Genomic DNA, 288,358 nt, shown 5'->3' with positions numbered 1-288,358 from the left:
ACGTAATGTATTAACAGTGTTGTAAGTTCTTTTGTATTGTTGTGTCGGTGGGCCAGAAAATGACTGTGACAAAAGTTTCACCTCAACTTTTGTACTTACTAACTTTCACTCTGCGACCGCGGAACTAATGTACTGCAAAGCTCCCCATCGTATTTTTTAACCACTGTTAAAATATGTTAGAAATATTTTCTATCGGCAGGAAACGGGATTTTAGAATTTGAATGGCATCTTCAACCTATTTTTCTCATTTTTACTAGATTTAAGAAAAGACTTAGAAATATTACGCCTTTTTTTCTTCTGAATACACAATGTACTTATGTATTGCCATTACACGTTTTACTTAATTTGTATTTAACATTCACACCGTTCTGTCAACACTTACATCTCAGATGTTATTTTTGAACATAATGATTACTTATGTCTTGAAATGATTGTATGAATATGTGTACACTATTTTAATATAATTATTTATGCATTGAGGAATATAGCACTAGATACGAAAAAGTCTGACCCAAATGGGAATCGAACTCATGACTTACGATTAAAAGTCCCGTGCTTTACCACTGAGCTAACACGAACACCCCTGTCGAGCTTCTTCTGAAGAAATATAATGAATTTCCAAGACAATGACATTCATATCCCTTGCAAAATGCTGTTTTTTTAATTCTTGTCTTTTACATTCTACTATGGATGCGAAAACTATGTTAGCTTCTTTCCTTTTAGTGGAAACCTTCCTTTACATATGGGAACGTAGGTGACAAAATCAGCATGTGCTCACATGTATGAATAGTTTCGAAATACTGTATCTTACGAATTTCAATGAATGTTACTTTTTTCTACAGTTAATAACATTTCAATATATTTTATTATACTTGGAAGAAAAAACACACATGCACATTTTTCCCGATTGTGAAGCTTGACTTGGGGACTCGAAACTGGTTTCTTTGATTTACTATTTCCGAAGATACCTGAAGTTGAACTTAGAACATTTTTAGGTCAAAACAGCCATAATCAATGCTGTCATCCTTTCTGGAATAGAGTGTACAAGCATTCTAAAATAAGTACGGCCCCTCATGTAATTTATTCTTTCACATGTCGGCAGTCAATCTATTAAAATATTTGATGGCTTACGAACACTTGTCAAATCCCAATAGAACAGTTTCTCAACCTAAACGGAAGAGATAATTACAATCTAATACCGGAAAATATTTTTAATTATTATTTTGTTTCTTATTTTATTACAATACATCACAACAATATAGCCTACTTGATATTATTATTTTGTATTTTGCTCTGACAGGTATATTTTTTTATTTTTATACATACTGTTAAGAAAAATATAGGTTACATTTTTAACAGGTGAGGTGTTTAAAAATCAGTTTAAAATGAAAAAGGTACGATATGAAACTAATGAGAACTGCATATTGAAATACCAGAAAAATACATATGTAACAAACCTTGCATATTGAAATACAATTAAAATTGAAAGCTAATGAGATACCTGAGCATGATTCGATTTCACTAGTGCCGCAATGTCTGATTCAGTCTTCGTGACACACATTATCAAGTCATTTTCAACTGATAAGCGATTTCTTGTCTTTGTTTTAATGCTTACCATGGAAGAAAAACCATTTTCGCACAGATACGATGTAGCAGATGGAATTATTACTTTTAAAGCAGCAGATACCAGACCAGGACATTCTTCTCTCCTCTTCAGCCAGAACTTGTCCAAATCTTCGTTACAGAAAATAAGTTGCAAGGACTTGGTTTTAATCCATTCGCTTTTTAGGGGAGTTATTATATCCATTATATACAAGAAATGGATTCTATTATTATAGAAATACATGGATATCGTGAGTTCTCCGCAATCTATCTATTAAAATGCTACAAAAGCTATAAAAACGCCTGAACTCCAACCTCTAATTTTGGATTTCAAACCTTTGACTTACGATTATTTATGATTTCACGTTTAACAAAGACAATATTTTGAAGTATGTGTACTTTAAATAAATTATGATTTAAATACATCTTTTTCATATAAAGTTTATGTTTTAAAGCCATTGTTCAAAGCCTTTGTATTTTAATAAGCCTTCTACAAAATCAATGCAAATGAATTGTGCTGCCATCTTTGGAGTTCTTTTACACTATATGTTTGTGGCCAATCCTTTCGACAATGATCTAGGAAACTACAGGCTCTAGAAAGATGAAGTTTTCACTGATCGATTGCAAATTTTGCATAGATTGTCCAGTTCTAATTGAATCTTTAAAAAATATGGCCATTATTTCTTTATTATATTTTTACGGGTACACTGGAAATGTTGAAATTAAAAAAAAAAAAAACAAACTAAAACAACATATCCTACGCATTATACATTCCAACACCACACTGTTGTATATATGGGTTGAATATGCCTCAGGCGTTTGTTTCCTCGCCAAATAATACTGAAAAAGGAAGGATAACCATTTCTCCAGTCTAACGAGGTACATTCACAAAGTGTCCCCTCGGGATTCGTCTAAAATTGATTTAAATGCAAAGTTCTCCGCGGCCCAAAGTGTATTGTACTAATTTTAGCGGCCCATACGGGTAATTTGCATATTTATGGGCCTTCATATATACGGAACTCATACACCACCGTGTCAGAGAAGCAGTACTTGATCCAATTTGTTTTGCATATGCTCACATTCATGTTCAGCTACATCTAAAGAAATTAAAAGCAGTTTTGTGACCGAGCGTTATAGTAGTGTATGAATGAATTCCGGATATATCAAGGCTCATAAATATGCAAATTACCCATATGGGACGCTAAAATTAGTACAATACATATCGAGCCATGGAGAACTTTGCATTTAAATCAGTTTTACATGAATCCCGAGGGGACACTTCGCGAAGGTACCTTGTAAGATAAATCTTTATTTTTGGAGTGTTTTGTCCAATGAACACCATATATAACAGACATTATAATTAATTATATATGTAACGTATTTGCTTATTACATACTGCATGCAAGAAGGGAGAAAACACTGGTCATACATGACTTAGAAACTCCAACCGGAAGTAGGTTTAAATTTTGCAAACGGTGAAAGATAGAGAAAAAAATCTCCCCTTTGTGATACTCCTTGCCGATTTATATATATATATATATATATATATACACAAAGACGTCTTTCACTTGTGTCTGTAAAGGGACATCTACAGATATTGTGAGAAATGAGAAGGAGATATATGCGAATGATGCGCTGTGTAGAGAGCGCAGGTTCAGCTAGTAGGTATATTAAAACTTCCACACAAGCTTATTGCAATCCAGAAATTAAAATTGGTCGCTTGCAACAGAATGTGATAAAATACGGGTCATGATAGGAATTAAGTTGAAAACCACTGGACTTTCCCTCTTAATATTAAACCGCGAAATTAACCTCCCCCCTTTGAAACTGTTGATATGATTTTATGAATACCTTCACACCTTATAAGCTACTAGGCGAAGTTTGTTACTTAGAATTGAATTACAAAGAAATACACCGTGTATAATTTTATTGCAATTAGTACTTTATTTTTAAAAAACTGTAAAATCCTGACATGCCATGAAAAGAAAAATTTATCGAGAATTACATTGACTATCAACTGTAATTCCATCATCAAATCACATTAAAATATCAAACTTAAAAGTTAAATTAATACTAATAATTGATATAAATCAGTCAAAAAAAAGGCAGTGATAATTTGAGGTACGTTTCAGCCTTCCCTTTCACCTTTTGAGCAAAAACCCATTAATAAAACAAACAATAAATAATTATTCTCTAATTTCATCAGTTATAAATGGGTGCTTAAGAGCTTCTTTAGCTGATATTCTTGTATCTGGATCAAGATCCAGCAGCTTGGTCAAGAGATCATAAGCAGAATCCGGGAAAACTTCATCAGATTGATCACTGTCCGTCAAATTAACGTTACTTTTGATAGTAAATACTGAATCACGACATAAACAACCATCATAATCAATCTTTTGACTACAATAAGGACACAATGGCTCTTGTCCTGAATTTTCAGAAGTCATTTTGTCTTCTTTCAAGTAATTTCGTTTCCTTCTTCGTAATTTTTCGCACAATTTCTTTACATTCAGTGGCTTCCTAATCGTTTGGCACGTTATTAATCTCCCTAAAAGTAAAAATAAAATAAAGAGTATTGTAATGTAATAACAGAGCAACAATACATGACGTTTGTAAATTATTGCCAATCATAAACTGTATTTTCATAACCTACTACCATATTGCTTGATACTTGCCTCTAGCTAATTTCATACGGCTAATTCTTCACTTCTCTTAGTAACAAGCATTCCCCAATGTTTAATAACTTAATAAACCCGGTTGAGTGAAATGTTAAATTTAAGAAAAATTTGTCTGAATTCTTTCCATATTTGAATTTTAATGTTAGATGATGGCACATAATCATAAAGTTTTAATGAACTGATTGAGTGCTATTTCTCTGATGAACTCGAGTGATAATTTGAGCTACAGTATTAATATTTGGAGAAGCAGAGTTGTCAAAATGCAAGAAGGTAATATGTAATTCAAGGTTCTTCCAAATCAGTTCGTGAATTCAATTATTTCCATAGCTTTGAAGGTTTCTATCTAATCCTAACTAACGCTAAGCAGAAATTGATTATTACTGACATATTTACGAGGTAGAATCCAGTTTTCTTAATTACCGTGTTTACTCGCGTAATAGTCGCACCTTAAGTTTGAAGTAGAAACATTCACCAAAAAATTTCCGCGCATAAAACTCGCAGTCTACGGGATTTTTGTCTTTGTGAACGAGACTTTCTTCGACAACAGCAACAAAGAGAAAATACTCAGTGGGAAAATAAAGCGTACATCTCTTGAACTTTTATGCAAGTGGATAGTACAGAGTTGGTCTTCGATAACATCTGACACTGTATCAAAAAGCTTCAAAATGACCGGCATATTCAATGCTTTGCACAAAAGTGAAGATGCTCTGTGGAACAGTTACCCAGATTCGTCAGACTCAGATATAACAGACAGTAAAACTTCGGATGAAAGTGAATAGTACTTTTCGCATATGGACAGCTCTGACACTAGTACGTATGTGTTTCTTCTTTGTGGTGTCACGTAGTTGTTATGTGTTACCTAATTATGTAAATATATCATTCTATTGTGCCATGCAAATACAACTTTTTTTTTTTTTTTTTGTCTCCCACGAATCGGAAAATTACGAGTTTCATTTTTACAAGATTTAATATTTTACCGTATGTAGGCTATATTTTACTTTTTATGTTGACACAATGCTATATGTATCAAGATTCAATGCTCGCGGAATAGTCGCAGTTGGATTTTCGTATCAAAAAATTGGTACAAAATGTGCGACTATTACACGAGTGAACGGTAACTTAATATATAAAATTCATACTTAAAAGAATAACAATAGTTTCTTTATGAATGAGCAAACATTAATATCACAAATATCTTGTTTTTAGTAAGAAAATAAACCACATATATTATTCCAAATTATATTACTGACTACTAATATTTCTTCATGAAATTATTCACTACTTATAATTCAATATACTCCAATTTTCTTAATTCAACTTATAAAACAAGATCTTGCCATAAATCAAATGATACATAATTCTATCGTTTGTAATTATCATGATTTAATTATTTTAAGTAGAGTGGACCAGCGTTTCTCAAACTATTTTCGAGTTAGAAACACTTTCATTAGTCAAAGTATTCTCCAGACATCCTAATCTTATTCAATTCGGATAAGCATATAACAATATACTTCACTGTTAACTCAAATTCCATTTATTTTACACCACTACTAGCTAAAATGCCCGTACTTCACACAGGAAGAGTAATGTTTATGCAAAATAAAGCGAAAATACAGAACAGAGTAGAACAAGTAACGGCGAGCAACACCTTCAGCGTTGCTCTATTTGAAATGTCCGTTCTTCGCACATAGTGCATAAGTTTATAGAAAATATTATTATTTAAACTCCTTCCTCCCGTAGGATACATACTACCTCTGTTGTGTAGGCAACCAACTGTTTTAATTAACAAAAATGCTGCCTAATATGATAGTTGTTGTTAAACGTGATCCCCTTCTCACCCTTAAGATTGTCTTATCCCCACAGTACTTTTTTAAAGTCATTTGTGTGCAACATTTGTTAAAATTGCTCGAGATGTTCAAGCTATGCTGGAACATCCATTCATCCACTTATATATAAAATACACATTAAGTTTATATATAACTTACAGCTATCAAGAATATTGTAAATAGTAGTAGGGCAATAAATGTCATAAAATGCCAGTCCTCCGCGAGGGAAAAAATGTTTATATAATCTGTTATTCTCAACTATAGTAAATGATACGCAATTAAGTTGAACTTCATTTTTTCTGTTTTCTCTATACTAATGCTGAATCTAACAGAACACAAGGATAACCCTCAAAGACCACTTCCAGTCTGCAGACCAAAGTTTAAGAAACGCTGCCGTGGATCATTCGACTACAAATTCCATTCCTCTCCTTTCTTTCTTGACTTAATCAGTGACTTAACAGCAATTAAAGTATTGAATTTCGTCATATTAGGGTTAAGAGTTGGAAACTTCTACATTTTGATTTGTCTCTTAAAGCCTGTCTGTATCAGATATGCCCTCGGAAAATATGCGAATTATACTTCGGCACCACCCCTGCCGCCCTCTGACGGAGAAAACCCTCCTTTTGCTTAGGGAAAAGAAATTAATGATCTCAACTGTGTAGCTAATTTGTCATTCAGTCTTTTGGTCTTGACGAGTAAAGGCCGTAGGCTACTTAGAACGGCTAATAAGGCAGAGCACAGCGAAGTCCGTGAAATAATTCATTGTAGCACCGCACCTAACACTTGAAAGATCTCGGCCGCAGCAACTTGTCCCTCCTGCTTCGAAGGAGGTACAGGAACACACACATCAACAGTGGCGCCAGAAGAGGCACAGTTGAAACAGAAAGGCTCCAGAAGAAAATAATATCAGTAATAAGATTTGGAACTATGAACCAATAAACAATAAAAGACAGCAACTACTAACCCAATTTCAATGCAGCTTCCTTCACTTTATGAGATCCAAAAATTGTCATTATTTCGGCCAATCCAGTAACATCATCAGGAGCTCGGAAGAAAGGATACGAACCACTTAAAATGCAGAGAAATATCACACCAGCAGCCCACATATCAACAGCTGAAAAAAGAAAAGTTAAAGTACTTCAGCATTAAAAGAAAAAAGTAGTTAATAAAAATTATCTTTCACGCTGATGATTCTTAAAATATGGATTCTCAGTAATACTGTCTGAATTGAATCAATGCAAGCCTAAATTCAAAATGAAAAGTGTTTACGGGGAGGTGCCTCATACTTAAAGCCGCCATTAAGAACTGAGAGATGGACTCCTAAAGATACTGTGTTACACAACCTATAGAATACGAGGAGATTTTATTACTAGAAACTAAATTTAACAGACTATAATGAAAATGAGTATATATTAATTTCAGTTATTATTAGCTAAGTGTCTTCTTTTATATTTTCTTGTTTCTCTGTTAACCTTACATGAGCTACATCTTTCTCTTATAACCTCTAACAACCACTCTTCTGAACAAAGAAATATGAGAGCTGCATGTTACGCACGGTACTATCCTCAGCTTTAGCTCGAGTGTCTAAGAAAAGCTGATCAAAGTAAAACACAAAATGATCACAGGCGAAGCTACAAGCAACAACATAAATATGTACTCGGTTGATCTAACAGTAGTTCAAGACATATCTTGTATCTGCGTGGATATAAAGAAAGGAAAAAAAAAAAAAAAAAAAAAAAAAATCAAGAAATATTTTGAAACCTGACAAACATTTTTTCTTATACCTTAAAAATGTTCTTGACAAACTGTTGTCAGCTTTATCACTGTGCATGAAAATGAAATAAGAATATCCCAATATCTGAAACCTACTACCTCGTCTGGTCTTGTGACGTCAGACATAGTCAGAGAAGTAGCCTCTTCATATTACAAATATTTTCCTCCATCCTTCTGCCTATGGCTGTCCAGCGTCACGGGTCATCAAACGAAATATTAGGTGTTATAGATTTTTTTTTCTTTTTTCTTTTGGAAACCATCAGTGGAAGACTTTTATTTTCACTTCATTTATAACTAACTTCCGTGCGCAGTCATTCCCAATATTTAAAAATAATTAGTTTAATGTTCTGCGATTATGTCCTATAGCCCAAAAGAAACGAATGCAATGGACGTAATGTTGACGTACTTCCGGTGTCATTTGTTTGCGGTGAGTTCCAAACAAGTGTGCTACATGAGAAATGGTTATGTTTTGAGTTGATTTACGAATATTATAATCAAATAAAGAATTGCAATTTTTGCATAAATTTTCGAAAGAAGAAACTTATAAATGTGAATTATATGCTGACTTTATGGTTTCTTTGCCTTGCAGCCATATTGTTTGGAACCGAAGTTTTAAAATCCTGCATTCAGGTTGTCACCGTAGTGCTGAAATTACTTGACTTATCCGTAGAATGATGGCAAACGTAGAAGTTTAATTCAGTTTTTTCTAAAGGAAACCTTTTGAAAATCCAGGACTGAGAAACCAGTTTAACAACATCACTGTTGTATAGGCGAGAAAAAGTATACTACCTTTTCATTCACTCAATGAGGGCGCACCCTCATCCGTAAGGCATGCCTGAATTCAACACTGGGTGGAAGAACTGATAGAATGAAGGTAGTAAGGGAAGTGTCTGCTGGCACTCGTTCTGGTCACTATCGAGGGTAACCTTCTTATGGACCGGTCTTTTAAGTGTGGTCAGACTACTAAGTGACACTTCAGAACGACTCCACTAAACTGTCAGATCCGCAGTCATCTAACTGCACTATCTCTCACGGACTAATTTGCTCCCCTAACGAGTGGGGTCCTACGGAGTGATGACACCCGAACGCTATAAGGCAAGCTCATCTTTCCCTTGAACACAACTCTAAATTAGTGAATCCCTGGTGTGACTACAACCTGCAAGAGTCTAACCCAAACCAGGAAGCCCAGCGTGATCAGGGAAGGAGTTCGAATCCTGTCTCTGCCCACCTACTTGTCATCCAACAATCTCCAAGAAACAATGCGCAGACGTCCAACCAACCATCTCCCGGACCCAAAGCCCGACGTACTCGCCCATTTGAGAGGTATCCCAAAGGCCTCCCTCCCATGGTAGGAAGGACAAGGTATCAGGCCCTATCTACCTCATTTTACCGAAGAGGGGCACCATACATTACCAGTACCAATGGATGATACAGTCCATCTGCACCAGGTAGATATTCCCATTTGAGATACGTAAGGAATTTATGGAATCAGAATGTAGGAGAAAATTGGAGATTCCGAGAAAAGCAAGGACATCATGTTGCGCAGCATTATTGAACCACTAACACCTCGCACAAAACCGTACCCTCATTCTTTAACTGTAGTTAATCTCATCATATTACAAAGCAATATTCGACGATTCGACTGAACTTTCCATCTGCCCATTATACTGCTTTTATTTGATTATTATTGGCGAACCTATTGCCAATTCGTAAAAACGTGTGATGAAAAAAGTCGCGTTATGCAACCACTCTTGGTACGTTACCTGTTGTTTGTTTGGGATACTTCAGAAGGACTTCCGGTGGTCGAAATCCTGGAGTGCCAGCACGTGGAGCAACCGGGATCTTTCTTTCCATGCACTGCGTACACACACTTGCCTTCCCATAGCATTTGCAATTGTCTACTACCGATTGTCTTTTAGTCATATTAAAATTTGTTGGTTTTGTGAACATCACTTGAGAGGATGGTTTCTGAAGGTCAGTACTCTGAACATGAGACTTCACCTGAGAATTCTGGACTCGAACAAAACTTGAACCAAATCTATCTGCAATTGAAGTAAGTGGCTTCGGAGCCAAAATCTGAAACTTTTCCATTGTTGTATTAGCTCCGGAATTATTTTTTAAATTTGAAGATGACAAGGCACTTAAAGGCTGACGTTCATTCATAGTTTTCAAAGTACTTTGTCCCACATTCAGTGACTGGAAAGGTGGTTTCTTAGACTGAAGTACGTTTTCTTCATTGTTAATTCTTGGCATCAGAGCATGTCTCTGCTTTTTGCTATTTGGCTCATGTTGCTTCTTATTTACCTGAGAAAAGACAAATAGTTAAGCTGATTATTAGGTATTTCAAAGGTTACAAGAAAAGGAAGGTTATTTCAATAGGAAATTTCTTGAACTCTATAAAACAAACATACTACATACATACAGACAGAAAATTCTCAGATCTGGATCTACAAGCAGGATACTACATGGATACACTTACGGATGGTTAAACTACGAATTGTGTTGTTTCAAGTTTCAAACAAAGTTATTATTTTTAACTAGAATAATTTTCTTGTTGAGAGAAAAATTTAGTAACTATCATGTTATCGAAGGGGTGAAAGAATAATCTGATAAAGACTAAGATACAAGAAAGTGCATCAGAAACTACTTATTATTAAAGCAACCCAAAATATAATAATACAAGGTAAAAAAAATATTCTGGCCGTTTTTGACGTCACATTAATCATGCGCTCAGAGAGAGGGAACTAAATGATGCACGTGCCTACCAAGCGATTGGAAGTTAGTCTCACTATCGACCTTCAGTAATACAGACACGCTGCGCACATAATTTGTCTAGTGTCGAAGACAAATAGAAGTATCGAAGAAGCTTGTCCGGGTGTGTTTATTGTATAAATTTAAACTGGACCTATCAGTTACCGCATCAAGTCTCCGCATGCGGCAGGCACTTGGGGAGAATGCAATGAACGCTCGCATAGCCAGGAATTCCGTTCGGGAGATGAAAGCCTTTCAAATGAATCTCGCAGTTGACGACCACATGTATTGAATGACGAGGCTCTGAAAGCAGCTATCGAGGACAGTGATCCAACGTGCAATACTTGCAGAAAGGTTCCATGTTACCACTGACACAGCCAACTGCACTTGCATGGGATAGGAAAGTCAAACAAGTTAAGCAAGCGAGTACCTCACACACTGTCGGTAGCTAACAAGGAACAAAGAGTGACAGCCTGTTTATCCTCGCTTACTCGACATCTGAACACATCTATCTTTGATCGCTTGCTCACTGGTAACGAAAAGTGGGTCCTCTATGACATTCTCAAGCGTACCAGACATTGTCGCCACGTGACCTGCTCTTCACACACAACCACTTGTGCACCCACGAAAGGTTATGCTTTTGTATGGTGGAATCGTCGGCAAGTGGTGCATTACGAGCTCCTTTCACCTGGTAAGACCATCACTACTGACCTCTACTCTCAGCAGTTACAAAGGGTGCATCATGTATTGCAGCAGAAGAAGCCGGCATTGGTGAATTACAAGAGTAGCCATTTCTGCACAACAATGCCAAGCTACATGTGGTAAAGAGGACCCGGGATACCTTTCAGCAACTTGGCTGGGAGACACTGTGCTATGCACCATATTCACGGGACCTTGCGCTAACAGGCACCTGTTTTATTTCCTCAACAATCACCTCCGTGGGAGATCCCTCGCAAATGAGAGAGACGTGCGCGGAACGCACTCACAGACTTCTTTTCATCCACGATCGCCGAGTTTTATCATAAGGGTATTGTGCAGCTGCAGAAACGTTGGCAAAAGGTGTTGGATGCTGATGGAGATTACTTAGAAACCTAAAGGTACGTATCGTTCACTATATTGCTATTTGTTTATCACTGCTCTAGAACGGCAAGAACTTTTTTGGCATCTTGTAATAATAATAATAATAATAATAATAATAATAATAATAATAATAAGAAGAAGAAGAAGAAGAAGAAGAAGAAGAAGAAGAAGAAATATGGTTTCCATTCATGATATTAGTTGTCTAAAGGTCTAGATAAAACTAGTTTTACAAGTTTAAGAGCACAATATGAAAAAAAAAAAAAAAAAAAAAAAAAAAAAAAAAAAAAAACCCGCAATTCCTGGAAAATTAATTGCTTGTTCAATTGTTAGTCTAAATATTTCAACTATGAACTAAATTTATTTCCAGAAGAAATTAAAAGCCAGGCGTTCTAAGAATGGATATTTGAATGAGTAAAAACTGAATGTTTCATAACGTTCCACGATTATGTCCTTTACGCTAAGGAAGATGGATAATTAAGGAAAGTAAATGATATTAAAGAGAATTGGTGGAATGAGATGTGGGAGGAAACAAGTATACCGAGAAAAACCCACAGACACGATGTTACAGAGAAAAAAAAGTGTAGTTCTCATATATGTTCTACAAATTGTGTAGTTCTCAAAGTTCCAAAAATTGAAGAAAACGAATCAAAGGTATGAAAATTAAAACAGAGGTCACGAAAAGGCTAACTAAACAATAAATAGTAATACACAATTAGAAAATAACTCCAATATAGTACAGTGAAACCTCTACTAACGGACACCTCTATAAAGCGGACACCTCCCATAACGGACATACTTTGTAATCCCCAAACACTGTAATAGAAAAAAACATATTGGCAAACCTCTCTAAAACGGACACTCTCTAGTACGGACACGGACAGTCTTTCTTGTCTTTTATAAGTATTATTTACCTCCGTATTACGGACACTTTCTCTAGAAACAAGTTGAAAGTGCAGTAAAAATACACTTTCAGTAATTCATACGTATGTCACCAAGGAAGAACATGTGGGTGTGACAACATTTTGCCTCCTCAGCTGTCTGTTCAGCAACCCAGAGAAAGGGTATCTGTTTCACAACACCCTTATATCCTTTGCTTGCATTCCACTCCTACTCAACCTGCTTCAGAAAAAAAGTGATTGACAGTTGCCTACTGTTTGGAATGACACATCATTCTACTGTCCCGCTGGATCTCTAACCAAACATAAGACAAGTTTGGTATTCTTGACCACGGGTACGCATATTGATTTTTTAAATAAGTCATTGCTGGACTGCAATTAACTCACAAATTAAAGCAACACACCGAAAACGTAGTAAGTAGCGGTAAGTGTAAAATGCAGAGAACATCTTATTCCCATGTTGTGCCTCGAGTTGGATGGCGCAAGATAATGCAGGTACAGTAACATTTTGGTAATATTTATAAATACGTGATTCATGCAAAAATGTTTTCTTCTAATTGCATACCACCTTGTTTATTAATTTATGTAAGAAAATATTGAAACCTCTCTAAGGCGGACACCTCTCTATAGCGGACAATTTTTGATTCCCCACGGCTGTCCGCTTTAGAGAGGTTTCACTGTAATACATAACAGAAAAAATGTAAAAAGACAAAATCTCAGAGCACGTCAACTATTCCAATCTCACCAACAAATGTGGAGATACGTTCACTTAATACCGCATTATACCCCATAATCTCATTGGATGTTTAGACAGTCCTAAATGATCTCTGGGGTCTGAGTATTCCGGGCATTTTACACGAATGTGCCGAATACTCTTGGGACGATACAATCTTCACAATACGGTCAGCAAGCGCAACACACTAGATAGAAATATGTGAGATGAGTGTCTGATATACAGTCGAGGAATGATCACTTCATCTTGACGACTAGTATATGACGCGACCACATCTGTCAATTTCCCACAGTAGGTTATACAGGGTGAAACTTATTTCTATTGGCCTGGTTCCAATCCGCTTGCCAGTGAGAATTCATACGTCGAACAAAACTACGGATATACGAGCACGAGTATGTTCCAATGCAACATCTGCCAACGCAGTGTTCTTGGCTGCTGTGTCGACACATTCGTTTTCCCGAATGCTAACCTGGTCCGGCATCCACTAGTCTGTGAGGGACGGGACAACAATTAAAATCAAATTGCAGTATGTAACGTTTAACGGTTTCATGGTTAGTGCACATTTTGAATAAAGAGCAATTCCATCTGCTCCAATAAAGAGCTTTCCTACATTTCATTAGCGCTTTGCACTAAATATATATATATATATTAAAGTCTTGTCAGAACACACAATAAAATACAATGGACTTACAGCATTGTTGTTCTCACTGTCCTCGTCTAATTTGCGTTTTTTGAATTTGTTCGCCACACTCTGGGGAGTCCACCTGGTAGATGTCGGTGTGGATACTTGAGCTAATCCAAAATCTACTAGTAAAAACCTACAACACAAAATTACATTAATGAAATCACAACACACTTTCTATAAGTTTGTATTAGATATATCTGTAAGAATGACATTCTTGTTTCACATTTCAAATATTATTAATTATTATACTGTGGTTCCTAACTTGAGGAGGTGCACCCCACTGGATGGGCATCAAGAGCGAGTTACGGGGAGAGGGGGTGCAAGCTACTGGCAGAAATAAAGTAAATTCGTAATTACAAATATTACGAATGTTGTAACAAAGAGGCTTCAATTACATACCGCACAAATATAAAATAACTACTGAGTACGAACTGTGTTTCCATCCAGAACAAAGCTGCTCTGTCATGATTAAGTAAATTTTTCCTGGCCCATGACACCGCAAGCACTATCATTTATGTATAAGCTTGCTTTTTTTACTGTAAATATTTTCTTGCGTATATTGACAGGAAGTCAAACTTTCTGTATTCGAAATACAATCTAATACTAGTATCGAACAATTATTAAACCTAACGATAACTTTAATATCTTTGCATTCTGAACACACTTAAAAACATGTATAATTTGATTATCTACAATCTCCCTGTTATTTACAATCAACAAACCTAGCTTATTTCCAGTTGAATTTGAACTTTTTTTATTTAATTTGTTCTTTTTCCTTCAAAGCTTGGGTTTTAACTCCTTTGGACGTTCCACGTGTATTTCTAAAGATAATCTTCTCTTTTCAACCTTTTTGTTATCATCATATGAATCTGTCTTAATTATTTGTGGTGTTTCTCATATCTTGTGGAAAAAAAAAAAAAAAAAAAAAAAAAAAAAAAAAAAAAAAAAAAAAAACCTGAAACAGCAATTTCCCTCACAGCATATTTTGAAACATTTCCCTGACTCGTTATGCTTTTCCTAACTTAGAAAGTCAGTGTGAACCCTGTATACTTGAGGGTTCACAAGGAAGGGAACAATGTAAACAACATTGGAAACTACTATTATACACTTGCAATATAAAGACACTGTAACTTACGACACTCGACAGGACACCTAAAGTTGAAAAACATCAATTTCCCAACTATTTGTTCATCTTCTTGTCAATGATTACTAAATGCACTGAATCAATTTAAAGACGAGATGGAAGTGGCAGTATCTCAGTATTAGAGCGATCCTTCTGATACGAAGAAGGATCCCTAGTTTCATTCCAAGCCTTTTGAGAATCACAGAAATATTAGAGATACTAACATGGGTTCTTTATTAAATTTACTCTCCAACTACTTCTAAATATAACTTAGCAATTATTCCTATCAAATGAACTCTAATATTGAAATACTAGTGGCACCGTGAAACACATAGGGCCATAGTAGCAAGGTTGTTAAGGCTCGGGTTCGATTTGGATTTATTCTCTCGTTAAAAACGTGGCTCAGGGGTTCTTCTCACCCTCTCAAATACGTACCTGAGAATACTAGGAGTAAAGGCGGCCGAAGTATACAAGAAGGTCGTATCAAACGGCTGACTCGCTTTAACTACAATATATTCATCATTGAGTAATTTTTGGTCTTTTCCACTGTAACCATTTCTGATATTCATATGGCAATTGGTTCATGGAATCGGTTTTGGCTACCCTACCCACACGATCAGGGCTAACCCACCCATTTGTTAAATGTAACAACGCTAGAAATAATGTCGCGAAGAGGGAAAAAAAAAAAAAAAACTAAGATGACAAATTTGCATGAGGTATTATTCTTCGTTTCTGGCGATTGTGTAGTACAGTAGACTCAATATATTGGAAAACCTAAGCCAAAGTATACGAAAAAGTTGAATAATATGGTAACATTCGGTTGAAATTTGGAAATTCTCAGTACTTCGAAGATTGTAGGAATTCTGAGAGGAAGTTAAACTGCATTAAAACGAGAAAGCTGTGAAATGTAGCTCCATACCAGACTGGAAAATAGTACTCAAGGAAGTTCCTGCTTTTCGCAAGACGACTAAACTGATGAGTTACAAATTTCAGTGAAATCTCTGCAAGTCTAACCATAATTTTATTTCAACGTAACAGAGAATTGTATCGTCACTGAACCTTAGAACGAACACTAAAATTATAATAAAAATTAACAGTAATAACCATTTAATTTCGTCGACATAAACATTCCTGAATGTGCATTCAAGTGGTGATTCCAGCTTTCTTTGACTCTGAAGAGTTATTTGAATAGGAAAAGGCTCGGTAAAAAAGTTTTGTTTTATTTGTAAGTTGTATGTGAAACAAAACTGCTGCAAGTATGATACTGGATAAAAAATAAAGGCAACGTTATTATACATCATGCCTGGCTTTATGCGCAGAAGTATACCTGTTACAATCCTTTTAATGTAATTGCCTCCCATCTCTATCACCTTCTGCCACACATATGGAAGGCGTCGTACACCGTTAGTGCATTACTCTTTGTTAATGTTCCGCAAGGATCGCCATATATTACGGATGATTGTTTCTCTTGTGACGTAGCGCTTCCCGCGAAGTTGTTCCTTCATTTGGGAGAAAAGTTGGTCATGAAGTCTCTGAAAACATTGTTGTACAATGCAATGCACTTGATCCACACACGTCGTTCGTCTTTCTGAACCTTCTTCCTCTTCACGACACTCCTGCTTTTGACTGAATCACACACAGTCGTTACCACTCGCCACAATTAATATTCACCTCATATTTCCTTATCAGCTATGGAACTCATGTAATGCTAAGACAGAACCCTCTGATAAAAGGACGGTGTTATCACTATTAAATTTTATTCAACTTATGCAAATAAAATGATATAGGGATGTGTGATTAAGATTTGTTGTATAATTCAGCATATTTGCAGCAGGATTTTCGATTCAAAGAAATTTTCTCCATTCTATTTATTCCTTGAAATCAATAGACAGCAGCTGGTAGTCGATTTATACTCAGAAAAGTCTACGTCAACGAAATTAAGTATTTCCTTTGATTCCTGTTGAAAAAATGTAATGGAAGTAAAGTATTTTCCTCAAATTCAGTTATTTCTTTATTAATAAGATGAGATTACAAACACAATTAACTTACTTCTTATTTTGGCGATCGTAGAGGAAATTACTTGGTTTAACATCTCTATGAATAATGTCAAATGCATGAACTCTCTGCAGTGCAATAAATAAATTCTTCATGTACAGTCTCGTTTCCTCTACACCCATTTCACAGACATAGTCCTGTAAAATAAGATATCAATTGTTATAAGCGTCTATAGCTCAAAGAAAGATGAACAACAACTAAATATGCTATGCAAAACATAAAACATTACGATTCGACATGAATTCAACTGAAACACAAACGTATCTTCCTGACAAACGTATTTTAAATTGAAAGAATATTTTCAGCTTCCTGAATAAGTTCTAGAACTGGTAAGTCTACATTATACTCATAAGCAACTAAATTAAAGATACCAGGCTAGTAGCGTGTAGCCCCCTGTTTTTCTTAAGATGGCGACCATGCTTCGTGACATGAACTCCACAAGACACCAGAAGCGTTTGGAATCCATATTGATCCACGATTCCTCCACAGACACGATTAATCGACGATTGCTCTTATAATCCACGAAGATTGGTCCGAGCAAGGTCCAAGGTACACACATACCTTCCAACAGCTTCCCAGACATGATCAATGGGACTGAATTTTGGGCTCCTCAGTGCATAGGCAAGCATCTTCACATCCATGGAGTTCTCATCGAAAGAATCACCCACAATTCTAGAGTGATGGGCTGGAGCATTGTCTTGCTACAGGTACAGGTCGTCTGCAGGAGTGGAGGAGAACAAAGGGGTGAACATGAATTTCCAGCAAGTTCATGTAACTTGGGTTGGTGCGGAACGTTGTCAGATGCACCGAGGGTCCTATTTCATCCTATGCGAACAATCCCCATTCGAGAATATCACCACCACCGGCCTAAGCTGTACACGGATGGTAACACAGGGATCCATTGCCTAATGTTGTTGATAACGCATTTGTACCCGGCCATTGGTGTGTACCAACTGCTACCTCCATTCATTTGTTCAAGAGATTTTTTTTCCATACTTCGAGCAACCAATGACGATGTTCCTTTGCCCATGTCAGTCGTTGTGTCCATTGTGACGGGTGTTGAGCAGAGGTAACTTTGTGGGATGCTTGCTTCTGTAACCATGGTGAGAAGATGGTCCTGAATTGTCACATATCATTGTAATGGTTGCTCACATGTCATTGTTGTTCAGTATTGAATTGACGAGTGATCTGATCAGGGTTGGCTGGTTTAAACCAAGGTTTAAACCAGCTGGTTTTTTCAAAAAAAACCAACTGGTTTAAACCAAAAAACAAAAAAAAATGTTCGCAAAAGTGTAAGTGTTTGTAAAATCTTAATGAGCACACATTTGTGGGTTATCACGTTTCACTCCCGTATATTATTCGTATTATATTCAGACCTAAATTCCCCATTCATTACTCAAAAAGATTATACTACAAAAGCAACTTTTGTTTTAAAGTTTATAAATGTTTATTTTGTGATTTTTTGTAGTTGTTATTATTGTCATAATTGCAATCGAAGAAAAATTCTAAACATTGTTTCGTTTCAATGTTTACTATTCATAAAATACATCGAAAATGCCGTACTTTTTGTGTGTGTGTGTGGGGGGGGGGGGTCATACAGACCCCACGAGAGGCATTTAGTGAAATAAGTATCTTTGGTATCTATTTATGTATAAATGAGTCTGAGCCAAAGTGGACTCAAATAATTCGTATCTTTATTCATTTTTCTTATTGATATGCAGGTTAACTCGGTGTATTTCTTTAATTTGGACCAATAAACGTCGTTGTTAACTAACTTGAACTAAATTAGTTCTTCTGTACTCCGTAGTATATTGAAATTGTTCATATGTAATTCTGTGTAATGGTTTCACTTGTGCAACTGTTTATCTTTTTGTCCTTCTGAAATGACTCTTGACAGTTATATTAAGAAGCATGTAAAGATCAGTACAACGTATTTTTATCAGGATTCCTTCGTGAGTGAGTCAGCAGACGTATCGCATTTGTGGCCAATTAGTCCTGGTTACGAGTTCAAATGGAAGACAATTTCTCTCGGATGTAACTCGAGAAGTGGTTTTTATTCCGCTTTAAGCTTATGTGACCCCTTCCAGCATAACCCGGTTGTTGCATAATAACATCAAGGCGAAACAAACTTATTTCTGTCCATATATGATATGAATATATAGAGCAAATTATTTAAACCATAAAAACCCGGTTTAAACCAAAAAAAACGGTTTTTTTTGGTTTTTTAAATAAAAACCATGGTTTTTGCCAACCCTGGATCTGATGTACTGTGGCCCATCTACCAAGCTGGCGGTTGGCGACCATTGTAATCAATGTGACGTACAACATGACACGTTAACCATGGCAGCAGCTGTGGTTTGCTTGGAATCCACGTACTCACGATATAATCTTGATATGATCACCCTTGAAAAGTCCACTGCATGCAGGACTTCGGAGATTAAATGGCTCATACAGGGCTCATAGCGGTATGGTCTCTTGTAAATAGTTGAAGTGACCACAAGCACACAAAAAATGACCAAAATCTCATCATCCCCCTTTTTCCTTTGTCAATTTCTCCATCTCTCTGTTTGTTTGTTGTTTTGTTTCATCTTTTCTTCTTTGAGCTTCCTCCTTTCTTAGGTTTTCTAAGTATGCTTTGTAGTTACGGTAAGCAGACTTGGCAGATGTAAGAAGCTTCTGAGTAAGTGGAACCAGTTCTGGCCTATTTGCGAATTTCTTCATCCAAGACATTATATTTAACTTAGCATTGAGAGCATTCATCACCTACTCTTAAGAAGAACATACAAAAAGCATAACACAAGACGAATATGATGAACCACACAGACACAGCGTTGAGCGGAGCGTTAACTATTACGAGAGAAAACTAAAAGACTATTATGATAGAAGAAAGAATAGACACAGAAGGGTTCTCAACTCCACCTTGAGAGCTTAAGCATCCACCAACCATCTACTGTGCTTTAGAAAGAATAAAAGCTGAAGTGAAAATAAAGCTGACTGTTTCACATGTGGCAGCAAGTACTGAAGCTTTCAGAAGAGTAATGTATAACAACTTTCTGCCTTTTTCCATTTATTTTTATAATATTTTTCTTAGAAAACTGCCAATGTAAACATAAATCACGCGAAAAAGTCACTTTACCTCCCAAAAATGTAACTTTTAGTTATATATATATATATATATTAAAAAAAAAAAAAAAAAAAAAAAAAAATGACTCGCTATGAGCCCTGCCCATACCTCTGAGCCCGACAATCTGGCTACGATCAAATGCCAGCTATTCTAATTCAATTGCTCATGAGCGTAATTAGAACAGGTATTAATCGGCATATCAGACATATTGGTCTTAGCCCTTTGCAGCTAAAATGCATTTATAAATCACAAGACACATTAGTCTCCCATCTGAACATGTAAATTTCTGCTTGTTAATTTAATAATATCGAATCTCATCCAATGAAGGCAAATAAAATTGCTGCGCCAAAGAATATTTTGAATTAACGGGTTGAAGAGAATTAAGATGGGGAGGGGGAGGATGGGATTTAGATTTCTGGCCATTTAGCCCTTCACGTTTTGAGGGATGACGTCCCTCGGCGAGCACACAATCCGGGGAAAGGGAAGGAAGAAAGGATTGGGGAAGGAAGGAAGCGGCCTGGGACCTCTAAGTTAGGTACCACCCCGGCATTTGCCTGGTGTGAATGAGGAAAACCCAGGAAAACCTCATTCAGAGTGGCTGGCCTGAAAAAGCGTTTTACACTTTTTTCGACCGAGTGTCCCCACCGGGAATCGAACCGGGGACCGCTCGCACCGGAGGCGAGAGCGTTAGCGACTACGCCACGCGGGGCCACTGAAGAGAATTAAGAGTCGGTGGATTTAATGTTCTAGCAAAAACACGCTACTATGGCTAATTCTATCAAGACATTTTTCTCAGGTGTTCTTTTACATTGTGCATCCAACTTTTTAATGGTTTATGGAACATTTCTGGGAAACCGTTTATACATTTCTCATGTATCGGCATTTTCGGCCTCCAAGACAATCTAATCATATCACTATATCTGATAATGAGCATGAAACATGTTATTATTATTAATAATAGTAGTATTCGGTTTCTTTGTAACAAATACAAACACATATATTCAAATAAAATCTGAGGTTCACTTTATAACACACAAGGATCAAGGGTGCACCTTTGTCAATGACTTCCTTCTTTACTACAAAAACAGGCCGTGCCACACCGTACTTTTGATCCGCGAGTTTTTGGCAGAAAAAAATATTCCTGTCTATCCACATTCGCTGTGCTCTCCAGATATAGCAACATGCGACTGGCTTTTCCCAAAAATTAAAACCGTGCTTAAAGGAAAACGTTTTGGCGCCATTCCTGACATTGAGAGGGTAACGACAGAGCAAGTGAACGCCCTACCAAAAGAAGCCTTCCAGAAATGCTTCCAGCCATGGAACCAACGTTGGGATAATTGCATTGCTAGCCAAGGACAGTACTTCGAAGGAGATTAAATCAAATTTCATGTAAGCTTATTACTTATATTTCTAACAAAATTATTCACCGTATTTTCTGATTACACCTCGTACATTTAATGTTAATCTCTATTTTAACTCTCTACTAAAACATTAGTACTAGAAAACTACTACCACTTTCGATTTTAATATTAAGATTTACGTTATGTACACTCATACTGCTAGTTAAAAAAGTAGAATAACAATATTACTTACAGTAAACTTCTCATGTGGAAGGTAAGGCATAACAAATGCTACATGCTCTTCGTGCCGCAGACACAAATCAACTCCAACTACATTGTCCTTTCCTCTAAAAGGAAAACATCAATATTAACTAACATACATGTTTATAGTTGATCTTATAAATGCAGTTACTATAAACAGGAAAAAAGCCAGAAAGGGTCTCTTCATTCTAAGTTAAATAAATTCAGTTTCATACGTATTGCTAGTACGTAAGGAATGAATTGGAAAACAACTGTAGTTTTTAAAATGTACCCTAGCTTACAATGGTATGTGTAATTACATGGATAATCTCAATATTATAAACGCTATTCAGTAAACGGATCTCAGAATCAGTATTAATCTTAGAAGGATCATTCGCTATGTTTACAGATATTTATAAACGTGAACGACAGCATCTTTACAGAATCTCTCAGTTGTTGCTTATCCCATAGCACCTTTTGTCAAATACGCGTATCCTATTCTTATAACATCTCATCGGCATGCGAAAGAATATAATTAAATTTCTCACTAGTAAAACAATTAATTATCATTATATATTTTACGTCCTAGCAATAAGATTGTGATATATTATCAATTTTACTCGTCGTGAAGACTGTTTAACTTTTAAATTTTGGCTCCTACATATATAATATTAAAAAACGGAATAAATCAGAAACAATGTAGTTAAGCTTACCCAATATCTTTGAGACACTGCAGTTCTCTTTCAATACGTGAGGGGTGACAAGTTGGCACAAGCTGTTTGATCGCAAATTTTCTTGGAGTTGAATTTTGCTTCAAAGTTGCCAGGAACACTGAACTGAATGTTCCTTCTCCAATTTTATGATGGATATCGAATAATTGATCCAAATATGGAATCCTTTTTTTCAGTTCAGCAACACTGGTGTTTTCTTCTGAAACAAATTATAAAACATATGATGCAACAAAATTGGCCAAAACTTAAGTTAACTTAATCGTAGATCTAAGAGAAGACTGAAAATCAAGCGCTGACATGAAGAAATTGCTACTTCCGCGGATGATACTAAATTTGAGTTAGAATACAAAGACGTAAGAATTCCAGATTTTAATATTACCAAATTTTTTCTTTCTCATTTTTAAAAATAAACAAGGCAACCTTCAAACTGTACTACACTCTTCTGTTGTTTATAAAATAAGCACACAACTAATTCTTAATTCAACAGACAAAAAATACCTGGAGTAGGATACTCTGCTTTTAGATGGCAAGTCAGAAACACGCACAATAATAATAATAGTACAATTACGCAGATGGTATATATTGATTACACTTAATTCATGTAACTTTATTTTATTTTCTTATTGCGGCCGAAATCTAACTTTTACGTCCCACGATTATGCCGGTTAGGCTAAAGGAGACGGTAATAATGAGAAATGAATAAAATGGTGGAATCAAGAATAAGGGAGGAAACGGGAGAACTCCGAGAAAACTCCGAGCACGGTGTTTGTCCACCCCAAAATCTACACGGCGCGAGCTGGGATCGAACCAGGGACTCCAAGGACCGCTCTACCACTGAGCCACCATGTCTCCCTTATTGCGGCCGAGTTGGCTCACGAGGAAGGTCCATAAACCGTGAGAGTTGAATTTTGATGAAAATTTGTGACAAGATTCAGTTCGTGTTGCTAAGTAACGTAGTAATAGTCACTCGATGCGCAAATGCTTCGTTGAGCTGCTACACCGACGCCATCTTGAAATCCTGTAGGCAGTGTCCAAGAATACCCTTTTCGCACAAAAATGAAAAAGCTTATGATATATCTGACTTCAGTATTGTAAACCAAGGTAAATCATCTATATGTGAGAGTACTTTCAGTGCATGACCGCCATCTTGAAAGGCGCCATATTGAATCGCCGTCAAATATGATAAATGGCAAGGGGGTCATATGGAGTATCAAATAGCACTGGAATTTACTCCTGAATTCATTTCCGTAACCAAAATTTAGATATCTGTTTTCACTTCAGAGTTAAGAGCCCTCTTGCCCACAGAACATATAAAAACTGTGCGAGTTAAACTTGTGTAATGGAACACGGTCGTGCGAGCACTTGCATGATTTTAACTAATGCAGTAGTTAATGCAGTACAATAGCAACTGTACCAATCAGATCTTGAGACTAGTAAGAGAAATCGTTAATTAAATTGAAATTTCTGTAGTGAAAAATGGAATATCAGCATGCTACAAGTTATACCTATTTCAAAGTGCGATGGAATAGACTGTTGGTCGATGAAACGCGTGCCTCATAGTACTGACAAGCACAGAATACCAAAGGGATTGTTCGGATATATATTAGAAAAATTATATAAACTGGTACATATTAGTTAAACGACCAAAATGTTTCGGATTCCACTATAATCAGTAGGTCCACGTCTCCTTTAGCGTCGCAGGCGTGTGGGACGTTGAATTATATCAAACCAAAAATCTCTTTTAGGCAATTTTACGTGGTTCATTATAGTGTGTTAAGTTTTATTCTCCAATCTAGAAACCTTACGCAAAGACCATCATTGTTGCAGAATATTGCGTTCCTTTCCAATACTCATATTTGACGACCTATAATTTACCGTGCATATTACGAAGTTAAAAACTTTCATGTATTTATTGACAGTTTCTCTAAATACAATCGATTTATTGCTGCCGCATTGAACAATGAAGGAGATTTAAATTATCAGTTCACAGCCAATTCTTAGAAGATACACCTGGAAACTTAGAATTCACTTTTCTTGTGTCTGTTCTGCTATTAGTGATAAGAGAATGCATGCACAACTGCTGAGAATATGTGGCAGTAAAGATTATTACAAGATTCAATTCCAAGTTGCAATCCATGAAACAAGCCTCTTTTTTACTTTTCCCTTCAATATAAAATAATTAAATATCTGCATCTTTCCACCTTTAACGATAAAACACTTGCTTATAATAAGGGCAAGACTAGTTTTCATATCAAAACTGTGATAAATAACTGATTGTAGCAGGTGTTCACATGTTCGGTGTACAAGTTATATGGCAGAATTTTCATAAAGAAAATGCATTCTGTTGTGTATCATCAATTTTGTGCGCCAGTCCTAAAGGACAGGCTTGCTTATGCATGGCAGAAATGTGAGTACGTAACAGGAGCAATAGTTGGTTCATTTACAAATGTTCTGAAGACTAGTAGAAAATAGTGTCTGTGGTCATGAAGATTGTGACGAAAATGAATTTGTTAAGTGTTTGCATTACGTTTTGGATCTCCATCATCACAATTGAAGAGCAAAAGGTTAGTAGGTTAATATTTGCTTATGTGCAATAGTTTATATTATTTTTCTAATATTTTTGTATTAATTTTCTAATAACTTCAAGGCAGATTCTTTAAAACCATATGTTCCGTTACACCTAACTTATATTACAGCATTTAAATGCTATGCATAATCGCAACACACACAGACTCATATATATAGCGATTTTGAAATAGGTATAATTTGTTACAATGCTGCTATTCCATTTTTCACTACAGACATTTCAATTTAATTAACGATATCTCTTACTATTCTCAAGATCTGATTGGTATAGTGGCTATTGTAGATCAAATAACTACTATTGCATTAGTTAAAATCATGCAAGTGTTTGCACGACCGCATTTCATATCACAAAATTTACTTGCTCAGTTTCTGTATGTTTCTGTGAGCGAGAGAGCTCTTAACTCTGAAATGGAAACAGATATCTAAACTTTGATTACGGAAATGAATTCAGGAGTAAATTCCAGTGCTATATGATACCCCACATGACCCCCTTGTCGTTTATCATATTTGAAGACGATTCAATATGACGCCTTTCAAGATGGCGGTCATGCACTGAAAGTACTCTCGCATATAGATGATTTACCTTGGTTTACAATACTGAAGTCAGATATATCAAAAGCTTTTTCATTTTTGTGCTAAAAGGGTATTCTTGGACATTGCCTACAGGATTTCAAGATGGCGTCGGTGTAGCAACTCAACGAAGAATTTGCGCATCGAGTGACTATTACTACGTTACTTAGCAACTCGAACTGAATCTTGTCACAAATTTTTATCAAAATTCAAATCTCACGGTTTATGGACCTTCCTCGTCAGTGATAGAGCTCACCTGTGCCTCGTGGAGTTCTGGTTCGATCCCGCCAACTGAAGTTTGTAGTGGACAAACATCGTGCGCATCGGTTTTCTCGGGGTTCTCCCGTCTCCTCCCACTTTCCTCAGTCCACCATTAATCATCCAATTCATTACAACCGTCTCCCTTAGTCTAGGTGCAGAACGTGGGACATTAAATTAAAGAAAAAAATCATTATCTTTTACACTTACGAACTGAGATATAATTTAATGAATGTATCAATATTATTAGTGAATCTGATTATAAACTTCTGTTAATTTTGATGATAAATTTTACTGATATCTGTTGAGCAGTAATGCCGGAAACTGTTGTATCTTTCTTATTAACATTTGGATTCTACAACTTAATGAATATAGAAAATTATTGTATTGAGAAGAGGTCTTACAAAGAAAATGACAGTTGTAAATTAGCCTATCTTGGGATCTTAGATGTGCACACTGGGCTGAATAAGTATTTAGTATATTCTAATGTAGCAGAAAATTCTAGAGAAAAAAATTATATGCTATTCTACAAATACTTTACGAGAACCAGCTATTTAGCATGTAAACTTAATGAAACTACAAAATCAATTAAGATATTTAGTTAGCTAATGGTATATGAGCAATTGACAGACTGTATTCATACTTATTTATGTTCAGTCTTATGTTTTAGTCTATTGAAGTAAAAAATGCTCGACATAATATTCATTACGCATTTTGAAGAAATAATGAAAGAATAAGAAATATTTATATTAGTATTCTGTGAAATTGTTTATTGACTTATAACGATAATGATTACAGTCTATACATACAAGAGTTGATCAAAATACTAAGTACCGCTGATAGGAATTGTGCAGTTATTTCTTGGAAAACTTGTTATAAAACAATGTTGTTGTATAATGTTTCGCACTAATCTTTTGATTTCATGCGTGTGAATTTTATATCTCTTTCTCATTGTGTGGGGCATAAAACGTTATTTATATTATTCTTGTAGCTGTTTGGTAGCTGAAATAAGTAAACTTCGACTTCCTTTTTCTAGAGAAATCTACTCTTTTGTTGAATTTCAATAAATTTTGCTATAATATACCGTAGAATCACATCATTTCGGTTACGCGGTTTTGCGCATTTCTTACCGAGAGCCAACTCTCCTAAGATATCCCGTGTGTGCAATCTGCCCGGTCAAAAAATTTCTACCTGTTCTATACTCAAGACGTCTCTTTCGTTTGAATCATCTTTTAAATCATTTCCTTCGTCATTCTCGAGAAAATAGTCTACAAGAGGACATGAGTGGAACAAGTACAACCCACATGTTTGTAGAAACCAGTATTGGAATTCTGAGGTAAGGTGTAAGTGTAGGCGAATATAAATTATGAATTAACGTACGGATGACATGTTACTGATAATAACACTGTAAACTTCAACAATATTTATTTTCGTTCCCTGTAATTATGTACTTACTTGTACTTTTTAAAGAGATGGAAACATTTTCGTCTTCTAATTTTTCATCAATTGATCGATCACCACTAAAGTCAATCTGATCGTCGGGTTGAGCTGAAAAACATCCTGCTGTTTTGTCTGGCTGTGTATTACCAACTTCAGCTTCTCCAGGTTTACTAACGTCTGTTTCTCCAGGCTTACAGGTTTGGATTTGGTCAATGCCAGGCAGAACTTCAGAACTTTTAACAGGCCCATCAAAACTTAGACCTTTATCTGCAAAAACATCCACTAGTAGTAACCTCGGAACCAAAGCCATGCTGGTCCTAGCCTGACTGTCACATAGATTCTGAAAGACCAGAATGAACATATATAATCGTTGAAATAAAGCACAAAGTCTTTATGTTACATTTTAAACACAAGCAGCTCTAATAGTGCCTTTCATTTTTATTTTATTTTTTATTTTTTTACAGAATCATAAAAGGTGTTCCATGAGTTTTACAAAATTATCTACGTCCTCCTTTTTTTTTTTTTTTTTTTTAATCAATGTAATTGATGGTATCTTACAAAACTACTCAGGCATTCAGGAATTAAGAAGCTCAAGATTGAATTAAAAGTATTGAACATATTACTGCGAGAACATTATAAAAGTTATTTTTTTTTTCAAAGAAGAAAAAAAAAAAGCTACAAGTCACACCTATTGACAGAGACGCAAAACCAAGCTGGCTACAAAAATTACGGAAAAAAAAATTCCCTGACTTTTCCCAGCTTTCCACATTTTTTGTAACTTTCTCTGATGTGTTATTAGCCATAGAGACTTTCTCAAGCTGGTGGAAAAACAAGACCAATTAAAACATGACAACGATGATACGTAAGAAATATACCTTCCCCCTGATCAATTAGAACACTGAACACCATTACAGCGAGTTTGACTGAACTCGAACCCAATTCACTGAGCACGATTTCAAAACAGATATATTTTTTCAATGGTATTCTTCTGGCTTAATATCTTTTGATAAATACATATTTTAAACTAAATTCTGAAATTATGTGTGTACTGACAAACACAGTTCAAGAAATTATGATCACACTGAGGTTATTATTTCAATTCCAAGTGGGTATTTTCGGATTTACACAACTTTTTTTTTTTTTTTTTGAAATTCCAACAAACCCTTTGTGGTAGTTCTCCCCCACAGAACTCTCTAAGTGACGTCACCTGCCTTGGCTGACAACAGTGAAATTTTCACTTGTAAGGGTTTGTTGGTCCCCGGATTATTTAATTTCGGATATTCTTCCATAATCCCTTTAATTAAATGACCCAGCGCCCACACCTGGTAACAATACTACTATCCTTCTATTACTCATTACACTCAAATTACAACCCCTAATTACCATTCGCTACTCGAAAAACACTCACTTCTCTTGCTACGTAGGCGTATCCATAAATTCCAGGACAATGCTCATAACATGCAAACCGCTTGCAGTTCACGAGTTTCCCGCTAGAATGTGTTGCGGTGGTGTCTTGTGAGACAGTGTGCCGAGTAGCGTGGTTTGAAGTGAAAACGTTTGAATGTTGCACGTGTTTTCGTGTGTGTTGCATTAGCGATTTTTCTTATATTGGCGGTATGGTGGAAGTTGAAGAACAAAGGGTGTACATCATATTCTGTGTGGCATTGGGTAAAACGTCATTACAGGTGATGGGAACATCGTTTATGCTTACGACCCAGAAACTAAACTGCAGTCTTCTCAATGGAAGAGTCCTGGGTCTCCAAGACCCAAAAAAGCACGCATGAAAAGAAGAAAATTGAAGACGATGCTCATCTGTTTCTTTGACCAAGAGGGGATCGTACATCGGGAATTTGCCCCACATGGAAGCACGATCAAGGTATACAGCATCGTTTTCCCCCAATTAGATCTTACTACTCTATTGCCAGTGTTTCCACCCAAGAATGGCGAAAAATTGTTTGAAAAAGGGAATTTTATAGCAGAATTCGAAAATGTTCCCTCCATTATTTTCCTCTTGTATGCAGTACGTGGACAAATTGTATACCGTCTGAAAGCCTGTTTCAGTAGCTTTAAAACGAGGTATAATACTTAACGTAAAACCAACCACAGGGTGTTCTATAAGCTTTCACACGGAACTTGAGAAGTGCAAGCGGCAAAAACTTACTTTCACCCCTATCTCCGAAACGAAGGGGATTAGACCCTATGTTCATATAGGCATTTTGGCTTAGAATGACCTCCCTTATTACCTCCCAAAGTCTTTGCATTTCCTCACCGGACACCCTATATATATATATATAGATAGATAGATATAGATATATGTTATAAAATTGAAAAGACGGTCGGGGAGGAGGGAAATATATAAAAATAAATAAAACTTAATAACCCTTGAACCACCAGACCGGTATCGATCAAACTTTCAACATGGATGAGGTTCGGGCCTGGAATGGGTTTTATTATTTCCCTTTAACGGCAGAACTCAGAGGAGGTGGAAAGATACAAAAATCTATAAATATAAAAAGTGAAAGTGACTATGTTTGTGACTTAACTCTTGAACCACCAGACCGGTATTAAACAAATTTTCAACATAGATGAAGTTAGGACCTGGGATGGGTTTTATCATATCACTTTGAAGGTGCAACTCAGAAGAGGGGAAGGGGAGAAAATAATTACAAATGATCGAAAATGACCTATATCAGTGTCGAATCCATAGTTTTCGGGGTTGCTGAGATGAACAGTGACACTTCTGATGCCATGCCTCGCAACATAGAGTAGGGGGATATATAAAATCATCGAAAATGATCAATATTAGTGTCGAATTCATAATTTTCGGTTCGTTGAGATGAACAGTGACACTTCCGACGCCGTTTAAATTCAAGTTCAGAACAGCAACTTGAAGAAGAGATAAAAATGACCGATATCAGGGAGCGCTTCAGTAATAGTAAAAAGTGATGGACTTCAGAACTTAGAAAGCATATAAAACGTATTGAAATAACTTAGAGAATCAATATGTATGTCAAATTGTAGCAAAACACCAAGTTTGACTCGTGTAGTGCCATAGTATCACATTCCGTCATCACGAGCGCCACCGTAGTGCATTTTTAGAATGGCGGCTTCCGTAGCGCGAAGCGTGGTCGATATGCTGTTATTTCATGAAACGAACTCCGCAATAGCTGTTCTGCATAGATCTCGTACGGAACAAAGTAAGGAACCTCCAAGCAGGCCCACAATTTACAGTTAACACAAAATCTTTGTTGAGACCGGTTGTTCTGCTTGTCATGTGAAATCACCAGGTCGACCGCACGTTGTTGTTGCTGTTGTCAAACAAGCTAGGGAAAGCTTTACCCGTAGTCCCAAAAAATCAACGTGGCGTGTGTCTCGCGAGACAGAGATTCCACAAAAGACAGTTCACACTTTAAACCACACAGATTTACAATGCCAGAACAAACTACTGCCGTAGATAAGGTTTCTCGTGGAAAATTCTGTGTGGAAATGTTGGACTGGATAAAGGAAGATGAGACATTCCTTAACACAATTATCTTTGCGATGAGAGGGGGCTGCAAAAACCCATCAAACTACTAAACAAGTCCGTGACAGCCAAACGGACTTGTTCAGTGGTTTGACGTGGGAAGTGTACAGTTCCTTTATCTTCATGGAAAACACTGTCACTGGTATCGTGTCTCTTGATATGATGGAATATCTTTTCATTTCTCAGACAGATGAAAACGAACAAGACGTGACCTATTACTAGTAGCAAGACGGCGCACCGCCTCATTCCTCAAGGAAGTTCGAGATTTCCTTGGTATTCGCTTCCCACATCAAAGAATTATCCGTGTAGGTCCGATTGCATAGCCATCTCGCTCCCTCAACTTGACGCCTATGGATTTCTTCCTGTGCGGTTTTATTAAAGATCGAGTGTATGTTCAGCCTCTACCAGACAATCCTGCAGATCTGAGAAATAGCAGCTACGCTGCCGCTGAAAAAGTTACACCTAACCAGCTGGAACGAGAGTGAAAGAAATTGGGTTCCGGTGGGATGCTTGCCGCATCACCAATGTCAGTCAGATCAAACCAAAATGAGACTTTGACGATAAACTTGAAATTGACACCTAATTATACAATATAACGCAACTTTGTTATTTTCAGTTACAACAAAATGTAAGAGGAGAAACCGTCTCAAAATATGATGTCTTCAATCTAAAGTGAAGGAATACTTTAAATCGGACGAGCCGTTTGGGCGTACGCTCTTTATGCGCCCAATGTTAAATGAAAATGCAACATTGCCATTTACGTAGACACACAACATAAAATGAATTGCGGCATGTTGAAATGGGGGCTGGCACTCAACACGTTAGTGTAAAAGACAGTAAGTTCATTCACGTACCTTGTGGATCAAGGTGAATTGCAACGTTGCATTTTCATTTAACATTGGGACCGTAAAGTGTATACAGCCCAAACGGCTCGTCCGATTTAAAAAAGTAGTTTTCTTTAGATTGAAAATATATTTGGAGCCGGCTTCCCCTCTTATATTTTGTTGTAAGTCTGATAATAACACTTATCCTATATATATATAAGGATTACCACTAAGGATAACCACTTTTGAGACACCCTATATATATATATATCATAATTGAATCAATATATATTGATTTAAAGTGGTTACATAACATTTATTACTGCTGGATCTTTATTCAGTCGTACTTGTATCACGAAAGAGGTCATGTTTGTTTTGAAGAGCTCGTCAATATGGTGGGGGTCATGGTGTCATCTGGTTGGCCTTCAAGAGTACGACGTAAAGGGTTTATTGTTCTCTCGAAACTGCTGCCTAAAATATTTTATGGAATCCAAGAAAACCCTGTATATGTCGTCGACATAACCACTGAGTACGTGTTAGGGCTTTCTTCCTCCTTCTCCCCCCTCCCTTTGAGATCTGTACGTTAACACAGGCCGGTTGAGACAGGTATTAACTTTTTTTTTTTTTTTTTTTTTTTTTTAAATAAATAGAATCCACATTTTCCTCGAAATCTCCTTTCCAGACATATGATACGGACATACAAATGGTACCTTTCGGAAGGTTACTTTATTCTGAAGAAAATGAAGTATGAACCATGATCCTTGGATAAACAGTGGTGATACAGTGGCTGCTTAGCTGAAAGTCTAAAATTTGCCTTAAAAATCCATAAAGAGCTAAACAAAAATATTTCCTATGTTACTTTATTTTCTTTTTTTGCTCTTCAATAGATACATAGTCGACTGTATAATATTATCGCGCAAAATCAGTACCTTCCAAGTGTTGAAAACTATGCACTATTAAGAAATAACGAAAACAATGACCACATGTTTCGAACCAGCACGCTACTACAGTATTATGTAAATAAGCTTTTAGAGGGGAAATTGGGAGTGGCCCCCTATCAAATGTATGTTCCTGGGAAACCAAAAATTACTTAACACACACGAAAATACTTCCCTCCAAGGGAAGAGTTAAATCAATGGGTACAAAGTGACTTTAAGAGTTTTAAGTATAACTACACCGTGTTCACATATGGCACAAGAACTGCAGTGCACAAACTTAAGACACAAACCAACCTGCACTAGGTGGCCACTAAAAAGTACGAATGCCATCTAATCCATCAGGGCAAAATTGCAGCTGGAGAGTTCAAGCGCCAGCGACGGGATGAGTTCGTAGAGAGCAGGCGCGCTAACTAAGAACTACGATGGCTATTCACATAAACGAGGACAGTGAAAAAACTTTTTATGACACAAAAAATTATAGTTTGAATGTGGCACGCCTTGGCAACACTTTTATGATTACTTTGTACAATCCCTTCACTTCATCTTGTCTTTCTTATGGAGAACTGTGTGGTAAAGAGAGCACTTTCCATTCTGTTTTTAACTTGATATACAGGTAAAAGTTATATATGTTTTGCTCTAGATATATTTTGATTACTTACACAATCTTCTCGTGAAACCAAATATATTTCTCCCGTTAATTTTACAAATTTATTCCTCATAAAATGCGATAGGATCCAAAGTTCTGCCCCATTTCACCATATTTGGTTCAGATGCAACTCAACTCTCTTCTAGTAGTTTCCGGTCTACATTTCGAACTTCCCTCCATTACTGCAGCATACATGTCGTAGGTTAGTTAATAAGACAGCGGGTTTGATACACTTTCATATTATGCTTCATCGGCTACTTAACTAATATAACATTAATACGCGAACTCATATAGCCCAGAATTTAACTTCTTTCCTCTTCCTAATTAATCACCCTTGACCTTTATTACTTTTCTTATCCTCATTCTAACATTTCGTCTAATTCCGTTTATTTTCTGTGAATCATGTACTTTGGGGCAGCCATATGAGGCTGTTGCAGTAACTTATTCCAACACATAAGGCAAGTATTTTTATGTCATATATTGTTTTTTGCGTTATCCTAGTTTATGTGTAATATATCACTGGTGCGCTTGCTCCCTAGAGACATACTCCCTTGTTGTGCTTCTGACCTAACTTGGTTAAATAGCATTCATGCTTTTAAGTGGTTACCTAACACATGTTGATTTGGGTTTTTTGCAAAATAGTTTTTATGGCACACCCCTCCTAAAGTGAGTATGCATCAAAGAATAAAGACATACACATCAAAATTATTGTTTAAAGTACAAACACCGTACCTGGTGACGAATATATCCAGTAATTTGTAGATCCCTATTGTAAACCTGCACACTCCTCTAATATGAATGTAAGTTGAAATAACGTGCAGATCAAGTTTAGACACACCATTGGAAATAATTGTTGAAAAGATTTACACTAGGTGACGTAACACTACCCCACTTTGCACAGATGAAATTAAAAAGGGTCAATGTTCCGTTAAGGGGGTCCAGAACCTTTGACACCACTTCTTTCTATTGATTTTCGTTTGATTACATAATATAACGTTATATTAGGTTAGATTAGGTCAGGTTAGGTTAGGTTAGTTTAGGTTAGCTTAAGAGAGTCCAGTGTAGCTCTGGACCCCCTTAACGGAACATTGAACATATATATATATATTTGGCCCTTGTACTTAAATGTGTATCCCTGTAGTGCCCTAGTAATCCTCCAACAATTTGAGGTATGTGAAAATGAATGCTTCCTGGCCCTTTTCCTCTTTCTCGTTACTTTTGTCAATTTGGCCCTTGTACTTACATGTGTACCTCTGTAGTGCCCTTGTACTTAATGTATGATTGGGGGGGGGGGAATGAACGCATATCGCATGTTCCGTGCACGTTGGTACTTCTTACCGTTGCACTACGTAAAAAAATGATTCTATTTCAAGTACAAGTGGTAATAGAACACATAAGAAACGCAGATCACCCTGTATTCTCACTCCATACTGGAGTGAGAATACAACATGATTTGGGTTTCTTGTGTGTCCTATTACCTGTTGTACATGAAATAGAATCAATTTTGTAGCTAGTGCAACAGTAACAAGTATCCTCGTGCACCGGAGATGAGAAGTAGCTGTTCTTAAGAATTACCAACTAACCTGTGCTAATTGACCACTTAAAAGCACGAATGTTATTTTACTGATTCAAGCCAGGGTGAAGCTAGTGTGCCGTCCGAAGGGAGGCGGGTTAGCAACGGTAGTATACGCATAAGCGAGAGCACTGAAAACACGTGCGTTTTCGCAATGCTATGGGTTGAAATAGGACTTGCAATAGTTTCACACCAGTAACACTATACTAGTAAACATAAAATCCAGCTTTTAGTACATTGTGCAATAATACTCAGCCGATGGAAAATACTATCTTAGTCATCTTTCATATGCACTCTTTTATTTTGTGGTCGTAAAGCATTTGTAATGCCTTTACACTAACAGTGCTACTCTTGTAAACCTAAAATGTAGCTGTATTTCTAAGTATTATTTCTTCCACCTGCAGAAATTTGTTCCTTATAAAGAGCTCTTTCTACCCAGGGCATCGACATACCTTTCTACCTGTAAATTATGCAAAACGTGGTGTTAAAACTTGAAAAAAAAAATTATTCTAATTAATTACATGATACGATAAAATCACACTAGTATCACTAGGATTTAAATCCGTTTTACATAACTACGCCCTATACTTAACGTTACAGTTCCGTGAAGAGTACATAAACTTAACAGTTTAACATCATTAACAATTATATATTATTATGCAACTTGATTTAAGTGTATGTTATTAGCCTATTATTATATCTTCCATTCATAATTTCTAATATAATATACTTACTAAATAATAAAAGAACTAAAAAGATACAATCTTTAATATACATCCCGCTCTGCAAACTTTGCGCGTCCGCCAGAGCAGTGTTACCAAAACACTTCGGAAACAAGCTAGATCCTAAATGAGAGATGGAAAGACCCCCAATTCGAGCGAAAAGTCGCTAAGAAGTAGGGTGCCTCCATTAGCGGAACATATTTAATAAAATAGGAAAGTAAATGAATTCCAATAGATTAAACTGAGAATTGGGATAACCAACGGAAAGTTGCTAATGCGAATTATCCAACAAGAAATTGTTTGTCGAACCTCGTGTGAATGAAGTATCTTCTGCAGTTCAAGCGACCAGGAAGTCGTTTTCAGCGCGGAAAGTGCCTATAGTAGCTGTGTTTCATAAAATTACAACTACATCAAGTACAATAACATATTTTAGAAAAAACTTGAACAATACAAACGAGATCTTATGTTTTTTTGTGTATATTCATTCAAAATATTTGAGTCTGAATCATTGGCATAGCAATAAGGTAGGCAGGCTAGGCATTGCCTACGGGGGAAGGGAGTTTCGGTATATTCGGGGGCGTCCCAGGATTTTAACAAAAAAGAAGTAAATTATATAAATGGAACCCCAAGTTTTCGCGATCTTCCTTTCTAAACATGGCAAGAATAAAAATTCCTGCTCACTTCACTCCCAGTTTATTACATTTTCGTATCAAATTATTGGTGTTATTGTAAACTCATCGAGCTTATAGCACTGCATGATTAAGAAATGAATCCTCCTGTATTAATACGAATTAGTCCTATATTACATGTACTGAGCTTATTAATTTTAAATAAAATTCTCCTGCGCAACAGGCTTCAACAATAATGAGAAATTATATGACCTATAAAATCTGGATTAAAACGAGTTAAGTATTACCATGATTATGAGGCACAGTATTATAGCCACGTATAGTGCAGTCGCTTGGTACAAATTTCAATAAGAATATTTCTTTTCTGGATACCAGAATAAAATTTGGCATAGTTATTTAGATGGTAATACACAATAAAAAACCACCGGGACACAAGTCATAGGAGCTTCTATAAAAGGAAGGGAGGGGGATAATGATTGCAATTAAGTTCTTTGGCAGTAAGGTGATAAATAGAAAGTAAAGGGAGTAAAATTAAATAATATGGGAGCATTTACTAAATTATTGCGTTGAATTATTGCGTGTTAAGATAGAATATAGTGTCCCTGGTGGATGAGTGGCTCCACTCATCGCCTTGCAATCAAAGTGTTCCGAGTGCGATTCCCGGTGGAGACACAAGTGGTTCGGATCCTTCGTTAAACTGTAGGAGCCGTCCTTAAACGTCATCATCATCCCATGGAAGGCAATGGCAAGACCACCATGAGTTCACCTTGCCCAGGGACCTTCGGGCCAACTACCTGTCCTAGGACAGAACACCCATCATCATCATCATCAAGTAGAATATTAAAAATAAAATTATATGTACAAAAGTGTGTTTCAAATCTATTCTTTTCTATTTCGAAATTTGCTAAAATAAGAATGTAACCTTAATGAATATTCCTTCCTTCCTTTCTTTTTTTAAAAGAAATTGCGAACAATTTTAAAGAGTACTATATTTTAATCATTCTGTACTAGAGATGGAATGCTTGTCTAAGTCTAATCTATCAATAACTCGCTCACTGTATACATTGTCCATCACAAGAGCATAAGGCGGTACACTGCATGTTCAAGCTTTGACATTTGCATTTGTTCATACACATTGTTTTGCAGTAGCAGCAGGTTAATTCCGAACATTTCATTGATACTTCTGGAAGAACTGTCCATAATGGTGTAAGCCATGGTGGGGAATCTGAAACTTTAGATCCCCAGTCGGTAACATCAGGAATGTCAGGCTGACGCTGTAGACACTGTATCCAAACACTGGCTTGAAACATTGTTCTTTTCAAGTGATATCTTAAAGTATCTTCAGTGGGGGGTATATTTTCAAGGGATCTATTCTTCTGTATGATGAAAAGTATCCTTCTGCATTCATTGACTGGTTTTGTTGCGCTGATTGTGTCATACAGAAGCACTGTAAAATACTGTATCATATCAAAATCATCATAAGATAAAATGAATGAGGTAGACAATCGAATAAAGACGTCCGTTAGTTCTGGCAGTGTCTTCCACACATTCCAAGCCTTAGTTTTACTAACCCCATGAAAAGAAGATACTGTGTCACAACCCATGTAAGCATGAAAAAACGACAATGCTTCACAAGTTTCAGGACATACATTTTGTAACATTTCACAGAGTGAAAACTGTTTTCTGTTTTTCCCAACACCGTAAATAAAGTACAAATTCTGCAAGTCGAGAGCCTGCAACTCCTTCAGGGCCGTTGCAGCAATTATTATTACATCTGAATCTACTGTTGAAATTACAACATTTTTGTGGCCACATAAAACTGCATCTTTCACATATAGAAGAATTGTTGTATCTGCCTCTTCGTGCGAACAAGGAGAGAGTTGGTTGTTGTTATGGTAGGATCCTACGCAAATTACGAGGTCTTCATCAGTGCAAATAACAACCTTACAACCAACTTCCAGTGATTCAATTTCAGAAGCAAATAAGTGGAAAAGTTGCTTTTTATTTTCATCAACTTGCAAAAATTTCCTAAATACCCTTGGGAATGGTATTGTTCTTTTGATTAACATTTTTTTCAGAACCTCGTTTCAAACGAGTGTCAGGCTTATGACTTCTTGCCAAGTATCTGTCAAATACTACATCAACTCTATCAATTTCTGCAGATGAGATTCTACGGCAGATCGAAATATTTTGGTTGCAAATTCTCCAAATATTTTAGATGAACCTGGAGTAAGAGAATGTATAAGGGCAGCATCATCTATAACAATAGCCGAGCATAATGAAATACTACAGTCACTGTCATGATTCTCACAAACATCTGAAGATAAACAGATACTAATATCAGGCTTTCTTGATGGTTTGCGAAGTTTGCCAAACTCGCTAATAGAAGGAGGATATGGGTGAGTTTCGTGAGGAAAAAACGCTGTAACGTCAGGTTGTCTAATCTGACTCGCCACATACAATTTGCATAATATATTTGCGTCCTGTCTAAGGAGTGTTGTTTGCATTTGAAGTGTAGATTTTCCCTTTGTCATTCTGTTGTTAAATAGCACTAAATTACACCTTTTAATTACTGTATGAATTGATGTTTTCCCTTCAATCAACCTCTCTTGTACAAAATTTTCATACAGACATCTTCCAAGATTCCTGGCTTCTCTGACCGACTTCTCTGCATCTTTTGTTGCACATATTTTGCTAACTGCTGTTGTTAATATATCTTCTTCAAATGGGTTACCATAGTTTTTAAAGGAAGCTACAACATCTAAAACGTGTTCCTTATATCTTTTCAAAAGCGTGGCTGCTTTCCTTATGCTGTACGTCATTTTCATCACCTGCATCTTCTTCACCATCGAAAACTGAAAACTGTTCTTCAAAGTCAGATATCATTTTTACAACATCTGGCCCTGCAACCATCCATTTCAAAAGTGCAGCAGGTTTGTCAAAAAAGTCCTATTGGTCCACCAATTCCTTTAACTTATTTGCTATTTTGCTCATGCAAATGGTCATCCGCCATTGCTGAAAATGCTCGATTGCTCTTCTGACTTACGAATTTGCCTTTCATGAATTCTTTGTATATAAACGGATGGTGCATCTCCAGTTCTTTCAGTGTTTTGATGAATACTGGCAACCAGCGGGCATAGCTTGTGTGATTTAAAACAAACGTCCAGGGACATATATCTTCCAGAATAGTTTTGAATTGTACAAAATTTCCTTCTCGCACACTTTGTAAGAAAGTGAGCAATAGAATCTGTAGTTCCATAGTTATTGACCAGAAAATAAATTGCGGAGATTCTTCATTGCGCAGATTACACCATTCGTTAAAATCTAAATATGACATTCCTTCAGAGACATTGATATATTTATATGCTTCGTATGCTTCTGTTTTCAAAATATATAGTGCAGCCACTGTTACTTGGTGAGCATAGCGAGCGCGCTTGACATGAGAGCACGATAGAAGCGATTCAGCTCGTCCAGTTGATGCTACTCTAGCATCAACTAATTAGTCCATGAGATTACTGAGATTACTTAAACAACATGAAATTACAACATGAGATTACTTAAAAACACATAGTTAACACTTAACTACAATAATACCATTGGATTTACTTATAAGGTCTGAACACGTCATTCAAAATTTTAAAAACGATTTTTTCGTTGTTAATACAATAAATAGCATGTTTAATTTTGCATTAAAATGGATGTAAATATGTCATAATTCTTTATATCTGTAAATCTATTACCTTAATATTTTTAAAAGCGCGTTATTTGAATTTAGCATGCCAATGAACATATAATCTGGCCCGAAGAACGAAAAAATTGGAGTTTTTTCAGTTTGTGCCGCCATTTTGGACACCATCTTGAATTCTGTCCGATGGGGTGACCATCGGTTTTGTGTCCCGGCGGATTTTCATTCAACATGTTATAATTAATAAATGTGCCAAGTTTCATGCTGGTATCTAGAATAGAAATATTTTTGTGCCAAGCGACTGCAGTAGTACCACTGCTACACAGAACCAAGCACAAGCACCAATGGTCGGACAAACGTGGCAACTTCCCGGGACGCCAACATCAGCCGGCGCCCAAATGAGCATCCCAAAATAAATTTTCGAACGTATTTTCTAATATCACTAACAAAATGTTAAATATAGGCTAGGACTAGGTGGGAGCGGCAAAAATACACTTTGACTGAGAAAATTTTGCTCATGAATTGGACATCTCTGATATAAAATAATTTACAGATGCAAAAATGAGAAACATTTCTCGTTTTATATACAATTTGTCGATTTAAAAAAAAACTAAAAATAGAAAAAAATGCTTATAAGCGGTTTCACAAAATTGTATTATTTATTTTATAATTATTTAAAATCGTGAATCATTTTGGAAATACTGGTTACTACATTACTGTTTATTTACACTACCACTGCAAAAAAAAGTACGAATTTTACATGAATATATTTTTAATGAACAGGGCACTCTGTCCAGTTTACTTTTAAAAGACATACTACAACGATATAAAAAGAAAGTGTCAATACTGTCACACTGATAATTTTCGGTTTATGACTGTTTCTGCTCGTACGTACAAGTGATAGATGGGCTTGCATGGCTAAGGGAGGTGCCACCTAGAGATCTGCCTACGGGCGCCAAAGACTATTGTTACGCCACTGATCTGAATAGAACACTATTCATATTAGTGAAGACGGGCTTCAGTTCGAGATTGTAGTAATTTCTACGTATATGTGTTTAACAATTTTTTCTAATTAAAAAACGACGATATATATAATATTAATTATATATAATATTATATAATATTATATATATATATATTAATTTTACATTACATTATCTACGTAATCGAGGTATACCTTTTTTTTAAAGTTCAGCGTCTCATGTTATGCACCGAGGCCAATGGAGGCGGTAATGATGAAATGGATGTGTTTCAAGATCACATTGCAATTCAATGCATGTTCTTTTTCTAATGTTTTTCATTGTCTTTTCAAATATGCTATTGTTTATTAATTTCTAGAAATACTTCTCAAAATTGTTATAGGTTTTTGTTCTCATGAATATATTTAAATCAATATATTTATTTAACCATTTTCATTGTTTGAATTCTAATACTATACATACTTTCTTGAATTTCATTCTAAATGTCAAATACACCTTTAACTGTTTATAATAGATAATATACTTTTATTATAAAATGCTGTTAATTGTTTTGAACTTGTGGACACATGCCGCCTTATGGAGAGTCGTTCTGACATATGATTAGCGTCATACTGAAGGCCTGACTATTACAGCAAACATATGTCAGTTGAACTCTTTAGTATGTCACTAATAATGCGTCAGAACGACTGTGCATAAGGCCCATGTTGGCTGGAGCTAGTGGTAAATCAAGTATTTGTCATGTAAGTTCTTTGAATATTCTAAGTAAACTTGTAAAATGTAACCAGTTTGAGAATTGTTGGGAGTATTTATGAAATCTGTTGCTTTTATGTTTTGTTCTTCTAATCATTTAAATTTTTATAAGCTATGTATTGACTTATAGCGAAATCTATACAAGTTATTTGCATCTAAATATGGCAGATATTTTGAACGCTCATCTTTATTTTTATTTTCCGTATATATATTTTTATTTTCCGCTGGTTGCCAGAAAATCTACCCCTTATACCTTTGTCTATCATTAAAAATCTTATCATAGTCAATTAACATTTCTAATTTATTTTTTTTTATTATTTTTAACATTCAATCATATGGTAAATCTGATGCTGTAAAATACCAAGCAGGATCCAAATCATAAGCTTTTAAACAAACATCTCTAAATTCTCAAACATATCTGCTTATTGAAGAAAATCAGTTTTGTTATAATGTTGTGTACCCTAAGCTTTTTAAGATTGAATTCTTTACAGACTTTTATACGATGATTATGATACTTAACACATGCCTTCTTATTTTAATGTGTTTTCAAATTTGTCTTTGGATAATAGAACATGTTCCTCTAATTTTTCTAATGAATCACCATAATCATAATGATAATCACCTTTAGTAATAACTAGATCAAGTAGATTATTTATAAAAAGTTTAATGTTTCTCAAAATTGTTCTGGTTTTAAATTACTAGTTAATTCTGCTAAACTTCTTTGACATACACCTAAATAAATCAACGAATTTTAAATTAATTCCATCTTTTTTCCCTACCTTTACATGTTTTGAATATGTTTATATCTTTCCTCAATATTTGCAATTAGTTTTATATTCTTGTATTATAATCTAATTCTTTTACAAACAAGTGAGTATCATAATCAGTTAAATTGTGAATAAATAGTCGAATAAAATTAAGATTACGATAGTTTAAGTTACAATTGGTATGAACTTTACGACAGTACAAATTAGCTATAGAATTTTATTCCTTGTTAATAAACTTACGTGGAAAACTTCATCTCCAAAAGGAGCCCCTATTTTCGTAGAATTTTGTCTGATTCAGACAGGGGCCGATCCAGGGGGGGCGATCGGGGCGATTGCTATCTTATTAAGAAGAGGAAACTATCTTATTTTATATATATAAATAAAACCCATCCCAAAGTTTGAAGCCCTTAAAAGTAGCAGTATGACAACCCACCGCCCCCCCCCCAGAAGTCGATCCTGGATCCGCCCCTGGTTTCAGATGCCAATCTATATGTGGATACGAATTATTTCGCCAGCCATTTACATCACATGAACACACATTTTTCTTTATGATGTAGAATGGTAGCTCATGATTTATGCATAATTACAAAAATGTAGTGTTCATTGAAACTCCATACTCGTGAAAGGTTCGTTGGTGATGTTAAACAAAATTATCACAGTGAAAAGTGAGACAAAATTAACAATTTTTTTAAAAAAATATTTTTTTTTGTGGAAATATATGTATGTACGCCCATGTAGTGATACCACTCCATCTTGGTCCACTAGCCGGAACAAACAGAGAGGAAACTACCTTTTAACGAAAACATGTGAGTGAAGAAACACAGGCTTTTCAGCCAGACGTTATTTACACCGTAAGGAAGATGGTGAAGTCTGCATTGAAGGTTTGATTCTGAATTCGTAATGCGAAAAATGAATATCTTTATTTAATGCTCAGACTATACTTAATTCTTTTAGTGGTGTTACATCAATTAAAAAGACTTAAAGCAAGTGTGAGCGTGGAGGGAAACTAGTACGTTACCACCCCAAAAAACTTTTAGAATAAGATAGTGCGCTCATCTACAAAGTGATGGAATTTTCCATATAACTGGGGGAGATTGATTTTATCATTCCTATTTGTTATTGTGACTATTTTCACAGTGTTAATTATTTGTGTTCAGTTTAATTATTACTTCTTGTGAATCAATCATGTATTCTCCTTTGTTAAGTATACAATTTTAGAATTATGGTAGAATAAGAAATAAGTTATAAAGATTTAAAACAAGACATCGTTTCAATGGAAACCGATCAAAACAAAGACTTATCCTCCGAGTTTAAACAGACTAACAATGAGGACGAAGCATCTACCGCAACTTCGATCAGTGTTGCCACAGTCCTAGCTCTCGAGTGGGCTAAAAAAAGTATCAAATTGAAAAAAAAAGTCCGAATTCATTATTTTATACCAATGTTATACATGGTTCTATAACGCGAAACTAAAATTGGTAAAGTTCTAGAACACTCCCCCACTCTTTAAAAAATTTTTTAAAAACATCCAAATTGGAGGACCGAGAGAAACCGTGCAAGTAGATGAAACTGTTCTCGCACTTAGGATGTATAACAGAGGCCGCAAATTAAAAGGGAAAACAGTTATTATCTTAGGTATGTATTGTAAGGAAACCAATCGCGCCTTACGACCATATATGAAAAAATATATAAAACGAATGACAAATCAATCACCTCCGAATTCGTGTGTAAACAGTACATTATCATAAAATATTAAAATTGAAGATATTGCACCTTATACTCGCTTACTTCACGACGGAGGATAACATACTGTAAGAAGAATATAAGGTAAGTAAACTGACACCCGTAACGTGAAATGTAGAAAAAGTCTTAGTGACTCTTTTGAAAATGTGACAAGTATTTGTTAAATGGTGCTGAATTGTGTAGGATTGTACCAACTTTTCCACAAAAGGGGCTGAAAAGGCCAGTGTGGTACCATGTAGCGCCCCAGAATGGCCCGGTGTTCTGAAGCCCTTCAGAAGGCGGAGATTGTCTAGAAAATATTAAATATGGACAAACTAGGTCACCAGCCTGTGAAGGTTACTGACCACAGGCAATCAGAAAAACAACTGACAAGCAAATGCCCGAGTTATATAAAGTGAATAAAATTAGGATCTTCACCCCGCGGGGAAAATCCCTAACTTTGGATTTTTGAAATTCGTTCCCTTTTACGAGTAGGATGTGTGCTTTGATACCTGATTTTGATTGGTTGATAGAGATCATGTGATCTTAGGCCCTGGGATATTTGAAATTCGTTCCCTTTTACGGGTAAGATGAATGCTTGGGTACCACGATGCTGATAAGTTGATAGAGGTCACGTGATCTTAGGCCAAGGACTTTTTAAAAATTCGTTTCCTTTTATGGGTAAGATAAGTGGTTTGGTACCTTGATTTTGATTGGTTGATAGAGGTCACATGATTTTAGACCCTGGGATTTTTTAAATTTGGGTATCCTCTTTGATGAGTACTTTGGTACATCGATTCCGATTGGTTGTTAGAGGTTACATGATCTTAGACCCACCACACGGTGAATAGGTTTCATGGGGAAATCCCTCACTTTGAATTTTTGAAAATCGTTTCCTTTTACGGGAGTTCCTTGATTGTGATTGGCTGATAGAGGTCACGTGATCTTAGGTCCTAGTATTTTTGAAATTAGGGTATCCTCCCTGATGTGTAATTTGGTACTACGATACTGATTGGTTGATAAAGGTCGCATGATTTTAGACCCGCCACATGGCGAACAGATTACATGGTATAACATCATGAGTCACCCTTGTGCGGAAATCCCTCACTCATTTGTTTCATTTTTTTATGGGTAAGATGAGTGTTTTGGTATCACAATTTTGATTGGCTGATAGAAGTCATATGATCTTAGCCACAGCCCTGAGAGAAATTCAGAGTGATATGACGGCGATCCACCCTTGACCGGGATTTTAGGATTTTGTTCCATTTTAATGGTTATCCTTTTTGGTACCTTAAAGTTCCCATGGAGGGTTCAAACCCTCCTTAAATAACCCTTTTTGGTATCATGATATTGTACTGAAGTTTACATTAAATATTATCGTTCTCTTTGACATATAAGATGATTACCAGCTTTCTTACCTTGATGGAGAGACCCTGTCCTTGAATTAAAGTTCATTCAAGGAACCTTCTGATCCTGATGTAAACATTGCATAATTGTGTTACGGAAATACGGAAATAAATTAGAGAATAAAGAGGGCCCCTTAGCAAGAAAGCTCGCCCCCTTGAGTGATGCACCAACCTATATCTACGTGCACCTCCTACATGCAGTTAGAGATCTAAAGCAGCATGTCGTCTGTGGTGTCGCGCCGCGGTTTTTATCCTAAGACATTTACCGGGCAGTGTGTGTTAGAGAAAGAAAGAAGAGTAAAATAGAAGATAGGAAAGCGCGTGAAGATTTTTCACCTCACCATTGGCTTGGGTAGTAGGAGGGAAAAACCTGGGAAACACATGGAGTCCAGGAAAACCCCCTTTATCGGTCATGCACATACTCAAGTTATTTACATGGTAAACCACACTAAGAAGGGGTGGAGAAACCCATGTAAAATTATTATTTTACTGTCTGTATTTAATCTAACTTAAAAGCTGGGTGTGATTTAATCTAATTTGTTAATTGTCTGTAGTTTGGTGGTCAAGTTTGGTTAGTGGGTCTTTGTGTTATTTTTAAGCATGCAACTTGGTCCTTGGCCTCGCCTGGTCGTCATCGGTTTTCGGTGGTCGCAACTTATCCATGTCCCTCTCTTCCCTCTGTCGGTTTGGACTTGTCGCTGCTTCCCCCGTTCTGTCTGCTTCTAGTGGCTATCTGAGGTTTGGTAACATACAGTTCACCGGTTGTTGTTGAAATGGTGTTTATTGTCAAGTGGAAGATCTTTTTTGTTGTTGTAGCTATTACATCGGTGATTCTGGGTCTGTTCGCTGGTGGTGTCGTCATCGTTAATATTGAAGTAACCCACGTTACTATTTGTTGCGTCGCTCTATTAATAGCTTCGTCTAGTGCTTCAGATGTTATGTAGTTGTGAGTTACGTCTTGTTTTTGAAGGACATCCTTCTCTACTTGATTTGTGGTTTTCGTCTGTCCCTGATAAGGGCCTGTTTTCGTAAAGTTTTCTTCTGTAATGAGTTTTGGCTTCGTGATTTGAGTTGAAGCCTTCGGTCTCATGGGACATTCGCTACTTCCTGTTCTATGGCCAGTTATTTTGCATGTGGCACAGAAGTTCTTGTTTACTGCCATGTTACATGGGTCTTTGTGCGCTTGGCCACACCTGTGGCACACTCTGTCGCTGGTGCATTGAAACTTCCGGTGCCCATATGCATAACAATTCCAACAGGGTGATGGTCGAGGTTGGCTTCTTGATTGTTCTACTCTGTAAGTATTTGATTCTGTCTGTAGGCCTTGTATAATGAGCTTGTTGACGTCTTCTGGGTTTGTTGTGAACATTCTCACTAGTGGAGTTGGGCCATCTTTTGACTGAATCCTGTTTAGGCTTTTAAACTGTATGTTTTGCTTCTGGAGTTCTTCTTGCAGGCTTTTCAGGTCCTTGGTTGTGGGAAAGCCTTTAATTACACACGTGAACATGTGTATTTTCTTCCTCCTCTGGTTAGATTTTGGTATTTGGTTCTTCCCTCTATCTTGGCTGGCTTCTGGTAGGCTGCTAGTTTTGGGCTGCTGATTTGTAGTTAAAGGTTTGTTCTGGTCCTCAGAAGGGGCTCATACTTTGGTTTGTCCTTGTGTCACGTTTCCCACCTTGGTTGGTTTGGTTTTCACCTGTATGTTACTGGTTTCCACCTGTGTGTGTTTGGTTTTCTCTTCTGAGACTTTGGTTCCTTCCTGTGTGAGATTTTTTGCCACGGCTTCTGTTGTCTTCTCTTCTGGATTTTTCTTCTTTCTTCCTCTGCGTTGAACTACCTGGAACTGGTGATCTTCTTTATCAGATTTCTCACCTGAGATTTCTGGTTGGAAATGTGCTTGGTTGTCTATGTTAAGTCCATCTTGGGATAGCTCTGGAGCTGTGGGATGATGGTCCTCATAAGGCCCGGAACCCTCTTTGCTGCGGTGCTGGTTTGGTGTGATAGGCGTCAGCGACACCCCGTCATCTTGGCATCTGTTTCCTCTCTCAGAGAAAATTGCACGGGAACCGAATTCAGCTGCCCAGAAGATCTTGAGAAAGATTTCTCTCGCTGCTGCTGACTTGAAGTATACTTCAAAGTAGTCCTTCTCGTCAACTGCGCTGAATTCCCTGGGATCCATCCTCTCTTCTATAATGGCACTACAACGAGATACTTTGTATAAATTGATAATTACTTGTATTTTTGGGCAGAAAGTGCTTCTACATAAGCACTATACCAGATATAATGTTAATTTAAAAATAACAAAAGAAGAATGTTTTTAATATATAAGAAATAGACATTATTATATAGTTGGTTGCTATGTTGTTGTTGATAGATACCTAACTAACATGTACGATTGTAATACAGTCTATGTGCATATTCGTTCAACGAGAATCAACGAATAAAATTGTTTAAAACGTATCCTCGTTTTGTAATTTCAATATAAAAGATGAGAATACTAGTAAATGTAATCACGGAAGATATTTTTATGTGCAAACAATTATTACCACTCAGGATTTACTGATATTATTAGCCGAACCAGATTGACGACTACCTTTGGTGAGTCGTTTTAAAAATTTTGGTGCCGAAACCCGGGATTCTTGTAAATTCATATCCCGAAGTAAAGTAAGGGTGAATTTACTTCTGTAATAAGGTTAATGACTACGAACTTGACAAGACTTAGAAGTGGTAGAATAATCACACGAAAAATGAACGGTGAGGCCATGGAGAAAGAAACCAGTGATTGTGATAACGGTGAACAAAGTGCAGCACCAGGAATGACATTAGAAGACCGAATTTTGCTAGCCTTACAACGGCAAGAACAATGTCGAAAAGATGATTCGGAAGCCATGAAGCGATTAGAACAAAATTTGGTTCAGATGTCCAAGGAATCCAACAGACAATATGAAGAATTAAAGCAAGAATTAAAGCAGACGATGGAGCAGAAGTCCGAGGAATCCAACAGACAATATGAAGAATTAAAGCAAGAATTAAAGCAGACGATGGAGCAGAAGTCCGAGGAATCCAACAGACGATTGGAGCAGAAGTCAGAAGAGACGAAACAATTTATTATACAGGCGATGAATGACATCACCGCGCAGTTTGATGAAAAGTTAAAAAGAATATCTGAGGATTGCCAGGATAATCAAAACCATCTAATCCAAGAAGTCAGTAGTGTAAAAAGGGATTTGGAAGTAATAGAATCTTCTGTACAGCAACAAAAGATTCAGGTCACGGATAACTCCAACCAGATACGCGCGAATACTCAGTTGATAGCTACCTTACAAGAGAAAATCAGGACACTACAGATCAAGGACAACACATACCACAACGACATGGTTAATGATCGTGTAGAATTCCCTTGTTCACAAGAGATGACTTCGCCTTCACCCGTATCTGATGAGGACATTATTTTGGAAGAAATTCATCCGAGGAGTGCCGATGTGCAGAAAAGAGATGGTGCAACTACACATCACGCCATAGGTAGGAATTGTCACTCAACAAGAACACGGAATGATAAAAGGAAGGTAAAGTTAAGCGTAAAGATGAGTGAAATACGTGCTATGAGTAAGTTCAGTGGTAAATGTAATGAGAATGCTACTTCTTTCCTAGAAAAATTCCAGGGCGAGTGCAATATAATGTGTATAGATAAATCACAATATATGAAATTAATCCCTCAATTTATTACTCCCACCATGTTCTTTATGGTTTAAAGCAGTGCGAGATCACGTCAGTACGTATGACGAGTTCAAAGCAGCGCTAATCGCAAATTACGAAAATGACTTTTTGCTCGCAAATAGAGATGCCACGATTAGAAATCAACATTTCAATCCTCGTTTGCACAAATCTGTTGTCGAGTTTGTTGTAAATACATACAATGAATTAAAGGTCGTAAATCCATTGCAATCGGAATCTAGAATCATAGCATCAATTCGAAATTTGCTACCGTTTAAGTTACAACAGATCCTGTTTTCTACCCAATGTATGAGTTTTAACCATTTATTAATGCTTGTTCAATGCTATGAAACTCAATACCATGCTCTGAATCAACAAGCTGGAGTAGGTAAAAGTAAAAATAATTCAGATCATTTTGTACCTGTTCGGAATCTAAATATCCGTAGTGTGAACGACACGGAACACAACCTAAACCGAGTAAATTCAAGCCATCAGAACGATCAAAATAGGCAAAGGTATGTTGGGAATCCGCCTAACCTAACCAATCGTGACAATAATTATGTCAGATCACTCAACCGAAGTAGGCATAAAAGTAATCGAAATACATGGCAAAATTCTAGAAACGCTACAAATTCTATGTATAGACATAATCGTTGTTCAAGAGATGGCACTTCATATCAAAATCAGAATCACGACGCAATACATGTACAAAATATTGCGGAACCTAATCATGATAGTGCAGTACAATGTACTCTATTAGAATCATATGCTAGTACAAATTTAAACTGACTCTAGTTAATGAAGTAAGGGTTAAACTCATACCAGCTATAGATTCTTGTGAGCATTTATTTTTAAGTTTATGTGTTAATATCAATAATGAAAACAATTCTTATGACTTCGATATACAAGCACTATACTTGATAGGATTAGTTAATGAACTCATAAATATTTTATCACATTTGTTTCAACAAATGATAATTTTCAAATGATTTTAATTCTTTCTTGTTAATATGAAAGAGTTATAGTTCGATTCATTAAAAGCAAAGGTTATTTATAGTATATTTGATTGTGTGTTGAAACTTAATTGTCAAAGATTATGTTAAGTATATGATTCATTCTATTAAGCTAATTATTCGACGACTATCCTCATGTACCATCTTATATGTTACTTGAATAAGATTCTTCTTTATTCTGACGCCTAATTGATACAATGCATACTGTTGAATATCATCTAAAGTAATTAATATATAATACGCCCTTGATCATGATGACTCATGTTTTAAATGTAATTGCTTCTTACTATTTTGAATTCGTACCCTTCGTTAATTATATAAATAAGCGACGACGTTTTAATAATAAAATATATATTATGGTAATAAAAGATAAATGATAATGAAATGAAAGATTTATTATAAATATATTTATATGAATGAAAATAAATAATGTTATATATACATACGAGGGTCGATCAAAATGTATAGAATATAATTAATGGAATATTGTTCTTATAAACGGACCAGTGGTTCTTAAATATAAAAACCAAGCTCCCTTGTAACTTTTATATTCAGTCCCATCGTCGGGCGACATTTTTATACAACGAGATACTTTGTATAAATTGATAATTACTTGTATTTTTGGGCAGAAAGTGCTTCTACATAAGCACTATACCAGATATAATGTTAATTTAAAAATAACAAAAGAAGAATTTTTTTAATATATAAGAAATAGACATTATTATATAGTTGGTTGCTATGTTGTTGTTGATAGATACCTAACTAACATGTACGATTGTAATACAGTCTATGTGCATATTCGTTCAACGAGAATCAACGAATAAAATTGTTTAAAACGTATCCTCGTTTTGTAATTTCAATATAAAAGGTGAGAATACTAGTAAATGTAATCACGGAAGATATTTTTATGTGCAAACAATTATTACCACTCAGGATTTACTGATATTATTAGCCGAACCAGGTTGACGACTACCTTTGGTGAGTCGTTGTAGCACACACGTCTTGTTCGGAAAATCTGCTGTTAACATTTTGGATGAACACCGGTGGCACTGACAGCGCCAGCAGTGCATCGGCGTCTGGCATTGGGGTCACGTTCTGCTGCTGCAACTCCTTAGCTTCACCTCTGCTGTCTCCTTCTTCGGCATAGGTTTTCCTTCTTGTTCCGTGTTGCTTTCTCTGGTTGTGCTTGTCAGCTTCTCCCACCTCATCTGCAACCTTCCTGGCAGGCGTCTTCTGTGCCCGTGGCATGGCTCTAAAAGGGGCCGGAAATTGAGCTTGCAAATGTGGGAGCTGGGAATGGTCCTGACAAGGGCCAGATGTACAAAGGTTAGATCAAAACCACTTTCAATGCATGTGTATTCTCTTTTATTGCATTAATTCCATTTAGTTCTTAGATAAAGTGTTGTTTTTGTTCTCTAATTCTAAAGAATCCTGGTAATGAGCCTTATAAGCAAGGATTATTTTCTTCTGCCGCATGGGTGTTCTAAGGCTCTCTAACCAATAAAATCAAACAATCACCACGTGCATTTGTTTACATGAGGTACTGAACGTTCTTTGAATAAATTTTAGTAGCCTTATATATATTTACGCATGGAGACCCTGTCCTTGAATTAGTAGCCTATGTCTCTGAAAGGATACATTTATTTTAACAATGTTGAAAGAGGGATCCATCTTTGTCGCTTGTAGATTTCTTTTAACACATTGTTGTGAATTTAAGCGATTTTTTAAACGCTCAGTAAGCGCTTCATTAATGGAAACAGTATTGCCAGATTTTTCTTACCTAAACTGCTTCGATTATTTTCGACACGGTTCCACAGTGCAAGAATTTTCAAACTAAAAACATTCAAAACTAAAAACTTTTTTCGAACTAAAAAAATGAAAAAATATTATCGAACCAAAATAATTGAAACAAAAAATTTCAAAAAAATTCGAACTAAAAATTTTGAAACTAAAAAAAATTCAAAAAATTCGAACTAAAAATTGAAACAAAATTTTTTCGTACTAAAATATTTTAAACAAAAAACTTTCCTACTAAATTTTCAAATCAAAAATTTTTCAAAAAAAATTTCAAAACAAAATAATTTCGAACCCCAAAAGAATTTTTAAAAAAATTCGAACTAAACCAATTTTTAAAGACAAGTTTCGAACTAAAAATTTTTCAAATCAAACTTTTTCTCGAACTAAACTTAAAATTTTCGAACAAAATTAAAAATCAAATTTCAAGAACTAAATTTTCAAATCAATTTTTCGAACGAAATATTTTCAAACTAATCATTAAACCAAATCTTGGATATATTTCCCACCTTAAATCTTCAAGATTACCATTATTTGAAAACAAGTGTTCAAAGTTTCAAGAAATACTAAAACATTTTTTTCAACTTGTATTTTAGCGAAAGGTATGTGCTTTTCTCATACAGTTTTTATTAACACAATAAATATAGAACGTAGTTAATGAATATTTTGGACGTGTCATCATCTTCGAATCTTGTAGAGATATTCTGTAAAGAAAAAGAAGAAACAATGGACTACTTTATGAAGTTCTTTTTTTCTGAAACAATAAAACGAGTAAATATTGATGAGAGAAATAAAACTTACTCGTAAATGACGGATGTGTTTAGGCTCATCTTCCTGGGCTCGGATACGAGATAACTGCATTTCTTCCACTGATGGTGTTGGTGGTTTATGAACTCTTCTGGGTACTGCATTTTTCTTGGTGTTACTGCTTTGTGGTCAAGGAGGGAAAAAGGAAAAGGAAAAAAGAAATGGTGGCCACATTGGATATTTACAGTTTTTTCTACATCTTCTTTTTCCAGTTCCAACTTCCGTTTTTTAACGTACCCGTAAGGAACCGTATCATAGGAATTGAGTTCTTTAAATCGACGTTTTGTGTACTGGATGCTGTACATTTTTTCTTCTTTGCGAGTGACGATGGTATGGTCTTTGGTCCTGCATATTTTATGAGGGATGGTAATTGTGACTTGTCCACGGCATTGATTTGTAATCATTTCCTTTAGCGTGTTGAAATTTAATTGCTGTCCTGCATCATTGTTTAAGGTAAATCCTCTAATTTTACATATATAGTTGGTGACATTGGTGTCTGGATTGTATATTTCTAAACTGTAATTTTTCGGCCCTCACTAACAAATGTCTTGATGTACGCTCGTTGTCCATAAGACTCCATCTCATCCGATAAGCATCCAAAGTACGTGGAAGGTTCAATGGTTGGCTCCCCTGGCTTTTCTGTAAATATCACAGAATCCGTGTCGAAATATGAAACACGTTCCTGCAACATTTCCAGTTACTTGTACAGTTCCAGACGTGCCTGACATGTTGTATATGCTCCTAAAACGACATTGGTGTTTCGGTTTTGAACAGGCACATGTTCATTGAACTCCCAGAACGCATACAACATGGTAACATTGATGGGTACAATTTGATGGAATTCAATGTCGGGGAAGTGAGTTTTTTATAAAATTCTTCCGGCCGATCAATAATTGTGGTCTGGCTAAAGTTTGTACGCTGTGAAAGCTTGCCCCATAAAGAGTTAACACAAAGCTTAGATAAATTTCTTCGTGCAGGATTATTTTCGATTTTGGACGGATCCAAAGCAATACCTTCACGCTCCAGGACGGTTTGTATAAATTTTGTCTTCTTCGGTGACACAGGAATTTGGCCATTCAGAAGCTTCCATTTTCGATTTCAAAAACGTACTGATGTATTCCGTGAACAAGCCACCAGTTTTCGTGATGGGGTCATATTGTTCAATGTCATAATCCCAAATTTCAAAGATTTCCACCGGTTGATATCCTAATTCCATTGCCTTTTGTATTTCGTATGATACCCATGTTCCAGTGAGGCATCGCACCTGATCGTTGTGCTTACACGTTGCTGTAGGGTCTGGGTTCATTTCTTCGGCACAAGCAGCACACAGTGGAAACAGTATGTTGTTGCATCGGTAAGGGAGGAGACCATGATAAAGATGGCGACTTGGCAATATCGTCATTTTGATCAGACCATTGACTTTATTTATTGGTGGTATATTTTCATCACCCTGTAGATAAATTCTAGGGTGTCCTACAGGGTATTTAGCACACTTATTTATGAACGGATAAAGTGAAACAATATCGAAATATTTTATTTTTTCTCCTGCTTTTTCGTCAACTTGATGGTACAGTTTCACACAATTGGTCCTTCCTCCAAAAAGCTATCTCTTGGATTGAAGGGTCTGCGGTTCATGTACGGATGATTCTTGAGATACGTTGCCATTGCTGGATTTTGTTTCAAAAACTGTTTAAATTCGCACTCCCACATTTCATGTACAATGTACCCCAATTCACGCAGTCTTGCATTTTTTCGTTGCGTTCGTTCATAACGGAATTCCATGGTGTCTTCTGGATTGCCGTAGATGGGCTGATTACGGCCTGTAGTAATTCACACTTTACAGCCGCGACAAAAACAGCAGGCATGCTCATAGACGTGCTCCTCTAACGTCTCAGGATCTTGGTAGTAGCCATCAACATGGAATCCCGCAATAAACACTTCTTTTGTCGAGCCGCATGTAAGATTTGTTTTCCTTCGGTTTTTTGAATGTAGGCCAGCCATTGCATTGCAACGATTGATTGGGTACTTCTCTTCTCCATCGATAACCATTTGCCGGTAGAATTCCAATGGTATTGGGTTTGAGGAAATTCCGGCGGAATACTAAATTGGAAGCACTTGCAATCGTTATCGTCTCCAAGAAGGGATTCACTTTGGTTTCTGCTTTAAATGACGTCATAAACGAAACACATGCTTGTCGAAGTACATTGACATCTTGAATACAATAGTTGATAATTTCCTTCTGGAAATCAAACGTGTCATTACGATGATCGTTGTACCACTGCATGAACTTGTTCCTGTCTTCGACGAACATTTCATTTGCACCATAATACTTCGTTTCTGGAAGTTGTCCAATATACGATTGATTTTCCTTGGTGGTGAAGAATAATGCGGGAAGTATCCTTTGGTTGTGGGTAAATTGAACGCTTTCGACAATTTGCTTAATGCCATAGGCAGGAAGTTCAAAGAGTCAATGAACGTCAGATTATTCAAAGTTAAACTCAGTATCTTGGTCCCATTTAATATGACGTCAGGTCTTTTTATAACTACAGATCCGTAGATCAGTTATATGCTGATGTAATGGTCTCGAGTTTGATTTCCAGCATGACAGCAATAAAACACTCATTTCAGTAACATAATTATTTTTAAAAACTTTGATTTCTATTACGTGTGCTTTAATAATGTGTTTCTGAGCGCCCCCCTTCCCGCCAGGGAATCAAACTCAGAACCTTTACATGAATTACTTAGTTAAGAATTTATCATAAACGTTATGATTTCCTGTTTATCAGGTGATTAAGATTTTCTTTCTCTTTTTTGTAGTAAATTCACGCTGCTCAATTCCGTTTTCCCTTTACATATTTTATCGCAATTGTACCTGTTTGTTTGTTTTCTCCTTTTTAACCATGGCCGAATCGGATTATACTGTTCGTAATGAATTCACTCGTCATTATAGACGATTTAATATTGAGGGCAGAATGCTTTAAAAATTCAATTTAACGCACCACCCGTAGGAACCGATATTATCCAATACGTGCATAACAGTTTCCAAGCGATGCTGGACCATTTATTAGCCAATGTCGACGTTGAGGAGATGGTTGGTTTATCGGTAATATCGCCACGCAACACCAATAAGCCATTTTGGGTGAGTTTTCGCCAAGCCCGAAACATGACACTAGAGACGATGTGGGCCTCGATTGAAAGAGTTTTACAAAATTCATTTCTCATGCACGAACCATTCACCGTTCATTTTCATCGTGTGGATATTCCGCGTGGCTATGGTCATGTGCGACAAGGAGCACTTCAAAATGAAGAACTGTTACGTAGCAAGCGAGGGATTGTACGCGTAAAAAATCAAGATTCAAGGTGTCTGGCGTACGCCCTTGTTTGCTATTGGCCTGAAAAAATACAAGAATGTAGATGTGAAACAACATACGCAATATCAACATCAAACAAAATGTGTTGTGGACCAAGAAGTCGATGCATTATGTGCAAATGCAGGAGTGAATTTGGATCATGGTGCCAGTGTAAATGAAATACATTTCCAGTCATACCTCAAAGAATATAAAATTACAGTGTACACCAGATTCTCAGGTCATGATATCATGTATGAGGGGTCCAACGATGAAAATCGCAACTCCCATAAATTTGATTTGTTTGGCTGGACATTTTGACATTATCTAATCTTTAACTGCTTGTTTTGCAACCAAGTTCTACTGGGAAGCGTGCCATAAAAAGTATGATCAGCGTAACAGACATGTGAAAAATTGTCCTGTAACATGTTCAAAATGTTTACAGAGACCACTATGCGACAAGAACCAAGTGTCGATATTGTGCAACGACTGCAATCGTCAATTTTACGGCGAAGAATGTGGATCAGGGTGGGAGTGTGATACTGCCTGGGAAAGGCGAGAACAGAAAGCAGTGTGAAGATGGACAGGATCACTGGACGAGGGAGGGGGAGAAATGATCAAAGCAGGAAGAATAAAGGGACCAATCGAGGTTAGTAGAATATGGGCGACCTATATGGAAGGAGGAAGGAATGGGAGGAGAAGTAGAGTTATGTAAAATGATGGGGAAGTGATCACTGCCGTAGGAGTCGGAAGAAACAGTCCATGTAAGGTGGCTAGAGTAAGCAGGAGAACAAAAGGTGAGGTAGGGGACGGGGAAGACGTGTAGGGGTGCCAGTATTCAGAAGAGTACAGAGTAAGGTGGGAAGTGGGCGATACAGGGCAGAGCCAGCGGGGTTGGAAAAAGGAGCCCCCCAGAACGGGTGGTTACAATTTACGTCACCGCCTACAATCCAGGGAGGGGAAAGGAAATTAAAAAGATAGAGCCAGAGATGATCAGGAAGGTGAACGTGAGGGGGAATATAAAGGTTAACCAGGGTGAGAGAGTGAACGGTGACCATTTGACATTGAACTTCTGGGTATTGGATGGGAGGAGGGTGTAGAACGTAAGGTAAGGTTTTATGAATGCCGAGAGAGAGTCCCCCTCGACCGTCTGGGCGAACATCATGAAGCCAATGGTAGGGAGGGGTTTTAAAATGGTAGGAATCTGTAAGCCAGGTTTCTTGGAGTAAGAGAAAAGACGGATGGAATAGAGATATGAGGTGATGTAAGGCATACATTTTACTGCGAGAACTCCTCATGTTCCATTGTAAGATATTAGAAAAGCATGAACCAGATGATGTTATATTGAATGTGATTGTAATAGCTTGAGTATGGTGATGCAAGATTTATAGTCGGGAGGAGAAAATTTATGTTACGATTTTTTCTAAAATAGAAAGGATAGAAGAAACAGCGGAGGAAAAAAGGTATAGGGTCTGCCGCATGTGACGGTTTCTGAAAAGCTGTGACGGTGCCGGGAAGGGGAGAAAATGCTAAAGGGGATCGTTCAGTTGGAAGAGATGGGGACGGGCAGAAAGAGAAGGTGAAGAGTGAGGACTAAGAGAGAGCTTTTTTCTAACACCGGAAGGAGAGGAAGGAGAATGAGAAGTGGAAGACCGAGAGATGACAGCTGAATATGAAAAGGAAGCAGAGGTAGGGATAGAGGACGGAGTAAAGCTAGAAGTGGCAAGAGAAGACGAAGTAGAATGGAGACGTGGATCTTATCAAACTAAACCTGCAATAATTAACTAAAAATTTAACCTACAAATTAAAGGGTGTAGTTAGTGTATTTATTATTTTAACTTTCACTTACCAGCCAAATACTTAGTTTTGATTTTTTCCCTTTAATTACAGAATCATAGGCAGCTGTATGGAAGGAATTCCAATTACGTTTTGTGTAAAATAACCACTGAACATATGCCAAAAGATTGTCATAACGTTTTCACAAGAGGAAGATACTAATATAAAGAAATTTTTTGTGAAAGGAAAAGTGACAAAAAAAAAAAAAAAAGTGCAGCATTTATTGTTGAAAACGTCGAGTTATTTGTGCTGGAAGAAACATTTTTTTTGATACTTCGGTGTAATATGAAAATTCTATTAATATTTTAAGAAAGAATCTCTGAGGAAAGTGGTAGTTCGCATTGAAAGATTCCTCAATTTTTATATGATACATGTGTACCTATATTGTTTGTTTCAAGTAATATACAGGTTTCTCTTAAGTACTATGCCCATATTTCGTTTTCATTTATGAATTTTCATTTAAAGAGACGAGAAAAAATGGACAGGAGAATATGTGGAAACACATAAGCAATAGTGATCTCCGTCTGCATAGCAATGCATTATGGAATTGGAAGTCAACTATTCATTATTCAGTTGAATGCACACTCTTTGGTTTATCGAGACTTCTGGAACAAAGTACAAACTTCTTACAGATAGAAAGAAGAAATAATTAAAAGTGACTTTTTACTCAACACGCTGTAAAGTCTTACAAGCTTGCCTCGATACGGAATGCAAATACTAATTTTTTTCTTTTGATGGTTGATTTGGAATGTATTGTCTCGTTCAATGCTGAAGCTGTATGATACGTGAACCTACAACTTAATATTGGGATCCGAACTACATGAGCCTCCAGCGAGTGATTATTCCTTGTGAACAAGGCTAAAAAGGAGTGTGCGTTAAACTGGAAGATGCATACTCGATTTCCATTGCCGTTATTACCTGTATTGTATATTGGAGTTAATTATCGCAGGCTTTCCAATGCTCCTATATTTCCTACATTTTAAGAAAACCTCCTATATTTTTATAGCATTGCTACTTCCACTTGTGAAAATAACATAAGAAAATAAGGTGTAGATGGTTGGGGGGCTTTTTGTAGTAGGGTAGTTGAATGGAGACTAGTCTGTGTTTCGTCGTTTCCTGCTCATTGTCTAAATATAATTACATCAAACAATATACAGTTAGCGCAAAAGATATTCATACACCTACAAAATGGAACAAAAAATAAACTAGTTTCGTCATATTAAAAAGTTCTTTGCAGTGGTGATTTTAAAGACTTATAAATAATTTATTTAGATGTATGAACACTTTTTGCAGCAACTGTAGGCAAATAATTCTAGAATATGTTACACATGGTCAGATCTTACCTTAAAAGCGCCAGCTGCAGAATGCTTATTTTAGATTTTATTTTACATTTCAGATAATTGTTCCAGGAAGTGTGCAGCGGTATTTCTGCGTCTTCTCCGTATCGTTTTCAGTATTCCATTGCAATTTCTGCATTTTCTAAGAAACTCGTATAAAATTTTGCAATGAGATAATTACCCATTTAGTTATATTTAGAGTGGGATGTATGTTCATATAACACTTGATGTAATTTGCATGTGCATTTTTTTTATTTTTACCTATTGAATAATTGAAATGTTCCTTTTTCACAGCTTCACGAAACCTCCAGTATTTTTTCATTAGCATTGGAAAGCCTGTTATCGCTACAAATAAGTCCTTAATTGCGTAACAGTATTGATTCAACATCAAGTGACCAAACATGAACGGGTTGTGCAATGAAATATGAATATTGTGTGTTCCAGATGTTGGGTTTGTTACTTGTGTTTAGTAAGCTAGTTCTATGCATTCTTTAATGTACGAAAGTTTTTGTTACATATGCAAATTTTAAATTTGAGTTAATAAAGATGACGTTGATAACGTAATTTTATGTGTATAAATCAGAGACCAAATATGGACACATTCTGTCTATGTACTCCATCGTGAAAGGATGGGAAGAAATTTATTCGTGGGTGTGTAAATATTGTTTCACATTTTACGGAAATGATTTTTCTAAAAATTTAATTACGTAAAGTATTGGGCTATGTTGTAATTCCATAAGGTATTGGACAATTTGGTCGCAAGTGTACGGAATATCTTTTATCCGCTTCGATGGAGCATATAGTAATATCGACACAGATTATGTATTTAGATATTAGATAATTTTGTAAATTTGCATATCTATGCCTATACTTATTTTCATGGATGTAGTAAATCCATTTATACTCTTGAATTTCTAAACAATATACATGTTTGACAGTAAAATATTTTCATTTTCACGATGCATTTTTACACGATACAGTGTGGAAATGCATCTTCAAGTGTAAAATATTTTACAATGGAAAATATTTTTTTACGAATTTAAGAAATGAAAATTTATTTACATACAGGCTTGGCATACAGATTGCGACTTTTTTGTGTGTAAAAGTACCTATGATTTTTTTTTTAAATTGTGCTTAGCATTGAGATGTGAATACAATTGGCTTTAACTTAGTTGAAATAACAAGTTATCAATATTGTTTACAGTCTCGATAGATTTTGATACAATGCTTGCAGTTTATATCGATTGTTACTCATGAGTTCAAGTGTAGAAGAGATTCTGGTTTGATAAGATTATTCCACGTAATCATCATGAAAAGAAAGCCGTGGGAAAGTGATAGAGGACTCGTAAGTAGCATTTGAATCCACCAAAAGATGGTGGAATTCCGTCTATAACCAGCATAAAATCCACCAAAGCATGCTAGAGTTTCTTGGTAGAACCAGCATATAAACCATCACACCATGATAGAATTTCTTTGTGGAAACAGCTTAAAAATCCACCAAACCGTGCTAAATTTCATGCTTGAACAAGCATAAGATCCATCAAATAAACCCAGATGATCCAGCAACACATCGTGGAAGTTGTTCCAAATACCAGGAAAAATGCAGAAATCTTTTGCTGGAAAATTTCCAGTTCATGCTGTACCAGGAATAATTTTCCAGCTTAAATTTCAACCTGGGTTGAAATATATTAATGGTCATTAGTAATGTTCTATCATTACAAATATTTTAGATTCTTATACACTTAAGCAGGATTACTTTACTATTGTATTACCCCAAAAACATTAGATTCTAAGCACTATATTAGTTCATGCGCAGATTGAGAATATCTTGACCATCATATTATAGCTTTTATTTATTTTGAAGATTTGTCATGAATCTCATGCTATTATACTACGGCCACAAATAAGCACTTTCTGCACCAAAAAAGCTCCTAATCCCTTTAAAAATATTCATATCCTATTACATCCTTTTATTTGTTCTACTATTTACTCTGCATATTAGCAATTGGTCACCTCACACCATTCCCTGAACTATTCTTATCTTAATGCTACAAAAATTGTATTATATAGCGCTTTACTTTCCTACTATATTTCTACAAGGGAAATGCTTTTGTGGTCACCGCGGTGATTTGAAGCTGAAAAAAGCTGTAGCGAATAGAACCAGACAGATGGTTAGGCTCCCGAAAGACCACCATAAACAAGATAAGTGCTCGAGAATTTTTCTTGTGATCTAGGCGCGGGTTCTCAAACCTGGACCTTCATAATATTATTTTTTGATTTAACTTATTTAGGAGCCAGACTCCTATTTCCAATCGCCTTGACTACCTGGCGTCCAGGATTTTTCGAGCCTGGACAAGAGGAATATTGGCAGAAATTCATTATATGTTACTTACGTTGTTACTTTGAAACTTCAGCTTTTTCTTTTCAATAACCTCACACGAAATAGTGTTCTAAGTATACAAACATAAGTTTATTTATATTCTTTCTTCCCTTCAGATAGGCCCGCATCAATGGGAAGCAACCCCCCTAAAATTTTCAAGGTAGGCTTGCAAATAAACTACAATATGGTGATGAACTATATGATGGTTGGATTAGCCCCCGTAACTTCTACCGGGCGCTCCTTCATTTTTGGGGTGGCTACAAGCCTGTCCTCAGCTCTGAGATGATTAATGTTTGGCATACAGTGGTACATTTGCAAAAGATTATATCGTGAAAGTACACCCTGTTTCAAAAGGAATATACGTATTACGAAGATTTATTTTATTCAAACTATCGATCGTTGCGCCTTGGCTCGGCTATTGGAGAAACGAATACATAGTCTAGTTTATATTAATAACCGCCAGATGTCAGTTGTCTTCATTTTGCTTGGTAACCGTCATACGTTTAAAATGGCTACTCCGCCGCAGCAGAAATCATTTTGTGTTCTCGAGTTTGCGAAGTGCAATTCCGTGATTACAGTGCAAAGACGTTTCAGGTTGAGATACCAAATTGATCCTCCGAATGGGTGGAACATTCGCAGATGGTATCGACAGTTTGTAGATACAGGATGTGTATGTAAAGGAAAAAGTCCTGGCCGCCCTCGTGTTCCTGAAGAAAATGTTGCCCGAATGCAAACGTCTTCCAACGTAGTCCTTCAAAATTAACTCGTCGTGCCAGTTAGGAGTTACAAGTGCCGACAACAATTTGGCGTGTTTTGAGACGTCGGTTGGTTACGAAGCCGTACAAGTTACAGCTGTTACAAATTCTGCGTCCTGATGACAAACGCAAACGTGTGGCATTTTGTAACGAGATTCTGGATGCTATTGGCAATGATAACACTTTTGCGCAATGCATCGTGTTCAGAGATGAAGCGACTTTCCGTGTTAGTGGTCAGGTAAACAAACAAAATGTTCGAATTTGGGGCCTACAGAACGCACATGCAGCCATTGAACATGTACGAGATTCGCCCAAAGTCTATGGGCCTTATGCAAAGTCGTTTTGATGTCCAATTAAAGCCATACTACGAGGTTGACTAATGCATGGTTATCAAAATTGTATTCAGGGTCTCTGATTAGGACGTAGTATTGGACGAAGTTAATCAAATGTGACTAATTAATCTAGAGCAGAGGTCAATCTTTTACCCATGGTTTAGCTTGCGACACATTTCGTATTTCATGTATTTTCATTTTTACAGACTACGCATGCGCTCATCTACCTTTCCGTAGTTGCCACATTTATTTTTCTCACCCGATGCATTGGGGTTATATAAGTTAATCATACCCAAATCAACTTTTTAGTTGTACTCAAAGTAGACTCTGAATACCAAAATGTGCACCTTCCTCAGTAAAGAGTTAGTACGCGTACTAACTAGTCTGTGACTAAACTTCGATTAACGAATTCTCTCTGAATACCGCCCAATGTGTTTTGTGCGATATCCCGATCATCTGTTTACGGCCCATTCTTCTTTAATGGAAACACGGTTAACAGTCAGCAGTATCTCGCTATGTTACAAAACTGATTGTTTCCGAGGCTGCAAGAAAACTTCATTTTTCAACAAGACGGAGCACCCCCCCCCCACTGGAGTCGCCAAGTGCGTGAATATCTGAATGAAACTTTACCGAACCGTTGGATTGGTCGTCAAGGATCTGGCGACTTACCATGTTTCAGCTGGCCTCCACGGTCACCGAATTTATACCCTGTGACTTCTTCCTGTGGGGTTTCTTTCAAGACAACGTTTATGTACCACCACTACCACAGAATCTGGAAGAGTTGAAGAACCGGATCCGTACTGCCATAACATCAGTGACGCAGGACATGCTTGCCCGAGTATGGGAAAAATTTGAATATCGATGTGATATTGTTCGTGTCGCTAATGAAGGACATATTGAACATCTGTAATTTGAACTTGAGAGGTTCGTAAATATGTGTAAAATTTCATATTCGTGTCTTAAAAGTTTAATAAATATATGCATTCGAAATACGTATATTCTTTTTGAAACAGGGTGTATTGCGTTTTGTGTTCTAACGTCCAAAGTTAAAAAAAAAAAGTCATAAAAGCAAACGTTTCAAGAGTTCAGCCTTTGATAAGTTTCGTCCAGTAGATTGATTTTTCGTATATTGTTTCACTCACTGGAACAGAATATTGTGTTCATTACTCGTCATATCAAACATTCATTATGAAAGGACACAGTGGATCAATAGTGGAGCGCTCTCCTCTAGTGTGAGGGGTACCTGGTTCGAATTCAAGACATGAATTTGCGGTGGACAACATCGTGTCCGTGGGTTTTCTCGCGATTCAGGCGTTTCCTCCCACATGACCATTCCACCGATTCTTTTATAATAATTCACTCTCATTAATCATCCACAAGAGTCATATTCGTGGAACGTAGAAGCAGAAATGTAATTTTATTTTATTCAGTAATAAGCTACTGTAACTAGTTTGTTATCATTACTGTGAAACCATAGCTATTTATCTATTGGTCTAAATGTTAACTCACGTCCTCAAAACATTTCAGCTAATTTGTAAATGTTCACATGGACTAATATAAACAATTTGCGAGTATGTTCCATGGGCCAAAGAAAACGACAGTAAGCTCGAAAATATTAGGATGAAATAATATTGCTTGCTAATGTGTAAAATAGTTCGATAATAGCACTGGTAAATTATCAGAATGCTCATGAACATAATTATCATTGTAACTTTGTGCGTCCTTGTGTTGAACTCAATAAAGAATTTAGATTATTTTTATTTGGAGAAATATTATTTCATGTATTAATTTCCTTGGGCTTCCCCCTGAACGCATAACTATCAAATCCACGATGAACTTGCATATAAGAAATTAACACTCTACTATCAAGTAACTGGGCCTTATGCAGAATCGTTTTAAAGTTTGATTAAAGTTATACTACGGGGGTAACTAACGGATGGTTATCAAAATTTTATTCAGTCTCTGATTAGGACGTAGTATTTGAAGAAGTTAATCAAATGTGACTAATTAATCTAGAGCAGAGGCCAAACCTTTAACCATGGTTTAGCGTGCAACACATTTCGTTCTTCATGTATTTTCATTTTTACAGACTACGCATGCACTGATCTACTTTTCCGTAGTTGCCACATTTATTTTTCTCACCCGATGCATTGGGGTTATATAAGTTAATCATACCCAAATCATCAATTTAGTTGTACTCAAAGTAAACTGAATACCAAAAAGTGCACCTTCCTTAGTAAAGAGTGAGTATGCTTACTAACTAGTCTGTGACTAATCCTAGATTAACGAATCCTCTCCGAATGCCGCCCATGTTTTTATATTCATTTTTTTTCTTAAGAATGAATAAAAATCGCTTCGTAAGGTCGGTCGGGGACCGAAACATGAGAATATTAATTAGATTCTTACCTCAGGCTGCAAACAATGTCAATAATATAGCAAATTAGTACACAGATATTAAAGTATATTCAATTACTTGGTAATAAATAAATAGCTTGCTTTTTAAATAAACCTTAAATTCTGTTACATTTTATTATTCTTTGTGTTATTAGCAATGTCGTACACATTTGAAAAACATGCATAGTATCTTTCGCTAAGCCGTTTCCCTAGTTAGCGGCGCAGACCTTTTTCCCTGTACCGACCTGTGACGTACAAACATGGTGGTCGTTGTTTTAAGAGCACGAGTAGCAGACCGAAATTCAATCGTGCGTCACAATGGGCAACCTTGTATCTTGAAAAGGATGCAGCAGCCGCGCAAATGCTATTGAGAAAACTTCATCAGTTTGGATTAACGAATCTATCCACAAGCTATGTAACAGATGGGACACACACATATATATAACTTATCAATTACAACAAAATGTAAATGTAAAATGAAAAAATCTCCAAATATGATATTTTCAACCTGGATTTTTAAAAAAAATTAGACGAGCCGTTTCGGCTGTATACTCTTTATGCGCCCAATGTTAAATGAAAATGCAACGTTGCCATTTACCTGGACCCACACGATAACTGAATGAAGTTATTGTTTGAAATGGGGACTTGCCATAGACATGTTTGCGTAAAAGATAGTAAATTCACATTTATTGGGTGAAACTGGGTGGTTACTTATGTTGTGGGTGCAGTTAAATGGTAACGTTGCATTTTCATTTAACATTGGGCGCATAAAGTGTGCAGCCCAAACGGCTCGTCCAATTAAAAAAAAAAAAAAAAAAAAATTATTCACTTTAGATTGAAAACTTAATATTCGGAGACTGTTTCCCCTCTCAGCTTTTGTTGTAACTGATAAGTTACCTTATGTCAGGGGACTTTTGAGACACCCTGTATACTGTATACCTTTTTTGCCCTGTCTGGAGAGAGAAATTGCACTATGTGGCATGTCGCAAATAAAGAACCATACAGTAGGTCTACCATTCTTATAAATAATTACGTCGATTCTTGCCAGATGGTAACTAAAGTCGATATAGATTGGTACTAGCAAAAATGAAATCTTTGAGTTTTACGTCCCACGGTTATGCCGGTTAGGCTAAAGGAGACGGTGATGATGAGTAATGAATGAAATTGTGGAATGAAGATAGTGGGAGGAAACGGGAGAACCCCGAGAAAACCCACGACCACGGTGTTTGTCCACCACAAAGTTCACTTGGCAGGGGCTGGGAAGATTGGTACTAGCATCACTTAACACTTTCAGTCTTACTGTAGTTCCGGAACGACAGGCTGTAAACTTACGTTAAATCCGAGTGTCGTTCGGGAACGACACGTCCATTTAAAATACTAACCAGAAATGAATTTTGTATGCTCTTTTATTTGAGAAAGTAATTTTGAGTGCTTTGTAAATTATCTATTGGCGATGAAATTTTGATTCCCATGGAGGCTGAAAAAAGCTTCGGAGGGCATATTGTATAACATTTTAACTTTATTTTGGCCTCTACAATAGTGAGTGCTCTGTGGGCGTCACTTTTAGAACACACACACACACATTGTATTGAACATTTCCGAGCCATATCGGGTGAGTACGGAGCCTGACGACACACAGGAATATTGTTTGGCGATGAAAGCGTGAATAAACTTTTGCGGACACTCTCCCTCATGCCCCAATTCTCGTTCAAAACTGAGTGTACCGATCTGATTAATTGGTTTCCGCTTGGGTATCGCCAAGCTTTTGCCAAATTCAATGCGATACTGCTGTTCAAGTTTTTCTGTCATTTTACGAAAAAATGAAAAGGGTGTGTACGACTGCTTACTACAGATCTTCACTCGTTGGCCGACTGCCAGTGACTGGCGATTTCTGCAGGCGAGGAAAAAAAAAGTCACGACTGCGCGTAAGTGTCCCCTCTACATCTACACTGAAGAAAGTCTCCCGCACTTCATTGGTTTACGCGAAAAAACAAAGATTCGATACTTTTTGAACACTTTATATATATGAATTACACACACGCACATTTTGAAATGTTTAAGCATTTTAAAAACTAAGTTCTAATATGATACACTGATCAACTAGAACATTCTGACCACTTATCTAATAGTCGGTATGTCCATCTTTGGCACGGATGACAGCGGCGACGCGTGTTGGCATGGAAGCAACGAGGTCGCTGGAGGGAGTTGGCAAAACCTGCACACACACACAGGTCACCTAATTCCTGTGAATTCCAAGGAAGGGGGAGGGTGATCCGTTCTGACGGTACGTTCAATCACATCCCAGAGTATTCGATTAGGTTCAGATCCGGCCAGCAAACCAACTGGAATTCGCCCTGTGTTCCTCGAACTACTCCATCACACTCTTGACCTTGTAACATGGCACATTATTTTGTTGAAAAATGTCACTGCTGTTGGTAAACATGGAGTGTACGTGGTCTGCAACCAGTGTACGCTATGCCTCGGCCGTAATAGTGCCTTGCACGGGCTCCACTGCACCCATGGATGCCTACGTGAATGTTCCCCAGAGCATAATTGACCCGCCGCCAGCTTTGTCTCCGTCCCCCAGTACAGGTATCAAGGAGCTGCTCCCCTGGTACACGATGGATTCGCACCCTCCCATTGACATGATGAAGGTATCGGGATTCATCAGACCAAGCAACGCTCTGCCACTGCGCCAAGGTACAGTGGCGATGGCCATACGTCCATTTCAGTCGTAGTTGCCGATGTCGTATTAACATTGACACATTGGTGGGTCATCGTTAGGAATGTTTGGTGCACTGTGTGTTGAGACACGCTTGTACTCTGCCCAACATTGAAGTCTGATGTCAGTTCAACCACAATTCGCGGCGCCTATTCTGTTTTACCAGTCTGCCCAGCCTACGACGTCCGACATCTGTAATGACAGGGGCCGCCCAACCCCTCGACGTTTGGACGCCATTTCACCTTGGTTTCACCATTTGTTGAAGACACCACAGCACTCCTCCATCGTCCGACAAGTCGTGCAGCTTCCGAAATGCTTTTCCCAAGCCTCCGGGCCATTACAATCTGTCCTCGATTCAACTCAAGATAGATCACGCGCTTTCTCCATTCTACACACGGCCAGCGCACGGTCACTGATACTACATGCACCGTGAGTAGCAGGCATTCCTCGTCAGGTGACGCTGCTATCGCCTGGACGGGTTTATATCGATAGTAGGTAGGTGGTCATAATGTTCTGGCTGATCATGTATAAGCTAGTACTGTAAATAAATTTTGAGTTTCGCGTCCCTTTCAGCAGGAAGGCTATTTGAGATGTAGACCCACAGCTTAACGTGTAATCCGAACTACATGAACTACCGCCGGTAATCGAACTTCGGCCTCCCACTCAAAGGCGCGTACTCTAACTGCTTAGCCACGAGATAGCTCTCTACAGAAATTCATTGATTGTACATTATCTGTACTAATAGGACGAATCAGAGCATTAAATTTGACTTACCTGTCGTAACATATTTGAGGCTGCAAAATCTTCACAGGATGGTAATAAATTGTAAAAAGAATAACACATGGCTCGAGCGGGTTCGAACCCGAGACATGTCTTGCAATTGCCAGCCTAATCCTTATATTGCTCGACCAAACCGGTAAGCAATTAGGAGTTCTAATATTAGCTATTATATAAAAGTGGATGTTTATCACATCGTAACTACTGTACCAATCAACCACAACGCCTCCCGCTCCCCAGAATATTAAATTGATTAAAATATGTATCATGATTTAAGTAGATCATCCTACCTGGGAGTAGATCATGATTTAAGCACAAAAAGCTAACGAGCTCTTCAAGTTAGGAAATTGGAACTTGATATATGAACTTTTCATTAGAAATGAAGGATTTATATTCAAACATTTTAGAAAATCTCTTTTTTAAGGAAAACATTTATCCTTGTAAAAAATATATGTATGTATGGATGTGTTACAGCATAAGTATAACATCTGGAGCAATTTCAACCGAAGTTTATACGCACAGAACTTAGTGTAGAAGAAACAATACTGTGCAGCTAAGACAACTAATATTCCTGGGTAGGGGACTAGAGTAAAATAATGGAATCTAGTTTTTGTCACAGAGATGGTAGATAACACTCCCAATAAAGTGAAGACGGGTCATGTCTGGTGCTCTAGGAATCGACCGGGCATACTAAGTTATATATTTCTTATTTTTCATTTTACTTGACGTTACCCGGTATTGGACATGGGTAAGAGCAGGAGTTTTTCGCAAGTTGCGAAATCGCGAAAATTTTCCGACAAAGCCGAGAGTTGGTTTTTCAACGAACTACGTCAAATTGAGTAAGGAAATAAGATATTTTGAAGTTGCGACAAAATGCGATTTTTTAAACGTTAATTTCCATTGTTAAAATACAGAAATAAAAACGTATAAATTTCCAAGCAACATTTTTCTTTTGCAACTGGCAACTCTGATTAGGCCTACTACTAATTTCCGTTTGAAGTTCATATCTGGTAGTTGTGAAATGTCGAACATTCAGCGTCGTGTTAAAACAGCAGAAATTCTCACTTTGGTGTTTTTGTAGAATACGTACGCCAAGAGTTTATAATTTTAAAAATAGTGAATAAAAAGCCTACGGTGCAAGTGAATTTGCCAGTAAAGGCTTGTATGTAAGTGATATCCAAACGTTAGTGGGTAAATTTTGTAATTCACGTATTGAATGGAAAAAGAAAGACACTGTACAAAACATATAAAGTCAGCAGGACATAAATTTAACAGAGGTTGAATGTGGTCCAAGCAGGGCAAAGCGACAAATTACATTGAAAGGTTCTGCAAATGCACAGAAGGCAAAAATAGAAACGAACGAGTTCACAAATAAGACTACCGAGATATTGCTGAAGTGCAATATACCCATAGAAAAAAGTTGACCATCCTGCATTTCGTGCGTGGTGCGGTACAGATGAAGTACATGCCTGATGAACAGGGTTTGAAAAAACCCGGGTATTTTTGAAAAACCCCAACCCACCTGGGCCCATGTGGGTTTTTTCGGGTATTTTCGGGTTTTATTGGGTTTTTTCGAAATATTTCAATCTCTTTGGGGTTAAAATGTTAAAATATGATTTACATTTCATGAGTGTCATTGTCACAACTTGCAACAACTTTCTATTCACTGCTGTTTTGAAAACAATGCCGCCATTTTGAAATTTTATATTGGATCGCCGAAAAAATATATACAGCAAATTTAGAATGTCTTGTGCTTCTACCCTCAAAATATCAACTTAAAAAGTCCGAAAATTGCACCTTGTAGCATGAATACCCGCTATTTTGAAAAATGGACGCCATTTTGAAATTTTATGCCGTCAAAATATATAAAGCTAATTTAGTTTCTCGTGCTTCTACTTTGAAAATTTCAACTTGAAAGACCTAAAATTGCGCTTTGTAGCGTGGATATCAGCAGCGGCGCAAATATGTCTTCAACATTGGGGGGACGGGTAATATGGTGTATATATATATATATATATATATATATATATATATATATATATATATATATATATATATATATATATATATATATATATATATATATATATATATAGATAGATAGATAGATAGATAGATATATGCGATGTATAAAATATTTATGAAGGCGAAAAACATGTCGGTCCCGGCGTCCTCCACAGGGAACATAAAATATGACGACATTATTATTGCTTTATAACTTTAAAATCCGACCGGCAACATTGAAAACTGTTTACAAGGGATGATCCAAATATGATCATTCCCTGTAAACAGTTTTCAATGTTGCCAGTCTGATTTTAAAGTTGTAAAGCAATAATAATATCGTCACATTTTATGTCCCCTGTGTGGGACTCCGGGACAACATGGGTAGGGGAGCAGAGTTGTCTTCAACATTGGGAGGCGGTCAGATTTGAGGCTTATTCTGGGAGGTATCAATTTCATCTCACTTTTCTTTGTGACACTTGGACACAAATCATCACATTTCTTCCTAAAAGACACATTTCCAATCGGATTATTGAGGAGGGAAGTTCCAAGATTGTAGGGGATATGCCCCCATCATCCGCCCGGGGTTTTCGCCAGTGGAGATCAGCCATTTTTTTTTTAAAAAAAAGCGCGTCATTTTGTAATTTTACGTTGGTATGCTGTCAAAATCTAAACAGAAAATATAGTGTCTCTGGTTTGTATCCTGAAAATTTAAAAGACCGAAAGTTGAACACTGTGTGGTAAAGGCAGACAAATTAACGAATATAGATCGAGTCATCCTAGGAGCCTCAGTGACGTTCGCCAAATATGAATACCAAATAGCTATATTAATTTAAAACAGACATAATTCATCAAAATGTCTTAAATAATTTTCAACGTAAAATAAATGGTCTTATTGTTGAATTTCACTTTCGATGCTTTGTGCATTCAATTACGGGAATTACCCGAGCACTTGTTGCAAGACCGTTCTTTTCCGAAAATTAATTTAAAACAATTAACAAAGATAGGCCTATAATTCATATTTTATAAAGTAAATGTTTCAAAATGTCTAAAATGAAATGAAATGTCCTCCAGCGTAAAATAAATAGTTTTATTGTTGAAGTATTCACTTTCGATGCTTTATGGGTTCAATTGCGGGAATTTCCCGTACACTTCTTTCACGACAGGTTTTCCCTGAAAATGCAGCTTGCTTTACTGTCATAGCCTTCTCTGTGTTTACTGTACATCGAAACTTCCATTAATACTGAAGTTTGAATGCAGCACTTGAAATAGTAAGCGTTACGTAGTCTTCGGAGCTCCGATGATAAGCATTAAGCTTCTTAATTTTGACAAGAATTTTTACGTTATTGCTAGTGTTGATTCTACAGAATGCTTATTTGAAGGCTAGCAACAAATGACTGAACTTAATTGTTGTTGGAAAACCAAATTTTTTAATGTTACCATCAAAGGTTAGAAATAATACTAATAGTTTTACTAATGTATTTACATATTTACTGTTAGTACCGGCACCTATGACCTTAAACCCATCAACGTATGAGGGATAACGTTCCTCTGCGGCGCCGAGTTAGGTAACACACTATTCACGGAAAGTATTTTCTATAATACAATCGCTTATTTTACTTCAAATAGGCTATAAGCATAATCCGCACATTAATTTGTTCTACAATAATCTCAAGCTAAGGTGAGGTTTTTAATTTATTTATTCATTCATTCAGTGCATTTCGAGCTTTATAAAGGTCTTATGTTGAATATTGTTGTCTATCTTTAACATCTTAACATGAAAGCATATAATTCGCCCAAATAAAGTTTAAAATCTGATAGAAATAACTTTCAATGTGATCACCTTAGTTGTACCAATAATACGCTAGCAAAAAAGTCAAAAACCCAGGTGGGTTTTAAGATGGGTTTTTTCAGGTGGGTCCAACCCGAAAAAACCCGGTGGGTTTTTTCGGGCTGGGCCCACTTGGGCAAACCCTGCTGATGAAAGACTTGTAAAAGAAGAAAGAAGTAATATGTTGTTAGTAACTGAATAAAGAATACTTCAATGTCTCCACTGTTCATGTATTATTATTATTATTATTATTATTATTATTATTATTATTATTTATATTGGGCCTACCTATATTAGAGTTTGTATATTAGAGCTTGCAAAAGAACTCACTTAGCGACAAAATGAGAAATTTTATATCTCATAATGCAGAACTTTTAATTCCAAATGCGAAATGTTTAATTTCAAATTGCGAAAAACTCCTGCCCTTAGACATGGGCTACGGCCAAGACGTTGCTCTTCGTTATTTATTTGACTCATGCCTTTACTTTCAACAAAAGTGTGGGGACGGACAGCCCCCGAAAGCGTTGTTCTTAACCTTATTCTTCCCATGTATGTCAGCTGCCCTGATAATTGACGGATTTATTTCAACCATTCCTTTCCTTTCAACGATGATTATGATCTTCGATACATATTACACTCATTCCTATACTTTTTTATAGGAGGTGTGGGAACTGCAATGCGTATCTCAAGGGCCAAAAGGGTTTCACACGTTTTTCTTAAACCCATTCTCCCCTGCGAAGATGGAGCTTTTCAGCTAGACGGTAGATATGCGCAAATCTCGTTTTCAAAATATGCAATACATGGAATTCCATTCTAACTTGTAAAATCTAACACTTCACTTAGTTTCACTATTCTTACGTACCCAAACAGATGAAGAACTGAAATATGCTACGATAAAACTGAAATCGTACGAATTAATGAATATTGAAAGTATTTTATTCTCACTTTCAATTTAACTTTCATAAAATAAATTATTCAAATTAAGACATTTAAATCACATCCGGAAGGCGATCAATTTCAGTAAATTACTAAAGAAATATATTCGGTACACGAAAGTAGTTTCAATTTGTAAATCGGTGAAGTATTTCTTCTCAAACTGCTCTATTTATTCATAGTGGTATCAAGGGGTAAAATGTGCTCGAAGTATCACAAGCTTACTTTCACATTTTATATTCTTTTATACAGAGATGAAAAATATCCAAATTAATGTTATGTTACCAACTTATCGACATACTATGAGATTACCTTTCTCCTTAGATGGTAGCAAGTTCTATTTTCTATGCATTATTGCCATTTTCCGTTTCACATGACATGCATGACAGACAACAATCTATCTCTACAAATCAAATTAAAAATGCACATTAATTATATAAATAACAATTTTATTGAACAACTTTCCACTGTTCTTAATGTCTGTCACAACTGTCATGTTTTCATTTTGTAATACTGAAATACAACCACGAAAACAACATCCTTACTTTGAACTTGACTCAATTTATTGCGGCTAGGGACAACTACACAACAGCATTTTGAGCTTACAAAGTACCAAGAATAACCAGAATCAAAGTCTTTCACAAGTAAGAAACATGGTTCTGTTCATTCAATGCAACAATGTGATGGAGAACAATTCTTTCGCTTTAACATCAGTTTAAGTGGCTGTACTGTCTATCTTTTACACAAGACTGCTGTTCCACAGTCTGTTTTAGCCAGTCTCAAATTGTTTTTCATAATATATATATTAATTCAACTCCCCACTTCTCGTTACCCTTATTTTTTTTTTTCTTGGCCATGAAATTTACATAGCCTTAAACCTGAATATATTAATTGTTGATTCCAACCCTATCTGTGTCCATTTTCACCACTTCAACCGCATTATATCTTCTGAGTGTCCTAATATATATTTTTTTGTTTTTCCATGCAATGACTTCATTGACAAATGCCAACCAACTTTCAAGACTTCACCACTTACATCCGTGCACGAAGCATCAATGAAACTTGCAAGTAGGTTTTTTTCCTCAGCTACTTGCAAGATTTATACGCACCACTACACTATACAAAAGAAAAAAAAAAGTTTCTCGCTCCTCTGATCTCGTCTCTCAAAAACACTTAAACATCACAAATTTCTTCCAACACACCTACATTTCATCACTGGAAGTCATTAACAAGGGTAATGCATTGGCAATAATGTTAAAAATATCGTGCAAAGATGTGAAAGCATCTATTTATTATTATCTGAAATATATTTTCAAATGTGCCAACAATATATCAGACTCTTTCTTCCACATTACAAAATCAATAATTAGAAAGGTATTGTACCGTTTTATAATAATAATAATAATATTAATTAAAAAAAAAAAAAACAAAAAAGGAGGGAGCACAGAAAACTTCAAAAAATTACAGAGAAAAAACTGTCTCATCTCTGTTTATGTTATTGTTACATGAAAACACACGAGAGAAATGGTCATAATCAACTAAACTTGCACAGCTCACCTCAAATTAGTCTAAATGAGCAAACGTAATCCTCCTCATTTCTTATTTCATACATCAACAGAGACTTGATACGATGCAGTTTTTCAGTGTAACTTCATTCAGCACCGATAAATAACAAGTTTTCTTAACTTGTACACTTCTTTTCCTGCATTATACTTTCGAAAGTGCCATTAAATAGATATAATAAGTGCTTTACCTCACTTAAAAAAAGAAGAGACGAAATTAGAACTGGTGAGCGTTGTTCACCATGACTGGACATTTGACAAAATACGGCAAACCAAAGATGATATGCCAATGCATCTCTTTCTCGTAACGGCGAACTACCACCCGAGCCACATATATGTTGTCCAGGTTTTACGATTATATCTGGCTAAGGAAATCCTTAGATATCATTACAAAAGCCATCACCCTTTTTTTTCCCCTTATGTTCTACACTTGACATTCCTTTAGTAAATTTGTTAAGTAGGGGCATGTTTATGAGGTCTTTACATTGTATTAATTACCCCACATCACTTGATAGCTAGTGACAAAGTTGCTTGTCAAGAAATACCTCATTTAAATAGTGATATCTGTGTATTTTCACTTTAGATACTCTTACTAATCATATCAAATTTTCCGTTAAGTTATTGGTTAACACTTGGAAATTTCAAATTTTCGCTACTAAAACAGGAACAAATAATGAATTACATTATTTGATCCTTGTGAACCCCACACACAAACAGCTATAAAGGCTTTATTCAGTCTTTTATACCTTTTTTCTTATTTTAAAAAAATCCAGAGATTACACAAAAATATTACTCAGTTGTAGCTGTAGTTTCTTCTTTTGGACTTAGTGAAGCCTCCTGGACAATTTTCAAATCTGAAGACTGAGATGTTGGCGATGGAGAGCTTATACTACTTTGCTTAGTGTTGTTAGCAGTTCCAGTATTATTATTTCCTGCGTTAGTGCCTTCATTTAATTTGGTGTCGGTGTTGCCACTATCTTCAGTTTTGCCATCCGTATTACCTTCCATCTTCACATTATGAATACCTAAAAATATAGTTTATTTTCAAGTACATTATTACCGCCGTGTTACGTAACATTTACAAAGCTATGAACAACTAAGACTAATGTTAAATATCGTACGCAATGAATATTCACTGAATGTTAAGTTCGCATAACTATAATTACAGGTATTACTTTACACAAATTTAGAGTACAATTCAGTACACACAGTGTTACACTATCATACCGAACAATATAGTATTACAATTTTCCGATTGGTTTACGTTTAGTACCAAAGAGATATATCATCAGTAAATAGTATTATTTTACGTTAGTAATTGATAATCACGTTCTTTTCCTTAAGCTAAGTCACTTACGAATATATGACATCCAAAATTAGATTAGTAGTTACGCTTATGAGTAATGCTAATTTCACATTACTAGAATAAACACAGTCTTCTTTATGTGCTGCAAATATGTGATAGTATGAAAGCTTAAAAAGATTTGTCAATGCTACACAGTTTTCTTGTTTAAAATTATACAAAAATGTACGTATATGAAAAAGAGAGAGAGAGTATCTTTCAATACATCATCATCCTGGATATTTCACAGCGACTTCTTTATTTTACTTTCCCTTCTTAACTGTGATTAAACCTTGTACTTTTGTGTATATCAGATGGTCTAAATCTTGCTCCCGTACTCAGCAAGGGGTGATACTAGATAATAAAAACAAGACTTAACATTTAACCTCCGGAGCCTTGTTTCGGCGATAGGGCCGATAAAAAAAGACTATGTGGCAACATAGCATGACATTCTAAAATAGATGTAACACAGAATAGTTAATACTTTTGGCGTAGAGTCGGGCTAACGTATGTGACTGGCAACCAATTGATCCACGTTCAAATCCCACCAAGTTTTCTTCTTTTTTGTCGGTGGTAAGCATTATTGCATGCAACTTAATGTGGCTGGAAAGTGATGAAAACAGTGTACAGAAATAGAAGTAAGCACACTGCTGTACTTGCATGTGAACGTGCCAGGTGGCTCATATCCAATATGCGTCAACTCTCTTATGGCTATATGGTTAGCGTACAAGCCACTGGTGTGGGAATCCGAGTTTTATTTCCGATAAGAGTTCGTGGTTCGGATCCCACGTTAATCTCTAGGTCCACGTTCTATATTAGCCTCGGTACTGCACGGAATGCTAAACTCAAAATCAACGAAATAATCCACTGCGCATGAGTTCCAATGTTGACATTTATATGGTACGTCAGTGTACTTATTTCTGTTTCTTCACGATGTTTCCACTTCGTTTCACTATTTCCATTTACACTTAGCTTGTAATGTTTAAGAACTAGCTAGTTATTATCATAAATACTCTCACCAAGTTTGGAGTGGCGCTGTAGGCATCCGGAGTGGTACAGTGCTGCCATCTGTGTATAAAGCGGAAGATGCATGTAGTGTGTGTTGGACTGTTCATGACATACATTGATATTGTACTGAGTTCTGATGGAGTGGGGCGATTACGAAAATCGTGTAGCAGTAATTGCACTACACAAGGTCGGGAAGACAGCAGGTAAGATTTTCAACCTCCTGAAACCACTACAAATCAGCAAGAGATTCGTGTATCGCGCCATACAGCAGTACACCGAGACTGGAACGGCAGCTGACCGCGCAAGGAGTGGCAGACCACGAACGTTACGAACCCCGCAGGTCCAGAAAGTAGTCGCAACAAGAATTCGAAGAAATCCTGTTCGAGCACAAAGTGTGATGGGTGCTGAGATGAACTTCAGCAGAAATTCCATGTCTCGTGTGCTCAGGAGTGACCTACATCTACGGGCGCATAAGAGGCGGACTGGTCACTTTCTGACCTAAACATTAATGTCACAGAGGGTCCTTAAATCAAAGAGACGGTTGCGGCGTTACGCCAACAATCTGCACAGAAAGATTCTGTTTACTAACGAAAAGGTGTTCACAATTGAGCAGGCCTATAACGCCCAAAATGACTGTGTGTATGCCACGTCATCTACTGTAGCTGCTGAGGCAGCTAAAAGGGTTCAGAGGGCACACCATCCTGCCTTAGTGATGGTTTGGTGGGGAGTGACGTACCCAGGCACAACCCAGCTGAATTTTTGCGAATAAGGTGTTAAAACATCTGCCAAGGTGTACCACGACACAGTGCTAACACCAACAGTGAAACCACTGTCTGCTACCATGTTCCCTGGAGAAAGATGGACCTTTCAGCAGGATTCCGCTCCAGGCCACAAAGCAAAAACAACCCAGGATTGGCTGGCACGGAACGTCCCCGACTTCATTTCTACCGCTGATTGGCCTTCTAGCAGCCCGGACCTTAACCCGTTGGACTACAAACTTTGGGCAGTCCTTCAGACAAAGGTCTTACATAAACGGCATCCATCTGTCGACAGTCTGAAACAATCCTTGACTCGTGCAGTGAACAATCTTCCCATGGACGTGGTGCGTAATGCATTGACCAGTGGCCGGACAGACTTCGTGCCTGCATCAAGGCCAAGGAGGAACATTTCAAAAAATGATTCGTGCGTCAGGTGTACAACATATCAATGTAAAACATGACAAAAATAAATTGCCTTGGTGTTAATACTCTGTGTTATACTCAGTACTTCATTTCTTGGTTGCGGCTTCTATTTCGATTTAAATATGTATTTTTAAGCACATAATAAATCACATTCCTATGCTATGTTATTAACCTAATGTTCGTCCAATTATATATTTAAAACCACAAATAGTAGTAGCGACACACATACCTTGGGATCCAAAGAACTGACCCTGAAGTTTGGTATGAGATGACAGGCTAGGTCGCTGCGAATGAGCATGCGGTAATCTGTGTCTTCCACCACCACTTCCTGTTACAGAGCCTGCGCTACCTCCGCCTTGTTGAAATGCTACAGGTCGCTGAATAGGTGGAGGATATCGAGAAGGCGTGGGTGGTACACCACCACGAACATTTACTGCCATCTGACCTCTTACATTAGGCTGAAGGACCTGTAAAATTTTGGTTCATATACATACAGCAGTTCCAGAAACTTAACCATTTCATGATATCAAATTTGAATAAAGGCTGTACTACATGTTTGTTAACATGCTTGACAAATGTAATACATTACCTAGAAAACTCCACAAGTATTTCGTAAATCACGACGGTTTGTTTGGAGTTCTCTCATGATACTTATTATAAAATACTTACATATGTGATGTGTAGTACGAAATATGTTAATTACTAAATGCCAAAATGTAGGCAGTATATTTGCCAATATGTTGATACTGGCATAGTAAAGAAACTGTTCCAGATAAAATTACACAAATGATGAAGGAAAAAGCTACGAAGAATAAGTAAACTGTATAAAAGAGGATGAATTAATATCAACTCGAGAGGATGAGAGAGAATAGTACATGGTCTGGACTCAAACAAACCAATGAACAGAAGTGCATAGAAACTTACGAATCTGAAATTAAGTGATCTACCAGAAATGGCAAAATATTCACGACAGTTATGAGGTTGTGAAGTAGAAGAATCCTAATTTCTTATTTGAAATACTCGAAACTTTTTGAACGTGAGTACCATTCACACTGGAATAACAGTTACAGCTTCTAAGTGATGTGACTAATGCTAAAGATCAAAATTCTACGTGCTTTATTTATACTCTATACCCAGAAATATTTGATCTGTGTAGATCAGAGAACAATGCAACGGGTTAAAAAAAAAAAAATTAGCAAGGGTTTCAATTAAGAAAACATCCAAATTCGTGAATAGTTGTAAAATCAGATATCGAAAATGATAGCGAAATAAATATTTAAAATAAGGTTCTTTAAGTTAGGAACTAATTGTAATTAATAACTTCGAAGTATTCTTAACACTATATTAACTCCCCGCTGGTTTAGTGGTTAGCGCTAACCTTTGGTGCACACAATCGCGGATTCGATTCCCGGTGTAAGGGCATTAACATTTGAACACATTGCAGTGGTTTGGATTTCACCCTAAGCTGCAAGTCCGTGTCTCAACAGCCTCAGTGCTGAAGAACGCCAAACTTCGATTTAACCAATAGGATATTACAGAGGTTGACTCATTTATATTTGAGTCAAATTTGAATGTCACTTACTTAGGGCCGTGTTTCCACCACCAGCTGTTTGATCTGTCCATCACCTCTCCTGACTATTGTCCGGCATTGGAATTTCAATCGCAGGTGACTGCGTTGCAGTTGGACCGTAAGTACTGCATTCCACTCCACATTACAGGCTTTCCACAAGCCGGAGACTGTGCGGACTCGACGGAACAGGCATCGCCTTGAGGAGTCCAAAAGCACAATATTATTTGGGCTGGTACCTAGACTTGACATGGATGACATGCTGAGATTTCATGCTGGTACATCTGTCAGGACATGAGTGGTAGTACGCAGCATTTATTTTTACGTTTTGCTCTACTTCCCGCAGATGCAGCTTGTCCCTGTGCGAGAAAACGGCAATGATCATGAACCTCTTTGGGAAACTGTACATTAGCCCTTGGCTTCAATAGGTCTATGTAATGGCACGAACTTTACCACAGTCTGTAAGGTAAATCCACGACTATCCAAGAGTAACAAACTTCCTCCGATCACCCACGAGATAACCTTCATACAACCTACTGCAGTTAATTTTTCGCTAAGCCACATAACATGGTTCTATTGCGTGCACACTGCTCTTGTGAATGACCACGAGGCGTAAATCCCTGTGAATGCTGCGGTTCTTCATTACATGTGATGTGCTGCATTTGCTGGCCATCACACGCTGTGAGAGGATTTTCAGAGGTCGCCATACGCTGAACCACACCAATAGGGGCGGGGTCCTGTTTACGTGAGGCTGTTTCTAGATGCTCACGTCGGTATGGTGAACCAGGACTGTGTATCACATATTTGTGTATAATACAATTCACAACGGCATGACCTACAAAAAACACATTACACATTTCTACGATGCGTGACGTATCGGAAAGGGTCTCAATGAACCTCTTCCAGAATATGCTGTTTCCGGCATAAGACTACGCTAGACCACGCTACTCTACTGCGTGACAGATACTGTTGCTTGCCTCGTGGCAATCTCACTGTGATTGTGTAAGAGTGGTACAGTTGCACATTCACTTCGGCTCAATATAAATAGATCAACCTCTATATAGTCCAATAGTAATTTCAAACATCCTTCTGCTGTTCCTCGCCTTGTTGAAAAAAAAAATAAACAATGGGATTTCACAGATTATTTATGAATCCTACATCTCCAAATTGGCAACTAAATGAAATGCTTGTTAAGTATAGTTATGGAACATAGTGCGGTGCAAGTAAGCCTTATCTGAACTTACCTGTGCTACAATTGTTTTATACATACTTTCATCCCTATTTGAATGTCCCTTTTGTTCTCTGGGAGCATGGTGGCTCAATGGTAGACCGCTTAACTCTGATGTATGAAGTCCCTAGTTCGATCCCCGGCCAATTAGTTTGTGGTGGACAACATCGTGTACGTAATTTTCTCGAGGCATTCCCTTTTCCTCCCACTTCCTCATTTCATAATCATTCAATTGCCTTAATCACAGTCTCCCTTTGCATAAAGGGCACAATTGTGGAACGTTAAATTCAAAGATTTTATTTCATTTCATTTTTCGTTCTTTTTCTCCAAGGAGATTAAGAGCAGCAGAAGGGTACACGAAATTATTGTCGGACTACTATATTAACACTTCGGCGAGTAATTCAAAGACTGTTTTAGTATTTAATGAAACTTATAATAAAAATCACACCAGAGATTATCACATACGATTGGCAACCATGAGAGATATATGACCGTCAAAAATGCCATCTTGATACGCAGATCAATATCTCGAAACTTGGAAATTATATTAATAGACTTAAATGCTTTAAAAAGCAGAAAATAGTCATAGAGATCTTAAAAGCAGAAAAATAATTGATTACTATTATCTGAAAAAAAAAAGTTGACTTCTGTGCCAAGCCAAAGAAATGCCTTATAAAATTATCAAATTATTATTATTATTATTTTTTTTTTATTGCGCAGTAATCAATTATCTTCTGCTTTTAAGAATTTTACTATTCTTTTCTGTTTTTCAGTGCTTTAATTATTTTCTGCTTTTTTACATGCGAAATCAAATATAGGCATTTTTAAATCCCTCTATGCGTTACGGAATTACGTGTGAACCCACACGCAGTACTGGTCTAACTTCAAAAACTGTCAGCAGATCTCGATAAAATTTAGATGAAACCTGCAAAACAGTATACAACCCTTTTCCGATTGTCGGGACTTTAAAGTTTTTTTTTTTTTTCCCTCATACATTATTTCTCTTGTGTAATGTTATAATGTCGAAACCTATCCGTCTGACTGGACTCCTGAGTCCCCTTTCCCCTCAGCATTGTTGAGCAACAATAGAAGCAACATTTATTTTTATATAGTGTACTAAATACCTCAATTTATTATATCAAATTATAATACGAAAAATATAATTCAGTCAGAAAAGGGTTAAAACTAAAAAAAATAATAATCAAAATCGGTACATTAATGTTGAAGTTACGAATGACAAATAGACACAATGAAGTCTGTTAATTACGATATTAACACTGACAGTCGTTGAGGAAATGCATGGTCTAGCTCCAAAGATTATCATCAGATCCTAATGAAATTTATACGAAACCATTTACTTTCAAACAAAAAGTAAATTAACGAAGTTGATTATATATATATATATATATATATATATATATATTGAAGCTATGCGTAATCATGCACACAATTACAGCATGAACACTCATGGTCTAGCTCCGAAGACTATTTCACCCTGATTAAATTTATCCACCGGGAAAGTACGCCCTTTCAAACAAAACAAAACAAAACCAAAAACAAACAAAACAAAACAAACAAACAAACAAACAAAAAAAAAATCGGTGGCCAATATGTCAAAGTTATGCTTGAACATCTACTATAACGAAACGTGGCAAAACTTTCGCATTGTATAATTAATATTCAATCTTAGAAGACTTTTTTTTTTTTTTTTTTTTTTTAAATATGTAATTTTAATCAATGGAAGGAAAAAGCTGATGTTTCTCTTGACCAAGAGCATACATATCACTGACACTGTAGTGAAACTATACCGGCGTAACAAGTAACACTAAGATCAGGATCAGTAAACACATATGGAAGAGGAAAAACAGGAGCATAATATCAAATCGTCAATATATTTTGACGAAAGACTCGTACTTCACCAGAGATATGTCGAGAATTCCATAGCCAAAGAAGCATTCAACAAGAAAAGGTCACTCTTAACTAGCAGCCTTAATATTGGACTAAGGAAGAAACTGGTCGAGTACTATACATGGAGCATTGGACTTTATAGTTCAGAGACTTCAACCGGGCTGACTGGTTTAAACCAGCTAAATGCTTTAAATCGTATGAACTTCATGGTGCCGTTTCCACATAACATACCATCTGCATTAGTTTTCTCGTTTTCACATTTTAATCAAGGCGTCCTATGTTTAATTCCCGGACGAACCACAATCCTTCTTTCAAGTGTAAAGAAGCGGTTCGGATGTCACTTTAAGCGAAAGTAGTCTTCTTACCTCGGTATTACAAAAGGTTGTTAAGCATAAACACACAAAACGAAACCAAATTTTATGCCCGAATGGGCCTGCGCGGTTGCATAAATATATTGATAGAAATTAGCAAAATTTATCGACTGCCTATGTAGCTTCCAACATTAACTTGGATTGGACTTTCAGTTTTTATTTAATTGAATGATATCTACATACTAAATTTGTAATTTGATACATCAGTTTCAGCGTACTGATTATGATACGTTGACCATAAACTTTTACATGCCAAGCAATAACGAGACTTTTCCGTTACTGCTTTGCATTTACACAGGATTTTCTCAATGGATAAGGCGGGAGTTTCCCGATTTATATATAATTCTGTATAATGGTTTCATTTGTGCAACTGTTTTATCTTTCTGTAGTTCTGAAATGACTCTTGACAATTATATTAACAAGTATATCAAGATCAATACAACGTATTTTTATCAGGAGTCTGAGTGCGCGTCGGCAGACTCATCGCATTTGTGGCCAATAGTCCCTCCCGGTTTTGAGTCCAAATGGAGAATAATTTCTCTCGAATGTAAAACGAGAAGCGGTTTGGATTCAGCTTTACGCTTATGTGACCTCTCCCAGCACAACCTCGTTGCTGCATAATACCACCAAGGTGAAAAACTTATTTCTGTCCATATGTAATATAAATACATAGAGCAAATTATTTAAACCAAAAAAACCTGGTTTAAACATTAAAAAAAATAAATAAATAAATAAAATAAAAATAAAAACCATGGTTTTTGCCAACCCTGACTTCGACATTACGGAAGTTAAAGAAATATTTAAGAGCTTCGAAATGTGGTGTCGGAAGAAGATGGAGAAGAAAAAACGGACAACAAGAGTAACAAAGACGTTTTAAAACGGATAAGGGAGAATATTCTTTTAGCCAGTATCCTTTGTAAGAAGGGCAATTGGATTGGACATATCTTGCGAAGAAATTGTCTTCTTCATATCACCATAGAAGGAAAGAAAGATGGAAAGAAAGGAGTAGGGGAAAAAAACACAACTGATCGAGGACTTGAAAAATAGAATATCAGGAGTTAAAAGAGGAAGCTGAAAATCGAGAAACATGAAGAAAAAAAAAAAAAAATCTCCAGGCCCAAACTGAAAATTAAGAAGACAAAAACAAACCTCATTAGTCCCAGGACGTGCCAAAAGGCACAATACTTAATGATATCAAATCCTAGACTTTTCCAGACAATAGGTAAACCACACTCAGGTAAAAAGTCAGAATTCAAAATCCTTCAAACAGGAGAAGTTTTACAATCTTACAATTGAAGAGGTGGATTCCAAAACAGCCCAAGTCAATTTTTGTCAATTTGAAGATATTGGTTCTATTAAGTTCCATTTCAGCATCTCCATATATTAAACACGGTTTCATGCCAAAACTCCGTAAATCAAATTAATTATAAGCAAAAGAAAACAGCGTTGTTTTCCAAAATGACCTCAGTCAAAGGTATTCTCTGAAGTTATTTTCTGACTAATGCCTAAAAATACTTATAAAACTCTTACTATAGATGATAATTTCACCGTTATCTTACGAAAAGTAGAATTGAGGAGACATCAGCTAGATGAAGAGAGAAAATAGAAAGGTCAACACAGGCCCTGGCCCGTTACAGTTTTCTTTTACGTAGATTATTTTTCTTACAGAATGATGAAAAAACACAATAGGCTCTTTTGGAATTGAACTCTTCAATTACTCATCCGCAATTAACAGAATATAAAACGCAAAAAATGGTATTAAGATTAGTTAGCCATTTACGAAATTATCTATCAGTCATGAATACCGAAAAATAGCACAAAAACTGAATAAAAGTAACAAAGATAAGAAGTACAACTTTCAAAATATCACTTCATAGAACTTGAATTATTTTACAATACTGACCAAATTACTCCACGATCACGTTCCTCGATATCTGCTTAATGAAAAATGAAAATTAAGTTCAAACTTGATGGGAATTACATGAATTTCTTAATATTTTTTTCCTAATTTTTGTCCAGATTGTCTTCATCCTTGCGTTTTTTCGTCCTTGCATAATACCACACAGTCTTTCTAACAAGATTTAGTGTTCTTAATGATGTTAACCACCTTAATACTATAATTAGACATTTCTAATGTTAGAAAGATAAAGAACCGCAGAATCCTGGTCTTTAATGTTCTTGAATAATCCTGATATGAATATTCCTCTTGGTTACCTAATACACACTGATAAACAGATTCATGAGCATCAACACATACACAATTCTTATAGTCTAAAAATGTTTATCTTTCTATATTAGTCGAGAGATTTACAATTATTCTGTAAACCACACTTTTTAGCAACTTTGTTCACATTATCTTAAAGTGATAGGCTTAAAAGGAATAGAAGAAATCTACTTATCAGGTTACTGACAACCTTATTCTTGGACATCCAATGTTTTCTCTGATTCCCCCCCCCCCCCTCCTCAAGTGAACAAGAATAACCCTCTTATTTACAAGACTCACCTCGTATACACAACTTTATTTTAACAACGTATTTAACCCTCTACTTACATTTTCGAAAAGTTTGAAAACGGGAAACAACTAGAAATTAAAAAAGAATAATGACGTTTTAATTTTTCGATGTCGGATGATAGTTGAGAATTTTTTTACTATCTCACTGTAATTGTTCAGTTACAAAAACAAACCCAAGCTTTTCTACGACTGCACTGAATTTCTTCTTCGGTTCTCTCCTTTAGCGTTATTTATTCGTCCATTTACATGAACAGCTTTTCGTGATAAGTTCAATTACATTCGACAGCTAAATCTTTATCAGGCTCGGAGATCTACCATTGATCAGAAGACCTATAAACAAAGTCAGTGATATTTAATGCACGGTCTATTTTCATTAAGAAGGCTATCATAGATCCAATTCCATTATGAGGGAACAGTTTTTTGATGTGAAAACCTGTATTTATTTTCTAGTTTGGCTGGAATAGCCCTACACATTTACCTTTTTTCCGGTGGATCAACAAATCAATCAACTTACAATTCATCAATTTATCTCAAATTTATAAAAGTAAACGGATTAATAACAATATTATTTACTCTTCTGATTGATTCTACCGAATCTTACGCATCAACTTACATTCATCCAACTTGACTTTTGCTCATTTTTTTAAGGCGAAATTTCACTTCGAGCAATGTTTTTGCTTTGTTTTTTACTTTTTTTGTCCACTGGTGAAACTTGCATGAGTAGAAATGCATACCTTATACGTCTGGCATTCAACAGCAAAAGACTGGATCTGCTTTTAAAAAGTTGAGAAAATCGTCGATTTTCTGTTTAGATAAATACCGCAAACATACGGACGCGGTGAAATTTATACCTGTGATAACATCGCCAATATTATAGCCGGGGTTTCCGTTTTTGTCGGCTAATCCTCTATGATACACGAGTTGCCTGCTGTCAACTCAATTATGGCCAAATCTGCAGATAAGGTCATTGTCTTTGGACGGCAGATGTTACTTGGTATTTTATCTATTACTTCGGAAAACAACTGCCGTTTGATTCTATTTTTTAGAAACAGGATTACTACAGCGTTTCTATGTGGAAAATGATCGAACTGATCTACTCACTTCGAATAGTTCATTTTTTTTTTTTTTTTTTTTTTTTTTTTAATAATTTTGAACCATACTAAACTCGAATTTTCGCTGACTGAAGGAGTTCCGACGAGATAGGATGGGTCCGAATTAATTGGGCACTGACATAACTGCAATCGTAAACACTGACGTCTAAAGAGTAGTGTAATTATGGCAATATATGTGCCAGTTATTAGTATTAGAGCCTTTCTATTTGATCTGTGCCCCTTCTGGTGCTGCAGTCGATATGTGCTTTCCAGTACCTATCCCAAAAGAGAGGGAGAAGTTGTTACGGTCGAGATCTTTCAATTGTTAGATTCGGAAGCGCTGCCAAAATGAATTATTTCACGGACTTCGCTGTCATCTATCTTGTTCGCCATTCTAAGTAGCCTACGATTTTCACTCGTCAAGACCAAACGATTGAATGACAAATTGGTAACAAGCTGAGGTCATTCACTTCTTTTCCGTAAGCAAAGGGAGAATTTCCTTCGTCCGAGGGGGGAGGGGTGTGGCCGAAGTATAGTTCGCATACTTTCCGAGGGCATATCTGAGATAGACAGGCTCTACCAAATTTTTCAGAGAAAAGGGGTGGGGGAGGAGAGAAAGATGGGTGATATTACGGATTTACATGTAACAAACACAGAGTACTGTAAAATGTGTTGGAAAGGGACACTTTCATTAAAAACAACTGCAACACAAAGTACAAAAATATATTACGCCAATCTCTGTTGTCTTTTAATTGCATTTTAAAGAGGACTTTGCATCTCTTTACAAGTTCCATATCCGTTTTTATAAGTTTAAAAAGCCTGTAGCACATACCGAAATTCCCGACCACCTGGATTGGCTGATTTACAGTTTAGCATTCCCTTCAGCACCGAGACTATGTATGAGACATGGACCTACAGCTGGACATGCGGTCCGAACCACATGAGCTCTTACCGAAAATTGAATTCCAGGTTTCGTGCCAAAGGCATGTACGCTCACCATACAGCCACGAGTACGCTCACAACATAATTCTGCTGTTTATAAAATATTTTAAAAGTGTCCAGGACTATCCTTTCTTTTGATTTATTAAAAAGCGAAAAAACTGGTTTTACGAGGAAAGTAAAAACGAGGAAGGAAAAAAAAAAAACCCTTATAGGAAGAGATTCAGAACCCTACTAGCCGTGGAATCAATTCCCATCCATTCCTTCTCTTGTTGTTACTGTTGTAACAAAGAAAACACAATCAGTGAAAATTCGAACTTACTTTTAACAAATCCGTTAAAGGCTACAAAGTTAATATCTTTTGAGTAAGCAAGACGGGTTTTTACGTTACTTACAATTACAATTCACATGGAGAAATTATTTACCTTTTTTGGCGTCCGTACTTTCTCGTGACATCACCACCTATTCTGTGAAGGATGAATTCGAATTATGGTTTTTCTGTCCTAGATTATCCTTAACGTACTTACCAAAGGTGACTGGGAAACACTCTGATAGTTGTTGAACTTCTGATGTTGCTGCGTTGGGCTCTGCTGTTGCTGCTGCTTCTGGTTTCTTGACTTTGGCGACGAGATATGAGACGCTGAAGAAGAGACACTGTTGTTACCGCTTGTTACTACTGACCCTGCAAGGCAGTTACGTTATTAATGCCTAACAAAATGCCATGCACGTGCCAATAATTAAGTGAACGAGAAATATACCAGAGGTGATTCTGCCACGGTCGATAAGTGCTAATGCCAATAATACTACACAATTTACAAATAATCATGCAAAAAATAAACGCATCCAAAAAATAATGCTATTGTGAATACGAATGCTAATGTAATAGATTTCTTAAAAATAACTACGAAAATTGAATACGTGATATAACACAGAAGGAAATTACAGAAGCATGGACACATACATTTGTAACTAGCATGTTTTTATATTTCGCGAAACATACGAGGTATACTGCGCAACGTATTCAAGAAAAATTTGGAATACAAGAGTAATTCACTCCATCTTTCGGCAAGTTATTTCATATACGTGAGGGAATCCCATTTCAATGCAAACATACTACAAAACATTTATAAAACTATTTTCAGATGTTGCATTTCTCAATGTTCTTTTCCTCTTTCTATAAGATCTGAGGCTAGCAATATTCAAAGGAAACTGAAGGTGAAAGCTGCCGTAAATAAATGGACACCGGAACACAGTTTTGCTTATTAGAGATCTATTATCTCCGTATTTTGCGTTACCAAAAGTTTACTTTACTACGCGATGAGAACTCTTATTCGTTATTTTAAAGCGGGATGCTTAAGGAACAAAATAAACAGTCCTATTTAAAAAGTTTCAATTACTTTCTGCAAATAATTACTTTCTTACTTCACTATGTATTTTATTATTATTGCTTACATTTCGTCTGAAAATCTGTAACTTATCGTGATACGATTAGGTTCTGAGGAGAGATTTTAAATTGAATGTTTTAACTGAAATTGAATAACTGATGATTTTGAAACCTTACTGTAACAGAAATTACGTAATACAAATAAGAGCTGTTTCATGAAATTGGTGTTACATATTCAATGTTTCGAACTATTATGGTTATTGTAATTATGAAGAAAATAGTTATTGAACAACGATATTCATACCAGTATTGTGTTTAAATTTACTTTAATTTCGTTTTTTTTTTTAAAAAAAAAATAAAAATTCACTCTAGAACTCTTAATTTGTTATTATTTAGAATGTAGAAATCTTACTTGCCTTCAAAACTGTATCAATTTAGAAACAGAAAAAAATCATTAAACTACTGAAAATTTGTCGTAGCACTAACGCTTTTTAGTTCGAAGATCAATATTACCAAAAACATAATGGTATGGCAATGGAAGTATCCTTTTTATCACTTCTAAGCTAGTCCTCTACTATTTAAAAAGAAAAATCTTGGACAATCAGCAGACTATATTTACCCCTATATCGATGACAGACTGCTTCCGTACAAAAAGAACACTGATTTTTTCCCCTGTAGGACTATCGAACTTTTCTTCGGTCAAAATCATTTCTTAGAAGTTAAATATTTGTATCACTTACACAGAAAGAATGCCCCATCACTGTATACATAGTACAATGTTCTACTGACAACCGAACACTACAGAACAATTATTGCCATTAAGAATTCAATCGAAAATTTAGACTCGCCATTTTATCTACCTAGGGAATTATTATCAATATCCCATAGATACAATACCATGGTATTTTAATACCATTAATTTCTTCTTTCTTACAGAAATTACTAACAGATTAAAAGAGTTATTACACTGATGCCTTCTCTCTAGAATGAGTTTATCGACATGAGAAAACGCACATTAAAACCAGGTGAGAAAAATCAGGTACTGTTAAAAATTTGAAGACGACAAATCATTTTAAAATCGTAACACGGAAAGGGAAATTTTCAGTAACGAAAATCAGTTTTAAACAACAGAAGTGAAAGTAAAGATAACTAACTGATATGCAAACAGATCAAGTAATTGAAATATAAATAGCAATTCAGTACAGTTCGTAATTTTGTAATTCATAATTCATACTTAGATCAACTTACATAAAATAATACAACATATACGTTATTTATGTGAAGTCAAACTAAATCTGTGGATAATTATTCACCAACATCAGAACTTACTTCAATTATCCACATTTCGGAAAAATCGAATTGTTTTGCAACTTCTAAATTTATTTCTGCCCCTTGTATAATGTGCTACTAACGCGACATGAAGAATACAGTACTTCGACCAAAATACTTACTGTACGTTCTATTCTACAAAGGTATACTTCGCAATAATTTAATCCGTTTCCCAAAGTGTGTCCCGCAAAATATTCGAAAAAAAAAAAAAAAAATTCACTTAAATGACACACAAACTTGGAAACATCATATGACAATTATTTGGATTTACATGAACAGTTGTCCAAGACATTACATGAAAAATTATTCGTGAATTTAGAATGTGTTTCATTTTTATGTATTTATATGTCTTAGTATGCCTATGTTCTGACGTTGAGGCGCTGTCTAAAATTAGTGATCCACGAAGGGTACACTGAAACAAAAATGCGTAAAATTCGGATTTAGGTCAAGTTAAGAAATAATATCGCGTATACGTGTTAAATCAGAAACTGGATCCGTAGATGATCATTTACCAACATCTGAACTCCCTTCGAATACCCAGATTTCCACATACAGAATCGCGTTCTGCAATTTTTAAAATTTATTTCTACCTCTTGCATAATATGCAACTAAACCGCTACAGAGTACTTCAATTTAAACAACACAAGAGTCTCAGAAACGACTTTGCATTACTAGTCGATAGTTTATCACGAAGACTTTTCATAGTTGGTGAATCTAGCGTAACGAACGCTAAGTTTACAGTAATTCGGCCTTAAGACAAAAAACGAAATTAATCTTTGACCAAGAACATTTGGTAAAAAGATAATTAAATTATACGACAGCCGCAATTCACACAATAAAAGCAAGCAAAGTAGTTGGAAATGTTAGATTTTAACTGTAAATTTCATAAAACAACGTTGATGTGGATTATATGATTTTCACAATAGCTTAAAATTTCTGCCGTCTACTTCTCTCCCAAACATCTTCAAAGCAATACAATCCTATCTTCGTGCTCCAAGTTATAAGATTTTGCAGAAATATTGAAATAACTAGTTACTCAATACAGAGAGAATAAAGGCAGGACTGTGTTATTGTTTCTGCATCCTTGTACGTAAGAGAGAACTGAAGGAAAATATTAAATATCAGAGCAAATTCTCTCTTCTTTGCTAAGTGGCACTTAAGTTCGTTGTTCTATCAGAAAAAAGTATTAATATATATATACTGACAATGATTCTGCTGCTCATTTAATCTGCCGGTATCCTGTTGACGTATATTCTTCCTCATTGCTTTCCTACAGATACAGCTAAAGATTCCAAAATACGTTACCACTTGTTTTATATGATGAAAACTATTTTTTTTAAAAAAAATCCCGAATTTTTAAATTTAATACTTTTAGAACGCATGCGAGCAAGAAAAATTAACAAAATAAATTGAAAATTAACCTGAAATTTTAAGGAAGCCATTGCATGCAAGTCTAAAATTTATTTTTTTATCATTCAGTGTTCCACACCACAGCTACACTTATATTTGCACTACATAGCTCAAGTCGAACTTTTAAATGTAAAATTAATTCGGCAAAGAAACTAACCACCCCCATAGCACTATTTCACTCCTTGAAAATAAAAATTTTAGTAATTGCTCCGTAATTCCTATCTGGCTAATTTAACAAAAGAAAAAGAAGTCACGAATTACCGTCTACAAGCTATGCTTTTAATCTGCAATTTCATATCCATTTAACTTGAAAAACTATTCTATTACAAGATTCTACGAAAGGACCATGCAATTATCTCTTAGTATTTAGTGTTCCATTCCATTCACATCATCCTTCTTTACACGCTGAATTTGAATTCAAACTTAAAACAATATGATGTAAGAAAGAAAATGTTCTCCATTCCTAAAAATCTCATAGACGGTCATGCATGTTCAGTTCACTACTATCCGACCCTCTCCCTCCCATACACACACTCCACACTGGTCTACCAAGTTTCCCTCTGGTCCACGAGATCCCGCGTTAGATTCGTGGTGGAAGAGCATTATCACACTACATTAGCTCAGATCCAACCAAGTCTTAAGTCTAATTTTATATAGTCACTACTGGCAAAGAACATAAATACAAATGAATCAGTATCTACTTGCATTTTTTAAAAATATCGTAATATCAAACATTGCACGGTTTATATGAATTACTAGCCTGCACCGTGTGAAAACTAAGTGTTCTAGCCAAACTAAATCGCGGAAAACATAATAACGGATATAATAATATCAGCTAAATATGCGATCTTAAGTCTGAAATTTATTTCGCTATACCTGCATATAAAACAAGTGCTATACTTCTTTGAGGTACATCTACATTTTAGCAATACTGGAAATTTCTTAAAGTCTCTTTACTTCAATTCAATAAGTGAGTTTCGTTTCACAATGTGAAACTATGGTAGATTTCCAAACTATGTGAATTCAATATTCAAACTTAAAGTAGTACATCTCTATAACTACTGGTTGTAATTGGGAAAAAAGATCAACAATAGATTCTGTTCCTCGGATCACTGAATCCCTATCAAAAAGTCATTATTAGCCATCTCTTACTCTTTTTCTCTATAGGGATTAACATTTTTTGACCGGAAGAGGTGATAGATGGTGAAAGGGACCGTCACGAGGAAACTATGGGTCAGGAACGGTTCCATACTGTAACTCTCCTTTGAGGTACGCATTATTACGCATCATAGACCATTTGAACTATTGCTAGATGCTTACGAACGAGTTTGGGACTAACAATCTGCAGTGATGGTTTTGCTTCGACGAAGACAGATAGTGGACTACTGCCAGCATTGGCCACCTTACCAGCAACACCTTGAGGGTGGAGGGATGGTTTCGGTAACTACCTGGACGTTGATTACAATTCAACCACTGTCCTGACCGTTTACGATTTTCGTGGAAGTGACAAACCGATGCAGAATATCTTCCCGATTATCCTGTTACTCCTTCCAGACACCGACCCTTGTTGGTAAGTTAAAAAGTGACATCAGTTGACATCTTAGCAATACGGTGGAGCTCTAGAATAAGTCTCAACTCCTCTGAATTGCACGAACAGTTTTCCGAGGATGTTTCCACTCTATTCGTGATAAGCTTATCTGAACACGCCGCTGATCGGTGGCCAAGAGGTTCAATTTGCAAGGTTGTGTAACCTGCACGAAACTTCACAACACAAAGGTCTATTGTGCGTTCATTCATCACTCCTGAACCAAATCCACTGTTTTTCGAGGCTACAAGTGCAGAAAAATCCCAGTTTAAGCTTCTAAACGAAAATCACTTGCAACTGTGTATTCTCCATGGTGCACTTACGGCTCTTTAACAACTCTCTCCTGACTGAGCACCCGTCCTGTTTTCTGAATGTGTCAGATTGTAACATCAAACATACTTTCATTCGCACTTTCTCAATATATTTGCAAAGGCTAGAGTTTTAGTATCTAAAGTAATTCCCTTTCTATGAAGCACTACAAAAATAATTTTAAAAAATCCTAATTAAGAAAAATGCAAAAATTGTGTTCAATACATTCAACTACAATCTGAATCTAGCTTACCTGACGAGAATAAAACAGAAGCTAACATATCTTGATTACTTGATGGTGATTTCAACTGAGTTCTTCCTCCTGATCCAGCACTATGATCCGTTATGTGCTGGCCACCAGACTTTAAAAAATTCCCTGGTAATCCAGTGCTACGAAAGGGCTGCGCAGCTATCTGTAGATAGCAACAAATGTTGACTAAGAACATATCAAAAAATGCAACTTGAGGAATTCTACAAATATTTGGTCTAGGAATTAATTCGTGCGGGTGGACAAGAGATGGCGCAACGAACGGAGCGTCCCACAGTTCCGTGTATCCACACATGTGTTGCAAACCCCTGTCATCGCGTATCGTTCGTAGTATAGGGCAGTGGATTAAAGCGTCAACAACACCAGTTTGTAGTTAAGTGAACATGGCGCAATTTGTGCCTGATGAAGTGTTTTTGCGGGGTGTCCTGCTGCATTACTTTAACATGCAGAAAAGTGCGACTGAAAGTCATCGTATTTTGGTGGAAGTGTATGGTGACCATGCTCTAGCTGAGCGAACGTGTCAGAAGTGGTTTGCACGGTTTAGAAGTGGTGATTTCGGCTTGGCAGACCAAGAGCGAGCTGGACAGCCAAAAAAAATTTCAAGACGAAGAATTGACAGCATTGCTCGAGCAGGATTCGTGTCAAACGCAGGAACAACTTGCAGCAGTATTAGGCGTTGATCAAACAACAGTCTCCAAACGCTTGAAAGCCATGGGAATGATTCAAAAGATGTCACATTGGGTTCCACATGAATTGAAAGACAGACGTTGAAAGACGAAAAAACATTTGCGAATTGCTGCTTCAACGACAGAGCAGAAAGGGGTTTCTGCATCGAATTATTACGGGTGATGAGAAGTGGATCCATTACGAGAACCCTAAACGAAAAAAGGCCTGGGTGAAACCAGGTGAACCAGGTCCATCACAACCAAAACGAGATATTCACTGTGCAAAGGTTATGCTGTGCATATGGTGGGATATGAAAGGTGTGGTGTACTATGAGCTGCTGCAACCGGGTGAAACTATGAATGGAGAACGTTATCGACGACAATTAATGCGTTTGAAGCAAGCTCTGGCCAGAACACGACCAGAATGGGAGAACAGACATGATAAACTTATTGTTCAACATGATAACGCTCGCCCACATGTCGCAAAACCGGTCAAAACCTATTTAGAAAATGTCGGATGGGAAGTTTTACCCCACCCGCCGTATTCACCAGACGTTGCTCCTTCGGACTACTACTTGTTCGATTGCATGAACAACGATTTGATTGGACAGCGGTTTACTTCTTCAGAAGATATCGAAACATGGGTCTCTGACTGGATCGCTTCCAAGGATGAGGACTTCTTTCGCCACGGAATCCGTACATTGCCTGACAGATGGGCGAAAGTGGTGGCTAGCGATGGACAATATTTTTCTTAAGGTATTTATGTATTTTGTGTTTGTACTATAGCTTCAATGTGTGCGTACCAACCGCACGAATTAATTCCTAGACCAAATACTAACTTTAAAAAATTAAATAAAGTAATAAAAAAGCATCCAAACTCTCCAGAGTCATTCTATGACTAGAGGAAATTTTTATGAAAAAATTATTCTCATAGCTGACCTTCCTCCAACTTTATTATTTTTTTTCTTTGATTGAGTTTGGGTACTTTTTCTCGCACTTACATTTACTTGAATAAAATAAGTAAAGAAGCGCTTAGTTGTTAGGCATATAAAACCCGTAGAACTATAGATAAAATAACTATAAAATATTAAGTGACAAAAATGTACACGTACAATAGTAGTTTTCCACAAAATAAGCTGGCTAATACTTTGTGCTAAGTTTCTTTCATTTCCAAAATGTAGTTAATATTTAAAAATAAAACCTTTCCGATGAAAGTCGAAGTTTTCAAAATTTGTTTTTTCTGTTATTTCAAAACGAGGAGGCTTTCTTGATTTCGTTTACATACTGGAAAACTCATATTTTCTCGTTTCTAATGTACTCTATGTGGCTCTGCTCCTTTGCGGAAATACTTTCAACTTTCTTTCCTCTACTTTTTTCGTTCCAATTTTTCTTGGCTGCGTCTCTTGGTAGCTTTCACTTAAACCTACATGCACGCAATTAATTAGATACAGGTATAAACACTAGAAGAGCATTCTGGTCGTTCGTTGATGAGAACATCTATTTGTAACATATACATGATACAAACTATACCAAAGACTTTGAAGCTATTTACAACACATAAAATACTATAGGTGCTTTTCTTTTGAAAGGGAGTCGGAACTACACATCTGATCGTTCTACCCTTAGGCTAAAGGAGACTTAACAGTGGCAGGACACTCGCAAGCCTAAAGCCTTAGACCGGGTCAGCACGCAGACATCATGAGTTACAATCAGCAATAAGTAGTTTCTCAAAAATTTCTGAAGTTCTATTTTGCAACAATAATTTAAATAATGAAAAAGATTTTTTTCTTTATAATTGTAAACATTTAATTTCCATACATTCTATCCCTACAAAATACCGTTCCTTAACTAAGTTACTAGCATGTTAGCATATTCAGCAAATACTCAATAGTTGAAACTAGACGAAAAATTAGAGGAGCAAAAATTAGTACCTTTCGAGTTTATTCATAAGACTGCTCTTCACAAGCTGTTTATTATGATTATACTATATTTGTCTTTGGTACAATGTTTCCATACACAATCACATTTCTTCCACTATTCTACGTCTTTTCATCTTTATTTCAAGATAGAAACAAATCCCATTTACTAGTTCTTGCTCTCATTGGGATTAAAAACACATATCCCGTTAGATTTATTTGAATAAATATGCACTACAAAAAAATATAGTGTAGGCAAAATAAAACTGGATTGGAAAATATTTAAGACTGACGAGGAATTGATCCTTGTTAATGAACAGAACTGCCCATCACATAAAATGTTGGAAATAGCTTCCGTTGATGTCTATGCAGTTCTGTGCTCGATTTATCAAACTGAGACGAGCAGAAGCTCTGCCTGAGGGATAGCAGCAATAGTTTTCAATTTTCTGATGTAGTTCTTAAAATGTGTGAGGATTATTTGTGTACACTTTACCTTTTATTCTGTCCCATAGGTAAAAAAATCACGGAGAGATCAGGCGATCGAAAAGGCCAGGAGATTGCACTACCTCTGCTAATTGTCCTGTCCTAGCCGAACACCTCATGCACTCGTAACAAGGTTGACAACGCGGTGTGTGTTGTTGCTCCAAGAGACGCAGCCAAGAAAAATTGGAACGAAAAAAGTAGAGGAAAGAAAGTTGAAAGTATTTCCACAAAGGAGCAGAGCCACATAAAGTACATTGGAAATGAGAAAATATGAGTTTGCCATTATGTAAACGAGATCAAGAAAGTCTTCTCGCTTTGAAATAACAGAAAAAATAAATTTTGAAAACTTCGACTTTTATCAGAAAGGTTTTATTTTTCAATATTAACTACATTTTGAAAATAAAATGAAAGAAACTGCACAAAGTATTAGCCAGCTTGAAAATATAAATACAGTCGTTCATTTTTTTAGAGTTGATTCACAGATGGATTGAACTGATTCTAGACATACCGGTAAGCGTTAACAATTTGGTGTTATGATGCGAAAATCAGATATTGTGCACTAAACACCAAACCTAAGAATATGCAATGGCTCTTCAAAGTACTAACACGGATTTTCTAATGCATAATGGAGCATGTTCTGTGAATTCACATACTCTGTTGACAGACTGCACCACGTCTCATCTTAAGAAATATAGAACTGAGGATCCAAACGTCCTGATTCCATTTCACTCAAAAACTACTGGTAGAACTCGACATGCGAAAGTGTGACTGAAGGCTTTAACTCATGCATAACACTAAATTTGTTAAGTATAAAACTGCAGGGCCATTTTGATATTTATACATGACAATTTCAATTTCCACTTTCACAGATAAACGACGTTGACATTTCACTGGACTTCATTCCAGGCTTTCCTTCACGCGAACAATATTTTGTGGTGTTTGAACTCTCTTCTGATAGTTATGGTTTTTATTCGCTAGAGCCCGTTTCGCGCCATTTTGCCAGCAAGCTTTGAATTGCAGACTGCTGGAGGTTTTGCCAAAATAATTCCATTCTTAAAACTCTTACTTGTGCACACGGTTCTGCAAATGTTTTTTCACGAAGTACGCTTCGCATAACCTTGACAACGAACATCCGCTATTTTAAACACCATTTCAAAAAAAAGTGAGAGAGAAGCAACTGGTTGTTGCATTAATCCCGTTACTGTTGGCCATTTCCAACATTTTCTGTAAATAGCAGTTCTGTGCATTCCATGTCAGGATAATTATTTTCCAGATTAGTTTTACTTTGTCTACCCTCTATATAGTAATTGTTTTGTGAGTTGGTGCAAGCAGTATTTATCACGTTCTACAATTTATTAGAGGAAGACATGCATTCCATGTGATATAGATAATCAGTTAGTATAAATCTATTCAATTAATGAATTCTATAAATATAGATCTGTCGAACACGTGATGTAACAGTGCAGAAAACGCCGAATTACCTGAGAGCTGAAATTTTGCAATCCTACAGCTGCAGTGCCTGATTGTGTACCATAGCCTTGTAAGCCAAACGGTGCCCCTGTTTGATGTAGTGGAGGTCCAGTGGGTGCTTGCTGTTGGACAGCTTGCAGAGTAGAACTGGCGGTCTGATAGAATCCTGTTTGTCCACCTGCATAAATACAAGTTACCAAATACTATTATATATACACACATGGGGAAAAAACTAAAATCTAGATACAATAATTTACAATTTTCTTAATTCTAAATATGAACTGTGAACCAGAAACACAAATCGTATTAAATTTATCACACATCACTAACACATTTCTAAAAGCAATATCAAATTTTATTTTTAAGTTTAATGTCCCACAATTATGAACCGAGGTTAAGGAAGACGGTAAAATGATGAGATGGATAATGATGGAAATCAAATGGGAGAACCTCGAGAAAACCCACGCACACGGTGTTTGTCCACCACAAGGTCCACTTGCCGAGAGTTGGGTCAAACCAGAAACTCCACGCGCCAGAGGTGCGCGCTCTACCACTGACATACCGCTGTCCCATCAAAATTAATAATAATAATTTAATACTACTACTTCCAAACTATGCTATGCGAGGTTGGAAGTCTTTATACAACAGTCGTCTGTCAACAGATATCAGAGCTTAACAGTATGACATTCCGAGACGCGCTTTTCTGCAATCGATTCAGCGTCCCAGGACTAGGTTCCATCTCCTTTGTTAACACTGTACTCAAATCGGAAGTGGTTCAAATTAGTCATTTCCGATTTCAACTTTTTGTTCCCGTTGAACGAGAACAAGGTAACAGATAGCAAAAGCGGATTTTTACAATCGATTTAGTGTCTCAAGAGAACATATACTGACTACCCGCAACACTATTAAAACCGAAAGTGGTTCCAATTTACTATTACTTCCGGTTTCAATACTAATTTCCATACAGCTAAAATGATAAAAGATATTGAGACTTATCTCTACCATCGATTCAGCATCTCGGGAGTAGGTTTCATTTCCTCCGTTAACCGTCTATTTAAACTAGAAGTGTTAGAAATCAACCATTTCCGGTTTCAATGTCTATGACCAGTAAAAAAAAGATAGCGAGAAGCAATTTTTTGCAATCAATTCAGTGTCTCAGGAGAACGAGTCATTACCACCAGTAATATTTTACCGAAACTGGAAGTAGTTGAAATTTACTAGTACTTTTGACTTCGATACCGATTTCCATATATCGGCCCGCGGTGGCTCAATGGTAGAGCTTTCACCTCTGGTGCATGGGGTTTCGAGTTCAAACTCTGCTCACGCCAAATGAACTTTGTGGTGGATAAACACAACTCGGGTGCGTGGATTTCCTCGCCGTTCTCCCGTTTCCTCCCACTTTCTTTATTCCACCATTTCATTCATTTCTCATCATTACAGTTTTCTTTAGCCTAGCAGGCATAACCGTGGGACATAAAACTCAAAAATTTCATTTTCATTTCATGATTTCCACATAGAGCAAAAACGGAAAAGACTCAGCGTCCCAAGAATAGATTCCATCTCCTCCGTTCACCCTCTATTCAAACCGAGTGTGGTAGGAATCAATAGTTTCCAGTTTCAACATCGGTTGTCGCAGAAGAAAAATACCGATAGAGAGAAGCTGTTTTTGAATCGATTCAGACAAGAGAACATATCACTACCAGCCGCAAAATCTACCAAAAACAGAGGCGGTTGAAATTTCCCAGTTTCAATACTAGGGCTATTTTCATAGGGCATAAACAGTAACTCAGCAAGTAATGGCTTTTAGATATGGACTGAGTGTCCGAGGAATACGTTCTATCTTTGATCTTAATCCTCTATTCAAGTAGTTATAGATGTAATTTGGAAAAAAAACTGCAACATGAATATGTAAGTTTATTGTGAAACTACGCCTAACAGCCCAGGGAATCAACATAACGTCTAAGTGCACGAATCACGCCAGGAGAAACCTCGGCGTCTTCTTCTGCACACTTATTTTGGAGCAAAAGATTTCGTCGTTTCACAATAAACTTACATGCCCATGTTGCAGGTTTTCTTTGCTGCGGACTGTACAAGTTTCGAGTACTGAATCTGCACAGTTTAGAAGTCTAACGTAGTTTCACACTATGAAACACACTATTATTATTATTATTATATAATACCAGTGAAAACAATAATGTAATAGTTTTGTCCTACTTAATAACACTAAGTTCTTGGGAAACGTTTATTCACGAAGGAAGAATGAGGCTCATTTCGCATAAGCAAAGTCCCCAGCCCATAATCGAATATTAGAATACTACGTAAGTTAATACGAAAAACCACGTTAGTTTGGCCAAAGGTTAAACAGAGGAGCGGAAATTGAGTCTTACATTAACATCATCATATCTATAATAATAAACTATTTTTTACGTGCTGACAACAGCAAAAATACAGTACTGTCTTATTCTGCATCATTTCAGCACTATAATATAGTGCAAGTGATAAATTATGATTACATCTTTAACATAAGTTATTATTAATAAAAACACTGACAGAATAGTGTAAGTCAAATATTAAAACAAAGAAATGTCAAAAATTAAAAGTAAAAATAAAAGCTACTAAGTTACATTAAAAATTCTAAAATAGTCATATTTTAGGATATGCATTTATTATAACTTGTTAAAATCCTAGAGATTAAAATATGTTTTCTATTATGTGGTTGCAATAACATGTTTACCATTGTACCATATGTTGAAACTTTAAAATCTACATGTTTTAAAATTTAATCCGAGGTACACTCATGTCCAAAATGATTGTCGCTGATCTATAATTGTCTTTTTGTAAGAATATAATTTGATAATGATTCTGCAGGGTACTTTTAATACTGATACTATGTGTATAATCGGGAAATTTATATTTGTGGTAACTTTCATAGGAAAAGAATTATAAATACGAAAATTAGAATCAGTAAAACAAAATGTTGCTAAATGGACAAGAAGGTTTTATTTTCGTTTTATTGTTTTTTTACTGCTCTTTTGACATGAAATTTTCCACATACATGTCTTTGCCAATTATAAACATACTAACATTATAAGAAATACCGGGTGAATTAGTTATCAAATTATATTCCTACAACAATATATTTATAGACATGGGACAATAATTTTGGACAAGTGTACATTGGTTGTCAAGTGACTTTTCTACAAATACAGATTCAATCAATTTTCTTCTGTCAGCCTGTCGTTCCAATTTATAATATGTTATCCAATATTAATACGTGCTAGAGTAATAGTCAAGTCCTAACTTAAAACAAAGTATTCTAATAAAACATTTTTGATCCATTTCAAGTTTGTTCACGCGACTATTTGTTAGGCAGTTCCAAGTCACCGATGCATATTCTAGTTGCGACATTACCAGTATTTTATATGAAAGTACATACAGTATATATTTGACTGACAAAAAGCAGGCCATTCATTAAAGATGCAACCGATTATTTTTCTTGCTTCATTACATACATTTTTGTATATGATCACGAAAGTGTAATGCCCTGTCAAATGTTACACCTAAGTCCTTCATTGTGTCAATAATAATAATAATAATACCATAGACGAGCTATGGTCAATCAAAATAAAAAGTTTGGACTTCAAACTATTTTCAATACGACTTAAACTATTGGCTGTGTTATATGAACAAAAGAACGCAGTAATCTGTATAAAAGTAAGTCTTTTACAACAGAAACTTTAAGATCTTTGCCATGCAGTTCAACTGTGCTGACTATTTGACCATCTGTTGTATGTGATAAGCGGCATCTTATTAAGCTTTTATGTTAAAAATTTGGCCCAACTGTAATTAAACATAGCTCGCCAAAGACAGTTTCCCAAGGTGAGTGTAGACTCATTTTAAAAGTCTTACTAACTACTATTGAAATATATATTAAAAAACCAGACTTTTATATTATATATATATATATATATATATATATATATAAAAGAGAACGTACAATTCTTTGTCCGCTCATCACGCTAATACGGCTGAACCAATTTCTTTCATTTTTGGGGGGTTATTAGGATTTGGACCCTAGATGGTTTTTATCATATCACTTTAATTTTTAATTACCAGTGTCTTGAGATAATTGACCATTCAAGTGTCCATAACGTACAAATCCTTTGTTATTAGTTCATCATAGGTAAAAATAAACGTATTTATATGCAACCCGCATGACCGTGTCACTCGGCGGGTTAACATAAATGACAGGCGATATACAGCGGAAAATAGCTTGAATCTTCTGTTTAAAATTTTTTAATTGATTTGCTTATTTTTACAGACACTTTTACAATATGCCAGCACCGGGATGACCGCAGCGAAGCGGGGCGGGTTAACATAAATGACAGGCGATATAATGTTAAGATTTACTGCAATCTTCTATGGTTTTTATCATATCACTTGAAAGCGAAAAAGTAAAAATTATCTAAGTAACAAAGTTTATTGCGTTCCGGGGTGACCGCAGCGAAGCGGGGTGAACGCTGCTAGTATATATATATATAGTGGCCCAAAAGTCGGTACACACTCCCGTACTGATCGGTCATGACATTTTATATCACTTATTGTTATCCACACAGATATTGACTTAGTTTCTTCTTTATCTATTCTTAATTTATTTTCACTTATACCTTAAGTTCGGAACAAACCAAAGCAAAAATAAATTCATTATCAATAAATTAACACGTCATACTTGATCAATGCTGGTCTGTATACCTACTGTTGGGAAACCCTGTATATAATTTAATTTGAAGCCTAGTCGCTAATTCTTATTAACAGTTGACGATAACGCTTCTGGGAAATATGGCATAAGAGTATTCGTCTAGTATTTGCATTGCGTGGCCAGTGCTCATCAATTTCAGTAGATTCTTTCACAACTTGTATTTAAAAGAAAGAAAAGAACTGAGAATGGAAATTTAACGAAGTAAGGATAAAAGGTAGAAGTATTTACCTGCTGAACCTGAGTAAAATGACGTAGGTGGTTGAATTGCTTGTACTACACTGCTCTGAACAGGGCCTGGACGCTGCACCATCTGGGAACCCGATAGATAATTCTGGTTGACGTTTAGAACTGCCTGACTTGGGTCATACTGGATATAAAGCTGAAAAAGAAATTTTTTCCTTTAGTCACAATGTTTTAGTGTTTTCAGTGGAAAATCTGTATCTAATGAATTTTTGCACATACACAGATACAAAATAGATGTTTGCTCGCATTTTAGTGCCAAACATATTAGTAACCTAAGTTCTTCCACTTTACACTCGACAACCTGAGTTGATGGAATATCATGTCCACTCTGGACTAACTGTGGGACTCAATGAAATAATCTTGTGAAACATGCCTCTGAGATTAACGTACTTACGAGATTCGAACATTCGGCTTGATTATACCCATATATACCAACTGTTTGTTGTAAAGAAAATGAACGACTCTGGTAGCGGAAATGTGCAATGGCTCGTTAATGCTGTTGCTATTAAAGAAGTTGCAGTGCATGTGAGGAAACAGACAGCGATAGCCTGTTTATTAGCCATGTCCAGGCTACTCTGGGATGATTTTGGCTATCGAGCTTAGCGACGGTCAATGAGGCACTTTTCGTTGTCGTATGTGAAGGAGCAAAAGAGGAGGAAATGTGAATGCCTCCTGCACCGATATGCAAACAACGAGCAGGCAGACTATCTTCAGTGAAAAGAAAATTGTTCACCATTGCCAAAATGATACGAATTCTCTGGGAAGCTATGGAAAAGGCTCCGAAAATCCAGTGTCAGTCATGATGTGAGGAGTGAGCCACGCTTCTTTGATGCTATGAGTCTCCATTTGTATGAGAAATGCGTGAAAACAGGCAGTCAGGTATACAAAAACACTATCCTGGAGCATATATAGCAAAGGACTTTACTACCACTTTGTTTAGAACTCCCTAATAGAACTTTCCAACAAAATGTTGCTCCTGCCCACAAGAGGAATGTACCCATGGGTGCCTAGAGCACGATGTGCTTGATTCAAATTCACTGATGACGGCCTCTAGAGCCTTACTCGCGTGGATTACAAACAGTGGGTAGAGCTTGAGGGTATTTCTAGAAGACCTGCCACGGTCGAAGCACTCTTTATTGGTTACAGTGGCGAAATTACATCTAGAGATGGTATATGGTGCAATAGACGTGTTGCCCGATAGACTCCGAGCCTGTGTGCATGCTAACGGATGAAATTTGAAATATAATCGGTTCAAACTGTTAAGACTATGTATGTTTCACATCTTTTTATGCATACTAAATTTCATCTTTTACCATATCGTTGGTTTCACTTTCTTCCTTTGTAACAGTATTTATGTGTAGGCTAGGTACAGTACTGTTTACAAAATTCCTGGTCTCCCAACTCTTTGGAATCTCAGTTTCTTCATTTACAAGCGGACATAAATCAAATAGCTATACTTTATTTTTTTAAAACTATTTCACGATCTTCATTTCAAGTCAATATACTAATTTGTGTCCTGGTACGGTTAAGATAATACGATCTTTTAAAAAGGTTGGACTTAATAGATACAGCTTTTTCCAGTACGGAACTTATAAATATACATCGAATTTATAAGTTTCGCTTAATTACTAACGTTGCTGAACTTTAGTTGTAACAGAACTATAATAATAATAATAATAATAATAATAATAATAATAATAATAATAATAATAATAATAATATTGCATACTGGAAATTACAGACAGAACTGCCCACTTACAATTTCCATACAAATAACATGCAAATAACAAAAATAAACATAATACATTATAAAATACAAATGATACATACACAGAAAAGGAAAAAAAAATCATGCATAAAATAAACATGCTGTTACATAAAAGAAAATAATACTCTCAGCTGATAGTGAAATGATTATATAACTGTCTTTGTATATTACTAAAATTATGATCAAAAATGTCAATAACACTGGCAAAATCATTGGCTACTGATAAAATTTTATACAAAGGAACATCATTGAGAAACTGAATGGGTTTAAATATTTTCGGATTATATTATTTCTTGTCGCTGTCCTTATGCCTGTATGTCATAACCTAAGTTTTTTTTTTTTTTTTTTTTTTTTTTTTAAATAAATAATTCATCTTACATGAACTCCATTACTTTTATTTTCTGAACAGAAATTCTATACAGAAATTAGAAGTTTAGTTTCTAGCGTACAGTATTAACGGTTTCCTTATAGCTTAGTTTGTCTCCTGTCTATCCTGTGGAAGCCCAAAAGCAGCATCATCCTTAGTTTTCATTATATTTAAAATATGTAACCATAGATCGTAATGTTCGTGCTTCACATCTTATCATTAACTTCAATTGCCAGTTAAAAGTAAAATAAATAATTAAGTTCCAGATATAATTATTAACATCATTAGTTATCACACTGTACCATATACTGTTACAAACTATAGGTTGAAAATAAACTGCAATTTCACAAGGAATTAATCAGTTATTTTAAGAGCATAATCATGGGTCAAAGTGAAAGTACACGAACTCCTGCATTAAAATTTGGAACAATCAAATATCACCAATGACAAAAAGGCACAATGAAACTGATATTTAAAAGCTTTCGAAAGGATTCACTGATCTTAACATACCTGAGACGGCTGTGGTGCAGAAGGCAGAGCCGTTCCTAATCCGCTTTGCTGATACGGTCCAGCTCCTTTGGTTCCGATTGCGCCTATCTGCTGTGACGATGGTTTCACACTAGCGGACATCAATGAATTCGACGTTGAGGATATCAGCACTGTGCTGGGATTGCTTGTTACATGCTGTGATTGACCAAATGGCCCTGTTGTTGCCTGCAAAGAAATTTACCTCAGGATATTTACGAGGAATCTCAATTCTGCTTAACAGAGTAACTGACATCGAAACTAGAATACTTAACCAAGAATAATTAAAAATACACAAATAAATTGGATTTGAAACCACTATTTACGTGTATTTTCTCTTACGGTATTTTTTTTTTTTTTTACAGTAATAGTTCGTGGTATTGAACTGAAGTATAGCGTCCCTTTCAATACTTATGAGATCTGAACACACAAGCACCCATCGAGAACTGAACCAAGGTCTCCCAGGCTGAAGGTGAGTAGGTTAACCATGTTGAGTAATAGTGCTAGTGTCAATTGGTTAAGAATTCAAGTAGAATATTATAGTGTAATGACTGATTTTTCTAATTTGACTCTTACCGGGTGCATCAAAAGTTCATCCTCAAACTTAACTTATTCATATCTGGTTCGTATTCTCTTTCTTTTGTAATTTGATTTTTATCACTACACTCTTTCGAGAGGAGAAGGTAATAATGGTGAGGGTAATGACGAAAGGGTAAGAAATGCGAAAATTGTTGCGGATACAAGCTGCATCATAGAACAAAGAATGCACTTGCTACATAAATTCAAGACACTGGGTGTGTCCTCAATTTCAATGGCCATGACAGTATATGGAAAAGTGAGACTGTTTTGATGGCTTGTCCTGAATGCATTGCTGGCTCTGCACGACAGACTATTTCAAAAGTGCGCGTGCTAGCCAATAGACTAGCGGGAAGAGCTGTGCCCAAACTCACGAAATCGGCGCTCACGAGTTCGGAACTCACGCTCACTCGACCTCAACCTCACGAAGTGAAGGTGAGGTTGAGTGAGCGTGAGATCAGACTGGTGAGGTAAGCGTGAGGTCGAAATGAGTTTGTGAGCGTGAGGTTGAGTGAGGTTAGGTCAAAGTGGTCACCTCTGGTCCCCTGTTTTGATTCAAACACTGGTTCACACGTTTCATCAGGTTGGCAGCAACTTTACGAAGATTAGAAGTGTTAATGTTCTCAATAGCACTGCGAATGTTCGTTTCCAGGTCTTGAATAGTTCGAGAATTGTTCTTGTATACCTCTTGCTTTAAATAGTCCCATAGAAATGAATAGCAGCGTTGCCGGGTGCATGTAAATAAAAAAATTATCATGATAATTTCAAAGTTTGTTTTTCATCGTTTTCAGGAATTGCATAATGTAGACAGATCTTTGACACACCTTCTGATCCACTGAAACATCAGCAGGGTTGCCAATTCAGTGTTAATTTATGAAAACTACAATTTCCCTGGTTGCCCCTTACAGAGGCTTCATCCGATTAGTTACCGGTGGAAATGAAAATTCTTTTTTCTGATCCATAGTTTTCAGGCCACTCCAAGTAAACAAACTGAAAATTAACGACAGAACATCCATACGTATGAGTTATGAGTCAATTTACATGTTTTGCAAAACCTTCGGTTACATCTGGCAACACTGTCAGGTTCCTAGTGTACTTCAATCGTTGCTTCCTAGTTTAAAAATATATGCATGAACAAAGCTTAATTTTGGTATAACCATTATTTGTGTATCACTTCTGGTTCAAAAGTTCTACTATCCCAAATTCCGGGTTGCATTGTATACTGGACACCCTGTACATATAAATGCCTTTAATTTGATGTATATATCATTATGTTTGTGCATATTTAGGAAGAAACTTCTTTGAAATCCTTATAAATGCGTAAAATTCCAAGCAGATGCTAGTAATTTATATTTTATATATATACACACACTGATAATTCAACTACTACTTCTCGTCTAAATTGTTGTACGAGCTACATACTTTCATTGTAAATCATTAAATCCCATACCATCCACTCCCTCTTAATACAACCCTTACAAGAATCCTCTTGAATTATTTAAATTTAATAACACAGTAACTGCATTTGTAAATTTACAAATTTCTGATATATATATATATATATATATGAAAGAGCTCATACAACATTTTGAAGGAAAAAGAGTTAAGAAATCTTCTATACAGTACATTTTATATATATTTCTTAACTCTTTCTCCTTTAAACTGTTGTATGAGCACTTTCATTGTAAATCATCAAATTACATACCATCTATTGCAAAAATTTCAATATCACAATAAATCTCTCTCAATACAAACCTTACAAGAAACATCTTCCATTATCTAAATTTAATAATATTGGGCTACATCTTCCCAATAAATTAATCAATTATCGTGCAGTTTACCAGGAAATAAAGGAATCTATATAAAAAAAAATATAAACTAGATATAGATATATATAAACCGGGTTTCGCCAGCAAGTATTTCGCATCCGAGATTTGAAATAATAGAAAAAATGTCAAAATACGCAAAGTAATGGAATTTTTGCTCCTTGGTTTCAAGAATAATGAACTAAGCTAATTAGAGAAAAGTTTTAGATGCATGACAAAGTAAACCTGAAAAGCAACAAAAATAATCGTTGTATAACCTAGAATAAATAAACAGAAATAATATGAGTCGCGATTCGATCATTGCAAAGATTCGAAAGATTAACTGGAATATGAGATTAAATTAAGACATTACATATGGTATGAAACTGAGTGACTGAACTACGGTATTAAATTGAATTAGTTAATATTTTATAAATGAAACAAGCTTAGTGGAATTACTGGCCCGCATTAAGAGGTGCTCTTCTAAATAAACTCGACAAATTTATTACTTTTCTTGGTCTAGATACGAACAATGAACGTTACATTGATTTCATGCAATGGAAAACTATCATTTTACACTACTATTAGTTTGAAATACTAATTTGATAGTTTCATTTTAAACTCTACGATTTTAACTTGGATGTTACTGGAGAATGCCTCCAGCTGATATTAACACGAAAATATAAAGCACCAACGACGAATGCGTTACCACACCGCTATTTCCGAGCTTTAAAGACAACCTAGAATATTCTTGATCAACATTATTAACCACAGCAAAGAACGGAATAATTTACAAAAGAGCTCTCGGTACTTACGAACATAAAGCCTGTGCACAAATATACGACCTGCTGACAACACTAGCGCAACAGCAAGTTAAACAAAGAATTACGGACCTTTTTTTTAAAAAAAAAATTAATGTATGTAAAACTTCGGTAGGAGGAATTTGGAATTATAGGACATTAAGGAAAGAAACTGCACTTCGTGAGGTTAATCTCGTTCCAGTCCTTGTACCCGAATTAGTCAAAATAGTATAGTAAAATACACACCTGAATGCGATACTGAGATAATGAAGTAGGGTACATATCTGGAGCAGCACTAGGTGGAGGATGTGGAGCAGTCGGAAGATACATGGACTGCTGATTAAATGCAGAAGTCTGACCTAACCCTTGTGACATGCCGTATGGATACTGAGAAAACTGCGAACGTGCTTGACCACCGATTACCTAGAAAAAAATGTACACAACCATACATAGACCGCGTAACTACAGACAAGTAAAACCACACTGATCAAAATTCGTTCAATTTTCTTTTCCTTGCAATAAAAGATGTGTTCATTACTGCTATTATTTCTTAAAGTTATGAAATGAGTACGAATATTTTTTTTTTTTTAAACTTAAATATTATGATTGATTTCTTATATTTAATTTATATTTTTTACTACAAAATTGTGCAAAATTAATGTCTTTGCTTACTTGCACCAAATGCAAGCCCGAAGTTTTAAAAATACATTTTCTTCACTGCAATCTTACCTGCGCACTTTCTATTTGGAATGGTCCATACAGACCTCCTTGGCCTGGAATCTGCTGTGAAGAATTGAATAATACTGTAGGTGGTGAAGGTATTGCTGACAATCCTCCAAATTGGGCAGCAGCGGCAGTGCCTCCTAGGGTAGGCTGAGGGAAAGGAAAGTTATTTCCATTAAATTCGCAACTGTTCACTATATACTTAAAAGTTAGTCATCATACTTAGGCAAACTGAAAATCAATGCTACTGAAAGATGTTTCATGAAATTTCCTTAAATTATTATTGCAAATTGTCAAGGTTCTTAACCTATTGCTTCACAGAATTCTACAGCGAAACTACTTTCGAAATATTGTTCAAATTTCATTAAAAAACCTAAGACTAAAAGAAGCAATGAAAATTAATTTGTACCTTTACGAAGTAAAATTCATGAAGTTGGGGACAGTAAACACCAAGTGAGGCTCGAGATCGCAGTTGAAAGTAATTTTGACAAATGTATTCTACCATCTCTCTCCTCTATGATCATAATTATTTCTCTAAAGATCAACAAAGCAGCGGCAAGCGAAGACAAGTTCTTCCATTGTTAGTAGTGATGCTGCTACTGCATAAGAAATATGAATTTTAAAGAGCAGCATCCACAAACAATCTTGTCAGTGTTTTAGGGAAAAGCCTTCGAAATCTTCACAATATGAAAATACGTATGGAGTACAGCCCTACAGCAGTATCAAAAAATTGCGTTTGAGAGGATATAGAATCCATCCAAGATAAAAATCGCTCTGGTCAAATCCGAGACTGCAAGGAAGGAGGAAAATTAACACCATATAGAGTAGTGTTTGCATCATTAAAATAGTTTCGGACACTGCTGACAACATTGACCATCTGCTCGCGCATTTTTAGCTAAGGATATTAACATGCGACTCGTGTGTGAGCATATTATTCCTCGTTGTCAACGATTCAAATATTCCACCTATTCACCTGACTCAGTCTCCTGAGTTTTATACATTTGTTTCCTGGTGGAGAAAATTTGAATGTACTTATGTGTCAGAAAATTAGAACTTGAGCTGGCACGAAGCATCACGGAAGGATACAATTTAGTTTCCAGTCCCCGAACTTCTAAATCCTACCTCATATATGCAATGCATGGTTTGAATTTGGAACATCTTCCTTTTTCTTGTATTTCTTTTTTCTTTTTCCTCTTTCTTCACAACCTCAATTCGTTACTTTTGTAGACTGAACAAACTATAGATAAGGCTGAAGTTAAGAATTGTTAAATATACACTTAATTATAAAACTAACAGACCTGATAGCTAATATGCCCGGCCTGAGCACTTGAAGTGTTGAATGGTGGGGGAGACAGTGGACCATTGTGTCCAATAGGAGATGGGCCTGCAGATATCACTGCTTGTTGTTGAGGTTTCACCTGGAATAAAATAAGTAGGGCACTGAGGTGACTATCACAAGTAATTCGTGCATAAAAAATTACTCATTTTCTTTCAAAACAAATGAAAACAATTAATTATAATCTAGAATTATACTCCGAATTGTAAAGTCCATGCACAGTGTATCAGTTTCCTCTGAGGTTTCAGAATTCAATAACAAGCAATGACAGCTGAAAAAATCTTAAGGTTTGTTTTTTGTTTGTTTTTGGTAGAAAAACAAGACCGAATGGTGGGTTCTAAAGGAATTTGTCACACTGGATTGTCACACTGGTGTATTGTGTTGATCTATAAACGATACAGTGAGAGGTAAATTTTTTGTCAAAATTTATGAAAACGTAGAACTTAAAAAATAAACAGATCAAAAGTCAGGAAAGCAACTGCACGGAAATAAATATTAATAAACCATCTTATGCTTTCTTTACCTTGGAACCGAAAACGCAACCTCTAGATCCTTTTATTTTTATTGTCACTGAAGTGTCGATATTACTTGACATTGATTATTTCGCATACATATACAGATAATTTTTTTCTTTGAAAACTCATAAAAATCGGTCACGTCCTTGTTATTACTACTACTACTATTTAAGTTTGGAAACTCCGAAGGAATTATATCATGCTGTGCTACACTACATTTCTCCATATTTAATGTTCACTTAAAAATATTTCGCATTGAACTGATGGCACAATAAAGAATAACAACTTTATCACTATCATAACGATTACATTAAAATTTTCTGAAGGTTAAGAAGCGATTTCAGACTATTCAGAATCTCTTGAAAACAAAAGGGAGTAAATGGTCCGAAACCTGAATAAGATTGAAGTGGAATACTCAAGTGAATTTTATCAACTCAACATCTAGCACTTAATACGAACAGACGAAATTACGAACAAATTACTACGAACGAACAGGAATTCATCAAATACATGTTGGTTTTCTTTCACCAACTGAGATCTTGATCTAGGACCAAAGAATTTCGCTGAGTAAGATTACCAGAATATAGCCTTCTGGGTAGCCAGATTTTGAACGAAGTAACACTAGTTCTGTATACTTAAGAAGTTACATAAAAACTACGAAGTAATAAACGTAGGAACAAACATTATTTAATTTCCATCCATAACTAAATTAATTCCAGTTACACCAAAGTACATAATTTATACTTTGAAGAAGTTTTTCCGAACAAATACACCATAAATAACCTGCTAATATCATTATATATATATATATATATATATAAATATAAATAATAAATGTACCTCTTCTAACCCATACTTTTTACAGAGTACTTTGTGCCAACGATTGAATTTCCTGTATGTTACCTTTCCGAAACAGTGTCTTGCAGTGTTAGAATTACAAGCTGTAGGAAATGTACGAAAAAGCAATTCACAAAAAACTAACACTATTTATGGAATTCTACTTGCCTGACTGCTTTTTTTTTACCCCCTCCTTCCTCTCTCGCGCGCGGAAAACACGATCAAACGCTCACACTGTTATGCAATAGTATAAATTCGCAATTTTCTGCACCCAGTTAGGGACATGAGAGTATGCTACAAAGAGGACGATTAATTTCACTAGTTTTAATTATTTAAACGTGTTGACATTGTTCATTTATTTATTTTAATATCTCTCTTTTATATTCTATTATGAACATTCTTAATTTGCTCTAAGATTTAACTGGGTAGATTGATTTAAATAATGATTTTAATCAAGATTTAAATTACTTGATTCTTTTAAATAAAAATAGTTTATTTAAATCAAATTCCGAAATAAATAAAAATAAAAATAAGTAAAATTCCGTTTCTGTTCTGCTATTTCGATTATGGAAGATAATAATCATAATACAATGAGATACAAATGTATATAAGCACAGTAGTATGAAAAAGGAGTATCATGCAGAGGATGATTAGGAAAAATCCCGTTTTGAACGGGTAACGGGTGAACCCTGCTTTCTTTTCTTCGTAACACAGGGTTTTTAAATCGTTAACTATGCAAACAGGAAAATCACCACTTAAGACGAAAATCATTTTGTGTCCACGTCTATTTGTTTATTTCCAGATAATAGGGGCGTATTTAGAGGGATTCGATCCCCTCTCCGAAACAAAAACACAGACAAAAGAAATTAAGACTAGGCGAAATTTACGTATCAAATACATAGAAGTTCCTAGAAATCGAAATACAGCAAATTTTGAATGCGTTACAATATCGAATAATACTTTTGATAAAGTGGATACTTACAAATATCTACGATCAATATTAACAGACGAAAACTATATTCACGAAGAAATTAAATGTCGACTAAAAGCAGAGAATTTATGTTATTATTCAGTTCAAAATCTCTTGTTGCCGCGAATTCTGTCGAGGAATTTGAAGCTTAAAATATGTAAAACGGTAATCATGGCTGTTGGTCCGTATGGTTGCGAAACATGGTCGCTTACCATGATGGAAGAGCACACACAAAGTACTTGAGAACAAGATCCTGAGACGAATATTCGGATCCAAGAGGAACGGGAATGGCGGAAACTTAGTAACGAAGAACTACATGATTTACATGGTTTACCAAACATTGTTATGGTCATCAAGTCTACGAGACTCAGGTGAGCAGGTCATGTACTCAAAATGGAAGAAAGTAAGAACGCTTTCAAAATCTTAACTAGAAGACCAATCTAACAATGACCATTAGGAAGACCTAAGCGCAGATGGGAGGACAATATTAAGATGGATCTCGCAGAAATAGGAATACAAAGTAGAAACTGGATTCAGTTGGCTAAGGATAGAATGGAGAGCTTTTGTGAACGTGGCATTGAACCTCCGGGTTTCATAGGCCATAGAGTTAGTTACTTAATTTTAGGCGAAAATAATGTACTTTATTTGTATTTCGTACGGATAGCTAGTTCCGATTTTTTTTTAATGCCCCTGACAAATATCAATAACTTTCATGAAAAGAAAAGTGTCATGTTTATAAATGTTGCAGTACTTTTTCCTTAATGCTTAAGAAACGGTTTGGGATATAAATAAGTTAATGATTGGGGATTAATTCAAAATTAAACCCTAATACTTTTACTTAAATGGCATAATTAACATTTAATACTAATTCCTAATGTTTTTTCTTAGTTCGCGACTTGTATTATACGAGGTGAAAGATTTGATTTAAATTTTAAAAAATCGATTTAAAGAAAAAAAGATTAAAAAAAAAAAAAAAAAAAAAAAACGATTTTTTCCACCCTGAGATTTAAACATAACAGATGAACCTAATTTGGGAGTGCGGAGTCCTCATTTACCCACTTTGCTTACAGTCCTTATCATTCACAAAACAGCAGTTTATGGCTTCTATTTTGTAAACTGAGCTCATTAGCTTCTACAAGAATACCTGAAGCTCCTGATAAAGTGTTTCCCGAACGAAGAATGAGATTTTGAGAGGAATGAAAATGATCTTGTATCTCTTTCTTGGTTTATGGTATTTTTGACTTGCCTGCCAATTTTAATTTTGCAACCAGTGAGGTATACTGTATACAGATCCTTATTAATTTAATTGGAGTACCTGGAGCTGGAAAGACGTCAATGTCTGAGTTGGCAGTGCTTAGGTGGCGACCATAGCACCGGGATGATGGTAGTGATGTGTTACTTCAAACTTCGTACTACGGAGCAAATGAACGGAAATGTAAAGCAAATTGAGCAGACGGTGATAGTATAAAACTGGCAACCTCTCTGATTTTCAAACAGGGCAAACTATTGGCGCTCCGTTATGTGGTGTAAAAGTGACAAAAGTGGCAAGTGTAATGGGCGTGTCACGAAGAACAGTGTACAAATGTGAGGACAGTCTACAAAACTCACGGCAAAATCATCACATCGGTGAAGAGGAATAGTAGTCGGAGGAAAACCTTCAGTGATACTTCTCGCCGAGCATTAAAAGCAGATTGTCACTCAGAACTGTAGTGCAAAAGACGGAGGAATTCAAACACTTCCCACAGGGTGTGTCGACTATCATGGTCCGTCGCGAAGTACTGGCATGTAGATACGAGTTTGGCTGCACAGGCGAAATCGTTGATAAGGAACATAACGCTTTAGCACGACGCCGTAAAGATTAACATGAACCGTGTGGACGGACTGGAAAACGGGAACATGTGATATGATCGAATAAGTCATCGTTCACCTTATTCCAAACCATGGGCCGTGTTTGTGCGTGCTGGACGCCCAAAGTGTATGATCCGCAGTTTTCACCCAACCGTGAAACACGACGGTGGCTCTGTGATGCTGTGAGTCGCAGTAGGTCCTGAGTTGACGCTTACCAGCTGCACCACTGCTCGTTATTATGTCGCCATTTTAAGGGACATTATGCATGCTGTTTATGGGCAATAACGTTATATTCCAGAATGATAATGTGCCAATTTGTCCAGCTGAGCTGTTACGGTGTGGTTAGAGGAACATCTCCCTGGGCCCGCTCAATCCACAGATCTTTAACATAACTGAACACCTGTGGTGTGTTTTAGAGACACAAATCTGCCGAAGATTTCCGCTTTTATCTTTTCTCAAGAAACTGAGTGGTACACTAAACGTGGAATGCTGTAGTATTTCACTTGCTACCATTCGCGACCTCGACTCCATCCCACGTCGCAGTCATAATAATCTGTAAATTGCACTTCTTTTTGGGAGGGGTCCATTAAATCGATAAAGATCTGTATATCAAAATACATAATTTTTAGGCACTTGGTAAGATGATCAGGCAATCAAAACGACACGTATGAAATGGTGTGTTGCGTAACTTAATTGCTGGCGACCAATGCTATGCCAGTTTGAAAACCAAACCATCCAGCCTGGACTGAAGATAAGACTCAAAAGTACTGCATTGCGTTTCGATGCACTTGCTGGAAGCCACTATACAGGAAGACAGAAGTGGCAATTAAATAATAAAGTCACAAAAGCCAGAAACACGAAAAATCCCGCCCCCAAAGAGCCGGCTTTTTTTTGCGTCTCTAATTTCTATTAACTTTAAAGAGAAAAATTTTACTCTGAAAATATTCTTACGATCAATGAAAAATCGATTATATGCTAATCGATTATATGCATAGCTACGAGTATATGCTAATTCTCTTTTAAATCGATACACAACTCAATTATATATATCTATAAAAACTTACCTTACATACATTACTTGAAGTAGATATTGGATCATTTTTACTCAAACTTGTCACAGTCGACACCGTGGAACCGCTAAAACTGTTGGATCCTTGCAAAGATGGACCTGAACTGAATATCAGAAAGAATATGACTATTAAATGTAGAAAAGATTGACAAGAATTGAGATTGTATTATCAATGTTTTTACTGAAAAATTTAAGAGTTTGAACTTACGGTTTAATATACACTATGCGTAAGCCCAGAATACCTATTTCATATACTGGTAGCAATGGAGCTTTTAATTTAAATTATGGGACGTCAGTACTGAAACAGTAAACATAAGTTTTTATTATTATTATTATTAAACCAACGAATATTAAGAACTGCATTGCTAGGCAATATGAAAACAGCTCAATGATTTAATATTTATATTTCGGTAATTAACTGCAAACTTGAACTGGTTAGAAATAAGAACAATTATCTTTACCTGTATCCTACTTCATTAGAAGAGGACTCTTCTCCAGCAACAACTGAAGTCTCAACATTCTTAGTAAAAGACGAAGAATCTAATCCCGCATCTACTGGATTTCCGAAAGTTGGTGTGAAAGAGGAAGACGTCGAAGTACCACTTCCATCCTCGCCATGTTCCAACACTGTAGGCATTGCTGGCATACTTTCCCATACCTGTGAGACGTAATGGGTATTAGGTTAAAGCCTAAAAACTATTTGCATGAGCTGTTTTAGTATAAATGCTAAATGCCAAGTATTCAAAATTTAATACGTCCACACAATTTGTAAATAAATATTGATTTCAAACGTGTGCGCTTTGTTAAGAAGCCCATAATCGATACAAACGTAAGCAGTTCTCAACAATGAAACATGTGAAGTCCAAGACGACAATTCAGATTATGAACCAAGTTTTTAAAATATTAAGCGTCTCGCAACTTTCCTTTGACAAGTTTTATTAGTTTACTTTTTTGTAAATACTGATTGCTTTTACTTATAACAATATACTGCACTGAAATAAGTGTTCTTCCAATTTTCGTGTTATGTACTTTTCAAACGGCCATGAAACACGGGAAAGAGCTCTACGGGTCATACGTTGAAGACACCTGGTATACAGTGAAATTACGAAGTATAGCAGAATCACAATGCCCAATAAGGTATTTGTTTTCGAGGAAATAAACATACTAAACCTTTTCATTCAAATCAATTCAATTGTTAAGTTCAATGACCTTAATTCCAAACCAACACTGACAAGGCTTCTTATAAATTCAGAGACTAAAGAACATCCGTTAATCCCAACCTATATAAAGCGAAAATGTGTCTATGGTTTCTAAACCGTGCTCCGTTAAAATATTACAAAAAACTCCTTTCTTTTCTGAAAACTTGTTTCGTCGTTACCGCTCGGGTGAAAAATTCTATTAATGACTATCTAATGTAATGTTTACTCTACTTGAATTACCATCCTATGGAGTAAACATCACAACTTTAACATTTGACAACCACCCTTCTTAGTTATTGCGAGGACTTAATACTTCGCTCTGATTAGTTATTGTAACAACACTTACTTCAAATCGGAGCTATGCGAGTTTCTTAGCAATGTGAAATATCAATTTTCAGCGTCATGTTCACAGCCTTATCTCAAATGTGACAGACTGTTTCAGACGTTTGGTAGATAAGGAAGTTTGGCATTTCTCCCAATCAGGAACAAAAATTTTATGTTCAAAAAGTGGGTATAATATACAGCTGTAGTTCTGGGATCTGTTTCATTGTAGATTACCCAACCAGTTTACATTCCTACCCTCTTTAAAATACACAAAGTTCCTCTAACATGTGAATGTTACAGTATTTCCTTGAGGAAGCGTCACTTCTACGAATATTGTATAAATTGAAATTTACTAACCTTCTTCACAGAAGCAATTTTGAAATTTAATTCTGCTGTGGATGGCGAGATAGGAGATTGAACACTGGCTGCCATGTGAATTGACCGTGGTAATGACATACTTTTACTACTAACAGGAACATTCTTTTCTTCAGTCAGCTGCGACAAGTCAGAATCAAACGTAAAATCTAATTTCATGTCGGCGTTATCTTCATTCTGCAACGGAAAAAAAAAAATGAAATCGTAGCATTCAGAACGCTACAACAGAATATACATATATAAAAGAAATGAAGCACAGTACTACAGTTATAATAATAAAAAAATAAAATAAAATCACAAACTACTACTTTTAATTGATTTAACACCTGTCTTCAGCTTTACAGTGAAACATGTCTATGTCGACCACCATCGGTTCAATTGAAAAGTGGCCAACTTACAAAAAATAAATGTGATTGATGTATTTTTAAAATAGGATTTCTAGTATTTGATTGTAAAATTTTAATAAGCAATGGCACGATAGCTACTTATACAGTACTAGAAAAAACTACTACAGTATTTTTAATGTATGTACCTTTATCTTCCCGAAAACTAGCCTGGCACACTCAGCTTTTCGAATTGAAAACACAACACAAATAACCATAAAATAGAAATGTATGTAGACAGCTAATTGAAATTGATATTGTAGCACACTGAGTTATTCAGATTGAAAAAAGAAAAGCAAAATTATAAATTGAACAATTTATGTGCAGTTTATGTGACTTTCTTTCGACAATGACAAATATTTTCTGTAGATACCTTTCGAAAAAAATAGCATATCAGTTATTATACAAATTTATTCAGTACTTTTATTCTTTTTGGCACATATGTACGTTCTAATTTTGTAGTTAACTATCTCTTGTTAATGAGTACAAGTGTTTCCCTCGGAGCAAAAGATGTTTTGAGAAAAACTTAAGGGAATTCATATCTCATAACCACTGCTACCAAGCCGTCAGGTACCAATAGTTGACAATTGCCATGGTTAGCTTTAACCTTGGGAATTTTCCGCAATTACTAAAGCTCCCCACTGATGAAAGGAACTGATATAGCTAATGGTTTTACCAAAACAGACAGGGTAAATAAATACGTACAACCATTTCCTGAATTCCTGTACGTGCTTTTTCATATTCACATCTTCCTTGACCAACCCTTTCTGAGGGTAGTGTTCTGGCCATTGACCTCCAAGAACAAATCGTGCGAACCTATGCTTCTTTGTGTCCAATCACAAATACAGAACATCTTTCTCTCATATGGGAATACGAAAGAGTTAAGAAAAATACCAAAACGGTATTTTGCGTGGCCAAGATACGCAGGTAAATTTATCATCATAGGGTAAACACTGCTTCAATGTGGCCAACTTACAGAGTAATAAGTAAGGTATGTCTTATGGGGAAAATGCAGGTTCAAGACGAACCAGGTCAAAATAAGCAGGTGGCCAAGTTCACAGGTTTTACTGTAATATTTCACTTGCAAGAAAATACTAGCCTTTCATTTCTCTAATTTGGAAACCACTGAGAGGATATGGGTATTATATATTGTGATCAACGTCCTGATAATGATCGGTTTCTTAGAACCAATACTACTGACCACAGTAAAGGAAACTAAAACTAACAGTCAGTTTTGAGATACCACCCAGCAGTATCCACTGAAGGTTGAACTCCTACGACTTATCCCTATATTTGGAAACTGCACAGTGCATTTAGAAGTAAAAATTTACATATTTCAGATACAATAATACAAATTACAACTTTCCTTTGATCTAGACAAACTATGGAAAATATACATAATACAAAAATAACAAGTTTTTATTTTGTATTTTACCACCAATTTACTGAGTCATACGAAAGTGCAATGAAAAGCTGATTAATGACAAACCCGTGTAGAGAGGATTAAAAAAAAAAAAAAAAATACCGAAACAGGAACACCATTTCAGGATTTCCAAGTATCTATACGAGCTCACCTTTAGTGTATATATACAAAGAAGATAATTCGGATTTAACTGACAATTTGTAACAAAATACAGTACACACACGACTACTATTTTAACTGCCGACATCTTTCCCTTTCCTCAATTTAATACTATAACTTTTCTAAGCTTTTGCAATTTTTAAATAATTCCAAAAAATCCTTAATATCGTTCATACTGGACTTGGTCTTGAAATCCATTGACAGAAATACTAAGCCTTCTTTTTCTTCTTCGTAGACCTTTCTCGATAAGGGAAAAAAATATTTTTCCTTATCCCTAAATTTTCACATACGCAATACTTGTATCTACTTATCTTTCTGTAATATCAGGCATCAAAATATAATTTGCCGATGTATATATGACTCATTTATGCTGTTCGCCAATGGTATATTTTATATAACCTACAATCGCATACGGCTTTAGTCGATGACTACAGTTACTTACTGACACCTATGATTCTTCCTCAGTGAGAATGGTACATTACATAGATTTTCTTGCGCCCAGTAGCCAGGTTGTGTCGGTTCATGTGTGTCCAACTTAAATTAATTACCCGTTACCCTAGCTTCGTTTCAGTTTCCTCCTAACGCCCTTACTAGACCGAAGTATTGCAAAACATTGTTTAATATTCTACAACTGAGACAATTCTGTTTATAAAAAGTACAAATACGTTATTTTACGGACACAACAGAACCTATCGCAAGACGGTGACAGCTATCTCATTCCATCAATCAGTAGGATTCTTGTGCATAGAACGGGAAAGACCGGCAATATACCGTAGTGACTGAGACCAGATTCTAACTGGAAGATGGCTGGACACGAACATCTCAGAAACATGTTCGCGAGTTGCCATGGTTAGTGTTTTCCAAAGGCAGAGGGAGGACTGTGAAACCAAAACCAAATCACAACCAATCGCATCTCATTTTTAATGCCATATGTCGCAGACTGTCAAGGTTGGTATAGCAGGATAGGGCGAAAACTGTGGCATAATTAACAGCAGACTAATAGGGACAAAGCAGAAGTGTGTCTAAGCATACAATTCACCATACAATTAGGTATGAGCCTCTGCAGTTGACGTCCCACGCGTGTACCAACGTTAATCGCTCTGTAAAATCAGTGACGATTGGAATGAGCACGTGCCAATCGTCACTGGACCGCAGAGGAATGGCATGACGTCGCACGTTCCGATAAATTACGATACTTCATCCACTTATCAAGTTCTCATTGCTTCCATATCAAGTTGCACTTCTGCTCTCCAGCGAGCCAACGTAGAAACAGCCAGGTAGTTACAATATTCTGTCTGGCAAGTATGCACCATCCTTATAAATTGGGACTTACGTACTTACGGTATTATCCATTTATCTTAAGGGGAAAAAAATACAGTTCAATGGAATTCACATACTGCTCACCTTCGTAAATGATATGGGAAGTTGGATGGGGTCATTCTTATTCTCTCCGGACTTATTTAACTCATTTCCACCTGCTTTATTATAGGTTGATACTGCGTGAGATCCATCTTCACCGTCCTCATTTATCTTCCGCTCTGTAAATGTTATAGGAAATGGTTAGCTGCACATTGTAACAAGGTTTTATTGTTAATTGGAAATAATATTTTACGTCATTGAAGCTGTAAAATGCATATTTCCAAACAAAAATAATTTTCTTAAATTGTAGTAATAAAATTCTCTCTCATTTCAACCACACTAAGTTAATGAATATTACAAGACGAATGATGAAATTATCTAAGAGATTATAAATAAACGAGAGAAAGTCGTGTGTACATTACATCAGCTGACCTCTTAACAGGCCTTATCATGGCCAAATTAAAATACTGCTAGTTTTACAGTAATTATGTAATATCTTCAAATAGATAAAAGATAATCGAAAAGTTGAACAAAAGTGCCCTAGACAATATCATTTTACATGAGATACTGTTATCGTAACTTACTTATCGGCTTTCAATTTCCAGCTACTTTGAAAATCGTCATTTATTTTCGCGTTTCTAAATGCCTGAAATGGAATGCTACTAGGTGACTTGTGATAACGGTAGCTCATGTAAAATAATATTGTCTAGAGTGTTTTTGTTCCATATTTCGATTATCTTTTATCTATTTGAAGATATCATATAATTACTATAAACTTAACGGTATTTTAATTTCGCGGTGGTAAGTCCTCTTAAAGTAAGCACTCAACCACTTGTTTCTACTTAGTTACTCATATGCAAAATGAGTAATACGAATTTAGGAAAACAAAACGACTAAATGAAATTTTAACTATACTACTGTTCAGTCTACTAAAATGTAGAATCAGAAAATTTTGGATAATTGAAACAAATTTATATTCACAGAAAATTTAACGACAGATCACTCCGATCACTACAGATGATTCAATTAGGAACTACGTATTATTATTTCGCTCGGGGCTCATCGAAACATTATTATAATGCTGGATTATATCAGAGAAAATACATTTATAAAACAAAACCAAGCATGCTAATACAGTTTAAAAATCTAACCTCTATTTTTCTCAATCCTTTGGTTTTTCAAGTGAGAATTATATTTAGCCTTCATTGCAATGTCCGATGGCGAGGATTTATAGTTAGTATTCTCAAATATTATAGTTTGCACAGGTGCAGTGGTTCCATCTAAGACAGTCTTCTCTACAGCCTGAAACATGTATGAACATTTTTTTTTAAAAAAAAGGGAGAGAAAAAAAAAACAGTACAGTACGTTTTATTCTTCACTTATAAGGAGAAGGCAGACTTTGGTAAGTACAACTTCGGGGCCATTTTTGCGATGTGGTAGTGCACATTTACAGAGTTAATATTACAAACTGAGAGAGCGCAATGGCCGAAAATAACAGAAAAACCGTCTTAACGTTTTCTACTCGCCGCATATATCGTAAGACGCGCAAACTTATCAAGTGACGGCGTGGCAGAGTGAGAAGAACCTGAGACTCAAGTGTATAGGGTCCCGGGTTCGATTCTCATTCGAGTCAAACTTATTTTCGTTTTTTGCTTCAAGCAATAAAGTAGCATTTGTAACTATAAGTAAAATATTAATTCACCATATGCTTATAATGTATTAAAACAATAGAAATTTTCAATCACTTGTAAAATCTTTCAATGCTCCATGTTAACTAGCAAAAAAACCCGTAAATATACTGATATCACGAGTTATATTACGGTTACGACAGTTGTTGTGTAATAAATATTCTTGACGCTTCGTGTCTACATCTGTTGACAGTGTGCGAATTACAAAGGAGTTGAGGGGGAAATCCCCTTTGCTAATACTGGATGTTGCTATAAACAAAGGAGTTTCCCCCCCCCCCTCATTCCCCTTGTAATTCGCACACTGTCAACAGATGTAGACACGAAGCTTCAAGAACATTTTACACAACGACTGAGGTGACAATATTATTTACAGAAGAGATTCAATTTTGTTCCTAGTTAACATGGAGCATTGAAAGATTTTACAAGTGATTGAAAATTTCTATTGTTTCAATACATTATAAACATATGGTGAATTAATATTTTACTTATAGTTACAAATGCTATTTTATTGCTTGAAGCAAAAAACGAAAATAAAAGTTTGACTCGAATGGGAATCGAACCCGGGACCCTATACACTCGAGTCTCAGGTTCTTCTCACTCTGCCACGCCGTCACTTGATAAGTTTGCGCGTTTTACGGTACATGCGGCGAGTAGAAAACTTTAAGACGGTTTTTCTCGGTTATTTTTGGCCACTGCGCTGTCCCAGTTTGTAATATTAACTCTTTAAATGTGCACTACCACCTCGCAAAAAATGGCCCCGAAGTTCAATTACCAAAGTCTACCTTCTCCTTGTTAGATTTCCACCAAAAGTATGAACGATAAAATTCAGAAGCAATTTTTGTTCTTTTAGAACAAAAATCAGTTTATTACTAAGCATTAGAGATGCTGTGTCAGCCATTCTGATTTCGAAAGAAAATTCTGAATATGATAATTTTACTCAGATTGAGTTCCTTTATTATTGAAAATTAAGTTGTTAAATATTGTTACATATATCCATCAATGCACTGAGCACACACACAAATACAGAAACACTAATTGAAATATAAAATAATAAACTACATAATGTAGGTAAATAGGAAAAACACGAATAGGATATTTTGCATATACACAGAAAAAACTCTCAACAATAATAGATATTTAGTATACTGCTTAGGATAGTGAATTTGAAAATATACAGGGTATTCTCCTATATACACAGAAAATACACGAAACAACATAAAAGCATGTGAAAACCGCAACAGTACTCAGATTATTCAAACAATTTTAAGATATAATTTGAAACAGTTACTCCGTATGCTGTGTCCTAAATTTATCGGTGCATTCTTTTCTTTCACGACTCTCGTTCTTTACAAATTTTCTACCTGCAGCTACTGTGGTTTACTGAAATTAATTTGGAAAAGTGATTATTTTGAGTTGATAGTATAATGCATTCTTACTTCCAAGTTCACTCTTACAACCTTGCCAGAAAGAACACTACAATAAACATGCACAGTATTGTTAAAATAATGTTCATCTGTCAAGAAGTCTTATTTTTCTCTGTAGACGCAATTAAATAAAATTTTGTAAGGTCTTCGGGCAACAATTTTTATTTTATGCCAAAGTATTAAGATTTCCATATGGTTAGAAGAGGAGAGTTGCATTAATATTATATATGATTAAAAATCTGTGAGATGGGGGGGACTTAGAAGTTACCTAATATCATATCCTCTGAAAATTCAGTAACTTTAGTAAATATGGGACTGGGATGAAAATGGAAGCCGCATCTTAAGACTTCCCATGCTGATAAACTAACAAGTATGCATGTGGTCTCGTAGTATGAACGCTAGGTGTTCAAAAGTAACTGTTAAGGAGTCAAGAGTGAATTGCATATTCCACGGCGCTGTACGTTGGGTTAGGTTTCATTCTCGGCTCAACATCACATGTTACTCTTCGAAGTTTCAGAGACTAAACTTCATGAATGCTTTTCTTTCGAGCGGCCACTAACATTAAACATTAAGCTAACTTAAAACATTATCTGTTTCAGCAGCATCGAATCTGCTATTTTCTTATCTTTATCAATTAATGCGCACAGAAATAAGTGCGGGATGCAGTGTACTAGCTACAAAACCTTCAAGTGAATCTAGACACAAAATATAATTTAAAGTGCACTTTAATTTTCGAAGCTCGAATTTCAAGCACAGGTTGTTTAATTTGTTGTTTATAGTGCATGTATATGCTGAAATTACGAGGAAAAAAAAATTAAATTAAAAATATATTTCAGGAAGACAAAGAACATATACATACCTCTCTGCTCACTTTGTTGGCACTTTTGCTGTCATTGCTTGGGCTGCTCCTCTGACTGCTAGCTGCGGACGTTGGCTGGTCATTTACATCAATCCCACTGTCGTGGTTATCAAAGGAAGAGGACTTTGTAGTTTGAGCCGGAGCTGACATTATACTGGGCAGTGGAGATAATTTACATTTTAGATGCACTCACCTTTCGACAATACAATTTTGTAACTAATATGGGAATCCAATGGATACTCACAAATGCAACTCCCGTATTAAAGAAACTATCATCCCATGCGTGTAAGAATGGTAGTTCGTACCAAGTCGGCTAGTAAATATACCCAATTTATATGTGAAAATAACCTGGATATTTTCCTAAGTCGAAACACCGTGAATGTTAAATATTACACTATTTTTCACAATACCTGCCTTGTCATTTTATGAATATGCAATATCAAATTTGCTGGTACGTAAGTTTAGGAGCTAGTAACAATATGTCGATAATTTCATACATAAAGACAAAATCTTAATAAAATTTAGAGTACAACAAAACTGGATTTACAAAAATTTTATAACTCATGAAACGACATTTATCTCATTCAAATCCAAGTAATATGAGTTTACCCCTGAACCCTTCGTACAACTAGCCGTAAGAAATTAAAATTTGTTTGATCATGCAATACATAAATTAAGTTTTGATGAAAGGATCATGGAAGTATAATTCATGGTGAGAAAGCCAGTTACTTTTAATTTCCTTTTAATTTAATCTTGAGTGCATCACGTATTATACAGAGTTCCCACCCACTAAAACTAAATAATCGAATTAACAGCTTCTCCAGTTTTCACGATTCAAAAACTCAAAAATTCACGGTCAGAAAGATTACCAAGTAACCTTTACTGACTGCACAACAATAAAAACAGTAAAGTACAGAACCGTGGCGTACGCGGGTGGGAATACACGCCCGGGGTGAGGGAGTGGCTGGTACGTTACACTAGAATAATTAAACTTTCTCTCGTTCAACCTTACAGTGTCAACTATATAACTATAAGAAATCGGAAAAACATTGGATTTTCTAGATTTTTGAAGTTTGATTATGAAGTTCACGGAGTATTCCAGGGTTTTATGGTATATGTAATCCATGCTTTTTCACGATTGGGTGGGCACCCTGTATACAGAAATTCATTTATTCTTTTGGCTTAATCTTCACTACTTAGCAAATATACAGAATCAAACTCTTCAAAATAATATTTGTATGAATTGCTCTAGGTACTGTACTTAAAAATTAACCTTATTAATTGAAAATCTACAACATCAATCAAATTTACAATATGGATACGAGAGAATTTCAAAAAATTGATAAATAAATTGATGATAGCTTGTAGATTTGTGTAAATTTCAGTAGCAGGAAATTATCTATCGAAAAAAGTGCTTAAGAGTTGGACGAGCGAATTTACAGACGCGGTACAATACAGTACTTATTCATCAAATCATCTATCTTCAGTCTACCAGAGTGAAATTAGAGATCTGGATCGTATTATAACGGGATTCAGAAATCACCAAAGCACACTTATGATTCTCTTTATATTCGTTTCGATTGAAAATGAAATTAAAATTGCGAAGTCGTAATGGAAACAATATTGATATGCAAAGCAGCAAATATTTCTTAGTTTCTATCTCGTACATAGTTATTGACCAATCTATACATCCAACTACGAACAACTTAATCTCGATCTTCTTTACAACGTACTTCTTTCGATAGAACTTATTTGAAAACATGTTTATAACAAGTACAGCAGAAATTAGTTTATTCTCTTGTGATTCCCAAAAAGATCTCTGAGACTTTACATTACCTTTTGTAAATTCAAGTGGCAATCTCTACAGGAAACAATATACACTTCTTTTCACTGAAAACACACCTTAAATAAAATCAATAGGTAGTATATGTTCTGTATTTTGATATATATTGCTTCAAAACATTATTTTAATGTTGAACTTTCGTTGACTGCTTTCAGAACTGTCAAGATATACGGAAGGAAAAAGGATTTACTGGGAATAAGATGGATGGGAATTAATTATATATTGTACGTAATAACCATATAGACGACCGTATTAACACTTTGAAAAATATCTTGAGCCTTTCAGTGCGGATTCTCCGAGTACACATCTTTGTAACTGTGCTCCTCCTTTTATGATAGGTGAACAGGCAAAGGTGTCAATGATATTATTCCCACTTTAACCAGAGCGCCGATGTGAAGACAACTCCTACGTTCGAATGGAGCCAGTCGCTATTCATGCTTTTCTTTAAACTTTTTTTTTTTTTTTTTCACTTGCATTTATCAATATGCTTTTTATATATATTTAAGAGGTTTGAAAGTCCTGATGTGGGAACATCATTATGCATTATGAACATGTTTTGTGTGCAAGAGAGCGACAGAGTGTGTGTTCTTTTATCGTTATGTGGATGTGTCTTGGCATGAGCATGAAATTATTTAGAATTCAACATGTTAGTGGTAAACTAATATTATGTTAGTTTCTCTATATTCTTTGAGGCCGAGTTAAAATTATGCTTTCTGAAAATGTTTTGTAATTCGTTTGAAACAGAATTAAATAAAAGGCCAAAAATTAAGTGTTTAACCTATCCATTTCTTAGTATATTTTGCCCTGGTACTTCCAATTTGAACATTACCATTTGCTCCAACCATTCTACAATATGCTTTGTTTATTGATTTGATTTGAGGTCGTTCATTTCAGCAGTGAATCTATATAAGACAGACCTACAGCTTATGTGGGATTCGAAACACAGGCTCCCGCCGCGAATCGTATCCAGTCTCCAGAGCCAAAAGCGCGTCGCTAACCATTATAGCCACAAGCGTGCGCTGTTACTATTTTTCTTTTTTCTTCACAGTATTAATACAGTAACTATTTTTCTTTTTTCTTCACAGTATTAATACAGTAACTATTTTTCTTTTTTCTTCACAATATTAATACTGTAGCAATTTTTCTTTCTGACGTTAATACGAAGTTCATTTAAGTTGTCCTATCATTGGAAAATGCGAAGAACAGACAGCGAAAATTCAACTTTCTTTTACGCTACACAATGAATTTATAAGAGTTCTTCAAGACTCATACTAACAACACGTATATTAATATTTTATTCTGTATTATTTAAACCACTTCAATTCTGCATCATATAAATATAAAATTTCTGTCTAATTTAAGTTAAACAAGTTAGGTTATTGTGTCCTCAAAATCTACTCACCTGTTTTCAGTAGGACTCAAGGACGAACCCATCTGCATTCCAGACTGAACGTTGGAAGGTGAATTTGGTCGGAGAGTTGCAGTTATTGGCTTTTCCCAGGCGTTTACTGTAGGTGGTGGAGCTGGCGCCGAGGAATCTAAAGGAAGAAATCGCACAAAATCTCACATTAAAGAGATCTTCATTATGTGTAATTTGCACACACACTAAAATAAGTTTACTAACATGGGAAAAAAATCTATCACAAAGTTCCGTACATCGAATTGCCTGATTGTCTTTTCTCCTCCCCTGTGTCTACTAAAATTTCAAAATGAAATTTCGTTACCTTTTCTTTACCAAACCATAAAATTTCGTAACATTCAATAACAGTACTTATATTCTTTAGTTCTTTACCTTATCTCTACTTTCAAAGGCTATTTCCTGGAGCGATAAAAATTGGTCTTTTCTCACATCGCTTTCACTATATCCACTGTATACAGGGTCTCCCAAAAGTAATGGTGAAAAATGAAACCACAGATTCCTGGCACCAAAACGAGAACAAATGTTTATATGACATAGTCCGGAAATGGACAAGCGCGGAGCTAGACAACTTCGAATGTGGGGAGAAAGGAACTTCACACTTAGGGAAAGGAACTTGCCGATTTACAAAACCGCATTGGAGATGCGTGTGAACAGTTACGCAACACACCGGGAGTAATGGAAGGCATTCGAAACTCACGATTAGCACGTTACATAGATGTGGAAGGACAGCATGTTGAACGTCATCTGTAGGTACGTTTCTTGTTAACACGTATGACCTAGTAGTTTGTAGTGCTACTCTGTGTAAGATTGTACGTTACAAAAACAGCACATCGTTGTAGATTCTGCCTGTTATTTCATTACAGGACATTACTAGTTATACTTGTTCTTATTTCTACCCTCTTTCTGCAAGTTTCTATCTGGTATACTCTCCGAGATTATGCAGACATCCTAAGTGATCTCTGCTTCGACCCCCCATTGTACATGTGCGTGCAATCGTGCCATGGATAACTTTTTTTTCAGTATGATTTCCATCTTTACTGCACCGTTTCATTACCTCCCTAACCTACCGACATTCAGCGAATCCCTAAATGACATATGGAAAATCTCTGGCGCGGTTATTTAACATAAATGTAACATTTCAAGCCAATATGACTTTATGTCTTTCTGAACCCCATTCCTAGCTCCTATCATTATCCCGCTGGCAGGTGGTGAAGTTCCTTTCACAACACATTCAAACCTGTCTAACTCCGCCCCTGTCCATTTCTGAACTGTATGTCATATAAACATTTTTTTCTTGTTTTGTTGCCAGGAATCTGTGGTTTAATTTTTCGCCATTACTTTTGGGATCTAATATATACATACCAAGTTCACAGAATTTTGTAGGATATGCTGTAGTGTCTTTGAGAAGTAAAAAACTTATGCGTGTATTGGCATTTGGCAAAATTTCTCTTGCATAGTTTAAAAAACTACCACGTTTATAAAAGCATATTGCAAAAACATTTTTTTTACTGGTTCTGTATGCCTTCAAGAAGACAAGCTTACCACTGTAGTTAGTATAGATTGGTTCAACAATTTATTATGTTTAACTAAAAGTTGTGCAAAAAAGTATAACAGCCTAGGAACACATAACTATGAAAGAAACATAGGCATGTTACATATCAATCTTCTCAGGAAAGTGTGATCTTGTAAGTGGTTCTTTTCCAATAGATGCACTTTTCACACAGCTCTTACTGTACTACTATGAAAAGACATATTTTCCAAGTAGTCTCGAAAGTGGAGCTATTTGGAAACAGCAGATTCTGGCTGCTGGAAAACTTCAGTCTCAGTAAAATTATGTTATGACTGCAGGAAAACTTTACATGGACTAACAATGGAAGAGAGGGAGATTATATATAGAAGTGCAAGATGGTTTATACACCAGTCGAAAGCACTAGTGACGCCTATTACGAACCTGTAATAAAAAAAAAAAAATTCCGAATGCACATACTCTGCGAGTTATATGAATATACAGGGTGTCCAAAAAGTCCGTTGTCACCTCTAGAAATCGCAAACGGTAAGCCAGATGCCAAAACAGGAAAACATGTGTGTTTGATCATTTTAAAAATCCAACTTATAAAAGCAAAAAGTGTAGTCCCAGAGCCACCCGCGTGGTCCCAAGCGGGGTTCAACTCAAAACTTTCAAATAGCACAAGGGATCAAGTAGCATATCGTTGGAAAGTTGTTAAAAAATGAAAGAAGACTGAACAAGTCTCGACTCTCTAAAAATTACCCTGTGGAACATGGCGACCGGTCAGAATGTCAGCAAGAACGTCACTGTAAAGTCTATGACCACCCCAAAAAATCTGAAACGGTGAGACAGGTGTTAAAACAGGAAACTACATGTGTCATCATTCCAAAAGTACAATGAAAGTAAAAATATTTGTCCCAGGGTTCTCCGCAGGGGTCCTACTCAAAATTTTCAAACAGCAAAGGGGGTCAGGTTGCATATCGTTGGAAAGCTGTTAGGAAATGAAAGACGACGGAAGAAGTATCAACTCTCTGAAATTACCCTGTGCAAAATGGCAGCCGGTCAAAATGTACATCATTTCGATTCTCCAAGCGCATTAGCTTTCCATTTTCCGATCTGCACTTATTGTGAGACACTTGAAAGTATTCGCTGTTCCTGGTGCAAGAACATTTTTTGTTTGAATCATTTTAATACTTGATAATCCAGGCAACGAGCATAAATAAATTATTATATATGTTAACTAGCCAGTTGTACCTAGGTATACTAAAAATGTCAAATGTTAATTCTTTTCTTTTCTTTATTTCTACAATTTAATTTTATTATATTTATTTATTTAGATATTACTAGGCCCAAAGAGCAGAATCTCACAGAAGGAGCATTTCCTTTCCGTTGAGTTCAAGAATTAAAACAAACTGAAAACAGACTACAGAAAGAAGAACTAAAACACAAGATGTTTGCACAGTGTTATCGTAAAGCGTTCAAACTTGTTCCATCTGTTTTCATTTAACAGCAGCTTTCAAACGATATGCTTCTTTACCTCCCTTGATATGAAAATTTTGAATAGGACCCCATCTGGGGCAATGCGGAGGACCCTGGGACAAATACTTTTATTTTCAATCACTGGATTTTTGGTATGATGACATCTGTTTTTCCTGTTTTGACATTTGTCTCACCGTTTCAGGTTCTTTGGGATGGCCATAGACTTTCCAATGAGGTTTATACTGACATTTTGACCGGCCGTCATGTTGCACAGCGTAATTTTAGACAGTCGAGACTTGTTCCGTCTTATTTCATTTCCCAACAGCTTCCCAACTATATGCAACTTTATCCTTCTTGCTATTTGAAAATTTTGAGCTGGACCCCGCCTGGGGCCCCTCGGGTGGGTCTGGGACAACACCTTTTGCTTTGATACGTTGTACTTTTAAAATGATCAAACACATGTTTTCCTGTTTTGGCATCTGTCTGTCTCTCCGTTTGCGACTTCTAAGGCTGACACCGGACTTTTTGCACATCCTATATATTCATATAACTCAGAGTATACACATTCGGAAAATTTTTATTACAGTTTTGTAATAGGCGTCATTAGTGCCTTCGATTTGTGTATAAACCTTCCATTTCGATATGTATAATCTCCCTTTCATCCCTTGTAAGCTCTAGAAACATCACAAGAAAAATTAATTGCAATATATAACAAGAGATAGTATGAAAAAGAAAAAAACTTACCAAGTAATCCCAGTTTACAGTACATCATACAACTCGTTTGAGTACTTCTTCACAAAAATTAAAATAGGCAATTTTTTTTCCGTTTAGAACCGCTACCTTCTCTACATAATTTCATTTTAAAAAACATGCCAGCAGTACTAGTGGTTAGTACTAGTGAGAATAAACGAGGTTTCGTACGTATTATCCTACTAAGGTAGCACAATTATTATGCACCCTGTAACCAATCTACACAAGGCTTAATTTGTCGCGTTTCAGAAGGCACCGCATTACTGCAAAATATAATATCTTCTCTATAGACAAATATGTTCCCTCATCGTGTTGTTCGATTCAGTAACCCATGGCTTTCACCCAATTTCAGAAATTCTTCCTCTTTATTAGTATATAAATCAGTGGTCGAAGTGAGACGGCATGTGGTGGTATGCCATACCGCCTCTGGTTTTTCAGTGATGAAGACATACCGCCTCTGGTTTTTCGGTGATCACGATATATCGTCACTGGAAAGTGAATGCTAATATACATCTTTAATAAATTAACTTTTATACACAGTAATTGACTAACAGCTTTGTACGTCAGAGATTTTAATTGGCAACACCAACATTTTTATTATCTTTTTCCTAACACTTTTGTTTTTAAAATGAGGTATATACGAAGAAGTTCACCCCTTGCTCCTACGCAAGTACTTGTGTTGGTTGTGTTTGGGGTAGCCAACCGTCCAGTATTTTACCAGACAGTTCGGTTTTTAATTTCCTTCTCCGGTGTCCGGTACGAGCTCAAAACCTGATGTTAAATGTCAGGTAATTTTTCATCTTAATAGTCCTATTCTCTGTTCTATTCAGATTATTTTGGAGTGACGAAAGGAATCGTTTGTCTATGAATATAGTTAAAGAAGAGCTTGTAATACGTTTTGATATCGATCTTGCGCGGATTTTGCTGAAGAGTTGAAGGCAGGAAAATTTACTGAACTTATCAAAACTGCTGAAGGTCAACTAAAGTACATTTTCAAGAGCGCAGCTAGCACTGCTTCATCTTGTGCATGCAATAATTATATTGCTAATTTTATTTATTTGTTTTAAATACAGTGTATTATTGATGGCAGACTTTAAAAATTGCATGTGCCGACTCAACCAAAACTGGATTAAGAAAATTTAATGAATGCTTCAAAAGTAACTCAAGTTGTTAAATTCGAACTCCGAATCACTCAATTTTATGTGAAGTAACCTCTTTCATATTCACATTTTTGACGAGCAATGATGTCACAATCTTAAGAGTATAGTACTCCTCGACGGTGTCCGGTATTTCCATTTTCAAAAGTTGGCAGCCCTAGTTGTGTTGGTTGCACATCAGGCTCATATAACAGAAAGGGATGAGTCCGTTAGGCTATGTAATCTGTGTCGTGAGCCATGGGCCCAATCCAAACAAAAGACAGTGTATTGAAAATGTGACTTGTTTAAACTGAGATCGGAAACTATTGTTATGAGTTCAAAGGAACTTCTTTTATGTCTGCAATTATAAAGAAATACATAACTGAGTCCAGTATTTACGAGAAAAATATAGTGTAAGCTATGAAAAAAAAGTTTTGCTTAAGTGCTTTATTGTTAAATCTGTTCTATTGCATCATATTGTTTTATATTTTATTGTGCCATATTCAATTGTTTCTTTCTTATGTATATGTCTTGCTTTAATACATATAATAGCCGTGTTTTGAGCATAGGTGGATTTAGGGTTTGTCTGCTGTGGTGGCGGACCTTCCGGAGGTCTGGAATAATTCTCAATCGAGTGGGGAGTCCGTGAGTTCTCCCGCAGGAAATTGTTTAAAATTGTTAACAAAAAACTGCTTTCAAGCCTTTCATATATAATTCTTTATAACACAACATAAGGGATATTTTTTATTCTTCTCAGAAAGTTGGGGGCGGGGCAGTCTCTCCATCCCTCCCCCCGTAACTAAGAAGAAACTCTTTTCATGGTTTTGAGTCACTATGTAAATAGAAATGCAATCTTTTAACCAACATACCCTCATTGTATTTCAACATTTAGATAGACGGTATGTCGAGTCAAAATAGTAATAAAACATACCACCTCTCTTTATTTCCACTTCGAACACTGATATAAATTACAAAAAAACTATACACTGGAATGTCACTGCCAAATGCTCAATGATGCTAGTTGAAAGACAATCTCAGGAGTGAATCTGGTGCGAATTCGGCCGAATTTTCATGCATGTGATAGAAGTGTGCTTTGCTTGCGATTTGGTAGCGTCTAAAGCCGACCATACACATTTTTGGTGATGAATTTTGACATTTTCTAGAACAACATTTTCCGGTCTCGACTGATATTTGTACAGATAAAAAATTCGTGACCTAAAAGCCAAATTTCCTGACTTTCATGACCGATTTCTGATTTCGTGACAGATAGGCACCCTAGTCTATCATATTGAATTTGCGGCATTCTTCTCACTTTTTCCTGTGAATATCCTAAATTGTGAGAAATTTAGCTTCCATGTATCAAAAAATAGTATATACAAAATTCCGTGCCTTTACATCCAATGGTTTATTTAAAGAAAATACCTGCTCTTCCCGTGTCTCATTCCTTGTTTGTTTTAAGTGAATGGGAATATTTGTGTGACATACATCGGAAATCTAACTCTTCGGAATAAGCTTCACTAGCTCACTATGCATTCGCCAAACTTCTTTTTCCAGCATCCTCTATATTAAAAGTTGTATTTCCTAACTGTCCAAGAAGTACACAAACTTACTATTTTACTGAAAACTTAACAATCCTAAGACGGCAACAATGTATGGGCATCTTTCGTGTGCATGTCCGGTAAATAGTGTGATTCTAGCGTGCTTCAGTGTGTCGGAGAGACCCTAAGTGTTATCTGCTGTGATTGTGTTCGTCGCCGTGTTGTTTGCTGTTCTTTCCAGTGCACACATGTGAAACAGCAGCACTACACGAAGTTTTCTTAGAAGTTTGGCAAAAATAGAAGTTGAAACAATGGGAAGGATTCAGCAAGCATATGGGGGACAAAGCAATTGATAACGCAAATAAAGTTTATATCGGGACAAAGCAATTGATAACGCAAATAAAGTGTATATCCGGTTCAAAAGAGGCCGAATGTCAGCTGAGAACAACGAGCATTCTGGGATGGTGTTCCAAGCAGAAATGCAGAGGTAGTTAAGAAAGTGCATGCTTTAATCATAAAGCATTGTCGTTTAGCCGTCTGTTCATCACATCAATACTTTACTGGCCAATGGGCTTTGGGGTGGACAGTTTAATTACCAGCAAATTACTAACTAGTTAATTCAACAGTAATAAGACTGCATTATTCATTTCAAACTCATGGCCCAAAGAAACTGCATGTGATGTATCGAATTTGACTGCAGACTGTATACCATAAAGCCCAAACTATCTCATGCGAACTATGCAAGAGGTGAATACCCTCACCATATACCCATTTTACCCAAGTGAAACGTTTTGAATTTTACCACCACACGAAAATTTAAAATACCATTCATGTTCGATAAGAATATCCACTAATTCTTCAGACACGTTGATACCCTTATTCATTGGTAGGAAGGATCACAAAGAGCATACAGTATATTCCTCTCTCTGAAGATTTTATTGCTGATCTATAAACATGCCACCTACTGGTGAAAGTCGGGTTTTAAAGTTATTACCATTGAGTTATTTTAAGCGCTATTAACATAATTACATTACCTACAACCTTCACTTCGAATATAGTTACTTTTAAAATACATTTACCCACCTCTACAAATACTATAATCTATCAGAAACAACCAAACGTAAGATCACTTCCTTACCTTTCAATGGGAAAAGGCTGACATTTTGATTGATTTTGTTCATTTCAGTTACATCATTCGGATGTCCCTGAGCTTGTTGCTGGGCCTTCTGCAATCTATTATTCTCCCTCTGTTTTGCTAATCGTGGAGGTAATTTATTTTGTCGTGGCCGTTCAAAAGGTTGCTTTGGTGACTTTCCTTTGCCTTTGTCTTTCTCTCGAGGTTTCTTTTGTTCTTCTATAGTAATTTTCTGCCGTTCTTTAGCATTCTTCTTACTTCTTACTTCCTGGAATCCGTTATCAGGATCGAATGTAAAAGGATCCTCTTCCATGCTGACTTCCGGCTGATCATCTACAATCACCACACCTGAGATTAGAAGTAACCATCTTTTAAATGAATAGAACAATAACGCTTTACATAGAAATACCTTTTCGAGTTGATAGTTTGCCTATTTCTCTTTGTAGTATTACCCAACTCCATAAACAAAGCTTTTTTTTTTCCCGAAGGTTTAGCATTCCGTGATGTAATGAAAACTAAGCAATATAATACGGCGCTTCGTTGCTTGTTTGATCAGCATCGCGGCCATACGAGACATGAACCTACAGTTACAAGGCCAATCCGAACAACCGAGTTAATTTCAATGTTCTCCCATCGGAAACAGAGCCCGGGACTCCTGCAGAGGCGCGCACGCTAGCCAGTAGACCAAGTAGCCAATTGTTCAATTAGCATGTATTATCAAGCTCTGAGGTACAGAATAGGTGAAATTCACCATACGCTGCAAATCCTAGTAGCATGTACTTTGGAATATAATACTGACAATGGCGAATTGTTAGGTATTTACTTAAAAGGCTCAAGTAGGGGAATTTCTACGTGAGGACTGGAAACACAAGGTGTTTCAAAAGTCCCTTACCATACCCTTTTAAAACCCGTACGGATATATTTATATTGAACTTGATGTAGGAAATATACAATAGGGCCAGGGGCAAACCTTTTGGATAATGGTTCATGGACGGTCGACATCTTGAATTTCAAATTTTTATTTCAAACGATAGGCAGGTCATGTGATATATGACCTTAGGCTAGAATTCGCTCAGGATGTCAAATCTGAAATCAAAAAACGAAGGGGAAATCCCAACCTACACCTCCTCGCGGGAGAAAGTGCGTAACGTCTTAGGCGGCAAACGTAGATGGGGACAGACAGGCTCCCGGAATAAGAAGCCAACCTCTACCAGGTACCAACGTTTCCTTGGAGGGTGGATGAGCAGGTGGAGGTCAGGGCACCTTGTCCTTCGGGCTGTTCTACAAGGCAGATGAATCAAAGGTGGTCAACGGTATGGAGTTATGGAAAGAAGTGGGAATACTACCACATTATCTTTTTCCCAGGAAGGATGAAGAAGGAGAATAAATATAATGATGGTTCTTCCTAAGGTAAAATTTAATCTCAGTTCGAATCTCCAGGTGGGGACTACTCTGGGAAGATCAAAGGAGAAAATATTAATTTTCATTTCAGCACAGGAACCTGGAACGTACGAACTTTACAATACGGGTAAGCTTGAAAACTTATAAAGTGGAAATGGATAAATATAAATTGAACATACTGGGCCTGAGTTAAGTGCAATATTCAGGAAAAGGTGGGATGGTATCTGTAAATTAAACACTATCCTATTTGGGTGGCATTAAGGCCAAGAACGGTATCGCGATAACAATGAAAAACTAAGTAGCAAGAAGTGTACCCAAAGTGGAATGTTGCAGTCACCGCTTTATCTTCGTAAAACTAAGTGCAAAATCAGTGGATATTGTGATAATACAAGTGTGTATGCCAACAACTGACCATGATGACAATGAAGTAGAAATAATATATGATTAGTTTAGTGACATATTACATCAGGAGGGAAGAGAAGAGGTAAGGCCAACGCCATAGTAATGGAAGACTTCAATAGCGTAGAAGAAGGAGCTGCGAATAAGACTGTACGACAATTTCGACTAGGTACAAAAATTGCACGGAACCAAATGCTTATAGACTTCTGTAGGCAACACATGGTGGTGACAAACACGTGGTTTAAGAAAGAAAAAGAATTATTAAAAAAAAAAAAAAAAAAAAAAGCGCTGTACACGCGCGCTGTCAGATCTATTATATTCTTGTCAAGCAACATTTCACGAGTAGTGTACGAGACGTTAAGACACTACTGGGAACGGACACTGATTCACATTGCAATCTCCTGGTGGTGGAAGTGCAAACCTGATTAATAATAATAATAATAATAATAATAATAATAATAATAATAATAATAATAATAATAATAAAAAACTTGGAGCAACTAAGAAGCAAGCATAGTGATAGTGAAGGAAGAAAATGAAATTAAATCTTTTGAGAATTACATCCCACAGTTATGCCGGTTAGGCTAAAGGAGACTGTGATGAGAAATGAATGAAATGGAATGAAGGAAGTGGGAGGAAACGGGAGAACCCCGAGAAAACCCACGAGCACGATGTTTGTCCACCACAAAGTCCACACGGCGCAAGCTGGGATCGAACCAGGGACCCCAAGCACCGGAGGTGAACGCTCTACCACTGAGCTACCGCATCCCCCTAGTGAAGGAAGAGACTAAAGAAATATTCTGTGCAATGGGTGATATGGTAGGCAATGTTCAAAATAGCTGGAGAAAAGTTAAACAGGTTCTACTTGATATTTCTGATCTACACTCTACTTGATACATTTACAAGACGTGCCTACCATCATACAACTCATGTAGAGCTCTCTTAACGTGTAAATGAGCATCAAGAACCCTATCTAACAAACTAACTTTATCATGTGTCATACCGTAGAGAGCTTAAAAAAGCCTTTTCAACCGCAGCTGACCCATGTGAAAGCGAAATGTTTTCACTATTTTTGACATGATTGGGAATTTAAGCTCTTCTTTAATGTTAATCTTCTGGAAAAACTGATTCTGGGACTCAACTTTAAGCTTAAAAGTTTCCATTCATTAATTTAAAACATTCCAAATATTTAAATTGCTGTTTAACAATTGAAAATCTTTTGTTAAATCTTCCAAAGAGCCTGAAATACAGACTTAAGAATAGTTATTAAATACTAACTTTGTTAGAAATTAGACATTCACTGACAAGTTGGCAACTTTGTGTATGTTGAAAAAGCAACCTTCTTCAATTTTCTAATTTAAAAAAAATGCACCTATACTAGTGGGTTATAATTAAAAAAAAAAAAAAAAAGTATTGTCTGGATGATATATTTCTTGCTAGAATCCACACTTTTTCTTCCTTTCTTTTGTCTGTGTTGGCCTCCACCTGTCACAGCCATCCCGTTCCTCACTTAGTTCACCGTATTTCATATATTTAAGCCTTTTTTCTTTTGCGTTCAAATTAGATTTGTTTCAGGAACACTAAAGTAGAAGACCATGTCAAAGAGTACCATGCACATTGTTCACACTTACCAATTTAGATGAGGTACGGATTTGACACTTCAAAAATATTAAATAAATACAAAATGCATGTAAGTTAATAAATACACTTATACACAAGCCACTTTCTTCCTCGAACTAGCTGGTTTTTCAGTGGTTGACAAGTTAGCTCTATCACCATCTACCCCAGATGATGGAGCGGCCTTCTCAAAGGTCTCTACATTTCTCCAGCAGTACACAATTTCCTGTACATCTTCAATATTTCCATTATCGATACTTCTAGTATCAGTATATATATATATATATATATATATATATATATATATATATATATATATATATCCTGTATTTAGTTACTGAAATAATTGTTTAGGTATTTAAGCATAAACAGACTTTTGCCTATATATAACGTAACATCGTATTTAACATATCACGTCTGGCGTGCAGAACAAAATTGACTTCTTCACTCAATCAATTTTCAATCATATTTGGTGAACTCTCATCTTTCTTGACTAGAGATCTTAACGTTGAGAAGTGTTTCCTCTTTTAATGGGACGCTTATATCTCCTTCAGAAATAATTTTTTTCGTTTTGAAAAGATTGCACTAATTCTTTGAGATATTTTTGAAATTACCTGCTCAATTCTCTTACAGCCAAATAAGAGAAAGTTATCCAATTTTCTTTTGCAATAAAGCGATAAACAGAAAACTTAATTCACAGAAACAATTTTATAGTTTCAATTTTTCTGTGTGCGTCACTGCATAAAGAAACTAGAAGAAACATTTAAGGATCCACATGTTTTGCCGAAGAACGGAATGAGGTATTGAAACCTCGTTATTTAAAAGTACATAAAAAATATTGGCTTTCATTTTGGTATAAAGTATAATAAATGGTACCACATATAAACAGTAGTAGTAAAAATTCCACACAAATTTAAATAAAGTAGTTTCCATTTTATGCATAAATATTAAAAGTAATGGAACTCGATAAATATCCTCTATCGTAACGATCGACTCATATTTGCTATTATAGATATTTATGGAAACTCCTCACAAATACAAATTAAAACATTTGACAGCAATGTTAACACTGCGTCGCTGTCCAAGTATATTCGAACGCCAAGTTGTGATCGCTATGCTCTTTTTAAATTTGAAAAACAAATTTCGAATTATTTTTCGAGAACATAATTTTCAGACTTTGTTTCTGAGTATCTCTGTCAGTACATACATATGACACTTAACTAGTCTGATGCGCTGGAGCTTGAAAAAAAATAGGAAAAAGGAAATCAAAAAATAAAACTCAATTACACTTTATAGTATTGTCATGTTCAAAAAATCCCGGTTCCCATCTGCCTTCTTTTTGACGTTATCTACTCCGAATAGTATGTACAATATTTTAATGTTTCACAATATATTACGTAATAAAAATTTAATGGAGAGAAAACAGACCTTTGTTTAATACAAAGGGCTTTACAAAAAGAGTGGACGCTAGAATTCTTGAACATAACTTGCTATACAATACTATACTCTCGACCAGTGGGCTTCTATTCATATTATGAACTACTGTATATAGTTTTCCCATTACGAAGTCAGACATTTTTATAACTCTCTTAAGACCTCGTACTACATGGTAGTGCAAGGCGCATTAACACCTTGTGTTATTTACCTGGAGTTTATATGTACTGAAATTGTAGTGACTTTCCAGCTTCCATTTTACTGTTACAACCACGTGATACATTTACATCCAGAAAATACATTCTGTAAGTCGTGTAAGCTGCGAAAATACTTTACCTGGGTCGAAAAGAAAATATGTATGCCCACTGCCATAGTGAAACTTGTGTAGTCTAGTATATAGTACAGAATATATGTAACATTTTAAGGTACCTTTCGAACGGGTACCTGACCTTGGGGACCTGATAACGGTGCTCAAATACAACCTCAAAAAGTTTCTTCTGAATTCATGAATCCATTTACATGTGGTATCATTCGAAAGCCTAATTCATTCCTAAGATAATGATTATGAACCACGAATCTAAGGTAATTATTTTACAAGCAACTTTCTAAATGAAAGTCTACAGTTTATTTAAAACGCCCGTGATTTTAAAAGGATAAAACACTACGAAATGCGCCATTTTATATTAAAATAATTTCTTCTGAAAATGCGAGCAATAAAACTCACATTACAACAATGATTAATACCTACCTACTATCATTTTCACACTATTAATATGCAGACTACTAAGAAAGGAAGAAGATCAACAAGTATGTTCCACAAATCACTGACTGATAATTCGCAACTTAGATCATATTAACAACTGTTCACTAAATTCACTTTAATCATTCAATTCTGGCTTCATTTAAATTATTCTTTTCCATATACTCCAACATTCACAACAGTTACGATCACTGTATTGTGTAGGTGTGGTTCTGAGGAAGCTACTATACCCAAGCCTACGATTCCCTGCATGATATATTATGAATTTTGTACAACTACTAATTTACAATGTATTACTAAAATAATTTTACTTACTTGCATAATTATTCAAATCTATGCCTTCCAAAGCATTGGTTTTCTCCTTCTCCGACCTGTTCTTCTTCGCTGACAGATCTGTAAGAGCTTGTGTCACAAGGTTTGGATCATTTAATTTTATTTCATCCACTCGATTCACTGTGGCTTCTTTTACTTTCCCTGGCCCCCCCTGACTCCCTCGTTGAACAATGCGTCCATGGTTACTACTACTCTGCGATGCACTTAATCCCGCATTTCTTTGGTTTGGCACACAATTATTATTTTTTTTCTCTGCCCCTGGGGCTTTCGAAGTATTGCTGGAAGTCCCCATACCACCACTTAAATTTCCTCTACCCCCTCGGCCCATGCTCGTATTAGATCCTTTTCTATTCTGTCGATCACTCATCGCTCGCTGATTAGAAAAACTCTTTCTGCCGTTAGCACCGCGAATATCTTTCCCATCACTTCTATCCTGTTTCCTGTCCTTATCATCAACTTCACTGTTTTCCGACGTCGTTTCCCACGTGTCATCTGCCATATCCGAGGAGTTTTGCTTCGTCAAAACTGGTCGTCTTGGGTCCCCCCGACTACCACCCCTCCCTCTACTTTTACGTCCATGTGAAGGTTCAAAATCATTTTTTCGCTGCAGTCGAGGAGGAATAGTAGATCTATTATGTCGCCGAGTAATTGGTTTGCTTTTTACTCTATCTACAGAACCACTAATAATTTCACTAGTATTAATATCCTCCTCTTTACTGTCCACTCGTGACTCGTTTTTTCGGTTCTCTTTAGTATCTTTGTCACTAACAACAGAAGAAGGCTTTTTTTCTTCCTCCTTAGGTTGACTAAACGGGCTTTTTGAGGGTGGAGGCCCATAACCGTCCATTTTCCTCCCCATTCCTCTAGTCCGAAATCCACCCCTACCTCTACGAGAAGGTTCCCCACGAGGAGCAAAACCTTCACGACTACTTCGAACATTTTCGTAATTTCTTTTCTCATATCTCCGATCCACATCTTTGAAATTCTTCTCTTCCTTTCGGACTTCTCTATTTTTTTCATCCTTCTCATGTTTCTTGCCTTGTTTCGGAGATCTTGGTGACCTTCTTGATTCCCGTCGGCTTCTGTTCTCTTCTTTCCCAGATTCTGTGGACGCTGAAACTTCATCACCGGACAGTTCAGATTCATCATCCTTGTCTCTTTTATCTCGATCGTCTACACCCGGAATACTTCGATCTCGATCCCAATCCCTAGGTCTACCACCTTGTAATCTAGGTCCACCACGTCTTCCTCTGAAGTCACCACGACCGTAACCACCACGATACACTGAGTAACCACCCCAACGATTGTTACCGCGAGGCATATCGGATCGTCCTCGCCCTCCTCGACTACGTACGTTCTTATCACGCTTTACTAATACATCAGACCGGGAGTCTTCCTTCTTACTATCAAACTTGTTTCCTGGCATATCCTTCTTTACATCACTCTCAGCACCTTCATCCTTTACTTCTGATTTCTTCTCTGTCACGTCTACTTTAGATTCTGTAAATGCAAATCAAAGATACAATTAAGTTTCTAATCTTTTGTACTTAAGTAAACTACAACGCAAAGCAACAAAATGAATCTCTGCCACACTATACAGGACTTTCTTTCTTCCTTCCTTCACTGAGAGCAGAATTGTATAAAATTCACACCAATAAACAGAACAATGTTTATATTTCAAAAAATCACTTACAATGGATCAGCCATTCCTACTCTAGAAAATAATTTAGTTTCTAACGCAAATGTATCAAATATTGACATAGTTCAAATATTCAAATAGGAAACACAAACAGTACTATTTGTTAAAGAACCCTGTACTTAAAATCAGATTATTTTCAACACGTCAGTTTTAATACAAAAAAATTAAGGCTTCAGTCATACCACTTTTTCAAGTAACACGTTTAAGTCAAGCTGACATAGGTTTCGATAATTGCTCAACGGAGCACGTAATGCGCACCCCGATTACTGGAAAAGAACATGGATTTGATGCTGCCTGACAATACCAACATACTTTTCCAGCAAATTTCGTGCATTGATTGTAAATAAACAAAAAGTATTTATTATTATTATAAAGCCCAAACCATCAGTCTGAATAATGCTAATATGCAAACTTCAGAACATATAAGTTGCATGATCATCTACGAGAAAATATTTAATTACTCTTAATCATCATTACAAACTGTCTATTACGCTAACTTACAATATTGTAATCAGGTTAATAGTCGTCGCTAGCTGGGTTGTCTCTTACCTGACGCGAAGTGATGTTGCGAGCCTAAATTTACAAACGCGCTGAAGGCTTGGGGGAACAACTAGTGTTAACACCAGAATTATTATTACTGTACAGGCATAAGAAGACAGTCATCATCCCTAATATATTAAAGAAAGACATTTAAGCTGATCAGTAAAGTTCTTTTACAATCTCAACAGTATGAAGCCTTTACTTTGTTTATACAAGAACTCTGTACCCAGATTTATACAGACTAACAGAGCTTTCGTAGAGAGTAACCCCAAATAAATTAAGCCATACCCACTACAACCAATTAGATGTCTTTTTAAAACCAGTTTTTCAATACAGTATTATTTTAATTATTGTAAATGCCCTAACTGTTAGGTGTTCATTACACGATTTTTTAATTGAAACAAATTACTTTGATGAAAAATGAAATTGTAATTTTACTTCACGGTTACGACCCGTAGGGTGATTAATGAAAATGAATGATGAAAGAGTATTGTGAAATGAGAATGTGAGAACCAACGAACATTATGATACTAACAATAAAGACTCATAAGCTGAGGTTGAAATAAGGACTCCTGTCAACAAACGTCATCGCGCTCTCATCGAGTTCTTCAAATAACATCATGGTTCATGCTCGCCTGAATCTCCTCAGTGAGTACTACCTGGGCAATCAATGAAAAATATTTGTATTCCTATCGCTGGAAGCCTATATTACCTCATTTTCAACTATTTCGCTGCAAAGGTAATCAGTAGCACACAAGTAGGAAGTAGAGGAAGTTGAGATCATGCAAAGGGTACATGTACACAATTACGACTTGACGTGTTCACAGAAAAGATTCCATAATATAAGAACTGATCCACAATATCTGTGACATATCTAGTTTTATTACTTAGTAAGGAGCTCAACATAAAGATTCTAAGATTTTCCTCTCCTTAAAATCTCATCTGGATACAATGAGCAAAGTTTCGCAGCAACACGGATACAGTTATCTCATCAAGTGTATCTAGTTGTACAAAGCACCACGAAGTTGAAAAGCGTCGGCAAGTAACACAAACACAAAACTGATGCTATTATTTACAAGAATATAAATATTCTTTAAAAACGCGTTGTAATATTATTTGTTTTCTATGGTGTCCCTTTTTCTTGTTGCTATACAGCTCTTCAAATTTCTACATGCTATCGATGACGTGTCATAGAAAGTATTTATTATACTTGAAAGCCTCCAATTGTAAGAACTGACATTAGATACACATTAAAAATAAGGATTGTTATACTTTACAACACTTACGTAGTGAGAAGTGTGTCGGGGGGATTCTTCTCAGTATTATATGTTAAAATGATTAATTGTATCTAGTATTATTGTGAAAGCTCCATGTTAAAAAAAAACAAATAACATCCTTTTGGAAGTTGTAAATACTAATTTCCAAGCAAAGTTTTAGAAATCTGTAATAAGTAACATACCTTGATCTTTTACTTCTTCCTTCTTGGGTTCAGTAACAGGTTCAGGTTTCCCTTCGCTTATTTCCTGCTTAGTTCCTTCACTAGGATCACAAATCGCATCTGCCCAGGATTTGGTTTCCTGCACACTAGGCACTGCATCACTATGATGATCTTCACTTTTAGGAACACGACCCCAAGCTTCTACTTCAGGTTTCTTTTCCAGTTTGCTTGGCTTCAATAAACAATAAAGCAACAATCTGACTATGCCTTCAAAAACAAATATTCTTAACACTGTTCAAATGTACCTTATAAATGACAAATTTTATAAGCAGTTTCGGCATTATTATTAATACTAGATGATGAATTGGTATTTTAATCATATTACATATCAACAGACAAGAACACTAGGAGGAGTTACACTATTTACTCTCCGCTTCCCAGTCCGAATAATTACGACTGGTGTAAAATTTTTCTACGACTTTGAAGAAGTTTGATAAATGTTCAAGACTCAAATACAGACTTCCCCGAAAGATACGGTAAAAAAAATTCATCAGTTTAAAACAATTACATTCAAATCACTCTGATACTAGACAAAGAGCAAAAGAGCGTAATAACGTAAGGATCAACAGAACAGCGTGAGTATTCTCTTTTACATATCTGTTCAACAAGAAAACTTACGGTGGAAAGTGGTTAGTGGACTTCTGGCGATAAAGTACAACATTTTTGTGGGAAGTCAATCATATCCTTTCATAATATTTCATTATGAAGCACTTTTACGCATAATATACTGATACTTCATAACTTGAAAATTTAACGTTTTTTATGAGCGAAAATCTTCCAAGAGAAGAATAGTAATCAAGTACGCAAGTGATCACTAAATTAACTGGAATTTTGTATATACTTTCAATTCAACTATGATTGATATTCCAATTATTCACGTTCCCTTAGTTCTAGGATTATCTTGCTTTCGGGTAAACAGATATTGAACATTTTTTCCATGATACATCTTTTCTCAAGATTAATTTTGGCTTTTGACTCAATTTAAATTTTTCAGTCTTACGTAACTAGATTTGTAACTGATGAAGATCAACAGCAAATATCGAAATGATTTAACGTAATTTCAATTTAAAAGGGTGTTGAGGTTTGTCCATTTGTATTCAATTGTTTAATACGTATTCTATAGCACCCACTAAATAGAATTTAACAGTACAGTAATATAACTTAACAAGCAAAGATAATTTTGAAAATTCAATAACTACATTTTTGACTGTATAAACTGTAGAAATTAGTATTTACAACTTCAGAAACTTGAAGCTCCCCTTCCCCCAAATTTAGGGCAAATTAACGAGACCAAATTCAGGGCAATGTGGAAGTAAAGCTCTATTTTTTTTTTTTTTTTTTTTTAATTTCGGTACATCAGTAGGGGATGTAGTAAGCACTATGCTACAGTTGCCTTTACCCCCTCCCCCTGGTACTAATTTTAAAAAGATTGTGTAACACGTTATAAGCTGTACTGCACGAAGGTAAAACGAGAAACAAATCCCGATACCACTGAGGATCAAACCAAGACCGTCCAGTTGGCAGGTACAAGATTATGCCACCAGCTTTCATTATCTCGCTTATAACTGACTCAACTTAAAAAATGTATATATATATATATATATATATATATATATATATATATATATATATATATATATATATATATAGAGAGAGAGAGAGAGAGAGAGAGAGAGAGAGAGAGAGAGAGAAATATTGCTCACAGAAATTAATGTTAATTTCGGTCATTGATCATTCCAATTTTATTTTATCAAACATCGGTAACAATTTACCTATTCCCTTTTTTTTTGAGAGAGAGAGAAAAAAAAAACTATTGATTACGTACTACAAATATTCAATGTGTGATCTCTAACACGCCATACATCAGAACTATATTCAAGTTCCTGTCAAATCCTCCCGATGGTATCGGAATGAATTTCTGTAATGATTGCAACGACAGGGAACGCAGATCAACCAGGGTCGCCGAAACTGGTACGAACACTATCTCTAATGAAACTCATAAAAAATTATCCAGAATTATATCGGGGACCATCGTGGCATGCTATGCATCGGAAAGTGGTCTTTTCGTTCCTATAAAATACTTCATTATATCCCGCAACTACATGGTCCTCGTAGAGGGTCCTATCATTCAGGAAGAATCGCAAGTTGTAATAATAATTTGGTAGCACACCGTTCTACTGGAAAGTTAAAATGGCGTTACCTTCCTCGAGCTGCCGAAATAGCCAGTGTCAGCATATCCAAACACGTGTCAGTGGTTAGAAAAAGAACCATTACGCTCATGTTGCAAAATGCAAGAGAAATTTTGGTACCCTAAAGCCAAACAATTTCTATTAACTTTTCCACACATATGAAGTATCGCATTTTTCATTACGCCATTTTCTTGCAATACTATATTCTACAAAGTATAACATGTTAGAAGAAGAAAGACACTTCGCAAATTAATTTTAATGTCATTAGAACTTCCAGCAACCCTAGCCAAGTACCTTTCATTACGAGACGTTTCTACATAACTTACCAGTCTTTTGCGGAATACCTAGTTCTCGGTCTCCTTAGTAAGATAACCTGAAAACTTCCTGTGAAGCACGCGCACCACTATTTGTTCCCTTCCGCTTCGACTGATTGCACGTCGAGTTTCGTTTCTAAATTATGTAGCATCTTGAAATGGGGAATACCACTTTCGAACTGACTTACATCGATAAACAATCGGCGTCGTCGGTTTTGTCAGTACGGAAAACGGTTGAACATACTGAAATGAATTTCTGAATACAATACCCATCATGGAATTGGATTTTTATGTCGCTTTGATTAAAATGCGTATCCTAAAGGAAGGGGAAAGGGTTCATTTTTTTTTATATCAAAAATAGATCTTACGAGTCTCCCCCTTATCTTTTGTTAAAAGTGCCACGATTATACTCTGAGAATAGCGACAGTGATGATACTGAACGAAATAATGGATTACAAAAAGTGAGAGGAAACGGAAAAATCTTAAGAAAATCGACCCATAGGGTGTCTGTCCAACCCAAGTCCACTCGGCGAGAATACGAGTCCCTCAAGTTAGGGAGATGAACCTGTACATAAAGTCCTCATTAAATAGAACTAAGTGAACACGTAACCTCGTGGTTTCCAAAATTTGCTTTTAAGGGGGAAGGAAGCAACTTTTTTCTTTCTTTCTTCCTAAACATTCAAATCGATGACGTCTCCATCTCGGGAAAATGGGTTGAACAGTTTGAAATAAATTTTTTGACAGCACTTGGGTCGTCCTGAGATTTCATCATTACACTTGGATTGAAATGCGCATCCTAGAGGAGGAAAAAGGCTTTACAATGTTTACAACGAATGGCAGCTGCATCGATTAAAATTAATTTTTGAACATAGTTAACACTTGGGTCAAGCTGGGATTTTCATTTCAATTCAAACGCGCATTCTGGGGGGCAGTTCAAATATACCTTTCCAGTATTTTCCATCAACCTATTCTTCCCGTGCGAACAGCAACAATTTCAGCTAATTTTGTATAAACTGCCGTTCAACAACTACAAGAAACTAGTTCGTTCGATCACATAGGCTATGCTATACGCATTATGTTTCCCATGGAACATACTGTCATACGATATTACTATAGTAACTATGCGAATAACAAGATGACAGACTTTTTATTTATTTATTTATTTTATTCAACTAATCTGCTTCCCGATGGAAGCCACAGCAACCAAAACAAACTGGCAGTGGGGATATAACCTTCGAAATATAAACCACGGCGATTTTCTCTCAAGGAAGTAGGTGTATACAAGTTTCCATTCACGTACCTGCTCAGTTTTCGATACTTCTGACTTCTTTTCAGAAACACTAATGGAACTTGGTGCGGACGGCCTCTTTAACTGGGTAAGATTTCTCTTAGTTTCACTTCTTTGCTCTGCAGCTTCCAACTTCTCTCGTGTAATAGGACCAGGTGGCCTCTGGAAAACGGAATAAAATATTTAAAATATATATATATATATATATATATATATATATATATATATATATATATATATAAAAGAGAACGTACAATTTTTTGTCCGCTCATCACGCTAATACGGCTGAACCAATTTCTTTCATTTTTGGGGGGTTATTAGGATTTGGACCCTAGATGGTTTTTATCATATCACTTTAATTTTTAATTACCAGTGTCTTGAGATAATTGACCATTCAGGTGTCCATAACGTACAAATCCTTTGTTATTAGTTCATCATAGGTAAAAATAAACGTATTTATATGCAACCCGCATGACCGTGTCACTCGGCGGGTTAACATAAATGACAGGCGATATACAGCGGAAAATAGCTTGAATCTTCTGTTTAAATTTTTTTAATTGATTTGCTTATTTTTACAGACACTTTTACAATATGCCAGCACCGGGATGACCGCAGCGAAGCGGGGCGGGTTAACATAAATGACAGGCGATATAATGTTAAGATTTACTGCAATCTTCTATGGTTTTTATCATATCACTTGAAAGCGAAAAAGTAAAAATTATCTAAGTAACAAAGTTTATTGCGTTCCGGGGTGACCGCAGCGAAGCGGGGTGAACGCTGCTAGTATATATATATATCCAATGAGCTTCAACACACATATTTCTCTCGCTACAGCTGACTCAGAAATTTAAGTGAACATTCTTACATATACTGTATAACATGTATTCAAAACAATTTGCAGCAATAAGTTTCTTTCAACAAGTAATAAATTTGTATTTAATAACAGCCGGTACTACACAATATTGGAATAACGTGAACTGGCTTCACAAATAATTGTTAATTAGTTCGTTAATCACAAGTTGAGGGACATAAACTAGTAATGTCACCAGTAGTTCAATTGGTAGACATTCGCTCGGCAAGTGGAAGATTGGAGTTTCAAGTCCGGCGTTTTTAGCTAGTTTTAAGGAAATAAACACAAAACTGGAAGTAATTTTAAACTTAATATCCCCACTATTTTCAATACAGTACCGAAGCAGCACATTCTACCAAAGTAGGGTACATGAGTGAATGAGTATATTACGATTAATCATCAATTTTCAATTTCAGTACCCCAGCAGGTCTTAATGTGTACGAGGACCCTCCAACGCATTTTCACTTCACCATTCTTCATATTGGACTTTTCCCCATATGCTTTTCAAGTTGTCTTTGTATTTCATCCTGTTATCTATTCCTGGTCTTCCTCATTGTCGTTTTCTTATGATTTTTATGAGTACCCATTTCAGTAGTGTGTTGTTATGCGGCTCGTATTTTCTTGAACTAGTGCTGAAAATCTACTGTTGTAACGATTCAATAGTGTGAAAAGTATAAGAAAATTAGGCTTTATCTACTGGACTTGTTTTCTTGAAATTAAAAATAATACAATTCCATCTATGATCCTTTGTTCAATTTTAGGGAGAGGTCTTCTATTCTGATGAAAAAACTATTCAAACATACTCAAAGAGCACAGATACTTTATGCTCTTCACAGATTTTTACGAGTTTCAATTAATCATTTCTTCAACAGGTAGTTAAGTGAATTAATATAAGAAAATTACATTTTTTTCTTTCTTCTCAAACACGACCATGGCCTTCTAATAGAAAGCCATCAACTTCGTAGTGAGAAGCAAAGCTCATTACAGTTTGAGACGTGAGGACTTCAATATACTGGAAGTTCTAGGAAGGCAGAATGGGACATATTTCCGGAGGGAGAACACACAAATTCACAAAATCATTTACTGTCATTTGCTATTTGTCTTATTTACTCTAAAGGAATACATATGGGAAAAAGTAAGAAAACAGGAAATTATCCATGCAACTTTGATAAAGATGTTAGCAAACACACAGTTTGACAGTTTTAAACTTCTCTGACGCAAGATTTTTAATATTTAAAAGTTTTCATTATGTATCCTTGATCGAATTCGCCCCTTTCTATTGGCTGATAACATCCAAACAACTGAGATTACTCATTAATATTAGTATATGGAACAAAAAAAAATATCTACAAAACTTCATCGTGAAACATTTGTGATGGTGTGTTTATCTCATATTCTTGATCTACTTCAGTTCCAAGCAATAAGAACCATTGGGGAACCTGAAACAAATATACAGGATACTTTTACTGTATAAGCGATTCTCATTGAAGCAACATTCGAAAGCTGGACACTGTTCATTTTCAAACCGTTTTGAAAGCCAGAACTTTGAAACAGAGATCTAAATTCTTTATAAGCTCTTTGACACTGAATTTGTGTAGAGGAATGATTATTTTAGTGATACAACGTTTAGATCTTTCCATTCTTTCAATACTGCTGTCCATTTTCTTCCTGATTGTTTAAAATATATAGAAGTCATGCACACATGTCCCACACGAAAATTATGGATTATACCATCTTGGTAAATAGAATGAATATATGAGAGTGTGAGTGTGTGTGATCGAATCACGCAATTAAAATTATACTTGGCTTAATTACCAATCATGGGTCTCCCAAAAATCTTACGATATTGAACTAACTGTCATCATGTCCGGTAAAGAGGAGTAGGAAGGAGTGGCACGAAAAATAACCAAGAACAACAGATATTAAGCGTCCAATATAGTTTTCGGAACAGCTGAGTTGAATAGTGACATTTCCGATGCTGCCTAAGTGCGAGTTTAGTTCCATCACCATAAAGAGATTTGAAAAGGGGTGACATTACGGATTTTTGTTAATACATTTTCATCGAAATACGTATCCTAAGGGGCGGAGGGATTCAAATACTTTTCACAAACCTATTTTTCCTCCGTACAAAAAGAGGCATTTCAGCTAGTAAAGAATAAAACTGGATTTACTTACGCTTATTTCCCGTCTCTCTTCTCTTCCAAAGTAAGGTTTTCTCTCTTCTCGCTCTTCATACTGTGTATCAAATGAATCTGCCCACGACGAAATGAACTCACTACGACTTGCGACTAACTTATGTTCGAAATCTTGGACAGGTCTTAAAAAAAAAAAGTAGATCACATACAATCGTCCATATTTCTTCTTACTAAAAACATGATGCTACAGTTAAGATACCATAACTATTTGTCAACTTATTTCAATATGTGAGTAGCATACTAGATCTGATTATATTTCTAAACTAGAGTTGTCTATGTCTTACTTTTAGTAGCTTCCAAATTTCATGATGGATCGACATCGAAAATACCGTGCTACCAATGAAAATGACCATGAAAAGAAACCTAATATACCAATCTCACATTGATATGCAGACACGGAACTTCAACTTGCCTCAAGATTCACACAGACCTTCAACTAGCAATGGTTAAAATGTGGAGGGAAAAAAAAAAAAAAAAAAAAAAAACTTTATAGCATGTAAGTATACTCTAATATTCGCTAGTATTTTGTTACACTCAACACAGTACATTCTGCTTAAAAATGTGTTCTCTTGAAATCTATTCTTGTGTACTTTGAAGGCACTTGATACTTTCAAAATACTTAAGTAGTTACTAATCTCTGTAAGCTTATTGCTTCACACTTTCGGGTGCTAATATAGGTCATAAGTTTGAATGAATAATCCTTACTACTAAAATTTTAAAGGCTAACGGATAGATATAATTTTTGAATTAAGAGTTACATTTCAACTATATATATATATATATATATATATATATATATATATATATATATATATATATATAAGGAGCACCTCAATTAAGTCATTATTTTAAAGACAGTAATTGATATTTTTGATAAGTGAAACACTTTGTTGATAAGAGTCTGTAAGAGGTTTAAACCATGGGAAATCTAGTGCAGTGAAATCTAAGTCAACCCTACATAAAGTTACGTACTCACAATACATTAAGATACAATAATGAAATTAAGGAAGAGATCTTGAACGTCCCATGCTCATGCTCTGTGAGTAAAATGAAACTGAGAACACTAGCCAAGAGTGAAAATGTAACTGGAATGAAATAGATGTTTGTTAACTATCGACCACGCTGATAACGAAAACGACAATGAAAAACTGGAATTAGCTCTCGTTTCCAAGTTAAAAGGGGTGGGGGTGCATTTAATTATATTTTATTAGCATTCATTGTCAATCCTTTCCCATATAGGCTTCAAATCCCACTAATTGTAGACAAAGTGATTAAGTTTCCTGCAAGTAACAATAGCTGTGTGTGTTTTGTCACTATTTTTTGGCGCGGGCTCGTAGCAACAACAGGGGGGGGGGGGGGGGGAAGAAGGGAAGGAAGTTGATTTTTAGTTTTGGGTCCCTTTTGGCTGAGGGGCTATATGACTTGGACCTACTGATTAACGTGGAATCCAAACCACATGAGCTCCAGCCGGGAATCGAACCCGGATTTCCCACGCCAAAGGCGCATACGCTAACCACTTAGCCATAAGGGAGCTCGAGAAGGGAAGGGAGTTGTGAAGTATGTTTCATTTAAGCATAGTTTCTGTCTGTTACAAGCTGTGTTGTGTTTTTGTGCTGGAAGAACGTGTTATTGAAGTGTAGTTAGTGCGTGTGGTCATTGTAATTTTTGTGATTCAATATGCCTCGCAAATGCGTAAACAGTGTTGACTATTTTTGTTACATTTGTGGACAGGCTACATTGAAATCGCAAAAGGAGGCCAAAAACGCCATATATTAGGAAGGCGTCCAGACTGTACTTTGGATGTGAAATCGGGGACCAGGAGAAGCCCTGGGCTCCTCATGTATGTTGCATATCTTGTGTCTCGAGTCTTCATTCGTGGTTAAACCGTAAAATATCTTCCATGGGCTTTGCTATACTCATGATCTGGCGAGAACCATCAAACCATGTGGATGATTGTTACTTTTGTATGACAACTCCGCTAACACAAGGTATTTCCAAGAAAGAAAAAAAAAGTAATCCTTGATATATCCTAACATACCGTTGGCCATGCGACTAGTGCCTCAAGGAGAGGACTGCCTGTTCCTGTTCCACCTGATTGTGATAATGACGAGGGCGTTAGTGAAACTAGTGCTGCACCATCACCTTCAAAACCCAGTTCTTCGAAAGATCCTGATTGTGTGTGTAACGATGAGTGTAAAGAGAATCACAAAATAACACAGTGTGAACTTAATGTCCTAATGAGAGATCTGGAATTGCCGAAAGATAAAGCTGAACTGTTGGCGTCAAGACTACAACAGTGGAATTGCCTTGATAAGACGGTAAAAGACTGCATTCCGTAACCGTCATATGTCATTCCTTCCATTTTTCGAAAATGACAAGAACTTTGTATTTTGTAGTGATGTAGAGGGACTAATGGCAGCTATGGGCATTGACTATAAAAGTGATGAGTGGAGGTTGTTCATCGACTCCAAGTCTCAAATGTGTCCTCCTGCATAATGACAACGTGCTACCACCGATTCCGATTGGGTATGCACCTTACATGAAAGAAACATATAACATGAAACAATTGTTATTGCGACTGAACTATGTCAAGTTTAAATGGCAGATTTCCGAAGATCTGAAAGTCATAGGCATATTACTTGGGCTACACCAAATACTGTTGCTTCCTGTGCCTCTGGGATAGCCACGCCAAAGCACTTCATTATAAAAAGAAAGACTGGCCTGAGCGTCAATCATTTGAACCAGGACCTTACAATGTTATGCACGAAGCACTTATCGAATCCAAGAACATAATTCTTCCTGCTCTTCATGTAAAGCTGAACCTAATGAAAAACTTTGTTAAGACCATGGACAAAACTGGGAAAGCATTTCTTCATTTGCGCGAGAAATTTCCACGTCTTAGTGAGGCTAAAATAAAAGAGGGGATTTTTGTGGGTCCCCAGATACGTAAACTGTACAAAGATGAGCATTTCAACACCATCCTGACAGGTGATGAAAAGTTAGCTTGGGATGCCTTTGTTCAAGTATCAACGAACTTTTTAGAAAAAAAGATGACAGAAAACTATAAGGATCTTGTGAATCTTCTGCACTGCTATGATAGATTGGGGTGTAACATGTCCTTAAAGTTACATTTCTCAGATTCCCACTTGGACTTCTTGACAACTGTGGTGCTGTAAGCGACGAGCACGGGGAACGCTTCCACTAGCAAATTTCGGACATGGAAATGAGATTCCAGAAAAAGTGGAATGCATCAATGTCGGCCGATTATTGTTGGACACTAATCAGGGAATCACCAGCAGAAAACTACAAACGCCAGCAAACGGTTGCACCTTCAGTGACTTTCCTCAGAGATAACAACAAGGTATATAAACGGATAAGCTTATATAGGCAATAACGCAAAATTATCATAACTTCAAAACGAGAGCTAATCTTGCATTTTCATTAACATTTTCGTTATCAGCACACCCGAAAACAAAGAGCTGTTCTCATACCAGTTACAGAAAAAGAAAAGTAAAATTTTGTTGGCTAGTGTAATTGGTGAATGAACAGGAAAGAACTGGCGAAATGAGAATGTGAGAGTAAAACAGAAAAGAAAAACCAAAAATGTTTTCCATAGTTCACCGATAATTCACAATGTGTTTTAAATTTCAACGAATCTATACTTCAATATATTATAATGATTACATACCCAGTAACTTCTTAAAACATTTATTACAATTTAATTTTTGTCCAAATGTTCAAATCAGAAATTAGAAGCAATCCCCAAACTCACTGTTAGTGTGCACAGATGAATCATTAAATCCTCAGCTGTTTTATCACCATAAGAAATAATCAGTTTATCAATAGGTTTTGTTTCCTTACCGGAAGAGCAGAACGTCTATAATGTGAGTCAATCTTTACGTAACTTGGTGAACAAGACCACAAAGTAAGTGGTGGAACCTGTTCCAAGTCGCAATCAACGAAAGGTTTCACTCATCTTTTTAAAAATTAAGCAATGACTAATTTAGAAACTGCATTACATATATGTTTACATCACCTGAGTAAGCAATTCAATGTAACTATTATACTTAAAAAGTAAGAACTCCACAATTTATTAAATTTATGAAATGTATATACTTCTCATCTCTCCCAGAGTCTCTGCTTGCCCTGGAATCACGCGATGCACGACTATCTCGGCTATCAGGCCTCTGTGGTCTTTCCTTCTCCTCTCTTCTTTCATCTCTTCTATCTCGTTCTCTCTCCTCCTTCCAGTCTTTGTCTTTATCTCGATCGTCCTTCCAGTCCTTGTCTCTCCAATCTAAATTTTCCGATCGATCACTCTCCAAACCTCTTATATCCCGGTCTTCGAACGGATCTTGCTGAACAGGAGGCTGAAAATAAGAGTTCAACACGCATATTGTATCTTTTTCTATACAACGCAAAATAATATACTTTTCTTTTCAGGACTAAACGAAATCTGCTGTTCACTTACTGTGAATCAAGTATGAATTACATTAGCATCACTTTGAACTCTCATTAATGTTTCAATGCAATATTATATATGAGGACTACCCAGAAAGTGACTCACGTTTCGACGGGGGTTTCTCAAAGGGCAGGGTGATCGCAGTTTTTGTGCGGATTTTCGCCCGTTCAGTGCTCATTCAGCTGTGAACGCGTGAAGTTCGTGTTGCATCTCCTCTGTTTGTAATACATTGTTAACATAAATGCTTCGATTGAAAATCCTGCCATTTGTGAAGTGAGGTCAGTCATAGATTTTTGTTGGCGAAAAACACTAAACCGCTTGACATTCGTCAACAAGTGTGTAAAATTTACGGTAATGATGTGATGAGTGAAGGTGGAGTGAAGCGCTGATGCCTCATGTTTAAAAATGGCTACATAAACGTTCACGAAGACCGAAGAGGGAAATTGAGCATTATGACAGATGAACTGGTCGGAAAAACCAATAACAAAACTCGTGAAAATCTAAGTTTTACGATACCAGAGGTCTCGTTTGAGCTTCCGCAAATTTCACGGGGCTTATTGCATGAAGTTGTGCCCCAAATTAGGCAATCATAACTTTTGTGCAAGACGGGTTCAGAAAATGTTGATAGGAACACAAAATTCATGTTCAATAATGTGTATTTTTATTTAATTAATTCATTTCTGGTTAAAAAAAAAAAAAAAAAAAAAAAAAGAAAGAAAAGAAAGAAAAGAAAAGAAAGAAAAGAAAAAAATGTAATTGTTCCAGATTCCACGAAAATTAAGAGGAAACTGCGAAGTTTTGCCCAAGAATTTTAAGTTCACTAATGTTGAAAGCCAATTGTTGTTCACTGGGACGGTAAAATATCTAACATTTTAAGCTCGGAAAAAGTGAACAGAGTACCAGTATTAGTTTCTGAGGCAGACTGATAAGAAAAATCTACTTGGAGTCTCAAAACTCGTATCCGGTACAGGATACTATTGAACGCTTGTTACCACCGCAAGATGCCCACAGGCGGGTTTTAGAGCGCGGGTTGCATCTACAAGAATATTTGGGAGAGACCATTTTCATTGAAACTGGAACTGAATAATGCTAAATGTGGGGAGCAGAATCGTAAATTGGGGAGGTTTCGCCCAAGCCTTTATTGGGTGGGATGGTTATTATATGTCTTTCTGTTAACACAAAACTTTTCAATATCACGGAAGACTCAACTATGTAAGTAGACTTCAATAGGAATATAATTCACAGTAACTAACTTGAAAAGCTACTGCAGGTAGTCATAAACAGAAAAGCATTTCATATATAGTGTTACTTCTTTCGTTGCAGAAGGTACCTGAGAATCTATTTAATATGTGGCTGTTAAAACATGCACAATTCTTAATGTTACTTACATGTCTGTCGTATGTATCCTTTTTAGGTTCATCCCTCCTATCTTCAAAAACTCGGGATTCCCTGTATTCATGATCCCTGTCTTGATCTCGATCCCATGAGTCATAATCTCTTGTATGTTTTCCTTCTCTAATATCACTGTATCTAGTATCTGAGTCATGCCGGTCCCTAAAAAAATAAATAAGATTCACTGAATTTAAATTTAACCATAACACCACAAAGCAAAATTAGAACCACATTACACGTATGTTATATTTCACAATAATAAGTTCTTATACCTTGTGCACGTTCTGGCCGTAAAACAACAGCTCATTTTCGTCCTCAATATTCCTTTTTGAACCCTATTACGCTTCATGTTGTCTTGCTTTTCATATTGTTATACCCTCCGTTACACAACTTTTGCTTCTTAAAACGCTCACCGAAAATGAATGAAAATTAGTGAATGCAAATAAAAGCTGGTTCACATGTAGGCTTCTTAAACTTCCGAATTATACATAAGTCTCGGAAGTCTTATATAGAATGGTTTCAGACAGATGTCAGAGCAAGAATAGTAAGAGATATCGAAAAGCAGTTTCACCATTCACGAAGTTCTGCAGACAAAACAGTCTGACGGTATCAGGTCCGCGCTATACGGTGGATGCATTACAAAAAACATTCCAGACACGTTCTCTCAATTTCTGATTGGGCGTCTCACGTGGTCAAGGACACCTTTTCTGTTGACAAGTTCCGGCCATTTCTTTTGAATTCCTAGATACACTCGCGTTGTCAATACTACAGTTCGAGTCTGTTGTTCTGCCATGATGCATGAGACCTTTCCAAAGCGCACTGCATAATCATTCTAAGTGCCAGTGCAGGCTCCACCACAGATTGCGGAGTTGCTTCTCGCTTCGATCACAATCTTTCTCGCACGTTGTGGTGTGTCCACTGTCAATTACTCGTGATCAACCGCTAGAGTTCGTTACATTTGAGTTGAGGTTCGGAGACAAATGCGATCAAATAAATGTTTTTGAGATAGATCATGTGGCACCCAAAGTCGAGCTCCCTTCTGTACCCAGCTTTATCCAAATGGTTCAGAATTTTTTAGTGACGAATTTTTAGCTCATTGGCAGTGTCATAACTGCTTACATGCTGAAACAATGGCGCTTACTCTGTTGATTGAACTTACCTTTCTCTTTCGTATACATCTGGGGGAGTATGTCCTCTCTCTCTCGGATCACTTCGCTCCTTTCTTTCCCGTTCACGATCATCACGGTTTTCTAAATGACGTTGGTCCCTGAGATCCCTCTCTCTTTGGTCACGACTGGGAGGTCTATCGTCCAGAACATCCCTATCACGGTCTGGCCCTGAAGTATCACTATCAGTCCTGCTGCGACGATTTGAAGCTGGAATATTCTGTTTTGATCCTACACTATTTACAGAAACCCCTGAAAAATAAAGATGAAACTATATAAAGACAAACTACTTATACGAAAAAATTACGCCATTGATTTTCATTAGAAAGAACCTTGGCAAAAAAAGTTAAAGAATGTATTATAATGTTGTCTATACTAAATAAAATAATTAACCTTTTGAAGCGTGTATTATTGTGGGAAACACTGTCGAGAACCTAGGTGAAACCAAGTATTATATAAAAGTAAAAATTTTACACGTCACCAATATTGAAAAGACTGGTCTATGAATCTTATTTTCTTAAGTCCAAGGTCCAAAATTAAACTCAGGCAACGAAGATAGCCTTCTTAAATAATGAGATTATACATTCAACAAAAAAGCAGTAATAATATAAATTACTTAACTAGACGCCAAAATTTCAAAAGGAATTCTTTATTTCTTAAGTTCTTTAATGTTCTACCTGTCTACAAGTTCTAATATTTCTTCATATAGCAATGAGAAAAATGCAAATTTGCAAATAGGCCCTACTGTAGATGACTGATTGGTCCTGTTTTCTCAACTATTCCCTTCACTTTTTTTTGGGGGGAGGGGGGTAAAGGTTTCAAGATGAAAAGTGGAAGTTCTGGTTTCTGTTTAAATCTAGAAGCAATCTACTACAGAACACAAAACAGAAGTTGCTCGATGTTAACAGTAAGGTCAAAAGGAAACTACATATTATATATATAATACAACACTTCAAAACATTTACAATTTCATCATTTTTAGCCTCTTGGGAAATTACTAGGTCTTAGGACGTTATAATGCTCTTCCGTGATTTTATAGTTTTACACATTTTCTTATATTCCTAACGATTACTACGATTGCGTTAACACTAAGAACTTTTCCAGAAAATTTACTACTTCTGGGCCGTCGGCAACTATGCTATTTTAGCCCATCACGTATGAGAGATGATGTTCCTAGGCCATCACACTACCCTAGGAAGTGGGGAAGGAAGCCATTTGGGACCTTTATGTTAGGTACCACCTCGACATTTGCCTTATGTGAGGAAAACACAGGAAAAACTTCTCAGGATGGCTGGCCTGGAAATGGAAAGGCTTTTATACCTTTCCGACCGAGTGTCCTCGCTGTGGAAAAAGAAAAATACCTAAGGAAAAAGCTGTAATCAAGAAGCCTTATTTCCAGTAACCTTAAGGTATTTCTTATTGTATATTTTGACGCGTTTCAACTAGAAAACACCAATATCTCATTATCTTATTATTGGAGAAACTTGTATTCTTAACACTTAATATCTTTCATCTCAAATATTTTTGTGGTACATTTGATCAATTGCATTACAGTAGTTAAAAATGTTGAGGAAATACTCCACCTGACAGTTATCCAATTTACGAAGTATTCAGAAGTTCATAGATTTATTCGGGCCAACAAATGCAAAAAGTTATAGTAATTTTATAAGCAACGTTAATCTATAACAGAAATATGAAAAATTCGCTAGGTAAGAACAAACTTTTGAGGGTACCTGAAAGTAGAACGTTAATTCCACTGAAACTATGTAACTTATAGGGATGCTATTTTAGCATTTGATGTTTATTGCAGTTCATTACCTAGCTTTTAGAGGCCCATAACATTTTGAGGGAGTTTCACAAAGAAGACTGATTATGAGAAATGAGTGAAACGGTGGAATGAAGAAAGTGGGAGGAAACCCATGCACACGGTGTTTGGCCACCACAAAGTACACTTGGCGCGAGGTGGGATCGAGCCCAGAACCCCATGCACCAAAGGTGAAATCTCAACCACTAAGCCACCGCAACCTCGTGTTTACTGAATAAGTGATGTTTGTAAGGCAATATTTAGACAGTTCAGGAACATATATAACAGTACTTATGATCCTGCCTGTGCAGAGCAAATATTTGAGACATATTATCCGAAATTCTCCGGAAAGAAAAGCAATGAAAAATAAAGCTTTTTGTTTGATGTAACATAATTCTAACGAACATGAAAAAAAAAAAAAAAAAAAAAAAAAAAAAAAAATCAAAAAAATATTATCTCTACTTCTATGGACTTTATTTATCTACTTCAGTATCGCAAAGGAATTAAATTACCTGACATCTGTCCACCAAAGCTGAAAGACGAACCACCATGGGGTGAAACGTTTCCCCACCGAGACTCACTGCTAGGTACGTTAGGCCCAGAAGAATTTTGGCCAGATGGCCCTGTTTGCTGCCCAGGCATGCTTCCGAATCCTGATGAACCAGGCCCACTCCGAATGTATTGTTGACGTTCCACCTGCTGTCTTTGAAAGCGTGGCGGTAAATTATGCTGAAATTGTCGGGAGAACTGTGTATGATCAGTTCTTTCTCTTTCACAATCTCGTTCACTTCTCTGCTCTCTTTCCCTATCACGATGAAAACTTGTTGTTCGGTCACCCTGAAAAACAAACAATTTCAATTATTTTCGAAAGATTATTATATATATATACTAACTAGCATAATATTACCCGCTTTGCTGGGTTGAAATGAAACTTTAAATGCACAACTCCGTATCTCCCGTGTTTAGTACCCGTGAAATATGCTGTTTTCGTTATTAATGGCATCGATTTAAACAGCATCGGAAAAATCATTGATCATCTCGGCGACCCGAAAACCATGGATTCGACACTAATATTGGTCATTTTCGATCATTTATATATATATATATATATATATATATATATATATATATAATTTCCCTCTCCCCATGTTGCGGGCCATGACATCGGAAGTGTGACCGTTCATCTCAGTAACTCCAAAAAAAAATGTGGATTCAGCACTAGTATCAGTCATTTTCGATCATTTTTAAATCTCTCTTCCTCCCTAACCTCAAGTTGCGGGGTTGAATTTGAATTTAAACGGGATCGAAAGTATCACTGTTTATCTAAGTGACCCAGAAAACTATATATACCCCCTCCCCCAGGTTGGCTCATCAAAGTGAAACGATAAAAAACACCCAAGTCCCGACCCTCATGTATGTTGAAAATTTGATCGAGATTGGTTGAGTGGTTCAGAAGTTTTTTTTTTTTTTTTTTTTTCTTATACCCCTTCCCGCAATCCCTCAGTTCTACCATCAAAGTGAACAGCCTAAAACTAGCCCAGCCTCGAACCTCATCCATGTTACAAATTTGATCGAGATCGGTCGGGCGGTTCAGGGGATTTAGAGTCACAAACATAGTGATTTTCAATTTTATATATAATTTATTTCCTGTGTAGTTTCAAGTTCAATTCACATGATGAGATGCGTTTTGTTTGTCGCGAGCAGATTGAACTGTTGTCGCAGAGATGGGTGAAGGTAATCGAACACTGAGGCCTGTACTTTCCTGAAAAAAGTCTACATGTCTCTTATTCCGTATTTCGTTTTCCTACTTGTCCGGTACACGAATTTCTGAGAACCTGATAAATTTACTCGGATGTTTGTTTTAATGTAAAAGTCTCCATAGTTCCCTCTCACTAATATTGTCGGATTTTTGTAAAATCTTTATTAATATTATACAAATTATTCCTTCTCATATAAGGTAACCCTAAAATAGGGAATTTGTTTTGAGATTTTTAATGTGTTCCCTGACTCTTGTGGCAGTTTCTTAGTAATTCCAATATAGAATTCATCAAGATAAAAATTTTGGTTAATACCGAAATCAATGTTGGGTGTGAGTTTAGCGTCCTTTTTCAGCACCGAGATCATGTGAAGGTGAACCTACAACAAATTAAAGTGGGATTGTAATTATTGATACACGAGCTCTTATCGTACCCATACATTGTGCGAATATGAATAACGCATTCTGACATGGCACCCACACAGAAGCATCTATATTATATATATATATATATATATATATATATATATATATATATATAAAATATACCTAATTACGTTAGTCGTTTTTTATCCGCTACCTTAATCTTGTAAGGATTGCTACGCTATTACAGGTCTTCTAGAACAGATCATCGGAACTTACACTGATGTAAGACAGTTTGCCAAAATGAGAACGAATTTCCAGTAGTAAGGTCCTTTAGGTTCCTCGCATTAATATATTGCTTGCGAAAATTTAATTATCGTATATTATCTTTCCAAACAAATGTACTGAATTTTTAGGTATTACTATGGGATTATTGCACTAGCTCTTACTTTATTACCTACAATAAATAGTTCTTACTTGAGGCAAAGATCTAAAATCTCTATCTCTGCTATCTCGAGTAGGCTTGTCGTCCCTGCTTTCACTACTGGTCCGAGAACGATCTCGATCTTTCTCTTCTTCCTTTTGTCTTTGCCAATCTTTATTTTCATTTTCTTTATTTTCTGTATTCTTTGCTTCTAGCTTTTCTTCAAGTTTCTTTAGTTTCTTTTGAGCAGCCTGAAAAAAGTAAAAATAATTTACAATTGACAGGAATATCCCTATTTATATATAAATGAATCAGTAATAATGGAAACATTTCAAATGAAGTTTTAAATTTTTGCTGACCTCTTGCTACCACCTAGTGAACAGTATGATTAAAAATAATGACTGCCACACCTTGATAGGTGTTTCTATTTGTCCACTATATAATACAGCAACTGAATTGTCAGAAACGGTGAAAACAATTATAACTTACTAAAAAAAGTACATTATAACCATTTACGGAACAGTTTATAATGTACAGCGGATTCTTTTTAATTCGAACTTGGATAATTCGAACAAAGTCTATTCCCCTTGAAAATTGTTAAACACAACGATAAAAAAATCATAGGTAAATCGAAATTTTGAACCTCCTATTTGGATAGTTCGAAGTATTTATAGTGGAAAAATACCAGTGTTCAACGGATTGCAAACAGAACAATGCAATTTCAACTTTTTGTTTTTGTTTGTTTGTTTGTTTATCTGTTATCTTAGGCACAGGGGACCGCGGGAAGAAGAAAGCTTTGTTGATACCATCTCCGCTGGACTCTCTCCCGCTACAGAGAATCCGTCAGAAGGTGGTTGGTATACATCTCTCCTCCTCAACAACTTGGAAGTGTTAATCCCTTCTGGAGAAGTGTGAACGACCTTGAACCTTGTCCTCCACTAGCAAATGACTCGTAAGAACAAGACATTTGTGCAATTCTTTTTAACTGAACTAAAAGCAATGACAAAATGGAAGCAGATTCGTTTGTACTCTATTAGCGTGCATTCTCAAAATGTTGAAGTGCGTCTGTGGATCAAGGGATAATACAAAATTTGAAGCATTTATAACGTCGGGAAGTTGTTCTCAAAATCTTAGACTATGTTACAGAGAAAACAAACTAATTTGTTGGATGCTAGTCGTATGCTGGACAAAGCATGGAGGCAGGTTAGTCAATAAACAATTACGCATTGTTTCCCAAAAGCTGTGTTTTACAACCAAGAATTCAATGCTGATATCTCTCCAGAAGAATCTGATGCTATGGTTTTTGAGCAATGGCGAGAAGTGGCACTTGATATCAGTTACGGTGAGTATGTAGATGTCAACCGTGAAGTGACTGTATGTGGAGGTTTGACAGAAGAAGAGATTGTGCAAGAAGTGGCTCAGAAGTACGATTCATCTCATGATGAAGACGAGATCGGCGATGAAGTAACCAAAGAACTTGTGCATACATCATCGGAAGCTTTCGAAATCGATGAAAAATTAAGACAATTTATTGAATTTCAACCAAATGTGACTAGCGGCGTAATGCATGCAATTAATGAAATTGATGATTACCGCATGAAAACATACGAAAGAAAGCAAAAAATCACGAACTTGAGAGAATAATAGATAATTCAAGTTGTTACTTGTGTATGTGGTTTTGTGGGTGTATGTGGTACTGCTGTATATATATAAATGTGTTTTCAATTACATGTTTAGTTTAATTTATGTGAGTACAATAAAGATAAGTTTATTCGTGTGTGGCAATATTAGGTCACGTAGAAAATGTGTGCTTTAAAGGTAAGGTGCATTGCATGTTAATTAGTTTTTCATATACAGTACAGTTATTTTGTTTCCTTGATTATTTTAAAATGAATGTTTTTGGTAATTTCGAATTTTTTTCGTGACCCCTCAGACTTCGAATTGGAGACTCCATTATATATCTTTCAGTGTTTGATATTGTTTTCTCTGTTCTTAGTTCATTCTCGCTTTGGGATTCCTTTGTCTCAACGAATATATCGGAGCCAGTGTACCCAGTGTAGGTTCTTTCATTTTACCTTTTAAACTTGTGTTTCTATTCTTGTCACGTGCCGAAAAAGTCCACTAGGCTTTGAAACGTTGTTACACTGTGGATAATGTGAATGGTAAGTTTCAAAATTTCTTTTTTACAGTAATGTTAGAAATATTATGTTAAGTACTAAAGAGTCTTCAAATTTTGACTCCAGTATATTGTGAACATCCACAAAGTAATGTAAACGAACATCCTATATTTCGCTAAACGTTTCATACGAAGACAACACAGAAAAGTACGTGCTATTCTGCATTAAAAAATAAAGAATTCCTCAGTTCGTCTACTCGTATGTCGTTTCTATTCGTGAATATTCCACCTGACTCATAAATACATTTTTACGAATCTATGACCAGCACACACCCCGTAATTTCAAAACAAGATTGTACCGTCACTTTATTGCTAGAAACTTGTGCAGAAATTCTATACAAGAAAAATATATTTAAAAGAAAACTCATTTACCAAAAATTACGTTGTTTTTAACTATAGCACCGTTTAGAATTTAATCCTTGTTTTGCATGAAGGCACATTAACTTGTCAAAAGTTTTAACACCGCTAAAAGTAAGCAGATTTGTTAAGATTAATATTCACCTATAATATGCTCTGGGAATATTGTCACATTCCTAGTATGATTTTGGCAACCATAGAAGGGAAAAAAACGCAAGAGTACGGTTTCTGCTATCAACATTTAGGTATAACAACAACTTAATGCAGATCAAAGTTATTAAGAAAACATAACCAATAGAAAGAAATGTGTTCGTGTTTTTAAGTATGTAGATTTGTACCAGCTGACGCAATTTTTCATGGGTTATAAAAGAACAATTGAAATGAAATTAAATATTTTAAGTTGTCTGAAACACGTGTGAAGTGTAACATCGTTTGTTTTATTTTGGTGCCGCAAAGTTGTAAATGTTAGTGTGTATAGCGAGCTCTTAATATTTCAGTAACTTATCGTCGATTTTAGTGGTGTGTGTAGGAAAGGGACTTAGCTGAATAAAATTTTAAAATATTTTGAACCCATAACTCTTCATTGTTGTCTACCTGTGAAAGCAATTGAATTGGCTGAAGAAATTATACCAGAAAAGTAACAATCCCTTTGGGACTCTCAGTACATATTAAGATGAGTATTCGCTTGTCAAAGATTGCCACAGGAAAGACCATCCACAGGGTATAATGCCGAAAATCTACTATATAGACTATTTCAAGTGTATATTGACAAATGGGAGGACCATTCGAGTCCTGGTCCAGTCAGGCAGTTTTTCGCTCTTTGTGCATATTTCAAGTTTACTATTATCTACCTGTCTTGACTCTAGGAACCTTTTTTCTTCCTCCTCTTTCCTCTGTTTTGCTCGTTCCACAGCAATGGCTACTTCTTCACTGTGATGTCTTCGGCGTTCTACCCAAAAATCTTCATCTTCCATCATTCGACTACCAGGACCATACCCCTGTAAGGGAAGTCCAAATTTCATATAATGTGATAAGACAGGATTTTAGATCTAAAATTACAGAAATGAATACTAAACACAATTGTACATCCGAAATTGGCGCCTCATATTATATATATATACTACGAAATATATCACATGCTATTAAAGTTAAGTGTTAGTTAACACAAAAAGTAGAATTACTACAGACACAAAAAGCATGCCAAAGATTAGAAAGGAACCATCTTATATACTCTGTGAGAAGGACGTTAATAAAAATAAGGTAGGTGAACTATGAAACACTATCCAACATTAACTTGTATTATTGTTAGTACAGTATAAACACCAAGCTAAGTTAATAACGTATTCAACAACTTTACATGAAACTCAGTTTTGGACTGGGTTCGCTTTCTTGCTGCATAACATCTGGCACATAAGCTGTTGGTCTATGAGAACAGTTTAATTTTGACAACCACACTTAAAGACAGATATAAATACCGTGCTAGAGAAGTATGACAGATTTCTTTCCTCAGCTTATGAAACAAAATCGGAATATCCCCAATTCTCAAAGTATTTCCACTAAGATGTTATGGACAGATTCAGAAGTGGACAACTGGACGGAATGTACTATTTATACATGAAATTCATAATGGATTCAACTCAAAAAACTTTTGTAGAGTGCAATATTTCATTTTTCGTATGTTAAGAATTTATAGCACTCGTCGAATAAGTCGCAAATACACAGAGTGGAGGTTATATGTTGGAAGCTTTGTTTTGATTATGAATTCTCAAACTGAATTAGAAATAGCAACTGAAAGTTACAAACAGTGGAAACGTAATACACGCGTCATGAATGAAGGAAGGGAGCCAAGTACGAAAGCAGAAATGTCAAACTATCTAATCTGTTACAATACAAAGCAAACACTACAATGATTTGGCAATGAAATTAGAATGGAGGGGAAAAGATGGTTAACACAAATTAAGTGTCTTAAAGCATTACGGAAGAAAACCACAAAGACCGCAGAAGAGATTCTTATTACAGAACACAACAAAGAGCAAAGCAAGAGAGAGCAGAGGAACTTCCCGCGACTTTAACTATCGAACAAAGGGCAGAATAAGCGATTGTATTTAAACTTATGATGTTAATTTAAGGACTATGCTATAAATTTCATTATTTAAGGTAACATTTAAGACAGCATGGAAAATATCGAGAATAACAACGGTTTTCACAATATGAAAGAATTTATGGTACTGACTACAAACTCTCTTATTTAATACTCCGAATTCGTAACTGAAGCTGTATCAGAAAATCCTAATAAAGATTCTCACCTACTTATTTCTCATGAACAAATCGAATTTAAGTCAATATATTAACAAATTTACGTGTTTCACAACTTAGGAAAAAAAGTACTCCTACTATTCAAATTTGTAGTTATTTCTTGCACGTCTTATTCGACTATCAGAAATACTGAATATCGCTTTACGTCGAATTTAGAAATTCATTACAAATATGACTCCTTGTCTTCCTATACTGCATCCACGAATAGTTCTAAACTGAATTTTCAGATGGAAATTCAAAATTATTTCACTTTAAAGTTGTCCGTAAGAATCGAAAATGGGAAATAGAAGGGGTAAAAGACGTACTTGAAATTTTTGTAGCGCAGTGGTTGTTTTTGATTCGAAAAACTTGTTAAACCAAAAATAAGCACACTACTCAGTTCAATTCTACTGAACATCGATCAAGCTTACCTGATGTGATAATTTTACTGACGAAGATGGGAAATTCATTGGTGGGGCATGTGACGTACGAAAATCAACAGGTCCAGAACGACCTTGCTGCCAATTTCTTTGATCTGAGGTTCCTCTCAATGAATCTCCTTTTTTATCTTTCCATTCGTCCTGAATCACATAAGAAAGAAATATCATACTACTGTCTTTAATCTTAACATTAAAAACACGACAGTTTACTGCATCCTACTGTAATATATGCAGCTGGAAGTTTAATAAAGAGAGAACGTCTGTACTCGTCGTGAGTTTCGAAATCGCGGGGAAAGAAAGGAATGTTTTTGTTTCAATTTCAATGTCTACGAAACGAAATACTATAGACCGAATGCGAAACTATATTCTTCACTATCTACACCAAAACTTGCTTGACCTGATATTAGCAGTTTTCACATCAAATATTTAGCAGGATGGGGGATGGGCGAGACAAAGGAGATCAATAGCACCTTTTCACCTCAATGAACATATTGTCAATCCTGCTTAAAATACAAAATAGTTTTAGCACGCACAAAGAAGCCACATTCCCACACAAACAATGTAACACGGAATATTACACAATTAGGAATAAACAAAGTATTTTTACAAAAGGAAAGAACTTGGTATTAAAAAAAAAAAAAAAAAGTTAGCAACACACTTGCAATTCAGAACTCTTACTTCCTACAACCGCACAAAGTAATCCCTCTAAAAGTAAAATACAACCAACCTTTAAACTGACTGTACGTATCCAATTTCTATATGTAAGCATGCAATCTAAATACACAATAAGTAACAGCCTTACATGATTTGTGAAAAGTTTAATAAACTTCTTATTGAAAATTGTAACTTTTTAAATACTCACCAATTTTCGAGAAATAAAAAGTATTTTGTTCCTTACGATAGTAGAATTTATTACATGATATCTCATTTATGTGATTGAAGGTATCAGTGGCGGACCATGGCGCAACGTCTAACCTTGATGAGTGGGCTCAGCTGTCATCCTGGTACGAAGTACGGCAGTCCGTGGTACAAGTACAGAGATGGTAGCAAAGTGTGAAAGGACCTTGTCCTTCGGTAGAGGCAAAGATCATAAGGAATTGCCATTCGAAACTAATGGATACAGGTTCTGTAGCATATATTAGGAGACGCAGTCGTCCCTCAACTTCCCGGACGGAGGAAAATACGTATGTGTTCACTCTAGTCCTCAGAAATCACAAAAACAGGCATCTTGCGAAAGTAGTTTAACGCAACACAAAATCCGAACTATTCTGAAAGAAGAGTTGAATTTTCGTCCATGGAAATTAAGTTACTGCTAAATTCTTGCGAACGTATCGCCCGAGTATCTGCAAAAGTCCAAGGCAAACATCCCCAACCGTTTACGAAAACTGGTGGATAATAATAATAATAATGATGATGTGGAATTTTAGCAATACATAATTCTACCATTGTAAGGAACAAAATGCTTTTTCTTTCATAAAAATAAGTTAAGTATTAAAGAAGTTATAAACCATTTTCAATAGGACGTTAATTCCCGTCCACCCTGTACATATGTAATTGCCTTGTTCCTTACTGAATTTACTCAACAAACATCAACATGGAATTTTCACTGCCCGCCCCGGAAAGGGTTAGTAGAGATTGATACCCCGAATAATTATTCCCATTTATCCTATTATACATACTAAAAATATAAAACCGATACTATAACTTCCATTGCAGGTTTTAATTGTATAAACAACTTTAGCTTTTATCTCTTGTTAATGACCATTAAAACGTCTATTATTATTCAAAGTTTTGCCTCGAATGCCCATATTGCAGTCTGATTCTACTGTTCGAATTAAAATACAGGGTTGCCAGGGATTTTTTAAATCAATTTTCCCTGACAATTCCAAGTTTTCCACGCAAGATCTATTATTTTCCAGACAATTTCTTCCTCCAAAGAATGAATGAATGGAAAGTTCACAACACCCACCCACTGCCTTCCATTCACTTTTTTTTCTCCTTTTGTAAATACATAATTAACAAGATTTAAATCTTTGATATAGATCTTTCATTACAATAAAATTACAGTATCGTACTTACAATTGCAGTTTACATAAATAATTTCTGTTATGAAACTTCACACTAAACAAATTACTACTGCATGTTTCTTTTGTTTCCACAGTTCTCTACTTTAGAGATGCTTTCAAGGTCTCAATTTCATGTTCCAAATTTTGCATTCAATGGAAGTCTCTAATAAAAGTTTTGCTTCCTTTTTATCTAAAATGGTAATTTGATCGGCTATGCGCTTATTTTCCTTTAATTCGTTTGCAGTGGTTTTCGTCCTTCTTTGCATGGATTCTCCATAACGTGCAAATGATACACGTACGTACTGTAGCATTTTTGTCTATACAAATACCAAGGGACCCTCCAGCACATTGTGTAGTATCATGAACAACTCGTAAACTCACCAAAGATTCTCTTCATACATATTTTCTACCAGCATGTCATTGTTAACTGAGAAATCCTTAACAGAAGTATTTCCATGGGAAAGGACAAGTAACATTGTAATTATGTCTCACAAATCAATGAATTCATAATTAGTAGATTGCAATAAAAGACATTAACCTATCTCTGTATATGTTAAATGATTCGAATTCCTTCTTCTCTTTTATTGGTGAAACACGTAATTTGGAAAATTGTTTTTTTTTTTTTTTTTTTTTTGCTTTGGCAGCTACAACTATATTCTTGATATGCAGTTACTCAAGAACATTATACATGGTCCCTTCGCTTACACTTTGCTTAGGACAAATTTTATTTATAGTAAGACATGACAGATTTCGCACTATTTTGTGTTTTAATGGGTATTTTCAATCATTTTTGAAGTTCTCCCTGACATTTTCAGGTCTTCCAGGATTTCCTTGACATTTCCAAGTTTTTCAGGTTTTCCAGGTCGCTGGCAAGCCTGAAAAACAAAATCCGCCTTTCTATGAACGATGTGTGTCTACATGTATAATCACTCTTATTTGTCTTAGCACTTGAGTAAAACACACTACATTATCACACAGGTTACTGAACAAACTTGTTCTGTCCTGTAAAGGTTTTCTCTATCCTTTCGGAGGCGCAATGCTATGTGCAAGTTGTTACCTAGAACAATTAAACAGGCATGCCTATCCATTTGTTTTTCTGTTTTTGTATTGTGACCGAAATTTCAACCTGATAAAAATTTTCTTCCTCAAGATGATCATATTATAACTATTTTCTTCTGATGTTTAACGAAAAGTTGATATCTAATTATAACACTCATTTGAGTATGTTTCTGAGGCTCTGGAAAATTAATGCTTCAAAATGCTGATTTTCGTCTTCTTGGAGTGCGCCGAAGTTGTATATATGCATTGCGGGCCTAAGTAATTTGTTTCGTAACCTATAGGTTAAATATATTGGATTTTACACAAAAAGTTTTGACGAAGGAAATTTATAATATTTAATTCGACATTCTTTGTTCCTTAGGCCAGCCGTATATTGACCAGACAAGTCGACAGCCGAGTTGAGGTTCAGTACGGTGAGCAATGCAACAAAGCCTCCGCATATTCATTCAAGCACGTGCTTCCCGTCTTGTGTAGCCTCGCTGCTGAAGGGCACGTTAAACTCAAAATCAACTCAACTTTCACACGTGCTAGACAAAAGCCTCTCTTCGCATTCTCTTCTGCCTCGGCTAAACTGCGTCTTTTTCTGATCAATATGCACCGGCTCTTCGAGTGTCGGAATCACTAAGAAATTGAAGCTAAGTTTTTCTAAATATTAGAAAAATGGAATTAACGAAAATAAGTAACATCCCATGACTATCCCATTTAGGCTAACGGGGACTGATGATTAAACGAAATGAATGATAGAATTAATGGAATGATAATGTAGAAGGAAACAGGACAAGTCAGAAAACTCAAAGAAACTATGTTGCCAATCACAAAATCTAAATGTTAAAGAGTTTATAGTTTAGACTGTTGTATCAAATTGCCATTTGAAAATAATCCGTAGTATTTTAACACTGAAACTACGTCGACTGTGTTGCATAATTTGATAGTGTATACAACTGCTACCAGCGTTTATTTTCCATTTATTCTATATATCTTTATTGATCTGTGTTTCTTCTTGAAAAAAAATAATAATTCACTAGAGAAAGAAAATCTGACTATAGATAATTGTTTAAGAAATTTGGGATTCAGAAGTAGAGTAATTTTTGCTTCAAACCTCAATCAGTTGCAAGAAAATAGTGTCCAATGTAATTCCTGTTGTTTTAAGTTGGCACCGACCATTGTTGCACTAACAGTATGGAACACACCTTTGCCCGCGGAAGTGCATTTATTTCCTTCCATATTTTCCTTAGACAGAAATTATTTTCGTTCTATCAATTACTCATACTGTTTCAATCCTTTCGAAGTTATTAATCAACGAACATGAATGAATGAGATTTCCTGAGAACTCTGCATTCTGCTTTATAAATAATAATTAGCAAACAAGGTAACATCTACAGGACAAATCTCACTGAATATATAAAAGATGTAAGAATACACGAAGGTCGGACTACTTGTTTACAAAAAGACTGACCACGATTACTTACCCTTCTATCATCCCGATCTCGGTCTCGGTCTCTCACTCTATCCCTTTCCCTTTCAGTTTCAATTTCTCTTTCAGTTACTTGATCCTCCACTTCCTCTTTTCCTTTTCCTTTTTGATTCTGAGAGTCTTTATGACCTTCATCCTCATGAGTACTTTCTTCATCATCACTAAACGCTAGTTTTTTACTGAAAATAGAAAAAAAGAAACTTTTTATGATTTTCCTATTTTAAGAAAGAAAAAATTTAATGTAGATAAATGGCTTTCTAATATTGAACGTTTCATGCTTAACAGTTGACTGCCGTCTTCCCAGCCCAAACATGTTTCTGTGTTAGTTGTAGGTTTTTAGTGTGTTACCTAAGCTTTTGATAAATATGGCATAGAATGACGTAGTTAACTCCGACTACTAGTTTTGGTAACCATGGCAATAGAGAAAAAATTACCTAGCCTGCCATGAGTAACAGTTCGTACTCATTCAAATTGAGAGTTTACGTAAAATTAACTTCTAAATTTCATAATATAAACTAACCCAACAATACCCCAAAACAAAATAAAATTGTTTTATACAATTACTATTTAATTTGTCTCATATTTTACATAATGCCTTTCAAACATATAAGATTTCGGTTGAGGATGTTATTTCTTTGAAAGTTGGACAGTACTTAAAATATTAAATATTGCAAGCGAAAAGGCCTTAACTCCATTTCACATACTTTCTAGAAAATAAGCAAAACGCGTTTTGGCTTCGGCTGTACGTTCAAATTTGTTGTATTTCAGTAAAACTTTATTAAATATATTTTCACGATCTAAAATTTGTGTGGTAATCCAGTTAAATATTTTTGCTTATGAATTGCCACTTAAGGTCGTTTTGCTTACTTTCAGTTACAGTTTTGAACATAAGGTAAACACTCATGACATTATTACCCCCTACCTATTGGTCAAACCACTCAATTTTACTTTACATAGATGCAGAATTGTACTACGAACATTCCCATACCAATATCTCGATTTTCGAAAAATGGAGAGTTAAGGTCTTTTCGCTTAGGACGGCAGCATATTATTCAACTTCACTATGCATATATGATATATAGATTTACACTAATTTCTATCCCGAAATTAGTGTATCTGTTCCTCAGGCAAATCTCGCTTTATGTAATTCAAAAGAGCAAACCAAATATACATTTTGAAATGATCACATTTGATGCTCACTTCCTGTGTTTCTTTTGGGTGATTTTACTTCCGGCTGATACCACCAAGTTCGTAACACTGAGAGCACTTGCTTCTCTGGTTTAGTATTTATAAGTTCATGTTGTTTTCGATCGCTCAATAAGGAAGAGAAAAGTTGCACAAATTGCTTTCCAATCAAACCTATTATAATCATTCTTCTAGACAGTTCTTTTCATTCGATTTCCGTTCATAGGCCGAAAATAAAAACTGTTGTTCCCGTAAGTAAATCAAAGGTCACTTTTCTGTATCACTAAGCTTCCACTCAATGCACACGAGTACGATATCATCTTATTAGCACGATTTTCCCTTATGTACGATTTTCCCTTATTGTAATCAACAACTACAATCGGCTTCAAACTTGGTCCTCTTTGTCTCGGCATTTGTCATTTCATTTCAGTGTTTTGTGGAAATGATTGTGTCATCATGCAGTGCCACTGATATCGCTTCTCGTGGCCACGATCTCTCCCTTTTCTAGTTTCTTAGTAGTGACAGCTTTTGGCACACCTTTCCTTATTTATTTTATTTATTACTATTATTATTATTCATTAAGATCATTAGTTAGGAAATCGCTTCTATCCCAGTTGTTAGCGTAAACTGTTCTTCCGAAATAAAGGTATGGCTCTGCTATGTCAAGGAGACACGAACACCTGTTTTGCTTGTTTCCCAGCATACACCTTATACGCAACCGTGTAGCAATCTTCAGCGCATATTGAACAACTCCCCAGTTTTCAATACGCGAATTTGTTGACTTCGAGATGCAGTTGCGAGAAGTTGATGAGCAAACCGATTAGTTTCTCTAACATATCCAGAATCTCGATATCCAAAACCAACTCAGAAGTCTACTGAAGTACCTTCACTGAGTGTCTCATAGAGGTCCGGATTTAATCCAACAGGCTCGTCCTTTGGATTATACGTTGGTGTCAGATTAACACAGTCTTTCTTATCATAATTACGATCATCATCTCCACTTTCGTAGATAGAAACATTGACGGAGTTTTTTAGTTCGGACATTGGTCATCTTCGTCGATTTCGCCAAGTGGATCACCATTTGCACTTGCACTGACCGTGGAGGGATAGTATGAAGGATTTTCACCTGAATCATGTAATAATTCTAGAACACCTTCACTTTCGCAACTGTCACTCATATCATCCAAATCGTTAATTTCCAATAAACAATGCTCTTATTTTATCTGCTTCTTTTTCCTCCACTTTGCACAAATAAAAAGTTGATACATACGTAACACGAACTCCCAACTAAAATAAAGCGAGAAATTTAAGTTCCAATTTCGGTAAAATATGTTAACACAAAATAGAATAAAAGGGAAGGGACCTAATTCTAAACATTTCGTTATACTGATGTTCGTTACAGAGACATTACACTGTATTATTACTACATGGTTCTTCCAAATTCGATATTTAAGATATTGGTTTGGAATTTAATACTTTTGTTTACCACCGTGGCATTGAGACATAGCTCTACACATTAACATGGAGCCTAAACTATGTACGGGAGAAAATGCACACTGCTGAGCAATTTAATGTAATATGTCAAAACTACTATCTTGGACGGACTGGGAAAAATGGTATAAATACAAAGACTTACTATGCTTAAATGTAAATACTTATTGCTTCGCATACTATATTTGAAGAAAAAATTGCTCTCTACTAACATGATGTTTAGAACTGCATTTATAGACTAAATTTACTTTCTAAAAACTACTTTAAAAAGTACAACAAAATCGCCAGGCACGCAAGAAGACTACCGAACTTTAACGTTTATTATTCACTCTTGAAATTGAACATTTTTACTAATATTTCATACTAATTATAACCAAGAAGTAAAGACGACAGTCCAGCACTTACTTATAATCTATTTCATCGTTTGTAGCAGCCCAGCCGTCATCTCTAACAATATCATCCATCCTATTTAAATCTTCTTCCTTTATTATAGGCCGTGGGAAAATATCTTCATCGTTTGCTTGACGTCCAGGCGGGCAAAACCTGTTAACGAAAATCAAATAATGAAGTCTTCGTTCATGAAACCGCTGTTTCAAATATACATTAAATATCTACATATTTTATATTATATATAAACACGTATGTATAAGAACATTAAATCAGCTCATCATAAGTCTCGTAATACTATGATACAAAACTAGCGTTACAAGCAATATCCGATAAGATCATTATTTCACACTAGTAGTATAAATATTTAATATTTTCCTTGATATGAATTGCTTTTATTTATTTATATATATATATATATATATATGGGTATTTTATAATGTCCACTTGTTTCCAAGTTTTAAATTGTACACATATTTAATTTTTTAAAGGAATTAAATAAGTGTAATAGTTTCTTACGTAAATTATTTTCATGTGCAACTGTATACTATTAAGATTTTCAAAACTCAATCCTAACATTTAACTTGCCATTTTCGTTGTTTATTTTTCCCCAGAAAAATCATTTACAAGAACACACTACACGTACAAGAACACTACCGTACGAATTCACCCGAACTCATCTGATATGAATCAAACTATGCATGGTGGTAGACCCTGACCTGCTATACAAGCTTATGAGATAATAGAGTGTGCAGACTTTTGGTTCCTAAGTTAGACAAAAAATAAAAATTAAAATGACTACGTCTTACGACTATGTTAAGTTTCAACCAGTTTCCAGTTATTTAACGATTAATTCCAGCTCATTTAATGATTTACACTCAAAGCGATTGGCTTTATGCTTAAGACCAGAGCATTTAAACATTTCAACAAAAATATTCCTTACAAATAGTCTGATACTTTTAACAGAATCATGCAACATATTCACATTCCACCTGTCGGGAGTATCAGGTGGACAGAAAGTGCCGTAAGATGTTGTATAATGCCGTTACAGCGGTTGTCAAGAGTATAGTCTGTAAAAACAAGATAAATATTGTGCTAAGAGACGAAAAAGGAAACTTTAAAACTAGAGATGCAAGGGCTCGGGAAAAAACGGCTTTTTTGAAAAAAAAAAAAAAAAAAAAAACTCAGTTTTTTCTGCTTCGCTTTTTTGCTTAGGAAATTTTGGACTTTTTTCAAAATTCTGCTTTAAATTGATAAACCAGATTTTGTTTTGCTTCTCTATAACACAAAAAGTCATTTAACTAGTGGTTAATGCCGATAATATGAAACCTTGAAAATAAACCATGAATTTCGAAAAGATATTTCAAACAGTTTTACTTCTCAACATATTTACATTATGAATTCCAAAGGATTAACCAATGTATATAATAAGATTTTTTTAACCTCCTACATACAAGAGTAAGCAGCGTTGGCAAGAACCATGGTTGTTTTTGAAAATGCCAAAAACCCGTTTTTAGGGGGGAGTTCAAACTAGTTTTTTTTTTTTTTTAACCAGGTTTTTTGGGTTTAGATATTTTGCTTTATGTATTTATATTACATATTGACAGAAATAAGTTTGTTTCGCCTTGGTGTTATTATGCAACAACGGGGTTATGCTGGAAGAGGTCACATAAACTTAAAGAAGTCCGGTCAGTAAATTTCTTAAATTGAGAAACTCCCGCCCTAGCCATCGGGAAAATCCCGTCATTACTCTAAATGTAAAACAATAATGGAAAAATCCTGTTATTGCTTTGCATGTAAAATTTAAAGGTCAACGTACCATAATCAGTACGCTAAAACTGAGGTATTAAATTACAAATTTAGTACGTACATATCATTGAAAGTACAATCCAAGCTAATGTTGGAAGCTACGTAGGCAATCGATAAATTTTGCCAATTTCTATCAATATATTTAAGCAACCTTGGCTTCTTTATAAAACAACAGGCGTTCAGACAAGCAGAAATATACAATTTAGTTTCGTTTCGTATGCTCAGGCTTAACATCCTTACGCAATACCGAGGTTATCAAGGAGAAGACTTTCGCTTAAAGTTACATCCGAACCGCTACTTTGCTTACGCATGAAAGGAGGGTTGTGGTTCGACCGAGAATTGAACATGGGACACCTTGATTCAAAGGTGAAAAGGAAATAAAACCAGTGCTGATTGTTTGATGTGGAGAAACGTCACCAAGAAGTTCACACGATTCACGTTTTTCGTTCTTTTTATTTTTTTGGTTTAACCAGTTGTTTATTTAAAAAAAAGAAATAATGAGCTGGTGTAAACCAGCCAACCCTAAAAGTAAATACTTCTTTTTAAAAAATACACAAATCAGTAGCAAAATTCTATGTAGTATTTTTACTTCAAAATATTCCATACCCTCTTTTTGGAACAAAATAGAATTAAAATAAAACATAAGAAAATACTTAGATTTATATGATACACTTAAAGGCTGCACATCTAGAGCTTTTGGTTTTGTATATTCTTGAAATTCTACAGTTTTATATAAGCACCATCACGGTTTACTGTCCTCAAGTTTTCTGTATTTTTAACAAGAGGGATTCAACATATGAAGGGCGTGAGGCAAGAACATGGTAACCCACAATTTTACTATTTTAAGAAATTAGAGATTTTCTGCTGCACAATCCATTTTGAAAGTCGGAAAGCTGATTTTTCACATAAGACTATACATGAAGGATTAAACGAAGCGGTATGCGCTGCTGTCTATCTGGTGCTGCATAACTCAGCAATTGAAAATTTGTTACTTACCATGTTCTTGGCTCACACCCTTCATATCATTATGAAACTCTCCCCACCCCACCACCACCACCACAAAAAAAAAAAAATATATATATATATATATATATATGTAAGTTAAGATAAATACAACTGCACAACAAACATGACTGAGTGGAGGTTTTGCACCTCTATCGGGAAGTCCGGGATTCAACTCAGCATTCGACCATTCTGAAAAAGCTTTTCTTTATTCCATCTGTGAAGTAGAAATAGTGCGTGTACTGCGAGTTGACCTACTTCCTTTCTTATTGTTTTTAAATCGTTATTATTACTAATTACCAGCAGTGACGATTTTGCGAGGGATAGGGGGGGGGGCGGTCTTTCGGACTGAAGCCTGTTCCCCAAAATTACGGAATGTCTACGGAATCTTTACCGAGCGAAGTAGCTCAAGTGGTAGAGCGTTGGCTTCGCATTCGGGAGGTCGCGGGTTCGATTCCCGCTGCCGACCATCCTGATTGGGGTTTTCCAGGGTTTCCCTCGATCCTACCAGGCAAATGCCGGGATGGTACCTACTAAAACAGGCCCTGGCCGATACCTTCCTAAATCCTTTCCATTGTTTTTGTTGTTGTTAGATATCCAGTATAAAATGGTTTCAGAGCTATATCTGGTAATTGTTAAATAAATAAAACAAACGAAATATCTATTAGTTATGCCTTTACTCATAAACTTTAAGCTCCCGTCAAATAAAAATTGTGAATGTTTAGAAAAACTAAACATTAGTAAGAAAAAACTCCCAAAATACTTTTCTAAATCCGCCACTGATTCTTAGTATAAAATGATCTTCAAGGTTGTATCCGGAAGATTATCGCTAAATATATAAACGAAACGAAATACTGTATTAGTTATGCCTATACTCATACACTTCAAGCTCCTCCCAAATAAAATTAGAACATTTTAGAAAACGAAACAATCAGAGAAACCCGTCCCAATTTACGTCTCTAAATCCGCTACTGATTATTTGTATAAATTAGTATTCAAGGTTGTATCCGGAAAATTATTGCTAAATCGTTGCACAGCTACAGTATAACAGAAATGTGGAAGTACGGTTAGACGGATATATTGAAAAACGTACGCTTTGACGGATATATAGAAAAACGTAAGTTTAACTTTTGTACTAGAAGCTAGAGTACTAAGCTCTTAAAAATGAAACACAGATGACAAACTGAAATGATCCCGAGAAGAAAAAAATGTCGATAACTCAAAAGTTAAAATAAAGTTAAATAGCCTCTAAAATTGCTCTCAAATATTACATTCTTCATGTCAGCTTTAATTCGTAAAACATGTGCTCCATCCTTCTTGATGATGAATTTTAGAACGAAATATGACATTTAGGTCATGGAATTCTTATCTAACTATAGAATATACTATAAGAAAGCTATTTAGATAGAAAAATCATGAAAATGAAAAAAGCCAAAATTTCCAAAATTTTATTTTTTTTTTCCCAAAAAAGCCGGCTTTTTTTTTTGCATCTCTATTTAAAACTGATAAAAATTATAAGAATTAGGTAAACAGTAAACACGATTTAGTTGTGAGACGTTAGTTGATGCACAAAACATTATGTATTGTAGAAATACGTATGAAATAAATATAATAGACAATTTAGATATACATATATATGCATTAAGATAGCAGTCAACACCTCCATATTTAGAATAAACAGCACCATTTCGACATACGCATAAGGTGAGAGGAAAAACTATTACGAGGTTAACACCTGAACGTAACTTCCGTATCCCACATCACGAAGCAAACGTGCAACTATTCCACAACATTGTCACAACATTTCAATTCAGCGGATACTTTTTGCATACTGCAAAATTACATGTTAAACTCGAAAGATATTTTGTTCTTCGAGTGTATTTATGTGAATTCTTCAAGCAGTTTGCATGAACTAAACTTACCTGTTCTCTGAATACTGGTATCGAGGTCGAGGAGGTCCGTGCATCTGACCCTGATAACTGGGTGGAAAGCCAGCAGGCCCCGGAAAACCACCAGGTCCCCTGTACATCTGTGAAACAAAATGGTGTATATGTAGATACACGGTGTATTACAATTAAATTAATAAGCGAACTTTATTTTATATATATATATATATATAGCCATATGTGTCAATTGTTTACATTTAAAATATTTCGCAAAATATTTCAGATTTACATTTCAAGATACTTATGATTGCCACAAAATGTTAATTTATCCCTGATGTTTTAAGTGCTATAAAGGAATCTAATCTAAGAAATATATGTTACATTATCAAAGAATAATAAATAAGTGCATACCCATATTTCCTGTCGACATACATAGACTAACATGTAACGTTCAGAAATTTCAAATAAACATGCAAAATTGACAGAGTAACTTCTGGACTTAATACTTTCAAGATTTTGTTAAACGACTTGAACAAAGTAATTTTCTCTATATGTTATAATACATAAAACTAAGTTCTAAGACTAAATAGCTGCATATTACTTACAAACGGAGGAAGCATGCCTCTGAATGCAGGCCCAGAGCCAGGAGGAACATGACCAGAGCCTGGCCCATGAAGCGGAGGTCCACCCAAAGGGCCAGGGGGCGGGGTTGACGTAGACATCGGTGGCATTGTACCTGGCAAGCCCTGAGGTGCAAGAGGGCTCGTCCCTGTCGTACTTGGAGGGAGATTTGGGCCTACCTGGCCCAAAGGAGCTGGTGGGTGAGCACAGGGGGCCAAGCTGCTCCGACCGCCACCGGACTCGCCGCCTGAAAGATCATTTAATTATATTTAGAATTGTACATATAAACTAATTACTTCCTTCATTATTCCGATCGTGTGTTTAATTGTATTGCTTATGTTATCAGTACATACTAAAATTAAATCTTTAGGCTGCAAGATCAATAAAATTAAATGATAATGGAAGAACTGGAATAAATATAGGGGATAATCGGACAACCCTGAGAAAACATGGAGAATATTTTCACCACAATTACTTCATAACATATAACATCTAGATATCTGTAATAATGGGAACGTAAAAATAGATTGAATACTGTGTTTTTGCATTAAATTTAAATTACAATAAATTGAATAAACTATCAGTTCATCCCATAAATAATACTTTTTTTTTTTTTTTTTTTTTCGATGACCCCTACAATGACCATCTGACGAGCGAAAAGTGAAGATGATGACGCGTGCCATAGTTGGATGACATAGGGCACTTCACTATCTGTAGAACAGTCTACTCCACATTTTGGTATTGTGGCTTGTGTCTGATCATAGCAGGATCAGAGACCACATATGGTATGTCATGCTGTATGAATTATACCAGGGACATTCAGCCAGCGCGGCGGCACGAAATATCAATGCTATATATAGTCAGGGTGCTCTGGATGTGCGGAAATGCCAAAGTTGGTTCCACAGGTTTAGGTCTGGGAAACCAGCCTCACCGATATGCCACGAGAAGAAATCTGCTCAGCTAACACGGATGCTATGCGAGCAGTGGTGGAGGCAAATGAAATTAAGCTGTTAAAGAACTTGCTAGCAAACTCCATGGTCACCCATTCAGCTACCTGCAGGATGGAGTAGTGTCGAAACTCGATAAATAACCTATGCGTTAACGCATCAACGACAGCAGCAGCGAGTGGACATCTGCAGTTCCCTGCTCACCCGTCAGAGATGTAAACCATTTCTGGACAGAATGTTAACAGGGGATGGAAGTGAGTCCTCTGCAGATGTCCATTACATGCAGAAATCAATAGGTCCTAAAGGGGACGGGGAAGAACTGCCAAAACAGGACCTCCACCCCTGCAAAGTAACGTTGAGTGTGTGGTAGGGTATTCATGGAATAATCCATTTTGAGCTCATGTCACGTAAGCAGACAATTAATGAAGATTTCTACTATCAACAGCTTGAACGCCCACGGCCTGCATTGTTGGAGAGATGCCCTGCTCTAGTTTATCGCAAGGATTTGATCCACAGTGAAGAGCACCCACACATGCCAAGGCGGATCTGTGCTAAGCTTGAGGAATGTGGTTAGGAGAAAATCCCTCACCTGGAGTTTTCACTAAATTTCGCAGCAACAAAACTACTGTCTTTCTTGCAGCCTGCAAAATACCTTTCCGGGAAAACATTAGAACATGAGGATGGCGTGCAACGATCAATGACCAGTTCAAAACTGGTGTTTTCTTAGGGGAGTGATTCAGCAACTGGTTCACAGGTAGAAAGCAGTATTGTGGAGTCCGATGGAGACTATTTTCCTAACAGTAGTGTATCAGGTTACGATATTATTTATGGGTAGAGACATTTTTTTGTGGTAAATAAGAATTCGTAATTTCGTTATAAAAAATGTGTGTAAAGCGGGATAAAATCAGTGAATAAAAATTTAATGTAAGAACACTATTTTCCTTGGCAATTACAATTAATTAACTTTTATTTCACCTTAATTTCCACTCATCAATCATCATTACATGAGTTCATGCATGACTGTATTAAACTTTTTTTTTTTTTTTTTTTTTTTTAAATAACTAGCTGAACCTGCGCTCTCTACACAGCGCACCATTCGCATATTAGCATAAATATCCTTCTCATTCCTCACATCTGTACATGTTCCTTTACAGACACAAGTGAAAAAAGTCTTGATTAAAAAAAAATCGGCAAGGCGTATCATAACGGGGACCAATATTTCGCACCGTTTGCAAGATTTGAGCCTACTTCCGGTTGGAGTTTCTAATTCATGCATGGCCAGCGTTTTCTTTCTTCTTCCATGCAGTATGTAATAAGCAAATACATGACATACGCAATTAATTATAATAGCATTTATATATGGTGTTAATTGGGCAAATTATTCCAATAAATAAAGATTCATCTTACTGGTTAAACTGGAGAAATGGTTATCGTTCCTTTGTCATTATTATTTGGCCAGGAAATAAACGCCTGAGACATATGCAACCCCTATATACAACAGCGTGGTGTTGGAATGCATAACGCGTAGGATATGGTGCTTTTTTTTTTTTTTTTTAATAAATTTCAACGCTTCCATGCGTAATGTAATAAAGAAATAACGGCCATGTTTTTAAAATATTCAATTAGAACTGGACAATCTACGCAAAATTTCCAATCGATCAGTGAAAACGTCATCTTTCTAGAGCCTATAGTTTCCGAAATCTCCTTGTAGAAAGGATTGGCCACAAATATATAAATTTCCACAACATATAGTTTAAAAGAACTCGGAAGATGGAAGCACAATTCATGTGCATTGATTTTAGAGAAGGCTTATTAAAATACGAAGGCTTTGGACAACAATTTTATATCATAAACTTTGTGAAAAAGATCTAGTTAACTGATGTAATTGTAAGAAGAGAGCCTCTCCACATCAACATTCGAAAGTGTATGTTAGTTGGAAACACTTTCCAGCGATTTCTGAATCTTCATCTAACACACCCTGCAACACTCCTTCCATACTATCCACTTCACCAGTAAATACCGTTTGGAGCTCATTTTGTAACTGGATGTAAAATTTCAAAAATTCCTGGTGGTCAATTTTCTCAAAAATGGAAATTTTCATCACATTGCTAGAAAACTTACCATCTGGTTTTGCAAGTTTGAGCTGGGGAAGATGAAATAATGATGTCAATATCTTAAAAGATCTCGCTAGCTGAACTCACGGTCAAGTATGCTGAACGGGGAGATAATGGTAACGAGTAAACGTGTCGAAAAATTGTCACTTTTGTGTAAATTTCGAGGAATATCGAGACATGTTGCAAATTTCGCTAATTCAACAGAATTTAGCGTTTAATCGCGAGCGTTATATGGTCTAACAGATAGTGAATATAGTCGCGTTTTAGCGTGTCACCAAAAAATCGTGTGTCTACTTATGGGATAACCAGATATTTGCACATTCCAGTTACTATCCCAAATTCTCAATGTTTATTTACAATTTAACTTCTAACATTAGGAAAATGTCGTTTGATAGAAAAAGTCAACGAGTTAAAGAATTAACACACCATTTCAACTTTCAAATTACTGAGTGTCCCATTCTTGAACATTCGTAATTCTGCAGCAAAAAGGAAAGATTTTACTTGTTCTTGCAAAACATTAGTAAGCTGATATTTTCTATCATTCACATATTATTTGGACTCGTACAAGTACAAATACGTATTTCTCGATAAAATGTACTCTTATCTCTATACTTTGGAATAGTAATTCACTCTTAACTTCTGAAAAACACCCATTTCTATACTGTTTATTTATTTATTTATTCTATAAATATACGAGTACACTGAAACAGTACTCGTTGGTTTTCTTAGAAATGTATAACAATACAGTGATGTTTCGTTACACGATTTACTTAATCCCATTGTAATATTTTGATCACCATGTTTTATTTGCTAGTCTTCGTCCCTTCTTCACTTATCCTAACAAAACTACACAATAGATATTAATACTCTATCTTACCTGGCTGCAGATGTGGTAACGGGGCTGTTACAGTACCACCACTTTGGGAGTTTCCACTTTGTGGCTGCAATGTACCCCTCACACCTCCTTGGATCCAACTTCCCTCTGCTGTAATAACAGAAAATGTAAAACTGATTATTTAGTCCTATTATTCACATTTTTCTATTACAAAGACTTAATTCGACCTATTTTCCTTTTTCCATTTTGAATTGTAAAACAAAATGCAAATTAAAATTTAAAAAAGGCAAGTGTTACAATTGAAAATGAATAAAATACTAGAAACGGATGGCTATATCTTTTACAACTGGTAAGTATACTATGATTGCTATTAGATTCCTAATAAATAAAATTTTCAGTTTAACACCCTACAACTGTGTTGCTCTACTATAAAGGATAGTTGACAATTCAAGGTGAATGATTAATAAATGGTGAAAATATGAACAAAAAGCTAGACAACCCCAATATGCGTCACCGGCACGATTTTTCATCTCATTTACATCATCTGAGATCGAAGCAAGGACCTATCGTATCAGATATGCAACCTACCACTCGTAAAAAACAAAAAGATCAAAATTAATTATTAGTCTAATACTTACTTTGTGGTCTTAGACTTGGTCCAGGACCATATTGTGTATCGGTACCACCTTTCTGTCCAGTCGCTGGTGTCTGACCATCTCCACTGGATAACTTTGGAAATTCTTGCTGGAATTGAGGTGACTGATGTGCAAGAAAACTCGGTGCTGAACCACCTTCTCCAGGTCCTGCCATAATGCTGCTCCATGATTTGTCTGAGTGCTGGAAAAGAGAAAATTTATACATTGTTTTCAGATATATTGTCTTTGCTGAATAAACAACCTTTCAAGATAATTTCTTGATGGTTAACCTCTCCATATTTGGAAGATTTTATTCACATCGGGATGATTCGATCAAAAGTGAGCAAGTGAATAGAGTATACCTTCAATGAAGTAAATATTCAGTTTAATATCACACTCTTCCCGTCTTGTATGACAAAGAAGAAAGTAATTATAAGAGCTGATGGAATAGTACAAAAACGAAAGAACTCGTTGACAAAACAGTACATGGTCTGACAAACTAACCTGGGATCAAATATCTTGCACCAGTAATGTTAAAATTATTCATCGTGCCACCCAAGGCAACAGAGTAAACTCATTCTATCTTACTGGACCTTATGGTATCTTTAAATTTCTCCATTTTATATGCAACGCTTTCGGCATTCAGTAGAAAACTTACTGATAATGTGAAAACTTACCACGGAGAAAATGACAGAAGTGTCGCATTTAACTGTACACGAAGTTTGATTTCAACGCAGTCCTCAAAAAATAAACTATGCCTCGCGGATAGTATAGGTACCTAAAATAGCTTTGTAGCTTCCATCATGTGGCTACATACTTATGTCTTATATAATACAAATTGTTCATACACTGGACCGAAATAATTTTTATGTTTTGAATTCGCTTGTCCTATGCTGGAAACAAAGCATTCTGTTTCTTAATGAAATCACTTTCTACGTATCTGAACTTGTTAACCGTTACAATACAGGGTATGAGGTTCTGAAAATTCCCCATGCCACTCGTACACTTTGCGATGCATCTCCGTTAATGTGGTACGGGCTAAAGCAAAGGCCCACGTATCTTCAGGGAGGATTATTACAAGTTATATTTAGTGTGTCACCGTCTACAACAGTAGCTTCTGCCACTGACGGAAGAGTGCAACTATTCCTTTTTTAATACGAGATGCCTTAATATTACGCATACCGGGCCTCTTTTGAGGACACAGTTTCACGTCGCAGGCGGATCTTCATGCGTTGTGATCCATTTTGTAAGCATTCATTCTGTATCTTTTGTTCATTAGTAAGTCGTGAACAGAGCCTGGGGCTTTTGTGGGTTTTGCAAAAGATCGTTCACATAATACTTGGGTCACATGCAATGTAAAAAGGTATTTGAATTAAAAAAATTAAATGAAATCTTTCAGTTTAATGTCTCACGATTATGATTGTTAGGCTAAGGGAGACTACGATTAAAGCAAATGAATGATTGAAGAATTGGTGGAATGAGAAAGTGGGAGAAAACGGGAGTACAAGAAAACCCACGAACATAATAAGTCCACCACACACTAACTTGACCGGGGATCGAACCAGGGACCCCACGCAAGTGGTAAGCTCTCTACCACTGAGCCACTGTGCCCCCTCCCATACATTTTGAATAGTTTTGCTTATAGCATTGAATATATACTCTTACCATGCTCGAGAATCGTATCTAAAGCACACTTGAAATACAAATTACACTTTACTCCTGCCTTGTAATTTTTTTTCTTTCTTCTTCTTAGAAGTCTGGAATAATTCTACAAGATCTTCGCTTAGTTCGTCTTCCGGATCGGAAGGAAAGTATTCTTCACTTGTATAATCCTCAAAGGTCCTGCTTGAATTTCAGGATCTTTTTCGTAAAACTTTGAAAACTCCTGTCAGGAAAGTGATGGCGTCAGCTTTCTGGGACGCACAGGTTAATCTGGATTTAAGATTTTAGATTTCTGAGTTTTCGGTATCTAAGGCCATTTAGCCCGTCACGTTTTGAGGGATGACGTCCCTCGACGAGCACACTATCGGGGAAGAGGGAAGGAAGGAAGCAGCCTGGGACCTATAAGTTAGGTACCACCCCGGCATTTGCCTGGTGTGAATGAGAAAGACCCAGGAAAACTTCATTCAGGGTGGCTGGCCTGAAAAAGCGTTGTACACTTTTTCGACCGAGTGGCCCCACCGGGAATCGAACCGGGACCGCTAGCACCGAAGGCCAGAGCCACAAGTTATTCAAATCAATATCCTGTCCCAAGGAGAGATCATTGATGTAGACTATTACTCAAACCTGTTGGAATGTCTGCAACAATAGATTTAATTATTAAAGCGCCTAACAACTGGAACGCAGTGATCTCTTTCTTTATAGACGCTGGGACACAGTGCTCGCCAGACATTCCAGTAACTGATAGTGTGTTGTTTAGAACTTACCTAGCATTATCCAATTTCATCCGGCTTAGCACCTTCTGTCATCTATTTCCTATCGTGAAAACACATATGAAAAGTAACTATTTCCGCATGAACAAGGCTGTTATAGTTCCTGTAAATTACAAATGCCTGGCAACATATCTAAGAAGGAACTCAACACACTGGTCTGGATCACATTCGTATAACGCGTGTAGAAGCTTTGACCACTAAAGTTTCGTCTTCAAATCCTTCAACATGTTACTTAAAGAGGTACGTGTCATTCCCAGATCATGTGCGCGCCTTCTGGTATACTTCAGGTTAGATACGTAACTCTGAACAAGTTAACAAGTTCAGTGCTTCGAATTTCGTACATTTTACGGTCGTCCGCTTCGTGGTAAATCATACACAAAACCTGTGGCCTCGAATCGTTTGGTTCAAGTTTCTCATGATTTGATGTGATAGTGATTCCACAACTGGAAATCTTCCGAAGTCTGCTGGCACCATGTCTTGTGTTTGTGTTGCGTTTTCACCAAGCTTGTAGCATGAAAACACTTAGTTCTTTGGTTAATTTGCGATTTATCTCAACACCTGTACTACTCGGTACAGTCCGCAAAAAACTACAACATGAGCATTTAAGTTTACTGTGAAACGACGAAGTATTTTGCTCCAAAATAAGTGTGCAGGGGAGGACACTGAGGTTTCTCCTGGCGTTATTCGTGCCACTTAGACGTTATGTTGATTCCCTGCGCTGTTAGGCGTAGTTTCACAATAAACTTACATGCTCATGTTGCAGGTTTTTTGCTGCGGACTGTACAACTTCACTCATTAAACAACTCATACAAAACATGTACGAAAACTTCGTTACCAGTTACAGCCATACTAGGACACAGTAATGCCAGTTCTATTTTTTTTTTTTTTTTTTTTTTTCCCACGATCGCTTATTTTTATTTTCTTACTTGTTTCAAAGAAAGTGACTGTGCCTACCTGCGTGTGTACATGTATATATAAAAAGTAAGGTGAATTAGTCTCTAAAGCCCAGCTAAGTGCAATTACAACAGCCTCCTATGTCAGCCCGGTAAGTCTAGAGCTATTTAAAGATGTCACATCGATTTCAACATTACTTCAAAGAGGTGGTGGTACGCGGTGTTAATTAGTTTTCTATGGGTTAAGGGACAGAAATCAACTGTCATTCGTCGACAATTTGTGGAGGTCTATGGAGAGAGTTATGTCGTAGAAACAAGTGTATGTGTAGTGCAACGCATTCCCTAGTGGTAGAACTGGACAGATGACAAGTGGCGAACCAGTAACGTCCATCGACGGGAATGTTGATGTCGATGCAATTGTTTGTGAAAACAGATGAGTGAGGATGCGTAATATTCCAAATCTCATATGGTTCTGAGAGATTTGGGAGGCATTGTGATACGCTGGAATTTGCACAACAGGCTGCAATTACCCAGTTAGAAAACAGAGCAACATTTTTTTGCAAAAGGCATGGACAACTTGTGTCACGTTAGAATGCATGTTTGGACCGTAATGGTTCCTATGTCGAGTGTTAGTGTGGTACCATGTGTCAAACATGATACAGTTTTGGAAACTTAGTACATTCAATTACAAGGTGATTATGTACAATGCATATAAATTTTTGGCTCGTTACTACACCGCCTTCCCTGTCAGGTCAGTAACCTCCCAGCCGATCCTGGTAACAATTATGTCAGTCACAAGAATTATAAACAAGATTCGTGATACAAAATAATTTTGTTTACAATAAAATATAAATGGATTATATTAAAATGAATTATGTTTCACATTAAAATACAAATTATTCGAAATATAAAAATTAATTATAGAGAAAGTAGCCAAGCCAACAGTGGGTAGGTAAATCATTAATTGTAAGGCTCCTTAAATAAGGAATACACCGCTTGGTCGAAGTTACTATTGGTCTGATTGTCCCGAATTCTGCTTCTTATCGAGTAGGGTGGATAACTGATTTGTTAAGTTTAAGTAGACGGCAAGACAACAATAAGTCGGTGTGCTTGGACTACTGAAGAAACCTATCGTCTGTTGCATGAGAGGAATAAGTAATCAGAACTCCCAGACGCCCAGGCTGATCTGCGACAGTCCTACATCTGATATTTCTTCAAGAGCAAATGTATAACTATGAACATTCTGTGAATTTTCATAAAGTTTCCCGGTTTTCTAGTTTAGAAATCTGGGAAAAAAGTGATATTAATCATTTTTTATTAGTAATAGAGAAATGAAATAGTTTTAAAAAGTAATATACTTAAATACTGCCGTTGGTGCTTAATTAGAACTTAAACCGTTGCCGTTGATGCTATCCGCGTATTCCCGTACCAAACTTGCTTCATACAACTCATTGCACAGGTGCCAAAGGATTATGAAACACGGATAGCTAGATACATCGCACAATACTTTAGTTTCTAAATGATTCCTTCAATCGGTAAGTTTCATAGTTCTCAAACTAAGTAACTTAGAAGTTGAGTTTCCATGGGTTTCGGCAACTTATGACTTAGAAGGATGCATATTCCTCCATCCCATGTTTATTAACTTTTCCGGCCTCTTTCGAGGTTCCCTACATGATTAACTTCGTTGTTGCCAGTTTCAGCATTCGGTGTCCCATTAAGCGTGACATATCTTATAAAAACAAAATAAATTTAAGTAATAACCATCATCTTTCAAAAGAAATTATAATACATCGAATCATGTAAGAAAATAGTATCAGGGAATGACGAATAAAATTACCACGAAAAAAAAAAAATAGTCTTGCTGCTTGTTCTTTATAAAACCAAAGACAACTATCTGCACACTTACAGTAAATGTAGTATTGAAACGTTGCCATCTTAAATTATGCAGTCCATGAATTAATCTATCACAGACAATAACATCAATCATCTGCTACCCTACAAGCTCCAACAATCTATTACTAACAGAAAGAAACACAACACAAAACCCGCATCACTAACTTCATACTATCGACTTTTACTTTGATGTTTGATTACAAAGGACGTCGCGCTCCGATTCACGTGCCTTGACAAGTTATATCAAAAACTATGCTAAAGAAGGGAATTCTCATTAAAAATATTCGACAGTTACTAAATGACAGACGTATACCAAGATTAATCTAAGTGAATAAGTGAATCACGAAGTTTCACGTGTCACTTTACTGAAGGAATACAGGTATGTTTTAACTAGTTTCTAATGGCCAGAGAATCCACATAGGTTCCTTGTTTCTACCTTGTTAAAATTTCTTTTACTTAAACTCTGTTCTTTCGTATGAGAACCTCAAAGAAAAACCTTCCAATTTCAAGGTGAATTTTCATTCAATAGCAAATACATTGAATCTAAATACACAGTATATTATCTATGTACCAAGGGAGGATTATACATTGTTTAATAGTTTACAAACGCCAGCTACAAGCTTTATGGTGTTTATCAATGGAAATGTAAACATGGGACGAAATGCTGCGCAACACTACAGGCCCTCTCCACTAGTCTGGAGGCTATATGATTCTGGTTCACATTGACTGGGTTCGACTGCCGATTGCACAGCATTACAATTTGAATCATTATAGTGGTTCGGGTTGCATCTGAAATTGTAGGTCTAAGTCTCGTACAGCTTCTGTGCTAGAAAGGGACGCAAAAATTCAACACAAAGCTAAAGCTACAAAATCAGTAACTATTACTTCACTATTATAATATTAGTGCTTCTGCTTTATTCTAACGAAGTCTAAACTCCAGGGAAATGTGTCCCGATTTGAAAATTTTATTCACAAACTAAAGTGCATATAATAACTTACTTGCGTTTGTCCCTGGATTGTTCCTGTTGTTGTGCCTGCAACAGTTGCACCAGTCGCATTGGGAACTACTGATGATTGTGTTGTCGCTATAGGTGTGCTGCTTGGTTGGTTCTAGAAACAAAAGATGCATAATGCTACATAAGAAGTTAACTTACGCTACGTAACTGTAAAGAAATAGACAAAAGCCGGAACTTTCAACAAAAGAATAACTATAAATTCTAGAATATCAATAGCCCCTATAATATGCACCGAAAATAGACGACAGTTGCAAATCAGATATACTTTATTTAGTTAGTTAATTATTTTTTACAAATTAAGGGACATTTAAATGGATATAAAGCTGGTAACAAAATAAAAGCATTAGAACTCACTTAAGCATTCATGTTAATTAACTAAACTAAAAATTTATGGCCTATGGAACCTAGAGGTTCAATGTTGCCTTCATAAAAGCTCTATACTGTGTTAAATAATGTTTATAGTGTTAATACTTTTAACTAATAAAATAAAAAAAAAATAACCTAAATTAAATTGCATTTCAAATATAAATGTTTGAAAAAAATCCGAGTGACCGTGAACAGTTGTAATAAGGATATCATTTCACAAAAAAATAAAATACAAATAAATAAATAAAAATCACTACTTACTGTCGTTGCCCCTTGTGCTTGTGTTGACTGATTCTCTGGTTTGCTGCCCCATCCTGTACCTCCACTTGGAACAAGACTTATCGCTGGATCGTTGCCACTATGTTCCGACTTCAAACTTGGTAAGTTCGCTGGCGCACGACGTGCAGATGGTATCTTACCCAAACTTTGCATGCCATGTTTGCGAGGAATTACTTTTTGTTGTGGCTCTAATGATTCTCCCTATGTAATTTACACAAATACACTAAAATTAGCCTAAATATACAATGTACAACAAACAATTACACGATTAAGATTAGAATATTTTTTTGTTAGCACGTTCTCTGTTAATGTCTCTCAATCATCTTAATCCATCTTTTCACACGACACTGCTGTTTTCTTTTTTTTTTCTTTCTTCAAATTTGCAAATAGTCCTTACGCTTCTCTGCTACCTAGCTTTTATTACTCCAATAAACTACTTATATTTGTCTTTTATGCAATATGAATAGTGTTACAGAAAATAGAGAATTTATGAACTATTTTCTATATTATCTATCTATGTTGGTAAGGCTGCCTACCATTCTTGACTACCTGAATGTTAATTAACGCTTAAAACTATCTTTTAGATAATGACTTTCATAACTGACGTTCTGTAGTATAGTTTATCAGTCATTAAAAAAGCAGTGTGCGTATCGTACGAACTGTTATTATATACCAGGGTGTTTGGAAATAAATGTCAGGTTTTGAACTGCACGTGATCTGCTTCACTTAATAGTCTTCGTCCAATGTCTGCCACGATACGGAAAAGGAAAGTAAAATACATTATCGGGCAAGTTCACGATGATATATGTATGTATGTATGTATTTGCCTGCACATATTCCTGAAAATTGTCCTTATCCTGGACGTAATCTTCACATGCATCTTCTACCTTCCCCACCTAATTCCCAACACAAAATATGTCAAGAATCTGACGCACTGGCCGTTCCAAACAAGAAACTCTTACTCCATTATAAGAAGTTTCTGCAACACTTTATCCTAATTTGAGCTCTTGCAACAAAATTATTCATAAATGATTCTAGCCTAACATACTGCAAAAATATCTATAACGTCTCCGGCAAATTGACTGTCTACTCTAACTTTAAACTTTTATTTTTTATTTACAATTTCGTCGCTCTAGAGCACTTAATATGAGGGTGGGTTGAATATGGATATCTATTTCTGATCCCGGTATTTCGATACATGAGTAAGATTGGCAAAAACGAAGTATTTAGTTTATGAAACTTCGGAGTTACCAGACCATTCCACTGAATCCTCAGAAGGAAAACAATAATGTAATTTTCGTTTTTCTTTCAAATTTAACACTTTTTTTTAAAAAAAATTGTACTTAACTAATCCATTATTAACGGACCACACTGTGTTTATATAAGAACAATACATTAAATTTTCTGGCTACAGTTCATAGCTAGGGTATTGGCAGGCTGGAAACTGAGTTCGGTGATCACACATCAGCTCCCATCGCTGCTTTTTTTTTAGTTCTTTAGAGCAGACTCGCAAACCTCAAAGTAAACCCTAATTGGATCTGTACTCACGGACTGAGAATCTTAACTCGGGACCACACTCCAGTGACAAAAACTATCACTTCGGCAGCACAAAAGCTATAAAATTACAGCGGTGGTCAAAGGAATCTTAATAAACTATTCCTTAATTTAATGTTTAAAAATAACATAACAACAAAATGTTTAATACGTACCCTATACAAGTTATTTATATCCAATGACTGAAACTTCGACTTTCCTTTCTCCCCCTTCGATGCAATCCCCGATAAAGTAGACATGCTGACTCCAGGCAACCATTTAGATAAAACAGACCCGTGGAACGAACCTTTTCACTACAAAAGAAAAAGCAATGAGTTGATTTACAAACAGCAACTACATTTATTCAAGGAAAAAAAATCGAATGATTGCTATTAATAACTTTTGAAGTAATGTGAAAACATTGCTTCAAGAAAACGCATCATTCTGCAGTTTAAAGTGTAATTCGTCAATGTCGTTTATCTCTGTATTTATCATGTTTAAGGACAGAATTATTGGAGACACTTGTACAAATTAACAGCGCCAAACATTACATTGTAATATCAAAAGGGAAAGCCCCAGATTTGATACTTAGGCAATTCTTTCTAAGTTCCTAGGTATAACTTGGATTTAAAATATTGAGTTGGTGAGATTGAGATGTTTGATTTTACATCTGGTTGGAAGCTACTTTCTGTAACCAAACCAATAGATGAGACTCCGTAAAAGGCTGGGATACCCAGTGAGAAGGCAATGTCTTGAACAGTCGTATGCAAAGTAGCACAACAATCACACCAATTGAGAGTCACTTCTCTTCACAAGTTCAAACTGAGGTACTCTGCATATCTAGCCGCGAAACAATTAACAGTGTATTTGAGCCTGGTTTGGTGAAATTTGCGACTGTGGTAACATTACAAAATCGGCCAAACAGCCACAGATCAAAAGCATGTTCTGATCTCATCAAAACACTGAAAGCGGACTCTACGTATAAGTGTTTGTGCAAGTGCAGACTGGTTAGGCATACATTCGGCGGCTCCGCACAATCAGTAAAGTAGAACTCCTGAGTGCCATATGTGTTGACACAAGCAATACGGAACCCTGTCGAAGTGTTCTCTGAGTATACGACGTAACAGAGGATGTATCGAATTGTCGCTTCTGACGGAAGATGGATCTAGTAATACAATTAATGTATTACCGACTACCACCTCTTCCGGCATTTCCATCCCTTCTTCGCAGGTAAGAACTTGCCTGACGACCGGGCCGTTCAGTTATATCGAAGACTTTTTCGCATCGCCGACTCCAGACTACTTTGATTAACTAGCCCCAGGTGATGCAAGTTTCTTCCTACTTGCGTCCTGTCCCTGTCACTTGGACTGGAGGAAACAAAATGAAATCTACAGTACTAAATATGGTCAACTTAGAAGTCCCTAACAATATCAATTTCCATGTTTAATAATAATAATAATAATTATTATTATTATTATTACTAACACAAGAAGTAAATTCGAAAATATTATGAACTAATTGAAGAGTATTTTTAGGTACATCTCAGCTACCAAAAAACAAATTATTACATTACAGTAAGTAGATATTTGGCAAAGCACATGCCTACATACTTAAGTTTCAAATATATATAAATAGAACATTTTAAAAAATGTTTGAATAATATATAATTTCGGATTACCCTTCTCACTGCCATTAGCTTCACTTAATTATGAATTTGAAAATTTGTATTCACCTTGTTATGAATTTGGAAATTAACAGATTCTGGATAAATATCACGCATTTGATGCGAAACATAATAATAATAATAATAATAATAATAGATATAAAAATGTTTATACCGCACGACACATTCAAAAAAATTCAATGACTTGCTCCGTCTCAATTCAATTAATGAACGGTCATTGTTCAATATAAGATACATTTACAATTTTTACTCTATTCTCCTTGAAAAAATATACAGAATTGAATTAAATTAAAATCACAACTTCTACTTTATTTTTAAAATACGATACTGTCTACTACTATATAGTAATATATTAAGAGGAATGCAGCTACTTGAATGTGCACCTTGCATTGATGTTTTCTCTGGAATATTAGAAAATATGTTTTGAGAATAATTACAGAAACTTCTTTTGCACTAGCCTTCTGTTACATTTTTCTTTTAGAAGTGTACGTACGTGGGAACAATTGCAATATAGGAGTTATACAGCGAAACTTCTTATAAGATAAAATGCTGTTATCAAAAAATTCTTTCCTCTCCTAAGAAAACCTTGAAATTACAGAACCGACACATATTGTTGGTTTATGTAGGAATTTAGGTCTTCGGTGATTTTATATCACTAGTAAACCATGACTGGGCCAAGTAAATTTTCATCAAGAGCAACAGAAAGTGGACTTGGATATTTTCAATACAAATTCGACGATAGACTGAATGCACTCTTTATTTTAAAAGCAATCCATCATGGAAATTATATTCTTTTTCTTCTACTCGAACTAATGTTTCAACGATTCTTCTCTATCATACACTTTCTTTGAGTAACAAATTGTAAGATAGAAATATTATTTTTCAGCTATCCCAGAAGTACAGTTTAGCCAATTCATTTAAGTGACTAATCCAACAGCAGCTGGTTATTAACATTAATGAGTACTGTACGATCTAGTGGGCTGTTATGTTACATTCGAACAAATTACTTGTGTGTATGTATTATTTATCTGAAAATGAATGATTCTTTGAATAAATTGGTATAGTAACTTCCAGTTTTACTTCAGTTTGTCATGTGCATGCAATGTCCCGCATATGTTCTTTAGTTTAATACGCTTAGTTTTAATAAACAATCAATAAAATCAAATACCTTGGCATACTTTTGTTATACGGTATTTACAAAATAAAATAAATGCGCTAAGATACGAGATGTTATTAATTTGCATAACAGCGTATCATACATAAAAAGAAAACGCTTAGTTTCGCTTAAGCCCAGTCTGTTATACCATTTTATGGGTCATATTCACATTCATGAAATTTTCCTTACTAGGAAACAGGTATCCTCTCACTATCTTTGAAAGTGTTTCTGAAAAGTAAAGTTACGTTAATGGCGCAGATTTACCATAAATTTTCTACGTAATGCAATAGTAAGAAGTATCCATGTGCACAAGACATGCGATATACGTTAAATTCCTCCCCGCACACACACACACATAGTTATAGAAAAAGTACAAGGGCACTACACATGCAGATATAAAGTACAGGTACGTTCTTTATTTTCGTATCAGTCGATAAGTAAATAAAAGTCGCTTTGTTACCCCCTTTGTAAGTTCATAAATAATCCCTAAAAGTATGAGCATCCTGCTCCTTCGGGAACTGATGCAGCTTCAGGTATACTATATCCGAAACAAAAATATTTACGATACGCGTGTATTCTTACGAGACAACTGCACCACGAAACCAGCTTACTACAGAATCAGACGTGAGCCCTGAAAAGTCACCCAGTAATTTACTCGGTCCTAACTGCGTTCTCTTGACATGGGTTCACATACAAGGCACAAACTATACACTATGAATGAATTTTATTAATGTTTCACATACCACGATTATTCTGCAGGCTAATGGAAACGGATGATTAATGAAAGTGAATGAGTATGAAAATGACAAAACTGCATATTCTGGTTTCTATCTCGAGAAATATTTGTTGAACATCTCTGTAACATCGATTAATTACACAGTATGAAATAATTAACAACATGGTACTCAGTGAATCTGTTTCACGCCTAAGTTTAAAACCCTACTCGGCGAGTCGAAACTCCTGCTACAACAGCCTTTAAACCACAATTTCTTAACCCTTAAGTACTCGCGCGGGGTGTTCACAGATCCCCAACCAGGTAACTTTTGTGTTGCTAGCCAGAAGTCCTGATGAAAAAATATTTAAAAATGTCTCAAAACGAGTTCAAAAAATCTGATTGCAGCAAATACTTTCAATAACATGTCTAGAGTTACGCTACATTGTCTTAGTTATTAAAATATATATATATATATATATATATATATATATATATATATATATATATATATATATATATATATATATATATATATATATATATATATATATATATTTGTAATACAACAAATATCAATTTGGGGGTCTATTGGACCCCCGCGCGAGTACTAGTGTTACAAAAAGGGTTCGAGTACTTACGGGTAAAGTACCGTACGAGAATACTTTATTAGCAAAGTCTTTGAAATTCATTTTTGTAACGCCCTTTCTGCCAGTGTTGTTTGTTGTATTCACACTTAGCAGATTTGCGTTCACGGAAGTAAAAGATCATTACACAAAGTCCGGATCTTATCGCATTAGCACTTGTTCATTAACACCTACTAACGTCGAATGAAATTTACAAATTGTCCGTAACTCATCACTCAGTAATTAGTATGTTCTAATTAGATACTCCTACATATTATTTCAATAGGGCCACAACAAAACCTCAGATTCACTTGTTCTTCTACATCATTAATAGGTAGTTGTCATTATTGTCTAGTTATTTTGTGTCAATGACTTGTCGGATTATAGTCTGATCCCCAAATACTATTTCTATATTGCATATTTATTGTCCATACAAATGCAAGTAATAGCTAAGAGCAATTCTTAAATACCGTAACACAAATGTTATCATGAACTAAAATTTTTCTATTCTACAAACAATGACGAGAACTGTCGCTTTACATCCAATTATGACGAATCAATGCGCAAATATACAACTTTTTCGTACACACATAGCTGCCAAACAAGAAATGCCTATCTTGTTATTGCTAGTGTTATTACAACGGTATCTTTATTCCTTCAAAATGTTAAAATTCCCATGTAGGTCAGTAATAAAGCCGTTTACGTTATCAAATGATGTTATTGTAATTGCCTTCCAACTATTTCACTATCTGCCTCATAATATACATTTTAAGTATATAATACGTCCCCAACTAGGACTTACCTTGGTCCGCCCAAATGGGTATACAGAAGACAAATCAAACAAATTCCTTTGATACTGACTGCAGGACGGATGGCAACAGATTTCAATAAACTTTTCTTGTGGAACTTACTACACAAACTTCAAGATGGCGAACAACGACAAACTCTTCCGCGATCAATACTCTGACGTCAGTCTACCCATGATGCTTCATCCATTTAAAGCTACACTTTATGCATGAAGTGCTTACTGGGGTTGAGTTAAATGTACTTTCGCTCTAAAGAAATACAATATAATTTATAAGTTCTTAATGTATATAATATTAAATTATTATCCAAGTCGAACTCTATAACGGAACAGGAAATTTGAAGGTGAAGACACCACCCTACTCATGTTAAGTACTCAAAACCAAACGCAGACGCTATTGTAGGTTGGAACGATTATGGTTACGGATTGTGAGATCAAGAAGAAGGCAGGAGTTTACCAATGCACAAAATCATTACAGGAGAAAAATAAGTTGTAGAAATGTTCAACTATAGTACCAAAGACGAAAAGGGGAAAAAAAACTTGAAAAAAAAATTCACTTTCAATAACATTAGTGATGCATTATATTTTGCAATACACTATATTGATTTTGTGTAATACTTAAAAATACTGATTTACAAGAATCGACTATCGTTTACATACTACATAGTAAACATATCATCAATATTCATTGTACTTTATTTTTACCTTTGAAATAAAATGGAAACTGTCATTCGTAAACCCCACCCGGCAGGAGTGCATACTTCTTATGAAGCCCGCGAAATTCGTACTCAAATTTCAACCTTTACATATCAATGTATATCGTTCCATATAATTGTTCTATTTTATTTTCCACTTTGAATACTAGTGACCCTAGAAACATTGATTTATTAGATAGTTTGAAGCTTATCGTCCTTTTCAGCACCGAGGCCATATAATATGCGACGTGGTCCTAAAGCATAACGCGGCGTTCACCTCTGGTACATGGAGTACTTGGTTCGATCCCAGCTCGCGCAAAGAGAAGTTTATGGTGGAGAAACACCGTGTGAAAGAGTTCTCTCTGGATCTCCCGTTTTCTCCGACTTTCTTTATTTCTTGTCATCACCGTCTCCTTTAGCCTAGCCAGCATAATCGTGAGACGTAAAATTAAAAAATGTCATTTCATTTCATTTAAAGCATAATGTCAGGTCCGATAGATATAAGTTCCCATGAGGAATTGAACCCAGGTATAGAGCTATCATTTTCGGGTGCGACCCAGAGTGAATGGATTCGGAATACCGTCCGTTCTATATTTTATGTACCAACGAACTAAATCTACATGGTTAAATATTAAATGACCTATAATTAATTATTCATACCATTTATGATTTATAATATAAAGGTAACCAAGAAAGTTCTGACGCTTTTTCATCCGTCACCATCGATATATCTCCTAAGACGTACCAGGAAGATCAAAACTTATCCCCATCTGCATCGACGACCTTCTGCCAACGTTCTGGAAGGCCATGGATTCCATCGCGGTAGAACTTGGTGGGCCGTGAAACGAAGAATGTATCAAGTGCATTTTGCACCTCTACTAGGATTTGAACTGGCGTCCTCAATGGTGATTGTCAAAGGAATAGAACAGGTGATAATCAGACGGTGTAATGTCCGGGGAGTATGACGGATGCAATAGTGTTTCTCATCCAAGGCGTAGAATGATGTCCCAGATCATCCTACCCACGTGGGGCTTAACGTTGTCCTGTAACAGGAGGACCCCTTTGCGATTCAGAAGTGTGGCTCCAGGGCAGTGGCGAGGCCTGAAGGGAGACAGGGTAGTCAGCGTCTACCCTTTAGAATTTTATATGTATTAAGCCAATAAGCCTAAATTACTAACAAAATTTTGTAATTTAAAGATTCTGAACTTAAAATTTTCTATAATTTATTCTAAGCTTTTTAAAAAAATGTTTCCATATGAAAGACAGCAAGCAAAGCGAGTAGTAGAAAAATTCCCAATCTGACTCATACTTGCTCAATCCACGTCCCGCCTGATCCGACGTACTCAATAGTCTAGTGTCGCATGACACGTGATGCCACACGTATCGCGCAGCTATGGAAAATCGAACACCCCAAAAATTCGTTCTCTTTTATGGCCCCTTTTTAGGGTGTACTCGTTCCCTTTTATGACCACTTTTTTCAACCCATATTTTAACATAGCAGAAATTACATAAGACTATGTAACATAGCAGAGCTGATAAAAGAGTATAGCTTACTTTCAACCATGGGCGGCGATTAGGGGGGCAAAGGGGGGCAGTTGCCCCCACTTTTTTGAAATTACCCATTAATGTATATAGTTTGATTTGGAAATATAAAGTTTTGTATGTATTATTGGTTCATAGAATAAAAATGGTGCCATAAAATATTTGTCGTTCCATGAGTACGTATTGATTGTCTTCCCGTGGAATTAAGAAAGCTACAGGAATTGCGTTTGAACTGCAACTAGAAATGGCCCAAAAATTAATCTATTGGAGCGCCAAATTCGAGCGTACTCTAATTTCTTCTTGCAACGACTCGATATGTTAGTCAGCAGCTCTGGAACTAATTGAGATAACATTTCCCAAGAAAGGAAGTCCTTCACAAGTTATTCTTTAATTGCACAAAAATCAACAGTTCCTAAAATGTATTTTCTTCTTTCTAATAATAAGGAATATTTTGATTTTTTTTCAGTTTAACATCCTGTTCAGCAGCGAAGTTATATGAGACGTGGACTTAATGATCAACGTGGAGTCCGAACCACGTGAGCTCCCCCCGGGAATTGAGCTCGGGTCTCCCACGTCTAAGGCGCGTACGCTAACCGCTTAGCCACGAAAGAGCTCAGTAAGGAATATTAATTTTGCAGTGTAATATACGAGCTTAGGGTGTACATATACACTTTTGTGTATACAATTAAATTTAGTAAATTCAGCATAATTTTAGGTTTTAGGATTATTTTGTATAACTGAAATGTGGAGTGACTTTAAGTATTGCTGAGTTTTGATATATTCCAAGAAAGTGAAAACTGTACTTAATGGCAGCGAACATGTTTCGGGAAGCTGCAGAAGTATTTCTTTAAATGTCGTAGCATATGCTTGTAGTATTCACTGTTATCCTAAGAGTAATAACACATATAATAGCATGCGTGGAATTAAAAATATAAATTGTTCATTAATTTCCACTTTCAATATAACTTTTACAAAACAAGCCTTATTATTCATTACTATAATTATTTGATTAATATTATCCTTTCTGTTTATTTGTTTTGCAAATTGTCATTAAATAGGCTCCTCATCTGATCACACAATTTTCCAGACAGATATTCAAGAGCAAGGAATCAAATCTCTTCTTACACCTTTGTTGTTTAAGAGTACAAAGGGCTAGTATCTGCTTGAGTTGCTCTTTTCAATTTACTTAATAAAATATGAAACAAGATATACGGTATTTTAACTGATAAAGACAATATCCTAATAGTTATACAACCTTTCGGCGAACAAAGTGTTACAATCAACCAGGAAAACTAACACCGATATCAAATATTCAGATCATGTCTTGCCCCCTACTTTTAACGTCCAACCGCCGCCACTGCTTTCAACCACTATTTAACATAGCACATATTACATAAGACTATGATTATGACCACTTCTTAGGGGTGTACTCGTTCCCTTTTATAACCACTTTCCTCAACTCCCTATTTTAACATAGCAGAGCTGATAAAAGAGTATGGCTTATTTTTCAACCCCTATTTTACCATAGCAAAAATTACATAAGACTATGAACACATTTTCCAACCCTATTTAACATAGCAGAGATTTGACCAGGGATAGTAAACATTTTTAATCCTTTTACAGCATATCAGAGATTATCATTCTTTTATGGGGGTATAAGAAAGGTTACGACCACCTTTTTAACCCTTATGTAACATAGCCTAGGGGTGTACTCGTGCTCTTTTACGACCACTATTTTCAACCCCTATTTAACACAGCAGAGATCACATAAGTCTATGAACATATATTACAAGCCCTACTTAGCACAGCAGAGAAAGAACCAATAGCAGGAGTGTACTCGTTCTCTTTTTCAACCCCTGTTTTAACATAGCAAAATTACTTAAGACTACGAACATATACCAGATGTAATAAAAGAGTATGGCACCTATCTTAACCTTGTCTAACAGCAAAGGCTACTAACATAACAGGGGTGTGCTCAGTGAAGTGTGACATGAGAGTATCAATTGGTGTGCGAAGGGCCAGAATTGGCTTGTTTTGGAATGCTGGGAAGAAAATACTGTGTAGTAACCCAGGTGTGGGTAGTATCTCAAAATCGAACAAAGCGTACTACGTGTATGGGCTTGTGGTTCTTGCTTTGCTATTGATTTCAGGAATAGAGGAGAACCCAGGATCCCCTAATTCACATAAATCTGATTTAGCAGAGATTAAAGATATGCTCAGTGCTTTGCATAATTCAAATGATAGTGTTGTGTCAAAAGTGAAACGATTAAACGATACTGTGACTAGACTAGTGGACAGACTTGAAAACATTGAGGGCAAGTTCGAAAGAATGTCAAAGGAAATCGGTGAACTACAAGACTACACGAGTTATCTTGAAGGCAAAATAGAAGACTTAGAAAATAGAAGCAGAAGACAAAATTTAGTTTTTTATGGAATAAGTGAAAGTGCTAATGAAACATAGCAAGAAAGTGAACGCAAAGTTTCTGAAGTGATACAGAATAGATTGGGAGTGGAAATAAATAAACTTGATCTCGATAGAGTCCATAGATTGGGGAGAAAGACCGAAACAAGAAATCGTCCTATAATATGTAAAGTTTTAAGCGACAAGAAAAAAGAGAGTGTGCTACGAAATAGGAGCAAACTGAAAGGCTCGAACATTTATATTGAACAGGACTACTCTTACAAAGTAAGACAAGAACGCAGGAAACTACAGTTTTATTTAAATAATGCTAGGAGAGCGGGTTCTTATGCATATCTGCAGTTAAGGTACTTAAACATAGACGGGAGGAAATTTACATTATGGGATCTGGAGAATGGAAAACACCAAAGAGACCAGGAGCGCGAAGACAATAGGACACCTGTGTCACCAGCAGAAAAGCCGGAGGTTACGATCGTTCAACCTTCAACTGTCAGTGAGGAAACCCAAAATAACCCCATCCCTCAATCGTCTCACTCACCCTCAAGAAAACAGGCACAGAGTGCAAGTTCGCTCAATCGGAAATCAGACTACACCATGTAAGGACAAACAGCAATGTCCATCTACTTAATCTTTCTTGTGACCGTATTGAAGATAAAAATAATAAAAGTAGTGAAAATAAAATCAAAGCTAGAAATAAACATTTTTCATTTTATTTTCAAAATGTGAATGGACTTAGGAGCAAGCAATCCGAATTTTTACAAGTGTACTATCAAATAATTATGATGTAATTGCAATTGTTGAAAGTGGTCTGTGTGATAGTTTTTATAATTCGGAATTTTTTGATTGTAGATACACTGGGCGGTATTCAGAGAGAATTCGTTAATCGAAGATTAGTAACAGACTAGTTAGTAAGTGTACTAAATCTTAACTAAGGAAGGTGCACTTTTTGGTATTCAGATCTACTTTGAGTGCAACTAAAATGATGATTTGGGTATGATTAACTTATAGAACCCCAATGCATCGGTGAGTAAAATAAATGTGGCAACTACGGAAAAAGTAGATGAGCGCATGCGTAGTCTGTACAAATGAAAATACATGAATTACGAAATACGAAATGTTGTGTCGCATGCTAAACCGTGGGTAAAAGATTAGTCTCTGCTGTAGATTAATTAGTCACATGTGATTAACTTCGTCCAATACTACGTCCTAATCAGAGTCTCTGAATACAATTTTGATAACCATCTGTTAGTCAACCTCGTAGTATGGTGTTAATCAAATGTCAAAACGACTCTGCATAAGGCCCACTGTATTTAGAAAAGATAGGAATCTTGAATTGCTTGGGAAATCAAAAGGTGGAGGGGTATTACTGGCGGTACTTAAAAACATAGCATGTTTCATGTTAATTCAGATGACAATGGATTTGAATGTATTCTCACAAAACTTGTGACAAATAGTGTAACTATGTATATTTGTGCTGTTTATATACTACCCGACTCCAATTTAATAATATATAAAAAAAATTGTCAATTCATTGAGTCCAATTGCCCAGTAGGGAGCACTATTCTTTGTATGGGAGACTTTAATCTTCCAGAGATAAATTCAAGTTTCTCCTTTTTGAATTCATCAGGTGCCTGTAAAAGTCTTTTCAACTTTATTAATTTATTTGGTCTAAATTCGATTAACAATGTACAGAATGAGAATGATCGCACACTGGACTTAGTAATTACTAATGTTGATGACGCTTCTATTGAAAGAGTAGAGCACCCTTTGATTTCTGAAGATAGACATCATCCTGCATTGGAAGGCTTATTGTACCTAAATCAACCATCAAGAAGAGATAAACTGCAAAGCAATTTGCAAGGTTTTAACTTTAGAAAGGTCAATTTTACTAAAATGTACAATGAATTACTAAATGCTAACTGAGACTGCCTCAAAGATCTGAATGATATTAACGTGATTGTTGATAAGTTTGATGGAATTATTTATAATGCGATACATGTAAGTGTTCCCTCTAAGAAATTTTTGAACAAAATTATCCCTGTTGGTTTACGTCCAATATTATTTAAAAAAAATAATTGTAAGTCCTATCACCATAAAAAATGGTAAAACGGTATGGGTGATGTTTCGTTTTACAAATGGGAATTTTCTAAACTCCGGGAAGAATTGAAAACAGAAATAGCGTTAGCGTATAAATCTTTCATTTTTGAATCGGAACACATGGTAGAGAGGGATCCTAGTCCGTTCTGCAATTTTATAAAAAGGAAAAATAGGCACCTTTCTACAGGCTTCCTTACGTATAATGGTAAGGAACTGAGAAACAATAATGATATTGCAGAGGAATTTGCCAGCTATTTTAATTCGGTTTATAGTAATGGCAGAGCGCATTATGATACAAATAGATTCATGCCTGATGGGACAGTTTATGAAACATTAGATATGTTTTTCTTAAATGAAATCGCTCTAGAGGATGTTGAGGAAGCCATAAGAATGTTGAAACCCAAAAGATCGTGCGGATCGGATGGTATACCACCGTACATTCTTAAGGGTTGTATAGACATTCTGAAGCATCTTCTACATACAATTATAAATATGTCATTAAAAACAAGCGTGTTTCCGGACAAGTGGAAAGAAACCATTGTTTGTCCTATCCCTAAATCTTGTGATGCGAAGAATATACAGAATTTTAGGCCTATTTCTATTTTATCGGCATTTGCCAAGGTGTTTGAGCAAGTAATATTCAAGAGGATAATGTGTCATGTAAAACCCGTCATGTCAGTATATCAGCATGGCTTCTTAAAGAATAGATCAACAGCCACTAATTTAGCCATTATTACAGATTTTATTGCAAATGAATTGGATAGAGGGGGTCAAGTGGATGTGATCTATATTCACTTTTCAAAAGCTTTTGGTTTGGTAGACTATGATGTACTGTTGCAAAAACTAACGACTTTTAATTTCTCTATGCAAGCAAAAAAGTTCTTTCGCATCCTATTTGCAAAATCGTCAACAGGCCGTCATGCACAAAGGATATGTATCTAAAAAATTCACAGCCTTATCTGGAGTCCCTCAAGGTTCAAATCTTTGTCCACTCTTATTTCTATTAGTGATAAATAACCTACCGTCTTATATTCATTATTCTAACACTCTTCTATTCGCCCACGACAAGGCATTGAAAGATCAGAAATTTCAGTCTGACGCTGAGGTTCAGGACGCTATGCGTGATTGGTTTGATAGTCAACCGTCAAATTTTACATGGACGGCATTCGCGTGTTAGTGACACAGTGGGACATGTATTTCACCGCTCAGGGTGACTTCTTCTGAACAATATTTTTACTGGATGATAACCATAGACGCATCTAGATAATGTACAAGTTTCCGCTCGAAATAAAATGTATTTCATGAATTATGACTAATGTTCGGATTTGTATTTAATTGCATATTTTTCCTTCATATGTAGGTTCGTCAAATCCTTAAATGTTTGTGATTCACACCTGTAGGGTCCTTAGACTCAAGTTCCATATTACATATTTTTACATTTTTTGACCAATATTACATATTTCTATGGTTTCTACATATTTTTTAACATAAAACTCTTTTAAAATTTTGCGTTTACTGAAATTTTAATTTAAAATTAAAAAAAGCTCTCCAAATGTGCAAGGTTTGCATCTACAGATTCAATTTTGTCATTTCTATCTTGGTTTCAGTCGCTGATTTTCCCACTTTGATGCAAAACTTGATGGTGTACCGGTGTTCCAAATTTCGCTCCATCGCAACTGACGACGAGGCGTCACAAATAGGAGATCACTAACACAGTGCTCCACACTCAACTAATGCACGCAGGCGACTGCCGCCGGTCGACACCTGTTCCCAAGGCTCCCCACCATAACATTCGGCCTTGCAGCCCCCCTACATTGCTCCGCGCGCGCGCGCGCGAAAAAATCAGTCCTACTACTTCTGGATACGACCCTGTAGTTTATATTAATAGCCGCTAGATGTCAGTTGTCTTCTGTTTTGCTTAGTAACCGTCATATGTTTAAAATGGCTACTCCTCAGCAGAAATCATTTTGTGTCCTTAAGTTTGCGAAGTACAATTCCGTGATTACAGTGCAAAGACATTTCAGATTGAGGTACCAAATTGATCCTCCGAATGGGTGGGACATTCGCAGATGGTATCAACAGTTTGTAGATACAGGATGTGTATGTAAAGGAAAGAGTCCTGGCTGCCCTCGTGTTCCTGAAGAAAATGTTGCACGAATTCAAACTGCTTTCCAACGTAGTCTTTCAAAATCAACTCGTCATGCCAGTCAGGAGTTACAAGTGCCGACAACAACAATTTGGCGTGTATGAGACGTCGGTTGGTTATGAAGCCGTACAAGTTACAGCTGTTACAAGCTCTGCGTCCTGATGACAAACGCAAACACGTGACATTTTGTAACGAGATTCTGGATGCTATTGGCAATGATAACACTTTTGCACAACGAATCGTGTTGAGTGATGAAGCGACTTTCCGTGTTAGTGGTCAGGTAAACAAACAAAATGTTCGAATTTGGGGCCTACAAAACCCACATGCAGTCATTGAACATGTACGGGATTCGCCCAAAATCAATGTGTTTTGTGCGATATCCCGATCATCTGTTTACGACCCATTCTTCTTTAATGGAAACACAGTTAAGAGGCAGAAGTATCTCGCTATGTAACAAAACTGGTTGTTCCCGAGGCTGAACGAAGACAACTTCATTTTTCAACAAGACGGGGCACCCTCTCACTGGAGTCGCCAAGTGCGTGAATATCTGAATGAAACTCTACCGAACCGTTGGATTGGTCGTCAAGGAGCTGGCGACTTAGTATATCTCAGCTGGCCTCCACGGTCACCGGATTTACACCCTGTGACTTCTTCCTGTGGGGTTTTGTCAAAGACAACTTGCGCTCCATCCATGGAGAGTATGAGAATTAAATCAATCAAATGTTTACTGAGGGACAAGAGGAAAAGTCTAATCTGAATAAGACATTGCAGAGGGGCACAAGCTGTGAATACGAATAGTGCATAATGTAAATAAATTACGGCACTGAAAGAGAAAGCCAGAAACAGTTGCTAAACGGAGAAAAATGAGTAAAAATTGTCGAAATGGGAACATAAAATACAAATACAACAAATATGCCAACAACTAAGCGTTTACCAAGCAACGATCTTGGTGTAGTGGTTAAGGCGCTAGATTACAAATCCAAAGAACGGCGGTTCGAATCTGCTCCAAAGTAGCATATTTTTATTTTTTTAATAATGCATACAGCACATGAAAGGTGGTAAAAGAGAGCGTATTACCCATTTAATATGTTAAGTGAAAACGAGTTAAAAATTTCGGTGAAATTTATTAGAGACGTGAGACAATGAAAATGAGGAAGCAAGTATATTTAATCAGGGGTTGTATGACCGGAAAACTGGAAATTTTCCCGAATTTCGCCCATGTGAGTCTCTACGATAGGCACATTTCTTCAGAAATGTGTCTGGCATGGATTCCTGTGTTGCATGGCCAACTTTGTACAGCAGCTAGATGAGAGCAAGGAAAGCATGTTGCTCTGATTTGGCTTTGTTCTACCCGAATGACCTGGATGGCTTAGAATTATTTTAGGATTGTAAGGATATAATCCGTTCACTAAGGTGTGCTCAGAAAGCTAAAGAGCAGCTTGACTTTTCCCCACAAGGCATCCTGAAACATGTATCTTCAATGGGGCTTGAAATTTACTAAAGTTTGCCAACCGCTCTTCAGATTTTGATAACACTGCACCTTTCTGTCGCATCGTGTGAAAGGTCTTTCAACAAAATGAAATTGATAAAATCATACTTGCATTCCACAATGAGTCAAGAAAGATTCACGAATCTGGACACTCTTTCTATCGAAAATGAAATAGCATCTACTTTGGATTTTGATAATATAGTTGAGACTTTCGCTGCTGCCAAAGCAAGGCAGGTATCATTCTGAATGTTGGTGAAACACAGGTTAATATGATAGTGGAACTACTGTTGAAAGTAGTTTCATGTTTGAAGTGAAGGCAATAAAAATACAAACGTATCAAAAGAGTAATATAATAAAAAGCCGTTAAGATTTGTCAATTGACTGGTGATAGCTGGTAATGAAAAATAGGATGGTATAACCCATAGTAGAATTCTGTGCTTACATATTTAATCTATAACTAGCTAAACCTGCGCTCTCTACACAGTGCATCATTCGCATATGAGCATAATCCCCTTATCATTCCTTACAACATCTGTACATATCCCTTTACAGACACAAGTGAAAGACGAATTGATTTTAAAAAAAGCCAAAGGGTATCAAAAGGGGAGACTTTTTTCGATTATTTTTTCTCAATATCTCGCACCGTTTGCAAGATTTGAGCTTGCTTCCGGTTGGAATTTCTAATTCATGTATGACCAGTGTTTTCTTTCTTCTTGCATGCAGTAAAGCAAATACATTACATACACAATTAATTATAATGTCAGTTATATATGGTGTTCATTGGGTAAAACACTCCCAAAAAAAAAGGTTCATCTTAGGCTGGAGAAATGGTTATCCTTCCTTTTCCATTATTATTTGGCCATGAAACAAACGCCTGAGACATATACAACCCCTATATACAACAGCGTGGTGTTGGAATGCATAATGCTTAGGATGTGATGCTTTAGTTCTTTTTTTTAATTTCAACACTTCCAATGTACCCGTAAAAATGTAATAAAGAAATAGTGCCCGTGATTTTTTAAATATTCAATTAGAACTGGACAATCTACATGAAATTTGCAATCGAGTAGTGAAAACGTCATCTTTCTAGAGCCTGTAGTTTCCGAGATCTCATTGTCGAAATAATTGAAGACAAACATATAAACGTATTTTAAAAGAGCTCCAAAGATGGCAGCACAATTCATTTGCATTTATTTCGGAGAAGGCTTATTAAAGGCAAAGGCATTTAAACAATAATTTAAAAGGATAAACTTTGTGAAAAATATTTCTTTAAGTAATTTATTTAAAGTACACTCTTTTAAAAATATTTGTCTTTGTTATAAATTGAAATTACAAATAACCGTAAATCAAAGGTTTGAAAGCTAAAGTTATAGGTTAGAGCTCAGTCGCTCGGTCATATCTTACCAAGAAACCTAGCCTCTCTTGTGTCTGTTATTGTGTCAGCGAGGACCAGGTATTGCAAAACGTACCTGTGAGCACAACACAAATACTACACTTAGGGGATTGACGAAAGTTAGCGCTTTCGAAGGGTTCCTTGATTTTTGAACTTGATCTAATAATCTTTTCATCTTCGTTTGGGCTTCGGTCCTAGTACTCTTCATCATTGTGACGGACTCAGGCAATGCTCCCGGACAGTCGAATCTGGTTCAAACATCTCCATTAAATATCGGGCCACATGGTCGGCAAAAAACGCAACCGCGTATTGTTACCGGCACTGTACGACCAGTACAAGCTACCACCGGTGTTCCAACTACTTATGCAACCTGTGTAACTAACGGACAAAGAATTCGCTCGAGATCTCTTTCTGATGGTGAGCAAACATTGGATCCGAAGAAACAACGTCTTACACCATTCGCAGATCCTACTGCTCCTAATACGAGCACTAATATGGATTGGACATCCACTTCTGCTGAAAATCAAATTTTGCTTCATCAAGAAACCATTTATAACTTCTTGTTAACTGATTATGATCCAAAATACGACACAGTGCGCGCTGTCTTTCAGCAACTTGTAAAGTACGTTCCTCGTCCAGAAATACGAGAAATCATCAAGACGCGTCGGGGTATAATCCTGAAATCGACCAATCCAAACTTCGCCACTCACGTCCGCAACAAGGCTACTTTCGAAATTTTTGGGTCGAAAGCAAAAATATCTACTTTAAGCTCAAGCGGACGAAAAACACCACCACCACCACGGCGTCCTCCAATGTTATCAGTTGTCATTCGTGGCGTAGAACCCGACTTCACCGATGAGGAAATCTACTCTGAATTACATCAAGAAAGACTACCTTTCAAGCGGTGCATACGTATCAAGAACAACCAGGGTCCAACATACTTAGTTCGCATTCTTACTGATCAACAACAGTTGATCGATCAACTTCTTCTTCACGGTGCATATATATACCGGCGTCGTTACAAAGTGGAACCATCTCGCACACCAGCACCTCTGCCGGTTAGATGCGAGAAATGCCAACAATACAATTCCCATCCGACATCTGAGTGTCCGAATACCATCAAATGTGGCTATTGTTCACTGGAACATCCGACAAAAAACTGCCCTAATCTTAAGGAACCACCACATTGTGACCGATGTTCTGAAAGACATCCTACTTATAGCTACAAGTGCAAAGCTAAGCCTAAACCCGATCCAGCTAAGCTAGAACTTGTTGTGCCAATACGTTCTTTTGACACTCCAACACCACCAGCAAATTCGCTACGCCACCCAATAACTGTTGAAGATCTATTACGATTCCTTATAATTTCTTTACAAAATATTCATCCTTTTGATCGCAACCACATCCTGAATCAGATCATGTATGCAGCCAAATTACTGTTTAACTTACAACTTCATGCTACCTATTTCGGACCTGCAGTTCACTTTCAAATTCAACCAATCGAAGTCTATGTTTAATATGGGTGCTGCTACATACACTTGTATACTATGTATCATTATGGCTTATAATTTACTTTTTCTCAACATTCGATCAGTCTTAACCCATCACGTGCTCTTCACACAACTTCTCCAAGAAGAAAACATAGCAGCCTTTGCACTTAACGAAACTTATCTCGCACCACATCTTTCCTGTTATTTTCCGAAATATCATCTTCTCCGACATGATGCTCCATCTGGTCCAAGAGTCTACGGTGTTAGCACACGACTTCCTTATCGAGGAGTTACTGTTCCACTCCAGCTCACACACCATCTTCCTGAGCATAATGTCACGACTATTTATTTTCGAGGCCGTACTGACACCTTCGCCACCATATATTTTCGTCCAGGCAAGGCAATCCACTATGACTTCTTTCGATATATCGATTCTACCTTTAGGCATTACATTATCATGGCGGATCTAAACATTCATAGCCGGTCACAGCGAGATAAAACTAATTTTCTTGAGTTTCTTCACACTGAAACAGTTGCCGAGTTCCATGTTTTACCGAAGCCTACACGCCCCGTCAGCAATACTACTCCTGATGTTGTTATCACATCAACATCTCTCTCGCAGAGTATACATATCGATGTGCTCGATTCTATAGGTAGTGATCATGTGCCTATCAAACTTGCACTTTACTGCTCTCCTCGCTCTCAACCTAAGCTACCTCCTCAGAAAGTATTCTGTTACAAACGAGCTAATTGGGAGCAATATCGCTCTGATTTGGACAATGCTATTAATACACTACTCATGCCTACTACACAATGTGATCTTGATCACACAATAGCCGCTCTTACTGAATCTATTCAAGATGCAGCACACCGTTCCATTCCAACAGCAGAAGTACAATTACATAAACCAAAATTGCCTCCGCACTATTTACCTTTCATATCCGCTTCTCGTCGAGCACATCGTGAGTACCTCGCTACGGGTAATCTTGAAGCGCTTCGACTTCATCGCCAATATCTTAGAATTACGCACAATTATATTGTTGCCTATAAGAAACGCCACTGGATTCAAACTTGCAACACACTTGCAAGTGAATCACACCCCAGCAGTGGCGTAGTAGCTGCCCCCGCAACCCCCGCAGTGCGGGGGGGCCCCGAGGTATAGGAGGCCCCGAAGTCTTGCAATGAATAAAGATTTAAAGAAGTAGAACCTAAACCTTACTTCTATAGGCTTTACAACTAGGGCCCCTTCTCCATACTTTGCGGGCGGGCCCGCAAAAGTGTGCTACGCCACTGCACCCCAGTAAATATTGGCGCAAATTCCATCAATTTACCGGGACAGTATCCCGCACACCATACTCTATTGTTCACAATAATCAGGCAGTGATCACTGATATGGATAAAGCGAATACGTTTGCTTCATTTTTTCAAGATATTTTTACACCTCTTCCTGGTTGGCATACACCGCAGCGCCTCCAAAATTCAATAAACCGACGTACAGATCCAACATCTGCTTCTCTGCGCCCATCTATCAGCCACTCTTTAGAACCCAATAATCAACTTACCACTAAGATCCAACCAGATGATATTCGCCAAACATTGCTCCGTAAACGAAATACTGCACCAGGCTTTCATTCTATTACCTATGTTCTGATCAGGCAAGCATCACCTGCTTTCCACCTTTTTCTTAGCGCCATATATACTTTCATCCTGCGAACTGGATTTTTTCCAATCGACTGGAAATACTCAAAAGTTCTTCTATTTCCCAAACTTAACAAACCTCCAACTGACCTACAGTCCTATCGCCCTATTCTTCTCACCAGTTGCCTTTGCAAAATATTAGAACGCATTCTAGTCCGCCGCATGCACGCTCATCTTACAACTCATAATCTACTTCCTATTCATCAAGCCGGTTTTCGACCTCATTTTAGTACGATGGATCAGTTATTACGACTATCTACGGCTGTTTATGATCAATATAACACAGGTTTTCCTTCTTGTCTGGTAGCCTTTGATCTAGAAAAAGCTTTCGACAAAGTTTGGCACCCTGGTTTACTATACAAACTCCAGAACTATTTTCTACCATCATCGTATATCAGATTCATTCATTCTTTCTTACTAGGGCGACTAGCATATATCTAGTCGGAACACTTTCTCATCCGATCTTCATCCAATCTGGCGTTCCTCAAGGCTCGTCACTGTCTCCTTTATTATATCTATTGTATGTTGCCGACCTTGTTGTTCCAAACAACATCAACATATTTCAGTTTGCTGATGACACCGCCTTTTTCACGACGGCCCGCACAGTGCAATCCATCAGTAAAACTATGCAAACGGCAATTGATGCATTCGTTGACTGGTGTAATGTATGGCGATTAAGTATTAATTCTACCAAAACTCAGGCTATTGTTTTCCTGCCACGTAGACGCTGTTCACGTATATACAGGAATCCAAGTCGATTAAACCTCCAAGTAGATCATACACCTGTCGTGGCGTCAAATACTCTTACTTATCTTGGTGTCATATTTGACTCCAAACTTACTTGGACCCCACACCTCACCAAGATCATACGCCAAGCGCAAAATCGGCTCAACCTCCTCAAGCGTCTAGTTGGTACAACCTGGGGATTAAAACCGTTAACAGTACTTCATACATATAAAGCATTTATGCGCAGTACATTAACATATGGTCACACTGCCTGGACATCTGCACCGCCAAAATTCTATCAGAAGTTGGCAATCCTAGAGCGCCATGCTCTACGCCTAGCATCAGCTTACCGCATCCGACACGGTTACTTTACGAGCTGATTGACTTTCCACCTTTATTGCACCATCTCGAACAGCTTCGTACTCGGTACGTTTGCAAGCGAATTGACCAGCAGCATCCCATGTTACTTGATATCCTACGGTACGATCGGGATCACGACGCACCCTCAACTTACGTTGAAACTCCCCTACAGCACTTCATGACTCTTTATCATTTGCAACTGGATGATGCTGTAGTGGATCCCGAAATCTTTCACATCTACGAACCACGTGAGCTTTCATCATTCATATATCCATCATACGCACCGTAACTACCTATTAACATGGGTTTCCTCTGTCTTCATTAGTTCCTGAATCGCCCCAGGAACAGAAGATAACTTGCATTCGTCAGTACTAACAAATACCTTGTGATGTGGCGTTCAGAGCACTGCATTTCATCTTCATCTCCTTCTCTCCATACTGCCTCCTGTACTATATTCATTCCAGTTTTGCATTCGTCTTACCTCAGCACTACATGGTAATAAATGTATTATTTTCTACAATATTGTTGTCTCATGCTTGTATCATGCTTGTACTTCATTAGATGATATTGTCACCCTTCAATCACCTCTCTGTGTGTATATGTATTTAATAAATAAATAAATCTTATATACTTGTGCACCTCTTAGACCAGCCACATTAAACTGCAAACTACCTTTTCTATAAAGCACTTACCCGAAGAAAGGCCAAAACCCTTTAGCGGGACGACGGACAAAAAAAAAAAAAAAAAAAAAAAAAAAAAAAAGTCGCTCGGTAGCATTTTAATAGATAGATAGAATAGATAGATAGATATATTCCCAATTATTCAATACATTCAGGATTTTTTGTTATAATATATTCTAATACTATGTTTGTAAGAGGTAATGGAAATAATCATAAGTGACAGAATATAAATATGACTGAATTATTAAATACAAAATAATATAATCATAAAACAAGTGTGAAATCTGGAAATAATAGTAAAATAGACAAGCAGGAGAGAAATATTCTAGTGCTTAACTATTCATTGATACTTCGGCAAAAGTAGTGGGACTAAATAGATAGTTCATTATCACTGGAGAGAAACCTAGTGAAAGATAAATAATAAAAAAAAGACACGCAGAAGAGAAATCAATTCTAGCTATCCTTTACTGATAGTTCGGTTAAAAAAAAAAAAAAAAAAGTGTTTAAGTATTGTGTATGATCACTGGAGAGGAACCTAATGTTAAAGTGAATTGGGCTAATTATAAAAGAGAAATCTGATCAAATAACATCTATGTAGCCCAAATTAAGACAGGAATAAACTGACTCATAAGAGAAATTGCACAGGAGAAACACCAAAGGAGAGAACCGAACAAAGAATTCTAGAAAACATAGAACTTACATTTAGAAATCGCATCGGTTATATTATTATTTGCATTTTTTTCAATATCAACTCATTGTTGCATTTTGCAGGTAAATTTGTCTCCAAATGTATTATTAGGAGCATTACTTCCACTATTCCATCTAATTACAGTACGCGTTGATACTAGGATAGTATAGGTGTAGGATAAATTCTGGATTCTTGATTGTTAAGATTTGTTGGTTCTTACGATTATGTTATTTTTGAACTGGGTTGTAGTTTCCGTTACACTTGTATCCCTAATCCTTTTTCTATCGTGTCCTTTGTTTAAAAATGAATAAAAAAGAAAACAATATGCAATGATAGCCTTGGTCCAGTTTTATTTTTAGATACCAGCCTGAAGGCGGTTCTAAGTATTAAAAAAAATAGACAGGGATGCTGAATGTCACCCCATTTGTCTAATATATATATATATATATATATATATATATATATATATATATATATATATATATATATATATATATATATATATATATATATATATATATCAGATTAAAATTTCTAAACACACCAACGGGAAAGGGGGAGGAGTAAACAGAGAAAATGATTATGTAAATGAATGTCAAAAATATAAGTGTATAAATCACGATTGTTCGAAAAGGGGCCCCGATCTACTTCACTGGTCCCGGGCCCCAATTTGCCTTACGCCGCCACTGAAGGCAACAACACTGATTCTTCCTTAATATGGCGTATGATCACCTCGAACAGCCAGCACAGCCTCGCACCTGCGTGGCACGGATTCAATCAGATTTTCGATGAGTTCTTGGGGGATGTTGTGCTACTCATACAGAAGAGCTACTTCCAGTTCTGGAATGGTTGTTGGAAGTACTGGCCTAGCGGCATATCCCATACATGCTCAATTGGATTGAGATCTGAAGAGCACGCTGGCCACTTCATCCGATCGATACTCTCAGCTTCCAGCATCTCATCCACTAACCGGGCCCTGTGAGGAGGAGCATTGCCATCCATGAAAAGGAACGAATCACCAATGGCACCAGCATAAGGAAGAACAAGAGGTTGCAGGAACTCATTCCTATACCTGAGAGCCGTCAAAGAGCCATTTCGGATTATGTGAAGCTCCGTACGCCCACCAATGCTGATTTCTGCCCACACCATCAGTCCACCACCATGATACATGGGATTGTGTCGTGTTTCACACTCTCTCCAGATGAAAACATATCGATTGTCAGGCTCCACAGTGAATCAAGACTCGTCAAAGAACAAAACATTGCCCCATTCATTGTGTCCCCACCCACGATGTTCCTCCGCCCACGCTCTTTTATCAACTCGGTGTCGTGCAGTTAATGGGATACACACCATAGGCCTACGTGCGTAGAGGCCATCTTCACGAAGGGAATTGCGTACCGTTTGAGTGGATATTGTGCGTCCTTTTGCTGTTCGGAAGGCTCGCTGAAGCAGAGTTGCATTCTGACGCTGGTTTCGACGGGCTGTTAACAATAGATAACGATCGTCTCTGGCTGTGGTTGCTCGTGGACAGCCCTGTCATAGTCTTCTTCGAACATTTCCAGTTGTTTGAAATCAATTCCACAATCGGGAAATCACTTTGTACCACTCCTATGGCATTTGCCACCTCCCGCTGTGACTGACTAGCTTCCAACCTGCCGACAGCTCACCAAACCAGCGATTCTGGCAAATCACGTTGTTGCGCCATTTCAGTACGTGGATTTGTGTCGCACTAAACACTCACAATGACAACAGAGGTATCCTGGAGCTGGAATGTGTTGGCAGCGCAACACTACAAAATGACCTCTGGTAGCGCCACGTCATCGATCACGTGCACAGGTGTTTCAAACGGTTTGTTTGTACCTTGTGCCTTCATGCTAGTCGATTTTAATTCGAACCGGACCAGATAGTGTTGTCACAATATTCGTAAGAAGTTTTACATGAGTTTTCATCTGATACCCTAATTTTTTTGACCAGTATATATATATATATATATATATATATATATATATATATATATATATATATATATATGTGTGTGTGTGTGTGTGTGTGTGTGTGTGAGTGTGAGTGTTTGTGTCTGTCTACCCAGTTTTTTACAGCACGCTTCGCCACCACTGCTCCACGGTTTTGAGTTTTTCTTGAACACGGCTCAACCACTGACAGTACACAGTTGCATTGATGCTCCGACCAGCTTGTAGCAGTTCCCGATGCACGATGCCACGAGTAGTCCACCAAACACACAGGAAGACATTCTTCTGGTGCAGTGCTGGTTTCGGCTGTTTTGGAACCGGTTCATGGGATGCCAACCAATGATGACGCCACCATGGAACTTCGTACAGGACCCACTTCTCATCACATGTCAACATCCTGTCCAGAAATGTCTCCTTCTTCAAACGAGACAGCTAAGAAACATTGTCTGCTCGCGTTGCCTTCTAGCCCGGAGTCAAATCACATGGGACCCATCGACCCAACTTGTAGTGCTTCCCAAGTTGATGGAGGTGTTACCGAATGGTTTCTCCACTCACACTGAATTGTAGTCTCGGCTCCTCACTTGTCTGGCCACTGTTCGCCTCAATTGCTGCATGAAAAACTTCATTTTGTACATGTGTTCGTCTTCCGACACGTGGTGCGTCTTAGAATGTTTCGTCACCGTCCTTAAACTTGTTAAACCACCGCTGCACTGTCTGCGTAGTCACGACACCCTCACCAAAGGCCTGGGATATCTTCCGCCCCGCTGCAACGGCGTTTGACACCAGTTTGAACTCGTACAGCATACATGCCCTTATGACGCTCTGTGGAAATCCCATGTTCACTCTGTCCTTACGCAAGTTGTCGGTGTAACTGAACTGTCACAAGCAGGTAGTATGTTGGATATACCAGCATCAACAACTGACTTTCGCCCTATCTCCATTTGCATTCAACTCACGGTATGAGAGCCAATTGAACACAGACCTCCGCAAAAAGCGATAGAACTTTCTTGCTTATCTTTATATGTACTAGTAGATTGCCCGTTCTTCAGGCCCGCGACTTGGGAGAATACGTTTCATTTTGGACATAAAGGCGAATCGGAGCTGAATTTGAATTTAAACGGCATCGGAAATGTCACTGCTCGTCTCAGGGACATCGAAAACTATGTGGTCATATTAGATTTTTTTTTATTATCTCCCCATATTAAATTGTCTCCCCCTCCCCCAAGTTGCGGGCCTGAATTTGTATTTAGACGGGATGGGAAGTGTCATTGTTCATCTCAGTTACTCTCGAAATCTGTGGATTCAATAATATCAGTCATTTTCGTTCACTTTTAAATATTTCCTCTTCCCCCTCCCCTACGTTGTATCGTCAAAGTGAAATGAAGGAGACCATCCCAAACGCGAACCTCATCTATGATGAAAATTTGATCGAGATCACAAAGATAGTCAATTTCATTTACCAGTCTCTCTCCCTCCCCTACATTGCCCATCAAAGTGAACTAATGAAAACCATCCCAGGCGCCCGAACTCCATCTATGCTGAAAATTTTATCGAGATCGGTTAGGTGGTTCAAGGATTATTAAGATATATTTATTTTTATATATATCTTCCCCTTCCCCTGTTTCTCCCCTAAGTTGTAAAGTAAAAATGGAAAGATAAAAAAAAAAGACATATCAGGCCCAGTGGCGGCCGGTAGATTAAGGTTTCGGGTGTTGCAGTACGAACGATCGGAGACAGAAGATATAAGCTGCACTTATTGATTAATCAGCACAACTTTAGATACAAATGCTATGTGACATGTGCAATTAAATAAAATTTTGATTTTAAAAAAATAAAAAAAAATAAATAACGCAGAACATTTTATCGGATTAGTCACCTTATTTAATTAGTAATTCTATTCTCCTCTCTCTGATTGGAGTAAATTTGTGTAATACATGCTTGTTGAACTCTGGTATTCCTATTATGAAGTCTTTTTCGATGGAAAGCATAACCAATGGTGATAATCTTTCTTTGAACATTCAATTCCTTTCTTTTCGAAGTGGAAAAATGCCTGTCTCCTTTTGCTGATGTCATAGGTACAGTTAATATTAATTTCAGAAGCTTTGTAAATTCACTAAATATTTTTTTCTAGATTATTGCGAACAATTCATGCAACGTAGACTGTAGACTGAAGACTGGCAGAGATTAGTGTCATAAAAAATGTAAATTGAACACACTTTATTCACAGTTTATCTAGGAAAATTTAAAACAAATTGTAGAACTTTATCTAAGACAAACAACAACATTGCTTTCGTAAGATGTCTTGTGAATTTAAACCGGATTTTTTCGAACACTCTTCTGAATTGTCCTATACTTATTTTGTCTAACCAGGGAACTGTGCGAATGGGGCACTCGAGTTGCCGGACGAGATGCATCACATGTAAAAGAGGATGTAAAAAGCTGTCCATATGCAAAATTGTAGCGGATGAGGGCAACATGGACGAGCGTGAGAGGCGGAAGAAGTGGGACCTACAGTGGGACTTAATAACACAAAAATATGCAGAATCACACGTTTCGCTCCCGAATGGTGAAAGAAATGCATGTCAAATGTATAGGAAGTGGAACATGAGAAGAGGTGCTATATTGTGGGGGATATGGACATCATGGGCGCCATCTTGAAAGTAGCCATCTTGAATTTGAATTCAAAATGTTAAATGAAAAGTGGGTCATGTGGTATATCAATTAAGACTGAAATTTTACCAGAAATGCATTGGTGTGAATAATTGTAATTCTCGTACGTAGACCCGTTTGAAATATCGGGACCGAACAACGTAAATACAGGATGTACACAGTGGTATTTGTTAGAAAAAGACACGGCTGCACTAGCATTGAAGTAGGTTGCACTAGCTACCGATAGTACAAATGTAGGTGAGTTATCAGCATCATCATCTACTAGACTTGGCGATACTACCCTAACAGTACAATCACATAGCAGGCATATGCCTATCATGTTCCTTTAGGTACATGGGAATGTGTCCAGATGTACCTCTGAGAAAGAAATCCTTATGTACCTCTGAGAAAGAAATCACATGTATGGCAAGTGATAGTCAGAGTCTATGTCCGCCCCTAGTCACATACCTGACGTATACCTGGGGAACGTGCCTAGTATGTTCTAGTTATGATCCCCATGCCGTGTCAATGAACCACAAAATTACTCCCCAAAATATGTTAAATCGCCTACATGCGTAATGTGTTTACATTAAGGTGAGTCTAAAAACACTTTAAACAAGTAAAAAAAAAAACATGTACCCCAGGGTGGATGCGAACCACCAATCTTTGAATTACTAGCCGCGTGCTCTACAGACTTGGCCACGGAGGCGATGAAGATAATATCGCTTGTGGAGGGATAAATTGTTGAGGTCTTTTGAATTTGGCTAATCAGAGTGCTCCTTTAACCGCGTATATTCGACAATAACCGTTTGGGATCAGATAAAATCTACTCACCATGTAATTTTATAACAAAATAACAAGTATCTATTTACTTTATTTCATGGTTCTTCCATATTCATTTTCAAATGATCGGCGACAGTTTTCATCTAATAAAGTTAATGCGTTTGTTGGTTCTAGTACACAATCGTTTAGAAAAAAGAAGCAACAAATGCATCAAATGTTTGAGATAAATTTAGAACACCTAAATGTAGTATGCCTAGCACATCTTGTACTGTTAGAGTATCTAAAACGTATCTAAAGGACGTACCTAGAACATGACATATATCTGTCCCAAATGACAACATAAAAACAAATGACTGTCGAGTGCGAAACTGAGCCAGGTATATAAATGCTAAATTTGTGGTACTTAGTTGCAAATATCAATTAGGTGTAACAAGTACCTAAAACTGTAGGAAGCTGAAGTACATAATTAGCACATGAATATCATATGTCTTAAGTGTCGGGTACCTAAAAAGTAGCTGGGGCACCTAAATGGTACACGCCTAGCTCATCCTGTGCTGTTGGGGTAGCCAAAGAGATCTCCTATACCCCACGGCTCGAACGTTGTTATGTAAACATTACCTTTTAATATCATCCTTGATGCATCGTGATTGCGTGGTAAAGCACTCAGATCTGAATCCAGGAGTCCTGAAGGCGATCCCAAATCATGTAAGGTTTCATGTTCGATGGCATCGTTGTACTGGTGTCTCCGGGTTTCTCCTAGTTCCGCATTCCACCAATTATTGTAAATATCAGCAGATCTGACTTCCAATAGCCTCAAGTTTCGTTTTATTTCTCTTTCGTGACGCTGTGAAAAGTACAATGGTCCACACACAATCTTGCATAAATCTCTTCTTGAAAGATTAATTATTACTATCATCGGAACTACTGAGTTATTACTATCATCGGTACCACAAGTGTTAAAAAATAGCCCAATAAATAATGTCCTGGTGATCATAGGCGCCGACTTTGGGGGGGCAGGGCACTTTTGGCCCCCCCAATATTTAAAGGTGGGGTCCTCGCCCCCCCAATATAATCCAGTTGAGGAAGAATTACCAAAGAGGAGCAAGAATTTCTGTCGTAAATTAAGTCGTGCCTTTAATTCAATATTAGGAACAGCCTTCTTATTCGATAAAAAGCACCGTTTTCAAATCGGCGTTTAACCTTTTTAGGATTTCCACTTTTTGAGGTAAATTTTAGAGTTTCACTCAAACACCTACTGCTTCCTAACTATTTATCGTAGGATCGTGGTTCATGCCTCGTTTTTCTCAGGATATATCATAGTTTCCAACGGTACCACTCTCTTGTCCGTATTATACACCAGAAATAAGAAAATTGAAAAAAAAACGAGATTTTTTTTTAAATCGAAATTTTTATGCCCCTCTGGCCCGGGCCTGGGTTCACGTAGGGATTTGAATCTTTTAAAAAAAAATCTTGTTATATACATAATACGTGCGCAAAATTTCGTTCTTGTATCTTGAAAACTGGGGTTGGGAGAAATTTTCGGAAGTCTGAAGGTGACCCATCTTTTCATATATGTATATAAATAGAGGAAGTTCGGGTATTATGGAATAATCGTATAATATGGAATACCTCATTAGCTCGCCTGTGATGTGTTGCTTCCAAGCGGAGCGGAAAGAAGCTACTACCTCACGTCCCCATGATGCCCTACAGTCAGTCTCCATGTGATTGTGACATTCGTTGTGTTGGTAGACGTGAAAATCTGATTTCTTATTCAGGAATACTTTTACAAGTAAGTGGTTTATAACCTGTATTTTCCTATTGAAATGTAATAACACATGGGCTGAAAAGTCCCGGGCCTAACAAAGAAAACACCGTTTTTTTGGTTCAAAATTAGCTTTATTCATCAACGTAATCTCCATGAAGAGCAACGCAATCAGTCCAGCGCCGCTCTAACATTTCAATACCACTTTTGTAGAACGATTTATCTTTTGCCTCAAAATAGGCCTCAGTTGCAGCGATAACCTCTTCATTCGTGCGAAATTTCTTACCGGCGAGCATTTTTTTCAGGTCTGCGAACAGCCAGTAGTCGCTGGGAGCCAAATCTGGCGAATACGGTGGATGTGGGAGCAATTCGAAGTTCAATTCATGTAGTTTTGCCATTGTTTTGATTGACTTGTGACACGGTGCGTTGTCTTGATGATACAAAAGTTTTTTCTTTGCCATATGCGGTCGTTTCTTTGCAATTTCGGCCTTCAAACGCTCCAATAACGCTATATAATAGTCACTGTTAATGGTATGTCCTTTCTCAAGATAGTCGATGAATATTACACCACGCACATCCCAAAATACCGAGGCCATAACCTTGCCAGCCGATTGTTGTGCTTTCGGGCGCTTTGGACGAGGTTCACCAGTTGCTGTCCACTCAGATGCCGATCGTTTTGATTCCGGAGTGAAGTGATGGATCCATGTTTCATCCATTGTCACATATCGACGCAAAAATTCCGGTTTGTTACGTTTAAACATGGCCAAACACTGCTCAGAAGCATCAACACGTTCTTGTTTTTGGTCAACAGTGAGCAAACGCGGCACCCACTTTGAACAGAGCTTTCTCATAGTCAAATGCTCATGCAATATAAAGCCAACACGTTCTTTTGATATCTTTACGATGTCAGCTAACTCACGCACCTTCACTTTTCGATCATTCAAAACAAGTTTGTGGATTTTTTTTATGTTTTCTGATGTTACTGCCTCATTTGGACGTCCACTGCGTTCTGCATCATCGGTGTCTCTACGACCACGTTTGAAGTCAGCAAACCAACGTTTTATTGTTGTTTCTGATGGGGCGGAGTCCCCATAACACTTTTCAAGCCATTGCTTCGCTTGAACGGTATTTTTTCCCATCAAGAAGCAGTGTAAAATTAAAACACGAAATTGTTTTTGATCCATTGTTTTGAAACTAACACAAGTAGGGTCACTCTTAGCACAATAACTCACAGACGAATGAATAGAATATCATGAAATTCTCACAGCTGTCTTGTGAAGGTTAGTATTCACTGAAAACAAGGTGACTGCAATACAACTAGCGCCATCTATGTGTTAGGCCCGGGACTTTTCAGCCCATGTGTTAGAACAACAATTCTTTATTTACTATGACGTTGTATATACAGAGTGGTAGTTTGATAAGCGCCCTTATCCTATACGCCTTCGAATCCGTTTAACAGCTCTTTCGTTTCCAAGCTGGCGTGAAGGGCAATATGGAATACCCGCAAGAAAAGCATGGTATTCCGTATGGTATTCCGATTACAAAAATATCTATCGGTATTGGGCAATTAAACATACATTTATGATAACAACAATGTTAAGTGTATTTTTTATTACGGCAAATTGTCTGATGATATAAGGGGTGAGCCTGGGTCCAGCGTTCATCATGTTTAATGTGAGCACACAATGACTGTGCCGATCCTGAAGCAGAGTATTATATTTATGACTTTTGCAAGTAATCACATTCAGTTATGGCTTGGCATTCAGAATTTTCATATATTGTCACTATATTCATTGTATGTTCAACAGAAAACTTTTTTCTTTTCTATATAGCATTTGTATTCCATATTACCCGACTATTTCATATTACTCTCCAAAGTTGTTTACAAATTATACATTTTACCCACCCCTGTAACGAAACTTCTTTATCAAGATAAACATAATTAAAGCCAAATATGTAAGGCGTATACTTGTTTTCCTTTTTGTTTCAATGTGCAATTATTAACTGAGTTACAAGCGAAACAAAAATGGTATTCCATAATACCCGAACTTCCTCTATATATATGTACGTATAAAATATTTAAAAAAATGTACTGCGTCATTCCTATTTAGCCTAGATGGTTCAAACGCCATTTTCTTCAGTATAATAAGCTTTTTCTAACGGTATCACTCACATGTCCATATCATACACCTAAACCAGATAATTAGGGGAAAACTCGGAAGTATTTTTGCAAATCCAACCAAAACATTTTGCCCCTCTGGCCTAGGCCTAGCTTGACGTAGTGATCTGATTTTTTTTTCTTAAAATACATTGTTATGTACATAATACGTGTGCAAAATTCCAATCTTGTATCTTAAAAACAAATGGCAGAAAAATTGTTGAAAGTCTGAATTTAGGCTCTCTTTATACACACACATACGTATATATTTATTATAAAAATTTACTGTGTCATTACTATTTAGGCTAGAGTCATGGCTTAAACGTTATTTTCTTTAGTATAACAAGCCCTTTCCAACGGCGCCAGACACATGTACGTATCGTATTCCTGAACCGGAAAAATCGGGAAAACTGAATTTTTTTCTTTAAAAAAAAAATCATCCCCGCGGAACATTTGCGGCCCTCGTGCCCGGACTCGGCTTCACGTGGAGATCTTAGAAAAATTTGAGAAATATCCAAAGGTACATACAATTCCAATCTGATATCGTGAAAACTACAAGCGTGAAAAATTTTTGAAACTTGCCTTAAGAAAAAGTAAAAAGTCACGCCCTTTCGCACCCACTTGACGCAGCCAAGTTGACCATCTGGTTCCAAAACACATCTGGGGTGTTTTTTGGTCCATCCTTGACTTGACTAAGAACCTAAATAAGAGGTCAAAGACCATAGTACGCCATGGTAACAAAAGTTACCAAAAATCCTAAAAGGGTTAATAGAGCACTGAAGCTTCAAGCAAAACTATGGTAACACTGATATGAGAAGTGAAGATCAATGTGGTGAAGTGAAGTTCCCAGAATTTGAACTTGAATTTGTTTTAATGCGTTCACACAAATTTGACTTAGGTCATGAACTTAGCAGCGGAGCGGATGCAGCAGACCGAGATCTGGAGGGAAGGGGGCCTTTATCCAGCAGTTGGTAGAAAACGGCTGGATATGATTATATATTTATTCATTGTTTTGGCCCCCCCAATATTTTCTTCAAGTCGGCGCCTATGCTGGTGATACTTTTTTAGTAGTTGGCACGAAACTCAAAAATCTAAATATTAGGTTCAATTTTATATTTTCATTTCTCTACTCACGAAATTGTGTGAAATATTGCGCTCAAAGAACTGCTTGAGAAAATGAAATCTGATACCAGAACAATGTCAAAGCTGGCTCATTATAATCAGTAAAATAGAGATGATTAGGCAACTCCAAAGGAGCAGTAGGAAACTGAAAATATATCCGTGATAAGCTGGCGCCCTGGTGGTGGTGGCGCACGCAGGCTGTTCCGTCAAGAGAAGCATTGTAAAACACTTGTTTCATTCACTCGATAACAGAGCTTGAAACAAGAAACATTGGTGTGAGAGCGTCACTCTAAATCTCAGATGAATGGGCCGAATAATTTGTAAAAAAGCACACCACTTTTGTTAGTCCCTGTGTATATTCATCTAGGGAACTTTCAGAAAAGGCAGGAATACATAGTAAGATGTGCGGTACAGGCCTCATTGCAAAGTGATAGTGTTGCTACTCAAAGTTCATCAGCAGTTTAACATTCAGCGTGAAGGTATATCGGTGGTAAAGACTTGTTCAAAATCGCATATTTCCTATTTTCCGAAGTAATGCCACATACATCCAAATGGAGTACAGTGGCATCGCTAGGCCATTCAGGAACAATACGTAAAACAGCATATATAGTCCAGTGCAATTAGACAAAAAAAAAAAAAAAAAAAAAAAAAAAAAAAAAAAAAATGGCCCAAACCCGGAATTTTATAATAACAAGCTGAAAATTAGTAGAGATGTTCACATTGTTGTTCTGAACAACACATTCAAAGTCCCAAAAAATCTCACTTGAGGAAACCAAGATGGCACGACGTCATCAAGATGGCTGACGACAGAATTTATCCCTTAAAGTTTAAAACGTTGTATCATCTCGACATTTCAAGGTAGAAACTTCGTTCTTGCTTCATTTCACTCAGAATAGATTCAACATTATTATTTATAACGACTTCTTTTCATACACTATTGTTGTATTTAAATATGGCGCCTTAAAATGAAAAGGATGTGTATTTTCAATTAGTATTTCAATCTTTAACTGTGAATAACTTTGAAATGGAATTATATACATGAAAGTGTTCTGAAGTAATCGTTATTCGCTGTTTTAAGATCTTTCCAACGAGCCCAAAACCATTGTTTTACCTCTAAAAATAACAGAGCTAGCCAATTTAATGTAGAACTCGCAGTAACCGCCTATCTTTAAAAATAAGCGTATCAGAATCACTTATGACGTTGTAAACAGAAGTAAACGAAATTTGTAGTGGAAATAATAGTTGCAATATTTGGGATGACTTCTGTTATATTTTTACCATAAATAAGTGTGAAACATACAGCTTACGGAATGTTCTTAAGAGGCAGATGTACGTTATAATTTTTCTAAAACTTAATTTTTCAATACTGAAACATTCCTCAATTTAATTATTCAATTGATCCATATTGTTTTCTTTTGAAACAATTCCTTTTTAAAATAAATATTCAAAGAATAAATTATATTTTTGGTTCAATTCTTTCTGGAGATGTTTTATGCAAAATACTAGCAGAACTGCTATGATGTCTTCTGATGTATAGGTTATATCTTATAAAAACAAGATATATGTATGATTGCCTTGTGAAACAAGATGTTTATGAGTATAAAGTGAAACACGTTAACCTTCAGCCATGAAAATTATCACATAACAAACAATAATTGTTAGACAGAAAAATAATTAATAAGCGTGGAACTGCTCATGTCAATGGAATATGGAACTGTTCATTAGGGTGGAGTGAAATAGTGGTCAAATTTTTTTTGGAATTATTTTTTCTAATAGGGCGGAAAAGTTGCCTTACCATTAGAGTACTGTATCACAAAAATATTAGTCTCGTTAATCAATTCCTTTGGGTGCCACACGGTACTTGAAATTTGGCTGAAATCCAATGTTTTTATCCGTATTGGTAAAAGGGACAAAATTATTTTTTTCTGTATTATTTTTCCTAATAAAGAGAAAAAGTTGCCTTACCATTAGAGTACTGTGCCACAGAAATATTAGTCTCCTGAGTCATTTCCTTTGGATGCTATACGGACTTGAAATTTGGCTGAAATATGTATTTTTAACAGTATTGTGAAATGAGGCATTTTTTTTTCTGTTCGGAAAAGTTGTTATACAATAATATTGTATCACAGAAACCTCACTCCTCTGAGTCAGTTCCTTTTAGTGTTATAGATATAGAGGGCTGGAAAAGTTAGTTGTAACGTATTTATATTTTTTACATTATACTCGAATGGAAAAATGAAACTATCTTATATATATGCTATATTCGAATACAACATCTTTATAATTATTACAAATATTACACAAGTTTCATAACATCAACTTGTTTGTTTCTTCTCTTAGTTTGAAAATCAGTTGGAAAATCTTTATAAACATATGTGAACAAACATAAAAAAAAACACTACCTTATACGTAAAATTGGACTAGGTTTATGTGTATAGTCTGTATTACCCTACATATATACTCGACTACAGGCATCATTGATAAATACTGTATAATAATAATATTAGACAAGTTACTGAGGCAATTTTTCATTCTTGTCTGTTTGAATATAAGCTAAGAAAGCTTTATAATATGATATGTGAAAAAAAGATGACAAAAATACACCACTGAGTACAAACTTAAGATTTAGGTTTTGTGTGTAGTGTATGTTACAATAGACATCTTCACACAATTTTTAGATTAATTGCAAATATAAGAAAAGTCATGTAATGACATGAACATTTCTGATCTCAGTTTGAAAATAACCTAGGAAATCTTAATATACAAATAATACGTGAAAATATGACAAAATACATTACTTTCTATTCTTGAACCTGAGCTAGGAAAACTTCATATCAAAATAATATGTGGAGATACATGTCAACATACATTACGCTGTAGAAAACTCTTTGTGTTGAAGACAGGCGTACGTCTTCGGGACTCGAGTCTTGCCCTTATGTATCCATCTCGTGCACTTACACCACAAACACAAAACGATGCTTCTGTCACCAATTTTATACATCGTTCTACAGCTTGGCTAAGGCATGGAATATTCGGAATTTCAATATTTGTGGTATCACCTTGAATGACTCTATGAATATCCGCAGCAGTGAGATCCATAATAAGTGTGTTGTGTGTGGGGATGGCAAGTTATAACCAAATCTGTCTAGTTTATGAGTTCTGTGTAGTCTTTAGCTTCAAAATTGAGAAATGGAATGTCGTAATTTCTGATTCCAGGCATTTGCGAGGTTTTTGCCTTAAGGACTCGTCGGAAGCCCAGTTCTCTGGTATGTTTTTTTCTCATCTGTCATCATAGAGAGGAGAATGTTTTTAGGATGTGCAAAGTATCCATTTCTTTGAAGTACAGGATCAATGACAGCCTTGTACTTTTCAGGAAGGAAGCGCGATAACTGAATTATTTTGAAGAAATGTCTTGAATCGTCTGTGCAAAAAGGTTTCTGTTTTATGCTGAACCAAACTCGCGCATACACTTTTACAACATACTGAGAGAGTACCTTTAATTCTTCTGAAGGGTTTGGTGTAGCTACATACAATCGAATAATTCTGTTTGCTGTAGGAACCCACATGACGTACGAAATGTTTCCTGGATAGCATTTTGCCAAAGAATCAGGAAAATGTCCATTTGAAACAGCCCTGCAAATCTCATACAAATATTTCTGATCCGCACTGAGATCATTATAATTCTCGAAATCTGAAAGATGGCTCTCAATTATATCTTATTCCATAACTGGTTGGTTTTCACAATTTAATAATGATCTTCCAATCTGTCCAGAAAATGCAAGAGGACCTGTTGTCTTACCATCAATTGATTCTAGCAAATGTCTTAAAGGGAGCTCATTTACGTGCAGCAGACAAACCAACCATTGCAATTGCAAATGCAGACTCTTCTAAACGTCGTATTATTTCACCCTTTCTGCCAGTATTTGTAGCAGTCCCATCACATCCCACAGCTCGAAGCCTTTCCAGATTAACGTTATTCTTTTGAAAATATTAAGTCATAGCTAGTGTTGCCACGAGACGAGACATTTCTCGTGTCCCGTCTCGTCTCGTCTCGTAAACGAGACGAGACACGAGACGAGACAAAATCCTTTTAGACGAGACACGAGACGAAACACACTACTTGTCCCGTCTCGAAAACGAGACGAGACGCGAGACGAGACGGGACGTCTCCTCAAATGTCTCGTCTCGTCTCGTGTCTCGAAAATGAAAACGCTGGCGGGAATGGCCAAGATTGAAATTGCCAGTGGTTATATAAATTGCAAAAGGAAAATCCCCTTTGTGAGAAAACATGTTGAAAAGCCTTCATAGAAAAGTGTCCTCTGTCTATTGAATGAAACAATCGTGATACATGAGCTTCCAGGAATATCATCCTTAATGTCTTGTCCCCAATTCCCCTTGGTGTAAACTGAGGAATTCTCATTTTTTTTATTTCTGGCTGGAATGATGACAAACAAAATCAAAGATAGGGAAGATTTTTATATGGTCAAGAAACCGAACTACCACCACCATCTATTCAATTTGAAAACTGGGTAAGGACTACACTCATTACAGGCTGTAGTTGAAAGTTCTGGCTGAGATGGCGGAAGAGAACAGAACAGACTACACTTGCCTTTATTCTCTGGTGGCGGTATTTTTTTTTGCTATATGAACCGAAAACGGCAATTGAAGTATGTCATCTTGCAACTAAAATTTTGTCTTCTCTCTCTCTCTCTCTCACACACACATACACATAAAAAAACACTTTTACCATTTTACCAATAGCTCGCTTATTATACAGCAGTCATGTTGTAAAATTCACCTCTTCGTTTGGAAGGCGGGCGAAGGACAAAGAAAGCAAAGATATTATCGACGAACCCTTCAAATTGTTTGCTTTCAGCAAATTTATGATACTAACAATAACACTTTCGGTGAAGAGGTTTTACGGGGGGACCTTCGCTTTGTTACGCGGAAATGTTTGATCTGACCAGAGAGTGAAATTGCCCTCTGCTTCCATGTTGAGAGGAGGGGAATACTTCCCTTTCCTAGTGAATAATATTCATTAGGACCTGAATTATCTTCAGAAATGGTTTCTTACAGAGTGTAAAGAACATTTGATATAATATTCATCCCCGTTGAAAGCAGAAAATATCATGAGAATGATCAAAATTCGAACATTGAAGAACATAATTAACAGAAAAGAAATAGGATACCCAAACCATATTTTAAAACCTGCTATAAAATGTATATCCTATGTTTTTACTAATTCCTTACTCCTATGAAAGTATCCTGGAGAGGATATTCTCTCCAATTTTTTTTAGACTGAAATCCTTTTATCTCGTACGATTTCGCCCCCAGAGACAATACGAAAAAACAAATGCTGTTAAAATCCATACACCGGGACTCAACCCGGGGCCTTCAAGCCGATGGTCTATCGCCGCAGACCGCTTGGCTTGGTATGAAGATGTACGTTGCAGGGTTGAAAAAAAAACGTTTTCTTAAAAAAAAGAACAAAAAAGTTTTTTTTGTTTAAAACATGTTTTTTTTTGTTTAAAACGTTTTTAACGTTTAAAACAAAGTACCTTGTTTTAAACAAAAAACATGTTTAAAATGTTTATTTTGTTTAAAACAATAATTTAAATAGGAATATATATTACATTTTTACACTCTTAGGTACTGCTTGCCATCTATATTCAACCGCTAGATCAAATTTCGGGAACTTCCCTAATCTCAATCCGCCCAAATGTTCAATTCCAGAGAAAGAAATCGGGATTTTCCCGACCTCCGTTCACAGAATTTGTAGTTTAGTTTCTTTGTGTTACGTTCTACTGGTCGTCTGCATTCTTAAACTTTAAACTCCCATTGACGCAACTGCTGTGTCAGGGCTTTAAACCTCAATGGCTCAGTCTTAAACCTCAAATTAAAGCTGGAAGATGGTTTTGGTACCATCCTGAAAGATGCAACTTTGCTGGTGTGCATTTTATGTATGTGGGTGGAAAGTAAATATCGTGTTTTTTTTGTTTTGTTTTTTCAACAGTTTTTTGGGGACCATTCCCCCTCTTGGAGGATAGATTCATAAAACTTGTTACGTGAAGCAATAAAGTAGATTACTATATAGTAATATCGTGTATTTGTACTTCTTGCTTATATGGGGGAGCAGGGAGGGGGCAAAGTTAGCCAATTTTTGGAGTTTAAGTTTTTTGACGTAAATTACATTTATTTTTACAACAAACATCAATAGCTCAGTCCTTAATTAAGCTGGAAAGATGATTTGGTACCAAAGTATTTTTGAGGGATAAAGCTTTCCGTCAGTTGCATTTTATGTATATAGAGGGTAGGCCCTACGTATGTACGGTCGAGAGAGGAAGGATGAAGTTTTTTTTTCATCAATTTTTTTTCATCAGGTTTTGGCGGGTATTCCTCCCCCCTTTGTGATAAATCCATAAAAATTGGTATGTGAAGCAATGAAGTAGTCCCCTACATGATAGTAACCTGTATGTGTACTTGTTGTTTATAGAGGAAGAGGGGGTCAAATTTGATTAATTTACATTTATTTTCGGGACGGTCCCATATAACACAAGATATATTTCACTAAAGTGGTCTAGAAGCATAATTCTTGTTCGTATACATGATGTGTGCAGCAAAAATGATTTGCTAATGGACATGGTACTATAGTGGGGGAGGGGAGAGAATGTCTAATTCAATGAATGTTTTTCTGCGCATATTTTTTTAATATTTCCTACATAAAACGAATTCATTACGCAATGGCAGCAATGGCTACCATTTCTTATATTATTGTCACAAGTATGTGGCCTACACATTAGCATCATTTTGTCAGCGCAGGTGACTGCAAGAGTTTCCAGGGCCCCGCAAAGTCAATATTATCATATTTTAATGATTTTTTATGTCTGTTCTTTTTCTACGAATACGGTGGGAATATCACGATTGATACCTTGTTGGAATTTGTGGTCTATAAGCTTTCCAATGGTGTATAACTCATGAGTTTGTGATAATTAGGTGGGTCACCAGAGCCCCTAACGTGAGAGTCTACCATTTTTTAAAATCCTTGGCGGGTGTCTAGAGTTAAATGTGTTGTTATGCCGTAGACACTAATCATTATTAGCTACCCATGTTGCAGATAGAGATGTATCTTGAAAACTGTTTAGTTAAAATGTTATTTGCTCCTTGTAGGCTAGTCACTGCTCTTTTCTATGAGTCGTATTGTATTTGTCAGAGCATTTCTTCTAGTTTATGACGTGAGTACTGTCATTATTATGGAAATGATAGTAATCAAAAAATACCCAAGTTTTGAATTTGTGAATTTGAATCTTAGAATAGTGTATAGATTGTTTAACCTCCGTTATTTTTGGAAATTAAGAAATGTTCAAATACTTCACTTGAATTTCTGTTGGTTTAGTTATACGCATACTGATGTACAGAATTTCGTTCAGTAATTGCTGTTATCAGTGGCATATTTAGGGGGGGCTTTCGGGCTTAAGCTCCCCGAAACCTTACTTACTATAGTAAATATATGAAATATCTTGCAGAATTTTCACATTTTAGGCAAAGCCCTCCCCGAAAATTAGCAAAGCCCTCCCGAAACAAAATCGTAAATACGCCACTGGCTGTTATAATAAGAATATAACTCTGCTTGTAATTTACTCCATGCACAAATCCTGCGGAGGATGGGTTGTTTGTTAAAAAATTAAATTAGCTTCTTCAATCTGATATTTTAGTTGTTTTAAACATGTCCAACCAGCATCGAAAAAAACACGTTTAAAACAATTTGTTTAAAACGTTTAAAACAAACTGAATAAAACAAAAGCCCTTGTTTTAAACAGGTTTTAAACACTTGTTTTAAACATTTTGTTTAAATATATCAACCCTGGTACGTTGTATGATTGCGAATAGATCACGACAATGAAAGAAAACGAAAAAAAAAAACAAAAAACACTAGTAGTAGTTAACGAAGAAGAACTGCATGTAGTGTAGAGGAGTCGCTAAAATTAATTTTTAACGAGGGCGATTACGAAACATCACCTACTAATTGAAATCATGATTATTTTCCAATAAAGTAAAATTCAATAAACTTTCTTGTTATTGTTCGTCCCTCAATGCATACTCATCTCATGGTTAATTATCCCATATCGGACTTCCGAAGAAACTCATCGAAACAACTTATTGACCGTGCCAATAGCGACCACTCTCAGTCATGACTCCGTTTTCTTTCATTCAGAAATAGAAAAGAAAAAGAAGGAAGTAGAAGGGTAAAAGAAGGAGGTAGGAAAAGGGAGGAAAAAGAAAGAAAACAAATAGAGTATTTTAATAAGAAATAGATTACTGGATAATTCCGGGAATATAGTAAGAAGTCGGGAAAGTCGTTGAAAGATGAATCATTTTAAGCGTTATTAACGACTAATCAATTTTAGAATGCTTCGGAATAGACACATGTTCCTCCATACCACCCCGACCTAGCTCCAGGCACCACGTTCGTGGGGTTGCCCAGACCTAGACCAGGAAAGGAGAAAATCGAAATTATTCTTTGAAAAGTTATTCCAAACGATGATTGATAACCATCCAGTATCTCTAGGATCGACCACACATATGAATTAGCCAAGAAAAAAAAATCGAAGTTATAAACTCAATATAAATTTATGTATCGTATCAATAAGGGTTTCAACTTCCTGGAAGAAAGATGTCGTATTTAGGCTCATCCTGCTATTTTCGTCTCACTCCTAGAGCCGATTTAAACCGTTAGTAGCGGTCCTTCATGACCTAGGTTATTTACCTTAACACATATATTAAAACATGACACATATATTATAGACGTTAATATGACAAATGATATTACTAAAATTACTTAAATTAAATCTACCATGCATTCACTCGCTCACTCACTCAGGACAGTGTATATATGTTTAAAGGAAACCAACTAACTACAAAGGTACAAATAGTTTATTACATTCATAGTGAAAAGAAAAAAATTAATTATAAAAAAAATATTAAAAGCACAAGTTCTTGGTTATATATCAATAGAATACATAGGGTTATACTTTAGTAAGTCTTTATACATTTGATCATATTGACAAATGGAAAGAAAAAAATAATTACATATGTTATATCTTAGGCATGCTAAAGCGAAATTATGATTTGCGACATACGCAAAGAAGACACTTATTTTACTTTAAAAAAATGGCCAAAGAAAAAGAAAAGAAAAAAAACTTTTGGGTGTAATAGAACTTATGAGTCTCTACTTCACATTGAGCAATAAAATATTAATAATTCCGAGCGTTCAAATCACAAATCGCGCACTACTCGTAGCGTCCAAAATATGTCGCTCCATTTAACTTAGTTTGTGTTTATCTATCTATCTATCTATCTATCTATCTATCTATCTATCTATCTATCTATCTATCTATATATATATATATATATATATATATATATATATATATATATATATATATATATATATAACTATTGGTTTATAAAAACCATTCATCAACTATATTTAGTTTGTGACTATTAGCAGTTTATATCTGCACTCGCATACTGCGACGTTTATACCCATCTAGGGATTTTGAAAATCACTTTCCGCCAAAGGATGCTTCTCCTCTTAGTCAGTTCATTTACAAATTTATTAATCAGATAATTTTGAGTTACTTGTTCATCACTGGGACACGTCATGAGACCTTTCATTTATCCAGGATCACTTTTGTGTATGTATATATATAGTTCGGATTTGAGATGATCTTCCACAGGTGTAAGGAGTATAATGATTTAAATTAAGGAAAAACACTGGTCAAGTCATAGAATACATATGCAGGTGAGAGGGATTAAAGGTACACTTTCCACAATGGTTTTAGGTTGGTAGCTCAGGAATAATATTCATTATGATGTGGGTTACATTTAGACCTGCCGTTACTTCTTAATACATGCCATTAAATAATGATTACATAGGTTATGATTTACATCTATTCAGAAGAAAGGAAAATTATTTGAGTGCACGGCGGTATTCTTGACAAAAATCTATATTATTATATTCGTCGGAAACTTACTTGTAAACTATAGCAACCAATACACGTTTGGGGTGACAGACACGAGCGCTCTTACATATATCCATATAATACATTTAATATCATACTTTTACTTTAACATCATATTCACATACTAAGCACATGTACATTTCGACGTATTCATTTATCTCTCTCTATATATATATATTTATATTTAATAAATGCGCACACATTTAAAGTAATAACCCCAACAATAATTTCAGAAAAGGTTGCAAACATTGTACAAGAAAAACAAATGACTTCCGACATTACATATGAAAAAAGAATTGATTTTTTTACCTAATACCGCGCGTCTATAAATTTCAACTTTCATATAGTCAATTCGTGCATGAATCGTAAAAAAAAATTGTGAGGCAGGCACGTAACATAGAACATTCCTAAAGATATAAATAGATAAACCAAAATACAATTTCTGGGCCCAGGTTAACTACAAGATAAACGAAAACCAAATCGGAAGGAAAGTGACCGATGGATTAAAAAAAATCTTAGAGGGACGACGGTGAAAGAACGTAATTGAAGTGTCGTCAAATATAAAGTCGTTATTCATTTTGGCAATAGGTCAAAATGTGATGGAGAACCCAATCACTATCTACTCTATCCATGAATTGTGTCTTGCAACGTCTCAGCTGGTAATTTCAGATCAGAGTTGTACGTTAAATAAATTGTAAGCGACAAGTTCAAAATCGGGGGGGGGTTGAAAATTAAAAAAAACTCTAGAGAAGAAGTAGAAGAAGTATAGGTAAAGAGAGATGAGACAGAACACTACAACTACGAAAGATAAGTGGTCGAATTTACGTATACAACATACTATAACCAAATATTCTCTTTTGTGCCAAAAGGGTTGGTTTACTTAAATACGTAAACTCAAGAGTTATCTCCAAACACACAACTAGTCTGTGCCCGCAAGGGAATTTTCAGAAAGACGAAAGCTTTAAGGAAATTCCCCTCCTCGCTTTATCTGGTTGAGTCCTTGGAGATCCCGGAAGGTTGGAGTAGAATCTTAATTTGGAATTTCAAAAAAAATATCATCCGACCTCTAAGAAACTAGGAGAGTCCAGAATAGTAATGAAACTAGAGTAAAATAATATCTAAGATATCCCTAATTAGTGATTTGCCAAAATAAAAAAAATTAAATAAACTGAATTTTGGATCGGTGATTTCAATTACCAAAACACCACCGATAGCTACCCTGCGCAGACATGCCACAGTCTGGGATGTCGTTAATTTCCCTCATCTAATTAAACTAAGAAAAGAAATGAAAATACTTAAGGGGACTAGGGGTCGACATCCGGGTACGCAAAAATAAATTTCAATAACTAATTGTTTTGATTCTGTAACCCTGTCAGAGCTGTCGCCTCCATGAATATTGTAAGCTAGCCCGAGTAGGTAACGTGAAGAAAGAAAAAAAAATCTCACGGAGCAGGATATTCTATTTTAAGACCGACCCCAAAAAAATAAAAAAAAATATAATTCACTACAGCCCCGTTGTGTAACAACTATTGTCTTTCCATACTTGATTATTAAATATGTCCAGTCAGCGATTATATGATGCTACAAATATTATTAAACGAGATTATTATGAACGAATACGACTGCAATAACAAATTAAGCTATTAAGCACTAACATAGTCCGGCAATATCTCACCCACATGTTCGCAGGATGCTCCGGTGTAGGGGCCAGAACCCGAGATGTTGCTAGCTATACATAATCCTTAAATATATATATATATATTCTTTTACGGAAACGTGACTAATCATAAACTGGGCTTATATATATCTATATATATATATCTATGTATATGGGTGTCCTCTCATTCATTTCGTTTCACAATATATTCATACTATCATTTTATTCATTTATTACGACGTCGTATTTCATAATCACCCTATTTCTTCAACTACACCCAGACTATATGCACACTTCGTCATATACTTCTAAATCTATAAATCATTGCCAACGTTTCATGTTCCGGCCACCACACAAAACATCCCTCGAACTCAAGACTCCCTTACCACGCAAACAATACTATGTTATACTTCCTAGCTTCATGTAAAAAAAAATATGTATGTATGTTCACAGAAAGTAGAGTTCTCCGCGATATTATTCAATTTTATAAAATTCTGACAACAATGAAATTATTCTGCAGCCACAGAGGAAAAAATGAACATTTAATATAATTTCAAAGCGAAAAACTAGCATCATGTCGCCCGACTTCTGTTAAGAATTTACGTATTGTTTATTTACTTAAATATTTCGATTTCTAGACTAAGTAGAATGTTGTAATTTTCAGAAAATATTAATTTTGGATCACTTAACCTAACGGTATATGCATTTGGGCTGGGAATTATATTTACTAGGTTTTATTTCGAAAAGAAAGGTCAATTCCATGGAAACTAAATCACTAAGAACATCGACATAAGAATGACGGTTAGTACTGAATTTTGACACTAGGGGGATAGCGACGATATGATCAACCCTTGAACCACTGAATGTGACCTTGTACACGGAATTTTGATACTATGACACTCTCATTTTCTGATATTACTATAGATTGATATGTTGCGTTTAGCTATTGATCTTATACGAATGATACACTGTCCATACTTCATTATTTCACACACTCTTTCATCACTTAACTACAATTGCTACTACTGATACTACATTACAAACACATACATGCCACATCCATAACTACAAACTACATTAATACATGTTATAATACATATTAATCATTACTATTTACTCACATAAACAACATTCAGATTTTACCATTTTCTTTAAAATCGGCTCTATCGGTTTACGAAAGGAAAGGGAAAGAAAGGAACAGGGCCAATTGGCCCTTGTATTCACTAAATCACATTCTTAATTCAACATGTTTAGTTAATACCCAAACTATTTATTGAAAAAATATAGGCCCCTTTCCTGAAGGGAAAAGAACCTTATGATAACTATACGTTCAACCCATCCCTGCTGGAAGCTGTACCCCCAAGTTGGGAGTAAACAGGAGCCCTCTTGAAACTTTACACGTGCATTATGATCACTATCCTAACTACAACGAAATTAAATACCGCCATGTTACTACTAGATAAGTACAAAAAAGAAATCACATTCACTACATACACGAACACAAACGGCAGTGGGGCAGGCCTTACGTAACTCTAAAAGGAATAATTTTCAGGATAAAAATATTTTAAGGGAGAAAACACTACTCTTCCGAAACTGTTTATGGATCTTTAAGAACAACTAACAAACTGATGCACTTCACTTGGTAGAACCTGTCCATCACTAATTATATCTGCAAAACATGGCGTCAACGAATTACACTTCCTATTTCAGTTCTTCAGTCCGGTTTTTTACTATGAAATTTAGTAAATTATGGCTCCGTAGCTTCTTGGATGGTATTTATTCAATTATCAAACTAGATTTACCTTGTTAATGCAGCTTTTCTAGCTAATTTCTACCTTTTCTGAGCTGGGAAGATCTGGGTCTGCTGTCTTCAGCAAATTTCTAGGCAGGGAATGGGAATAATCGCGCTCTAACATCATAGCGTGGGTGAATCCTCCAATCAAAACAAAGCATTTTTGGCGGTGGGGCTTTGAAACGAATAAATTTTGGTAAATTCTGGATTGAACTAGATATCAGAAGGACATAGATATCTAAAAGAGAGGTGAAGGGTGGTCCAGAAAATTCTGCCGAATTTTAGATTGGTTATTTATTCGAAAATTTCCGTCCAATGGTGGACCTATATTTTCAGATAGCACTGACACCGTAAGACTTGTAATAATCCATTTACATATCCATATACAAGACTTATAACTAATTTAATATATAAATAAAGATATCGATTCCCAAAACTATAATTCCTAATGAAGTTTTACAGTTTTCCATGTTAATTTGAAATAGAATAACAAACAAAATTACGAATTATATGAACAGTCAGAAATTTTTTGTTAGACGTCAAGTACAGTCGGTGCAAAAAATTTCGGGCACCCTCCTATTAAAAACATCATCACATTAGACTGTAATGGTATATTACAGTTCCCGGCGTCGTTAAAAAATTTGTTTGAATAACAAAATTTTGTTGAATAGAATTAACATGTATTAATACTAATAAACTAACTACTCACTCATACTCTCATACACTCAAATGAGACAGTGTAACATTCACTTTGGATATTGAGATAGAAGTTCCCGTTTTTTGTCCTCGGTACAGTTGAAAAGCTTAAGATTCTGGAAATTGTGAGTTCCGATACTTTCACCTTTTAGATTGTGTAATACAGCGCAATTTTTCAATTATTTTACTGCTAAAAACGGGCCGGTATAGACTTTCATCCATTTTGCTGACTCGTGCTTTATAAGTGACGATAAGTTATGCAGTTTCAACATCACTAATTGCCCTTCTTGCAGATTTATAGAGTTTGACGACTGTTTAGTATGACTTTTTAATTTTACCTCTACTTCAGCGTATCGGAAACGGTTATCTACCGAATCTAACTCTTTGGGCCATGGGAACACTTTCCTATAGTTATTAACGGCAGAGTAACTAAGAAAGCGTTCCGCAGGCGTACAGCCAATACTGGAACAATATGAATTATTCAGAAGGTCCTGAATTTTAACTAAGTATTTGTGCCAAGTGGTTTGATCCTCATGACACCATAATCTGACTAATCTATTAAGTTCTTTATGGCTACGTTCTGTAATGCCGTTAGCCTGAGGTGAATAACTAGCCGTTCTTTTATGTTTGATTTTATATTTGTTACAAAAGTCCTGCCATAACTTAGATTGGAACTGTGGCCCTTTATCGGATAAGAATTCCTGTGGATACGGCAATAGGTGAAAGTATCGTCTCTCTAATACTGTGATTATTTCCTTGGTATGAGCCTTTTTCAGTGGGAGGAAAGTAACAAAACGAGAATAGATATCGGTTAACGATAAAATATAATAATATCCCTGACTAGGTGGCAATTTTCCAATGAGGTCCACCCCCAGAGTCTCATGGGGTACGGTTGCTTGGATATGATATTCCTGCTTAGCTATAGCACGGTTTGTAAACTTTGTTTCGGCACATTCTATGCAATTTCGAATAAAATTTTTAATCGTAGTTTTTTTGATTTTTCCAATAAAATATAACTCGACAAAAACGATAACACTTCTGAACTCCAAAGTGACCGGTAGAATGGACAACACTGATAATTTGGGGTATACAACTCTGCAGTATCACTAGGAGCCACTTCTGAATACGCAAAGGTTTAATGTAAATTAACCCACAGTACATTGTTACGCTACCCTGATTACGATTGTTTTCATATTGCTTTAACAGGTTCTTACATAACTCATCTGTTATTTGATTTTCTCGAATAAAATCTAGATTAATATCAGCATCCTGCGTTTCAGTTAAAAAATGAACATAATGTGTTTCGGGCTCAAGAAATACCTCAGGTGGGTATCTGCTAAGTGTGTCGGCTACAAAATTTTCTCTGCCCGGGCAGTGTTGGAAAATTAAATCGAATTTCTGCAATTTCAATAGAATGCGGGTGGTTCGTGGCTCAAGGTTCTTTTGGGTGAATGCATGTGTGACTGCCGCGTTATCCGTATGGATATAAGTGGTACGACCCATGGTATACTGCTCAAAATGTTCACAAAGGAACAGGACGGACAGGAGTTCCAGCTGAGATATTGAAAGAGACAACTCATAGGGTTTCACCCGTCGACTGGCATATCCAATAACGTTAGGATTGTCTTTATCTGAAGGATATTGTGCGAGTAGGCCAGCCAAATTCTCCATGCACGCATCACTATGGATGTGAAAAGGCAAGGAGAAATCTGGATGACTTAATGCAGGTGGATCACTAAGAAGAGTTCTCAGTTTATTGAAAGTTTATAAGGCTACGTTATCCAGTACGAATTTCTGATCCTTTTTCAGGAGTTGATATAGGTTAGCAGTAAGACCAGAAAAGTTCGGAATGAATTTTCGCCTCCATCCTATGAGTCCTAAAAACTTCTGTAAAGCTTTCTTGGATTTCGGTACTGGAAAACAGCGAATTGGCTCATTGAGTCGAGGGTCAACCCTTATTGTTCTGCCACTAATTATATGTCCTAAGAATTTGATTTCCCGTGCGAAAAACTTACACTTTTTGAAATTTAACGAAAAATTCGCTTGTTTAAAGATTTCGAAAGTTCTCTCTAAATGAACCAAATGCTCTTCTTCAGTAATTGATTTTACTAGAACATCATCTAAGTACAAAACAACAAAAGAACGGGTTGAATCATTAAAAAATTTTGTCATTACTGATTGGAATACAGCAGGACTACTTTTCAGCCCCTGTGGCAGAACAGTAAGGCAATATTGTCTTCCCTTGTACACAAAACTGGTGCATTGGTAAGAGTCTTTGTGTAAACTGATCCCGTAATATGCACTTGACGCGTCAAAGGACGAAAACCGCATTGCCTGCAAAACACGGTGTAGTAACTCATTGATAGGTTCTACCTGCACCTGTGGGGAAATAATTTTTGAGTTAGTAGCCCTCAGATCCAAAACTGGACCTACACCGCCAAAGGCCTTCCGAACGACATGAATAGGGTTTCGATATGGAGACATTTGTTCTATTGCTATTCCTAACCGTAACCATTTATTCAACTCTGCTTCAAACTCAGGCTGTATAGCCTGAGGAACGAAATAACATGGTCCAACAACTGGTTCTTCATCCTTCAATTGTATTTTATAGGGAGTCTCGAAATGATGAATTGTGCAGTAACATATAAAATTTCAATCAAATACTTTCCATTACTTAATAAAATTATTTGGTTCCGAGCTTTTTTTAAAAAATAATTGCAACTATATATATAGACACTATAAAGCGAGTGGGCTGATAGTATACGATAGTGTCGGGTATGGTGACACTTTTACATCGAAATTTGCTTGTCGTGTAAACATTATTTGACATTAGTGTCTTCGTCTTCGACATACCTATGAGCAATTTAATGTATATTCGTGTATTGAAACTGGTGAAACAAATTTCAATGTTTGAGAATGTAAAAAAAAGCCAGGGTCGAGAAGCCTCAGACAACTAACAGCAGAAATATAATATCTTGTAAACTATTTGTCCTTGCCTTGTGAGCTTATTTGCATTTATTTTTAAGACCTTTAGGCAACTTTGGCCGAATGGATGATGATGGGAAAATTAGTGGAATGAAGAAAGTGGTAGGATACTAGAAAACTTCGAGAAAACACACACATTAGAAAAATGAAATGAAATGAAATCTTTGAGTTTTGCGTCCCACGGTTATGCCGGTTACGCTAAAGGAGACAGTGATGATGAGTAATGAATGAAATAGTGGAATGAAGAAAGTGGGAGGAAACTGGAGAACCCCGAGAAAATCCACGCACACGGTGTTTGTCCACCACAAAGTTCACTTGGCGGGGGTAGGATCGAACCCGAGACCCCAAGCACCTAAGGTGAACGCTCTACCACTGAGCCACCGCGGTCCCCACACACATTCGATATTTGTCCACCACAAAGCTCACATGGCACTAACCGAGATCGAACCGACTACCACATACACCAGAGGTGAAGGCTTAACGGTGTAGCTACCGTGACATTTTTGTCTTGTGTGTTCTGGATAATACCTGTATCTTGATTAGCATGGTGCAGCCTGCTACATTTTACTTTCGTTCCCATGGTATGCTGCTATATTTTTACGAGACAAGACGAGACAAACGAGACGAGACGAGACGAGACGGGACAGAACCTCTCGAGACGAGACACGAGACGGGACGAGCACATTTTTTCGAGACGAGACACGAGACGAGACATGCTTTGCACGAGACGAGACGAGACAGTCTGAAGTCTCGTCTCGTCTCGTCTCGTCTCGTGGCAACACTAGTCATAGCAGAGGTAATATTCTTTGCAGAACTATATGTAGGAGTTATGTGACCAATATACTTAGATTCTGGTTTTTCAATTAATGAAATACACGTTTCTGCCGTCCATTCAAGATACACGAGTTTTGTCTTTGCGTCCATCAAAATACAATGCTAATATTCCCTTATCCCTGTCTGAAGATTCTGCTTTGTCCTTAAAAGATAATCTTGTTTTCACTCTTTCTCTTCTTCCTTCTGTCAATGACGTTTGAAGTATCGTCTGATTTAATAATTCCAAGATCCTTCAGACAAGCTGAAGATATGGCAGCTGCTGCTCTGTCGGAGACCCCATAACGATCTGCAGTGAGAGACAGAGTAGGTAGTGAAGCTCTCATTTGGCTTGTATTTTCTCGTACCTTCTGTGAAGTTTGACTTGAAGTACTGGACTGATAGACATCCAAGTCTGAACTATCATAGGAGTTACTAGCGTTGCTGGAATGGTCCTCATCAAACTCTAGAGTTTCTTGATTTGAGGATGTTCTTCGACAGTGTTGAATTCAGACTTTTTCACCCGGGGGAATGTGAACTCCTCGGGGGGAGGGTTGTTTTCTGTATTTTGCAAGAAAGCAGCATATTTAACAATTCCATTCACATGCACATCTTACCTAATATTGAGACTAATTGCTGATAAATATTCAATGTCAGATTATAATTTTTAAAAAATCGTTTAATTTTATCTAAAACATTAAATAAAGACTGGCAAAAATATTTTAGACTAAACTTTAACTGCTATTTAGAGTAGCTATTTTTATTATTTCCTATATTCAGTAGTTACTGTTTGTTACTAATGTAGAAGTTTTTTTTAAAAAAAAAAAGATTTAAATTAACTCAAATATTTTTTGTCTTAAAACAAACATACATAGGAATATCTTAACAAAAAGTTAAGTGTCTTTTCTTTCTCACACTTCTGATTCTAAATCAAGCATATTAGCCTTGGTTTCTGCACTGTAATAGTTTAGTTTACGAAATCTTCAGTAGGATTAGTGCCGTGTCGTGGAAAATAAGCGCTTGGCGTGAGAGTATACGACAGCAACCCCGTATATATGACTGAGGTCAACAGACTAGCCGCGAAAGGTGAGAAAATTTTAAAAAGTAAACCCTGCTTTTCCTTGATTTTGAGCACTTTTTATTACTTTTTTCCTTTCATTTGATATATGTACACATGCCCACATGTGGACATTTGTTTCACTCCTCTTTTATTCTTTCCTTCTTTTCTTTTTCCCTCCCGAATTTTGCACCCCTTACTTCGGCGCCCAGGGCCGTCGCCCCGCTTGCCCCTCCCCCATGGCACGGCACTGAGCAGGATCTTCATCACCTTCAATAGGAATCTTTTACTTATATACTACTATTATATTGATAAATTCTATATAAATCTCTAACCCAGGAAGGATAACTGTTCCTCCCTGATCCCTCTAAATCAGCGTTTCCCAACCTTTTTCAACTTGCTTGTGAAGGTGTAACTTGAATTCTCGCGGCACACTCATAGATATTATTATTATTATTATTTGCAAATATAAAATACCATGGTAATTTTTTTCTGTGATTACTGATCTTCTCACAGAGATGAAAGCTCGATCACTGGTTTTCCTCTATGTTAATTCATTATGCTTATTTTTATTCTAATTTTAAAATAGAAAACAACTGCAATGAAATATAGGACTCAGATTTTTAAAAACACGCTTTCTTTTTCGAAAACTGTATCCAAAACCGCTGCATATTATTGTAGTTGAGTTGATTTTTAGTTTAATGTTCCTTTTCAGCAGCGAGGCTATATGGGACGTGGACCTACTGATTAACGTGGAATCCGAACCACATGAGCTCCCCCCGGGAATCGAACCCGGGTCTCCCCGTTAAGAAAATTGATAGACACCACCATGGAGTTTACGCGTTCTCTTAAGGTGTTGGAACAACCAATCGAACATTGGGATGCGCTCTTAGTGTACCATACAGCGGACAAATTAGACAACGAGACACGTAGACAATGGGAGCTTTCTTTGAACTCAAGTGAGCAGCCATCTTTTGAGCAACTCGCGGCATTTTTGAACAACAGAGCCCGCCCTCTTGCTGTTGCGGCCAATGACAAGCCGATACAACCACCCGCCACTAGTGACCCAATGAAAGGCCGCGAAAAGAAATCAGCGTCTTCTTATGTCACTACCGCTCAACGAACTCAAACTCAATGTGAAATGTGTAGTTCTGACCATCCTCTTTACAAATGTGCCGAATTTACCAAACGAACAGTAGAAGATCGTGTCGCGTTCGTGAAGGAGAGAAAACTATGCCTTAATTGCATGCGCAAAGCATGTTGGAAGGACAAATGCTCATCCAGTAAATGTCGAAAGTGTGATAAGAAACATCATACATTATTACATTTTAATAGAAGTGAGTCGACGTCGAACCCAACACAATCTCAGGAAACAAGTGTTGCCTCTCATGTGACTTCCGAAGTCAGTGTTCCCCATGTCCTATTGTGTACTGCTATCGTGAAAATATTAGGGAAGGATGGTGTGCCATATCCATTCCGGTGTATGCTCGATTGCGCATCAGAGTGCAGTTTTGTCACTGAAAATTGCGTGCAGAAACTTGGTCTTCGAAAAATCAGATCCAGTGTGAGGATTTCCGGTATAACGTGAGCAGGAGGAGGAACTGCTAGTGCTATGGTGAATTTGAAGTTTCAACCTCTAGGTGGAAGTTGTGAAACATTCGAAACTAAGGCTATTGTGGTGCCCAAGGTGACCTCAAATCTACCAAAACAGCCATGTCCCGAAGCAACGTGCTGGCCACATTTGACAGGCTTAAGGTTGGCGGACCCCACTTTTAATGAGGTGGGCCCCATTGACATACTTCTCGGTGCTGACGTGTTTCCGTCTCTCATGCTCGGGGGAAAGCGGGTCGGGCCCCCAGGCTCACCTATTGCTCTTGAAACGACACTGGGATGGGTGTTATCCGGAAGTGTAGGTTCTAAAGTCAGCAACGTGACAGTGACATCATGCCGTGTATCATGTAAAATAGATTCTGCCCTTCAAAGGTTCTGGGAACTAGAAGAGCTGCCTCAGCAAACGCACTTATCCAAAGAAGAAAAGGATTGTGAGGAACATTTTCTGAAAACCCACCTCCGTGACTCACAGGGACGTTATGTGGTAAGACTACCTTTCAGGGGTAGCGCGAAAGCACTAGGAGAATCACGCGAGATCGCGATTAAGAGATTATTGAACACGGAACGCAAATTAGCGAAACAACCTGTGTTACAGCGGCAGTATCGTGAGTTCATGGACGAATATCTTGAACTGGGACATATGGAGCTTATCCCCGCAAGTGAGAAAAATGTGCCCCCCGAAAAAGGCTGCTACCTGCCGCATCACGCGGTCTTAAAACCTACTAGCTCTACCACGAAAGTACGAGTGGTTTTTGATAGAAGTGCGGAAACAACTTCTGGGGTGTCCTTAAATCAAAGGCTCATGGTGGGCCCGAAGTTACAGGAAGACATTTTTCCTATTCTAGTTCGCTTCCGCGAACATCGTGTGCCATTATGTGCTGATATTAAACAGATGTACCGTGCCATACGAGTGCACAAGGACGATGTGGACTATCAAAGGATTGTTTGGAGAAGCTCGCCAAGTGAAACTATACAGGACTACCGCCTACTCACCGTCACTTATGGTACCGCTCCTGCTAGCTTTCTTGCCACGAGAAGCCTACTCCAGGCGGTCGAAGATGAAGGGGAGAGATACCCGCTAGCAGCCGAAGCCGTGAAACGGGATTTTTTCATGGACGACTACCTCGGAGGTGCGAGCAGTGTGAGGGACGCAATTGAGTTGCAGCAGCAGCTAATTCAACTGTTACGGGAATGCGGTTTTGAGCTTCGAAAATGGTTATCTAGTGTAGCATGTTGTAAGATTATATATATATAAAAAAATCATTTAAAACTAGCGCCACTTGTGATGAGTGGCTAAAATAGGAACTACTATTTCTGGAGGTAGTTAACTGATCACCTTCTGGTCATTGAAAATTGAATGCAACGACGAGAGCACATGCTCCTATTATTTAGTCGTAAATGGTGCAATATCATGGAAAGTTACGAGACTCTGTTATATTACGTTTTGTATTTTAGTGAATTCTGATATTTCGATATTGCCTGGATAAGTATTTATGATATTTTCTTGAAAGTGACTAACATATTCAAATGGAGTTGAATAGGTGACAAAATTGAATACTTATATGAGCTATTTTTGTGTTAAAATTATCTAGGAATGAAGTTGGTAATTTCTATGGCTATGTTTGACAGACTAAGTAATTATATCAGTGTTTGTGAAGCTTTTATTTAATATTTCCAAAACTGTTACCAGAAATAACTTTTATTCTGTGGCAAAAGATATTACTACGAGTGATTCAAGGGAACATTTAACAGTATTTGGCGTAATTCATCGATGGATTATATAACGAGAATTTACTGTATGGGTTACTACATTTATTTATAGTCTAGTGTGATTTTGAATATAATCATTCTACGTATTTGTGTGCTAATGGGTTTAGTGATATTTGTGCAAAATACATTAAAAGTTTGAAATCACTGTCGTCACCACGCTTTTTGTATTTCTAACGCACTCACCCAAATTCTATTATAATGAGTTTTTTTTTTAATAATTTGTGTGGGTTTAATATCCTGCACCAACGGCGTCTAAATTATTACAAGACGTCGGCACACTAGTGAACCAGAAGTGCTTGAGGCCGTTCCTCCCCACTTGCGCGAAATGGATGTGCCCTTCAATTTCAGTGAAGAAAGCAACTTTAAGACTCTCGGGGTGCAGTGGTCACCTGTAAGTGACGAATTTGGTTTCAGTGTATCCATCCCTCCTCCTCCCGCTGTGTGGACAAAACGGAAGGTACTGTCGGAAGTGGCCAAAATCTTCGATCCTCTTGGTCTTCTTTCCCCAGTGACTATAAAGGCTAAGATACTATTGCAATCCTTATGGAAGGAAAACTTAGGTTGGGATGAACCTCTTTCTCTTGAGACCAGTGCAGTGTGGCAAGCATACTGTGACTCACTATTTGTGTTACGTGAGGTGAAGGTAGCGCGATGTATCATGCCATCTGACGCTGTCAGCTGTCAGCTGATAGATAGGTCATTGTGATGCTAGCGAACGAGCTTATTGTGCAGTGGCCTACCTACGATCAGAATGTGCAGACGGGGGTGTGGGCGTAAGCCTCATTGCGGCTAAGACTAAGGTTGCGCCCATCAAAGCTGTGTCCCTCCCGCGCTTGGAGTTGTGTGCGGCATTATTGTTGGCTAAGCTGCTAAACAGTAGCTAATGCAATTAATCTCAATGTGAAAGAAGCTAGAGCCTTTACGGATTCTATGGTCGTGTTATCGTGGTTAGCTCAGTCACCGGACAGATGGCGAACCTTCGTTGCTAACAGAGTAGCGAAAATACAGGATATTCTGCCTGCCTCCCAGTGGGGGCATGTCGAGAGTAAGGACAATCCAGCGGACTGTGCTACGCGGGGGGTCATGCCCCAGGAGCTCTTAAGTCACCTTCTGTGGTGGGAGGGTCCTTCGTGGATGCGCGAAGCAGTGTTGCCAGCGTCATTTTGTACTCCGGCTGCCTCAAGTGTAGTTGAGGAAGAAAGAAGAAAATGTGTCACAGTCATGTGTGTAAACACCGAAAATGACCTTGTGAACCGTTACTCCTCCCTGTCAAAGTTGAAAAGAGTGGTGAGCTGGTGTCGGCGGTTTATTCACAATTGCAGAAACCCAAAACAGAAGCTTCGTGGTTCATTGACCGCGACAGAATTAGAAGAAAGTCTTTTGTGCCTGGTCAAGGTAGTGCAACAAGGTGCTTTTTCTACAGAGCTGAAGTGTCTGTAGAATGAACAGCCTCTCCCTCGCAGAAGCAGTTTGTTATGTTTAACTCCCTTTATTGACAGTGATGGAATTTTACGTGTTGGTGGAAGGTCGCAGAATGCCGAGATGTCCGTGGATAGGAAACACCCTATTTTGATGCCCAAAAGGCATAAACTTACTCGTCTATTGGTGGAATGTGAGCATGCAAATACCTTGCATGGTGGACCTCAATTAGTGCTGGCTACCCTGCGAACAAAGTTTTGGGTGCTGGGGGCCAGAAGTTTAGTGCGTGATGTTATTCACAAATGGGTTAGGTGTCAGCTTTTCAATACAAAAAATCATACTCAAATTATGGGTTCACTGCCAGCATCCCGGGTTAATCCCGGCAAGTGCTTTTCCAAGACTGGTGTAGACTACGCTAGGCCATATGTTCTGAAAAACAGCTATGGAAGAAGTCGTATTAAGGGTAAGGGCTATATTGTTCTGTTTGTGTGTCTCGCTACCAAGACCCTACACCTTGAATTGGTATCTGATGCCAGCACCAATTCATTTCTAGCCGCTTTGAAGCGATTTATAGCCCGCAGAGGTGTTCCAAGTGATTTTTATAGTGACTGTGGTCGAAATTTTGTGGGCGCTAGTAAAGAATTAAATCAGCTGTTGAAGGCCAGTGCGCATTCCAAGGAAAATAACCTGACCACATCATTCCTCTCCGAAAGGGGAATAACTTGGCATTTTAATCCCCCTCTTCCCCTCACTTTGGTGGTTTATGGGAGGCCGGCGTGAAGAGTGTGAAACACCATTTAAAAAGAATAATGGGAAATGTAACATTGTACTACGAAGAGATGTGCACCGTGCTGGCCCAAATAGAAGCAATTCTGAACTCGCATCCTCTCACACTGTTGTCAGAGAATCCTAATGATCTTTCCTGTCTTACCCCTGCTCACTTCTTAGTTGGGGAATCCCTCTTGGCCCTCCCAGAGAAGGACTGCTCGTCCCCTAACCTCTCTCACCTTAGAAGATGGCAGCTTATGCAACAGCTTGTAAGGCATTTCTGGCGTCGCTGGTCATTAGAGTATTTGTCCTGCCTCCAGCAAAAGGCAAAGTGGTTTACGCTACAAGATAACCTGAAGGTGGGCGACATGGTGATAATAAAGGAATCCAATCTTCCCCCACTACAATGGAAGCTTGGGAGGATCAAGGAAGTTCACTCAGGCAGCGATGGAGCAGTGCGTGTAGTTACAATTAAAACAGCCCAGGGCGAACTGAAACGTCCTATTATGAAACTGTGTTTGATCCCGTTCAATTCCCAAAATAAATAGGTCATGGCAGCGGTGTCGTGATAAGTGCATTGGCTGCTGCCCTATAATTTGTAAATAGTGTTTTCATGTTTCAGCGTATTAATATTCATTAGTCTTATGCAGTATATATGATTTGTGTGATTCAAGGCTTGTGAAGTTATTATTTTCTTTGAAACTTGAGCGTTTCAAGGTGGGGGCTATGTTTGGGCCATTCTGTCCTTTGCCAAATAATTATTATTATTTTTTCTAACAGCCTTATATTCAATTTTGACAGTGTCTGTATGTAGTGCCAATTTTTGTGTACAGATGGCTCTTGGGGTGACTTTTTCTCTACCCCGAAGTTTCGCATACTGATTCCTTTCCTCCCATTATTCAAAATTTACAGTTAGGCCGCGTCCAAGCATCTTTTGTCAGTGTGGGAGTGAGAGCTTTATGTGTGTAACGCGCTACCGCGATCGTGCTTGGAGGACCAAATTGCATCCATTTCAATGAGAATAACTATCAATCTTCTGTGTACCAAATACAGTCCATTAATTGTGTAATTCTTATTATGCGTTAGTATTAAATAATTATCAATACACGTTTTCTCAGTGTTTTTATATATGTTAAAACAACAAACCGTTGTTTGGACAAACACATAGTAATGTGAAATACAAAAATATACATTTTTTTCCTACGTCTAGCAATTTGGTTGCTATAGAATTAATAATTTTTGTAGTGTGCCACACGCGCCATCTCAATTGGCGCCAAAATTTTTGCCACACTCCACAATTACTCAAACAATTAACGACAATTATTTTTCTAATTGCGTAGACAAGTTTATTTTTTTTTTTCTTAAATCTTAAAACAAGGAAGAACGAGAGGACAGAGAAATGTTAGTCATTCTCTTCGCGCATTCAATTTCCTTCCAGCTGTCTTTATTTTTTTTTGTTGGATGAAATATTATGTCTGCTTCATCCCTCCCAGCCAGCTGACTGTCTGCTCAGGAATCAGTTAAACTATAACCTTTCTCGTCTAGAGAAGATAATCTTTTCTCCTACAGGAAAGTAATAGATTCCTACTTTTTGGTTATCAAAATCTTAAATAAATAGAAACGACAGAATTAATCTGAAATTCGTTTAGTTAACTTAAAGGTTAAAAAGGTTATTTTGTTAGTCAACCATATATTCAATAACTATGACACAGAGTCTCATCTTCCCGTAATACGACCACAAGTGTTCGATTGTAAATTTGATTATTCACTTTGCTTTTGGACGTTTTAGTAATATAAATTGTCACAGACCTAAGTCGTTAATTTTTAAAGCACACTTGCAAAGTTTGAACTTTTGAACTCTTGAAATTTTATTGAAAATATAATGTGTCTGGAGAGTCATGTTGCAATTAAAGTTGTCTTAGTAAATTGTATTATCTGTAACTAAAAGTGACTCTTTGTACACATGAGGTCAAATGTTAACCTTCTCAGGTTATCAGGGTTTTTGTATCAATAAATTTTTCCATGTACAGGAAGCTTTTAGGATACGCCCTCCGCCTGCTTACGCAGTCGCAGAAACTTAAATTCGTTTAATAAATAATTCGAAATCCAATCAGGTAAAACCCTGACTTACCCCTGCCTTCACACGTCCCTAACCTAGTGCCGTGTGAAAATGATAAGGTCAAACAAAAAGTGAGTACATCTCTCTAGAGAGATCATTAAGTTATTGGGCAGTTAATTGGGGGATTATTCGATAGCTTTTCGAAGAGGCGCGGGCCTCCGCCCGTTGCCCCCTTCGGGGGAATTCCGATAACCTTTCGAAGAGGCACAAGCTCCCGCTTGATGCCCCCCTTCAGTTAAAGTTCCATCCAACTCCACGACATGGACTTATCGTCCACAGTCTAACTTGGAACTACGCCGGAACGTTGACACTCTTGTTATAGCCCGTTCTTCGGTCGGGAGAAACTTTGTTACATCCCTCACCGACTTGTGCTATTGTGTCGGCAGTGACTGTTAACTTCCATCATACGGCGTAAGGACGGTATTCCTTCCACCACGGACATTTCGTAAAGATTCATCATTGGAGACGAGCAGTGTGTGTTATCACTAATTCAACCTTAAGTGCTCCACTGGACAGTACCTCTGTTCTCACTGTGAGTATACAATCAACCTACAAACTTAGTTACTACTACTCAGATTCTGCTTCCCTAATCTGAGCACTGGCTCTACACGGATCTATTCAAGATCTCTCGTTAACTCAACTTTTGTGTACCTAAATGCTTCCTAAAACAATACTCGTTAGTCTGTGCTAACGCTGAGTTACGTATCTATCGAAGACCTCATGTAGGAAAGTCACCCTGTAATGTATCAAGTCCACGGACTTATTCGAGCCAGCTAATAAAATTCTTCCTAACTCGAACTTGCGTTGTTTACGTCATTCCAAAACAATCTCAATACTTCCTTTTGGTGAACGTTTCATAATCTTTCTCAATATCTATATTAACGCCTCGTATCGACGTGTCCAATGTTGTAGTCTACTGGAGATAGCAGATGACCTTTGGAATGAAATCCTGTTGGACGTAGTTCGAATCTGGGAACTGCATTCACCATTCGTCTCACCTCTATTCCATCATCCATCCAGGAGAAGACCAGCCTGTGCGAAGTCCCAAATTTCCGAAGACTTCTAATCCCGTACGAAGCTCAGTGACGACATCGTCTTACATGAAGTCCTGATCGTCGTCCGTCTATCCTGCTCTTGTATTTCAGCCGCTCGAAGTACAAGTAAGTTTTATCGTAATAGTGTTTTTAGTGCTGTTAAGTGATTGTGCTACCTGGTGCGTACGAAACGGCTACAGCAACGTCGAAGATAACCCCGGAGTCTTCCCATCTCGACTTGGAGTGCCTGGAGGTAGGACCACGGACCTCAGGTGGGTTATCACTGTTTATTTAATATTTTCATGTAACTGTCATTTGCATTATCTTTCATCAAGTCGCTTACTGTAAAGGGGATCACCTCCCAAGTAGTTTCAAAATTACTTTGAAACCTTTTGTTGCTTAAATATCGTTCGTGTGAATGGCTAATTACTTTTGATTTCCTAGATCTCTTTTAATTCGAGCAGTAATCTCGTGTTTAATTATAACGATATAATATGTTTTGATATGCTAATTTGCTAAGTATTCTGAACTGGCTGATAGCAGTGGTATTCCAACTCGCCGACGCCTTCTCGCTAATATCTTAATACTTGTAATCATTTGTTCTCTTGCGTACTGACCACACTCGCCCTCATTGTGACGAAAACCGCCTTGCTTTTGTTATTTGTATTTTACGGGACCCTAAAGCTGTCCCCCTTGACGAGTGGTCATTCGATAGCCTATTTGCTTGAGATGGACATCTGCGCCTTTGCGCCCTGACTTGGTTGTTATTGAAACTGTATGTTATTTAACCATCTATCATCTGAGCTGCATTGCTCCTCTTTGACACGGACTAATTTAAAGTCCCTATATAAACAGCCTTTTTCAAGGCTACCTCTTGCTATTATTCATTATTATTGTGCTAATAACAACCTCCTCCACCAAGGCATACTTTGGCGACATTAAATGGTGGAATGTGCACGCGCGACATAATTGTTGTCGGCCTGTGACATGCGATACCCCGCGTCACGCACATAATTTGATAACTGAATCGGAAGGATATGTCACCGCTGACATAAAATGGTGGCAAGCGGTAAGGATCTGTAACCATAAAATGGTGGCTACATTGAGATTCGAACCCTGGTCCACATAAATGGTGGCCCCGATGTGAATTAATCTTGTTGTGATATAATTATCCTCTGGCGGTATATAAATACTTGTTGTTCTTGGCTATCGTTCTCTATATCGGTGTCTTCACACCCTGTCAGTACGCCCATAAATTAGTTAAGCGCTCGTGTATATAAAACCTATATTTTGACTTCTACCAGAGCTTACTTGGGAGCGTGAACAAACTATTCGTTGTTCTTTAAATGCAAATGATAGAATCGGTGTTTTACAACTTTCTAACACTGAGAATCCTACCAGTCCACCACGAAGGTCTAGTGTTCCCCTTGAGACCGTTCGTGGCCGCGACATTAAATGATGGCAGCGCGTGACATGCGAACCCGCATCACAAGTGTAAATTCTGTTAATTTTGGTAATTTTTAGTAACAGCTTGTGACAGCGAAAAATTTAATCTATCTTGTAAATTGTTATACTGTGTTGATTTAATCTTGTAATTTTAGTTAAAATTTAAGGAAAGTGTGTTTCAAAGTAAATCAAGTTAAGTTGTGTGTTTTTGAATAGTTTGCACACCTCATTCAAAAGATTTTGTTCATTTTTAAATCACAAGATAGTTGTATGGTAGAGACACAACAAATCTCTCATTTTGCTTTGTTGACGTAAATGTAATCTTACATTCTTTTTACAAATTTAGAAAGAGTTAGGTATAATTTCATTACAGAACTTATTGTTCCAATCTTTTCAAGTTAAGATAACACTCACAGAAACATCTTGTTCGTTTATTCTCCAAACCCCCCCCCCCGTGGTAGTTGTAAATAAAGAAAAACAAGATCAAAGAAGGTTCACACCTAGAAAGAAAATAGGAAGGAAAACATTGACCGCGACAGGAAGTTTTCAATCTTTTGGACAGAAAGCCTTTCCTTTTGCGTTCGCCGTCAACCCACGGCTGTAAAGAAAAAAAAACAGCGGAACGAAATACTTGTTTCCCTCCGCAACCTTTCGAAGAACGATCTGTTTTCTTTCAACTGGTGAAGTTTCTTTCTTCTTCCTAGTAACATTAATAAGAAGGTATAATAGTAGTAGTAAAGAAAAACGGAGGCGTGAGAATTCTTAACTCATCAAGTTAATTGCAGTTATTTGATTCATGTAAAACTTAATTACTTAAGTCATTGATCATTGAGAGAAAGTCAATTTGTTTTATGTATGTGACGATATCCACTCGTTCGTTCATTTATTCGTCACTCGTTCGTATTTCAGTAGTTTAGTAGAGAGAGAGAGAAAGGAAAATTAGTTGTCAAAATGTTTGGACATCATAAATTGTATTATCCTGTCTATAAAGAAGACAAAGTTCTCATGCAAGATTCTTCATTTAAGTACCTACTTGCGCAACGTTCAGTTTTGCCTAAATTTGAATTGTTTAATCCCACTTACGGATTAACAGAACAAGAGGAAATTGTTCAAAATCTAAGCGGCTTAAGATTCCGAAAATGGTATGAATTACATTTCCAGACTAGCCTAGCGAATAGTTCAAAAATTATATTTCACGGCATCAAAACCATGTCTTTACATTATCTCTCCAATTTAATTGAGTATCATGAAGAGTTACGACCTTCAGTTCTTTTCGCATTCTCTGGTCCGAATCCGAGAATACAAATTGTTGCTTTATTACCGCTAGTCGACAAAAATCTTGTTGTCAAACACCTAGAATCAACTCTTATTGATTTGCGTTTAGTTAAATGTGTCAAAACGGATGACCCTTTGAAATCTTTGAAGTTGTACAACGATTTAGCGTTTTTAATCGTTTCCAAAAACAGAAGTTATCTAAACCTTGCGGCAAACGTAGAACTTTTCAAGGAAAATGTCTCCATTTATGAGTATTATTAGACATGAAATGAGAAATTGCGTGCATTCATGTATGTTTGTTCAGGAATATTGAAACCTATTAATTAATGAAAATGTAGTATACCGTTCTAGTTAAATCTCTTTGTATTGCAAAGGCCGTATAGTATTAAAGTAATGTGGAAAGTATCAATTCGAAAATCTAATTGCAACTGTGTCGGACGTAAAAATGTCGTCAGCCCATGTGACATAATTATCAAACTCAGGTGTTTCCGCTCAATTTATAATCTCGCTCATTTTCAATTGTAGTGTTTTGGGTTAAGTAGTAATCCCCTCGCATCTTGTTGAAATTCTTATAGATTGCATTTGATATGTAGAATACATATCTCCCTGTTGTGCTAAATTGCTATCGACAGTGCCTTCAAACTGTCCTCGAAATAGCGATTGCGAATTGCTGCCTACTCGCGTAAAACAGCTGTCGTCATCTTTTCGGAGTGACCACACCTCTTTGCGTCAGTCTAGGTCCAGCCATGCTTATGTTGATTCAATAGGTCCGTAAATTTACCGACCTGGGCGCATTTTCTTGCAGCCCCTCTGTCTTCTCCCAGAAGGCAAAAATGCGATTAAAAGGCGAATAAAAGCAAGGGAAAAGGAGGCCAAGTGTCTTGTTTCCTTTGCAGAAATATGTAAATGTGGTAAAAGTGCTAATAAGCGGCCCCTTCTGAACAGGCCTGCTATACTGAGTAAGTTTTCTGATGAATGAAAGTGATTCCGAGCGCCATCCGCTCCAAGGTTATTGTCAAGCGAGAAAATCTTTCAGGTATATTGAAGTTAGTATTATGTGTTATTTCATTACGTACTAGTTATCTTAGGAGCACCAATGACCAGTTCCATTCATTCTCCCTTGAGTAAAAGGTTGTCCGCACCAGAAAGCCTAGTAAAGTTGCCCACGGCCGAGTTAATTGTGTATTTGTGTAAATGTTCTACTAAATTAAGCCATTATTATCTTTTTCTGCGTTAAAATCAGACGCCTCAAAATTGCTAATGAAATTCATGCAATTATTACTAAACGTAACAAGTCATCCAATCTCATTCAAAAAAGCCAAGCCGCCCCCTCTCAAAAAGGAAAATCTTAATGTAAAACTCTCTCATCTGAAGTTTAATTATCGTTAATTTGTTATTTGAAGATCAATTGTTTGATCTACAACAGTGACTTAAGGATTCTCGAGCTCTCGCCATATGTAATTGAAATCATTTAATCTAGAGGTTAATTGTAAAGCGAATTTAGTAAGAAATTCAAGTGTAGCGATATAATTGTGTATAATTTGTGCCCTTAAACAAGGATGAAAATGTATGAATTTAGTATGATTAAGTACCCATATCTGATGTCGATTAATTAAAAACCTCATATTGATTCAAATAATCGCCTATGCTTGTTAACAATGTAGTTATAATGTGTTGAGAAATCTTTTGTGGTAATATGTATACTTAATTATAGGCAATACATATAGAAATATTATGATAGTTTAAATGTCTTCTAATCGCTCACCTAGTCCAGTAGCGTGGACGAGCTCACCTTAATTAGCTATTCGCGAATTAAAAACATTAGTATTTTATCGTTAATTGTAAATGTTCAATTATAACTCGAATATTACTATTTTCAAGCGAGAAGTGTCTATGAATTGCCTAATCATGAAACTTTCGTGGATTTATTTATGTTGAGTCATTAGTACGAAAGGCATCATCATCCCTTTCTAGAATACTCTATTTAAACAAAAATTGTGCAACTTGCGTCCCACGCGCAAAGAATATAATTATTTCAACCATACTAGAAGTCAGTATGTTAATTAATTTTAGAGCTATCTATTGTTTGTTGTTCAAAAATCTCCTTAATGACTCGTAAGCTAACATAATTGAAGTAACAAGTAACTTACTTAACTTACTTATGCATCATTTAACGGATTCATAAGATCCTAACGCATAAATAGCTTATATTTTTCATATCTGTAATTTCTTGCTCTGTATCTTCATAATATCATTGTGGCATAGTGATTTTATATTTCCCATATAAATGTACAAAAGGTCTTTTACCTGTACTCTAAAACTCTTTCTGTGAGAGAATTAATTTTCATGTTATTTCGTAAGCTTTGCCATTTTGTAAACCAATTATAAAGGATTCATTATCCATTTCTATAACAATTGATACAAACTGATAAAACTAACGCTTGTAGCTATAAATTCGAAATAATTAAAGTAACAAAATGCATAAGAAATAGCCACCATAACATTGTTGCTAGTAATAATAGTATTAATACTGATGTTGCCAACAACATCCATGCTAATAATAATCGTATTGAAAACGATAATGTTTCAAATCAGGAGGTCTATAATACCTCGTACGTTTATATTAATTATATAAGAATAAAAGTGTGACAATAGTATTCTGTCTAATTCAAGGCAATGATAATCTGCATCATTAATTGGTTAAACGTACATCTAAAAGGTAGCTATAATTTACGATTACAATATATTAGTCATATGTGTAAAAGGTACAATCTCGAAACATCTGTTTCCAAATAGAATGGTTCCGTTAACGTAAGGACAAGAAACAGTTTAAAAAAAAAAAAAATCTCAAAGGTTAGTTGTGTAGCTGAAGAATATATATATATACGTCTATATACAGATTCTTGAATTCTTTCATCTTCTGTGGTTTCACCCCTCTGTAGACAATATTATATTTCAGCTCGAGGCCAAGCTGAATGTGTTAATGGTTTAGGGTAGTTCTTTTTTTTAAAAGAAAAAGAAAAAGTTAAAAAGAAAATGTACCGTAGAGTCTAAAAAGTAGGTCAAGTTCATCCCTTATCCCTTAATGGTTTGTTTGGGTTCAGTAAGGTCAACTATGTGTCTACTTCCTTATTATGGTTCTGTAGATAAACAAGAATTTGGTAATTCTGTTTCCTTTTGTTTTTGTATCTTTGCGAATACAATTCGATATTGCTATCGCATACAAATTATTTGGTCTCATATTATTTTTATTCTATAAGCACATTTGTCAGAAAATCTTAATAATTTTGGAAATTATTCTTAAAAGGAATATCATTTAAATTTACATGTAAAATTTTAAGGTACATATGGAGAAAAGTTATAAAGGTTTAAAGAATTAATGCATTTAGTTTAAGCTCATATACATACTTTGTAAATGTCTATAGGTATAGCGTATTGATTAGCATCATTGAGTTTATGATCCAATCATGTAGTTTAAAGTTCACTAATCGTGTCATTTCTTAGTTTTATGTACTTATTATGAAATTGTCACTATATACTATATGAGTTCTCTTATATTGAGTTAGGGTATGTTCTATTTCAATTTTAATTAACCTTAGTATGTAGTATTGCTCGAACATACAACAGTGTTGCAACCTACCATAGGTTAAGTCAATGTTGCCAACCCAAAGTAAAACTCATTTAACATGAAAGTGTTGCCAACTCTGAAATTTAATTTGCCATTAGCCCTAAGTTAAAAAAAATGTTTAGATTTGTCGGAGCAAACTAAAATTTTTTTTCCTTAAGGGGCGTCGACTGTAGTGTGCCACACGCGCCATCTCAATTGGCGCCAAAATTTTTGCCACACTCCACAATTACTCAAACAATTAACGACAATTATTTTTCTAATTGCGTAGACAAGTTTATTTTTTTTTTTCTTAAATCTTAAAACAAGGAAGAACGAGAGGACAGAGAAATGTTAGTCATTCTCTTCGCGCATTCAATTTCCTTCCAGCTGTCTTTATTTTTTTTTGTTGGATGAAATATTATGTCTGCTTCATCCCTCCCAGCCAGCTGACTGTCTGCTCAGGAATCAGTTAAACTATAACCTTTCTCGTCTAGAGAAGATAATCTTTTCTCCTACAGGAAAGTAATAGATTCCTACTTTTTGGTTATCAAAATCTTAAATAAATAGAAACGACAGAATTAATCTGAAATTCGTTTAGTTAACTTAAAGGTTAAAAAGGTTATTTTGTTAGTCAACCATATATTCAATAACTATGACACAGAGTCTCATCTTCCCGTAATACGACCACAAGTGTTCGATTGTAAATTTGATTATTCACTTTGCTTTTGGACGTTTTAGTAATATAAATTGTCACAGACCTAAGTCGTTAATTTTTAAAGCACACTTGCAAAGTTTGAACTTTTGAACTCTTGAAATTTTATTGAAAATATAATGTGTCTGGAGAGTCATGTTGCAATTAAAGTTGTCTTAGTAAATTGTATTATCTGTAACTAAAAGTGACTCTTTGTACACATGAGGTCAAATGTTAACCTTCTCAGGTTATCAGGGTTTTTGTATCAATAAATTTTTCCATGTACAGGAAGCTTTTAGGATACGCCCTCCGCCTGCTTACGCAGTCGCAGAAACTTAAATTCGTTTAATAAATAATTCGAAATCCAATCAGGTAAAACCCTGACTTACCCCTGCCTTCACACGTCCCTAACCTAGTGCCGTGTGAAAATGATAAGGTCAAACAAAAAGTGAGTACATCTCTCTAGAGAGATCATTAAGTTATTGGGCAGTTAATTGGGGGATTATTCGATAGCTTTTCGAAGAGGCGCGGGCCTCCGCCCGTTGCCCCCTTCGGGGGAATTCCGATAACCTTTCGAAGAGGCACAAGCTCCCGCTTGATGCCCCCCTTCAGTTAAAGTTCCATCCAACTCCACGACATGGACTTATCGTCCACAGTCTAACTTGGAACTACGCCGGAACGTTGACACTCTTGTTATAGCCCGTTCTTCGGTCGGGAGAAACTTTGTTACATCCCTCACCGACTTGTGCTATTGTGTCGGCAGTGACTGTTAACTTCCATCATACGGCGTAAGGACGGTATTCCTTCCACCACGGACATTTCGTAAAGATTCATCATTGGAGACGAGCAGTGTGTGTTATCACTAATTCAACCTTAAGTGCTCCACTGGACAGTACCTCTGTTCTCACTGTGAGTATACAATCAACCTACAAACTTAGTTACTACTACTCAGATTCTGCTTCCCTAATCTGAGCACTGGCTCTACACGGATCTATTCAAGATCTCTCGTTAACTCAACTTTTGTGTACCTAAATGCTTCCTAAAACAATACTCGTTAGTCTGTGCTAACGCTGAGTTACGTATCTATCGAAGACCTCATGTAGGAAAGTCACCCTGTAATGTATCAAGTCCACGGACTTATTCGAGCCAGCTAATAAAATTCTTCCTAACTCGAACTTGCGTTGTTTACGTCATTCCAAAACAATCTCAATACTTCCTTTTGGTGAACGTTTCATAATCTTTCTCAATATCTATATTAACGCCTCGTATCGACGTGTCCAATGTTGTAGTCTACTGGAGATAGCAGATGACCTTTGGAATGAAATCCTGTTGGACGTAGTTCGAATCTGGGAACTGCATTCACCATTCGTCTCACCTCTATTCCATCATCCATCCAGGAGAAGACCAGCCTGTGCGAAGTCCCAAATTTCCGAAGACTTCTAATCCCGTACGAAGCTCAGTGACGACATCGTCTTACATGAAGTCCTGATCGTCGTCCGTCTATCCTGCTCTTGTATTTCAGCCGCTCGAAGTACAAGTAAGTTTTATCGTAATAGTGTTTTTAGTGCTGTTAAGTGATTGTGCTACCTGGTGCGTACGAAACGGCTACAGCAACGTCGAAGATAACCCCGGAGTCTTCCCATCTCGACTTGGAGTGCCTGGAGGTAGGACCACGGACCTCAGGTGGGTTATCACTGTTTATTTAATATTTTCATGTAACTGTCATTTGCATTATCTTTCATCAAGTCGCTTACTGTAAAGGGGATCACCTCCCAAGTAGTTTCAAAATTACTTTGAAACCTTTTGTTGCTTAAATATCGTTCGTGTGAATGGCTAATTACTTTTGATTTCCTAGATCTCTTTTAATTCGAGCAGTAATCTCGTGTTTAATTATAACGATATAATATGTTTTGATATGCTAATTTGCTAAGTATTCTGAACTGGCTGATAGCAGTGGTATTCCAACTCGCCGACGCCTTCTCGCTAATATCTTAATACTTGTAATCATTTGTTCTCTTGCGTACTGACCACACTCGCCCTCATTGTGACGAAAACCGCCTTGCTTTTGTTATTTGTATTTTACGGGACCCTAAAGCTGTCCCCCTTGACGAGTGGTCATTCGATAGCCTATTTGCTTGAGATGGACATCTGCGCCTTTGCGCCCTGACTTGGTTGTTATTGAAACTGTATGTTATTTAACCATCTATCATCTGAGCTGCATTGCTCCTCTTTGACACGGACTAATTTAAAGTCCCTATATAAACAGCCTTTTTCAAGGCTACCTCTTGCTATTATTCATTATTATTGTGCTAATAACAACCTCCTCCACCAAGGCATACTTTGGCGACATTAAATGGTGGAATGTGCACGCGCGACATAATTGTTGTCGGCCTGTGACATGCGATACCCCGCGTCACGCACATAATTTGATAACTGAATCGGAAGGATATGTCACCGCTGACATAAAATGGTGGCAAGCGGTAAGGATCTGTAACCATAAAATGGTGGCTACATTGAGATTCGAACCCTGGTCCACATAAATGGTGGCCCCGATGTGAATTAATCTTGTTGTGATATAATTATCCTCTGGCGGTATATAAATACTTGTTGTTCTTGGCTATCGTTCTCTATATCGGTGTCTTCACACCCTGTCAGTACGCCCATAAATTAGTTAAGCGCTCGTGTATATAAAACCTATATTTTGACTTCTACCAGAGCTTACTTGGGAGCGTGAACAAACTATTCGTTGTTCTTTAAATGCAAATGATAGAATCGGTGTTTTACAACTTTCTAACACTGAGAATCCTACCAGTCCACCACGAAGGTCTAGTGTTCCCCTTGAGACCGTTCGTGGCCGCGACATTTTGTTTCGATTTCCTCGCGGCACACTAGTGTGCCGCGGCACACCGGTTGGGAAACGCTGCTCTAAATGATGCCCTCTGAATCTCACCCTTTAACTGACTTATTTTTAATTAAAGCAAAGTGTTTTTTCTTTAACAATCGTAAAACTCATTTACGTCTGTTACGTCCGATGCGAGAAATAGGATTTAGGCGCTCTATTTCAAATAATGCAAGAACTTACATTTTCAAGAACTGAAGTCTGCTGACATCAGAGATCATATGGAATGATCGAAAGGTCTTCCCTATCTTTCCTTTCCTATCTCTATCTGTGCTAGTGCTACCTACTAATATATAATATAGGGCGATAGTATAGTACCTACTAAAATACAAACCCTTCTCTAACAGTTAACAATTTCATGGTCTGCCAAACTCGGTCATAGCGTTAAGAAATACAAGTTTTATTGACTATTTGGTATTCTATCTTAGATGTTACGGGCCTTATGCAGAGTCGTTTTGACGTTTGATTAACACCATACTACAGGGTTGACTAACGGATGGTTATGAATATTGTATTCAGAGACTCTGATTAGGACGTAGTATTGGACGAAGTTAATCACAGGTGACTAATTAATCTACAGCAGAGACTAATCTTTTACCCACGGTTTAGCGTGCAACACAACATTTCGTATTTCGTAATTCATGTATTTTCATTTTTACAGACCACGCATGCGCTCATCTACTTTTCCGTAGTTGCCACATTTATTTTACTCACCGATGCATTGGTGTTCTATAAGTTAATCATACTCAAATGATCATTTTAGTTGCACTCAAAGTAGACTCTGAATACCAAAAAGTGCAATTTCCTTAGTCAAGAGTTAGTATGCTTACTAACTAGTCTGTGACTAACCTTCGATTAACGAATTCTCTCTGAATACCGCCCTACATGTTTAATATTTATATAGAATGGGTCTACGTCGTTTATATGTATATTGAGAGATCGGATTTCGTCTGCACGTGCACGGAAAGAAAAGCAAATAATTGGGTGAAGTAATTTCTACATTTTGTGACTGAATTTTTTTTTAGTTTCTCCGGGGGAATGAATTTTCAACGGGGGGGGGGGGGAGATTCCCCCCGGACTACCCCCTGAATTCATCCCTGTTCTTCGAAGATGAGATTCATAAAACGACAGCTGTTTCTTTTTCTTTCAAATCTTTTTTCCAGTTTTACTGTCTCTTTACTGTCAACTTTTCCAATAACCATTTTTCTTGCTGTCCATTGATCTTCAAGGAATTTGGTTTCTTTATCAGGAATTTTCTTGTCCCTGCAACAATGACATTCATTGACTTTGCACTTACAAGAAGCAATGTCAAAAACTTTATTTCAGCTTCTTTGCAGATAGAAGTAATCTCTTTATGCAAAGGACTTTTCTTCCTTTTTTGGTACGGTTTTAATAAAGTCCGGTATTTATCATGTTACACCCTTAATAACGGAAGCACTCTTGGGTGAGATGCAGTAGGAATAGATGCCTTACTCCACACACTTTCCACCTTAGATGCTACAATATCTGATATACCAGTCACAGAAGGATTTTGACGGGACTGTTCTTCAGTTCGCACCTCACAAAAAGATAATATTTCATAACATCACTATAAGTTGGTAACACAATTTCAGGTAACTTATCTGGGTACCCAAATACAGGACAGTAAGTGTCTTTTCTTGTTTTAAGTTTTTACATGATGATTCACTTCAAATTATTAGAGTTCATTAAAATTCAAACACATCTGAAAAGAAAAAAGACAACTGAAATCAGTTTAATGTAATTACAGTAATACACATTACACAACACATATCAAACTTTAATACTGTAACACATGCAATATGCAACGTATAGCGTAACCAAATCAATGTTTAGCGGTGTTCTCTACTCAAGCCATTAGGAGTCAGTACTAGAGCGAAGTGAAAAGAAGGGTGACAGTATTCATGTGTTTCTGCATAATATTTCATATTCAACAGCGTTGTTTGTGATATCATAGGTCTCTTTACTTTCAGATACCTAAATGTCACCTATATATTCTTGAATAACTTCCATTCAAATTAAGAAAGCAGGGTTTACTTTGGAATTTCAAATGCATAGGCTTTCATTATGACAGAGTAAACTGATTATATGCAGTATAACTGGTTTCTGGTTTTGTTGAAATTCCATTTTAGAAAATGAAGTGAAATTTTTCACTTTCAACGAAAATTTGAAATATTTTCACTCTACGTATTGTAAAATGCTTTGGCAGAATAAAATCACATACCCTCCATTTCAATTTTTTTTAGTTCGTTTCTAAGACAATTATTTGGCAGGATATCAAGCATTCCTCTAGTCTCCTTGCTCGCCAACCTAAAAGTTGGAAAATTTTGCGGAAGGAAAGGGTTAACCATGCTGGTGGCACCCAAAGATAATAGATTTCAACGAAAATAAATATTGATTTTTAAAATACTTACTAAGGAGTAATAATCCCGCACTATTAGAATGCCGATGTGCAAACTTAAATTTTTCACTCCACCCTACTGTCCATGTCACTGCTTATAGTTCAAGCTCTTTCGTGTCATCATCCTCATCTAGAATGTGTGAATGGTTTTCACAGCCATGACCAACACAATAACCACACGTTGTCGAACAATTTAAGCCACTTATTGGGCATTCGCAATTTCGTTCGCAACCAGACTTACAATTACAAAATATTTTCAAGTGCAGGGGCATTTTCACTTGGAATAGGTTTGTAATAACCATGTATTAACATCCATCAACAATCCGTTGGTGATAAATTCACACCGTTCTACTGCTGAACCTAGTGATAAACTAGATAAGCATGTTGCTTTACTGCAGCTGATGTTGGTGGAAGTGAAGATAAATCAAATGCTGACTTAACGGACTGTATTGCCACAGTTCTTATGTATTGACGGTACCTTGCTTTATCCAGGTTACCATTTATATCGAAGCCACATAAATCTAGAAGAAAGGATTCCCCAGCATTCGCAATTTCTTCGTGAGTTGCATCTGATGTGTTAAATACGCTTACGCGTTTTCTTAAAAGAGAGTTCTCTCGAAATTTCCTAAAAGCTATCTTTTTTCTCTCCTAAACGGCGTAGAAGTTGTATCATACCCAGTTGCGGCATGGAGAAAAAGAATATTAGAAAAAAACTTTTCCGAGGTCAGCTTGAAGTTTCCTACTGCTGTAAACTTTGTGAGGATTCTCCTTTTCCTGGTATTTGCATCCAAACTTCGAAATCTACATCAGCATGTGCAGCCAAAAGAACTAACAAATCAGTGTATTCTCCTACAAGAACTGAAGATTCTCCTGTTCTTGCTACGGTAACTGATGTTGAAACCGTCAAGAAGTCTGCGTCGGCGAAAGCTTGAAGTACCTTAATACCCGCTGATTGAAGGTGCTCTGTTAAAAGTTCTGTAAATCTTTTGTTGGAGACGTTTGCCAAAAACAGTTCTTGAGATGCAATCGATGGTTTGAAATCGTCGAATATTGTCTCCGTTGCTGATTCTTTACACCTTCGTCGCACGTGCTTGGACCTGAGTAGCCATCAAAAACATTAACTCTGTGTCTGTAGTGTTGCTGGTAGTCCGTAGTATTTAACATATTGGAGACATATCTGACGGAAATTGGCAGTTCGCATCCACGTTACACGATGGAATAAAAAACCTCTGTTGATTGTATATACGGGATCTGATGGTAATATGTTCTCGGAAGGAGCAAGTTCGTCCAAAACAGTGATCAATGCTGATTTCTTGCCTTTTCGTATTGGAACATCAACAAAAAGAGCAGGTGGTCTTGCGACCAACTCGTACCTCAAGTATTCGGCTAACTCCTCATGCTTCGCACGACATATAGAATACGATGAAAAAGTTGGTTAGGATTAACTTCAACATCTCCTTTAAATTTTATAGTTTTGGTTGCCTTAAGCGATAGAACCTTATCTCTTCACTTCAGATGGATGTCACTAAAGCGTTGGCCCACAATTGATTTAGTTGAGTTGAGTTGATTTTAGTTTAGCGTCCCTTTCAGCAGCAAGGCTATATGAGACATGGACCTCCTGATTAACGTGGAATCCGATCCACATGAGCCCCTGCCGGAAATCGAACCAGGTCTCCCACAATTGATTTAATCGCAGCTACACCTCGATCTTGAGCTCCATCACAATTCACACTTTCATCGCCCACCAAGCCATTAGATACGGAAACCAAAAGATTTGACGAGATTTTAAAAGGGTTATACGAATACAGCCAGGTCATCATCTCCTGAAGATCCTTATTGTCAATGGCTTTCCGAGAGTCTCTCAGTTCCAGGTGTTGTTCGGACATTGTAATGAAAACATTGGTGAAGGTTTCGACGGCGTCTATAACATGTGCTGATGCATGCATTGCACAGACCCAGCGCGCAACCATATTTTCCTCGAACATGTGTTAATCCACCTGCGGTCTTCATCGTACGCATTAACATTTGTTCGATTGTCATATCCGTCCATATTCCTGATCACAATTTTTCAGTTGTTCTAATTGTGAAATAGCTATGCTTCACGAATTTGTCAAATTCTTCAGGACTCATGATTGTTTCTAGTTTCAGCATTTGTTGCAAGTAAATGTGGACAGACTTTGCATAATTGAAGTGGCTTGCAGCATACAAGAAATTGATCATATATTGGACGCTATAAAGGTGAAGGTTATAATCACCTGAACGTTGTGCTCTAATGAAGAGACGCATAAGAGACGTTTCGAAATATTGCGTCCATAGTATTCTGGTTCGATTTGGGACAGACACATTGTGTAATGTTTCGTGTAACATATTTCGAATGTCTAGTAGACATTGAGACGTGCATATATTTTCCTGTGACAATGTACCTCGAACTACATCTACTCTTTTCAGTCTATGAGCAAAATCTTCATTTACATTCATTTTATTTAGTTACAGCTTTGCAAGCGAAACCTGAATCAGAAAATGCGGACGTATAGCTCGAGCACATGCATGCCCAGTCATCATGTGGGCTACTGTGTTCTTTGCGTAGATGGTCTTCCACAACTCTTCCAAACCACTACCAGGCATAATGTTTCCAACAGCACCGAGAAATGACATAAATAGATGGAAACCATCAAGGCACACAATCACGCACAAGAGAGGGCTGTCTTCTTCTGCTGCTAGAACCATATCTATGGCTTTAGCATATAGTGGCTGATCAAATGTCACTACACAGGATTTTTGATTCATTTTCATGTTTTGCTCCACCACATTCAGGAGACAAGTGTAAATTCTACTTGGGTTTCCTGGGACAACATTCACAAAAGGCAGAGACAAAACGGCTGATGTTCGATATTCTTTCGACTTTGTTTTGGTCATAGCGTCCATTTATCCACTACAACTGAGGTTTGGCGTTTCTTCCATCATGTACCCCAACATCCAGCATAGAACAACTAGTCGGACATTTTTGATATTTTCTGATTCTGGGAGAGCTGCGCTGATACCTTCCATCTGAAGAAGGTACGTTCCTGCCTTCAAAGGTCGGTGGTAAGTCATTACCGTACAAAAGCGTAATGATTCCAATTTGGAATCTGCAGAATAATTTGAAATCTGCGGAATCTCCTCTTTTCTTTTTCTATTCGTAAATAATAGAACCTCTATTAATTATATTTGATGACACCAAATGTTAATAATAATTTGAGCTGTAGCGCCATTTACTGATCAACCAATATAGTGTAATAGTAAACTGTGGTATGCGATCACTGCTAGCTCAACATAAACTGATTAGTTGCGTTAACTTTAAAGATAGAACAATGATTTTGGGCTCGTTGGAAAGATATTGAAACAGCAAATAACGATTACTTCAGAACATTTTCCCGTATATAATTCTATTTCAAAGTTATTCGCAGTTAAAGATTGAAATACTAATTGAAAATACACATTCTTTTCATTTTAAGGCGCCATATTTAAAGACAACAATAGTGTATGAAAAGAAGTCGTTATAAATAGTAATTTTGGATCTATTCTGAGTGAAATGAAGCAAGAACGGAGTTTCTACCTTGAAATGTCGAGAAGATACAACGTTTTAAACTTTAAGGGATAAATTCTGTCGTCAGCCATCTTGATGACGTCATATCTTTGTTTCCCCAAGTGGGATTTTTTGGGGACTTTGAGTTTGTTGTTCAGAACAACAATGTGAACATCTCTACCAATTTTCAGCTTGTTATTATAAAATTCCGGGTCAAAACATAAATGCACTGAACTATATAAGAAACTCACCAGAGAATGCACATCACTTGTCGCATTACTCTATTACTTCTATTCTAGAATCTTTTGGTGTTGTCATCACTGAATCTACAAAAGTCAAGTTCTCTAGAATTAGTAAATTCTCTCATGGCAGACGAGTGCACAGATATAAATGGAAGAGAAATTCTGAGTATTTGTATACGTTACTTAGAGGCTTGCAAAATGAAGGAGACTTCCGTTTGTGCTGTTTCAGTTCAGTCTACTAAGGCAAAATGAATCAAAGAGACAATTATTCAAGAAATACAAGAAGTTGAACTTTGTACTGCAAAACTGACTGCTGTGGCTTTTGATGGTGCTTCAAATTTCAGCGTTAAAAATCCATAGTTCAGGCACGTCTCAAAGAAGATTCGCCTAGGTTGATTTTAGTTCATTGCAGAAGCCATCTTTTGCAACTGACTTTGATAAGGGCGTGAGGAACTTCAAAAGATACTAAAGGATTGTAAATGTAGTGAATAAACTGTACACAGTATTTCATGGGAGTCACAAGCGGCTGAAAGTTCTGCAGGAAGTGGAATCTTCAATAGACGCTACTTCTTACAAATTGGTGCAACCTGCTTCCAGTAGATGGCTTTCATATGAAGACAGTGAGCCTTATGCAGAGTCGTTTTGGTGTCTGATTAACGCCATACTACGGTGTTGACTAACGGATGGTTATCAAATTTGTATTCAGAGTCTGTGATTAGGACGTAGTATTTGACGAAGTTAATCACATGTGACTTATTAATATAGAGCAGAGGCTAATCTTTTACCCACGGTTTAGCGTGTGACACAAAATTTCGTATTTCGTACATTTTCATTTTTACAGACTACGCATGCGCGCATCTACTTTTCCGTAGTTGCCACATTTATTTTTCTCACCCGACGCATTTGGGTTATATAAGTTAATCATACCCAAATCATCATTTTAGTTGTACTCAAAGTAGACTCTGAATACCATAACGTGCACCTTCCTTAGTAAAGATTTAGTATTCTTACTAACTAGTCTGAGACTAACCCTCGATTAACAAATTCTCTCTGAATACCGCTCAGTATTTCTATGATAATCAAACATTATGCTGCAATATGCATTGTGTTAAAGCATATCTATGTTGATGCAGGAGACATGCCATCAAATGCTGGTGGACTACTGCTGCAAGTAAGAAAGACATTGACAACTTTCACACTAGTAGGTCTACTCTTAATACATTTTTGTAAAAGTAAGCAAAAGTTTGCAAATGTCAAGAGGAAATGATGTGGTTACAATGCTAAAGTTGCAAAAAACTGTCATTGCACATTTGAAAGATATCATTTTTGAAGAGATTTCAGAGCATGCTGAAAGTTTTGTAGTAAAGGCAAAGTCTGAGGGTGTAAGAATGGAGGAAAACTTGAAACCCCAAGAACTCAAGGCTCTCCTCTGCAATTACAAATCAAAAAATATCAGCAACATGAAGGAAAGATTTGGTGGTCCTCTCAAACAGCTGTCCCACTTCTATGATGTGCTCTAAAACACCCCCGACTCGGTTGACTTAACTGAAGTGGCCAGCATTTGTAATGTTATAGATACTGTATACCACATTGATTTGACCAAAGCAGGCCTTACGTTGTGCGGGGCCCGATTAGGAACATTTTGCGGGGCCCCAGATTTACAATTTGACAAAGGTCTATAAAACACACACACACACACACACTTACACACACACACACACACATATATATATATATATATATATATATATATATATATATATATATATATATATATATATATGCAGAGACAGAGAGAGATGTAGGACTTGAAAGATCTTGCTTGCAAGTACTAGCCAGCCAAAAGATCTACTAGCCAGACCATTTTGCAGTCACAGTGTTTATATCGGATTTTACTCGCCAAATGTAAAAAAGTACTCGCCACTGGCGAACAGGCGAGTGGATTTTTCATGGCGCTCTGCATGGCGCTCTCTCTGCTGGTCCAGTGGTTAGCGTGCGCGCCTATGGTCTGCACAGTCTCGACCCCGATTCCCGGTGGGACAGAACACAAAATTTAATTTCATAATCCACTCCCTTTCATTAATCATCCATCTCCTAAGAACAAATCCTGGGACGTCATTTAAAAATATTTTTCATTTCATTTCAAAAGTTTAATAGAGATCGTGCAGTCAGAATGGATGGCAATGAAAATGTGCGCTTAAATACTGCGTAAAAGTTAATAGCCTAAACATATATAAGGAGTGGCGTACTTACCATTGTGTTTCAGGGGGGCTTCGCTAACATTAGTCCTGGAAACTGCAAGATATTTCATTCACTTTAATGTAGTAAATAAAATTTCTGGGGGCTTAAGCAGTATATCTACAAGTAGCAATATTGTATATCATATCTAAAAAGAACATAGTTATAATACTACTTGTTTTAGTGACCTCGCGAAATACGAAAAGTTGTTAAAATATAATCTAAAATTACATTTTCTATCCCCACATTACCAAACACTAAGGGTCCCCGGACCCTTCGAAAATTTTAAAGTTGTTAAAAGAAACCCTAAAATTGAGTTTGTTTTCCCATTGCTTAAAACTCTCTGAAGGAGTACCCCCGCATCCAACCCGAAATGAAATCCTCTCTACGCCATTGTGCATATATTAAATATAGTAAATATCTATAGAATTTCGTACTAATCTATTAAATACAACAGTGTATCATCGAGCCAATCTAACAAGTTTTGACTATATTCCGAAGAAATTGAACACTTTTCGAAAATATAGTTTATATAACTGACCCCTTGCCTCATCCTGCGGGCGGTCATGCATACAACAATAATTAGACTTTAAGACATGTTTTAAAAATTTAGGAAAAGCTACCAACAGTCCTTATATTGTGGAAAATAAAACAGTATGACGTCTTAAATGTGTCATAATAACTATAAATACCATAATTTCTTTGTCAATTTGGCTTTACACAAATTGACTTTCGAACGTTATTTTGCAATTTAAGGTTAAAATAATAGGCCCTACTTGCACTGTGTGTTAATATGACTGAATAAAACATACCTAACACCTGCGTATAATTTCTTCTGAAAAGTCGCCCGTTACTAAAGGCATACTTGAAATGAATGAATGAATGAGAAAATGAATTCATCTTAGGATTGTATTAGGGAAATGTTAGGGGTGTTGGGGAGAGGTAGAATACTCCCTGGATATAATATCTTATTTTACAGCAGAAGTTGTAACAAGAATTTCAGGAATAATCTCAAAAAATGGATCAAAAAATGCGATCTTGGCCAAGAATTTTAGGAATGATCCCAAAAAATGCATCTAGAGATTGCGATCTTGGCCAATTATAATTTTTTGTATCAGGAGCCACAAAATTTTTGAACAACCCCTAAATCGAGTTTTCTCATTTGTTACGGAATAAGCATATCATACTCAGTTAAGTGATAGTTCGGGTTTGGCTACGCTATATGAAGTTATCCACATATAAGGCGTATAAGAAAATTTTTGATAGAATGAAATAGATTGGATTTTCTGGATCAAGGCGACATCAAAATTTTTGAACGGCTCCAAAATCGAGTTTTCGTACTTTTTACGGAATAAGAACATCATACTGAGTTTCTTCTTCCATACATAGCCTGTAAAGTCCGAAAAGTAATCGGCCTTGCGCTACGTACGGCAAAACGGGGAAAAAGAGTTGTTTTGGAGCCAATACGGTACATTTTACAATCCCATGAATTTTTCCCACATCTGGGAAAACTGGCCCATTATGTATCTTAGGTGGTCCCACCGGAAGAGGTTTCCTTGTCATTACCCACCGATATAACGATGTGATATCAAAATATTTAATCTCTTCATCGTCCGCACAATTCACATATGAACGAAAAACTTCTGTTCGTCCGCCGTTGTAGAAACTCTTACAAGGGAACCTTCCGAAAATGATAGTTGCAGTGAAAGGTATGGCCTATACCAATTGAAAGAGCTGTAACAGAGATGAGCATTCCCAAAAAATTAGCTGCCCATAGCAATAGGTTCAAGAAATATAAGGGGTGGAAGTTCAGGAAACAGCAAGGTTGGATAAGGGAGAAAAGTGCTAATTCCGCCAAAAGAAAAAGACACGGCAAAATACAATGCTGACAAGTGATGAATAGAAAGAGACTTGCCACAATAGGGAACAAATGAAAGCCACCAGTGTGTTAAAAAGTACATGTTTTGCAGAGAGCACTATATGAAGTGAGTGCAATATTCAGTGTCATGTAGAACATAAGATATGGCGAGTATAATCAGTGGTACAATCTAACAAAAGAAAATAGAAAAACAGAAGTCTGAAAAATACGGAGTTGACCATAATGCGCCACATATGATCACGAGCTGTGCATACTAGAATGAACAAAACAAAAAACACCGACTATGCAGGAAACCGACGTACCTAGAGTCGAAAAGAAAAACGAGTTCCAAAGTTGGCAGCACTGGCCATGAAAATCCAGACAAGTCTAATATAGTTAGGTCACTTGATTCACAAAAAGAAAATTCCGGCAACAGGCATCACTCGGAATGCATCAATGCTAGAGTGATTGAGGCAATGCCAAGTCGGGGAACATGAAATGGTTGGGTTGAGCTAACAACCTATAACAGAAGTAAAATTATGTCATGGTTGGGTCGTATGTGGGAATATACAGGGTGTCCCACCAAAGTTTGTGACCTGAAAGATTTGAGAAACGAACAAAAATGTGACAGATCCAGTTGTGCAGGAATGTACCAATGTCAGGGGGTGATAAAAGTCTGTGAAAAGCAAGTGCCCCCAGGATCCCCATCATAGTGCCCCTGGAGCCAACTTCAATCTTTCAAATGGCAACAGGGACCGAGTGGTATCTCTCTCCATAGATCATGGAATGTGCAACAACACATATAGGAAACATTTGCTATATGAAGCGTGTTTTTCAAAATGGCCGCCACAAATATATGTTGTGTCTTAACATGGCATCGAACATTGTGATCTCAAATTGCTGCGAAGCGAAAAGAGATGTTGCAAATCAAATTGCACAGGAATGTACTCATGTCGAGGGCCAAGAAAACTTTGTAAGAAGCAAGTCCCCAGGATCCCCATCATAAGGCTCGAGGGGTCAACCGCAACATTTCAAATGGGAACAGGGGGCGGATGATATTTCTCTGGATAGATACAACACCGCCTATAAGAAACGTTTGCCATATGAAGCACGGGTTTCAAAATGGCCGCCAAAAATGCGCATTGTTCTTGTCACCGAGCAGATATTTTTGGCGGCCATTTTGAACTCCCATATAGTAAATATTTCTGATATGCGTTGTTGCATATTCCATGATTTATCGAAAGAAATATAACTCGACCGATGGTGCTATTTGAAATTTTGAAGTTTGCCCCTGAGACCCTAAGATAGGGGACTTGGAGGCACTTGCGTCTCACAGAAGTTTGTCGCCCGCTGACATAGGTACATTCCTACACAACTGGATGTGTCACCTTTTTTTTCGCTTTGAAACTATTTCAGTCGCAGAGTTAGGTGGGACACTCTGGATATATCATATAGGCGGTGATAGTACTGCAGACAGCAACACACAGCAGATCTAGCCTTTGATTATGTTTTCTTTCTACAGTTGTGGATATGTGATAGAAAGACCACCAAAGGTTCCGGCGCCTCTAGAGTACTGTTTCGAGACATTCACAGGCGATCATTGTGCCATGTGTGACGGATTGGCAGTATTCCGCTGTGCTCACTGCAAATGTATCTTCTGTTTGGACCATTGTCTCATCGAACAATTGCACGTACAATGTGGACGAGCATGTACAAATGATGCGAAGGCTAATGCCTCTTGCCAGAATTTTCTTTTTGTGAAGCGAGTGGCTTAACTATATTAGAATTGTCTGGATGTTCATGGCCAGTGCTGCCAACTTTGGAACTCGTTTTTCTTTTCGACTCTAGGTACGTGGGTTTCCTGCATAGTTGGTGCATTCTTGTTTTGTTCATTCTAATATGCACAGCTCGTGATCAAATGTGGCGCATTATGACCAACTTCGTCTTTTCCGTATTTTTCGTACTTCTGTTTTTTCTATTCTCTTTTGTTAGATTGTACCAAATTTCACAGAATTAAATCCCCACGTTAAGCGGGTTTGCATATCCAGGCTCCTAACTATGAAAACATTTACGCTCAGTCCAACCTCAATCATTTCACGAATTCAACCTGTTTTATGTATGTTATTAGGACATAATATCGATTGTGATTTATTCTAAAAACACTTTTATACATCGCAAGAGCTGTAACGTCCAAATATTTACTGAGAACTCATAGTCGTATCGGAATAAACAAAAGCGAGTATGGAACAGTAAAACTGCTTTCACAAAAGGAAAAAGAATATGTGCAGAAGGCCTGCAAAACGGTCGAGTGGTTTGGGTCGATACACTATCAATCACATGTTTGTGAGTTCAAACCCTGTAGCAAGTTGTTTCTTTTTTAAGTGTCTTCCTATTTTCACCCAGAGGCTGAAAATATTTCTTTGAGTAACTCATTGAAAATTTCTTTTGTTTCAAATTCGATTAGAACGGAACATTATATGAATTGCGAATCTTAAATCCATAGCTAAATATATGAAGTATACTCACTACTCCATTATCCTCTGATTTGTAACGAAAAACTATTTATAAACAGTGGTGACTTCAGAAAATTATTCTCGGGGGGAATTTCAATATGCGGGTGGAGGGCAAACATTGGTAGTCCACATTGAGCGCGATCGAATATATGGTCCTGAAGGCGGAAATTTCTTAGCTCCAGAGGGGTCTCAAATTCTCCCTCAGATCACGTCCTGAAAGCATCATTGCTTAAAAGCTTTTCGTAACAAATATAATATTACACTTGTTTCTTGTTCTACATTTTTAATTCGTCAAATCATAACGTATAGAGGATTATAAAAAAAGCATAAAAATTACAATACCAATCATGTATAAATTATCCTGTAAGTTACCAACTCCAAGTAGGGTCAGATTAAAACTCAAATATTTGTTTTCGGATTGCACTTAGAAGTAAGTCCTCCCTATATAATCCTGATTGCAAAAGCCATGTTTAACACTAATTAATTAATCAATATTTATATGAATATTTTTTATTTTACTATTTTTACTATTCAATATTATATACACTTCATTTCCAAAATCAAAATCTCGAAAATGTATATTGTACGAGTGCAGACTCGCAAATAAATGATTATTTATCATATATATTGGTCTCTATTCGAAATTCTATTTAATCGAATCCGACAAGAACACAGACAGAAACATCGAGAACAGGTGAAAAAAGAGAGAGAAAAAGACGTTGTAGCCGGCGGGGACTCGAAGTAAGTTCGAATGGCGCTTTACAAGCCGAACGCCTTAGACCACTCGGCTATGGTAACAACTAGTGATTGTAGCAAAGGCTTCGAGTAGTAGTTCTTATTACAGAATAACATTTTCTATTGCCTAAAATTTAGACCTAATTTACTTTGATATAATATATCTATTAATTTGTTACATGAACGCGTTTTCGTTACTTTGATGAATGATGTATGTTGTTGATATAGATTCTATTACATGTTCTTTCGTAAATATTATAGAAAGTATCAGGGTTATTTATGATCTTTCATGGAAATTGACTGGTGCATGCGCAGTACACAGACAGTTCAATTGGAAGGCGAGAAAGGAAACGCTAACAGACTGTTAGAATGTTTCATCGCTATCAAGTATAAAGAATAGCTAAAATGTATTTTACGCTTATTGCGTAAAGAATCACCAGGTTAATGTTTGTCCAAGTTCTCACTAATCAACTGGACTCATGAAAAATAATTACTATTGTCATTACTGCACAATATGAAGAATAAAGAACGTATATTACACGAAATTGTTCTCGAATTTGAACTTAGCTAAGGAAGGGACAATAAACAAAATGTGATTTATTCATTAGAATTGAGATAATTCAATGAAACTAGAAATTACACAATCAAAAGGAAAAATATCGTTAAAAAGACAATAATACTTTTATCCGAGATGTGAAATAAAGTTATTAATTAACTGAAATGAAAGTAATATTGGGCATGATATAGAGTAAGAAAAATAAGTAAATGTATTCTTAGAAACGTTCAAAATAAATTCACAAATACTTTTTGAAGATATACTACTCTTCCTTTACGTTTTAACGAACTAATAAGTAAACAAGCAAAGGAAAAGAATGAAGAACGAAAGTATTGCTCTTGAAAAAATATAATAAATAAATGAAACTTCAATAAATGTTTACACAAAAAATAACACACTAGTACTTCGTGTAGTCACCTCCAGAGTCGGTAACTTCTTGAAGTCTGGAGGGGATACTAATACAAGTCTCGAGCAATACGACGGCGTGTCACGAAAATGTTGCCACAGTTCCATAACATGATTTTGAAGAAACGTTTGGTCTCTGTCTTCACGTCTCTCTTCCCATTCTTGCACCATGTAGGTCCACAGATGTTCAATTGGGTTCAAATCTGGGGATAAAGGGGGCCACTCAATACAAATTAACTCTGGATGTTCATTTAGCCACTCTCATGTTTGCCGAGAAGTGTGAACAGCACTGTTGTCATGCATAAATATATATTCTTCCTGTTCGGGGAAGTTTCTTTCTAAGGACGGTAACAACGTATTTTCGAGGATATTAATGTAAACACTGCTGTTCATTCTCTCAGGCACCGCAACTAAATCTCCAGGACCAGCAGCCTTCATGTATCCCCAAAAGTGTGCTGATATTCGTCCTGAACAAGAAGTTCTGATATTTTGTTCAGCATACCTGGTTCCGCGCGGTCTATGCAATATAACTCTGCCTTGTTGGTTAGACTTGAAAACCTTCTCGTCGGTCCAGATGACTAAGTCCCAATATGACTGAGGTTGGGTTATGTTAATCTGTACCCATTCCATTCGTCTGGCCTTGTGAGTTTCAGTCAGGAGAGTCTTCCTACGGGTCTTGAACAGTGTAGACCAGCCCCCAATAATCTTCTTCTTATTGTTCCGTGAGAACAATTATATTCTCTGGCTTTGTCCAAGAGGATTGACGTGTGGCATAGAGGTCTGTTGATTACTTCTGTAAGTAAAGCTTGATCTTGAGCTGAAGTTGTCACTTTTGGCCTTCCACTTCTTGACCGAGACCTGAACCATTCACCACCTTCTTCATGTCGCTGAACCCATTTCTTGACCGTTTTCTTGTCACATCCCAGATCTCTAGCAATCTGAGGCACAATTTGTCCCATTTTTGCTCGGCCTATGATTTCTCCTCTCAGAGCAACAGACAGTTCTCCACAGCCTTTAGAGCGAGGCATTTTGAGAACCTGTTAGAAATTTGCGTTCTGGCGTGTATGACAAATGTCGGTAAAGTGCATCTTTCTGTTTCTACTGCGCATGCACCAGTCAATTTTCATGAAAGATCATAAACAATCCTGACAATTGCTGTAATATTTATGAACGAATACGTAATAGAACCTATATTAACAACATCATTCGTCAAAGTAAAGAATACCGTAAACATAAAACAATTTCAACAGACTATGAATCAGGCCAAAATAGGCTTAAACTTCACAGAATACAAAATAAATTTCATACTGTAACAAAAGATTGAACATGAAACACGCTTACTACATTTTCAACTTGTCACATTAGCCGAGTGGACTAAGGCATTCGATTAGAGATTCTGAGGCACCATTCAAGGGTAGTTCGAATCCCACCACCGTACAATTTGCTTTTACTTCTTCTTGACGTTTCTGTTTGTGATCCTACCGGATTCTATTAAATATAATTTCGTAATACGCTAAAATATACGTAATATTTGAGGTTCTTAACCTCCCATTTTTACATGTTTCAAGCTCAGTTGAGAAGAAAGAGGGAAAATGAAAGTACAAAGATTTACAATAATTACATAGCATTTACTGTCATTGTAATTGTGGATATTTTATTTATGAAAATGTATAATTAACTAAAAATATATTTAATAGGTCACATGTCTTCATTTTTCGATTCTAACTTAAAAGTTACAGTTTAGGCGGTGACATATCGAAGACCCAGGGGGTTGAGGGGGTTGTAACCCCTCCCATTGAAACTTTTATATTCTATTGAAATAAAAAGTATTTCAGTTTATAATCTTGGAAAAGCAACAATCTCTGTATGTGGAGGACGGTTTATTTATACTACGATTTATCACTTCCAAATGTGTAGAAGATATTGTGTATAATCATTCAAGAAATATAAGACAACGAAGGGACTTCGTAAATCCTTCACGCCACCCCAGGAGGAGGAAGTGCGTCCCGCCGTCCCTCGGTTGGGAACTACTGCTTGCGAGGGAAACATTGTAACAGTGTGTAAGCGTTTCATTCCTCGCTTTCCAATTGAACTGTCTGTGTACTGCGCATGCGCCAGTCAATTTCCATAAAAGATCATAAATAACCCTGATACTTTCTATAATATTTACGAAAGAACATGTAATAGAATCTATATCAACAACATACATCATTCATCAAAGTAACGAAAACGTGTTCATGTAACATATTAATAGATATATTATATCAAAGTAAATTAGGTTTAAATTTTAGGCAATAGAAAATGTTATTCTGTAATAAGAACTACTACTCGAAGCCTTTGCTACAATCACTAGTTGTTACCATAGCCGAGTGATCTAAGGCGTTCGGCTTATAAAGAACCACTCGAACTTACTTCGAGTCCCCGCCAACGTTTTTCTCTCTCTTTTTTGTCAACTGTTCTCGATATTTCTGTCTGTGTTCCTGTCGGGTCGATTAAATAGAATTTCGAATTGAGACCAATATATATATATGATAAATAATCATTTATTTGCGAGTCTGCACTCGTACAATATACATTTTCGAGATTTTGATTTTGGAAATGAAGTGTATATAATATTGAATAGTAAAAATAGTAAAATAAAAAAAATATTCATATAAATATTGATTAATTAATTAGTGTTAAACATGGCTTTTGCAATCAGGATTATATAGGGAGGGCTTACTTCTAAGTGCAATCCGAAAACAAATATCTGAGTTTTAATCTGACCCTACTTGGAGTTGGTAACTTACAGGATAATTTATACATGATTGGTATTGTAATTTTTATGCTTTTTTTATAATCCTCTATACGTTATGATTTGACGAATTAAAAATGTAGAACAAGAAACAAGTGTAATATTATATTTGTTACGAAAAGCTTTTAAGCAATGATGCTTTCAGGACGTGATCTGAGGGAGAATTTGAGACCCCTCTCGAGCTAAGAAATTTCCGCCTTCAGGACCATATATTCGATCGCGCTCAATGTGGACTACCAATGTTTGCCCTCCACCCGCATATTGAAATTCCCCCCGAGAATAATTTTCTGGTCACCACTGTTTATAAATAGTTTTTCGTTACAAATCAGAGGATAATGGAGTAGTGAGTATACTTCATATATTTAGCTATGGATTTAAGATTCGCAATTCATATAATGTTCCGTTCTAATCGAATTTGAAACAAAAGAAATTTTCAATGAGTTACTCAAAGAAATATTTTCAGCCTCTGGGTGAAAATAGGAAGACACTTAAAAAAGAAACAACTTGCTACAGGGTTTGAACTCACAAACATGTGATTGATAGTGTATCGACCCAAACCACTCGACCGTTTTGCAGGCCTTCTGCACATATTCTTTTTCCTTTTGTGAAAGCAGTTTTACTGTTCCATACTCGCTTTTGTTTATTCCGATACGACTATGAGTTCTCAGTAAATATTTGGACGTTACAGCTCTTGCGATGTATAAAAGTGTTTTTAGAATAAATCACAATCGATATTATGTCCTAATAACATACATAAAACAGGTTGAATTCGTGAAATGATTGAGGTTGGACTGAGCGTAAATGTTTTCATAGTTAGGAGCCTGGATATGCAAACCCGCTTAACGTGGGGATTTAATTTTGTGAAATTTGGTACCACTGATTATACACGCCATATATTATGTTCTACATGACACTGAATATTGCACTCACTTCATATAGTGCTCTTTGGAAAACATGTACTTTTCATTTCAGTTGGCAACACTGTTAACCCCACTGGTGGCCTTCATTTGTTCCCTATTGTGGCAAGTCTCTTTCTATTCATCACTTGTCAGCATTGTATTTTGCCGTGTCTTTTTCTTTTGGCGGAATTAGCACTTTTCTCCCTTATCCAACCTTGCTGTTTCCCGAACTTCCACCCCTTATATTTCTTGAACCTATTGCTATGGGCAGCTAATTCTTTGGGAATGCTCATCTCTGTTACAGCTCTTTCAATTGGCATAGGCCACATCTTTCCCTGCAACTATCATTTTCGGAAGGTTCCCTTGTTAGGAATAAGAAAGTCAGCGGTAGTAGTGCAATGTTCTTTAAGGAACTTTCGCAACTCTACATCTGTGCGTACTTTATCATCCCAAGAGCACTCCCATATCTCATACAAATTCATTTTGAGAATTTCTGTGAAATATTTTCGACGGATTTCCGTGTGTTCGTACATTTTTTAAAATGTATTGTACGGACCATGCGTGTTATCCATTATGGCATTACGGTTATTCGGGAAACAGGTCTTAGATGCATGCCAGTAACATCCCATAAATTCAAAGACAGCGTTGAGCTCTGCATGGTATCCGTCAACATTATACCTTCCAAAAGATTGCTCTCCATTTCATTAAGCATGCTGAATTTCTATACACATTAGGTGCTCCATATATTTTAGCCATTTCATTGCTTTCTCGCTTGTTTTTGTTTTATGATGGAACCCCAAAGGTGGTATAACAGAAATGCTTTCTTCTGGAAGATATGATGTTCGATATGTTTGCATGACTAAACTTGCAATCGTTGACGAAACAAGAAAACATTGTAAACCACCCGTTTTCTCTTCTATAATATTACTAAATTTGATAACACCTTTGAGAATTCTCACATCGTTTTCACAGTACTCTAACATATCCTTTTGCAAATTAAATTGCTCTCCCAATCGCACACGTTCTTCGTGTTATACCTCCAACCGCTGTCTTAATCCAGTACTTCGCGATTCAGGGTCATAGTATTCTATTTCCAGATAGGGTCCTACATAATTTTGATTTTCTACTGTTAAACAAATATGGGAAATCTCCCTTTTTTAAATTTTCAGAAAGGCCTAATGTCTTCTGGAGTCTTGACAACCTGACCCCGAGGAAAAGATAATAATCCCTGAAAATGATTTTCTTATCAGTAGAAATACTAAAAATCTTCTGACCCTGAATTAAGGTTTTTGGAATAATATGCTGGGACTCGATGAGAGATCTCAAACAGAAAATGCTGTCAAAGCGTGAAGCATTATGTGCGATTACACAAAGCTTATTAAATATGGGTCTATGTAATAATATATGTGAAATAAACTCATCAATGGTTTTAAAAGAAAACGAGCGGTTACTGTTTTCATCACCACATGTACTGCAGGGCTCATCAATGCCTTTGTTTATACATTCATGGCACACGTGTCTAAGGCAGACTAGACAAACTCCATGTTCCCGCTCGTCACGGTTTCAGCATGGTCTCTACGTCATAAACAATATAAAGAAACCTCTTGATATGAGTAGGTTTCAGTTTCTTCACATAGCATGAGTGACCTTCCTGTACATATTCACGACAAGTACTGCAAAAGTATTCACCACATGCATGATCCGATTTCCGACTTCTTAAATCATAGATTGCATTACAGTTGGTGCAGACCTTAACATATTCACACACACTCTTGCCAATTTTATTACTTTTTAAGTGATTATCAAAACATTTACCCCTAGTGAAATATCTGTTGCATGCATTACATTTCATTTTATACATGTTAATGTCTACTTTATGCACATGCTCGCAAGATGAACACATAATTCGCACTTATGTGATCGATTTCCACCACTAAAAGCCATTAAACAATTTAAACAATACTTCCTCTTTCTTAGAAATGAAGTAATTGTTCTAATAGACGGAATATGTCCAATAGTTCCCCTCTCAACATAATAAATATAAACTGGTTTTGCTTCCTTTAAATCTGGTCGTTGTACTCCTGTTTCTGGGTAACGCACTCTAAATTCACGTTTCGTTTCGGGAACTTTTTCATAAATAATAATTTGAAAATTTGGAAACAAAAGATTTTGAAATAGTTCAACATCATTAAAATTACATCCATTTTTTCCTTTAACGCTAACACCTGCACGTGTACAGAGGGCAATAGTTCTACTCTTTTATTCGTGACGAGCTGGGTCTGTTAAACGGGATAAATTAGAGCAAGAGTCCGTATATTTAGCTGCGCCCCAAGCGATACTTTTAGGTAAACAAATTTTGTCAGTATCGCTTCCCGGAAGATCTACCAAATGTTGTACCAAAAATTCATTCAAGGGTAAATATTTGATTAGTTAGGAATTGTTACTTCGATTTCTTCCAGCACCAAACATCGAATTTACTACATGGAAACGAAATAGGACATTATCACCTAAAAGAAAGTCTTCATTACTATTTAAAACTCTAGTAATGGAAGCTAAAATGAACTTGGCAGAAATATCTTTGCGGCGTCTCCATGGAACATACACTGCTTTGTTATCCTTACTATTCGAGGAATCAATGTACATTCCAACAAAATCATTAGGTCTTGCATTATTAAGTACATTATTCAATGCAAAGTTCATTAAGTTTTCAATATAGGGCGCAGGATTTCTGATTTCTTCATTTCCCCTTGGCCTTACCGCAATTTCATGTCCCACTAAGTTAGACTTAGTGAAACTCTTTCTGCTTTCTTGTACAACTTCGAAGTTACCTTCCCCTGTATTATGAACATCTCTTTGACCGCTACGATCAACCATAGGAACGTAGCCGGATGTGCTAGGTTGTGGAGACCGCATCCCGTAACCCCGAGTATCCTGTGAACATTGTACACTTGATGCTTGTACTTCTTCAGTTACAGTATTCACAGGATTTTGTCCATTTTCACATAGTTCATTCAATAAGGTCTCCATATAATCAGATGATCCAAATTTGTCTCGATTAACTACAACTGCGGAATTTTGAATCAAATGCGTACCATCTGCTTCACTATCTAAATGTTCATTAATAATCTAATCAATTAAATTGAAATCTTCTTCTTGAAGTGTATTTTCCAAGGTGACATTTTCTTGGTGGACCGAGGTCACGGAATTCTCATCAACAGATGGCATCACATTATTATTAACCAAAATAAAAGG

The 288,358-nt window shown here is 36.5% G+C and overlaps 6 protein-coding genes across 11 annotated transcripts; 4 read left to right on the top strand and 2 right to left on the bottom strand.

The window, feature by feature from the left end:
* Positions 1-3,523: 3,523 nt before the first annotated feature.
* LOC145690110 (non-specific serine/threonine protein kinase Cdc7-like) lies at positions 3,524-35,878 on the bottom strand. Of its 2 annotated transcripts, none has more exons than XM_081764687.1 (9): positions 35,730-35,878; positions 27,507-27,831; positions 22,620-22,836; positions 21,920-22,013; positions 17,197-17,339; positions 14,031-14,157; positions 9,643-10,183; positions 7,071-7,220; positions 3,524-4,150 (listed from the first exon to the last, which is right to left on the bottom strand). In XM_081764687.1, exons 2-9 carry the CDS (start codon positions 27,799-27,801, stop codon positions 3,789-3,791), a joined length of 1,929 nt encoding a protein of 642 aa, XP_081620813.1. In that variant the 5' UTR covers positions 27,802-27,831; positions 35,730-35,878; the 3' UTR covers positions 3,524-3,788. The 2 variants fall into 2 exon arrangements, with proteins under 2 accessions (XP_081620813.1, XP_081620814.1); XM_081764688.1 differs by having other exon boundaries at positions 22,620-22,833.
* A 38,179-nt stretch (positions 35,879-74,057) lies between these two features.
* LOC145690108 (uncharacterized) lies at positions 74,058-201,618 on the bottom strand. Of its 5 annotated transcripts, none has more exons than XM_081764684.1 (39): positions 201,355-201,616; positions 196,551-196,688; positions 194,824-195,042; positions 194,180-194,290; positions 187,966-188,164; positions 187,370-187,477; positions 183,416-183,678; positions 182,847-182,953; positions 178,132-178,269; positions 175,046-175,229; positions 170,443-170,592; positions 168,568-168,714; positions 165,237-165,434; positions 163,153-163,477; positions 160,830-161,088; positions 159,667-159,832; positions 157,933-158,186; positions 153,797-153,938; positions 150,784-150,933; positions 146,942-147,152; positions 143,226-144,743; positions 137,303-137,647; positions 129,737-129,872; positions 126,492-126,588; positions 123,672-123,822; positions 122,566-122,699; positions 119,179-119,373; positions 117,760-117,956; positions 117,294-117,402; positions 112,022-112,141; positions 110,730-110,873; positions 110,247-110,423; positions 106,805-107,008; positions 104,145-104,295; positions 99,169-99,335; positions 94,609-94,768; positions 88,866-89,020; positions 78,952-79,189; positions 74,058-76,216 (listed from the first exon to the last, which is right to left on the bottom strand). In XM_081764684.1, the coding sequence occupies exons 2-39, from the start codon at positions 196,632-196,634 to the stop codon at positions 75,981-75,983; spliced, it is 8,049 nt and encodes a 2,682-aa protein (XP_081620810.1). In that variant the 5' UTR covers positions 196,635-196,688; positions 201,355-201,616; the 3' UTR covers positions 74,058-75,980. The 5 variants fall into 5 exon arrangements, with proteins under 5 accessions (XP_081620810.1, XP_081620808.1, XP_081620809.1 ...); XM_081764682.1 differs by having other exon boundaries at positions 126,492-126,645; positions 201,355-201,615; XM_081764683.1 differs by having other exon boundaries at positions 88,866-88,978; positions 126,492-126,645; positions 201,355-201,615.
* Positions 201,619-249,072: 47,454 nt separating this feature from the next.
* LOC145689191 (uncharacterized) lies at positions 249,073-249,831 on the top strand. The gene has a single exon (XM_081763324.1). It carries the CDS (start codon positions 249,073-249,075, stop codon positions 249,829-249,831), a length of 759 nt encoding a protein of 252 aa, XP_081619450.1.
* Positions 249,832-249,855: 24 nt separating this feature from the next.
* Positions 249,856-251,109, top strand: LOC145689190 (uncharacterized). Its single transcript, XM_081763323.1, has one exon. It carries the CDS (start codon positions 249,856-249,858, stop codon positions 251,107-251,109), a length of 1,254 nt encoding a protein of 417 aa, XP_081619449.1.
* A 2,057-nt stretch (positions 251,110-253,166) lies between these two features.
* Positions 253,167-253,823, top strand: LOC145689189 (uncharacterized). Its single transcript, XM_081763321.1, has one exon. It carries the CDS (start codon positions 253,167-253,169, stop codon positions 253,821-253,823), a length of 657 nt encoding a protein of 218 aa, XP_081619447.1.
* Positions 253,824-253,852: 29 nt separating this feature from the next.
* Positions 253,853-254,359, top strand: LOC145689188 (uncharacterized). The gene has a single exon (XM_081763320.1). The coding sequence runs from the start codon at positions 253,853-253,855 to the stop codon at positions 254,357-254,359; it is 507 nt and encodes a 168-aa protein (XP_081619446.1).
* The last annotated feature ends 33,999 nt before the right edge of the window (positions 254,360-288,358 follow it).

This window comes from Thermobia domestica, chromosome 7 (genome assembly GCF_964235325.1).
Source record: "Thermobia domestica chromosome 7, izTheDome1.hap1.1, whole genome shotgun sequence".
In the NCBI taxonomy this organism is placed as follows: domain Eukaryota; kingdom Metazoa; phylum Arthropoda; class Insecta; order Zygentoma; family Lepismatidae; genus Thermobia; species Thermobia domestica.
The sequence above is the reverse complement of the archived record's forward strand: the minus strand, read 5'-3'. Positions and strand labels throughout refer to the sequence as shown.

What these genes read in the sequence shown, in the direction of transcription:
- LOC145689191 (XM_081763324.1), top strand. Translation starts at nt 249,073, where the DNA reads ATGGAGTTTACGCGTTCTCTTAAGGTGTTGGAACAACCAATCGAACAT.
- LOC145689190 (XM_081763323.1), top strand. Translation starts at nt 249,856, where the DNA reads ATGGTGAATTTGAAGTTTCAACCTCTAGGTGGAAGTTGTGAAACATTC.
- LOC145689189 (XM_081763321.1), top strand. Translation starts at nt 253,167, where the DNA reads ATGTCCGTGGATAGGAAACACCCTATTTTGATGCCCAAAAGGCATAAA.
- LOC145689188 (XM_081763320.1), top strand. Translation starts at nt 253,853, where the DNA reads ATGGGAAATGTAACATTGTACTACGAAGAGATGTGCACCGTGCTGGCC.
- LOC145690108 (XM_081764682.1), bottom strand. Translation starts at nt 196,634, where the DNA reads ATGTCTACTTTATCGGGGATTGCATCGAAGGGGGAGAAAGGAAAGTCG. An exon ending in TACCAGTATTCAGAGAACAG is followed by an intron (nt 178,270 to 182,846) that starts GTAAGTTTAGTT and finishes TTTCGTTAACAG; the next exon opens with GTTTTGCCCGCCTGGACGTC. An exon ending in AGATTTGAATAATTATGCAA is followed by an intron (nt 137,648 to 143,225) that starts GTAAGTAAAATT and finishes TTCTAATCTCAG; the next exon opens with GTGTGGTGATTGTAGATGAT.
- LOC145690110 (XM_081764687.1), bottom strand. Translation starts at nt 27,801, where the DNA reads ATGGCTTTGGTTCCGAGGTTACTACTAGTGGATGTTTTTGCAGATAAA. An exon ending in CAGTGTCTCAAAGATATTGG is followed by an intron (nt 22,014 to 22,619) that starts GTAAGCTTAACT and finishes TTTTCCTTTTAG; the next exon opens with AGGAAAGGACAATGTAGTTG. An exon ending in TACGATCGCCAAAATAAGAA is followed by an intron (nt 14,158 to 17,196) that starts GTAAGTTAATTG and finishes TTTGTGTTGTAG; the next exon opens with GTTTTTACTAGTAGATTTTG.